Source organism: Mus musculus, chromosome 13 (assembly GCF_000001635.26).
Source record: "Mus musculus strain C57BL/6J chromosome 13, GRCm38.p6 C57BL/6J".
NCBI classification, from domain to species: Eukaryota; Metazoa; Chordata; class Mammalia; order Rodentia; family Muridae; genus Mus; species Mus musculus.
In genome coordinates, this window is record NC_000079.6 from 40,855,373 (window position 1) to 41,113,804 (window position 258,432).

A 258,432-nucleotide genomic window follows, 5' to 3' on the forward strand; every position below is an offset into this window, starting at 1 on the left:
GCAGCGATATGTTCCATTGACCTCTGAAACAAATACATGCTCTGAGAATTATTGAATAACCAGCAGATCTATCCTGGTTCCTGATTTTTTTTTTTTTTTTTAATCTGGTCACCTCCTGGATTTGGAACGCTGGGCATCAACTTTGAGCTAATGGCCAACCTGGGTTGAGCTTTCTCTTTCCCCCTTGGGTCGCTCATCGCCCTCCTATTGGGCAAACATAGAATTCAGGATATAGAATGGTTACCTCTGGGGCAGTGAAGAGGCTCCAGAAAGAAAGAGCCTTCAGAGATGGCAAAGAGCACTTGCTATGCTCACAGAGGACTAGGGTTCAGTTGCTTCCACCCACAGGGTAGTTCACAGCGATTTGTAACTCCAGTTTCAGGGAATCCAACAGCCTCTTGTGACGATCTCCAGCCCCAGGAGTGCTCATGGTACACATACATAAATGCGGGTAAGATACTTCTGCACACTAAGTAGAAATAAATCATATATAATAATGCTCATTTTTTTATTATTTATGGGTGGTGTGTGTATTGTGTGTGTGTGTACACATGTATATTGTATGTACTTCTATGTGTATATGGAGGTCAAAGGACAATCTATGGGTAACTTCTCTCCTTCTCTCATGTGGGTCCCAGGAACGGAACTCAGGTGTTGTTGACACATGCCTTTCCTGTTGAGCCATCTTCTCCCCAGACCCATACTTATTCTTCTTAAAACGACTAGTGTTACCCAAAACAATACTGTAAATAACCACAGGCATTTCTAGAAGGATCCTTGTGGCATTTCAGGTGAGGCACAAGGTTCTACTGATTTTTTTTTTTTTTTTTTTTGGTTTTTCGAGACAGGGTTTCTCTGTGTAGCCCTGGCTGTCCTGGAACTCACTCTGTAGACCAGGCTGGCCTCGAACTCAGAAATCTGCCTGTGTCTGCCTCCCAAGTGCTAGGATTAAAGGCGTGCACCACCATGCCCGGCTCTACTGATGTTTTTGACAAAATATCAATCTTTGGATTTACCAATGAAGCTCGGGAGCCTGATGCTGGGGTGAACACCTGCCAGCTCAGAGAGGCGGAGACCAAACCCAGCTGACTTTCCTCCTCAACCAATGCCCCAGAAGCCATGCTCTATCTCACGCTGTCTCAAAAAAGTCAGGGTGTCCCTCTCTCCTACTTCCTGTTTGTCTCTCTATCCATCCTCCTGACTTTCCCTTACTCTCTACGGTTTTTTTCTCAGTAATCTTATGTTCACTTCCTCTCAATTGCTCTGCCTCTATGACTGACTTTATTTAATCCTGTTTACAGTATTCAAGAGAGAGCTCTTAGACTAAAGGTGTGTGCTAAGGTTGAGCCACGGCCCAACCCAAACTAGGTTGTTGGACTTTTTGTTTGTTTGTTTGTTTTTTCCAGTAAATAACTCTATCTCCAGATTCACCGGGTGACCAAGTATCCTACAACTCTCTAGCTGCAACCAAGCACCAGCTATCACCTCTATGCTTTGTAACCAAAGCCAGGGAGCTGCAAAGTCTAGAAACGGTGAGGGAATTACTGCTGCCCTTGATCCTGGAGTGTCTGTGAGGGGTTGAATGAGGCTAAGATTGAAGTGAGGGCCAAGTACAAAGCTGACGTCATCATCTAGATAACCTAGGAGACAAGACCGTGGGAATGGTTATACCAGTTCAGGCAAGCATAATTAGGCGTTGACATCTGCATTTATTCTCCCCCGCACCCCCGCAGTCAAGTTCATTTGAGGTGTACAAGGTCTACCTGGAGGGATTCGAAAAATTAGTACAAATTAGAGAAATTGTTTTCCTCTGGGGGGGGGGGGGAGATCCTCTATCCATGACCACCCCTACCCACCCCCCGCCCCCGCCCCCGCCAGTATTTAGGAAGTGATGTACTTCACTGCACTCTGGAATGGACAACTTAAGGAAAGCCCACAGCATTTCTGAATGGAGCTATTTGTGTTGGAGTCAAGCAGACAAAACTATCTACAGCTAAATCACTCAGCACCACCAGTTCCCGCAGCAACTAGGATTTGCCCATGGGCCATCTGTGGAGATCATTCCCGAGGCCTTTGAGGCGTTGCTTCGGGGAATTAAACCTTCAGGGACCCGGGCCTCGTTTGCTCAAAGAGAGATCGTGCAAGTGTGACAGGAAGCCCTATGGAGGGGACAGACCAGTATCTCCCTAACTGACAGGATATGAACTCGCGTCTTCCTGTTTGTTTTGGCATTTCTTTATCTTTTATTTTTGTTTAGTTTAACTATCATATCTGTGGGCACACACGGTGTGGCAGCGTACACAGACGAAAGAACAGCTTTCAGAAGTCTGTTCTCTCCTGTGGGTTGAGGCATCGAACTCCAGACATGAGGCTTTGTAACAAGCCCCTTTACCCACTGAGCCATCTCAAGAGCCCTGGGTGTTTGTTTGTTTTTGTCTTTTGTTTTTTTAATATTGGGAATTGAACCTATGGCTTCTAGCACACTACATAATGATCTACCACTGCACTACACTGGGAATTCTCCCGTTTTTAATCAAAATGTGTCTGTGAGTAGGGGGGTCAAACAAAATTACAAAATATGAAGTGTCTACTACAATAGCATATCGTCTCCATTATTAAGAAACAGTAGGAAGACAGGTGTGTTCAGTGTGACACACAGGTTCATATATCTATCTTACAAATCGTCGTTGCCTGGATTCTCTCACCAAAGTGAGCAGGGACCCTGGGGTATGGAAGCTGAAGCATTTGGTCACTGTCCCTCTGATTGCTGTGTACAAATGATGCTGAGGGATACAGACAGATGAGGGCACATGAGTTGAAGTCATCAGAGATGCCCTTTCGAACCACATGCCTCCGGGTCCCACATGCTACAGGGCACATCAGTGGATTCCAGCATGTACTATATATACTTGGCATGAACATAAGGATTTCAAATGAAAAGACAGTAACCATGTCAATTTCTGGAAGTGTGGCTGTTAGGGGTTCTGCCCTCTACCTCTGTGTGTGTGTGTGTGTGTGTGTGTGTTTCTTGTTTATTCTGTGACTCTGCCACTTCTCCTACCTCAAATTCATTTAGTAAAAGAATTCTTTTATTCATTGTCTGAGGTTTATTCTTATGTTTGACCTAGGATGATAAACTCTGTCTTGCACACAAAGACACACCTTTTAAACTGTTTACAAATCTAAACTGGATATAGTGACACACACTTGGAGTCCCTGCTACTTGGGGACAGAGTAGGAGCTAAGCCGGTCTCCATCAAGATGAACATGTGAAGGAAGCCACTTTGCAGAGGAAGACTAAAGGCCCTTTCTTACCCCAGCTTCGTTTTACGAATAGAGCATGTGCAGAAACAAAGCCCTGCCCCCCACCGTGAAAGTGGGCTATAACACACAATATACTGCCTGTCAGGGTTCTCTGAAGAGCTTTCCTCAGCTCCCTAGCATGCATGCACTTTGGGGTATGCCTTGCCTGCTTCTCTGTTTATTTCCACTCTGTGTCTAATTTAAAAGACGAAATGACACCCCTCCCCTCCCACCGCCATTCCCTCCTCCTGGCAACTGCCAGGATTTTCTCCTAGAAGAGGGCATCAGATCTCTTTATAGGTGGTTATGAGCCACCATGTGGTTGCTGGGATTTGAACTCAGGACCTTCGGCAGAGCAATTGGTGCTCTTACCCACTGAGCCATCTCGCCAGCCCTGATTTGTTTTTTCAAGACAGGGTTTCCTCTTTGGAGCCCTGGCTGTCCTGAAACTCTATAGACCAAACTGGCTTTGAACTCACAGAGATCTGCCTGCCTCTGCCTCCCAAGAGCTTGGATTAAAGGTATGTACTGTCTGGTCCTGAGTCCATTTCTAATTTCGTGTATGATTGAGACTAAGAACCTCCAAAGGGAGCCTCAGTTTCCCCAGCAAAACCGAAGAGGCCAGGGTAGAAAACTCAATTGTGGTCAGTCATTAGAGGTCAGTCTGGGCAATAAATAAGTAACCGAAGCTTCCGAATCTGGGAATCTCTATGTCTAATATTTAAACCTGACTTGTCTCCTCTCCCTTACTTCTCTGGGCATCATAGCACTCTGCCTGTATCCTAAGTGGGGAAAACATGAAACAAACTTGACATTTCGTAACTGTAGCCTCCATGGAATTTGGGGTTGGTGAGAAGCTGCCGGTCTTTCCGGGATATTTTTAAACAACTAGCCTTTATGTCGAGTGTTTCAGTTGCTTCATCCAGGGAGTTAAATGGTGATGTTCTCATAGTAGTTAATATGCCTTTTTAAGGACTTCCCTAGCAGTGCAGAAAATTAAGCCCTGGAAAGAATTTGGCACAACAGTTAGTCATCCGCCTTGCTTTAAAGCATACCCAGCTGGTACAAAGGGGGGTGGGGAGTACGGGTGGAAAAAGGCCGGGTAAAGCAATTTATTGTCAAGCACGTCGTGTTTTATTGACACAGTCTCTCTCCAGGCAGTATTCACATGTTCCGAATTGAAGCTTTCAGCTGGGACAGAGCTGGTTAAGCAAACAAACCGAGTCATTTGAATGCAATGATTAACAGGAAGCCAGGCAGCAGGCACAGTTAACAGCCTTCCACTGGGAGAAGACGAGGCTTGGTTTCGAGTTCCAGAGCGATGCCTGGCCGAAAGGTCACTGATAGAGATTTTCCCGCGAGGACAGGTAGGGTCATTGGCCTCTGGAACCTCCCTGGGGTGGGGCATTTTTGCGTCGTAATTGGTTATAAGTTACTTGGAGGCTGGGCAATGGATCTGCTTCGGAAGTCTGTCAATGAAAAAAAGGAAACAGAAACAAGCTAAGAAAAGGGAAGGGAGAGAAGAACGAGCCAAGGAGCTTTGCTCATCAGAGCCTCATCCGTGCGGGATGGTACATCCGTGCGGGATGATACTGGGACCTGGGGAAAACGTAAGTTAAAGGAAGCTTTGCTCCAATTCTGTCTCTGAAGACACTTGGCTCATTTCCTGCTTTGGGAAGATGGGCTCTTGGAAGTACAGTCTTTTCAGCCTATCTCTCATTGCTGCCTTGATGCTTATGTTTATGTACGATAGAAAATTATGGAAGAACTATCATTTCCCGAGGGCGGTTTCCAATATTTCAGTCTTAGCGGAAGTCTGCTTGCAGATGTTCAGTGGGGAGAGTTTTTATACAGCGGACAGCGCACGGAAAACCACCCTGGAAAACTTCACCTGCCCCGAGTACAAGATTCAAAACCACTACATAACAGAGACTCTCTCTGAAGAAGAAGCCCGCTTCCCTCTGGCTTTCACACTTACTATCCACAAAGATTATGACACTTTCGAGAGACTCTTCAGGGCCATTTACATGCCCCAGAACGTCTACTGTGTGCACGTGGATAGTAAGGCGACAGACACCTTCAAAGAAGAGGTGCGGCAGTTACTAAGCTGTTTCCCCAATGCCTTCCTGGCCTCTAGGATGGAGCCGGTGGTCTATGGTGGCTTCTCCCGGCTCCAAGCTGATCTGAACTGCATGAAAGATCTGGTGGCCTCCAAGATCCCCTGGAAATATGTCCTCAACACCTGCGGGCAGGACTTTCCTCTGAAAACCAACAAAGAAATAGTTCAGTACCTGAAACGGTTTATTGGGAAGAACCTCACCCCAGGGGTGCTGCCTCCTGCACATGCAGTTGGAAGAACCAAGTACGTCCACCAGGAGCTGTTAGACCATAAAAATCCCTACGTGCACAATACAGCAAGATTAAAAGCTCCCCCACCTCACAACCTGACCATTTACTTTGGCACTGCTTATGTGGCTCTCACACGGGAATTTGCTAACTTTGTCCTCAAAGACCAGCGTTCAGTAGACTTAATCTCCTGGTCCAAGGACACGTATAGTCCTGATGAGCACTTCTGGGTGACACTCAATAGGATCCCTGGTATGTATATTTTGTTTCTCTTACAATGAAATCTTTGTCTCAATGCTATTAATTTTTTAAAGAGACTTTGTCTTACTGTGCTCAGCCCAGGCTATCCTGGAACTCCCGAGTTGTCATGACTTTCTGGATATCTGGGATTACAGAGATTTCAGATGAGCCTCTGTGTCTGTCTTCATTTTCATTAATATATACGACATATCGATGCTGAATAAGCTCCTCAAAAAGTGGTAAATTTTATCTTTTTCAAGACAAGCTTTCTCTGTACAGCTCTGGCTGTTTTGTTCTGGAATACATTCTGTAGAATTGTCTGGCCTCTAACTTGGAGATCCAACTCCCTCTGCCTCTTGAGTGCTGGGATTAATGGCATGTGACACTGTGCCCTGTGGTAAAAAAAAAAAGTAATTTGACATAATAAACATTTAGGGCTGGAGAGATAGCTCAGTGGTTAAGAGCACTGACTGTTCTTCCAGAGGTCCTGAGTTCAAATCCCAGCAACCACATGGTGGCTCACAACCAACTGTAATGGGATCTGATGGCCTCTTCTGGTGTGTCTGAAGACAGCTACAGAGTACTCATATACATAAAATAAATAAAATAATTTTAAAAATATATCTTGGCAGTTGCAAGTGGTAGCTTTTGAATGTGGAATATTTATTTGTTGATTTTTTTAATTACTAGTTTTATGTATAAACCATGGTGAATACAATGTGCTTTGATGCTAGCAAGCAGGATGGAATGACTGACAAGCTACTTAGCTTACCTTGCTTGCCTGTCACTTTCTTGGGGTTGCAGGTCTCATGAAAATTACTGTCTTCGTGAAGTACAGTCACCCTGCTGTGTGGTACTCTCTGGCCTAGTCCTCTGTCTGTCTGGAATTTTGTACCCTTTGGTCAGCCACTGTCTATTCCCTCCCCACAGACCCCAGTCCACTCTCTTAGCAACTCCTTTTTCCGCCATCATTGCTTTGCATAGGGTCCAGGTATTCATGAGATCGTAGTGTTTTGCCTTTCAGTGTTTGGCTTTGTTCCGTTTGCACAATATCTTCCTGATTCATCCATGTAGCTACAAGTGACAGATTCCACCTTATATAAAGGACTAAGTACTTTCTTTCCATTTTGTATGTATATTCCATTGCTGTTAAAGTCAAGAAAAGAAAAAAAAAGTCACAGAAATTCTCCTCACAGACTGGGAGGTAGGGCTCAAGACTGTTTTATAGCTGATGGGGAAATGGCTTGGCAGAGTCAGGGTGAATCTTGCTTGTGTGGTTTGGTTTTGCTGATCTACCCAACTCTGGGACCAAAGACCCATCCTAGATGGATGTTTTCTTTAAACCTAGTACCTATTTTAAATTAACACCATTATGAGGCAGGGAAAGGTGACACACATCATTAATCCCAGGATTTGGGGGGTGGTGGTGGTGAGCAAGCAGAGTTCTTTATATTCAAGGACAGCCCGGTCTACATAATGAGCACCTGGCCATCCAGGACGACAGTGAGATTCTGGCCATATGAACAGACAGACAGACAGTCATTATGGCGTTGGAAGGATGGCTCAGCAATTAAGAGCTCAAACTGCTCTTGCAGAGGACCCTAGTTCAGATCCTGGCACATTAGGTGGCTCATAGCTATCCATAACTGCTGGGGATCTGATGCCCTTTTCTGGTACCCATGTACACCTCACTCACACACAGATAGTGCACCCATACATATAATTAAAGTTAAGAACTAAATATTTATTAGAAATGGGAAATAAAATTAAAACTCAATAGTATTAATAATATTTGAGTGGTGACGGGTATGTTTGCCCCCGTTCCCGGCTTTTAAAACGGGAAGCAGGTTGATCATCATGGCCCATGCCTAAAATCCCAGCATTTGGGTGCGAAGGACCAGGAACTCAAGGTCATGCTAAGTGAGGCCAAGAGTTCAAGGCCAGCCTAGGCTGTTTTTTCCTGGAATTGGGTTAGAAACACCGACAACAACCTGAAGGAGTTCTAGACCAGGGCCTCCTCTGCAGAGAAAAAGACATTTGAAACGATTAGACTCCCGGTTCTGCTCTCAGTAGTGAAGACACAGTGATTAAGTGATTAATAACCCGAGACTCCTGAGCCTGCTCTTTTTGTGTTTTGTTTTGTTTTGTTTTGTTTTGTTTTGTTTTTGTTTTTGTTTTGTTTTTGTTTTTTTTTTTTTTTTTTTGAAACAAAGTTTCCCTGTGTAGTCCTGGCTGTCCTGGAACTTGCTTTGTAAACCAGGCTGGCCTCGAACTCAGAGATCTGCCTGCCGCTAACTCCTGTGTGCTAGAAATAAAGGCATGTGCCAGCACTGCCCAGCTCTGAGACTCATCTTTCCAATCCTATTTTCTATTGGGTATCTGCTGTTCCTGAATGATCTCTACCTTCTTCAACACAAGTTCCAGATGAGTCGACCAATCTCAAATTGTTTACAGTGGATTCAGTCAGTTCTATTTTAATTCAGTTCGAAATAACAGTTGAGACACGGTTCATGAAAAGCAACACCTTTAATTCCAGAGTTCAGGAGGCAGAGGTAGGTGAATCTCTGTGAGTTCAAGACCAGCCTGGTCTATATAATGAGTTATAAGCCAGCCTGAGCTACATAATGAGACCCTGTCTAAAGAGGGGCACAGGTAGCTGTGGTCAACATTCTGATCAGATTAGAGTTTCTGTAGTTTGTAAATTCAACCTGTGATATGCATATGATCTTCCTTGGAGCTTAAAAGAACTGAGTTTACATTGGAATGAGCGAGCAGAGCTCTACTGCTGGGGCTGTGATCTTAGAACAGAAAGATGGTGATGTACTGAGTTAAAAGAAGCAGGCCTCAAAAACAGGTGGGAGCCCCTAAGTATATTGTTGTCTCTCCTCCTCATCCTCCTCCTCTTTCTCTTTCTCCTCCTCTTCCTCTTTCTCCTCCAAGCGACTGTGGGCTAAAACGTCTGAAACTGCCAGGTAAGTTGAATCTTGCCTACTTAGACATTCCTGGTCAGTGGCTTCACAGTTATTGGGAAGCAAAGCCTAGGAGAGGATAGGTCACGGACAAAAGCTGTCCTTCAGGGACCTTTCTCCACCTAGGTTTCACCTCCTGACATTTCCACCATCTTCCAAACTGATGCCGCTGTGAAGCCATTGCTGAGGTCAAAGCCCCCATGATTTGATCTCTTCCCAAAGGCCCCACGCATGAACACCGCTGCCTTAGGAACAAAGCCTTGAAACACTTGAGTTTTTGCAAAGATGTTTCAGTTCCAAACTAGCACAGGGCCTGAAAAGGGGGTTCGGGTTCGGGGAGAGTTTGGTGATGGTGAGCCTGGAGAACAGGCTCTACCTGTTTCCAGGTTCCATTGACCTCTAGGCCAGACTCTGGACCCGCCCTGTTTTATCCCATAGTCTCTCTCCTGGATCCTGGACATGGCTGGCTTACTGTATTTTTATCTTAAGCGCTGCCCATGTTGTAATCCATTGAGACTGGTGCACTCCTTGAGCGCAGGTGCCAGGACCCAAGCTTTAAGTGATGGAAGCAGGAAACGGATCTGAACCACAGTAGTCTAGGGAATGTGGCTCATTTGTGGCCTATAATGTACCTGAGAGCTTACATCCATAGGAAACTTATGCTTCCCAAACCAATTGGGCTCATGAAATTTTTGAGATCACTGAGTCTATGGCCAGAGCTGTATGAGAGAAAAATCAATCAATCGGGGGTAGGGGATACATTTTACTACTAGTTGAGCTTAAATGATCTCTGTTTCGTATATGTATGAGAAAGGGGACCAGTTAGTTAGAAGACCCATGAGCTCGTTTGTGGGTTTGTTTTGTTGGTTTGTTTGTTTGTTTTGTTTTGTTTTGTTTTTTGAGACAGTGTCTCACTATATAACTCTGGCTAATCTGGAGCTCACCTACATATACCAGGCTGGGCCTTGAACATAAAGATTTTCCTACCTCTGCCTTCAAAGGGCTGGGACTAAAGGCATATGCCACCAGTCTGGCCTTCACCCGTGAGTTTTTTATAAGTACACAGTCTCTTAAGAGGGAACCAAGGTTCCTGCAGACTTCACTCACCTGTTATGTAGGTAGGTTACCAAGGAAACGAGTGTCATCATTTCTTTATAAATTTTATAAAGAGAAAGGGGTTCACTGTGTCTTGAATGCCTTACCTTACTCTATTCTCCCCTTTGCTGGCCTCTGGCTTTGTTCCATGATAGTCTGTGGTCCTGCACACCCTATAAGCCACTTCCTTTTTCCTCCTTCCCTAGCTGAGGTACAGAATTATTTCCTAGTTTTCTTGCGAGAGTACAATTCACACCTGTGTCATCCCGATGTCAGATACTGACAGGACTCAAGGCACAGAGACGTTCACTCACTACATTTTAAGCGACGATAATGAGGGTCTTAGTCGCAGGAAGTTACAACATAAAAAGTGAACCAACAGAATTGAAGACTACCAGAGGTTTTGACATTTTAATTAATTATTTTTTTAATTGTTATTTTCCTATGTCAGAAATTGATGGGGACTAGAAAGGTGGGTCCAGTGACTAAGAGCATTTGAGCACTTGTTCTTGCAGAGGACCCAAGTTCAATTTCTAGCACCTATATGGTGGCTCACAGCAATCTGTAACTCTAGCTCCAGGGGATTGTACAAGTGTGGTGCACAGCTGTACACACACACACCAAATGCCCACCCACAAAACAACAAACTAAAATTTTGTTTAAAATTATCCCAATGGATAGTTGAAATGACTTGCCTACATTTTGTGGGTCCACATTCACTGCCGGGGAAAATGGGTTGAGGTAGTCTCAGAGATATATCAGGCAGTAAAGTCCTTGCCTTGCAAACACCAAGACCAGAGTTCTATCCCCAGAAACACGTCTTTGCTATTTAAAGGCAGTTGTGGGGCACACTGGCAAACCTGACCAAGCCCACTCAGTCAATCAACAGGTTCTCCAGCGCAGGAGTGAGGATTAAAAAGAAAAAAGACAGTTAGACAACATTGTAGCATGACCCTGGTCAATTCTGAGACTGAAGGCAAATTTAATTTTCCCAATCCACTTTTTATACCATTTTAATTACATGCAAGTATTGAAGGCAAGCAGTACAATAAGGAAATAACAAGGCAGTAAGCAAAGTCCGGGAATTACTGCCATGACAGTTGTTTAAAAGGGCTTGTTATAATGACCAAAATACTTGAGCCCACTTCCCAGTCCAAGCCCCAAATCTTGCCTGAAGTTTACTTCTTTTGTTGCACCCTAAGATTAAAATTCCTGCCTTAACCCCACTTCCCTATTGTAGCCTAAAGTTAGATTCTCGTGGAGACTTACTTCCTTATCATGGCCTAAGGCCAGATTCCTGCCTAGGGGCACCCCAAAAGACCATCCACACAAACCTCAGTGCTGATGGGGGGGCTCCCTGGGGAGCCCACTTAAATACTCGGCTGGAATTCAGGCCAATAAGAGACCTTGTTTTAAAAAGGACCAGCTAGACAACACCTAAGGAATCCCACCAAGAATGCCTCACACGCCTGTGTAGTCTCACCCACAGGAACACGAAGAAAATGAAGCAGGTTGAACACTAGGGATCCTGTTGGCCCTTTCACCTTTTAGGGTCTCAAAGGCTCAAACAGAGACACGAGGTGATTTGTATATTTCATTGTAAGCAGCAATTTCTTCCTTCTTTCTTTCTTCTTCTATTAATTAATTGATTAATTAATGAATCTATTAATTGGTTCTTTGACACAAGGTTTCTCTGTGCCCTGGCTGTCCTGGAACTGGTTCTGTAGACCAAGTTGGCCTCGAACTCATGGAGATCCACCTGCTTCTGAGAGCTGGAATTAAAGGCCTGTTCCATTACACCAAGCTTTCCTTCCTCCCTCCCCCCTCTCTTCCTCCTTCTTTCTTTCTTTCTGTTTTTCAAGACAGGGTTTCTCTGTGTAGCCCTGGCTGTCCTGGAACTCACTCTGTAGACCAGGCTGGCCTCGAACTCAGAAATCTGCCTGCCTCTGCCTCCCAAGTGCTGGGATTAAAGGTGTGAGCCACCACTGCCTGGCTTCCTTCTTTCTTTTAAACCAAGCATTTCTTCCCTCAGTGACCTATCTTAATATTATCATGAAGAGACTGAAAGTAGACTGGGTGCTGGAGAGATGGCTCAGTGGTTAAGAGCACAGACTGCTCTTCCAGAGGGTCCTGAGTTCAATTCCCAGCAACCACATGGTGGCTCACAACCATCCGTAATGAGATCTGACCTCCTCTTCTGGTGTGTCTGAAGATAGCTACAGTGTACTTACATATAATAATAAATAAAATCTTAAAAAGATTTATAAAAAGTAGAAGAAGAAGGAGGAGGAGGAGGAGGAGGAGGAGGAGGAGGAGGAGGAGGAGGGAGAAGAAAAGGGAGGAAAGGAGGAAGGAAGAAGAAGAAGAAGAAGAAGAAGAAGAAGAAGAAGAAGAAGAAGAAAGAGAAAGAAAGAAAGAAAGAAAGAAAAAAGAAAGAAAGAAAGAAAGAAAGAAAGAAAGAAAGAAAGAAAGAAAGAAAGAAAGAAAGTAGGTAGGCTGGAAGACCGAACAACATGGCTTAGTGGGGAAAGGCACACACCACCAAACCTGTTGACCTGAGTTCAATTCCCAGGATCCACCTATATAGACATACTAAATGGATTAATTTTTTTACAAAAAATTAACTTAAAAAAATACATGGAAGAAAAGGAAGAAACTGAGAGTTAGGGACCAGAGCCACTGCTGCCAATTGAAATGCATTTTAGACTTTATGAGGACTATGGAGTGGGTTCCATAGACAACCTACACATCTGCTTACTCTGTCCAGTTAGATGGTACTTATTGGTGGCATATCATCACTACCACCACCACCACCATCATCACCACCACCACTGTTGTACTGCTGAAAGTGACACACAGTTCTCACACATGCCAGGCAACTGCTCTACCACTGAGCTACACAATAACAATGGCTTAAAGCCTGCCTCTACCATTAAGAGTCTGTTGATCTTCAAGCAAGATACTTAGTTTCTCTGAGCTTAATCCCTTTCTCAGATTCTGAGGATGAAATATCTCTTTGTAAGGCTGATAGAAGAAGGGTTAAACAGTATCCAAACTGACCCTGGCCGGTTGTAGGAACTCATTTGATGCTAAGAGAGAAAGGGGGGCAGACATGGATTTTTTTTCTCTTTTCTCTTTCTTCTTCATTGTTGTTTAGTTTTTATTGTTGTTTTGTTTTGTTTTGTTTTGTTTTGTTTTGTTTTGTTTTGTTGAGGCAGGGTTTCTCTGTGTGGCTCTGGCTGTTCAAGAACTTGTTCGGTAAACCTGTCTGGCCTCTAACTCAAGAGATCTGCCTACCCCTGCCTCCAGAATACCGGGATTAAAGGCGTGGGCCACCACGGCCTGGCAAGCATGGATTTCTTACTGTTGGCTCTTGAGAGTTTCATATTGCTATTCGAAAACTTCTTGGTAAGATTAAGGAAAAAACAATGCGCACACATGTTTGGTATGGAGGCGTTAGGTTAAGTTCGTGATTAGGAAGGGGAATGTGGTCACTGGGGTGACACAGGCGTCTGGTCTTGGTTTTTTGTTTTTGTTTTGTTTTTTTCTCTCCAGGAGTAGCAAGCACTTTGGGAGCTGGGCAAAGCCTCTCTCTGCTTCCCAGAGACAAACTCTTACCCGTTTGCCACACCCTTGTTCATTCGGTTCTCCCTTTAAGGAATGCTCTTTATCTTTGCTGTTCATTCCAACCAGCTGCCCTTGAAAGTCAGCCAGAGTCACCTCTCCATTCCTTTCTCTGTTCCCAGAACCAGCCCCCGCCCCGCCCCGCCCTGCCTCGCCCCCTCGCCTCCTTGTGCCGCCTCCCCCCTCCTCTTGACACCTCCATTCCATTGTGTAAATCTATCTCAGTTCCTCCTACAATAGGTTCCTGTGTGGCCTGCCCACACCGGATGTGAGGGCCGTAAACTGAATGGCTGCGACCACACTTCTACACTTTGTTCTAACCTCCTCAGCCCGACCGGTACCAAAAGCTTGTGGAATGAGGAACATGATTAGGGTGGAGGAGATCCATCACTCCTCTGGGCAGGCTTGCTTTGCAGCCCAAACAATTCAACTAATCTCAGGTGGAAACCAGGCAACAGCAGAGAAACAGCCTCCTGGCCTTTCCTTCTTAGTACTCCCTAGAGTCTAGGGCCCACACGGTACGGTACAATCATATAAACACCTTACACTGCTTTTACACTGTATTAGGTATTTAAAATCGTCTGGAACTGGTTTAAAGTCTGCAAAGGATGTTTAGGCTCTGGGTGGGTTACTATGCCAAGGTATAGAAGGGATCTGAGAATCTGCTGACTCTGGTAACTACAAGAGGGATGCAGAGCTCCACGGGCACCCAGAGACAATTGAACTGTTACTTTCATCTTAGAAATATTGTCTACAGACGTATTTTTTTCCCTTTTTTTTGTTTTGTTTTGTTTTGTTTTTTCTTTTCTTTTTTTTTTTTTTTTCAAGACAGGGTTTCTCTGTATAGTCCTGGCTGTCCTGGAACTCACTTTGTAGACCAGGCTGGCCTCGAACTCAGAAATCCACCTGCCTCTGCCTCCCAAGTGTGCGCCACCACTGCCCAGCTTTTTCCCTTTTCTTGCAGAAAGTTTATCTAATGGATTTTTCAGTTCTGGCCCAAGTGGGTTTTTTGTTTGTTTGTTTGTTTTTTGTTTTGTTTTGTTTTGTTTTGTTTTTTAAATAGGAATGAGTCCTATCTTCCCATGCCCTCGCCCCCCACGGGCTTCTTCTAAGGGTGTGCCCTTTGCTACCTGTGTGATACCATTCAGAAAACACTCCTGGGAGTGTGGGTGACCCATGGGACTTCTCAGTCATCATCAGACCGCTCAGGGCAAACGACCCTCTTCATGGATCTGAAGAGTGAAGTTATGTGCTTTTCGTTCCTGTCTAGGAAAGTGGGGAGGATGGGGAAAAAAAAAAAAAAAGCATTGCTGGAATTTGCCTGAGTGATTTTGGCCCTGTGAGGGAGGCTTCGATTTAAAATATCCAGAAAATGTAGTCCAAGTGGGTAGTTTGGCTCCAACTTGAAATCCTGAGTAACTGCTGTTCCCAGAGAAACCACTCTGCCAGCTCTACACTTAGTCCTTCTTTGCTTTGGAAAAAAAGGGCAATTATTATTATTATAATTATTACTATTATTATTAGAATTATTAACTATTCTGTACTGAGAACTGAGCCCAAATGAGCTTGTCCCCTCCACCCCTCCCCATCTCCCCACCCCCACCCCCCACCCAACTCCTCACTCTTTACTGCTCCTCCCTGCAGGGCAGTGGTTTAGGGCTCCCTTAGATACAAGGATTTTCTGCCTCTGTGACTTCTGTGTTGCCAGAGAATCACCATGAACTCGAGGCTAGCCTGGTCTGCCTAGTGAGTTTCAAGCCAGCCAGGGCTACTTAGGGTGGCCCTTCCTGAAAACAGAATAAAGCCCCCTCCAAAGGAAACCTAGTCAGGTATAATGGTTCCCACTTGTAATCCGACCCTCTGACAGACACTTCCCATCCCAGTCCCCGTGTTGGATCTCATCTTCTGAGAGTTGTGTGTGAATGGAAGCATACAGCTGGGGCGCCTTTGAGTGGGAGCCCTGTCACCCAGGCGTGGTTTTATGTTCATCCATGTTGGAGCTTGAATCTGTTCCTTCTTCCTCCTCTGCTTCACAGCAGGGGAGCAGCAGGGGAGCTGCAGGGGAGCTGGCTGCAGGGCTGCAGGGATTTGTGTGTCCCTTGGTTTGCTGACAAACACTCGGGATGTCCCTGTTTTTATCTCCAAAGACCCATACTGCTATGGACATTGCTGAACAACTTTTGGGGATGCATGCTTTCATATCTTCTTAGTAAATAGAGAACAAGAGTGGAGTTGCTGATCCATATGGTAACGCTCTGTTCAACACATTTTCAAACCTTTGCAGTGGAACCCAGGACCTCACACACAAAAGATAGGGGCTTACTGCCAAACTTCACCCCAGACCCCAGATATGGCTACATTTCTGTTAAAAATTAAATTCAGACCAGGCAGTGATGGCTCATGCCTTTAATCCCAGCATTTGTGAGGGAGATCTTTGTGAGTTCGAAGCCAGCATGGTCTATAGAGAGTTCCAAGAGAGCCAGGGCTACACAGAGAAATCCTGTCTCGAACAAAACAAACAAACAAAAACGGGGAGACGTGGGGAGTAATCTATAACAAAATGAAATTGTCACGCTGAATGTGGTGGCACACACCTAGAGTCCCAGCTAATTTATAGACAGAAGCTGAAAGAGAACTCAAGGGCAGCCTGAACAACTTGAAAAGGGGAAGGGGAGGGAGATAGGGAGGGAGGGAGGGAGGAAGGAATGGAGGGAGGGAGGGAAGGAGGGAACAGGGAAAGAGGGAGAAGGAAATTAGTTGTCCAACATAATAGAGTAAAGGGTGAATTTAAGTTTCTGCCTAACCAGGTAATTAAATTAAAATAAGTTAAAAAAGAAACAAAGCAGGGCGTTGGATGTAGACAGAGTGTGTAGTTACTGTGATCAGGCCCCTTTCTGTGCATTGGATGTAGACAGAGTGCAGCCTGCCCCCCACCCCTTCCCATAAGAACCTGTCCCCAGTCTCCTCCTAATTGCAGCTCCTGAGCCCGGAGCTCAGGCCTGACCTGGGATTTTAGGCAGTGTTTGCAGCTTTTGCTATTTGGTTTCCTTCGTCTCTTGGTCTGTCTGCCTACTACAGTTTTCTCTTTTCTGTGTGTTAATATTTGCTTTGATTTCTTTCTTTCTTTCTTTCTTTCTTTCTTTCTTTCTTTCTTTCTTTCTTTCTTTCTTTCTTTCTTCCTTTCTTTCTTTCTCTCTCTCTTTCTTTTCTTTCTTTCTTCCTTTCTCTTTCTTTCTTTCTCTCTTTCTCTTCCTTCCTTCCTTCCTTTCTTCCTTTCTTTCTTTCTTTCTTTCTTTCTTTCTTTCTTTCTGACAAGTTCTCATGCAGCTCCAGCTGGCCTCAAACTCACTACATAGTTAAGGTTGGCCTTAAATTTCTGATGTTCCTGCCACCATCTCCTATATGCTTGAAGAGCAAGCATGTGCCACAACACCCAGGCACACTTTCTTAGCCGTTCTGCTTTGACAACACTTATGTAACTTAGCTTGTTAATTTTGAGACAATGTCTGATAGCTTTCCACAGACATTTGCTTTATTTTGTAGAGTCACAAATATCTCTCTTCCTAGTTTTCCATCTTAGGAATGAAGTCGATTTCAGATTCCTGCAATGGTTACAATTCTAACCTCCCTTCTAGGGCCAGGGGTAGTGGTTTTCTCTTGGTGGTGCACTCAGAAGTCAGAGGCAGGCAGATCTCCGAGTTCAAGGTTCGCCAACTGGTCTACAGAACAAGTTCTAGGACAGCCATGGAGAGAGAGACAGAGAGGGAGAGGCAGAGAGACAGACAGAGCGACAGACAGTTCCAACCTCCTTCCATTCCTGGTGAAGAATGACCACTCACCCTTGTATATTTTTTCCATTCAAATACAGAGCCATGCAAAGCTCCTTTTGGGTGCTTCTGTGAGTCGAAAGGGTTCAGTCCTGCTCTGTGAAAAGTCCAATTTCTCTACTCCAATTGGGCAAAAGCCAGGAAGGGGTATAAGTTTCTTCTGGTTTCTAGAACAGTGAAGGGAGATGGTGTTAAGATAGAGGGAGAACTGGAGAAATAGCTCAGTGGTTAGAAGCGTTTGCTGCTCTTACAGAGGACCCAAGATCAGTTCCCAGCACCTAAAATCTGGTACATCACAATAGCTGTATCTTGAGCTCCAGAGAACTGGAGGTCCCTTCAGGTCTCCATGACCACATACACAGATTCACACACACACACACACACACATAAACAAATAACGGATATCAAGGAAAAGGCAGAGTTAGGAATGAAACTAACTGTAATCGTAGGTCACTGTCCACAAGATACAGAGAGCAGAGGTAGAAGCCTAGACTTGCTCAGAAGGCTGTCGGGCCCAGGGCAATAGAGCTCTATGAACAGCTGTTTTCCTACTTGCACAAAAGCTTAAGCTGGTCGCTAGCTGCTGCCTGAAAGGGACGCTTCAGTTAATGCTGTACTTCACACATCACAGCTGAGTCTCCTCTGTGCGTGCAGATGTGCACACAATGACTTACAGCCTGACCAGTAATATATGCAACAGGCAAAGCCCAGGACAGTTGGAGACCCTGTCCCACAAATATCTGAGGAGTTCTAGCTGCTCACTCTTGCAACTATGGAGACATTATCTTCTCTTTCATAATTGATTGTACTGCCTCAAACTATAAGCCAACATAAACCTTTCTTCCTTACATGGATGCACTCGGTTCTTACCGCTTTTTGTTATTAAAGGTTATCGTTTTTATGTATATGAGTGTTTTGCCTTCGTGGGAGTGGTAACCACAGAGTCAGAAGAAAGCTTTGGAGACCCTGGAATTGGGATTTCAGATGGATTCAACCTTACCATGTAGGTGCTGGAAACAGTACTAGCTAGGGCCCTCTGTAAGAGCACTGTGGTGCTTGAATGAGAATGGCTCCTACAGACTCATGTATTTGAATGCTTGGTGCCCAGTTAGTAGAACTGTTTGGGAAGGATTAGGAGGTGTGGCCTTGTTGGAGGAGATTGCCCCTGGGAGTGGGCTTTGAGGTTTAAAAAGCTCAGTCTCTCTGCCTGTAACTTGCAGATCAAATGTGAGCTGTCAGCCTCTCCCCCAGCACCACACTTGCCTGATTGTTGCCATGCTCCCTGCCGTGATGTTCATGGACTAGCCCTCTGAAACTGTAAGCAAGCCCCTAATCAAGTTCTTCTTTTTATAACTTGCCTTGGTTGTGAGAACTCTCTACAGCAACAGAACTGCAACTTGTCTAGGCGGCAAGTGCTCTTGACTTCTGAGCCATCTCTGCAGTCCCTTCCACTGCATCTTATCAGATGGTTGGTCACAGGAACAAGAAAAGGAAACCAATGAGAGGCGGCTGTTGTTATCTTCTATTTGCAGATAAGGAAGCTGATTTGGAAGCCAGCATAGCCTTGCTTAATCTAACAAGCCCCAGTGCACGGTCACACAGCAGGTCCTGTAGCTCAAGCAAAGTAATCAGTGAGCGTACTACTACTTGAATGACCAGAAAATGTCTAAAGATCTTAAATGAGTTTCAACTTTTGTTATTCAAAATGATGACACTTGAAAGATATATAGATTTCTCCTATGTGCCGCCTGTAACATTTAGCCACACTGCCCCATCATAGTCTTATCTATGTGAGTGTGTGTGTGTGTGTGTGTGTGTGTGTGTGTGTGTGTGTGAGAGAGAGAGAGAGAGAGAGATTCTATAATTACATGAACATTTCCACGTGTGTCCTAGCAAAGGATCTCCTATATAGTCAATAGACACTTGTTACTAATTAATCCACAAAGCCAATTCTAGAACCACTGGTTCTGAACAATGCTCACAATGGCTTACACAAATCTGTGATTTGACCAAGAGTCTTGTGTAAAAGTATGGCTTTTCTATGCCTTCCTTTGTTCTATATAATGATGTGGAGACCTTTATGTTTGTTAAAAGCTTCAGGCACTAAGCCAGGAAATTCTGGGCTATTCTAACTCCACAATGTTGGCCTTAGACTACTTTCCAGCCTACTTCCCAGCCATGTAGCCATGTGGTCCCTAACCTGCCATCTTAGTCTCATCCTAGTGTCCCAGTGGTGAGCGACTCCTCTGGTCCGTCACCTGAGACTCTCCCTCTCTCTCTGGGCATGGAAGTTCTGCCTTATTCTTTCTTGCCCAGCCACAGCTCTTTTTAAATTTCTAAAAAATGATTCATTTACTTTATGTATATGAGTACACTGTGGCTGTCTTCAGACACATCAGAAGAGGGCATCAGATTCCATTCTAGATGGTTGTGAGCCACCGTGTAGTTGCAGGGAATTGAACTCGGGATGTCTGGAAGAGCAATCAGTGTTCTTAACTGCTGAACCAGCTCTCTAGCCCCTACAGCTCTTTATTTTAATCAGAAGATGGTGGAGAACAATGTTTTACAAAATACTGAGTCAGGTGATGCCTCATAATAATGACAACAGAACCAAAGTCCGGACTGCAAAGTCAGATCTACGGGTACAAAAATCTACAACTGAATATACCATGCACAAAAACATCCCCTAACAGTCTTGAGCTGTGTGCTTAACTAACACCTGGAACAATTTCTCTCTGTCGCTGGGTGACCTTTTCATCTTTGAAAACTACAGGTCCAAGAATCCTCATAACCAGATTCAGTTTATCTTTTGGGCAGCAGGCCTAAAGAAACAACCTTGCAGAGGCCTGCAGTGTTTATTTGACTTTATGGTGGTGCCGTTACCTTTTTATCATTTGGTTAAGACGGTGCCTGCCAAGTTTTTCCTCTGTAAAGTTAAATGATAGTATTTTGTGTTTGTTATTGGGGTAGTTAGTATTTTATAGGCAGGTAATTCTAGACTTTTTAGATGCCCTGCTCGACAGATGCTCAGTCCCATCTCATTCTCTTACAGGTGGGTTTGGAGTCACACAAGCGTCACCTTAACAGTTGCTAAATCCTGTTTTTCTTTTAAATTCTTCATTCTCTGTTAATTAGCTGGCATGGGGTAGCAAGGTAGAGCCACCCTGTATCCCCAAGTGTTTTATTTGGATTTCTACAGACTCAGGCTGCTTGTTCAGTCAGTGGATTACATACAGTACATTATGATTTCTACTTACTTGGCTATTCCAATTGTTCCAGACCTAGCTGGTTGGAGCCCTTCAGCTGGCTCCTGTATCCTTTCAGCAAATCTTTATTTCTCTTCCTGTCCCAGCACCACATATACAAGGCAGAATTAACACGTGGCCAGTGCAGAAAGAAATGATAAGGGATATTGGAATAAATGGCATTTTACTCATTCTTGCGTGTGTGTGTGTGTGTGTGTGTGTGTGTGTGTATGGTTCTCTCTCTCTCTGTGTTAGTTTCTTTGGCTACAATGTGCCAGGTAGTCCCAATTTTAGCAGATAGCCGGCCACTGGCAGACACAGGTTCTTAATTGTTAATCTTAATATTATCAGGTCACACAAATATCATTCAGTAGTTATATTTATATAGAGAGGTATATGTAGATTACACAATGACTAGAAGAAGGTTAAAGAGGCTTGCAGACAAGTTTAAGAAATTGTAGGAGGCCTCCTAGAGGTGGAGGCAGCTAATACAGACTCAAATGCAACTCACTGCACATGGTCAGACAAGACATTAGTGAACCCAGGTTGGAAAGCTTCGAGTGGTGAACAGAGCCAAGCTACTTGGGTTGCAAGTCCAGCCATGCCTCAGGGTCGAGTTGAGCTGCAGCAGTGAGGTACAGGACAATGGAGGCAATATTGGTTGAGGGCCAGGTCCAGTTGGACAGACAGATGGATGGACAAATAGCAACTGAAGGATGCTGCATTGAAGGATGCTGCATTGGTACTGGGGACCAGGCTGACCTGAAGCCACAGGACAGCTGGGAATTCCCTAGAGGCTCACTGGCACACACCAGGTGGTCAGCTTCAGAAGGACAGAAAGATGGGAACAATTGTGGGACCTCAGAGGGAGTGCATTAGAAAGAAGGCCTGCCTGAACCTCTGACTGAGTCAGGAATCTTCAGGCCAAGTTGCCCACAAAGTGTCAATGTTTTCCAAAAGACATTATCAAGGACCATAGCTAACTGGACTTGACTGATATTTAACCTCAAGTTCCCAGTACTCTCCTCTCATTTTTAAATCTAAACCCTACCTTCATAATTCCATCTGATAGCTTTGTTTACACACACACACAAAAATTTCTTAGCCGGGAGGTGGTAGTGCACGCCTTTAATCCCAGCACTCAGGAGTCAGAGGCAGGTGGATTTCTGAGTTCGAGACCAGCCTGGTCTACAGAGTGAGTTCCAGGACAGTCAAGGCTACACAGAGGAAACCCTGTCTCAAAACAACAACAACAACAAAAAGCATGTGTGTGTTTATGTGTGTGATGTATGTATGTGTGGTGTGTGTGTGCATGTATGGAAAAGTGTGTGTGTGTGTGTGTGTGTGTGTGTATGTTGCCCTTTAGCATCTTTTAGACATGTACCTCAACAGCCACCTAAATCCCACTTGTAAAGAAACCTGACTTAGACTCCCCTTTGCAAAGCCCACATCACAGATGTGGTGAACATTTTTATTCTCCCCTTGAGCATCTCTCTATTAACCTTTGTGCCTAAGATCTATGTTAAAATATCATTTAATAAACTCCAATTCAGTTTCATACAGACTCATCTGAAATGTTGTTTTCTGTCGTGAAATCATCTTGGTTTTGCTCAGTGAGAGTCCCTTGCAGGGAATGCAATGCTTCAAGCTTCTGTGAAGGATGGAGCAGAGCCTCTGTCCCTGACACCAATGAAAGACAGATCAGTGGGAGCGGTTGTCTTACCAGGATTAGGTGACTTCCTCTTTATGGGGTCTAGGTGGAGGTGTGGCAGCCTTCTTCAGGCTAGTGTTTTGAGGAAGTTCTCAGGTTTATCCTTTTAGTTGGCTGGTTGGTTGGTTTCTATACATCACCGTGTTCCTATGAACCCATTCTATTTTGCTAGCTGTGCAAGTGTGCTTTCAGGAATATCATTTATTGACCCTTGCTATGTGTGCTGCTGGACAGGTGTGGTGTCGTGTTCAGTGAGGTGCAACCATCCTGCTCTGTATTCATGCTCAAAATGGGGACCAATGGAATGATGCAGAGGCCACACGCCACTCCTTTATACCCTCTGGAGTAACTCTGAGTCAGGAGCAAGCTGCTGACTGTGAGCTGAAGTCCCATCCTCCATGACTCTCAAGCTTGTTAATCTGCTGCTAGTGACCTAGCATTCTGCATATCAGGAAAATGGGGGCTAGAATCTCCTCTAAGGTCCACGATCAGTCCCATCACTCATATTTCCTGGCTCCTGTTCCACAATCAGGCTGTCAGGTCCCTCCTTATAGAATCTAGAATCCAGCTGCCTTAAAGGGCCAGTGTCCTCTGTTCGCAGTCAGTGTGTCCTTTAGGATTAAGTGTGAACCTCCTGATTGAATTGTTCTTCTGCTTGATATTGTTCACTGGAAAGGAGGTAGTGTCTGTATAATAGACGGAGGTGGTTGCTGTCAAAAGAACCATGGTAGGAAAACTCAGAGCAGTCCCTACTTTCAGAAGCAGCCCTTCAGAGAGGATGATGTGACATGTGGTATCCATAACTATTAATTATTTGAAAGGGGCTGTACTGGCTGGTTTTGTATATCAACTTGACACTAGCTGGAGTCATCACAGAGAAAGGAGCCTCCCTTGAGGAAATGCCTCTATGAGATCCAGCTGTAAGTCATTTTCTCAATTAATGATCAATGGGGGGGAAGGCCCAGCCCATTGTGGGTGGTGCCATTCTGAGCTGGTGGTCCTGGGTTCTATAAGAAGGCAGGCTGAGCAAGCAAGGGGATGCAAACCAGTAAGCATCACCCTCTATGGTCTCTGCATCAACTCTGCCTCCGGGTACCAGCCCTGCTTGAATTTCTGTCCTGACTTCTAATGATGAACTACGTATCTGAAAGTGTAAGCCAAATGAACCCTTTCCTCCCCAATTTGCTTTTTGGTCACAGTGCTTCCATTGCAGCGATAGAAACCATAACTAAGACAGGGTTTTACTCTTAACTTAGTTTTAGATCTTCTACTAACCTTAAAAGTATTTTCTAGGGAAAGGAATGTAACTGAATTTTGGGGGCAAAATCTTGTGCTCTAGGCACCACAACAGGGCCCCAAATACTGGTGAAAATAGCCAATGAATGGAGGATAATGAAATTTCTACAAAGTGGCCACACTAGGAAGGGAAATGAGTATAGGAGTCCAGTGAAATCAGTCTCCAGGGACCGGATATGAAACTTAATTTTAAGCAAGGGAAGAATCAAGGCAGAGGACCACAGCTGTGCTATCCCAGTCATCCCATTCTAAGTGTGGTCCAGCTGGCCATGCTCTTCTCTGGCTCTGCAAGGTGACCTGAAGAAATCTACATCACTGTGGTTGTCATCAGCTAAAGCTGTCATTCTGGTTCACGAGAGATGGTTACTTCAGCTCCAGGGTGCAGCCTTGTCATGGTGGAAAGTTGTCCTCATCTGAGGTAGAAGTGTCTGCTTCAGCGACCCAAGGTGACTCAAGAGGACCAGTTCTGGAAAATGACTTGCATCTGGGCCTTCAGCCAACACAAAGGAGGCAGACTCAAATAAAGGCAAAGATGTCAGGCTTGTGTCCTGCTGTAAGCTACCTGAGGGCCTGCACAAGGAGTCCATGCTTTTCAGCAAGTTCCACATGTCTGTTTCAGAATGGGATTGATGCATACAAGTTCACTGTGATGTGTTCACTATACAATCCTGGGCACAGCACCCCAGTGCATAGTCTCACGTTCAATGGAGCAGGTGACATTTACCTATTTGCGTCCTTATAGACATAGAAATATACAACATGGCAGGCACTTTGGGCTCAATGTTATGTTCAGGAGATTTAGTTTTTCTTATGACAAGCCACTGAATTTCATGCAAGAATTCTCATTAGCAAATATAGAGAAGGACTAGGACCTGGAGACATGTGGGGTGGTCACAGCTGAAGGTCGAAGGCAGAGGATGCTACTAGAATCTAAAGGATGGAAGACAGAAAGGTCTGCACCTGGACATCCCGCATTGCACACACAGATCCATAGAAGGCATTTCAACCTCGGATATCAACAGTGTAGGGGTTAAGCAATGCACTGTGAAATAACCACTAATAGAGGTTTGGTTGGTTTTTACTTTGTGTCAAGTATGTGAGTCACAAGTCCGTAGATATTACTGAATTATATGTCCTTGGATAAATAGGTATCGTTCCTGAGCTAGTTCCTGGGAGGGAAACTGCTGGGTTATTTTTCTAAGTTGTACTGATTATGGTTCCCCATCAGATGATCAGTGTCCCACATCTTCATTATAGTGGCGTTTTTCTATTGTTTTCTCTGTTTGTTGTTTGTTTGTTGTGCCAAGACAGGGTAAGCGCATCTGTAGCGTGTAGTTTTTACTATCCCACTTTAAGCTCTGGGCGGACTGCGCTACCAGCCACTGCCCTGGTTCCCGTGGATCCACAGAGAAAGACACACATACACATTAGCTCACTTTAAACTTGCCTTACAGCTCAGTGGCTGGGCTCTTCTATACCTCTCAAGTTAGTGTGCCCTTCTCTTTATTCCTTGCTCAGCACCCTAAATCTGCCCTCAGCTTAGTTACGTTTCTAATCTCTTACCTGCTACCCCAGGTCCAGTCGGGGAAGCAGCCAATGGTCACTCCACCTGATATCTCACGTGGCTGGTGGCTCTCTCTCCCTCGGAAGCATGGTGAATCCTCTTTCCTCTCATTAGACTATTAGTGTCTATTAGCCTGCCTATGGGAGCCTGGAAGTCCCGCCTCTTCTGCCCAACCATTGGTCAATGGTATCTTTATGGATCAATCAAGAACCAATTGGGGAATAGGACCTTCAGCACTCACTTGCGGATTCACAGTCAAGGCATCAGAACCACACGTGTCTGTGATGTTCAAGCATGTGCAAGCATGTTTACATGTGTATGGGTACATGTGCAGGCCAGAGGTCGTTGACCTTAAAGATTTTTCTCCATCACTTTCCACTTCATTTGCTCAGGTGTCTCTCTCTGAACCTGCAGCTCTAAGGTGCAGCCAGTCTATCAAGCCAACGCACCCCTAGAATCATTCTAGAATTAAAGACAGGCTGCCATGTCCACTAGGCTCTCCTTATGCTGGGCTGAGGAGCTGACCTCCTGACCTCATACCTGTATGATAAGCATCCTATCCACTGAGTCACACCCTTAGGCTCTCAGGCCAGTCTAAGGGACAACCTTGAACCTGTAGACCCTCCTGCCTCCATTTGCCAGACTGCTAGAATTCAGGGATGCGTTTCCAGGTTTCCCTTTGGACTCCACAAGCGCTCTATCAACCGAGTTCCAGAACCAGTTCTCGTCTTTATTTTTTAAAATCCTTTTCCTAGACATGCCCACTCCCGACACACACACCCTAATTCAGAAAGACTAGATGCTCCACACAGCAATGCTCATTAAGTTGTCCTTCCCAATGGCTTGTGAAGGACAGACACATCACAGGAAAGAGTAATCAGTGGGTGTAGTAATCAGAGACGCATCAGGTGGTAGCTGGCTTCTACCTGGACTTTCTCTCATTTCAGGGGCAGCCACCATATGTCCGCATACTCAGCTTCTCACATTCTTCCTGTACAGTTGGCCTGTCGTACCGTGGCTCTGAATTCATGGATTCAGTGATCTCAGATAGAAGCCGTTCTCCCCAAAGACTATTGTTATCTGGCAGTTGGGTGCGGTGGTGTGGACACTTGTATTCCTAGTACTTGGAAGGTGGGGGCAGGAAGATCGGGGGTTCAAGGTAAACCTCAGCTACGTAGTAAGTTCAAGGCCAGTTGGGGTTCCAGGAGACTTTGTCTTAAAAAAAAAAACTATTGCACTGCACTGTACATGTACAGAGGTTTTTCTTGTCATTATTCCCTACATAACAAAGTATGACAGCTCTTGATATGACAATTACATTATACTAGGCGTTTGAAGTCATCTAGAGGTGATTTTAAAATATACATGAGGCTATGCGTAGGGTATATGCAATTATTAAGTCATTTTTCATAAGTGATGAGAGCATCCAAGATTTCGGTATCCTGGTAAGGAGTAAAGATTGCCCCTGATACTCTGGGACAACCAGTCCACCCATCAATTTTTCCATAATAAATCATGCTGTAATGATCAGGATAGCAATCATTTCAGTTCATGCAAATTTTCCTACATTGTGTGGCATTTAAAATTTACAAAACATTTTCCCGTCTAGCATATCATTCACCGATGGTAAAAGGAGATCCAGTGGGACTGTTGAGGGAAGAAAGAAGTAAAAAAAAAAAAAAAAATGGTCTCTGGTCCAGGGATTCTCAAACTTTGCACCAGGGATCTGCACTACCGTTATTATCTTGGACTGAAATGTACATGGTCAGTCTTCCCTGGTACCTACTGTACTCCTAGGTGAAAGTCCTGATCTTGTATTTTAGCATCTCCACCCCGATTCCAGGCAGAGAGATGGTAAGCTGAATTTTGGCAAGTCACAGATCTGCTCTATTCTTACCTGGGAGCTACAGACACACCCACTTTGGAAGAACATTTGTTTTGGTAACACAGTTAAGGAGTCTGTTACCATCCCAAAGTTAAACAATTAACTTTTACCAGTGAATGTAAGTTACATTTTGAGGTACAGTTTGGACCTGGAAGCTGTTACCAAGCCTAGCACCAAGGCTGAGGCAGGAGAAACATCAACATCAGCCTGGCCTTCAACGTGAGCCCTAGGTCAGCCAACCTGGACTACAGACTGAAACCCCGTCATTTCTAAGTCCCCAAAGCCAAGCTCTTCTTGTTTCTGATGGCTGCATGCAATCAATACTGTCACCGTGTGCACCTTGACATGACTTATCTGGATGCACCATGACTGTTTTGCAAGTATTTGCTTAAAATCATCCTGCAGCCAGAAAGAGTCTGTGTGATCAACCTTGGCCTCAGCAACAATAGGTGCAGCTCATGGGTGATGCCGTGGGCCACTGACCCACTAAGCTTACCACGGGGGTCTTTAAAATTCTGCATGTTAGATAAGTCCCCACCCACACTGAGACAAGAACTTAAAATGACCCTTTGGGTTCTGCAGATCAGATAACAACTCGTTCTGTTGTTAATTAAGTATAAGGAATAAAAAACAAAATGATTGGCCCCAAGAGAAAGGTTTTCTCTAGAGGACCCCATTGGAAGACATCTAAGTTGTGGAAGAATTGTTTTAGTTAAAGATGGGCTTTAAAATTCCTCCTCCTCTTCCCCTCCCCTTCTCCTCCCTCTCCTCCCCTCCTCCCCCTCCTCCTCCACTTTCTCCCCCTCCTCCCCTTTCTCCCCCTCCTCCTCCCCCTCCTCCCTGTCCTCCCCTCCTCCTTCTCCTTCTCATGATCATTGCTACTGAAGCATAATGGAAAAGTATCATTTCTAAACTATCAGTCAACCTGGGATGGAGTTACTTAATTGGTCAGGCAGAGTCACTGGGGATGGCAAGGTCCTGCACTTTCTTAGCTTAATTCCAAGTGAAAAGCAAATCCCTATACTTTATAATGATGGAGAAATCCCTGAGTCATTTGATGGAGCTGCCATAACAAAGCACTGCAGGTCCCAACGCGGTGGACCATGTCTGTCATCCCAGCACTCAGGATGCTAGGGCAGGACCATCAAGAGTTCTAGGCTGGCTTGGGTTTCTCAAAGACATGGTCACATCATGAAAACAAACCTTAAAGCAAACTATACAAAAGTGTTATACAAAAGTGTGCTTCCAAAGAGAAGCCCTAGGCACCCATCTGGGTTCATCTCCTTCTGTCAGCCCTTTCTACCTGGATAACTTGACCCCCCTCAATGTAACTCCATTAAATTTTCAGCCAGCCCATTCTCTTCAAGCCCAGCTTCCTGTGCCTTTTTTTTGTTTGTTTGTTTGTTTTTTGTTTTTTGTTTTTTTGTTTTTTGCTTTTTGCTTTTTGCTACTGTGTGGTGTTTCTGTATGAACTCATGCCTTCTCAAGATCTTCCCCGAGTAAAGAGTAATGATTAATTGGGGATGAAGAACAAGTCCCAGACCAATTATGAAAGCATAATGAGGAATGTGTGTGTGTGTGTGTGTGTGTGTGTGTGTGCGCGCGCGCGCCTGCAGCTCAGCAGAGGGAAGAGGTGGGAAGGAAGCTTCCACCAGTCGGCCGCCCGGTCTTGCCTGGAGGTGTTCTGCATGTGATCTTTCTGTGTGCTTCTGAGTAACAGGATGAAGCCCAAGCTGTTTGCCTTGCTTTTGCACCAGTATCTAGGTCTTTCCTGCCTCCCTTGCAGCAGACTGGGTGGGGCAAGAAGAGGCTCTCAGTTGTTAGATTTTGTTTTTGTTTTTGTTTTGTTTTGTTTGTTTTTGTTTTTTGATTTTTCTCTATCTTGCTTCCCCCCCCCCCCCTCGCCAGGGTTTCTCAGGGTCAGGTGAGCTCTATCTTGTCCCTCCTTTAAGGAAAGGCCAAATGTACTGAATGTCCAAAGGACAGGCCTTCTCAGTCTCTGTTGATTGACTGCTTTTTATTCTTTCCTTCTTTTTTGGCAGTGCTGAGGATTGAACTCAGGGCCTCCTCGTGTTCTGCTCCTGAGCTGTCTCTCCAGCCCCAGTTTAAAAACTATTATGCTCTCATTTCCCCCTTCCCTCTCTCTTTTTAAATCTCTATTTTAATTTCTGTTTTGAGATAGGGTCTCATTAAGTTGCCCAGGCTGGCCTTGAACTTGATATCCTCCCTGCCTTAGTCTCCAAAGTGCTGAGATAGCATGACCGTGTTAGGTTCCAAGTCTAGTGTTGTTTCAAATAAACAATCGTAAACAGTACATCTACATCTTGGAGCTGTGTTCTATATAACTTAATAGCTTAATAACTCTCTCTCTCTCTCTTTCTCTCTCTCCATGTGTGTGTGTTGAACCCAGGGCCTCGGGTACTAAACAAGTACTTTACCACTAAACAAGTACTTTACCACTGAGCTATATATTCAGTCCTCCGAAAGAAGTCTTGAACAGCGTTCACCACATAAAGGGTTCTGTGTGCAGCAGAGAGAATGTCTTTAAGATGGCCCCAGGGAAAGATAGACTTGTCTAGCCTGATTAATTGGCTAGGTCAGGAGTAATTGCTTCCAAAGTGAGGACCTGGGGCATGGTTGCTAAGGCTGCAAGTATCAACTTTGTCCTTGACTGAAGGAAAAGGCAAGTAGGGAAGGCTGCGACGTCCTGTTTCAGGAGCAAAGAGCTCACAGTCTCCATTCTGGATAAGCAGGCTGGACTGCAGCCTGACCAGAAGTACCAGGTAACAGGCATCTTCAAATATGATAGCTGGTTTTGCAAAACATTCTCCTAGAGGGATTTGTAATCTTGGAACTGGGAGTTGGGGAAATTGGTCCAAGGGCAGGCAAAAGAGAAACAATAGCTACATTTTTGAACCTGTGAACAGCATCATTGGCAGTTCTGGATTGAATTCAGAAGCATTCTGAAAATTCTTATTTTGGGCAGTATCTGTATATCGTAATAAAGTAATGTCATTAGTGTTTCTCCACCTCCCCTCCCGAGTCTGCACAAATCTGAACCTCCGTGCTATTGGCCAGTTGGAAAGGGTAATGTAAACAGATTCAGTTACCATAATTAAGTTATGTATCTGTGTACCGAATGCTTTGTCAGGCTGCAACTATTTCAGTATTCATTCTAAGCCGAGGGCATTGCCAAAATGAAATTACTGATGACAAAATTACCCTCTGTTGTTAAGACACAGCAGATGTAATAACCTAATATTTAACAGTGTTATTTTTGAAAAAAAAAAAGATGAAGACAGAGATAGAACTGTCCTTTGCCCTACACCAAAGAAGATAACTTGAAGGAGAGTGAACCACTTTACAAAATGGCTGCATTTTCTTTCACAACTGACCTAAAGGCCCAGGGGAGGGTTTCTCAGAATATTTGTTTGATGCAGGTGCAGGAAGAGGATTAGTAAGAGGAAAGAAAAATAATATATAAACAGGAAAAACAAAACATGTAAATAAAATCTGGACGAATGAAACTGTAGCTCAGGACATGGCATGCCATTGGGCTGGAGTCTGGGCGCTTGGAATCTCAAGTTCCTACTTGGAAGGACTCTGCATGCTGTGCTAGTCTAGACTGCAGAAGGAAGACTGGGCACCGAAGGGCACTCTTTCTTCACAGGCTGGAATGCAAACTCATTTCCCATTGCAAGTCAACCCACAAGGTACAGACTCTCACTTGAGAAATGCAGACAACTAGCAAAGGAAAATGGAAAGGCAGCCCCCAGTCCAAAGGACACTGCTTAAAACTGCATCTAAATGTAGGTGGTGGAAAGCTGGGTTGTGAGTGTGTAGATCCTGAAAACCCAGCTCTTGGGAGGTAGGGGCTGGAGGATAGTTCCAGGTCAGAATGGATTGCCTGAGACCCTGTTTTGTTTTGTTTTGTTTCGACTATAAAGTCAAGAGTATAGGAGAGCTCCCGAGTGGTCTCTGGGTGCTTAAACCCTTAAGGTTCTTGGTTGAGATGTAGATCTGAACGTCCTTCGCGGCCAGGATTCAACTCTTTTCTGTGAAGTCTTCAGGTCTCATCCAAATTAGACCGTACAGTTCACTACCTGTACATTCTGTAACACCAGGGCAGAGGCCAGAGTACGAGGAGAGGGGGGTTTAAGTCAAAGTCACTCCCCCCCCATCCCCCCCACCTCTGCCCGGTCAGATCCCTTAGGACCGGAACTCCTCCTCCTGGGAGCTCATGTTTTGGAAACTGGTGGGGTGGGGCCAGAAAACATTACAATGGAGCTGGGATGGAGGAGGTGTGCTTTTATTTCAGATTGTGTCATTCGAGTAGAGTCTCCCGAAACAGCCACTAACAGAACCGAGGCTCTTTTAGATCCCCTGGGTTGTTAGCCTGGCACACTGGGGAGAGTAGGTAACACAGCAGAAGAGAGAGGCAGTGGAGGAAGGCAGGAAACCCTTCACACGCCTAGCCCGGCTCATCCCATCCACTTTGGGGTTTGCCGTGCCGATTGTAACAAGAGGAAAGAGCTAGCAGAAACCCCCGAAGGAAAGGAACGAAAGGGGAGGTGAGAAACTCAATTGAAAAAGAGGTAGCAGGGAGAGTAAAAGTCAGCAGATGCAAACTGGGAGGCCAGAGGAGGAGGAAAAGGCTGGGCTTCGGCAACCTGCTGCTAGGATTTAGACAAAGGAGGTTTGAGAGAGGCGGGATCAGATTCTAATATCTGCTCCAGGAGAGAGCTCGCTGCTGGGCTCCGGGAGACAAAACAGCCGCAATTCACACTGACTGGAGCATGTACCACAGCGAGAGCTCCCAGGAAAAAGTAAGTCCGAGAAGGGATTGGCCAAGCTTGACGGACTCTGACATCGGAGACCCTCTTTGAGGCATGCCTCCGTCCGTGCGTTACTTCTTCATAGTGTCTGTGACTACTGTCATCGTTTTTATTGTGCTCTACGTGTTAAGTTTTGGAGGAGATCAAAGCTACCAGAAGCTGAACATCTCAGACTCGGTGATGCTGGCTCAAGTGTGCTCATCTTTCATCGACGGGAAAAGCCGGTTCCTGTGGAGAAACAAACTAATGATTCACGAGAAGCCTTCTTGCACAGAATATGTGACCCAAAGCCACTATATCACTGCCCCTTTATCTCAGGAAGAGGTCGATTTTCCTTTGGCGTATGTCATGGTCATCCATCACAATTTTGACACCTTTGCAAGGCTCTTCAGGGCAATCTTCATGCCTCAAAATATCTACTGTGTTCACGTGGATGAAAAGGCAACAGCTGAATTCAAAGGTGCCGTGGAACAGTTAGTGAGCTGCTTCCCCAATGCCTTTCTGGCTTCTAAGATGGAGCCGGTGGTCTATGGTGGAATCTCCCGGCTCCAGGCTGACCTGAACTGCATCAAAGACCTGTCCACCTCCGAGGTCCCCTGGAAGTACGCCATCAACACCTGTGGACAAGACTTCCCCCTGAAAACCAACAAGGAGATAGTTCAGTACCTGAAAGGGCTTAAGGGGAAGAACCTCACTCCCGGGGTGCTGCCTCCAGCCCACGCCATTGGAAGGACCAGGTACGTCCACCGGGAACACCTAAGCAAAGAGCTTTCCTACGTGATCAGAACCACGGCTCTGAAGCCCCCACCTCCCCACAACCTCACCATTTATTTTGGCTCTGCCTATGTCGCCCTGTCGAGAGAGTTTGCTAACTTTGTTCTCCGTGACCCACGGGCGGTTGATTTGCTCCATTGGTCCAAAGATACTTTCAGTCCCGATGAGCATTTCTGGGTGACGCTCAATAGGATTCCAGGTATGTGAGAGTTCATGGTTCATGCAAAGGAGAGGCCCACAGACCTCTTTATCCACAGGTCCACAGGTGACACATTTCAGGGTTCAACCCATCTTGGATGGAAAATATTTGGGGAAAAAACAAACAATGTGTCTGTATTGAATGTGTGTAAACTTCCTTGTGATTTTTTAAAAAAATTTTTTTAAAGATTTATTTATTTATTATATGTAAGTACACTGCAGCTGTCTTCAGACACACCAGAAGAGGGCGTCAGATCTCGTTACAGATGGTTGTGAGCCACCATGTGGTTGCTGGGATTTGAACTCCGGACCTTTGGAAGAACAGTCGGGTGCTCTTACCCACTGAGCCATCTCACCAGCCCAATTTTTTTTTTTTTTTAAACAATGCAGTTTAACAATTATCCCATAGCAGTTACACTGAGTTAGGTGTTACAAGTCAGGCAGAGAACATGCCAATGTACAGAAGGGTGTGTATAGATTATGTGAAAACGCTGCACCATTTGATGCAAAGGACTCACTCAGCTGCAGGTTTTCATCACCCAAAGGGAACCTGGCACTCATCTCCCAGGGATGCTGACGGGTGGCTGTGTTTGAAGGACTTTTGAAAAATCTGCCTCTTTTAAAATAGAGATTAGAGATGCAAACTGCAGTGTAGAGTCCTCATCCTGGATTTCCTGAGTGCACAAGCTGCCCTTTGTAGGACCATTGCCAAACAGTGCCTCCCCGTGCACCACCGCAGCTTATGCCTGTCACAGTCATTTCTTAGGCCTGTGTTTAGCTCGTTCTAGAAGTTTTTCTTCTTCACTAATTCGTCAGATTTCCTCTTAGCCCAAGAGCTTTTGCCCACTAATAGGAGGGCCACTTTAACTTTTCTCCACTGCCCTCCCCCCAGCCATAGACCAGACCACTGCCCAGGTTCCCCACCCCCACCCCCACCCCGCAAAAAGTCACAATGTAGAGTGGCCAGACATACTGATCTGCGTTCATTGGCTGCTGGTCTTTTCTGTAGATGCGCCATAAAATTGAAGTCATGTGACTGCTGTAGCCTCAGGAATTACATCACACAGTAACTGTTCAGTAGGTTTGCGTTAGATGGAAGAGTGTGGAAAAGCAAGTGTTGTGTGAATGAAGGGCAAAATATGGGGCTTTACTATGTTTGAACTCAGGCAAGTATCATTGCATTGTGTGATACACACATACACACACATACACATATATAACACATGCATGTAACACAGAGGCACACACATGTAAAAACAGACATACACACAAACCTATGACATATACACATATAACACAAACACAGGTGTTATATATGTAACACACAGACACATGTAACACAAAGACACACATGCAACACACATGTAATATGCACATATATAAGAAATATGTGTGTTATATATGTAACACAGAGGCACATATAACTCATAGGCACACATGTAAAACAGGCATACATGTGTAACACACATATATAATATACTTGCACATATAGCACACACATATCTTGGGGCTGGAGAGATGACTCAGCAGTTTAGACCACATACTGCTCTTCCAGAGGACCAGAGTTCAATTCCTGGCACCCATATAGGGTCTCTTACAACCATCTGCAATTCCAGTTCCAGACTCTGACTCTGGCCTCCACAGCTACCTACAATCCCATGCAAGTATTTGTATAACAGACATACTCATATACACACATAATTTAAAAAATAAACTTTATAAAAAAAGTTATCTTGCCGGGTGTGGTTGTGCAAGCCTTTAATCCCAGCACTCGGGAAGCAGAGGCAGGCGGATTTCTGAGTTCGAGGCCAGTCTGGTCTACAGAGTGAGTTCCAGGACAGCCAGGGCTGCACAGAGTAACCCTGTCTCGAAAAACCAAAAAAAAAAAAAGTTATCTTTTATTTCATACAAATAATGAGCTTCCAAGACAGGTCCAGTTCTTTTTCATCAAAATGTTTTACCTTTCATAACTGACTAGACAGATTATTTTTTATTACAGTTTTATTTATTTTGTGTAGAGGATTGCAGAGTGTGCCACCACAGAGATGTGGATGTCACATTGTCGTGCTCTGTACCCCAAGAAACTAAGTTTGGTCATTTGTCCTCAATAAGCCAACAAACACAGCCACATTAACAGTAGAAGGCACAAAGCATATTTCTCCACTGTGATCATGGTGGGAAGAGGGACCTGCAGGGCGTCACTAGCTCTCTTTAACTTCTTAGGGTACTTACTGTGACCCCACGTTTGGTAAAGAGGACAGCTTTTGGGAGTTGGCTTGCTACTTTCGCTGCGTGGGCTCTGGGGACAGCTTTTGTCTGTTTTGGCAGCAGGTGCTGTAACCTGCTGAGCCATCTCACTGGCCCTGAACCATGCTCCTCAAAACATATATAAAATGTCACAGCATTTCTTTGGAAGGCATCGGCACACTTTGGACTCAGTGAAAAAGACAAAGTGGATTGCTAATGAACTAGACTGCACGGTTACAGAAAAGCAATCATTGTTCTGCCATTGGGGGAATGCCAAGTTAGGAATGCTGGGAAGTGCTCTGGGGCAGCAGAGCCAGGCTTGCTGGGCAATCAACAGACTCATGTTCTGGAAAATACCAGCGGGTTTGGTCTCTGAATCCCAGTGGGACTGGCAGAGCCACCTAACTGAAACACAGCACGCCACGCCCTCTCATCTTTTCACCCTTTGAGCTTCTGTCTCTATTATTGGCAAGTAATTTGGGGAACATTAAGCACTGAGAGACCAATTTTCATATTTAAATATTTATTCCCTTTCTATTTCCAGTATTCTCTTAAAATTCATGAGAGTTGGAGTCTAGCCATGGGCACCTTGGGTATGATACTGAATGTGATAACGTCGTTAAGTAACTTTGCCAAAATATGACTTGTGGCTTCTTCTTCTTCTTCTTCTTCTTCTTCTTCTTCTTCTTCTTCTTCTTCTTCTTCTTCTTCTTCTTCTTCTTCTTCTTCTTTTTCCTCTTCCTCCTCCTTTTTTAAATAAAGAAGGAGAAGGCCAGGGATGGTAGTATATGCCTGTAATCTCAGCACTCAAGAGGGGACCAAGGATTTGAATTCAAGGACAGCTAGCTTAGCCATCAGGGTCCTGCATCAAGGAAAGGATGGAGAGAGGCAGATATGAGACAGGGTTTTGGTTTATGTTAAATATATCTGATTACTTCAGCCAGGGGTGGTCAGTTTGGTCCATGTCAAATCAGTACCAAAAAGTCAAGGACAGAGGAACCCCCCTTTCTCCTCAGCCCTCTTCCTCTTTCCTACCAGTCAATAGACAAGACTAGAGATAAAGAATGATGCAGTATAGGGTGGGAGTGGAGAGATGACTCAGCAGTTAAGAGCACTGACTGCTCTTCTGAAAGTCCTGAGTTCAATTCCCAGCAACCACATGGTGGGCTCACAACCATCTGTAATGGGATCCGATGCCCTCCTCCAGTGTGTCTGAAGACATCTATCTGCCATCCCAGAGTAGGGATGCTGGAGCAGGAGGGTTCCATGAGCCATTGAGGCTATTAGATAGACCCCATCATTAAAATAAAATAACTAACTCTTGGTTGGGGGGTGTGGGGGGTGTGGCCTGTAGTGTGGGTATGCTGGCATCCACCTTCTCGCAGCAGCAGAGAATACCCTTGAGGAAAGTTTGGAAATTCATTCACCCCCTAGTTGCAAAACTGAGAGATCCAGGCAGGAAGACTCCCAGATTCCACTCCTTCCTACTTGTGCCACCCTCTGCAGACGACACGGTGCCCAGAACGCCATCAGATCTTCCACACAGCCCCTGTGGTAATACAAGTGGCAGTGCTCAGAGCCCCCGGGGTTCTCCATCTCCTTGCCAGAGCTGCAGGAGACAGCTGCTCAGCTGGGCAAGCTCCCTGTAAAGGAAGGCAAGGGCCGCCCATGCCAGCGGCCTGACTGCTGTGCATGGGACACACTTCAGGCTAATAGGACACTTCCTGGGGTTCTGCCTTCTTCCTTTCTTGGACAGTTAGGAGCATCCTGGTTTAGAGAGAAAGGAAATCCTGTTTCTTAGGTGGGGCCTTCCCAAATTGTAAGTGAATTAGAGAACAAGCCATTAAAAGAACTCTCCAGTCTTCAAATCGATATAAAATGTAATCATGTACTCAGCTAATTCCCGTATTTGTACTTTAAAATCCAGGGAGTGTATCTGATTTTCTACTCCCAGACAGCTTTTAATCCCATTAGCTAACTCACTCACCTTTTCACCTTTTAAAGGCAAAGCTCCCCAATGCCAACGCTTTATGTCCATGTTCAAACAGTGTTAATTCTTCCTTGAAAGTCACCATCTGCTTGTCTCCTGAAGACTGCAAAGTGTTTGTGTTGGAAAGATGCTGCCCAAAACATCCCCATGAGAAATGTGACTGAGGGGGATTTAGTGGCATCTGATATGGTGTCAGGAAACAAAGTATGAATCATTCAAGAGGATGAAAGGCCCCGTGTCACATGACATCACACCGCTCGCTCTTGTTTTCTTGGTCCTTGAGCTGTAATTCTATGGAGATAATAGCTCATTTCTTAGCTTTTGAATCACTGCAGTAGAAATGGTGTCTGGGTGGGGATGTAGCTCAGGGGTATGACACTTGTCTGGCACATACTAGATGGGTCCCATCCTTAATACAGAGAAACAAAACAAAAAGCAAAAATAACTTAAGGGGTCCCCCAAAGTTAGCCATACTCTGTGATCTCACCTTTTTAGAAAACTAAGGAACTTCCAGGTGGGGAGGCAGAGCTCAAGGCCAGCCTGGTCTACAGAGTGAGTTCTGGGATAGCTCAGGCTACACAAGGAAACCCTGTCTCAAAACAAAAACAAAAATGGAAGAACTAGGAAAGAGCAGCATGAGTCAGAATGAAATAGCTTAAGGAATGAGGGATAAAAAGTGAGATACTACTTTAAGATAGAGGGCTGGGAGTGTAGCTTAGTGGCAGGACCCTTGCCTGGAAGTCAAGACCTTAAGACAAAGATGGGGAGCGGAAGAGAGAGAAAAAAGAGGAGACAGGTGGAGAGAGGGAGGAGAATTGGGAGAAGGGGGAGGAAAGAGAGGATGATGGAAGGAAGAGGCAGAGGGGAAAGGAGGGTGTAGGGCGGGCGGGGAGGAGGCAGGGATTGGGAACTAGTAGGTAGAGGAAAAAGAAGGAAGAAAGGAGGAGGGATAAGATGTCTGGGACGAACCCAAAGAGGTCCAAGGGGCCCCAGGCTCAGGTTTTCTTCAGAAAGCCAGAGAGCACGCCTGCCCTTCGGAGGTGACTCTCGTGCAAGTGGGGGAGCTGACCTTGTCCCTTCTAGCAGCCCTTCTCAGAGGAGGCCCTCTGGGATCCCAGGTTGCTGACACTGGGGAGCTTCGGGTGTGAAGGCGTCCACCAGCTGCCTTGACATCCATCCCTTGCTGTGCTCTCTGACTTGTTACCTGCCACCTTGAGGAGAGGCTGGGGGGAGGGGAGGCTGTTTTTGTTTTTTTTTTTTCCCTAGCACTTCCTGTTCTGTCCTGTGTCTTTTGTTTGCCTGTCCAAGAAGGAGCTCTAGAGATCATATAACTCCACATGGCCGAGTAGCACTCACTGTATGATCATGGAGTGTTGTGTGGTGCTTTGCTGTATTTGTGGGGGTGAGGCTGGAAATGAAGCCAGGCAAGGCTCTCCAATCTCCCTCAGAAGCTCCCCACCCCCCACCCATCCCCCAAGTTCTCCTGAAGATTTCTGTCTCAAGACTTGTGAACCATTCCCCATCTATGGTAGTGTTGGCTGCTCTAGTTTTCCTACAGCCTGCTGGGAGAGCTAAGTTGTCTTTTCTCCCTTCAGGGCAGGTCTGATTCTAAGAAAAAAGATGAAGTTACTTTGGCTTCTATACGTCTCCCTCCCTGAACCGCCATGTTTGTTCTTAGGAGTCTTTGCTCATTTGCAGATCTGATCTTCCTCTGCGGGATTGTTTCCCTGACACCAGTATTTTCATTTGCTTCTTTTCCCCCTCTTTTGTGTGTGTGTGTGTGTGTGTACACACGTGTATACACACACACACACATATATATATCAGTGCTTCTTTGTCAAACAAATGATCTCCACCTTAGAAGTGACCACATGATCCCCTTTCCTCCTCACATTTTAAATTCTAAAAATAACGTATTTCCTACGTTGATTTATCTTGCTAGTTTAATTGGGACACGTTCTTTGGGAGAGTGTGTTAACATTTTAGGTTGCAAGGGCCAGGAACTCAGCTCAAAGTAGCTTCAGGAGATCCCAGGGCGTAACTCATGAAGGTGCATCCCTAGGACCTGGCTTGGCCTGCACATCAATTTGGCGCAAGGGTAAAGTGAAGTGTTCAGTATCTTTCTTACCGAGCCCTCTCTCTAGGAGGACCAGCCCTCCATGTGTACCCAAGTCTGAGGGGTGGGGTGCGGGGCCTGGGACTTTAATAGCTAGAACCAGACATGTCCTTGGGCAGCATGAATGGGCTGGTCTCCCCTTCTCTGTCTCATTCTGTCTTAGCTTCCCTCCGGCAGATTTTCTCCACACTGGGTCAGACAGGCCAGAAATAGCTCCCACTTGACTTGGTTTGGCTTTCCTGGGAGGAAGGGAAGAGCGTTTCCTGATGTCCCAGGAACAGATCAAGGAGGCCTTCGCATCGGCTCTTCTTTGCCCGTATTCCCATCCGGAATAGAACCAGGGGCTGAAAGGGCTGACATAACTTTCTTGGGTCATTGTCCCACCCTGAAACTAAAGGCACAGAGCCAGCCTTGGTTCAGAATGGCACTGTGGCAGGGTGCAGGACAGACAGAAGCACACGCCTGTGATAGGATGTCTCCTTATCCTCACTTGGTGTTAGAGGGAAACCACCTATGTGGCTTTAACGACCTCAGAAATTAGAACTTGGAAATTTATTTTTGTGGGAAAGGTATGACCTCTTCACCACATCTTTTTTCCTCAGAAAAATATTTATTTTCTATTTTTCTAAAGATTTATTTGTCTTATATATGTGAGTACACTGTAGCTGTACAGATGGTTGTGAGCCTTCATGTGGTTGTTGGGATTTGAATTTAGGACCTCTGCTCACTCTGGTCAGCCCCGCTCACTCCAGTCAACTCCGCTCGCTCAGTGCCTGCTCGCTCTGGCCCAAAGATTTATTTATTATTATATATAAGTACACTGTAGCTGTCTTCAGACTACCAGAAGAGGGTGTCATATCTCCTTATGGGTGGTTGTGAGCTACCATGTGGTTGCTAGGATTAGAATCAGGACATTTGGAAGAGCAGTCGGTGCTCTTACCTGTTGAGCCATCTTACCATCCCGAAAATATTTATTTTTAATATATAGTATTTTAATTATTTCTTTGAGAATTTGATACATGCATATAACAAGGTGATTTCATCATAATTGCCCCATTCCTCTCCCTAACTTCTTCCAGACCCTTTCCTTACCTCCCTGCCTCCTTCGAATTGTATAGTGTTTGTTTTTATAACCTAGACTCCCTGGTTCTGGGGCAATCCACCAACATGGTCAACCTAACAGGGGTCACATCCTTAAAGAAACCCTGTCCCAGAAGCCATCACAGGTCCATAGCTCCTCTGTGATGGGCAGGGCCTGCAGAGTCACCCCTCCCCAGCCCGTGCTGGAATGCTGACTGGCTTGATCTTGTGGTGGTCTTCTTCATTTATCCATAGCTGCTGTGAGCTCATGAGCAGAATTGTCATGTCCCAGAGATGCTGTGTCTTCAAATTCCCCCAATCGAAATCTCTAACGCTTACAAATTTTCCACCGTTTCTTCTACAGTATTCCCTAAGCTTCCGTGGGTGAGATCGATTGTCTCATTTGTGGCAAAGCACCCCATAGGTATTTGTCCTCTGCACTTTGACCAATTGTAAGGTTCTGTATTGCACTGCGCGAAGAAACATCTCTGATGAGGTCTGAGAGCTACGTTCATCCATAAGGAGAGAAATTCAGATTTAGAGGGTAGTTTGATACTATGTCAATTTAGCAAAGAAATAATGGGTTCACCCCATGCCCCTGTGAGCTCCCCAACCCTTGGTTGGTTCTTAGCCAGAGTCACAGTCACAGGCATGTGTTTCTTCCTGGGAAATGGGCCTTCAAGCCATCAGAAAGTAGTTGGTTTACCTCTATAACATTTATGCTATGTTTATATCTATGAGCATATCTTGCCATGTTGGTTATTGCTGTAGTTCACAGGGGTCACAGCTGGGTAGGACTGTTGATGAATACCCTTCCTTTCAACAGCCTACATAGCACCTTCTAATACTATGGAAGGCAGCCAGAAGGAAGGAAGCCTCCAGGTCAGTATCAACACTATCTCTCCATGTCCTGCTACTAAAGTGTGTCTTCTGTGGCAGAGCCTTACTGTCAAGCTCCGTGGGCAGCAGAGAGCAGTGACAGGAGCCTGTATTACTTTGCAGGTCTCTAGGATATCCCTGACCAACAACTGGAGGGATGTATCCCATACAGTGGGCTTCTTATTTGGCAACCTAAATAGGAAGGGAAGTTTGAGTAGGAAGCAGAATGGGAAGGTAGGGCAGAGATGGAGGGAGGAGAGGGTGTAACTCACTCTAAGGATGTCTGGGAAAAAAACCACATGGAAACGTATTTTATAAGCTTCCTAAATATGTGCAATATATATGTATACACACACACACACACACACAGAGATGTCCCTAAATATAAAACATATCTGTACATATTTACACACATATATACACACATGGACATGCACATATCAAGAGTTTAATTGAGTTAGCCTACACAGGGGATAATGTACCTCCCAAAAGCTATAGAAATCTTGTCATCATACTGTGACCTCATTGTGTGTGAACATACTTAGTTTGCGAGAGGATTTCTTTTTTTTTTTTTTTTTTTTTTTTTTTGGTTTTTCGAGACAGGGTTTCTCTGTATAGCCCTGGCTGTCCTGGAACTCACTTTGTATACCAGACTGGCCTCGAACTCAGAAATCCGCCTGCCTCTGCCTCCCGAGTGCTGGGATTAAAGGCGTGTGCCACCACGCCCAGCGCGAGAGGATTTCTTATGTTTGATCTCCTTCAGTGCTTATAAGAATCCTATTTAAAAAAATATAGGGCTGCTGTTCCCAATGTATAGATGAGGGAATTTAACATAACATAACATGGCTGGGGAGAAGTGAGAAAGCACTAAGTGTATTGGTTTATCACATAGTGGTAGAGGGTTACCTAGGATGCTCAAGGCCCTGTGTTTGATCGCCAGAAACTCACACACACACACACACACACACACTCACACACACTCACACACATAATGATCTATGTGTATAAAATGTCACAGAGACTGACGTTCATTTTCTTTCTATGCTAACCAAAAAAACAAAAAAGGAAGTAACTTGAACAAAGACAAACCTTTAGAATACTTATACTTAATATACAGTAAACAGAATCATATGATAAACAGGGGAAGGAGAAGTAATGACACATTATGTACTAATTTAAAATTGAACCTAGTGTTATTAATCCTTCATTTAATTATAATAACACTAAGAGTCCAGGTAATGAAAGGGCAGATTCATACTTTATTACGCTGTGGAATGGCTGTATAATCGGACCTACAAGAGGTTTTCCCTTTTCTCCTCCTAATGGTCCGTTTTCTCAGAAATCTTGGCTTTTTCATGTGAGCAGAGACACAAGAGAGGGCAAGGGAATGCCTTTGGGTCCACATCGTCCCTATAGAATCATCACAAGACTCTTGTTGCGTGGCTGTTTAAGTCAATGCTTTGCAAGTGGGAAGATGAACTCCGGGCAGCTCAGTAACAAACGCACTGTGTCCAAACACCGGAAGCCGAGCAGTGCACACAGAGCTAGGCAGCTCAGTAACAAACTCACTGTGTCCAAACACCGGAAGCCGAGCAGTGCACACAGAGCTGGGCAGCTCAGTAACAAACGCACTGTGTCCAAACACCGGAAGCCGAGCAGTGCACACAGAGCTAGGCAGCTCAGTAACAAACTCACTGTGTCCAAACACCGGAAGCCGAGCAGTGCACACAGAGCTGGGCAGCTCAGTAACAAACGCACTGTGTCCAAACACTGGAAGCTGAGCAGTGCACACAGAGCTGGTGCTTAGCTAGCCCTGCTCACAGATAAATGCTTCCCTCTACCCTCTATTAGAGAGGTACAGTGTGCAAAACAATGCCGGGAAGTTTGGTAAGGTAGAGCAGGTTGAGACTGGGAGACTTGGCAGGCCTGGGAGGAAAGCTTATTGGCTACGCCCTCCAGGCCTCTAGGTATCTCATTAGCATGGAGACCTCTATCTTGAGCCTACTTAACCTGTGGTCACATCTCTTTTAGGTGAGAAACATGGTGTATGTGTTCCATGTCAGGAGTCTGGCAGGGAGCTGGGAGTCACTTAAGCCTCAGGTGTGAGCTCACTGAGTCTCCAGGTCTCAAATAGGGACTTTGGAGTTCCTGTAGTGAGAGATCCAGAAAGTAGTCAGTGCAGCTACTGGAAATGAAGGTGACAGAGCTGGGGCGAAGCATGGTGCTTGTAGGTGCTTGCATGAATGTCCTGGAATAACAAATCCTTAATAGCGCCTACTCCCAGGGAGTAAGGGCAAATGAAGCCAGAGGGTGATGTAATGCCAGCACTAAGTCCAGGCATTCAGTAAACTGCACCTACCTGCCAGCACTCCAGACACCAGCTGCCTTCGTTCCTGCCCTGGTGAATTTCTGAGTTCCTCTCTCTTACAATAGCATGTCTTCTAATCCTGCCTCCGCTCCAGACCCCTTTTTGTTTGTTTGTTTGTTTGTTTGTTTTGAGACAAGGTTTCTCTGTGTAGCCCTGACTGTCCTGGAACTCACTCTGTAGATCAGGCTAGCCTCAAACTCAGAAATCCACTTGTCTTTGCCTCCCAAGAGTTGGGATTAAAGGCATGCACCCCACTGCCTGGCTTCCAGACTGCTTTAAAAAATAATTTATATTCCACATTTACTAAGTGTGGTTGTGCATGTGCCACGGCACAAGGGTGTATGTCAGAGAACAACTTCTAGTCAGTTCTATCTTTCCATTGTGGGCTCTGGGCATCTGTCTGTCTAATGGGACAAGTGCCTTTATCTGCTAAGCCATCTTACCTCTCCAGGGTACTTTGGCTTACCCTCTAGTGACAGAATGGCATTTATAAAATCATCTCTTGTCACATGGGCTCTCCTCTCCATATGTAGCTACTCCTACAGTGTGAAATCCTAGCCTGTTGGGCCCACGATGCTCACTGCCATCTGCATTGTGGACTTCCCAGTGCCTCTATCTATGTCCTGTGCTTTTTACATTTTAGCTCTACCAGATACCTTGTGGGTCCTAGCTGTGCCATATCTGGCTTTCCTGTCATAATCTGTGCCATTCCCTGCTGGGATAGGATGTTCTGGGATGTTCCTTTTATCCCTCCCCCCTGCCCCCAACACCTGACTGGCAGATGTTTTTCCTTGAAGATGCAACTTAGAATCACATTTAGAAAGCCTGTTCTCATTCACCCTCCTCCGAGCTCCCACGCTCGGGCTGTCAGTCTCGCATTACTTCTGTCTTGAACGTTCCTAGGTAACAACTGCTCATGCCTGGCTTTCCTTAGAGAGAGCACAACCACTGATACACAAGCACCCTTCCTACAGTGAAGATCTCCCTTCAGGTCATCTGCATACGCGCACCTGGATGATGACAGGTCAGGTTGATTGCTTGACTTTTTCCTGAGGACGGACACAGAAACGCCTACTCACTCCAGATAGGCTCACAGCACACCCGTGAAAGGATTGCGGTCAAGCAGAAGAGTAGGTCAGGGGCTACTTGACGAAGGTTACTTTCAGGAACCTAGGTGCTGTTAGCATGAGATAGCCTGAGAGCTGTGTCCCTGCATTTCCTGTTTAACTTGCAGAACCCACACAGCTGAAGACTCTCTTCTCCTATAGCAGCCACTTCCTGTTTCTGTAACACTCCAGAGGGATCTTACTTGCTCTGTAAGTTTCTGTGAGTTTCATAACCTTTAAACCTCCTTGCTCGCTCCAGGAGAAAAATGTCAATCCCGAGGGAACACCACCATATGCATACAATCTTATGTAGTTACTTACTTATTATTTGAGTCATCACTTTATAATCTAGGCTAGCCTCAGACTCTTGTCCCCCCTTTCTCGGCTTTCCAAGGACTAGCATTACAGGTTTGTGTCCACGCCCCGATTTTACGTAAACTTAAGTGCTGGGGATCATCCTGGCTTGTCCTGCAATGCACTCTATGAGTCTGGGGTCCAGAGAAAGGCAAAGATTCTGCTTATCACTCTGCTGTGGTCTGGTCCTGAAGCTGTGCTAATGTTAAAGCCCAGTGTAGGTCTAGGGCATAAGAGCCTCGACTCTAGCCAGCTTCTTCATCTGTTGTTCATTAGGAGAAGCGGACATCTGGAGCAAGATTAAAGGGGAATTTGTCTGTCTTGGAATGGTAGAGAGACTGCCTGTCATCTTAGTGTGACACATCCCCCAAGGGATTGTCCCAAAGGGAGTAGGAGTGTTAACATGACTGTTTTCCAGTAATGCAGCTGATTTTGTCACCTGACCTCTCACCTGACCCCTGTGAAGATGTATAAACTGCTCTAACGATTCTATTCACTGAATGTATAGAGCTGCTAGCCACTGCCAATGCCACGGGAAAATTCTTTATCTTTTTCCATGCAATCCAATGCATTATCCGCAAGGCACTATGTAGGGTCCTTCTTCTGGAGTTGTTATTACAGCTTTTTTTTTTTCTTATCCTAGTATCTGTTTTTACTTAAGAAGGCAGATGGGATAAAAGTGCTGGACAGAGATGGCTCAGCAGTTAAGAGCACTGGCTGCTAGGACCCAGGTTCAGAGGACCGAGGTTCTGTTCCCAGCACCTACGTGGCAACTCACACCAGTCTGTGACTCCAGAGAATCCAATGCTCTCTTCTGGCCTCCCTGGCCCCAGGCATGCAGATGATGCACAGACATCCCTGCAGGCAAAACATCCATACACATAAAAATTAAAAACAGAAATTACGTAGAATTAAATCTATCAAAGAGAAAGACAGGCGCTAGCTGTTTTTGAATTGCAAATTTGTCATGAGACTGAGCTACAACTGCAAGATCTTGACCTGACTGTCATGCTGCCAAATGTGTCAGAGTTCGAGGTTTGGCTAATCCCTCCTTGGGAAATGTGCACAGAAATGGATAAATTCTGTCCTTTGGGTATTCTTCATCCCCGATATTTGAAAGGACTCTGGGACACCAGCTGAGTTTAGCACAACTGTTCTCAGGGGAACTGGAATGAAGGAAATGGAGGCTGGAGGACATTTCAATAACCTGTTCTCAGTTTCCCGTTTGGCTCTCACTGTCCCTTACATCTCAGTGATCTTGACACTGGCAGCACATCCCTAAAACCATGCAAAGCTCGCTTGCCCCTGCCCTATGTCTCTCCTTGCTTTGGGGGTGCCCGTTTCCCATCTCCTACTCACACCGACTTGGCAGACTGTCCCTCCCATCTGCCTCCCCCTCACAAACTCATTTCTTGAGTCACGACCATTGTTCGTGGTGGTCACGCTCTTTATGGCCAGGACTTCCTGCTCCCTTCCTCCCATCTAACCAGGACGTTCTGTGTGTCCATCCATCTGTGAAGAATAGCTAGTGAGTTCTGGGTTCTCATTACTGCTGCCCTTACCTCAGGCCCTCCCATCCTCATAAGCAGACTGACTGCGTTCAGATCCACCCAGATGGCCTCTGGCCTGTGTTCCCCTTCAGAATAGTCTAATAATACCCTGGATATGCTTCTAACAAGGCATATCTCTGAGAAAAGCATTTGTTGATTCTAAATGTTTCTGGAAGTTGTCACGACTTATTGAGCCATGTGGGTGGCCTGGACTCTCTAAGAGAAAAAGCCGTAGCACCCCCAAAACACAGTCTGTTTACTGTATACAGCTGAGCAGGGATACAGGGTTATTGCATACAGCTAGGGTTATTAATGGAGATAAACAAGGAGGCAGCGTTATTATATACAGTTGAACTAGGAGACGGGTTTAGCTCATCTTGGCAGAGCAGTCTCTGGACGGGATCGGTCTTCAAGCCGTAACCATCTGAGGAGAGAAATATGCAGTGGATATTTTCCATACACACTAGCAACATTTGCTCTTGACTGGAGAAAGCCTTGGCCACCTCTCTCCCCTCATGTGGGGAAGGCTTTGCCACTTCTGTGAGGCTGAGGCCATTAGTTCCTGACATGGCTGTGCCCTTGTTGAACAATGCACATTCGCTCAGAGCCTTACTTCCTCCGCTGTTTGTGAGGAAAATGGATTTGGCCCCCTCTGGGATTGTAAACTCTAAATAAGCCCTGCCTTCTGGAAGTTGCCTTTGTCCCAGGGTTTATTGAGGCAATAGAGAAGTAGCTAACACAGTGTCCTTATAATACCTCCTAAGCCATATTGTGCACTGGAGAAGCAAAAATGAGCAGTCAGTAGGAAATCAAAGGCTAATGCTTTGAAGAACACATCTAGGTTATAAAGCTGCTCTTTTTCATGGTGTTAAACTATTGTGAAATGTAAGAAATGACCTTTCTGAAAGGGTTTTGTGTCAAAAAGTATTTCAGGGATGGGGTTGGGGGCTTGGGGGACTGGTATTTTTAAAGGTCCCAAATAATATTGTGATCTAGGGTGGCACTGGGAGGCCATTTGGATTGGCTATCTAAGAGAGACTTGAGGCCAAATTTGATTGTAGAAGCAAACACATGTGGGGCCCCTTCAGGGCAGGAGCTGGGTGGAGAGGCTGGAGGCTAGGAGGATCCTAAAGGGGATGAGACGGTATGGAAGACACTGTTTTCCTGGATGGCGGAAGGGGAATGTCACTGTAGTCAAAGGTGTTCCCAGGACTCAGGAAGGGCCTGAGGAAGACACAAGCCATTCAGTGGTTATCACCAAACTCCACAGGGGTCAGGGCAAATAGCCAGAGGAGACTGAGTACCTGGGACCAGGGTTTTGGAGTGAGCCCAAAAGGTAAAAAAAACCAAGCTGAGGAATTGTCACCCAAGGGAAAGGGTCAGGTGTGAGGACAGTGAACCAGGGTGTATTAGTCAGGGTTCTCTAGAGTCACAGAATTTATGGATAGTCTCTAGATAGTAAAGGAATTTATTGATGACTTACAGTCGGCAGCCCAATTCCCAACAATTGTTCAGTCGCAGCTGTGAATGGAAGTCCAAGGATCTAGCAGTTACTCAGTCTCACGCAGCAAGCAGGCTAAGGAGCAAGAGCTAGAGCAAGAGCTAGACCCCCTTCTTCCAATGTCCTTATATTGTCTCCAGCAGAAGGTGTAGCCCAGATTAAAGATGTGTTCCTTAAACTCAGAGATTCAATCTTCTGGAATCCATAGCCACTATGGCTCAAGATCTCCAAACCAAGATCCAGATAAGGATCTCCAAGCCTCCAGATAAGGGTCATTTGTGAGCCTTCCAATTCTGGATTGTAATTCATTCCAAATATAGTCAAGTTGACAACCAGGAATAGCCACTACACAGGGGGACAGTGAACCATAGCCTTAAAGACTGTGGCAGGGAGTACTCATCTCTAAGAGTACCAAAGCGGGTACCAGATGCTCAACGGAGCCTTTTTGGGCTCACGGGTGTGTCTACAACAACTGAGAGGGATCAGTTACTGAGTGCCAGTGATGGATGGAGGGCAGAGCAATTGGTGAGCCGGAAGTTGGGCCAAAGGCACTAATGAAGGGTTTTATGTCAACAGAATATTTATAGGGGGCCGAAGAATGCCGCTTTAAAAAAAGTCACAAAACAGACATTATGGCAAGAGGTTTATTGGGGGGTAGGGTATGCAAAAATGGCTATGAATGTGGGTGAAGGCAGCGACAAGCCAGGCTGTCTGTGATGGCGGGGTTTATATATGCATGGATCATGTGTGTGGGGAGAATGTGGCAGCTGTGGGAATGTGGGGGTAAGGTGTTGGTCCTTGAGTCATTGAAGACAGGGCGGGGGAACTCCAAAGAACCTGGTGCAGGAATGTGGGAAAGGAGCTTTTGCTGGTTCTTAGAATGTCCAACAATTGCTACCGTTTTTGTATGCCCCTGCCTTTAATCTGGAGTCACGCAGCGGACAATTTTTTAGCCTTAGGAAACGGTTTGTAACTGAAGCAAAATGGCATATGTATGAAGGTCAGAGGAAAACCTGTTGGGAGGCAGTCGTGACCTTCCACTTTCCGGAGGCAGGGTCTCTCTAGAATATTCTCCTGTGCTGCATACTTGAGGCTGTGCCTGCTGTTTACGGTGCAGCTTGGGTCCTGGAACCCTGGCTGGGGCCCGAGAGGCAATGAAGAAAGGACGCGTGCGCATGGAGAGCTGGGATCGGGTGTGGTTTTCTAACCCTTGCTGTAGGGAACCTCAGCAAGTTCATGGGGCTTGAGGCTCGGTTAGTCTCCACTGGAGGCCTCTGTAGAGAAGCACTCTATAAACATCCTAGAGGAGGAAGCTGTTTTGGTTAGTCTTTGCATACACGCTCATCTATGGTTGCCCAGACTACTCAGGAAAGCTTTCTCGTTCCCCTTGAGCCTGCCTGGTCCATATGTGTAATGGCTTTGCCAATTTAATGTAGGATGGTGGGTCTCAGAGTTCTTCAATCACTCAAGGCTTCTCTGCTTCCTATGCTGGTCCGAAGGCTTCTGGCTGAGTCTCGAGTGTGCCTTCTTTCCCCACCCAAGCAGCACTGGGATTCCAGGAGTTCACAACTGCACGCCTTTCACGCAGGTTCCAGGGATGGAACTAGGGTCAAATTCACATCGTCAGGCTTTTACCTGACATAAAAACCACACCTTTAATGTGATTCTCCACAACAGAACCAGTCAGAGACCCCCTCTTGCCGCACACAAAGTGTGTGGTTCTTTTCTTAGGCTGCTTCAGGCCCAAGCCATGAGTGGCAGAAAGCTGTTTCCAGCCACGTCGACCTTGCGTGTCCCTACAATGCCTCGATCCTAGGAAAGAGGAGGATGGGGTTTGTGAGAGGGAAGCCTGTGCCCTGAACCTTGCTCTTCTACAACCTCCATTCCGAATGATCTTTCTCTTCAGCTTAGATTGGAAAAGATCAAAATTTAACTGTGACGATACGGGAGGAGACAATGGTTCTTTCCTAAGAGAGCTGGAGGGTAAGGTTGGTGTAATGGTTTTAGCTTTGGACAAAGGTCGGCCTATCTCTTCTCTCTCTGGACACGTCCTGTTTGACCTCCTCCGTAGCCATCTTTCTGCACCCCAGTCTTCACCTAACTTGTCCTTCATTAAATTGTACTCCATCCAAGTCTGAGATCCTTCCCCATCTTTGGGGTTCTGTAGAAGGAAGACCTCTGCCTCAAACCCCAGCTTTTCTCTGGTTTCCCACCTAGCAGTTGCCTTCCCCAGACCCTGCAGGACCAGGAAGGGGCTCCCTGCTCCCGGGTTGATTGGCTTTTGTTTTCCCACACAGTTGGTGCTAGAGCTGCTCTGTGCACCACTTCACAGCCCTTTTTGGTTTATCTCTATTCTGTAGTCTGACAACTTTTTTTGGACTTCCGCTGGCAACCCCTCAATCTAAGCCAAGCTTCCCATTACAACTTCCCTGTGAAAACAGCCTCTTTTGTATGCTGGAAGTGGGATTGATGATGGATTCCAAGCCCAAGGGAGCCACAGAATGCATTTATTCTAAACCTAACACACAGATTTGCAAATTCTGAGCCAGAGAGATTAATGAATGGTTGATTGGTCTGTCCCATAAACTGATTTTTTTTTGAACCTCTTACCACTTCCTGATCATCTTAGAATAACATTCCCATTCATAAAATCATCCCCTCCCCTTTTAGATTAGTGCTGTATACAACATAGCAAGACCTCTAATTCACATGTACTGGCAAGAGGGGGTATGGATATGGTATCATTTATGAGAATTGTCATCTTTTTAGTTTCCCCATCATTTGTGACTAAAACATCATGTCTACGAGGGAAGGAATTTATAGTTAGTTGGCTTGGTTTAGGCACACTCTTCTTAGTTCACTGGGAACTTATCCTGGGAATGTTAATCACTCTGCCCCACACCTCACTGGTTTGGAGAAATGTGAAGAAGGGGCACACAGACTTGCTGTGTGCTGTAGACCCAGTGTCGGCTTGGTTCTTTGGACAGCCTTGCTTGAGGCTTTCTTTCTCTTTCATGCTGATCAATTACTAGCCATTTAATAATCAGTAATGACTCTCACTCTGGGAGCGGATGAGGGCAGTGGTACCCAGAGTGACTAGTTCTTCCCGGTTTGCCTAGGATTTGCGAGGCTTAGCACTGAACACCTCATGTTCTGGGAACTCCCTCAGTCAAGGACAAAGGCAAACAGCGATACCTGGTTACCCTGAGTCTCTTTGACCCATTTCCACTCACCCATCTCTTTCCAAGGCATGTCGAAATCAAGAATTAGAATGAAAATGTAGTTCGGTTGCTAGGAGATGCACAACTCCCTGGGTTTGATCTCTAGTACTGTATATACTGGTACATGCAATCCAAGCTCTCAGCAGGTAGAGAGCGCAGGAGTTCAAGGTCATCCTTAGCTACATAGTTTCAGGCCAGACTCAGCACCTTAGATATCTCTGTTTTCTTCAGCGATGCCTTCTGTGATAACTGCTCTGTGCCTCACTGGCTGGTCAGAAAGGTTTTCTCCTGTAGCTCAGCAACTCCTGTCAGTACAGATAGGCCAGCTTCCAGACACTCGAACAAATTCTGATGGAATACGCAAATGGTGCTGCAGGCACAGTTTCACTGTCTTAGGCAAAATAAGATTTCTGGCTAGTTACGTTCATTTTAAACATTAGTGACTTCAAGTATAGCAACTTTGAAACTGAGTAAATGCTCATATTTACAAAAAAAAAAAAAACAGTGAAAGAAAAGAAAAAGAGAAGAGAGAAAGGAAAAAGGAGAGAAAAGGAAAAAATACATTATGACAATAATTTTTAAATAATCTCTGTTCCCTGGACCAGCACTTTGAAAGGAAAGCCGGTTCGATCAGCGGGGAATCAAATACTATGCTTGTACAGGAAGGACGTATCTTGCAGGCAAGTTTGTGTCAGCTATAATTTTCCCAGGGAGCAAAAGAAATGTCCGAATTTGGTGATTTGCCCAAGAACTCTGTCCTAATAAACTGTCTCAAATGACTTTTTCTGTTGTGGATTGGGTAAACTAAAAACCACTTCAGAAATTTCATAGGGTTATTAAAGTTAGAAGTTGAGCAAAAGCAACCAGCTGTCTTGTTGTGTTTCCATTTATTTGGAGATGTGCAGACAATGGGACCCTGGAGATACAGGCTTCTGGCAGCAGCTATGTTGTAAAATGTCTCGTCTCCCAGTCCGGTTGGAGCTTGGTGGAGACTTCATGCTTAGCTTGTGGGAGACAGAGATTCGGTTCCCAGTAGCAGTACTGTAAAACAAACAAACAAACCAACCCAATTAACCGGACCTTCCGTCTGTGGGTCTGGGAACCAGTTGGAAGTAGCTGATGTGAGAAGAGACCCAAAGAGCACTCAGATTTAGACCTAGATAGAGCTGGGGAGACCTGTCTCATGGATTTGCAACTTTTGGTTGTTGTTTTCTCCCAAGGAGCTGGCAGAGATCAGATAAAGGTTGTTTCAAAAGACAAAAAGTTACTTATGCTGTTCTTTGACATGGAACTAAATAGACACTTATAAAACATAGGGTTGAGGTTTCCTGTTCTCTGCTGGGTTTGTTTTTGGCTTAGGTAGAGTTACAGCTGGCAAAAGGAGCAATCGCAGCTACCCAGCAGGGCTGCCTAAGGAAGCAGAAAAGTGCTTCAGAAAGAGCAAGTTAGGCAGGCGGGATTATAGAGGGAGAAGACCCAGGTGGCTTTTCACACAGATGCCATCATTGTTCTAGACCCTTTGCCTTTGAAATTGGAAGCCTTAGCTGAGCCATGCAGGCACACAGCTCTTGTAATTGGTGGGAGGAGGGGCCAATCAAGAGAATCACGAGTTCAGGGCCAGCCTCTACAACATAGTAAAGTCCAAGTCCAGACTAGGCCAAAAGAGATCCTGTCTCAAAAAAATATACGCCCCGCAGCCCAATTAAATTTAATAATGGAGAAACTAAGGCACATTGAGGGCAGCGAATGTTCTCAGGATATCAGGATACACAATTGTGTCACTGTACCGTGCTAGCCTATTTCAATCATGTAAGAGGCCTATAAGACTAATCGTATTATGAAAGTTGCATATGTATGTGTGTTTTGCTTGCATAGGTGCTTCTGTACCTCATACATGGTACCAGAAGAGGCCGTTAACCCCTTGGTTCTGGAGTTACAAGTAGTTGTGGGTTGCCATATGGGCACTGGGAATAGAACCTGGGTCCCTTGGAAAAGCAGTGAGTGCTCTCAACCACTACTGAGCCATCTCTCCAAGCCCATCCAAATGTTGTTTTTTTGTTTTGTTTTGGTTTTTTGTTTTTTGGGTTTTTGTGTGTGTGTGTGTGTGTGTGTGTGTGTTTTGTGGTGTTTTTGTTTTTGTTTTTGTTTTTCCAGACAGGGTTTCTCTGTGTAGCCCTGGCTGTCCTGGAACACATTTTGTAGGCCAGGCTGGCCTCAAACTCAGAAATCTGCCTGCCTTTGACTCCTGAGTGCTGGGATTAAAGGCGCCACTATGCTTGGCTCCCAACTATGTTTTTAATATTTCCATCTTTAGAAGAACTAAAAAGGAAACCAAGGCAGACACAGACATCAAGCATAATGGTAGCATTGGACTCTGCCCTGATACGTCCAGGGCTAGCCAAACAAACATGTCCACTCTTGAGTCTTTCGGTCACCCCCTTAGAAACCAGGGAGTGCATATGCAAGTGCTTTTGTGCACACGGGCCAATTTAATCCCCACCATGCACATGGCGGCCTCTGCTATCTGCATCCTACAGAGGAGGAACTTGAGGTTAAAAGCGTCAGTTACTTGTCAAAACTGTTCATCCACCCAGCACTGTACGCTGTCAAATGAGCTTCCCTCTGGTTATGTAAGGATGATCAAGGTTTCCAGCACCTTGTGCCTTCATGCGGGGGGGGGGGGGGGGGGATGTAGATGCTAACAGTGGATGTCAGGGGCATTCAAATGGCAGTATGCAGCCTACGAGAGTAAAATAAAAAAACAGAGAGCAGGAATCAGCCTGAGATAGCCTGTGGCCTTCCTCTGACTTGGGTCACTATTGTTTACTGTTTCTTTTTCTCTTTCTCTCTCTTTCTTCCTTCCTTCCTTCCTTCCTTCCTTCCTTTCTTCTTACCTTCCTTATTTATTTTATTTATATGGGTACACTGTAGTTATCTTCAGACACACCAGAAGAAAGCATTGAATCCCATTACAGATGGTTGTGAACCACCATGTAGTTGCTGAGAATTGAACTCAGGACCTCTGGAAGAGCAGTAGTCGGTGCTCTTAACCACTGAGCCATCTCTCCAGACCCTTCTCTTCCATTTCTGATTCCTTCTTCTGTTGTTGCTGGTTTGTTTGTTGTTGTTGTTTTTTTTTTTTTAAAGATAAGTTTCTCTGTGTAGCCCTGACTGTCCTGGAACTCACTCTGTAGACCAGGCTGTCCTTGAACTCAGAGATCTGCCTACCTCTGCCTCCTGAGTACTGGGACTAAAGGCCGGGCCTGACTTCAGGTTTTTTTTTTCTTTAAGAAATTATAATTTTTTAAAATGTTATGTATAGCTGGGCGGTGGTGGCGCATGCCTTTAATCCCAGTACTTGGGAGGCAGAGACAGGCGGATTTCTGAGTTCGAGGTCAGCCTGGTCTATAAAGTGAGTTCCAGGATAGCCAGGGCTATACAGAGAAACCCTGTCTCTAACCCCATCCCCCCTCCCAAATGTTATGTCTATGAGTGTTTCGGTTACGTGTATGTCTGTACATCACATATGTGCCTGCTCCCTGTGGAGGCCAGAAGAGGGCATTAGAGTGCTTAGGGCTGAGGTTACAGAGAGTTTTGAGCTGTGGGTGCTGGGAATAGAATTTATATCTTCCACACAAACAGCCCGTGCTCTTAACCACTGAGCCATCTCTCCAGTCCTGGTTTGATTTTCAACCAGTTGAGAGCAGCATCCAAAGAACAGAAAGACTGCTTCGTGGCATGAAGTTATGTTACTTTGGGATTTTAGGGTCCCACCTCCAGCTTGCTGCAAAACAGTCGCAGTGTGTCTTAGTCACATTTGTGCTACAAGCATCAGTGTGGAGTGACACCAAGAGAATGAATGAATGAGTTATCCACGAGCTTAAAACATTTACTCCCTGGCCCTTTTAGAAAGAACTTTGTTGACTGATAATGGCATGATGGGCATATTTGCCTAGAATTTTTTGAAGAAAATGTTTGGTCACAATTGTGAGTTTTCTAGATGACACAAGCCTCTCCCTCTCTCCCTTAAATACTTATTTTCTTTATTTATATGACTACACTGTAGCTAGCTGCCTTCAGACACACTGGAAGAGGGCATCGAATCCCATTACAGATGGTTGTGAGCCACCATGTGGTTGCTGGGAATTGAACTCAGGACCTCTGGAAGAGCAGTCAGTGCTTCTAACCACTGAGCCATCTCTCCAGCCCCAGCCTTACTCTCCTAAGCACAAAAATGATTAGTTAAAAAATACAGCAGGGCTGAGGAGGAGCTCAGTGGTAGGCTGTTTCCCTAGCATGCTGCGGTTCGTTGCTCAGCACCACACAAAAAAATTATTAGATATATTTCAGTATTGTGGGGTGTTGTTGTTGTTGTTGGTAGTAGTTAAAAACAAGCTTAACTTACTAGAATTTTTTGGTTTCTTTCTTTTGTTTGTTTGTTTGTTTGTTTGTTTTTTGAGACAGTGTTTCTCTGTATAGCCCTGGCTGTCCTGGAACTCACTTTGTAGACCAGGCTAGCCTCAAACTCAGAAATCTGCCTGCCTTTGCCTCCCGAGTGCTGGGATTAAAGGCGTGCGCCACCTTGATTTTTCTTATTTAAGACTCTAGAGAGGTCCGGGGGATATAGCTCAGTTGGTAGAGTACTTGTCCAGGCAAGGTTGGCTCATGACTGTATTCCTAGCCCTTAGAAGATATAGGCAAATGGATCAGAAATAGAAACTCATCCTTGGCTACTTAGTGAGTTCAAGGCCAACCTGGGATGCCAGAGACTCTGTCTTAGCAACAAAAACATATGTGGGTCCTAGGCCCTGCGCAAAGGGCCTCTGGTAGGCTTCAGAAGATGGTCAATGAATTCCTGAAAGGGAGATTTGATGACTGCAGGATGGTCGTCTTTCCAGAGGTCAGGGGTCAGTTGGCTATATATGTCTTGGAGATAGCATCAAAAATGTCTTTGGTGAAGTCACCCAGGTATCAGTACAGCCCTGCCGAAGTGGTAAAACCAGCCATCAGCATCAGCTTCTTGGATACAGAAGATGAGGGGGAGAAGCAGCCCAGAGGTCTGTCACCTGTCATAGGATGGGATGGGACTTAATGATCCTGTCATCTTAGCAGCCTGTCTGCACAGGATCAGTGGAAATCTTGGCCAAGGTAGAGTATTTAACACCCAGACCACCATGATCACTTTAGTTTCCAATGGTGACAAAGTCTTGAACCTAGTTTAATGGCTAGTATGAGTTTGCTCCCACTCCAGCCTCATCTTCAAACCTCTCCCTTGAGGGGTGCCTACCGGAAAAAGCCAAGAATGTTAAGACTCCCTGATGGGCAGCGAGAAAAGACTGGTCCCCTCCAGGGACTTGTTCTTCACATCTTTGGGACTAAGCATCCCAGCTTGGTGACGGGAATCCATTCCTTGTCTTCACCTTTGCCTTCATGATCCCTACGGCCTGTCCCCAGGCTGCCACCACAGTCCAGGAAAGTCACATTGGTCCCCTAGAGGCCACTGCTGAAGCCTCTGTGACATTTTAAGAGTCGGTCCCAAGAGTATCTGCTGTTGTTTTCTCAGGAAAGAAGAGAGCTGATTTTTCAAACAAAATGTGCAGAATCCTATGTTTGTTTATATTTCTATTTTAGCCTTTGTACTCCGACTCTTTTCAGAGGAACATCTAGTGTTGCTCCAGACCTGCAGGCATTGAGCTTCATGGTTTCCAAGTCCCTTCACAGCAAGGAATGTCCCTGTCTTTGTAAAGACTTGAGGTGTTGGTATTTTATTTTATTTTATTTTATTTTATTTTATTTTATTTTATTTTTTTGGTTTTTCGAGACAGGGTTTCTCTGTGTTAGCCTTGGCTATCCTGGAACTCACTCTGTAGACCAGGCTGACCTCGAACTCAGAAATCTGCCTGCCTCTGCCTCCCAAGTGCCGGAATTAAAGTTTTGCGCCACCACTGCCCAGCTGAGTTGTTGGTCTTAACAAATAACAAGATGGGCATTGGAAGGAGACATGGAAGCTAGACACAAGTGTAATCTTAGGTTTCAGGAGGCTGAGTCAGGAAGATTGCTGAGTTTAAAGACAGCCTGGGTTATGTAGGTAATGCTGAGTTTAAAGGCAGCCTGGGTTGTGTAGGTGAATTCAAATCCAGTGTTGGTTTACATAAACAGCTTAAATTAAAAGATGGTTCTGAGCTGGGCCGTGGTGGCTATTTGGAATACAAATGATTGCAAGTGAATTTGAAATTGAACCTATTTCATTCTTGGGCCTGTTGCTCATAATAGGTGCCTATCAGCCAGTCTTACACCTCTGCTTGGCTTTGAGAATGTTTGTTGTGATGGTATATTACAGTTAATAAGACTTCCAAAGAGACTTAACACTGCCTGAGTTTTGATGCCTAAGTAGGATGTGGTAAAATTGCCATCTAGAGGACCAAGTACAGATGTGTGTGTGTGTGCACACTTGTGTGTGTGTGTGTGTGTGTGCCCATGCGCACATAAATGCATGCACATGTATGTACTTTGATTTTAAAATTTATTAATTATCTGATAACGTTTTGAAAGCGCCTGAGCTGCTCCAATACAACAAGGTCCCTGGTTCTGTATGGTGTTAGTTGCTAGCACAGGTGTGTGTGTGTGTGTGTGTGTGTGTGTGTGTGTGTGTGCTGCTTGCTCTGTGGAGGAGGTGGTGAAGATTCTCTTTCTCTCCTCCTCCGATGTCAACACACCTTGGCTGGGTTGCCTTCCTGCCTCCACCAGCCCTGTGCTCTCTCACACCCACGTACACGGGAGAGCACAGGGCTACCCATAATTCCTGATTACTGGTTTGCTCGTTGGATCATTTCCCGCTTACTTTTTGACCTTTTCCGTGGACGAGTTAGAAGTTGCTGGTCAGGCGCAACTGAAGCCTTCTGTACAGAACAGGATAGAGTGATCTTGAACAAGGTCATGCAGGATTCAACCCGTGCCCGGGTAGAGTCTGGCTGGAAAGTGTGCCTGTGTTGTATGGTAACGGTAGGGCAGCCATAATCAAAAACAAGTCTACCCTTCAAAGTCACCAGCAAGGAGAGAGAGGGCTTCTACCAGAGAAATGATGGTTATTGAGCAATGTAAGATCTTGTGATGTAACATGGAAATGTACTGAGTAGCAATCCTGTGGCGTGCATATACAAATATTACGTCAGTTAATAAATAAACATTACCTTGGTTCTATAACCAAGGGCCACACCCAGAGTCCCAATCCCGTTCTGCCTTCCTTAACTAAAATCCCCATAAGATTAATGAGAAGTCCTTTGGGTCCCACCTCAGGCTATGATTGCTCAGTCCTTTGTTGGTGGGGAACCCAACCATGCAAGCAGTTTGTTAGCCTTCTTCTGTGTCTTTGTGACCATAAAGGTTGTCCTGAGCCACAAAGAGGCAGGATACAAAGTGTTCACTTGAGGGCAGTTTTCAGTAGTTATATCCAACTAGAGTGGACAGAGCAGAAACAATGTCCTTATTGGAAGTTAATAGCTCCGCTCTCCCAAACATTTGTTAGAAGAAAAAAAAAATTTTGCTGGCTCTGTTACCATGGAGACCAGGAAAAACAAACCTCCTTAGGCTAGCCAATAAAAAGATATCACAGATTCCTCTCAGTCCATCAGCGCTAGGGCAGACAAGCCAGGGCAAACTGCAGAAGTGGTTGCTGGGGTATGGTTTTGGTTTGGCGTGCAGGGCTGGGGAGTTTACCATGGCTTTAAACCATAAATCATGTGGCAACACCCCAGCTTCCACTCTACCTCCACCCCCAAATTCTTGAATTCACTTCACTTTGGCATCTGCCAGCACTCCCTGTGTAAGATCAGGTTAAGACAAAGGAAAGGAACAAAATTGGAACTCTAACTTCCTCTTTGCCGTTGGCCACAGCCTACCCAAGGGTAGGTAGGTGTGTGTGTATATATATATATATATTTTTTTTTTTAAATATTTATTTATGCCAGGTGTGGTGGCGCACACCTTTAATCCCAGCACTCGGGAGGCAGAGGCAGGCGGATTTTTTAGTTTGAGGTCAGCCTGGTCTACAAAGTGAGTTCCAGGACAGCCAGGGCTATACAGAGAAACCCTGTCTCGAAAAACCAACACCCCCCCAAAAAAAAACACACACAAAAATACAACCCCCCCCACAAATTTATTTATTTATTATATGTAAGTACACTGTAGCTGTCTTCAGACACTCCAGAAGAGAGTATCAGATTTCGTTACAGATAGTTGTAAGCCACCATGTGGTTGCTGGGATTTGAACTCAGGACCTTTGGAAGAGTAGTTGGCGCTCTTAACCGCTGAGCCATCTCACCAGCTCTGGTATATTTTACATAAAGGAGTGAAGCTGTCAGAATGGTCTATTCAGGTATTCCCCTTATATAGCTCGTGTGTGTGTGTGTGTGTGTGTGTGTGTGTGTGTGTGTGTCTGTGTGTGTGTGATCAGTGATAAAGGAAGAAAAGGAGTTTTGTTGAGTTGTTTTGTTTTTGTGTGTGTATGTATGTATGTGTATGTGTTTGCTTGCTTGAGAAAAGCTTTCTCTATGCAGCCCCGACAGTCCTTCAACTTTCTAAGTAAACCAGGTTGGCCTCAGACTCACAGGGATCTGCCTGCCTCTGCCTCTGGAGTTCTGAGATGCAAGATTTTCAACACCATACCCAGCTTGATTGGTTTTCTGAGAAAGGATCTTATTTCTAGCCTGGGCTAGCCCCGAGCTTGGAATTTACAGTCTTCCTGTCTCATCCTCTCTAGGGCTGTGGTTACAGACTCGTATTGCCACACCCTGTTAGGAGTAAAGTGTGAGCTCTGGGAATTAGATATCCCAATTGAAAGCTTTAAGGTAAATGTTCTCTTTTACTTTATAAAGAACAGAAATCAAGGGGACTGGCGAGATGGCTTAGCGGTTAAGAGCGCCGACTGCTCTTCCAAAGGTCCTGAGTTCAAATCCCAGCAACCACATGGTGGCTCATAACCATCCTTAATGAAATCTGATGCCCTCTTCTGGAGTGTCTGAAGACAGCTACAGTGTACTTACATATAAACAAAACAAACAAACAAACAAAAAATTTAAAGAACAGAAATCAAGCCTGGTAAATGGTGAAGAGCACTTTTAGTCCCAGGTTGGATTTATCACATGATAGTTAGTACACATTTCTCTTTGAATCCAGATCAAGTCCCTTCTAGAAGACAGTCTTATTCAGTTCCTTAATCCCCTACCACAAGTCTTTAATCCCAGCACTAGGGAGGCAGAGAGAGGCAGGTGGATCTCTGAGTTCAAAGCCAGCCTGGTCTACAGAGTGAGTTTACAGGACAGCTCAAGCTACACAGAGAAACCCTGTCTGGGAAAATAAAAAGAGCGGGGAAAACAAATGATCACGTTCCTTAGCAGGGTGAGAAGAGCAGGCTGTTTTTCAGAAGAGGAGAAAGAATAGTAAAGGCAGTGCTTTCTGAATTCACACTCAGCCAGTGGCCAGCTTCCTTCTAAGGGGTGAGCAAGAGGACTCTCATTTAATCCAGCGGACAACCTTGTGAAAAAGGAGTTGCAGCCAGGTGTTTTTACTGCCATCTCACAGAGGGAAGGCCTGTTGTTTTCAGAGGCAAGGGATTTCTCCCTGTTCCGTGGTTGAATTTAGGAGTTATCGAGTAGACCGGTTCCCACATCTGGATGTGGGCACCGTGGACTGTTGAGTGGCCATGAAAGGGCATCCCAGCTTTCCTCCCCTATAAATCAAAGAAATTGTGTTTGGCGAGTTCGGAGGACCCTGTTTGGCAGCGTTCCAAATCAATCTTGATGGTTCACGCTAGCTGCTAATATACAATGGATGGGCGAAGAGGGCAAAATGGGGCAGGGAGGGAGCCTCTTAAGCACCCAGCATTTTCCTGACTGGAGCAGATGCTGAAGTCTCCAGATGTGGTGCGTTCTGCCTAGAAACCTAGTCATGGGGCCAGCCTTGGTTACCCCCACCCCCACCCCAAAGCCCTCCGCATTCTCTGTGAGCTGTTTGGCCACCGGGTGCATAGGTAAGCTAAGAGAATTCCAAGCCTTGTAACCAGACCTGCTCTTCCTGGTTTCCCTGAGTCACAATGACTGATACTTCCAGGAATTTTACAACGGTCCAGAAACATTTGTTCTTTCTTCAGAGTCCCGGAAGTGGGAGAGTTGGGTGTGTGGGAAGGGGACTAGAAGATTCCAGAAGTTTTAGAAAATGACCACAAATTTGATGGCATCTTAATGTTAAAGGAGACTCAGTAGCTAGGTGCTCAAATATTGCAAATAATACTGTGTGGACAGTTCTAGACATCTGAAGCTCTGTGTGAAACGGAAACCAGTGGTTATCACATTTCGACATAGCATGCTAACAATGGTGTGTTTACTCTCTTACGTGTTCTCAGCTCGGACCGTCTAGTATGAGAAATCACCTTCGCCAGGTGTCCCACGATTTGATTCTTAGTTCCCTCTTCTCATAGTCTGAGTAGGCACATCATATCTGAATGATTTAATCCAGCACACTTCACCACAAAGGCCCCCCCCCCCTTCTGCTGATTATCTATTTAGACGTGTTGCAATGCCCTTTTCCCTGTATCTATGTCTCTGCCCAGGGGCGGAGATAACACTGAAATGAAAAAATAAACAATGAGAAAGAAAGAAGAGGAACACCGAGGAGCTTTCGCCTTATACTCTCCCCAAAGCGGGGGCAAAAAACAGACCCACCTCTTGTAGGAGATGAGGGGTGTACGCAGGAGAAAAGAGCAGTTTAGATGGACTGAGGGGAGGTGGGTGGGGCTGACGCTTGAGACTGTCCGCTCCCGGTCTGGTCGCTCCGTTCCAGAAGGCAGCCTGCTGGAGGCACCTCTAGCTTTTCGTATGCAAATGAAGAGGTTTCCCCCATCTGGGCGGGGCTGAGCTCCTGGCCGCAGGGATTCGCCTCCTAGGAGATTCAAGCTTCAGATGCGAAGTGCGGTGGGAAAGCTGCTAAACTCCAGCCAGTCCCGGAGGATGGGCCAGACTCCCACGCACTGGAGACCCACGCCTTGAGAGCTGGGGAGCGTGAGCCCGCATCTGTGCGGGAGAAGCCGGCGAATCTGGAGGAGCCAGATCCACCTCTAGCGCCTGGGCTTTCAGAACTGTGGTCACTTCTCAGTCTCCAGTGATAATTCTTCCCGCCTGGAACCCTAAATAATGAGCCTACGCGGGAAAGTTTTCGCTGTCTCTGCGCTCAGCGTGGTGATTTTTGTGGTTTTTTATCACAGCCAGCTAAGCCTGCCCAACCTCTACCAGCAGCTCAACAGCTCCAGCGAAAGGACGTCTGTCACCATCTGTGATTACGGCTTGCAAAATCATACGTTCTTCACGACGGGGGACACATCACCACATCCTTTAGAAAGACTCTCCTGTCCTCAATACCGGATCCAGAGCCACTATATTACCAGTCCCCTTTCGGAAGAAGAGGCTGCCTTTCCCCTGGCTTACATCATGGTGATCCACAAAGACTTCGATACCTTTGAAAGGCTCTTCAGGGCCATTTACATGCCCCAGAACGTCTACTGTGTGCATGTGGATAGTAAGGCGACAGACACCTTCAAAGAAGCGGTGCGGCAGTTACTAAGCTGTTTCCCCAATGCCTTCCTGGCCTCTAAGGTGGAGCAGGTGGTCTATGGTGGCTTCTCTCGGCTCCAGGCTGATCTGAACTGCATGAAAGATCTGGTGGCCTCCAAGGTCCCCTGGAAATATGTCCTCAACACCTGCGGGCAGGACTTCCCTTTGAAAACCAACAAGGAAATAATTAACCATCTGAAAAGATTTAAGGGGAAAAACATCACTCCGGGAGTGCTGCCCCCTGCGTACATAGTTGTACGGACTAAATATGTACACCAGGAACGCAAAGGCAAAGACGGATATTTTATGCATAAAACAAATATTTTGAAGACTCCACCTCCACACCAACTGATCATCTACTTCGGCACAGCCTACGTGGCCCTCACCCGGGACTTTGTCAACTTTATCCTGAATGACGAAAGGGCCATTGCTCTCTTAGAGTGGTCTAAAGATACCTATAGCCCTGATGAACATTTTTGGGTGACACTCAATAGGATTCCAGGTCAGTGTCAAATAGTCGTTGACAGTTCTTCTTTAAATTGTTTACTCCGTCTTTCTTTGTAGATTGCAAATGGGTGTGGAGGTCAGGGCAGCTTGTGGAAATCATTCTTTTCCTTCACCACACTGGTGCAAGGGCTCAAAAGCATCTGTCCGCCTGGGTGGCAAGGGCGTTTATCTGTCCATTCATCTCAATGGCCCCATTGCTCAGAACTCTGAGTTCTGAGAACTGATTCATTTAAATTACTTGAAAAAAAAATTTTAGGTCCCTGAAAATGACGAGTGTGGATGCTTTTACTGACAGTTTTGTGCTACCCCAGTAGTCTTATAAATATCCAAGAAGCAGTGACCTAAAGAATATCTTGGGGACTAGACAAGCTGCCGCATTAGATGAGTATTGGGTTTCCAGCACGGCTGTGGAATTAACACTGGTCATATAGTACTGGATAAGGACTGAAGCCCTCAAAGCTGGGAGATGGATTTAAAAAAAAAAAAAAGGCATTCTAGAACATATAAAATTAATTGTTGACCAGATTTCATGCAACATTGTGGGCGGGGCTGTTTTCTAGCACCCTGGAAATCTCTTTAGATGTTCACAAAGGCAGCGCTCTGATTCACTCTGGTACTCATGTCTCAGTTAATCTCTGTTGAACAAACCTAGCCCCAAGATTTTGTCGCCTAGAGGGGAGGGTAGCAGAGTAGAGATGGACACACAGGGGGTGCTTACAGCTGGAGACGTCCCAGTAGGATCCTCACCTTTCAGATTACCCTATTTATTTGGGGGGGGGGCGGGGTTTTAAGACAGGGTTTCTCTGTATAGCCCTGGCTATCCTGGAACTCACTTTGTAGACCAGGCTGGTCTCGAACTCAGAAATCCACCTGCCTCTGCCTCCCGAGTGCTGGGATTAAAGGGGTGCGCCACCACGCCCAGCTCCATCATTTCTTATTTGCAGTTCCTGTTTACAGCCTTGTGCTTCCGCTTCACCTCAGGGAAAGTCTTTTTGATGGTTTATGGTGATGTGGAAATGAGGCCAGGGTATGCAGTTGATAGTACAACACAAACAATAGCAGAGGCCACGAGCAGAACATTTCCATGTGTTCCAAACAGAAATTGGTCGGACTGGCTTTGTGGAGCTCCTTCCATGTATTGAACTCACATCACTAGGCTTCTGTTATCAGGCAGTGGGCACCTATATTTGCTGGGCTGCTTTCCAAAGTCTGCTTCCCATACGTTGCGAGGGCTACAATGGGAATGTCCCAGTGTACTGGTTTCCAGTATTGCACCGTGTGGCTTGTGGGTGTCAGTTGAAGGTAAGAATGGCCCTATGCTTGCCATTCTGGAATAGCTGCAGGTTCTTTCGGAGTGGCAGCCTTGTCTTTGGCTTGCCTTTGAGTGCTGTTGGAAGCTATCTTCATATCCGAAAGTGGACTCAAAGCAGTTAGACATATTTAGATCTCTGATAGTCCAGCATTTCTAATATCTGAACTAGAAGAGTAATCACAGAACTCGCCCGTGAGGCAGAAAGTGGACGGACCTGGTGGCTGGGAACAGATATATAGGCTGTCCCATGAGAGTTTCAGAGATGCCACCAAGATCACAAAGATGTCAGGTCACAAAGATTCCCAGGAGGGAATTCCAGGAGGAGGAGTAAGTGACATTCATTATGGTACCTTAGTAGCTCTGTTCCACCCATTTCTTTTTAAAAAAAAAACTGTATTGTGTGTCAGCTTATGATGATGTATGTATGGAGGCCCATGATGTATGTATGGAGATCAGAACATAGCTTTGTGGAGCTCGTTCCATGTATTGAACTCACTTCACTGGGCTTCAGTTATCAGGCAGTGGGCACCTATACTTGCTGGGCTGACCTGCCAGTCCGACCAATTTCTGTTTGGAACACATGGAAATATTCTGCTCGTGGCCTCTGGTATTGTTTTTGTTGTACAGTTTGTACAAGATGTTAGGTTTGTCTTCCTTATCTCCGCGTGCTTGAGAATGGAGCCTTGGTCCCAGGTTAAGCTGGAATCTGGCCCTAGACTGAAGTAGTCTGAAGTTTCGACTGTTTCTGTTACTGCAGGAAAAAGAAAGAATTAACTTTCTTCTTTGCTGCCTATCAGAAAGAAATCTTCTCCCAGAAAGGACAAAGGATTAGGGAAAATGAGGAGGATTGTGGAAGTAAGCTGTCTGACCTGGAAATGAGACTAACAAGGACGTGTGTGTGTGTGTGTGTGTGTGTGTGTGTGTGTGTGTGTGTTTGTATGTGTGTGTGTGTACATGTGTTGGAAGGCAGCAAGCATATAAGGCATTCTGTATGTGTGTGAAATAAGGTTAGCAAGGACGTGTGTGTGTGTGTCTGTGCGTATGTGTGTGTGTGTCTGTGCATGCATGTGTGTGTGTGTCTATGCATGTGTGTGTGTGTGTCTGTGCGTGTGTGTGTGTGTGTGTGTCAGAAGACTGCAAACACATGAAGCTTGTCAGGTGTCAGGGTCACTGTGTTAACTAGAGTCATAAGGTATCCTTTTTGGAATTAAATACCACCAGTCCCTACAGACTACTGTGCCAGCTTCCTTGTGTCCCCACCACTAACAGGCCTTCGTCTGGCTCCTCTTCTCTAAACCAGACAGTAGACATGGGGAATGTCTCATCAGTGGACATTCTCAGGGTCTGGGAGTGCAGCCAGCAACTGGGCCAAGACACTGTGCATTGCATAATCACTGTGACAATAAGAGAGATAGAGCATGTCCTTCTGTCATGTGTCACTTCCCCATCACTGTGGTGTGTGCCCTGACCTCATGCTTCACTCTTGCGAGAGAGACTTTGAGGATCAAGAGACAGGAGCCAAGCTGTCCAATTCCATACGAGATTCCTATTCCCTGTCTGTCTCTCTCACTCACGATCCACCCCTTATCTCTACGCCAGCCTCCACAGTGGACAAAATGCCATCAAACCGGTTATGATTCTGAAAGGAGATATTGGAAGCCAGGAAGTGGGTCTATCAGGAATTTCACAGGAAATGACTGACTTAAGCGGTAGCAGGTCACTGTCATCTAACCGCACAAAGCTGGCCCAGTCACCACTATCCACACAGTGAGCACTCATTAGGGAGAAGGATTTTTTGTTTTGTCTCTATGCATTTGTAGGATGCTTTCAGTAATAAATACAGAAACCTCTTCCTCTCTCTGTCCCCCCTCCCCCTCTCTCCTCCCTCTCCCCCCTCTACCTTTCCTCCCTCCCCCTCTCTCTCCCTCTCCCCCTTCCCCACCCCTCTGTTTTTATTTAGAGACGATTTTATTTAGTCCAAGATGGCCTGAGGACGACCTTGGAGTTTAGGTTCTTTTTCCTCCACCTCAGAGGCTGGGGCTGCAGGCTTCTGATTTTCTGCCTGCTTCAGGAGGTGCCAGGGCTTTGTGCATGTTGGAAAGGCACTCCGACCAACTGGACTACATCCTGGCTCCAGGAGATCTTTGTAAAGAGGAGAGAAAAGAAGGTGGCTCGAGGCCACCGCTCTCACCTAGCATGGCAAAGAAATCTTTACAAGTAATGAGTTCCCTTCCTTTATATCTCTTTGTCGGAGTGCTTGAGCCTCTGCGCCTGGCTTTAGTTCTCTTTTTCTACCCTCTGTGTTCCTGGGGGTGGGGGTGGGGTGGGGTGGGGTGGGGGAGGATGGGACAGAAGTTGTCAGTCTTGACTGGCAGCTAGTTCCTTCACCTGCCAAGCAGTCTCACTGGCCTGAGCTAGATTGACTCCATGTTTTCAGGCGTCAACAGTCTCTTCAGTTCTTCATTGTGCCAAAGCACTGTTCTATGAGCTGAGGATGCAGCCGGAAGTCAGAAGACTCAGCTCCGTAGTATTCACGTCTGCAGAGCTGACGGGTGAACAGTGTCTGTGGTTTTCTTATGAAGCTCGTGTCATTTCCCACCTCAGCCCCTCACACTGTTTGGCTTTGCTGCGGTTTTTTTTTTTTTTTTTTTTTTTTTGGTGCGGGAGGAAGCTTGGGGCTGGTTTGTTTGTTTGTTTGTTTGTTTTTCCTTTAATATCTGATTTTGATTTTTAAGATATTGGGCTCGAGAGATGGCTCCGTGGTTAAAAACACTGGCTGCATGTTCAAAGGTTAGTTTCCAGACCCCACATGGCGGCTCACAGCCATCCATTACTGCAGTTTCATGGGATCAGATGATCTCTTCCAGGGTGTAAATAGATGTACATATAGATAATATCCATATACATAAAATAAGTAAGTCTTTAAAATACATTTTTATAGTTGCCTTTAAGAAATAGGAGGGACTGGTTGTTAGCATTCTGTCAAAACTCCACCCCACGGTTACCCGGCAATAGCCAGGTAAGCCTGGCCCACTATAAGAGGGGCTGCTTGCCCCTCCTCTCTCTTTACCTCTTACTCTTGCTTCCCTCTTGCTTCTCTCTTCTACTCTTGGGCTCTTCCCTTTCCCCCTCCCTTTCCTATTCCCTTCCCCCCCCCCCCCTCTCTACGTGGTCATGGCTGACCTCTACTTCTCCACTCTCTCTTTCGGCATTTCTCTGCCTCTATTACGCTCTTAACTCCCCTCCCCATGCCCTGAATAAACTCTGTTCTATACTATACCGTCCTCAGGGTCCCTCAGGGTAAAGGGATGCCTTGGCATGGGCCCCCTGAGACACCCCCTTCCCCCACACCTCACCACACCCTCATAGATCATATCTTATATCTCTTTATCTTTTTATAAACACATCACTGGTAGTGTATCTCAGGGACCAGAGAACATGCTCATCATACGCAAAGCCTGCACTTCAACTCTCAGCACAAGAACTTAACTTAAAAAACACAAAGGAAAAACTATTCAAAGATTTGGCATTGTGAAGATTGTGTTCCGTCAGCTACAGAACCTAGTGCTACCTTGCAATTCCTTCCACGGGTGTTTAATTATTTTTATTTTTTTGGACTAATACTGCTAACAAAATACCATATAGGAAACACTACAAATAAATGTTTTATAAGCTCACTACAAATATAGCCAGTTTAAAAAAAAAAAAAAAAACTAAAACCAGTAAAACAGTCCTTGTTAAAACAAGGCCCCATGCTGTCTTTTGGGAACAAAATTCTCCATAATGTAGTCATTACTTAAATAGGTGGTAGGCAGAAGGCAGACGTGTGGGTAGCTATTTTAAATTCAAGAGCCAATTACTTATTTTAAAGCCTTTAAAAATCTCTGTGTACAGAGTGCTGGGAGGCTGGGTGACAGAGGAACTTTCATCTCAGTGTGCAATGGTGGTAGGTGTGAAATGTGGTCAGGTGGCCTTGTGAATACCTTCCACAGCTGCTTGAAGCTCTTCCGCGGTTTCCCCTTATCTTCAGGATCATGACCCTCACAGTAGCTTGACCTGCACCCCTGACCCCACCCTTCTTCCTAACCCTGTCTCTTTATAAAATGACTCACTTGTTACTCCAAGAACCTCTTGACCTGATGTGTCTGTCTTCTTTGACTTTTTACCATCTCCTCCGCACTTGGGCCCCTAAGGGCAAGAACTGCAACACCCGTCTCTGTGTTCCTGTCACTGCCGCACAACAAACACTGAGCCTTGTCACTGTGCTCACAGAAAATTCAGAGGCGATAGAGTTTCAGGAAGGTCAGTTGAAGGTGGGAATAGAAGAAAGCTGTGTCCGTGGAGATCCATTTTCATATGGAAGAGGTGATAAGGAAACACCACTTGGTGATCAGTTCTAATCAGGCAGACAAATTGTATCTATCAATGAGGTAGGGAGAGGGAGGGCGAGGCACACTTAGTAAGCTCCAAAGTTCCAGATGGAATGCAGAGGGGACAGGGGACTTTGTTAGAAAATATGGTTCTCAGGAGCCACCTGAGGCCACGTGGCATTTGATGCCAAGGCCAGGGCATCAGCAGGCCACCCATTCGACACTTCCGCCGACTTTCAGCATCACCAATACCTGTTTTGAGTTTCTCCCACACCCAGCTGTGTCAACCCTACTGGTACTACCATTCTGGGCTGCTCCATGGTTTATGCAGTGGCTGTTCTTGGTTTAATTTGAAAATGTTCTGTAATGCTGACTTAGGAAAGAACCAAGACTGTGTAAGGTTAAGAAAAGACCGGGCCCAAACATTAAATTAATGTTTAAATTAAAAGACAAAACATCCCTCCAGGTGTAGCATTCAATAGCGTAGACGAAGAATGTGCTCTCTACAGAAAGGGTCCAGAGGCCTTTAAGAGGGCGTGGCTTGATCAGTCCCAGTCCTTTTCTGAGTGTGTATTGTATTCTCTGTGCATCCACCCAGATTTAGAATGCAGTTGCTAGAAGACCAAAGGATGCAATCGCTCATGTCCACTGTCCTCATGGCTGAGAATTATAACACCCATGGGCCGAGAGAGATGGACTTTAATCAGCAACTCCAAACACTCAGGTCTGGTTTTTGTGTATAGAAGATCGTTGCTTTCTCAATGTGGAAAGAAAGTCCATACAGCTAAAGGAGAGATTTCATAAAACGTGCTTCCAGGAGTGTCTATCTACTGAATACTTTCAAAATATCATTTTTTTTTCTGCATAGCTAGATAGTATCAAATTTATGTAACAAAAGGAGAACATGATTTCAAAATCTTGCATTGCTGATGTGGACCCGTTTGGCTTGTTCTTCTTCTTTGTTAAGAGGCTGTAGACTCTTGTCTGGCTACAAATCCAAGTTAGGCTCATGAGTCTCATGGGGGCGAAATTTGTATCTGCAATGTTCCCAGGTCTTCCATAATCTAGACTTGAGCGCCTAACGCCATCAAAATGCTGGATGTCAGCAGGGCATGGTGGCGCACGCCTTTAATTCCAGCACTCTCGAGTTCAAGGCCAGCCTGGTCTACAAAGTGAGTTCCAGGACAGCCAGGGCTATACAGAGAAACCCTGTCTCAAAAAACCAAAAACCAAAACCAAACAAACAAAATACTGAATGTCCGGTAGAAAAGGCCCTAGATAGGTCACAGTATCTTTGGATAGTCAAACTGGGTTGACATCGTGGCTGTTTGTAGAATCATTGTAATCATTCCAGCATTGGGCTCCAATAAAAAAATATGACTAGCACTCCTGTAGTGGAGACCCCGTGACCAAGCACCTGTGCCCTCTACCCACCCTGAAGGAAATGATTATGTCATGCTTCTCCTAGTTGGTGTTTAATTTCAAATCCCCAGAACAGTTTTATAAGATAAGGACATTCGGAAACTGGGCATGATGTAGGCACACCTGTAATCTCAGAGGAGGAGGCTGCGGGAAGATCTGGAATTCAAGGCCAACTTGGGGTTCAGAGGGAGATCTTGTCTACAAAAATGGATTAAGGTATATGTGAATATTTAATTATGTACAAACTCGGCTATCATTGGCAAACATCTGCAGGACGAAATTTAACATGAATTCCACCCCAGTAGGATAGGCTACCTTAGAACTGGCAACATGCTGGGGCACCAGCACTTGGGAGGCAGAGGCAGGTGGATTTCTGAGTTCGAGGCCAGCCTGGTCTACAGAGTAAGTTCCAGGACAGCCAGGGCTACACAGAGAAACCCTTTCTGGGGGGAGAGGGGGGAGGGAAGAAAAGAAAAAAAAGAAAAAAAAACTGGCAACATTGTGTTATTTTTAATTCAGCCACCTGTCCATCATTCTCTAACAATTGTGCAACACAGTCCTTTCTGGAAGCAGAAGGGGGTCTTTTTCCCCCCAACAATGACAACAAAAAATGTAATTACATTTCAATAACTCCTTAGAATGATACAACTTCAATTGGGTACCAAAGTCACATCTAGTTGATATGGGTACATTTTAGCAATCGGTATAACTTGCTATCTGAATCCACTCTAACAGAGATACTCATACTCTATCCCTATGAACTGAACACGACCATATTTCTTTCCACTCCTCCTTGCATCCATGTGGTGTTATAAAATACTTTTTGGTCTGGTTTCTCTCATATGCAGAGTCTATATTTAAATTTATATATGCACATAGATATATAGATATATGTAGGCCATCATAAGAGGCCCAAGGGAGAGCAAAGGGCATGATTCAACACATCTTTAGTCTTAGTGCAGGAGCAAGAGAATCATAAGTTCAAGGCTTGTATCAATATCTAGTCTCAAACATACATTGGGACAACCCATTTTGGGGACCCCTCTTTGCCCTAGGGACAACTTTCAGGGGTTGGTTCTCTTCATTACTACTTTTTAAAAAAGATTTATTTATTTTATGTATGTGAGTACACTGTAGCTGTCGTCAGACACCCCAGAAGAGGGCATTGAATCCCACTACAGATGTTTGTGAGCCACCATGTGGTTGCCGGGAATTGAACTCAGGACCTCTGAAAGAGCAGCTTGTGCTCTTAACCACTGAGCCATCTCTCCAACCCTTAATTCTCTACATCTTAATAAAACCTTGCTTATCCTTCACAAATTGGATTAAAATATATCTATTTTATTAAGTATAATTACGTTATTATTGGACAAGAGAGGGTAATAGAATGTGTGTGACATCAAAATAGGAGGAGGGACAATTTGGGGGAAGGAATGGGACCAGCAAGTATAGAATGAAGAGGTAGGGGGCAAAGTATGAAAAAGTATAAAGACATGTACAGGTGAAAATGACACATTTTGCTATCTGAGATCTGACAGTCTATTAGTTAGTGGTTATTATTCTCTGTTATTTGTCGTTCTGACTAAAATTAAAAGTAAAAAAAATAGTATATAAATATCTGTAAAAAGGTTTGGAAGGTTGTATAGTATATTTACATGAGATATAGGTGTTTCATTAATAGTTAACGGTCCAGCGAGATGGTTCAAGGGGTAAAGGCATTTGCTGCCAAGGCTGTTGACCTGAATTTAATCCCCAGGACACATGTGATAGTAGTACAGACTCTTAGAAGCTGTCTGCTGACCTCTGTATGTGAACTGGGACATATTTGCATATGTGTTCTCCCTCCCTCCTTCCCTCCCTTCCTCCCTCCCTCCCTCCCCTCTGTCTCTCTGCCACTTTGTCTCTGTCTCTCTTTGTCTCTCTCTCTCTCTCTCTCTCTCTCTTACACACACACACACACACACACACACACACACACACTAAATAAATGCAGTAAAAATAGATCAGTAAATATTAACATACCCTGCATAGCTTAACTAAGGATTCTTTGAATCGTGAAACTAAAGAAAACATTTTTTTTTTTCCCAGCCAAGTGGGAAAAAGAGGATCTCGGAACCAGAAAAACATGTTCTAAATCCCTCTTCCCAGTGTTTGCTAAACAATACTAGCCTAAGATTCTGTTTAGAGTTAGTGTGAGTCTTCTGTGGTTGTGGTATCACAACACTCGGTTACCAAGAAGTGCCTATAGTCTGCGGGTCAGCCCACCTCAGAAGCCCCATAGAGCCTTTACCACATAGATTTCTGGGTTCCTGCTTCAGCCGCCTCAGGATCTGTACATATCCAGCGAGTTCTGTGGAGTTCCTTCTCTGGGACACATTGAGAACAATTGGGCCTTACGATCCTTCACAGACTCTGGCACATCTAGATTGGTAGCAGCTTTTGTTTCTGTCCAGCAAGAGACTGGGAGAAGGCAGCCGTGAGTGGGAAGGAAAGCAAGCTTCTGTAAGGAAATGTTCACAACTGCATGCGCCAAGTTTATGGCAGGCATGTAAAAGGAAACGCTTGTTCACTACATTGGCAGACTTTATTACAGGCATGGACAAGTGACTAATGTGAATGCTACCAGTACTCAAGAGGTGGTATATAAATGCCATGGTGACTTTTAGCTCTGTCCCTGGCAGCATGGGGACCTTGCCTAAACTATCTGAGTTTGATCCCGGGACCTACAATGTGAAAGGAGAGAACACTGTGAGTTATCATCTAACATCCTACGCTCTTAGTAGCTTGAGAGCAGCCATCCACACATACCCACACACAGCATGCATGCATGCATAAATTAAAAGAGCTAACAGTGGGCATACACTATCTACTGACTAACACACAGGTAAAGAAAGCCTGAGGATGACCTAAGATCCTTATATTCTGAAGACGTTGAAAAACATCAATTCTAGTTTTTGTTTTTTTTTTTGTTTGTTTTGTTTTTACTACCAAAGGATGTCCGTCCCATGGCTTACCGACAAAATAAAATTAGGTGTAGATATCGCCAAAGAAAAACAGCAGAGATCCAGGCAAATTCTTTTGACTATTTTGACTTCCTTGAATCTTACTGACGTGAACTTTAAGACTCCTAAAAGCCCTGTTGAGTCGGTGCCACACAGCAGCACCTTAGTCACTAGGACAGTGTGTCCATGCCAGCCCCAAGGAATGGCAGTGGTATCTTGGGGTTCCTTCTGACATCATACCACATAAAAGGAGCAGGAATTGGAGGTAACTGACAGCTTTATTTTCTTTAGTTTCAGAAAGAACGTGTTTGTGTAGGGCATAACAATTGCTCGGAACAGGAAATCTACACGGCCTGGAAGCGTCACAGAGCTCTTCCCATGACCATTTCGGCTCACACATGGAGGCTCCAGTCCACCCCCGTGGGAAAAGCACAGTGATAGAAACCTGAGGCAGCTTTGCCTCCATCCACAGTCAGAGAGAAAGGAGCCAACAAGTGTTTCTGCTCGGCTCACCTCCTATTTATTTATTTATTTATTATTTTAATTTTTCAGATTATAGTAATACATTTCTTCCTTCCATCTCCTTTCTTTAAATCCTCCCGTGTGTCCCTCCCCACTCTCCTTCAAAGTGATGGCCTCTTGTTTCACTAACTCTGTGTGTGTCATGTATATGAGTGTGTGTGTGCACTTGCGCACATGTATATTCCTAAATATAACCTGTTAGTCTGTATAATGTTACAAATGTTTTCAGGGCTGACACCTTTTTGACACTAGGTGTACTCCTTCCAGTGGTGCACTACTAATTCTGCCCTCAGCTTTACCCAATTGCCTGTAGTTCTTTGTATATGGTTGAAGTTTCATGGGGTGTTTTCTGTCCAGTTTGGCATGTCCCTTAGTGTTCCTTGTTTGGCCAGTCATGCTGGTGAGACTTCATGGGTGTAGCTTTTGAAGTTACGAGGAAACACAATCTCAAAGCAAACTCTCTGGTCCTCTGACCCTTAGACTCTTTTTACCCTCTTTCACAGTGTTCCTCGAACCTTTGAGAAGTATTGCAGATGCATTCGTTGGGACTGGACTCCCAACTCTGCATTTTGATTGGTCGTTGTCTTAGTTTGGGTTTAGCCTGGCTCACAGTTTTGGCGGTTCAGTCCATTATCATCATGGCAGGAGGAAGCATGGCAGTGTTCAGGTAGACATGGTACTAGGAGGACCTGAGAATTCTACATCTTGTTCCAAAGGTGCCCAGGAGAAGAGTCCCTTTCCACACTGATCAGAGCCTGAGTGGAGAGACCTCAAAGCCCATGCCCACATGATGCATTTCCTTCAACAAGGGCGCACTTCCTAATAGTGCCACTTCCCATGGGCCAAGCATATTCAACCCACCACAGTTGTGGTTTTCAATAGTGTGTTGTTGTTGTTGTTGTTGTTGTTTTTCCCCTGTGCTTTCTCTGTCTGTTGCAAAGAGAAGTTTCCCTGCTAAGGTATAAGGACAAATGTTTATAGATCACTGTTAGGTGTTATTCTGGTTTAATAGATCAGTGGTTGTAGATTCTCCTCCAATGACTTCACAGGAACTGAGTAGTTGGCTAGGCTTCCGGCCCTAGGTCCAATTAGAGAGTTGTTGATTAGCGCCCAGTCATGCGTGTCACTCGACACTCTAGGGTTACCATGTCATGCTGGTCATCATTGTGGCTCACAGGTATCATAGCTGAGGAGAGCTGTTGGTTGCTTCCCTCCTTTGGAAGTTTGCATCATTCATGCCTTGTGGTACCCTGAGAGCACTCCCCAATGGGGAAAAATTCAGGCCAATTCCAGCTCAGGAGCCTTCAGTCCTGTGTCTGAAGTGTGTGCTCTTCTCAGCAACAGGGACTTCTCTTCCATCTCTGGGGGTAACCAAGGCAACAGCAGTAGGTTATATGTTTTGGGTGTCACTTGTACTGCCAACAACTCAAAAGAGAGCTTCTCATGTCTGGTATTATTTTGTTATGTGGTCTTTGGATCTTGGGAGGGAACACTTTTGGTTTGGTTTGTTATCATTGTTGTTGTTTTTAAATAGTTAATAGTATGATCCCTTGTGGCTTTTTCAGACACCCTTATTGTTGTGTAGTCTCCCTCCCCACTTCTGTATTTATCTCCCTCTCCCTAGAGAGCATGTCCTCTCTTCCTATTTTCTCATCAGGCCTCTTGTGTCCTGCTATTGCTCCTTACCCTCTCCCACCTTCCTCTGTGTTTATCTCCCTCCCCCTCCCTAAAGATCCCCCCTTTTCCATGTTCTTGGTTGTATCGATTGTACCCTGCAATTTCCCAAGATTTCCCCCCAACTCCCCTACCCCTGCAATGGTCGTGTTTTACTTTTCTGATTTCTGTAATTACCGCAGGCTATGATGTACTTACCGCTGAAAGTTTGAAGCTAAGAGCTTCCAATGAGAGAGACTATTCGACATTTGCCTTGCTGGGCGTGGGCTACCTCCCTGATTGTGGTCTCACTTTCCCTCCTTTACATATAGTTCAGGATCCCAGTCAGTAGGGCCATCCAGATGGTTATAGGTCTCACTAAGTGGACAACTGAGACACTGTAATTTTATGTATGTGTGTTTATATGTGCATTTAAAAATAAACCTGAAGTACTAACTCACTGCATAGCTTTAAGATTATCAGTTATATTTTTTTAGTAGCAGTGGAATATTCAATATAAAGAAGTATAAGAAAAAATACCCCTGTAGTGGCTATTCCTGGTTATCAACTTGACTATATCTGGAATGAACTACAATCCAGAATTGGAAGGCTCACCAGTGATCCTAATCTGGAGGCTGGGAGAGAGAAGTTTCTGACCTGGATTTTGGTATAGAGATCTTGAGGCATAGTGGTTATGAATTCTAAAGATTAAGACTGGGAGATCCCAGTTCAAGGTCATCTGGGATTAAAGATGTGGTGGCACACGCCTTTAATCTGGGCTACACCTTCTGCTGGAGACCATATAAGGACATTGGAAGAAGGGACTCTCCCTCCCTCCCTCCCTCCCTCCCTCCCTCCCTCCCTCCCTTCCTTCTTCCCTCCCTCCCTCCCTCAGTTCCTCCCTCTCTCCTTCGCCTGCTTGCCTTTCGGGACTGAGCAACTGCTAGATCCTTGGACTTCCATTCACAGCTGCTACTTACCACTGTTGGGAATTGGACTGCAGCCAAGAATGTGGTAGCTAAGAGAATGGGACTCTCAAGCTGAACTCTGACTCCTAAGTCATAAAGAGCTATGCTTGAATACTGAAAGAAGAAGAGGAGGAGGAGGAGGAGGAGGAGGAGGAGGAGGAGGAGGAGGAGGAGCCACAGCAGCAACAACAATAACTCAGTGATTGATGTTTTCCCTAAATGTTTAAGTTGGTGAAAATATTTACACTTTTCAACTAATTGTTATGATAGGATTTACAAAAAGACAGTGTGGAATACTCCTTTGAAAAGAGAAAGTTCCTCATTTCTGACAATCATAGTAAGCTCACAGATTTCTCATATATCTGAGGAGATTATAGGATGTTGATAGTTACTGAGTCTGGCTGATGAGCCTGTAATTATTAGTGTCTGCTGTACTGTGATGTACAATAAGGTTCTATAGTTGTCCAGGTAGGAAGCTTCAGGTGACATTCATATTAATTTGGAGGAGTCTGAACACCACAAATGGGGAAGGATGTGTCTGGGCCAGCAAAATCCTGTATAGAATGATTGTGGAATGGCTCTGTGACCAGAGCTTGAGAGGCCTGTTAGCAAGATTTAGTTCTTTTCCTGGGGTGTCTCTATCTTTGCAGTGTGGGGTGGCAGAAAGAATATGGACTTTGGAGTGGGACGGGACTTTGGAGTCCTAGCCCTACCACCGAAGAGTCTGTCTGACACCGGACAAAGCACACAACTGTTGCAGATATAACATACAAGAACGTGTGGAGCCAGGCATGGTGATGACCTGTGGCTGTAGTCTCAACACTTAGGAGACTAGAACAGGATTGTGGGTTAGAGGTCATCCTGGGGTATGAAGAGGAGCCGGAGGAGGGAGGGCAAGGAAAAGGAAGTTTAGAAGGTGTTTGAGATTTTGTAGGAATTGTTTGAATTCAACTTCATCCCTGTTAAGTGTGTCTGCGATGTGTCTGGAGACAATGCACTGGGGGATATGTTCCTATTCATATTTATTTTTACAAATATTTGTAGAAAGACTAGGAGAATTACCAGGTGACTATAAGAGAACCTAGAAGACAGTCAGGATTGGAACAGCAGCTTGTAATTTTTTTTTGACGGACCCTCCCTTTCTTCCTCCCTCCCTCCTTTCCATCTTCCTTTCTTTTCTTTCTCAATTTTCCTGTGTTCCAAAGTCCTGTCCCACTCCAAAGTCCATATTCTTTCCTCCACCCCACACTGCAAAGATAGAGACACCCCAGGAAAAGAACTAAATCTTGCTAACAGGCCTCTCAAGCTCTGGTCACAGAGCCTATTCCACAATCATTCTATACAGGATTTTGCTGGCCCAGACACATCCTTCCCCATTTGTGGTGTTCAGACTCCTCAAAATTAATATGAATGTCACCTGAAGCTTCCTACCTGGACAACATACATGCTATCACTAAGCTACAGCTCACACCCAGCACTCCTTTGACTTGTATGGGTGTGTATATGTGTGTGTGTATGTTTCTCTGTGTACATAGTACATAGATGTGAATCCACATGTGTGTACATATCTATGGAAGCCAGTAGTGGATACTGAGTGTCTGCTATCTTACGATATCTCCTTCACCTTGTTTTTTTTTAAAAAAAAAAGAATTTTTTTTAATTCTTTGAAAATCTAATTAATGTATACAATATATTTTGATCTGAGCTACACCACCTCCCTCCAACCCTGTCACTCTCCATTTCATGTCCTTCTTCTCATCTTCCCTGTTATCCTCCTCCTTGTCTTCATCATCATCTTAGTTGGGTTTCTATCTATTACTGTGATAAAACACGACCAGAAGCAACTTGAGGAGGAACAGGGTTTATTTGGCTTGCAGGTTATCATCCTCATCAGGGGAAGCCAAGGCAGCAACTTGTAGGCAGGGAATCAAGAGAAGACAAGGGAGGAATGTGGTTCCTACTGGTTTGCTCCCTGTGGCTTGCTCAGCCTGCTTTCTTATACACCCCAGGACCATTTGCCCAGGAGCAGCATTTCCACTGGTGAGCTGGGCCTTCCCACATCAGTCATTAATTCAGGAAAGGATCTACAGACTTGACTACAGGTCATCTGATGGAGGCATTCTCTCAACTGAGTTTCCTCTTTGTGGATAAATGCTAGTTTATATTGAGTTGACAAAAACACCAACAAAGCAAACTGAGGCACTCACTGTGTCCAATTAGTACTGACCAAATGTGAATGGGTGTTGGGGGCATCTGGCTGGGGCATGGGCAATCTATCAAAGAAAACTGACTACCCCCACACACACCCCACCCCAGCAGGCAGCAATTGCAAGTAGCTCTTGAGTAGAGGCTTGAGGCCTCAGAAATCCTATCCTTAGTCCGCTGGACTTTTAACTGGTTTGATCTGTGCAAGCTACTGTGAGTTGATAGTCTACCGTGTTTTTTTAAGACAGGGATTCTCCACTGAATCTGGAGCATGCCAAGACTAAGTGGACATTGATCTCTAGCTCTTTCCCCCACCCCCCACACCGTCTGTCTTCACCTCTCTGCCATGAGGATTATAGACAACTTCCATGGTGCCTGAGCCTTTCCCTGGATGCTGGGGATCTGGGCATAGACCCTCTCTCTTCCTGAGCAGAGAGTGGTTTAGTAACCCAGCCAGCCCCATAGCCTCTGTCTTACTTCACTTCACAACATAGCTAAGAACAGTAAACAACTAGCAACAACAAATGATTATAAACCACAGAGGAGTATGATTGTTTTAAATATATAAAAGTCCAGACACTGTACTGTGCAAGGGGAGCTAATGAGGGCAGGGAATGTCACCCTTGGGGTAGAGTTCTTGGCAAGCATGCTCAAGGCCCTGGGTTCCATCTCCAGGAGCGACAGGGAAGTAACCTGGTTATTTGTGCTGTGACATTATTATACCAGACCTAGCCTCTTTCCTTCTGTTCAAACCTCTGTTTGCCCTTGGGTTCCTTCTTGGGCTTTGGTTTTCTGCGTTGTTAAGGAGCCAGATGGGCTAGGTGATCTCAAAAGAGGTTCCTGCTTAATAACAAACCCATTCCGGGTGGCCTTCAGCTTCCTCATACAGTAGTACTGATTTCATAGGATTGTTAGAAGGGACATGGCAGTGGGAGCTCAGTGGTTAGTGATTTTATCATCTCAGATCTGCCCTGTTGGTTCTTTCTATGTAATAAATGCCCTGACTGCTATTTATACTACACAATGGCCTATAGGGTTGATGGAGCACTGGCTTCTATGGAATTAACCCCCCTCCACGTTGAAATGATTTTGTCCATGTGTAGATGCACTCCCACACCACTGTCAGGACCTTGGATTCAGGCCACTGCCCAAGAGCAGGGCATGAATCCTGTGAGCCTGGGTTCTGAGCATGCATGTCTCATCTCCTTTTCATTGCTGGCTGTTTTAATATGAACCATTTTCCCCTGGTTCCTGGAGAGACGCTGTGATGAAAGACCCCCGAAACAGGGGGACCCTCACTCAAGTCCGGGGATGATGCGATGCCCAAGAACTCACGAGAGACCGATCTTGATGCAAACAGCAAGAGGTTTATTTGGGAAAGGCCAGTGCACTGGGGCAAACCCGTAATCCATGCAGGGGTAGAGGAGTCGACCCTGAGCTCAAGGGGCAAGGGGCTTATAAAGGCAAAAACAGCAAACACCTGGCATTGGGCTATAGCATTTGGCAAGTATAGCCGGTTCAAGGAATGGTTAGAGTATTCTGTATGAACATTTCCTGAAACAATGGAGCAAGTTAAACTTCTACTTTGTGGTTAGTACATTCTGGAACAATGGGGTGAGTTAAACTATTACTCCCTGCCATTAGTGAGGTCTATTTTGGACACAAGTCTAGGGGCTTACATAATTTTTCACTCTCTCTCAGGATCTTTCAGTGGTATGCCCATAAATGCTGGAGCAGACAGTAATTAGCGTAGGAAGACAGAGGAGACACTCCCCTTGTGCTCAGGCCCAACTCTGAAGACTCCTAACTTAATTTAATGATTTAATGTGAATCGTGTAACTCGTGATGGTATGTTTCTATATTTTGTTTGTTTGTTTGTTTTTCGAGACAGGGTTTCTCTGTATAGCCCTGACTGTCCTGGAACTCACTTTGTAGACTAGGCTGGCCTCAAACCCAGAAATCTGCCTGCCTCTGCCTCCCAAGTGCTGGGATTAAAGGCATGCGTCTCCACTGCCCGGCTGTTTCTGTATTTCTAAACTGGAAATGATAGTGTTCACCTAGAGTACATTGTTGTGTTTTGTTTGTTTGCTTTGAGACAGGGTTTCTCCATCCTGGAACTCACTCTGTAGACCAGGCTGGCCTTAACTCAGCGCTATCCAACTGCCTCTGCCTCCCTAGTGCTGGGATTAAAAGCTGAGCGCCATCACTGCCCATCTCACTTTTCTTCAACAACAAGAAGTTTCCTCTGAATATTTGTTGGTGGGTGTGGTTTGCAGCAGCCTCTCTGGCAGTTTTAATATCTGTGAAGTTGTTGGTTTTTTTGTTTTTTTGTTTTTTTTTTGGTTTTTTTTTTTTTTGAGCCACTTCCCCCATAAGTCATCTCCATAAATGATGGAACAGTTTGGTATCTCATTTGGAAAAGTTAGGCCCGAGGATATAACTCAGTGGTGGAGAATGTCTGCAGGCTGTGGAAGACCTCAGTTTTGATCACTCGGGATGATACGCTGAAACCGTTGATCGAACTATTAAAGCTGGTGTACCTTTGTTAGCTTCGTAGTTTAGTATCAGTGCTTCCTAGTAAGTAAGGAATCCATGAGCTTCATGGAAAGAATATCAAAAACTGGGTTCCACATTGATCCCAGACGCGTGGGCCATTGTTAAGCGCCCCATCATGGTGCTTTCAACCAACCAGATCAGTCAAGAGCACCCTAATATCATTGGGTATCATAGCACCTCAATTAAGATTCTTATTAAAAACTTTATAGGTGGCTTATGAGTTTCATTTTTGTTGCTTTCTCTGTCAGTTAATATCTTAGTGCTTGCTCTTGAGCTGACAATAGCTGTCACCCAGAGTCCCTAATGTGTTGGAATAACTTCAGCTTAAAGGAAACCCCCAGTGTTATGATGTAAGGGCTTATCAGGTCCTGTTTGGTAAAGAGGGAAGCAAAAGCAGCAGCCAGATGAATAGCATTTCTGCAAAGGCTCACAGTTGGTTTTATAGACGCATGCAGATATTGGATTCCTGACCGCTCTGTACCGTCTCACTGTAGTATTGTCTCCAGAGAAGACTGCTCAGGCATGGGTTTCAGCCACTAGAATGTCTTCATTAGCTGACGGCTCCTATACGGTGTAGCACTGAGATCCCAGTGTAGCACGGAGACTTTCTCCAGATGAGCTTATAAGCGCACAGAAGCCATGTTCTGGGTGGGACATACTCCAGTTAACAAGAGCAGTTAGCCAGAAGCAGAACTAAGAAGCCAAAAGGCAAGGTTAGTACATTTAGAGATTTTCCCAGGACTAGGGAAAGGTCTTTGTTTTCATTTTGGCTGGCGGGGCTGTCTATATGCTGTCTGATGGCCTGAATGGTAGGTACTTCAATCATGGAGTCAGTCCATTGTGTCTGGGGCCCTGCTCCAGATTTATGGAAACGAGACATGTCAGAGTTGAACAGATCATGCATTGTCTGTTTCTGTTTGGTGCTGCGTCTCAGCTCCGGCTGGTTCTGTAGCCAAGGATGGCCTCCATGTACAAGTCCTCTACCACTGCCTGGGAAGTGCTGGGATCAGATTACTTCTGACTAGGGCTATGTGTGTATGCTACCACACCCAGGCTAATGCAGTGCTGGGGATTAAACCTAGGGCTTTATGCATGGTGAGCATCCGCCCTCCCAACTGAGCTACATCCCCACCCTAAGCTCATTATGGTTTAAAGACTGTTCCTTGTCTGTTTCGTCCACAGGACAAAACACATTCTCAGTACTTCTGGGACCTTTGAGGGTCCTCTTTCAGTCACTTCCCACTGTAATGACCACTCTAAACCCATACGTTAGATGTCTGGTCTTCTGTTGCTAGATAACTTCTTTTAAACATTTACTCATCTTTAATTTATCTGTGGTATGTCTGTACCTCTCTGCACCACATTGGTGCAGTGACGTCAGAGGCTAAAGGAGGGCTTGGGATCCCTGAGAACTGGAGTTACAGGTGGTTGTAAGCCACCATGTGGGTGCTGGGAACTGAATCTAGTGTTCTCAACTGCTGTGCGTCTCATCTCCCCAGTCCTCTCACTGTATAACTTTTAATTGACGTGTAGACGTTTAGATCCAAATATTTGGGCTAAATGGATGTTTGAGGAAAAAGCAATAGGCATAGATTTCTTCCTTGTTGCATGTTTCCTGGGGACTGGGCATTAGGAAGGAGGGCACCCATGTATCCCAGGCCCAGGGCAAACCTTTCTGTCATGTTTCTTCTCTTTTTTTAAGTCACCTTACACAACTGGACAAACAGAACTGTACTGGTGTTTTTCAGAAAAGGCTAGGCTTGTTATAGACAGAGACTTAGTTCCCAGAATTAGCAACCTATATATATCTCAGTTTGTGCAACAGCAAGCTCACGACTGACCTTCAACAACTTCTGACCAGAGCTGAGCTGAACATCAGGGTTAAAATTAGACAACCATTTGTGTGTCTGAGTTTTTATTTGACTGTTTGTATATGGACCAGGACAGGCTGGGGGTGGCGGGCAGTGGTTACAAATAGTAGATGAATTCTTGAGTCGTAGCCAACTGAATGTTGCCTGGTGCCTTGTTTTGAAGGTAAAGAAGGCACTGTGTATAGAGCAAAGATGGAAATCTGCCTACGAGGCTGGAGAGATGGCTCAGTGGTGAAGAACACTGGCTGCTCCTCCAGAGGACTCAGGTTCAATTCCCAACACACACATGGCTGTTCACAGCTATCTGTAATTCCAGTTTCAGCAGCCCCAACACCCTTAAGACAGACAGACAGGCAGGCAGGCAAGGAAAACACTAATGCACATGAAATTAAAATGTTTTAAAAATTAAACAAAATCTGTTCACGTCAGTAAGGGGTTTACTCCTGGCAAGGAAGCATACGGCACCAGCCAAGCTGTTCCGATGACGTCAGGAGAGCAGGGCCCTGCTGACTGAGGGAAATCAACACTGCATTTTTAATGGACAGTCACGTAAAACCTGATGACTACCGCAGGAACTGAGAAACACCAATCTAAGCTAGATATAAGCACTCAAGATGTACCTAAAGACAGTGGCTGCAGGGAAATGTTAACCAGCAGAATCTACCGGGGTTTCCAGAATCCAGTCAGATTCATGTTCCAAGGAAATAAAGGAAATAGCTCTGCTTCTTCTTCTTTTTTTTTTTTAAATTTAGCTCGTAAGCCCAGTAAAAGTGCTAAATGTATATGAGAGATGAACTCTGAGTTCAAGAAACCCAACAAGCATTTCTCACATTAGAGAAGACTTGCCAGCAGGGTGTGGTAGCACACACCTTTAACTCCAGCGCCAGGGAGGCAGAGGCACGTGGATCTCTGTGAGTTCAAAGCCAGCCTCATCTACAGAATGAGCAGGACATCAAGGCTCAGTCTCTCCCTCTCTGTGTAACTGTAACTCAACCAACACTTAAAAGCAGGAAAACACAGAGAGACCCTGTCTCAAACCCCTCCACTAAAGGTGACTTTTTAATCTATGCTCAGTATGAACTAGTTAGCTAGTTAACAGTCATGAGGTAGCCAGGCAGGGTGGCACATGCCTTTAATCCCAGCACTCGGGAGGCAGAGGCAGGCGGATTTCTGAGTTCAAGGCCAGCCTGGTCTACAGAATGAGTTCCAGGATAGCCAGGGATACACAGAGAAACCCTGTCTCGAAAAAAAAATAGTCATGAGGTTGGGATTGAGAGTGTAGATCATTGGTAAAAGATGTGCAAGGCCCTGGATTCAATTATACACACACACACACACACACACACACACACACACACACACACACACACACCACAAATCTTATATTCTGAGCTAAGAGTGACATAAGAGTATTTATTTTTGCGGAAATACACGTATTATGTATGATCTAGAAAGTCGAGATAGAGACCTAGCGTCGGGGTGAAACTTAGCAAAGCGTCAGCATCTGCAGATGCAGCCTCAGTGTGACGTCAGTGAGGGCGATAGGAAGATGCCATGGCCCGTTCTGGCGCTTTCAGTTCTGTGAGAAATAGAAAGTCTAGGGGAGAAATACAGAACTGGAGGTGACCAGAAAGACTCTCCTACGGAATCGAAGCCAACCTCATAGGCTACTCAGAACTCGCTCTGGGTCCCGTGATGAGTTATGGACAGGCCAGGAGTAAATTCAGCATGGCTACCTCATAGCTCCACATTCTTTTCTCCACTCTTCTTAGGTGTTTGACCAGGTAGTCATCAGAGTTATGGAAAAATTAAAAGAGCTGGCTTAAGGAGAGAAGGGTGTCTCCTATCACCAGAAGCGAGTGAGTGGGCCAAAGCTGAATGCTGGAGTTTGTGTGTTAAAAGGGGAATCCCTGTTCCAACAGTGTTGAGAGGTGGGACCTCTGAGAGGTGACTAGGTGTTAAGGGCGATGGGCACTCAGGTTGATGCATGCCTTCCCTGCAGTCTGTGACACTTGTCACAGAGGCTGGAGACAAGACAGGAAACAAGGACTTCCTGAAGAGCCTGTTGATTTTCCAGGAAAGAAACTTGGACTCAGTTCCCTAGGAAGGTTCCCACATCAAATTTTGAGTTTGGATCATATTTGTAAGCAGTAATTGTTTTCCTCTCTACCTAAACATTGTATTGATTCTCACTCGTTCATATCTTCTTATCTGCTGTCTTTTTAAATCATGTTTTTAATTCTTTAAAAGAAAATTTAGCTTTAAATGTATATTGATCTTACTCTTCCCTTCCCGCAAGTCTTTCCAGGTCCCTTCGCCTCCTACCTACCGAACTTTACATTCTTTCTCAAAAACAAACAAAAACCCAATACAAGAGAACCAAGAAAACAAAATAAAACCCCTCCCCTCAAACAAAAACAAAACCCCACGAAACTGTAACCAAATAAAAACACACTCTATTCCCTTACTCTATACCTAACCTCTGTAGTTCTGTGGATTGTAGCTTAGTTATCATTGACTTAACAGCTAATATCCATATCTAAATCTAAGTGACTACATAACCAGATTTCTCTCTGGGTCTGGAATATCTCACTCAGGATTATTTTATCTAGTTTCATAATCCATTTGCCTGGATGGTGTCTTTTTTCTTTTTCTTTTTTTTTACTCCATTGTATAAATGTACCACATTTACTTTGTTCGATCTTCTCTTGAGGGATATCAAGGTTGTTTCCAATTTCAGTTTCTTATGAGTAGAGGTTGTTTCTAATCTCAGACTATTATCAGTAGAGCAGCAGTGAGCGTGGCTGAGCAAGTGTCTCTGTGGTAGGATGAAGCATCCTTTGGATATATGCCCAAGGGTGGTAGAGCTGAACCTTGAGGTATTCCCAACTTCCTGAGGAACCACCACACCCGCTTTCCATCATGGCTGTAGCAATTTTCTCTCCCACTAGCAAGATATGAGCATTTCTCTTACTGAACACCCTCAGCACCATGCGCTGTCACTTGTGGCTTTGATCTTAGCCATTCTAAGGGGTCTAAGATGAAATCTCAGCGTTATCTTGATTTGCATTTCCCTGATGGCTTAGGGTGAGCATTTAAGTGTTTCTCAGCCATTTTGAGTTCTCTCTTTTGAGAATTCTCTGTTTGGATCTGTACCTCATTTTTAAACTAAGTTATTTATTTATTGATATTTAGTTTATATGTTTTGGATATTGGCCCTCTATTGGATGTGTAGCTGGTCAAAATCTTTGCCCCATTCTGTAGGCTGTTGCTTTGTTGGAATAACAGTGTTTTTTGCTGTGCAGAAACTTTTCAATCTCATGAGGTCCCATTGTTAATTGTTGATCTAAGGGCCTGTCCTAATGGTGTTCTGTTCAGAAACTTTTCCTGTGCCAGTGAGTTCAAGGCTATTCTCCACTTTCTCTTCTATCAGGTTCACTGTATCTGGTTTTATATTGAGGTCTTTGATCCATTTGGAGTTGAGTTGTATGCAGGGTGATAATATGGGTCTATTTGGATTCTTCTACATGCAGACATCCAGTTTGACTAGTACAATTTGTTTTAGATGCTGTCTTATTTCCTGTGTGTACTTCTGGCCTCTTTATCAAAAATCAGGCTCCAAAGGTGTGCAGATTTATATCCGGGTCTTCAATTTGATTCCATTGACGAATGTGTCTGCTTTTGTGCCAATTCAATGCTGTTTTTATTACTATAGCTTGGTGGTACAACTTGAAATCAGGGATAGTGATATCTCCAGGAGTTCTTTTATTACTCAGGACTGTTTCAGCAAGTGTGTGTGTGTGTGTGTGTGTGTGTGTTTCTACATGAAGCTGGAAATTCAAGATCTATGAAAAAGTGTGTTGGAATTTCAATGGTGATTACATTGAATCTGTATAGACTGCATCTGTACAAATGAATGGCCATTTTTACTATGTTAATCCATGAGTATGAGAGCTCTTTGTATCTTCTTTTATCTTCCAATTTCTGTCTTCAGTGACTTGAAGTTTTTAGCATACAAGTCTTTCGCTTGCTTGGTTAAAGTTACCCCAAGATACATTATTCTTTGAGGCTATTGTGAAAGGTGTTTCTCTGATTTTTTTCTCTGTCTGTCTTTCGTTTGTATATAGGAGCTACTGATTTTTTTGTTTGTTTGTTTGTTTTTGTTTTTTCGAGACAGGGTTTCTCTGTGTAGCCCTGGCTGTCCTGGAACTCACTCTGTAGACCAGGCCTGCCTCTGCCTCCTGAGTGCTGGGATTAAAGGCGTGTGCCACCACGCCCGGCTTGGAGCTACTGATTTCTGTGTGTTAATTTTGTACTCAGCTACTTTATCAGCTGTAGGAATTTCCCAGTGGAATTTTTCAGGAACATTTACGTGCAATTTCATATCATCTCCAAATAAAGATACTTCGGCTATTACCTTTCAATTTGTACCACCTGATCTCCTTCAGTTGTCTTATTGCTCTAGCTAAGAATTCAAGTATTGTATTGAGTAGGTGTGGCTAGAGTGAACAACCTTGTCTTGTTCCTGATTTTAGTGGAATTGCTTTGAGTTTCTCTCCATTTAAATTGATGCTGGCAATGGGCTTCCTGTAAAGTGCCTTTATTATGCTGAGGTATGTTCCTTGTGTCTCTAGTCTTTCCAGGACTTTTAAAATGAAGGGGTGTTGGGATTTTGTCAAGGGCCTTTCCTGCATCTCATGAGGTAACCTAATGATGGTTCTTTCAGCTTGTGTATATGGTGGATTATATTTATCAATTGATTATTTGTAGGCATTAGGTTTTATAGTATATGTGTAATTTTCACTTTGATCTGTTTATACTTTTATGAATTATTTTAGTCCACCCTTATTATCGGGGTCCTGTGTTTCACAAGCCATGGGATTATCACTTTAAGAGGGAAAAAGTAGACTCACAGAGCCGACATGAACCTGGGGATAGTTCATCTCAGGGAAGCTGAGAAATAAACAGCGGCTGCTTTGAACTTTACCTTTAAAAATCCCTGAAAGTTGAAAAATAAAGCTTCTAAGATTTGATAAAATAAAATAAAATAAACTTGTTACTGAGGCTCAATACTTGATGCTGTGAAGCACTGGATAAATTGGAAGACAGACACAGCTGGGTGTCTGTCTGTCCTATGAAATCAGGAAAAGAGGACCATGAAGAACTAGGAGTCATCCAGAAGTGGGAAATGCCTGTAATCCCAGCACTCAGGTGGCTGGCACGGGAAGGTCCTTTAAATTTTGAAGATAGATTGGGTTTCATGGTGAGGTTTGGATCAACCTATAGGGTACAGAGTCTAAACCCATCTCCCCACCCTCACCCCCAAATCAACCAAGCAATCAGTCAATTGGTCCAAGGTGGAACCTTCTTTGAATCTCAGCACCGGGGTGGCAGAAACCGGACGATACTGGTCTCACAGGCCAGGCAGCCTAGTGTACCGGGTGAACTCCAGGCCTATAGGAGAGCTTATCTGAAAGGAAGTGGTGATATTCTTGAGGGTGGCACATCAGGATTTCCTCTGGCTGCCACAGGCTCACATGCACACAAATAAATAATTTAAAATAGCAGTGGCTGAGTGAAAAGGAGAAAGGAAAAGGGAAGGAACATGACCGTTCCTGGGTAGGGTGGAAGAGAAAGTTTATTATACATATGTGGAAGAGTATATATAGCCAGAGGCAGGGACCTCTGGGAGAGAACAGAGTGGACTTGACCCTGATGAGCTGGGCCCTGGAGGGAGAGAGAAACCAGATGCAGCAGCCAGGAGGCCCAAAGGTACTGGAGTGGGGTAACCAAATTACAGCCTGGGCTGAAGAATTTAGGGTGGGGGCTGGGATGTGCTAGCAGGAGGGCCCTGTAACCGGTACCGACCAAGGGATGCTGGGAGAGCCTGGCTCTGTGTCTGCTTTGATATGTTAAGTAGGCACCTCAGCCTTTTGTGCCAAGTTTAAAACCTAACAGTGGATGATCCTGATCCAGATGCCCGAGAGGGAGCTCCTGGCAATGTTTGCAACAGAGTCTCTGGGTGTACAGAGCCAAGGCATCCTGGAAGCCACAAACCCACAAACCTGCTGCTTCGTCCTCTTCAGTGCCACGCTACATGGCGGGTAGATACTGGGGTGGGCATTTGGATTTTAGAGCTCTGCAGTTGCTTATTTGTGTGCGTTAGAAGCAAGATGCAGAGATTCAAACCTAAAAGAAAGGGGCTGCAGAATCGAGAGCGTGCCAGATCCCCCGGCCCCCCTCAGGTGTCTACATCCCGTGTGCACATACCCCCCACACACACATAATTAAAAATAACAAGAATAAAATTTAAAACCCTGAAAAATAGATCTTCCTGGCTTGTCATTTGGTCCTCACCAACTGCAGCTGCTACCTGCTTTTGAAAATCGGGTGTTTGTTGGGATGAAAAAAAAACAAATGAACAAAAAAGCCTCCCCCACCTACTTAGTGTCTGGAAAAGTTAAGATTCTGTGGGTTCTCCTGACAAGCTTCGGCAGAGCTCTGGGGGCTTGGAAGGTCACTGGTGTGGCCTGACTTCATGGTTCTTTCAAAGACTCCCCTATCCCTGCCCCCACCCCCACCCCCACTACCAAAACTGCTGCTTCTGGTAACCTATGTGATTTTTGTTTGTTTTTGAGATAAGGCCTTGAAATCCCATCTCAAAACACAAGGTGGGTGGTGCCCAGGGAACCACACCCGAGGTTGCCTTTACACAGACACACATACACACACTCACACCATACACATACACTCACACACATGTGCACACATCCACACGTGCACATAATTTTTACCACACACACACACCCCACACATATATAGTCTAGCTTAGCACTGGATTCACTTTCTACCACTGGCGAAAGACTGTGTGTGTGTGTGTGGGGGGGGTGTCCATCCCATTCTAGATAGTTCTAAGCACCAAGAACACCCATGTATGCATTTTCTACAAGCAGCTACGCTAGAGTGTAGGAAACGTGCAAGAAAGAATTTAGATAGGTTTTATTTTCAGTTTTTCTCTTGAAAGAAAATCAACAAGCTAGGCTAAGCTGGAGCTCAAGTGGTAGATGGCCATTCAGCGCGCACAAAGCCTTGGGTCCATTCCATTGCAAACTCCTGCCCCACCCCTCCCACAAACACACTCCGGATTTACTGGCATCAATTTTCTGGGTTCTAGTTTATTCAGTTTGGCAACAAAATGGGGTGGGGGTGGGGGTTGCCTATATTAGGTTCTAAACCACCTAGGTTCTAAAACTGGGGGCGGGGGGGGGGGTCCTTCTCTGTTCCATCCTTGCCTTCTTACAGCCGGAGAGGAGTCCATTTGTTGGCCATGATCAGAGATAAACCATGACTGAAAAGCTGGAGAACACACCCATAGTAAACAAAATAGGGCCTTATGGAGCCGAGCGCAAACTGGTCAGATTTATAATCCAGGTTACTTATAAAATGTGGTTATAATCCACATTTTCCTGTTATTAGCGCACAGCCTGTTTATTATTAAAGATCTACAGCACATGAATTTTCTATGTTTTTCTTTTAAGTTAGTAGCATAATAACAGGCCCAACTACTCAATAATTCAGGTATATATCAATAAACTTTGTTATTAAGCTGTCTTTGACATCACAGAAATTTCCCACAATAAGGCAAACTGTTATTTCCTTGAGTAACGGTTTTAGTAAGATTTATTTTTATTTTATGCACATTAGTGTTTTGCCTGCCTTTATGTCTGTTGTAGGAGAGTGCCAGATCCTTGCCTCACATTTTATATGCAAGAGTGTGTGCATGGATTATCAACATTATACAACTCGTTATTCTGGGTGTGTGGGTTGCTTTGTTTGTTTGGTTTGGTTTTTTTGTTTGTTTGTTTGTTTGGTTGGTTGGTTGGTTGATTTTGTTTTTTCTGTTTTATATAGTGAAGAGCAATATGGAGCCTCATGTGACCTTTGGCAGTATTTGTGGAGATGTTTAACACACAGGGATTGGAGGATAACTCCTGGACAGTGCCCAGGGCTGTTGCTCAATTTCCTACAGTGTACAAGACAAGCCACAACAGAGAATCAGAGTTGCTGTGGTTTGAGAAGACTGTAGAGCCCGTAGGAGATGGAGACTTGACAGAGGAGGTACCTCCTCCTGGGGGTAGGCATTGAAGTTTTATGGCTTGTTCCCGTGAGCCACCTTCCTGTTCCTGTCTCTGTGTCTTCCTCACCGTGATGGACTCTATCCTCCTGGGAAAGCCAAAATAATCTTTTTCTCTTAAGTTGTTTTCGCTCTTGTGTTTCATCATAACAAAGGAAAAGAAACATACATGCTCTATGAGATTTTAATAGGATTATGCTTTCAAGTGTTTATGGTAATTAATTGCTAAACACAACACAGGTATTCTCTCTATATCTGTTTTTGTTGTTGTTTTGGTTTGATTGGTTGGTTAGTTGGTTGGTTGGTTTGGTTTGTGGTTTTGTTTTTTTGTTTTGTTTTGAGACAGGGTTTCTCCCTGTGGTCCTGGCTGTCCTGGAAGTCACTATGTAGACCAGGCTGGCCTCGAACCCAGGGATCCACCTGCCTCTGCCTTGGTGCATTATTTGTCAGTTACTAGTCACTTCCCTACAACCTTTGCATCTGCAAAGTCAACCAACTATTACTAAGAACAAAATAATCAGGCGGGCGTGGTGGTGCACGCCTTTAATCCCAGTACTCGGGAAGCAGAGGCAGGCGGATTTCTGAGTTCCAGGCCAGCCTGGTCTACAGAGTGAGTTCCAGGACAGCCAGGGTTATACAGAGAAACCCTGTCTCGAAAAACCAAAAAAACTCAACCCCTCCTCACCCCCAAAAAAGAACAAAATAATCATGTCTCCGTGGAACATATGCAGACTCGTACTCCCCAAACAGCACAGGATGCAAACTATGGGCACAGTGGTACATTCTGTTGATATTCTATGTGGTCCAAAGATTGTTTCAGATGGTCTTGGAGTTACTAGAGCCTGAACTCTGATATCTGTAATAAGTCTGGCTCCTCCCCCACTTCTCTGTCTGCCAGTTAATTCACTGGCAGAAAAAGTCAATGACAACCACATTCAGAAAGATAAAGATACCCCTCCCAGTCCACGCCCAAGTCCATCTTCCCCATCCTGGTATGAGGTTTAGGTTGAAGTAGAGGGTCGGAGGTATACAAAGCTAAGCAGACTCTGGTTGGTTTGATATACATCATTGTCTCTGCTCTGGGTCTGCCTGCAAGCTTGTCTGAGAAATTGCCATTTTGGGAGACAAGTTCTCCCTCTGGCTGGCATCAGGCTTCTGCCAGCGTGGAATTCCTGGGGAGATTCCAATTCCTTTGGGACCATTGTTTTGAGTAGTCAGATAGCCAGTGGGAAGGGCACAAGGATCTCTTTAAAATATCTTCCTTAGGTTGGCAGTAATCCAACAGTCTGGTCTACAGAGAGAGTTCCAGAACAGCCAGGACGACACATAGTTAGGGAGACCCTGTCTGGAAAAACGAAATGAAACGAAACAAAACAAAATTAAAACTATCTTTCCTGCCAGGCCAGGAAGATGTGGGCAAATCCTGTACCACTGTTTATGAGGGATTTGAACATCTTCAGATTTTGGTATCCAAAGAAGAGAGGGGGAGGGAGGTCTTCGATCCAACCCCCAAGGATGTGGACAGAGGGCTGTACTGACAAAATCCAGCCAGGATTTGTCACACTGCACCTTCACAGGAGTAAATTAGTTGTCTTAAAGTCAAATAACTTGAAGTCCTGACTTCAGAATTGTGTTTGTCAGTCTATGTAACAATGTTATAGTTACCAGATTCCTGTATACATCTATATCTTCCAAAAAATTATTATATTTTATTTTGAAGGAGTTGATTCGAATGGACCAAAGTGGGGGCGGGGGGAGGGACGACAGTTATGGTAGCTTTTCCTACTGGTTAGCCAGGAATGTTCTAGAACTGTCTTGCTGTCCAGCACCATCACTAAATTGTGAGAAATCTCAAGGCTTGATATTTAAATTCCTTGTATGTCCAGTAAGTGGGTGAAAGTGAAAGAGGATATATCTGGGCTTGAATCAAGCAGTTGCTGGAACTTGTTCACACACACACACACACACACACACACACAAACACACAAACACACACACGAGTCTCCCCAAATGAGGAGAAAACCGGGGAGATAGTGAGGAGAGATGGAGTTCACAGAAACAAAGCTCGAATTTCAAAGAATCCTATTCGTTTATTTAACCAAGCACAGTTATTCTACCGGTAAAGGCAGAAACCCAAGAGAAACATTCCAAGTTCCTCTCCAAATTTTATCTCAAATGTTCTATTTTCAGAAGCCCATGAAAAGCAAAGATGAGAATTGGATTTTGTGTGTGTGTGTGTGTGAAAATGTTTTTTCTGATAACATGGACAAATCTCCTTTTTTGCCTTATCTTGGAAATCATGAAAAAATGCATCTTTGTTAGGTTTCTTGTGAATCGAAGATAAACTCATGCCCAAATCTCCTGTGACTGTCTTCCCAGCCCCTTGGCTATAAGCACAATAATGATCATGGACAGAGGAGCAACTACAACAGAATTGGAGACTGTATATTTAGAAAATAGCAGTTATTTCCCATCATAGTATCCAGAAGAGACCTTAGTAATTGTCTTAATGTAGTTACTTGATTGTTTTGAGACAGCATCTCAGATATCCCGGGCCAGTGTGGCCCCCAGTCCAGTGTGGCGGAGAATGACCCGGAACTTCTGATCCTCTTGTCCCCTCTCTCCTGAGTGGTGGGATTACCAACATTCAGGCTTTTGCCACCACAGCCAGTTTACCCTGGGCTTTGTGTATGCCAGGTAAGCACTCTACTACCTGGATATACCTCCAAGGCCCACCTTAGCAGTTTCTAACCAGATTAAAAAAAAACAAAAAACAAAAAAACTAGATAGCAGTATAAACAAATGTCATTCCTGAAAGAAGCCTAGGTATTGTTTTATGAAACTTAGGTTTGTATCATATGAGTGTGTGTGTGTGTGTGTGTGTGTGTGTGTGTGTGTATGTGTGTGTGTGTGCGTGTGTGCGTGCGTGCGAGAGAGAGTGAGTTTCATATAGTCTAAACTAGAAAGCGCTGATTTTATATGCTATTTCATTAGTGAGGAGAGTTTAAGATATGAAAAAATACCCAGTGATACTAAGCAGAGGACCTGGACTTGGTTCTTAGCGCCTGTGTGACAGCTCATAGGTCCAATAACTCCAGTCCCAGGGGATCCAATGGCCCTCCTCCAGCTCCTAGGACACCAGACACATGTGCCCAGGCCTTCAAAATATACATACACATAAAATAAAAATTAAACACACACAAGTCCCAGCAGTGGAAACAAAGTAATCAAATTGAACAAAGGACGTAGGAGCAGCAAATGGGCCACCAGAGCAGATTTGAGTGCCAAGGATTGAAGGACAGGGTTAAGCATACGGTGAGATGAAGGAAAGATGGCAGACAGGCGGTGGCTGCTCCTGTGGCCTCTCATCTTTCCTCACACTTGGTCATGCAGAGGATTCTGTGATCCTAGGATGCTGGTCCTGTTTCAGGAACACTGGGTGGGGCCCAAGACTCTGCATTTCTTGTGCATTTCTAGGTGATAATGTTCCATCCAGTCCAAGAACCTCACTGGAATAGCCAGCTAGACAGCAGGAGCTATACCCGTTTCTCCCAGACTTCTCTATGTCTATGAGTTTATGGGAGATGGGCAAAGACAAAGTCTAATTGCTCCCCCTTCTATTAATCAATCTCATATTTTATGCACAAATATGAACCACAGGCAATATTTAAACAGACATGTTTGAAGCCTGTCAAAGAAAGTATTGGAGTATGGAATTTCACTAGCCAGAGATTAATGGGTGTTTGTGTCTACTCGGAAGGTAGGCGGTCATTGATTGTAAATGTGCTGATCATATCTCTAGGATGGTAGAAGGCATGTCTCAGTTTGTGCAATCAATATTAATGAGCATGAAAGCGAAAAATGTCTTCTCAGAAACATACTTGCTCAAAGGTTAAGAGCTGTGTTGTTAGGAAGGTGTCTTTAGTTATCCAGCACAATTATTTAATCTCAATAGATTCAAAAACACCACACAGAGATTAGCTTGACCGAGTAAAATCAACTGAATTCTCTCCTGGATTTCCACACTCGCAGGCAAGTTTTAATACCAATTCTTTTCCTTGTAATCTAAGTGACGTAAAAGTACGTACCAAGAACAAAACAAGGAAGCTCCCTTTGCTGCCTTTTGGATAACCTTTGAAGTATTGAAACACAAAGCAATAGGAGGAGGTAGTACCACTCAAGTCTTTCTGTTGAATGCTTTCAAGTCTGAGAGACAAAAACCAACTCAAAAAATAAAAATGACTCGCTCCTGATAGAGAGTCCCAGGAGTTAAAGATCCACAGTGTTTACAGGGTAGGTTGTAGCAACATTTTGTTTTTATTGGAAGACTTGGTAAAAATCTAGGTTTAGATTGGTCCATAATTAGATGGCTACCAGTAAGAACCAGGTCTGTTTTCTTCTGAAATGCACATTACTAATGGATTTGGAGTTTGTTTGTTTGTTTGTTTGTTTTTTAAGGTAAGATGGGTTAGTTTTAAATGTTCAGTTCTACTGAATTTCTTTCAAAGTTTGGGTCTTAGACCTTTCCCCGTTATCCTTATTGGAAAATGCCATCTTCCTCAGTAGTCTGTTTTCCATTTGAGGCAGTGAGAAATTGCATTCTAACTGTTCTGGCAGGGGAAAGATGATCTAGAGATGCACCAGCCCCTCCCTTCAGCCATCTGACTTTCAAGGAGTGAAGTCCAGAGAAGTAAAGTTCCCAGGGCATCCTTGATGGGAGAAGGGAAAATCCAAGGAGCCGCCCCAGTGGAGGAGGAGCTTACCTCGAAGGAAGGGATTTCCCACAGGTCTGACCTCTGTCAGAACAGGGCACAACTGTGATAGGTGGGACCACACCAGAGCCGAGACTGCGGGATTGTGCATATCTCTTGTCTATTCAAACCTAAACCTCTCATGGGCCCCCGAAGACCGACTTGGGGAGTAGCTCTTCCCAGTGCGCTCACACTGAGTAAATAGTTCTCGGCTTTTCGCTGTTGCCTTTTGTCCAATCTATATTGGGGACAGGTAGACAGGCTCAACTTGTTGGAGCTACCAGAGTCCAAGCCTTTTACCCTTAAGCAGCCAGTAAGATTACCACAAAATCAACATAGAGATTAGATTGTCATGCTGTTCTGAACATGGAAGTAAAGCAGAAACTGAGGCGCTGGCTGGGCCATGTTCCCATTTGCTTCTGGGCCCCTCCAATCCGTCTTGTTTGCACCTGCATTCCTCACGGAGGGTCCTTCCTCTACATTCAGACTACAGTGGCTGACCAACTCTTCTGCCCCGCCCCTTCCACCATTACTACGAACTGATTTGCCAAGAAGCCCTGAACTCTCCTCACAGGGTAAACTAAAGAGCGGTTGAAAGGCTGGCTTCTTTGTCTTTGTTTTTGTATCTGCCTCATCAACTTTGCTTACCTCTGCACTTATGGAGTGTCTGTCTAAAATCTGAGGATACTGAAACAATCTGCCTTCACCTCGCTGGAGGACGACAGGCAAAACAAAAAAGAGTAGCAGGCACCTGATGGTCAGCTTTTTGCAGCATCCTGCCCCAGAGCCCCGCCCCCACGCCCCACCCAAAGTGGACGGGCATCTCTAGTGATTGTCCTGAAACTGCCCACGTGCTGAGTTCTAGAAACAACGGCCCAAATCTGTTCACCCCATGACTGAAATCACACCCGAGCAGGAGCAATCATTTCTTGGGAACAGGCTTGGCCCAACAAGTAACTTACAGTCTTACCTTGCACAACCGAAGGGGAGGGAATGATCAAGCAAACCAGGCTTTGGCAAAGGCTAGCTCAATCTGCCTGACTCTTTCCTCCAGCCCACCCTGGTTCTCCCTCTGTTGAAATGTAGAGCTCATGACAGTATTTCAACAATAAAGATGAATTTGGGGTTATTGGCCCCATTTCTCTGTGCTTCCTTGATATACATGAATTCTGTTTTCTGCCTTTGACCACCTACCTTTGACAGCTTACCTTTGATTGGCATACTGGAGTAGAAGGCTGAAGTCTAGCCTGTTGGGACTCCTACTGCTTGGGCCTCTACACTCATCCAAATAATCCAGGGTAGCGTATCAAAGCCCAGCATCAGAGCCACTGCAGTTCTTCTGTGCCATGTACTATAGCATGCCCACAGGGTTCCAGTGTGTCCGTTTGTCTGCGTGTCTAAAAGGAACATTATCCTTCCTACGAAAGTATGTTTCACTATCTTGGAACTTCCTAAAAGAGGACTGTTGCTTTTTGAGTGCAGATATTTGCATAGCGTCATTACCTCTAAATGATATTCTGTATACATGAAATTATAAATTATGTTTGTCATGGCAAAAAAATGCTCACTTCTCAGAAGGCTGAGTATGTCTCTTTCATATTCGTATTGATTCCTATATACACTCCTTAGAGGATGCCTTAGAGGTCTGGATTCTAAAACCCACCACCATTTCCAGCCCTGAGTTTTCTATTGTTTGAGGGTACAACTCCCCTGTATGGTTAAGTGATACCTTTTGCTTTCATGACTCACCAAGAGTTTGTTGAGATGCGTGGAGACTGCTGGGGTGGCTTGCCAGTGTGTTGCTCAACTAGGACAGTGATGCTTCCCCAGAGGATATGAGGCAATGTCTGCAGACACTTTTTCGGGTTGTCACATCTAAGAGGAGATTGCTGTTGATTTCTGAAAAGACAGAAAATCAACAGCCTGGAGAAGAATGGAGGGATGTGGAAACTGAGTGACAGGTTGAGCTCCTGGTTCTTAGTGCAATGTCGTCATCGTTACAGGAGTCCCTGGCTCCATGCCACCAAACGCATCCTGGACGGGTAACCTCAGAGCTGTGAAGTGGATGGACATGGAAGCGAAGCATGGAGGCTGCCATGGTAAGGTCTCCCGCTCTGGGGCCACCCTGCCTGTGGCTGACCCAAGACAACTGTAAACTCAGTAAAAGAGGTTCTTGTGCTCCTGTGCTCAGAGAAAAACATAGGGGGCTGATTGTTTAAAAAAAAAAAATAAAAAGCCTGAAGCTTCAGTGTGGAGTCTCTCCTGAAGAAGAGTCTTAATATCTCAGGCATTCTCCATCTTATACCTACCCAGGGAGGGAGGGAGGGGGGAGGGAAGGGGAGAGAGAGAGAGAGAGAGAGAGAGAGAGAGAGAGAGAGAGAGAGAGAGAGAGAGGAGAGAGAGAGAGAGAGAGAGAGAGAGAGGAGAGAGAGAGAGAGAGAGAGAGAGAGAGAGAGAGAGAGAGAGAGAGATGCTAATTTCTGCTCTCTCATGCCCATTCCTGACCTTTCCTTCTGGGAGTGCAGGGGCTGGGACAGGTGGCGTTACATTCTTGTGACAAAGCATGCTCCCTTCCTGCCTCTGCAGAATTCTCTTTCCTCCACACACAGGCCAGGAGTGAGCTGGAGAGCTGCAGATTTGTGACTACTCTGGCACATGGCAGGTGACATCAAAGAGAAGGGATTTTTCCCTGAATAGACAAGAACTGGAAACCCCAAGTCACTGGCTGCCTTTTGTGGCAGAGTGGGGGGATGGAATGAGCGAGGGTCTCATGTAGCTCAGGGTCACCTAGAACTTGCTGTGTAGCTAAGGAAGTCCTTGAAATCTGGGTTCTGACACTTCTGTCTCCTAAGTGCTGGGACTGCAGAAATGTGCCCCATGCTCTGCCAGCCAGTGTCATTTTTGCAGATGGCCCAGGACTGAACTCATGACCTTCAGAAGGGTGGCCAATACTGTTAACCGCTGAGCCATCTCCCCAGCCATTCACTTGTCATTTCTATAGACTTCTAAAGAAGGAGCTCCATCCGGTCTGGACACCCACCACTCTGAGCACGACCCAGCACATACTTGGCAGGTTTACCAACCTGCTTAACGAACCTGCCGTAACAAAGCAGCACAGGCTGGACAGCTTATCAAACAGAAAGTTCCTTGTTTTTCTTAAGACTGGAAATGCAAGATCAAGCAGCACAGAGTTGGCTCCTCTTTTGGCCTCTCTCCTGTGGCTTTTAAGCACCATCTTCTCCCTGTGCTCTCATGTGTCTTTTTTTGTTTGTTTATTTGTTTCCAATACTCTAATTTCCTCTCTCACAGGATCCCAGTCAGAGTTAGGCAGTAGTGGCACACACCTTTGATCCCAGTGCTTTCGAGGCAGAGACAGGTGGCTCTCTCTGTGGGTTCAAGGCCAGCCTGGTCTACATAGTCAATTCCAGGACAGCCAGAGATAACATAGTGAGACCTGGTCAAAACAAAACAAATCCCCAAACCCAGTCGGGTTCCCCGTATCTGCATCCATCATCTTCACAGCATCCTCAAGCCAGCAGCCGTAGCCTACCTCCTAATCTGCCTCATCCACACCAGTTACCCAGGTAGTGGCACTACTTTGAGCTGTACCCTTCCCCCCACCAGAGGAGCTACTGTCTCTGAGACCTACCTGCAGCCTCTTCTCTCTGCCTTTCCCTGTGCCCAGGCGTAAACTGGTCAGCCTTGCATCTCTGTAGGGATCTTTATTGATCACATTGTAGGAACTGTACAGGACCCGGGCAGCCCAAACCCTCGGACTAGGATTTCATCTTTCTTCTTTAGATGCCTGCTTTGCCAGTGAATTACCTGAAGACGTCACACGGTTCCGGGTCTATAGAAATGACCTTACAAACTAGTATGCAGAGAAAAGAAAGAGGCAGAATCCAGAGGGGTGGGACATTGCATGTCCTTATAGCTGTGACTCGGTAACACAACGTAGAAGAGATTCTGTTCTCTCTTCCACTCTCAGACTTGAAATGAAGCACCACGAGGAATTGGGATTCCCCAGGAGGGGGAAATGCTAAAGCCTAGTGCCAGCCAGTGGGAGACCTTGTCTCTCTCGTAGAGGTTTCACCAAGCCCCGACAGCTTGCCTGACCAACCACCTTGCTAGAGAGACTGGAGCCCTGACAAAGATGGGTCAGTCCAGGGTAGGACCACACCTTGGCTGGGACCATTTCATTCCTCTGGTCACCTCCGTGGTCTTGGGGCGAGTCACTGGATCTATTTGTTCCCTCTTCTCAGTGTGGCCACATTTAATAGATTTCCTTTTTCTGCTTCTCCTCTTCCGTATGTGTTTGGTTTACTAAATAAAGATGGGTTGTTGAACCTGGCTTACTAGGGTGGGGCCTTGGCTCTGACTTTTAATGACCCTTAGTAACCCTGCCACAGAGCTCTGGGGACCGTTCCAACTTTCTGTCACTCGTGTTCCAACTCCTCATCCTCAACAGAATCCCTATTCAAACAGAAGTCTTCCCCCTCTCCAGTGGTTCCTGAGACATCGCCTACAGTTTTTCCACACCCAGTCACCCAAGGTTCACAGATGAACCTATCTCCTACCCGCCTCTCAGCCTTCTCTGTCCCTTCCATCAATAATTACTAATGCAGCGCTGAAATATTTACCAGCCATTGCACCAGAGGCAGAGGATGCAGAGTGGGCCAAGTGGTCTAAAATCCCTGCTTTTCTGGAGCATGTGAGCCAGCCAAAGAGCAGCAAGGAATTGCCTAGAAAGATGGACAAGAAATAGTATCTCTCTCCTTTCATATATCTACAAAGCCCTGTAAACAGGTGAATGTCACACATATCATGAAATACTTATGAGTCATGTATAGCCTTACACATTTTAATATGTATTTATGAAACAAAAATTAATGCATAAATGAAACTATAACTTTGTAAAGATTATCTATAATTGTATAATATTTATGTGTATGTTATCTATATGATGCATACATCTATGCATGCGCTCTGTGTGTGTTTACACGTGTACATATACACACATGCACACTCGTCAATTGACAATAAATCCTAAAACACAAGTGAGGGAGGGAGGGCAGTTGGGTAGGCTGCATTAGTCAGGGTTCTCTAGGTCACAGTGCTTAGGGAATGTCTCTCTATATGAAGGGGATGTATTGTGAGGACTTACAGTCTGTAGTCCCACAATGCTCAGCTGTGAATGGGAAGTCCAAGAATCTTGTAGTTCTCAGTCCCACCAGCTAGTTGTTTCAGCTGGTCATCTGTAGAAGAAGGTTCCAACAGATGTGCTGGCAGCTAAGTGCAAAGAAGAGGGAATCTTCCTCCTTCCAATGTCTTTATGTAGGCCTCCAGCAGAAGGTGTGGCCCAGATTAAAGGTGTGTTACCACCATGCCTGGATCTGGGACTTGCTTTTGTCCCAGGCTGACCTTAAACTCAGAGATCTCCTTGTCTCAAGTCTCCTGAGATTAAAGACATATACAACCTTGCCTGGACCTAAGCTTTTCATGGCCACTGTGCCTCAAGATCTCCATGCTAAGATTGAGGTCAGAAACTTGTGTCTTCCAGCCTCAAGATCTGGATCACAGGTGAGCCCTCCAATTCTGGATTGTAGGTCATTCCAGATAGAGTCAAGTTGACAAACAGGAATAGCCATTACATAGGTCTTTCTGAGAACATGACCTTGAGGTGTCGACCGGGGCTGGGCTGTGTGTCTCTGGGAGAGAAGAGGGTTACAGGAGAAGTTCGAACCTCTGGGGACTATCAGAGAGAGCCAGCCTGCTGTGCTTGGGACTGGCAGGGGAGATGGTGTGTCTGAAGTGGTTGATCCAGGGTTAAAGTAGGGCGAGGAAGAGTCCAGAAGAGCAGAGTGACCAGGGCAGGGAGTCGTAAATGACAGTGGTAGACGGTCTCAATGGAGTAGAACCTCTCCTTCCATGTATTAACAGAATCTTCCCGACGCCCACATTACAAGAGGAGCCTCCCTTTAAGCGCTGTCCAGACAGTAAGACAGAAGCAGCGTGGGCCAAGATGGTGGCTTCAGAATATGGAGGGAAATGGTTTGGAGAGGAGCAGTCACAGAGACCTGGCACAGCAGGGAACACATGTTATCCCAACACTTGAGAGACTGATGGCTAATTCAAGACCAACCTGAGCTACATGCAGAGTCTAGTGCTGGCATGCTTCCTTAGTAAGACTTAGTATGTAACATGCCCAAGGGTGAAGGTGACACACATAGACTCTCTCAGAGCTCAGAGAAGAGACAACCCAACCCGGAAGGGCGTCTTCCATCCCTGCACTCCTAGAACATACCTGGAATGCTCATTTGTACATGCGTGAACTTCTTTAGGTCACTGTTTTCTTCTGCTCTACCGTGCTCTTCTTACTCAAGTGCCTATGAGCCATTTGTCCTAAACAGACAAATTTTGTCCCAAACAGCCTTGGCTCCTGGTGGACTAGGGTAGCCCAGTCTTGTTTCATCAGCGTCTCATTACACCTGATTCGGTTTCTGCTGTCTCTAGTTCACCAACCCCACAACTTCTAAAGGCAGGTATGTTCTAACTGTGCCTCTGCTCTTTCCCCCACAGGTCACTACGTCCATGGCATTTGTATCTATGGAAACGGAGACTTGCAGTGGCTGATTAATTCGCAAAGCCTGTTTGCTAACAAATTTGAACTCAACACATACCCTCTTACCGTGGAATGCCTGGAACTGAGGCTTCGAGAAAGAACACTCAACCAGAGTGAGATCGCCATACAGCCGAGCTGGTATTTCTGACCCGCAGCAGCTCGGGCCTAAATGGAAATTGAAGACGTAAAGAAGAGCTTTCTTTTCCAAGAGACTCTGGTCTTGGCTATGCTGAAGACTTTTTTAAAAAATGGTTTTCAGGGAACCGTGAGGATCTGGCAACATGGCTCTGCTTGCAATATCCACTGAGCACTGTAATACATTTGACAGGATGGCTGCATGAAACTGTCCAGCATTTTTCTGTCGTTTCCCCCCCACCCCAAATCCTTTTTTTCTCTTCTTTTTTAAAAGATAGGTAGGGTCTTGCTAGATATCTCTAGCAAGCCTGTTTCTTGTCAGGTAGCCCAGGATGGCCTTGAACTCTTAATCCTCCGCCTTGGCCCTCTAAGGGCTGCTAGTCCGAGTGTGGACAACCACACCTGGCTCTGGCGTCTGGCGGTCACTTGACGCTCATCTGCGTCTCCGTCTGCTAGGTGGTCGGTGATAAATTCAAATGTATCAGATCTCTGTGCCAGATACTCATATTAGTATACCCTGTTCAAAGGAGAATGGTGGATAATACTGTCTGAGGAAATCAGAACTTATTTGAGAAGGAAGCTCTCGTTCCACATTCCTAGCAACTATATTCTCAGGCACACATAGGCGCACAGAGACAGCTTCCTAGTAACTCACATCAATTTCGTTTAATACAAACTGATCCTGAAGAGCTGAGGAACTATGTAAGTTCAGTGTCCAAGCATTTGACTGACATTTGTGCAGAGTTAGGTTCCATCTCCAGCATCACGCACGGGTCTTGTGAACACCGACATCTTCAGTTTACTTGTGTCTGCAGTTCTGTGGACAGAACAAAGCCATTCACAAGTGACCGACAGCACGTGCCGTGAGACGGGAGGTGGCTGCAGGAAGAGGATGCCTCAGGGATGCCGGACATTTCCGTGTTCTATTCCAGAGTGTTCTCTTCTCCCAGAGAACACTGGAACGTCCTCACAGGGATGAAGGAATTCTTTCTTTCCCACAGGAAAGGTGCTACTGTGTGGGTCTGGAACCTGTGAATGAATCACTCCTGGGGTTTCGTTTCTATGTGAGAGACGGGGACCCGGTTCTGTTGTGTGCAGCTTTAGCGGCATCAGGACAGCTTCCAGCTTGCAATGATTGCTGCTGACAGGAACACCTGGATCTCAAGAGCTTTTTATGACAGGTGGACATCTGTGTCATTTTTCCTTGTTCCCTCATCCATCCATCCATCCATCCATCCATCCATCCATCCATCCATCCATTCGTCAGCCTACATTCAACAAACGCCTCTTGAATGTCTATGATTCCCCCAGACACATGCTGACAGACACGAGGGAAGCAAGACAGATTCTTTCTCCACTGTTAAACTCTGGGGAGTGGTATCAGCTTTTGAAACCCTGCTCTAGACTCTTACAAAATGGCTACACTTAGCACATACTCTGCCCTGGCTATATATTATATTGGGCCATAGAGATCAGCAATGTATCAATTAATAGATTAATCCAGAGACAGGAAGGAGGAAACGAAAGCTAGAGCCTCTTTGTGACTCCACCAACTCCTTCTTGTCTCCTTTTATTGAAGAGTCCGCACACATACTCACCCCTCTGGTGGGCCACATGAGGACCTGCATCTTGCAGATGATGTAGCAAGCCTTAGGATGGTTCATGATCAGTAGGAAGCAAATTCTAAGACCTCAGGGTGTCTTTCTGAGTCTCTCATTTCTTTAGGGATGTGGAGAGAAGATGAAGTATAGCCGTGTGTAGTGTCGCCAGAGAAGGTGGAGTTTAAGAATGGTCTCAGTGTTATTAATGAGAAAAAGTTCTGTCATTCAGGAAAAAAAAGCAAAAAACGTGAGGTTGGGACTCAGTAGGTGAGGGTGCTTGCAGCCAAACCTGATGACCTGCATTCAATTCCTGGGTCCCACGGGACAGAGGGAGAGAGTCCACTACTGAAAGGAACGCTCAAACCTCCTCACACAGGTCCTTGTGCCTGGGCACTCCCCCGCCCCATATGCATACACACATACATGCTTTTGTGATTTTTTTTATTAGTGCTTTTACATTTAGAAATATTTATTTATTCTAGCAGGGAAAAAACCCCACATGCTTTAAATGATGTCACTTTCCACAACTTCATTCTTGTGCTGTCATTGGACTGAATGTTATGCATCTTTAAAGGGAATCACTTCGTGTAAAACTCTCTTGTCTCTTCTGCTGAAAAGTAAAATGGGTTGTGTCGGGTAATAAAGGGTCGAGGGGTAGGAAGCACTTGGTCAAGGCGAAGTCTAAAACCGGTCTCTTTTTTATTTGTTACTTGGATGAGAGCACCTGAAGACTAATGTTTTACACTGGATTGAGATCTCATGGAAAATGAAACATTCTTTTTCTGGAGAAGTTTACATGCCCATTGTTGGTCACCTCTTTACTGTAAATACTATTGAAAAAAGGAGCGTAGCATTTGCATAGCAGGGATTGTGCCTGTATCTACTGTGTCCATTTTGTTTTTTCGGATGTTTTCTGGTTTTGTTTCCTTGGAAATAAATTAATATATTGTTTTCCACCTTCAGGAATAGTGGATATTTATTTGATACCTGGTTAATATGCACTGGGTCCCCCAGCTTTTGAAAAGGACAAAAGAAACACATTTATACATGTATAGCTGTCTTAAAATTATCTCTCCACTAAAAAACATAATTGACCTTTCCATTTGTGGACTAAGGGACACTTTGCACTGCACTTGGGCCATCTTCAGGTGAACACAGAGACTGGCTGGGCATTGGGTTTGCTTTCATCATTTTAGTTTCTAGTCTTGGTAAAATTCCAGTCAGCCACAGACTTCTTGCAGCAGAGCTGGCCCTAGAGCTTGGGCAGGGAAGACCCAAAATGAGACTGGAACGTACTGTTATAATGTGTGGTACAAGAATCCCAAAAGGGTGACAATCGTGTCACAGGTTCAGGGGTTGCCTTGAACTCTCCTACTGCATCAGAAATAGGACAATAATAAATTGTGGCCCAATAACTAAAATAAGAATCCAAGCATGCACAATACATGCATATACATATATGTAAATGCATGTATAAAATATACACATTATTAAAATGTATAAGAGGCAAGAATTAGCTTGAAGGGAGTTCCTGCTCTTGGGTCCAGTGATCACCCAACAAATCTATCATGATTCTCTCACCCAGGGCTGAGCACACTGATTCTGTGATGGGTGAGAGAGTAAATATCTGGGGCTTTGTCAGTCACATGGTTTCTGTCGCGATTATTCACTTCTGCTGTGAATACATAGATGATATATAAGCATGGGCTGTGTGTTCTTTGCCGTGGTTGCAGACTATAAGTTCCTGATCTACCCAATCCCTCTCTAATGCATGTCAGACCCAAAGAAGGCAAAGGACCATCCTCTTGGATGTGGATTACCTCCTGATGGGAACACTTGAGTGCCCAACACCTCCCCCACCCCAGTCCCCAGCCAGGAGGGGAGAGTGAGAAACGAGCACACAGAAGGAAGACCGGTGGCATTTCTACTTTGGCTAAGTCTCTGTCTAAGGCACGAGTAAACAGGCGTGTGCTTTCTCCAAATGGGCAAGGAGAGCTGGGTAAGAAAGCTTACAGTCTGCTCTGGCTGTTGTTGGAGAGTCCAAACAACACATCAGGGCACCAAGACTGCAAGACGGGGAAGCCTTACTATTTATGTTTGAAGCTCCTGGGACAGTAAGCGCACGTGGTAGCTGCTGCCCAGTCTGAGAGCTACTTTGCACTGCACCTTTGCTATCATCAGGTGAACACAGAGACTGGCTGGGCATTGGGTTTGTTTTCATCATTCTAGTCTCTAGTCTTGGTAAAATCCCAGTCAGCCACAGACTTCTTGGAATGGCTGGTTCCAGAGCTTGGGCAGGGAAGACCCAAAATGAGACTGGAACGTACTGTTATAATGTGTGGTACAAGAATCCCAAAAGGGTGACAATCGTGTCACAGGTTCAGGGGTTGCCTTGAACTCTCCTACTGCATCAGAAATAGGACAATAATAAATTGTGGCCCAATAACTAAAATAAGAATCCAAGCATGCACAATACATGCATATACATATATGTAAATGCATGTATAAAATATACACATTATTAAAATGTATAAGAGGCAAGAATTAGCTTGAAGGGAGTTCCTGCTCTTGGGTCCAGTGATCACCCAACAAATCTATCATGATTCTCTCACCCAGGGCTGAGCACACTGATTCTGTGATGGGTGAGAGAGTAAATATCTGGGGCTTTGTCAGTCACATGGTTTCTGTCGCGATTATTCACTTCTGCTGTGAATACATAGATGATATATAAGCATGGGCTGTGTGTTCTTTGCCGTGGTTGCAGACTATAAGTTCCTGATCTACCCAATCCCTCTCTAATGCATGTCAGACCCAAAGAAGGCAAAGGACCATCCTCTTGGATGTGGATTACCTCCTGATGGGAACACTTGAGTGCCCAACACCTCCCCCACCCCAGTCCCCAGCCAGGAGGGGAGAGTGAGAAACGAGCACACAGAAGGAAGACCGGTGGCATTTCTACTTTGGCTAAGTCTCTGTCTAAGGCACGAGTAAACAGGCGTGTGCTTTCTCCAAATGGGCAAGGAGAGCTGGGTAAGAAAGCTTACAGTCTGCTCTGGCTGTTGTTGGAGAGTCCAAACAACACATCAGGGCACCAAGACTGCAAGACGGGGAAGCCTTACTATTTATGTTTGAAGCTCCTGGGACAGTAAGCGCACGTGGTAGCTGCTGCCCAGTCTGAGAGCTACTTTGCACTGCACCTTTGCTATCATCAGGTGAACACAGAGACTGGCTGGGCATTGGGTTTGTTTTCATCATTCTAGTCTCTAGTCTTGGTAAAATCCCAGTCAGCCACAGACTTCTTGGAATGGCTGGTTCCAGAGCTTGGGCAGGGAAGACCCAAAATGAGACTGGAACGTACTGTTATAATGTGTGGTACAAGAATCCCAAAAGGGTGACAATCGTGTCACAGGTTCAGGGGTTGCCTTGAACTCTCCTACTGCATCAGAAATAGGACAATAATAAATTGTGGCCCAATAACTAAAATAAGAATCCAAGCATGCACAATACATGCATATACATATATGTAAATGCATGTATAAAATATACACATTATTAAAATGTATAAGAGGCAAGAATTAGCTTGAAGGGAGTTCCTGCTCTTGGGTCCAGTGATCACCCAACAAATCTATCATGATTCTCTCACCCAGGGCTGAGCACACTGATTCTGTGATGGGTGAGAGAGTAAATATCTGGGGCTTTGTCAGTCACATGGTTTCTGTCGCGATTATTCACTTCTGCTGTGAATACATAGATGATATATAAGCATGGGCTGTGTGTTCTTTGCCGTGGTTGCAGACTATAAGTTCCTGATCTACCCAATCCCTCTCTAATGCATGTCAGACCCAAAGAAGGCAAAGGACCATCCTCTTGGATGTGGATTACCTCCTGATGGGAACACTTGAGTGCCCAACACCTCCCCCACCCCAGTCCCCAGCCAGGAGGGGAGAGTGAGAAACGAGCACACAGAAGGAAGACCGGTGGCATTTCTACTTTGGCTAAGTCTCTGTCTAAGGCACGAGTAAACAGGCGTGTGCTTTCTCCAAATGGGCAAGGAGAGCTGGGTAAGAAAGCTTACAGTCTGCTCTGGCTGTTGTTGGAGAGTCCAAACAACACATCAGGGCACCAAGACTGCAAGACGGGGAAGCCTTACTATTTATGTTTGAAGCTCCTGGGACAGTAAGCGCACGTGGTAGCTGCTGCCCAGTCTGAGAGCTACTTTGCACTGCACCTTTGCTATCATCAGGTGAACACAGAGACTGGCTGGGCATTGGGTTTGTTTTCATCATTCTAGTCTCTAGTCTTGGTAAAATCCCAGTCAGCCACAGACTTCTTGGAATGGCTGGTTCCAGAGCTTGGGCAGGGAAGACCCAAAATGAGACTGGAACGTACTGTTATAATGTGTGGTACAAGAATCCCAAAAGGGTGACAATCGTGTCACAGGTTCAGGGGTTGCCTTGAACTCTCCTACTGCATCAGAAATAGGACAATAATAAATTGTGGCCCAATAACTAAAATAAGAATCCAAGCATGCACAATACATGCATATACATATATGTAAATGCATGTATAAAATATACACATTATTAAAATGTATAAGAGGCAAGAATTAGCTTGAAGGGAGTTCCTGCTCTTGGGTCCAGTGATCACCCAACAAATCTATCATGATTCTCTCACCCAGGGCTGAGCACACTGATTCTGTGATGGGTGAGAGAGTAAATATCTGGGGCTTTGTCAGTCACATGGTTTCTGTCGCGATTATTCACTTCTGCTGTGAATACATAGATGATATATAAGCATGGGCTGTGTGTTCTTTGCCGTGGTTGCAGACTATAAGTTCCTGATCTACCCAATCCCTCTCTAATGCATGTCAGACCCAAAGAAGGCAAAGGACCATCCTCTTGGATGTGGATTACCTCCTGATGGGAACACTTGAGTGCCCAACACCTCCCCCACCCCAGTCCCCAGCCAGGAGGGGAGAGTGAGAAACGAGCACACAGAAGGAAGACCGGTGGCATTTCTACTTTGGCTAAGTCTCTGTCTAAGGCACGAGTAAACAGGCGTGTGCTTTCTCCAAATGGGCAAGGAGAGCTGGGTAAGAAAGCTTACAGTCTGCTCTGGCTGTTGTTGGAGAGTCCAAACAACACATCAGGGCACCAAGACTGCAAGACGGGGAAGCCTTACTATTTATGTTTGAAGCTCCTGGGACAGTAAGCGCACGTGGTAGCTGCTGCCCAGTCTGAGAGCTACTTTGCACTGCACCTTTGCTATCATCAGGTGAACACAGAGACTGGCTGGGCATTGGGTTTGTTTTCATCATTCTAGTCTCTAGTCTTGGTAAAATCCCAGTCAGCCACAGACTTCTTGGAATGGCTGGTTCCAGAGCTTGGGCAGGGAAGGCGGGGCACTTTGGGCTGTACGTGCAGAGTCAATGAAACCTACACATCGGGCCAGGCATGGAGGTGCGCAGTGCTGGTATTCACAGGCTGCAAAATTGAGTCCTGTCTAGGCTGCAGAGTAGGAGCCTGTCAAAAAATAAAGTAAAAGAAAAAAAGAGGGTGAAACAGAGAGGTTTATTCAAACAGAGTAGGGGGAAGGGGAATGTGCTGAAGAGACAGATGTCTCAGCCAGTAAAGTGCTTGTCATTCAAGCATTAGAGGCTGAGTATGGGCTGAAATTTGCTACAATAAGAGAAAGATAGAGTAAGCCAGAGAGCCAAATGTCTAAGAGATTGTGACTAAATTGACATTCCTTCTGCACGCCAGGGGGTCATCTAGAGCCAGTTGTTCTTAGGGTAGCTTGTTAAAGGCCCCAGGCCAAGACTTAAGAAGAGCTACTTACAAAGGGGAGTTGGTCCCTGCAGATGTGCATTCTAGCCATCCAGAGGTTCTTAATATGTGTGGGGAACCCATCATGACAGTCCTCCCTAAGCTACCCACAGTATGTGAAGAGTCCATCTTCCAAATGTACAGCAAGTGACAGGGAAATCTATGTCATCCAAAGTACTGGGGACCACTAAAAACTCCGTGAATGTCTCAGGAGTGAACAGTGCCATTCAGGTATTCATTACAAGAACATGCTAAGAATCTAAGGTGCCAGAGGTTTAGAGGTCAACTCAGTGGGTTTTATTCTATCTTTACATTGGTTCCACAGATAAATCTCCCCCCCCCTCGCACCCCCCCCCCCAGACAGGGTTTCTCTGTGTAACCTTGGCTGTCCTGGAACTCACTCTGTAGACCAGGGTAGCCTCGAACTCAGAAATCCACCAGCCTCTGCCTCCCAAGTGCTGGGATTAAAGGTGTGCGCCACCATGCCCAGCTCCACGGATAAATCTTAGATCTCCAGGTTTGCATGGTGTCTTAGGGTTTCTATTCCTGTACAAACATCATGACAAAGAAGCAAGTTGGGGAGGAAAGGGTTTATTCAGCTTACACTTCCACATTGTTCTTGATCACTAAAGGAAGTCAGGACTGGAACTCAAGAAGGTCAAAAAGCAGGAGCTGATGCAGAGGCCATGGAGGGATGTTCTTTACTGGCTTGCTTCCCCTGGCTTGCTCAGCTTGCTTTCTTATAGAACCAAGACTATTAGCTCAGAGATGGCACCACCCACAAGGGGACCTCCCTCTTGATCACTAATTGAGAAAATGCCTTGCAGCTGGGTCCCGAGGCATTTCCCCAACTGAAGCTCCTTTCTCTGTGATAACTACAGCCTGTGTCAAGTTGACACAAAACTAGCCAGTACCCATGGTAAATGCCTTTACCCACTGAGCCATCTGACTAGGTCCAAGAATTTTAACTCTTATAGGATCCTACCCCATACATCCCACTTTATGTGCCTTATTTCAGTTGTTGCTTGGGTGTTTTGGTGTTTTGAATATGTTTGGCCCATGGGAAATGGTACTATTAGGAGATATGGCCTCATTGGAGGAAGTACGTCACTGTGGAGGTGGTGCTTTGAGGCCCGGTGCTCAAGCTCTGCCCAGTGTGGAAGAGACCCTCCTCCTGGCAGCCTGCAGAACAATCTCTTCCTGGTTGCCTTCGGATCAAGATGCAGAACTCTCAGCTCCTTCTCCAACATCGTATTTGCCTACACAGTGCCATGCTTCCCGTCATGATGATAATGGACTGAAGCTCAGAACCTGTAAACCAGCCTCAATGAAATATTTTCCGAAGAGTTGCCTTGGTCATGGTGTCTCTTCACAGCAATGGAAATCCTAAGACAGGCATTCTGATCCTTTTGGTGGCCTGTTGCTTTGTTCTGCCAGCCACATAAAGCAAGATCTTCAGTTTTCTTTCTCGTTTTAAGTTTTGACCAACCGAGGATGGATGCTGCTGAGGACGCAGAGACATTAGTTAGCGTCCCATGTGTCCCATCCTTCCCGAACTGTGTTCTACTAGACTGCATGACTTCAGCCCCAGACTTGGCCTTATTTGGCACTGACGTCACTTGACAGTCATTAGAATTTGCTTGTTATGTTCCATTTGCAAATGAATTAAGGTGCAGTAAATTAACAGAAACCCACCTACATTGTGAACAGAGAAATTTTAATGGTGTATTTTTTGTTTGTTTGTTTTGTTTGTTTGTTCTGCTTTGTCCAGACAAAGTGTCTTGGGGTTTTATTGCTGTGAAGAGACACCATGACCGTGGCAACTCTTATAAAGTGAGATATATTTCATTGAGGCTGGCCTACAGTTCAGAGGTTTAGTTCATTAATGTCACGACGAGAAGCATGGCAGCGTGCGGGCAGATATGACGCGGGAGAAGCTGAGAGTTCTACATCTTAATCAAGCAGGAAGTAAGTTGGTTTGAATTTCTGAGACCTTAGAGCCCACCCTCTAGTCACACACCATCTCCAACAAAGCCACGCCTGCTCCAAGGCCACACCTCCTAATAGTGCCTAATATGGGCCTGTGGTGGCTGTTTTCTTTCAAACACCGAATTTCTCAGTGTAGCTGTGTACCCTCGACTATCCTGGAACTGCTCTGTAGAACAGCCTGGTCTTGAACTCACAGAGATCCACCTACCTCTGTCTCTCGAGTGCTGGGATTAAAGGTGTGCACCACTGCCATCAGGCTGTTTGTTTGTTTATTTATTTATTTTTATTTAGTTAGCTAGCTAGTTGTTGTTTGAGGTAGGGTCCCATTGTGTTACCCTGCCTGGTCTTGAACTCACAGAGATGCATCTACTGCCTCCTCCCAAGTGCTGGAATTAAGGGTAAGTGCCACTACACCCAGTTAATAAAGTATTACTAATGGGAAAATGACTAATTGTAGTGGTAATGGACACAGGGAGCGCCTACCCTCTCTAAGGTCCAGGCACAGTGGTTAGGGAAGAGCAAGCTTTAAAAGACTTCTGAGCTAGTCTGGGGCTCAGAACTCACTAAGGGGGCATAGCCAAGGCCCCCTCGATGGTTAAGAAGCATGCTAAGGTGTCACACGATGAGGCTACAAATGTGAACCTACCCACTGGCGTGCCAGCAAGATTCAGTCACCTTCTGGGACACCTGCAGAGTTTGCTGAGATGGCATGTGCCAGGCTCCCTATGTAAAAGCCCTTCAGCCCGGTAGCATGATCCCCTCTGTGACATAGCAACTAGCATCTAGCCAACATTCTCTCTGAATGTTGGGATGGCCACACAACTTGCCAAAGGTGAGCAGTACCCCTTCAGCCTCACTTGAGTGCCCACCCAGTGACACTCACCAGAAGTGACCTGCAGGACATTTACTGAAACTCCCTGGGAATCCACCTTCCCACCTCCTGACAGCTGAGAAGAAGATCAGCTCAGCACTAAGCTACCAGACTCAGAAAGCCAATGCCTACAGTGACCAAGAAGGAGGCCACTTCCTCTTGCAGAAACCCTTTTCTGACATTGCTGATGAAATACCGTGTGAACTGGCAAAGGAGAAGTAGGTCAAGGGCCCAGCTTCGTCTCAGAACTAAAAGGGAAGAAACTTCCCGGCACTGCCCACCCATCCCTCTGCTCCCCACTCCCACCCCCTTGACCCTCGTGCTCTTGTATTTCCAGTTCTGTCTGCGCATTCCTGTCACTGTCCCCAGAACACCACAGTGCTGTCTCCACCTACCATGTCCTCTTAAGTGAAAACACTTCCCTTAAACTGGAAGATGGGTTGCCCTACAGTCAGCAGATGACCCCTCACTGTGCCACAATTCCCTCCACGCTGAAACATCCTTGGAAGGAGAGATGATCCCAGGACTCTGGAGGCCATAGACACTTTGCATGCTCTGGTGGAGTAAGTTACAAGACCCAGATCCCTTTCCATGCTCATATGGGCAGAAAGCAATTGCTGAGGGAAAAGACACTCTGCAGTGAGGCTGCCTGCAAGTTGAGCAGGAAGCTCTGGGGCTGCGGCCTTTTTGAGATTTTGCAGTTCTTACGTTGTAACTGCCTTTAGGTGCCTACCCCACACACTCCTGTAAATAACCTGAATGCACTCATTGGCTCACCAGGCCAGAAGCATAGAATGGTTTCTTTTGTGTGTCATCAATACCATGTTTGGGATGAATACATGTTAGTTCACGTCTCCCCAGGACTCAAGCAATAGTCTGACCACACAACCCCAACTCAATGGAATGTTCTGTTACATTGTCGAACAAATCTAAAGTTAGTCTCCTATAACTGATATAGAAAGTCACAGAGAGAAGAGAGATTAGAAATGGTTACCGGTGGACAGAAGTTCACACAAACAAATAGAAAGCATACAAAGCCACTAAATTCTCGCCATGATAATCCATCAGAAGGCTGTAGGCGATCTCTGTGAAGTTCTTCCACCAACCATTCATGTTCTCTTGCCTTTAAGCTGGTCTCAGCCAGCTACATTTTTTTTTCCCCAGGTGGAGTGACTGAAAGCTTTTCTGAGGTATATGACTCTCTATAGTTTTGTCTCCTTTGGGCTACTGTAGTTTTCAATTCACCTTTGTGATTGGGCCTGGAAGTCCTAAGAGGAACCCTATATGCATTCAGGTGTTTGATTTGTTCCTCTCTCCCAGTGGGTGTGCAGTTTCCTTCATGAAGAATAGGATCAGTCACTTTCACCAGCAGTTTTGGCTGAGTGGCATTAGCAATTCAGAATAATCAAGCAGCGACCTTGTCTTTGGAACCCAGGGATCTATCGTTGTGTTCTAATGACCACATTGAAGAACCAGCCTGCCTCCATTTTAGGCTTAAAAGCCATCTTACAGTAAAGACAAACTAGGTGCATTCTCGTTTATGATTAAATCTCTGTTTTTCAAGGATTGGACTCTGCCCCACCTGTAACCTTAACTACAAATGGTTCTGTACTGCCTCTTCCAGAGTTCTACGTCTTCATCCAAAGGCTACTAGTGGAAGACTGACTTCCAGGCAACTAGGGTGAGGATCTTATGCCCACACCCACAGTGACACACCTACTCCAACCAGGTCACACCTATTCCAACAAGGCCACACCTACCTATATATTCTTGGACCAGGGAGTGGTGCCGCAGATGGTCAAGGCTACACAAAGAAACCCTGTCTCAAAAACCACTACAACCACCACCAATAACAAAAAGAAGCTGACATAAGAGGATTGCTAAAGGTTCAAGGCCAGCCTGAGCTACAGAGTGGGGCTTTTTATCTTAAAAACAACATAACAGTTTGACAGTGGGCTAAACACAGTGCCTCTAGAAGGTTATAATGAAGTTGAAAGGTCCTTACTGCCTAACGACATCAACAGCCAGCCTAGCACCTCAGATTTGGGCATTGTAGCCTGTGCTCCAACCAAAATTCAGCCACCATACTTAATGAGCCAATTTTAAAAATCCAATTAATAGTGGAAAACAGCAAAAGGAGATTTACTCAGTGTAGCCATATTGAAAAGGACAAAGGGAGCCAGGGAATCTCCCTCAAGTCCGTCTTTGGGGTCTTGAAGTGAGATTAAAGTTTAAATACAGGACGTTGGATATCCATCCACATCTAAGTAGACTCCACCAAACTGTGTCTGGGGCTTTCGGTCCCCTTCTGTAAGGTGGACTGGCAGGCTGTAAGAACTCTAGGAAATCTCTCTCTGGGAGACAAGTTCCTGTCTGTCTGGCACCCTCTCCTTCCCCCAGAGTGAGAATCTGATGATTGGGGATTCTCATTGCTCTCCTGTTTCAATAGTCTGGTAGTCAGATGGAGAGACAGAGTGTCTCTTTAGAATAGATTCATTTTCACCAGATCTGTTACATCAGCCCAAAGCATTTCGCTCGTGTTGTGGCAATGAGACACAAACACACCTCCTACCTTGTAGACAACGACAGCACACACAAAGATGGACATACACCATAATCTACAACTTGTTTGTATATTTACAATGGTGTCTTTTGTGTTGTTAGTTTAAAGCATAAATCTTCTAGCCTACGGAGGTGGGGGAGCAGCTATAACAAGTCATATACATATCTCGTGATTACCACATCTTAATGGTGTCAAGAGGCCAGGAATAGTGATTGACCTGTCTGAGTTACACAAGTCTCTCTGTGGTGTTTGCTCAAAGATGAAACTGCTTGGTGACACATTTCTTACAACACACCCCTGGATGGGAAATGCCACATGACTTCTCGCTGTGCTCTAGGGCAAATGGGAGCTGGGCCAGATAAAGCAAGACGTGGGGATGTTCTAAGACACACTGAGAACAGATATGTAAAGGGCTCTGATGTCCAACCGCTAACCACATTTATTTTTGCCTTATATTCTTGGTAGCAAAGAATTTGGACCAGACTGGATGTTCATCAACAGACGAATGGCTAATGAAAATGTGGTATAGATACAAAATGGAATTTATTTCGTCATAAAGCAAACATCATTTGCAGGAAAATGAATGGTTCTGGATACTCTTATATGAAGTGATAAGAAACGTGCATACTGTATGATATCTCTCCTATGTGGATCCTAGCTTCTAACTTATGTATATAAATATATATGTGAGCCTGTAAGTCTGGATAGGTGGACTGTAACTAGAAAGGGGAGCACAGAGAAAATAAGAGGGTTTGAGTCAGGGGCTGGGGCATAATAGAACACCTGTACCAGGAACGCTGAAAGGGGGCTCTTAGGGCAGAAGGCACAAGGCAGGGGGAGGGGCGTGAACCAGTGACCTAGTTTGGTTTCTGTTGCTGTGGTAACCATGGCCAAATCAACTTTGGGGGAGGAAAGGGTTTCTTTCAGCCCACAGGTTTTGCAAAGGATGTATTATGTATGTCAGGGCAGGAGGTTATATGCAGCCTATCCCTGTGTCAAGGCAGGAGCTGAAGGCAGGAACCATTTCTCTGTACAGCCCTGGCTGTCCTGGAACTTACTCTGTAGACCAGGCTGGCCTCGAACTCAGAAATCCGCCTGCCTCTGCCTCCTGAGTGCTGAGATTAAAGGCGTGGGCCACCACGCCCGGATTCACTATTGGCTTCTTTTCATGACTTGCCCAGCTTGCTTTCTTACACAGTCCAGAATTACTTGCTAGGGGCAGTACGGCCCACAGTGAGCCAGCCCCTCCCATATCACTCATAAACCCAGAGGGTACCAATACCCCCCCCCCCACATGTCCACAAGCTAATTTGATAAAGATGGGCCCTCAACTGAGATTCCTTCTCAGGTGGCTCTAGTTTATGCCAAGCTGACCATTGCAAGGGGAAAAATCAAAGTACGAAAGTGATATAGTAGGGCCAGTGACATGGCTCAGGGAGGAGGGGCTCTTGCTACCAAGAGTGATGTCTTGAGTCCAGTTCCTGGAACTTACACGATAGGATAGAAGTGACTCCCTAAGCAGTCCTCTGACCTTCAAATGTATACTACAGCACATGTGCCTAACTTCCAAATAAATAAATAAATTAATTAATTAATTAAAATGAAAGAAAATGCTACAAGAAAGTTTATTACTTTGTGTGCTAATTAAAAAAAAAAAACAAACAACAGTAGCAAACTGTAGGCTAGAACAAGCAACTTCTTCACAGCTGCAACCCATACACAGCAATTCCCTACCTTTTAAAAGAGAGTCTAAAGTTACTTACAGTGTGAGTGTGTATGGGCACCTGCATGCCATTGTATGAAGGTCAAAGGACAGTTTGTGAGAGCTGGTTCTCTTCTCACAGCATGTAGGCTCCAGGAATGGCACTCGGGCGGTCAGGCTTGTCAGCAAGCACCGTTGTTACTCAGTGAGCCATCTCTTCAATGTGGTAATCCCCCGATTCAAACCTGCCAACATTTATCTCCCCTCCCAATGTGTGTGGCTAACTTGTTCAGCATCTCTCCTCAGAAGAACTGGGTGTGGTAAGCATGCCTATAGTCCCAGCAGAGGCAAATGGGTCTTTGTGAGTTCAAGGCCAGCTGGTCTACAGGGCTACGCAGTAGAGACATCTGTCTCAATAAAAACAAACAAGCAAACACCATCTCCTCTTGGGTGTCTCATTGGGACCTTAAAGTCCACATATCCCAAGATAGCTCAAGACTCCTCTCTCACCGCAGAAGCCAGGTCAACTACCAGGCCTGCGGAGTCTTCATCTGCTTCACTCCTGATAGCACTCTCTTCAAAACCACTCTGCAAATAACATTTGGCCTCTGCAAAACATTTTCTAAATGGGTTCCTACAACCTCCTTAACATTCCTGGCTATCCATTTCACAAGCAGCGGGATACTGTGAAACCACAAATCTGATGAGATGTTTTCTAGCCTCAAGAACTTTGGCCTTTTTCTAAAAGTCAGGAACTCGGATTAAAGCCTGTAGCCTGGGCAGGATCTGCAGCACCTTCTCTCTTCACCTCTGGTGCTAACCTCCTCTGTTCTCCTTCTCCAGCGATAGTGGTCTGTGATTCATTAGACAGTATGTGGGCATCCTATCCACATCCTATTCCTGGAAAGGTATTACAGGTTCTCTAAGGTCTGAAAAAAAAATTAAGAAAAAACTGGCAGGGCTGAAGTGATGGCTCAGCGGTTAAGAGCACTGGCTGCTCTTTCAGAGGTCCTGAGTTCAATTCCCAGCAACCACATGGTGGCTCACAACCATCTGTAATGGGGTCTGGTGCCCTCTTCTGGTGTGTCTGAGGGGAGCAATGGTGGTGTTACTCATATTCATAAGTCAAAAAAAAAAAAGACTGGCGTCATTTCTACATACTTCAGGAAGATGTCTCTAAGGTGAACGGACACCGGAAATGTACCAAAAATCCACACCTCTCGCCATGACATCAGCAGGATCAGCCAATCAGAATGACCAGGAACTTTGTTCCAAACAAGCAAAGGAAGAAGAGACTATTCATGAGACAATTCACACAAAACTCAGTTCCAACCACTCACCAAAACCCTACCACCAACATGCTAGTCTTAAAAGTGAGACTCCAGAAAGTGAAGATGAAGATATCTATTATCAGACTGAGAGAAGCATGGAAATGCTATTGTAGCTAACTTAATAGACGAAAAATGTTCTGGGGAGATGTTGAGAGTGTTTGCCCTGTCATCGTGAGGACAGACATTCAGATCGCCAGCACCCACTTAACCAGCTGGGCATCCTGTGAACCGATGTAACCCCAGCTCCAAGGAGGGGAATGGGAATCTCTAGGGTTTACTGCTTCCCAGCATGGCTGACCCCCAAGTACAGGGAGAGATTCTAGACCAAAGAATCAAGTGGAGAGTGACAGAGAAGGCCCCGGTGCTTTCTTCTCGGCTGTGTGCATAGGCTCAGGTGTCTGAGGATGCTCACACACATGTACACACTCAAACATGTACGCATGTACAGGATTAAAAAACTCACATCTTTAAAAGAATCAGAAATAAGGAACCTTTATTTCTCATGTATTTTTTAAAAAGATTTATTTATTATTATAAATAAATACACTGCTGCTGTCTTCAGACACACCAGAAGAGGGTGTCAGATCTCTCATTACTGGTGGTTGTGAGCCACCATGTGGTTGCTGGGATTTGAACTCAGGACCTTCGGAAAAGCAGTCAGTGCCCTTACCCGCTGAGCCACCTCGCCAGCCCTCTCATGTATTTTTGAATTGTATGTTTATGGATGTTCTACATGCATGTAATGTCTGTGCAGCTGGCATGCATGCCTGTTGCCCACTGAGGCCAGCAGGAGATGTTGGATCCCCTGAAATTGAAGTTACAGGCAATAAGACTTCACGTGGGTGCTGGGACTCAAAGCCGAGTCCTCTGAGGTAGCAGCCAGTGCTCTTAACACCTGAGCCAGCTCTCCAGCTCCTCATATGTAGAATTTAAAGCAAGAAGGGAAACTTTATTATATTTACTCAACTTGTGCCTGGACTTTTAGGGACCATTTTTTTTTCCCTTATTACCAGAAATATCAAAGTAGTGCCATTAGTACTACTTAGTGCTTTTACATTATTTATTTGCTATAATTTTGTTAGATTCCATTTCTCTTTTCCTTGGATTAATATTTTATATGGTTGGAGCACATCTTTGAGTAATCACTTCATAAATGTTCTGGAAATGGTACAAACTGCTCATGGTTTTCATTTTCCTTCTTGAATTATAAATACGACGTTAAAGTAATTTCCATGGCATCTTTGAGGCTTTGGTGAGTACCGTGCCCCTAATGAGGCATTTGGCACCCAGGAAGTTTTCTCCTTTCCGAGTAATGCAATCCATTCTCTCTCTTTGGGATCTTATGCAGTTTTCTTGTTGTCTTTGAAAACGTAGAATTTCACTAGGAAATATATAATGTATGAGTTTTTAAGGAGTTGATATTCTTGACACTCACAGGTGCATTTCCAGTAAGAAGATTCTAATTGTCCTCAGTCCTTGAAAATGCCTTTCTAAATTGCTTTGAAAGTTCTCAGCATTCAGTTGGCCCCTGGGTCTTTCTTTTTGGGAAAGGAAGTTCACAAGTCATGGTGGCAGGGACCAGAGCTCAGTTGCTATACGTCAGTGTCTGCTTTATAGCCTTCATGACTCTTTCTTCGAGCTTCTCGGCCCTCAGTTTGCCCCTATTTGGGTCTCAGAAAGTGACAATATTAAATTCTGGCTCCCAGCCAGGGCATTTCTGCACAGGGCCTTAAACAACCAGATGTAGCTTTCTTGGCAACATCTATAGCATCACACCTGACCCCACAGGTCCTAAGGTTCTCCTAGCCCACTTGAAATCAGTATGTCTTAGTCATCAGAATGCGACAGTTCAGAAGTGGTTTCTGTACCTTCTGACCATAATGCCGGATCCCCCACCTCAGGCCCCAAAGCTAAAATACTATGAGAAAAAACAGACAGAAAAACTGTCCTTGTATGGCAGCGTCCGTACTAGCTTCTTGTCATGTAGTTTCTTGTTGTGTTTGTATGTTTGTTTGTTTGTTTAAACACACTACCCAAAACACAAATGCATCATCTTACAGTTTAACAGCCCGGCATCAGGCCCAGTCAGTCTCACAGAGCCAGTCTTGATGCTGGCTTGGCTGAATTCCTAACTCGAGGGTCTCTGCTCCCTTGTACTGCAGCCTGAATAGCTTCATCCTGAAAACCTAAGTGGGGCATCAATGGAACAAGGAAAAACAAGCAGATAGAAAACCCGACACGAAACACAATACGGTAAAGCTGGGGTCAGGTGGGCTGTGCCTGCTCGGATGGACTGCATCTCTGTGTTTATTGTGTATAACACAGGAGAAAGAGTCAGCTACACTGGGTAGGCGTCTGAGGGCCAGTAGCCTCCAGCTGTAACCCTCTGGGAGCAGGAAGCTGCAGTGACTAGTTTTTACACACACTGGTCAAACCTTGGTAAACAGCCGCACTTGCACACACTGTCAACATTTTCATTCAGAGCAGAGGAGGCCTTGGCCAATGCTGAGCCTGAGCCATATGGGGAAGGCTTTGCCATTCTGTGACTGAACACAGAAGTGCTCTGGTATGGTCTTCCTTTGGGTCCTTAGCACTAGCAAACATGGAGATACACGAAAATTTCCTTTTCTTATCCTGGTGTCTGAAGTTGAACTCATGGCCTTGTATATGCCAAGCACAAGCTACACTACCCGGTTGCAACCCTAGCCAGAGGATTTAGATGTAAAATTTCCCTTCTTCTATGCCTTTCTTTCCTACAAAGTCCATTGACTAGTCTTTGTTGAAGCCAGAAACTTGTGGGGCAATGGTCTATGCACAGACAGCCTGGTCTCCAGTCTAGCTTAGGTCTTAAACCCCAGTGGGACCTGGTAGGTGGTAATTTCCACCTACAATGGGATGGAATGGTTATGTCTCAAAGCTGGATAGAGACAACTAGACACTCTCTAACACATATCTAGAACTCAAGAAATTGTTTCTTCTCCTTTTTAAGTGACTTCCCAAAAGGAGTACATCTAACTAGGCTAACTTAATCACTTTAGATATAATCAGATTGTTTATGAAGTTGGTTAAATAAAAAGTAAACTGTGAGAAATTTCCTAGCTTTCTTATACTAATTATCAAGAAACAGAATGGAACCGGGTGTGATGGCTCACGCCTTTAATCCCAGCACTTGGGAGGCAGAGGCAGACAGATTTCTGAGTTCGAGGTCAGCCTGGTCTACAAAGTGAGTTCCAGGACAGTCAGGGCTACACAGAGAAACCCTGTCTCGAAAAACAAAAAACAAACAAACAAAAAAAGAAACAGAATGGGGAAAGATCAAAAATTGCACAATTGCTGTCCAGAGACACCTCAGGAAGGAAGAGATGATAGAGCGGAACCCACCGCCTTCTATGCTTTTTGTAGAGATGGAGGGTTCTTGTTAAGACTATTGTCAATCAGCTGACTGGGTTCGGTTTGCTGTACCCAACTGGAAACTGTGGGCCAGCAAGGAGAAGAGGTCCAAGTGGTGGTATGTGTACAATTTTTGGGTCCTTTGGCCTTTGGAAGCAGTGAGGTTAGCAGAAGGTAGGGGAAGGGACGCAACTGCAGGTAGCGCCCTCTAGTGTTGCAATTCTCGCATTGGCCGCAGGTTAAGAGGAAGCCAGGGAAGAAAGACAAAGCGGCCAATTGGAGAGTCATTGCTGCCCAGCCCACCATATATATGGAAATGAGCATTGGGAGGGATGTTTACAAGAAAATCTAAGTTATTGTGACGTTTGTAGGAATTTAAAGAGATTCTTAACAGTGAGTAATGCTGACACCTACCCATTGCCCAGGGAGAGGTGGGTCCCTCCATCTCAGCCCACCTGGGCATCTTTTGCAAACATTCAACCGCATACTATGTGACTGTCGGCCAGAGACATTTCTTGTTCTCTGACAGGTCCCATGGTGTTCAACATGATTCTGGGACTTGTGGTAAATGCAAATTCTGGAGCTTTTCTAAGAGTCAGAACCCCTGGAGTGGAGAGATGAGGAAAGTTCCTCTAGCTGTGTGGGGGTGGTTCTGATGTAGCCTCACCTTCCCTAATCCCTATTAGAAATTTAGCTAATTAATCTATCTTTAGAAATGTAGACCAGTAGTTTGTATGCAATCTTTTTTTTTTTTTTTTTTTTTTTTTTTTTTGGTTTTTCGAGACAGGGTTTCTCTGCGTAGTCTTGGCTGTCCTGGAACTCACTCTGTAGACCAGGCTGGCCTCGAACTCAGAAATCCACCTGCCTCTGCCTCCCAAGTGCTGGGATTAAAGGTGTGTGCCACCATGCCCGGCTTTGTATGCAATCTTATTATGAATATGAAATGACTTGGGTCTAGTAGCATAGGCTTGTAATCCCTGGTGTTTGGAAGGCTGAGGCAGGAGGATTGGTACAGTGAGACCAAGAGTAGACTGACTGGTCAACTGAATAAGACCCTGTTCCCAAACTCTTTTTAAAAAATCTTCAAAAGGGCTTGGGATACGTCTCAGTGGTAAAGTGCTTTTTCCATTGTACACGGGCCATCAGTACAATCTTTAGAACTCAAAAAAAAAAAAAGGGAAATAGAATAAAGGCCAGCCCTGACAATGCTTTAGATCTGCAGTTTCCACACTGTAGAGTCAGCCAGCTACACAGACAGGAAACATTCAAGAAAAAAAATTTTTTTTTTGTCTGGATTGATCATGTGCAGACTTCTGGTCATTGTTCCCCGAGCCAGACAGGGTGGCGACTATTTACACTGCATTCTAAGTGACTTCAAAATGATTAAAGTGTACAGGTAACAGTACTTGTAAGTGGAAACAGAAAGATGCCCAGCTAGAGGCTAGCTTGGACTATAGAGCAAGCCCCTGTCTCCACACTGAAGAGGATATACAGGTGAATACTAGAACTGCTCTATCTTAGTGCACAGATGGGTCTACTTGCTCTGAGCTTTTCAGAGAGCAGTGTGTGAACAAATCTGCACTTTCTCCTTCCTCTGTGCCAGCCCAAGAACTCATTCTTTGCTAGCAGCGTTTTCCACAGCGTGGTAGGTCGGGAGCCTGGGCCTAAGATGTTTTTACGGGTGTATCAGTGGTTTTTTTTGTTTGTTTGTTTGTTTTTGTTGCAGTGAGTAAATACCAGACAAGAGGTCATTTAAAGGGGGAAGGGCTTAGTGTGGCTTAGTGTTTGACAAGAGAGTCAAGGTAGGCAAGGTATGTAGCAGGATCAGGAGGCAGCTGGTCCCGCTGGCTCTTCAGTCAGGAAACTATCTGCTAACCTCAAGCCAACTCACTCCCAGGGATCCATTCTTCTAACAATGATTGACTTCCTAAAGGTTCCAGAACGTTCTGAAATAGTGCCACCAACTGGACTGGGATCAAATGTTCAAGCAAATGAGCTGGCCAGGGGACATTTAACATTCAAAGTGCAACCTAAACCTTTTGTCAAATGAGTCAAGGTTTTAATAAAATGTTATTTCTGAGGTGTGAAGGATTTATATTGTTAGGAAGCTAAGTCTTTCTCTCCTTCTGCTTTGGTGCTGGGGAATGTACAACTTTGGGGAGTCGATTCTCCCCCTCTACCCTGTGACGTCTAGGGATCAACTCAGGTTGTCAGGTTTGGTGCAAGTTTATTTGCCTGCTGAGGCATCTTGCCAACTCCATACATTCTTTTTAAATATTATTTGCTTGATACTGGGGATCAGACTCAGGGCCTTGACAGCATGCTAAGTACCCAGTCTACCACTGGTACACCCTCAGCCAGCCTAAATCCCATTGTATTTTTTTTTTATTAAAATGTCATATTGAAATGATAGGAACAGAGAGTGTAAGTTTTAACTAAAGGAAAAAAAAAAACCAAACAAATAAACCCCCAAGTTGGCTATTACATACTACATACTGCATGCTAATGATTGCTTTCATTTACACTCTCTGACCATGAAACTCAAATGTCTAGGTACGTATCTCTCTAGGCTACTTTTCTTTCAATCAATGATGAAGACCTGAAGTTTTCTCTGCATACAGTTTTGGGATTGTGCTGTTTCAGAACATATTGAAGTGCACTACTTGAAACCACAGTGCTGTTTGGACGCTGTGACCCTGCCACATTGCTAGAGGGATTTCTACTATAGCCTTATTTCTAGATGCATCTTAATGTCATGTCAGCACAGTCAACAGCCCACCCCTCTGCAGAACACGTCTTCAGTGCAAGGTGAGACAGGTAAAGGGGCTTACATGATGGTCTGATCCATTTGGGAAACACTTATAAATGATACATTGCCAGAGTTTTTCATCAGAAAATCCAGAGAAAGAAAACACACAGCCTATCTTGGATGAATTTAAATACAGAGCCACGGTCTCTATTTTGATCTCTTCATCTCTATAGAACTCATGTGTTCCATAGGCCACAGTTTTGGGGAATCCTGGTCTAAAACACAATATCTACTTGGTCCCTGGACACAGTTCATACCTTCCCCCTCAACAGTTTGTTTCCAATGAGGTCTCAGCTTCCCCAAAATGGACTGTAACTCCGGTTTCAGCTGACAACTCCCTAGGCTGATCCTGCCTACTGCTCAGCTTCAGCCATCAGCAGGTACTGTGTTTGCAGTTTAGACTGTAGTAACCCACCCCTAAAAGGCTGTCCTCTGATCGCCACACAAACACTATGGCGGTAATAACTATTTAGTTATAGAAAAATCAGTAATTTTGTCCTTTGAGTTTTTGTGTTCCAGGTTAACCTTAAGTTCTTAATATTTGTTACATAATATATCTTTAACAATAATATCCTTAGTGCTGGGATCACAGGGTTATGTGTTATCATGCCCAGCTAAACTTTTTGTGGCAGTAATATATATATAGTAAACTTTACCATGTTAACCATTTTAAGATACATTTAGATCGTTTTAATACACATGTTATTGTGTAATTTCCACCACCCTCCATATCCAGAACCTTCCTAAATTTGCCTCATCAGATACTCAGGATTCTATCCTATCATCTTGGTGATTTCCTCTCTCTTGTTTTTGTTTTTGTTTTGTTTTGTTTTTTCGAGACAGGGTTTCTCTGCATAGCTTTGGCTGTCCTGGAACTCACTTTGTAGACCAGGCTGGCCTCGAACTCAGAAATCCGCCTGCCTCTGCTTCCCAAGTGCTGGGATCAAAGGCGTGCGCCACCACGCCTGGCGATTTCCTCTCTCTTAATGAAGAAAAAAAAATACATCCATGCTAAAAAAGAGCAGCCTTCCAGGCCATGGTCATCAACCATGTTGGGTAAGACAGTTTCTGTTTTTTCTCTCCACTCACACAAAAACATAACAGACAGAACAATGGCATCCACAGCTGGTAATCTATGACCTACCCTGCTTCCAAGGTAGGAGTTTGTCACCAAAAATTAGGTAGGTCCCTGTTAACTTGCAACAGAAGGACTCCCTGTAAGGCCCAAGGACTTGGTAGACCTAACAAGCCAAGACCCATAATGTGGTCAGTCAGATCTCAGAGCCCTCTCCTTTCTCCATACTGGTGGTATTTACAATATCAATGCTATGAGATACTTGGCTTTTGTTTTTCTCTGCAGCTACAGTATGTTTGCATTGACAGACACCATTACTTCCCGTAGTCTGTTGCTACTGTCTGGTTGCTGCCTTCCGAGGGAGCCTCTCTGCCCACGGATGCTTTTTGTCTTTTGAGCTAAGTCTGACCTGCTTATATAAGTGAAGTTTTACTAGAACACAACCTGGCTTCATCAAGTCTCTGCGTTCTCAATCGTTTGTTCTTTAAGAGCAAAGCCGAATCCGTGGTAGAAAGACAGCAAGGCTTAGAGAGGAAAGAGCCTTTATCTGGTCCAGGTGTGTGGCTTCATACCCATAATCCCAAGCAACACTTTGGGGGGATGAAGATGCTTCCAGCGCCAGGACAGCCTGAGCTACATAGTGAGTTCCAGGACAGCTTGGGCTACAACGTGAGACTCAAAAAACCAAGAGGGAAAAAAAGTTACCTCCCGGTCTAGTTTCATTTTGCCACACTTAAAAAGTTCTACCTTCCAAGCACTTGGGAGACCAAGGCAAAAAGATCATGAGATTGAAGCCAGCTTGAGCTATCTAGTGAGACCATGTCTCAAAAACCCAAACCAACCTAAGCAGCAGCAACCAAGAGTCTGTTGTCTTATCTCCTCCCCATCAGCAGTGCTGGGATGGAAATACGTGCCTCCGTCTCCACCGTGCAGAGTGCTGAGGATCAAGGCCTGATTTACACGTGCTGGGTTAAGTCTTTTTCTGACTGAGCTACATCCTGGCCCTCCTTTCTTACTTATGTACGAAATTGATGTAAATGAGGTTAAATTGGTTGTTCCTTTAAAACAAATATGCAAACAGTATGGATTTGTGGTCATTTCTTTAACAAAGAATTACTTGACTGAATTTAAATTTTTCTTTCTCTCTTTTCTTTCTTTCTCTCTTTTCTTTTCTTTTCTTTTCTTTTCTTTTCTTTTCTTTTCTTTTCTTTTCTTTTCTTTTCTTTTCTTTTCTTTTCTTTTCTTTTCTTTTTCTCCCTGCTGATTTGTGTCTGTGACTTTTCATTTTACTGCCAAATCCTAAAGCAAGCTTTCTGCTTTGGTCTAAACACACCTTCCTGGAGCCTGATAATCAGTGTTCTATTCCAGTCATGTTAAATGAGGGCACAATTTACCCCTGGGGGACATTTGGCTATGTCTGGGAACATTTTAGTCATACTATGACACAACAGTGCTGTGGGCACCTTATGGCCGAAGGTCAGAAAAATGTTCAAGATAATCCTTCTGGGAAGAAAAGTCTGGGCTCAAATGGCAAATGATGACTCAGTGGGTCTGGGAAGCCCCACCCCTGCCTTGGTTTGTAAGCAGCTAGAGCCCATCAGCAGCTAAAGTCTTTCAAAGGCCTGAGTGGTATGAGGCTTAGCATGAGCTAAGTACCTTTGAAAAGGAGGCAATGTCCAATCCCTTTGCTTACAGTCTGGTCAACTCTCCTAAACATATGCTTTTCATATGCTTTTAGCCCACGGATGCAGTCCAGGGCCTCTCTTAAGTGTCTATTTGAGGCAAAGCAATACTCCAAAGCACAACCCCAATAACACTTATTTAAGTTTCTATACCTTATTATTTTATGTATATGTATGTGCTCCTGCATGTAGCGACACACATATACCTAGTACCCATAGAAGTCAAAGGAGGGCTTCAGATCCCTGGGCACTGGAGTTACATTATAAATGGCTGTGAGTTGTCAGGTGGGTGCTGGAAATTGAACCCAGAGTCTCTAGAAGAGTAGCCATTGTTCTTAACCACTGAGCCACCTCTCCAGCTACCTCACTTCCCACTTCATACATACACTGAAGCTTCATGACTGGGTTGTATAAAGTCCCGACTCCTTGATCTTAGAAAAACCATCAGGCTTTGTGGATGAGGTAAACTTGGTCCATTCTTAGGAATCTTTTTGTTCAGCTAAGAGGCTCTCTGCCGACTTCTACTCTTAAACCAGCTCTTAACAGAGCCTGAGATCAGTGGAGATTGGGCATCTAGTTCTAAATAGCATTTGCCAGACAAGATACCACTGAGAAATTTTACACCCTGCGTGTGTCTGATTCTTTCCACGAGGGTTTACTGTTACAGGAAGTGTGCAAGACACCGAAGCTAAGGCCACCAACCCTTGAGCTCACATCCATCTCTGTAAAATCTATCTCCCAATGTCATCTTGTAACTTCTGCCTTCAGTCATGTGGACTCTTCTGGAACTGACTTAAGAGAACACACTTCCTGGGTTGGCTGTGCTATAGTAGTCTTTATTTATATCATAGTCCACCATGCCAATGTCATTGAAGTCCCAGAAGTTTAGATTTACAAACAGCTTCTGAGGGCTGGGACATAATTCAGTTATAGAGTGCTTATCTAACATTACAAGGCCTTGGGCTTCATCTCCCAGTACCAGGGATGGGGGCAGGGGTAGGGGGGGCGAAGAGGGGGAGAATTAATTATACATTCAGAATCTAACACATTTCTGGAATTTTTTTCTCCTAAACTCCAAAGCAAGATAGAACGAATCTTCACTTTCTGCCACAAACTCTTTGTTTGATTCTTCAATATTCAGATGAAGGTTTTGTGGCCTGCCGAAGCCAATGACAAGCATGAGAAAAATAGTTGCACCAATACCTACTACCGGAAATGGCTGAAAGCTAGCTACTGTAACAAGCATCAGTGGTATGTATGCATGCATTACAGAGTTACAGCTAAAATGTTTAATTTGGGGGAACATGTTCAGTATATACAATATATACTCATAGGAACATGTACAATGGGTATACACACAAGAAATTAAAAGATATTTGGAGGAAATTGTTTCCTTCCACCAAGACTTGAAGCCAGCAATTCAAACTGTCAGAGTGACATCATCGGGCCAGGCGGGTGTCTAGATGATTGAAAGAGATGGAGGAAACCAGAAAGCCAAAGGTGTTTGGGGATGAGTTCCATTTAGGGGAAAGAGAAGAGTCAAGGCTGAGACCCAAGCGGCTAGCCTGAGAACACAGGTGGACACCCTGTAAACAGTGAGCCGAGAAGGGGCTCCGGGGACAGAGCTCTGAAAAAAAAAAAAAAAAGGCCATTGCTTTGGCTGCTTACCAAACCTGGCCTCTTCTTTCTGAAGCCTAGAACCCGAGACAAGGAAGTGACATCATCATCACGGAGTCGTATGTGGGTTTTCCTCCCAAGTCGGCAGGCTTCCTGGGAGTCCCAAAGCGCCAAGGTCACGGTTTTATTTTTTTGTTTTTAATGCTAGTCCATCTTTTCCTCATTGAACCAAATGTAACTAAAGATGCCTGTGGCTCTCCTCTATAATTTTTGCAAGTCTAAATGTATCCAAGACTATAATTTGCCTCCCATGGGCTCCTATTCCTTGGTAACGCTGTCTGGGACTGAATGCTGTGTCCCTCCCGGAGTTTCATATACTGAAGTCTTAGCACTCACTCTGATAGTCTTTGGAGCTGGGCCTCTAGGGACGTCTCAGTGTTGGAGGGGATCAAAGGGCGGGATCCCAGTCTGAGGGCATTGGTGCCCTTAAGTGAGAAGACAGCTGAGCTTACATCCTCATTCTTAGTATCAACACCGAGAGGAGATCCTGTGAGGGCATAGGGAAGAGCATCATCTACATGCCAGGAAGAGAGCTGAGCATGGAACTTCCAGTCTCTACAGCTGTGTGGCCAGGGGGTTGACACATCAGGGGAGGGGGAGGGAAGGATGGGGGTGGAGAGCAGCAGCAGCTTCTGTGAAACCACCCAGTCTACAGCGTTTTATTACAGCAGTCCTAGCAGACTAATACTAATTACTTTGAATTCAATTGCATTGGTGGTGTATAGTCTGAGTCTTAGTGTTTTATGCTAGATTTCTTTTGAGAACTTAATGGCTATAAAGATCACATCTTCCAATCTGGGTGAGGTAGCAAAGGCCTTTTAGTCCCAGCACTTACGAAGTAGAGGCAGGGGCATCTTTGGAAGTTTGAGGCCATCCTGATCTACATACATAATGAGTTCTAGACCAGTCAAGGCTATGTAAAAAAAAAAACAACAAAACAAAACAAACAAACAAACAAAAAAACCAAACCAACAACAACTACAACAACCACCCTGTCTAAGTTTGTATCTTTCTACCTTTTCCCCCTGAACTTTCTTAAATTCAGTTTCAGGTATCTTTCCTGTGCAGCTAAGGACAGTTCTGGGGGTGTTGCTTTGCTTTGTTTACATGCTGTGGTTGAGGGAGAAATGATACAATGGCACACTTAAGTATGAACATTCCTGCTCCCTCCTGTAACCTGTGGTCAAGAGTCTGATGAGTAAGCCTATTAAATGCGTGGCAGGTATATTCACAGGAGACAAGGTGGACGGCTATATCCATGCACACTGGGACTATCACACGGAAAACAGAGAATACCCAAGTACCCAGCCTCTTTCATTATTCTCTTTAGTTTGCCTACTAGAAATTTAACTCATTTTCTCCAGTGGCTGGTACTTTGTATTGCATTTGTAGTGAGTCACACTTCTCTGGATCTATGACTAGCTACCCTCCTATGTGCTTATTGCGTGCCAGGCGCTGTTAGGACATGAGGGAGCCCTTTGGATGTTACATTCACATAGCCTCTGAGCTAGATATGACAGTTTGCTTTAGAGAAGGGAAACTAGATATTAATCTGTCTGGGACAGTAGAGATAGTAGGTAGGACTTGAATCCTGATCATCCGTGTTGCAAAACTAGATATTTGGAGGGTATAATTGTTGTTTTGGTTCTGGGAACAGAGTATTCCTATGTAGCCCAGGCTGGCCTCAAACACATGATTTTTCTGCCTCACAAGTGAGGGGATAATATACATGATCACACCTAGCTTGCTGCATATTCTCATTGTCTGCATGTCTCATGAAGGCAGGAAGAGCAGGATCACTTTTTTTTTTTTTTTTTTTTCTGAGACAGGGTTTCTCTGTGTAGCCCTGGCTGTCCTGGAACTCACTTTGTAGATCAGACTGGCCTCGAACTCAGAAATCCACCTGACTCTGCCTCCCAAGTGCTGGGATTAAAGACGTGCACCAGCATCACCCGGCTTTTTTTTTTTTTTTTTTTTTTTGGATCACTGAATATTCTATTTTTAAAAATGTGTTTAGACTTATTTTATGTGTATGAGTGTTTTGCCTGCATGTATCTCTGTACATGCCTGTCATCCATAAAGATGAGAAGATGCCCTGTAACTGGAGCTGTGGATGTTTGTGAGCCACTTGTGGGGGCTGGGAACGGAACCCAGGTCCTCTATAAGGACAACAAGTGCTCTAAGCCACTAAGCCATCTCTCCAGCCCCTCTTTCTACCTTATTTTTTCAAGTGAAGTCCCTTACTGAATCTGGAACTTACCGATTCTTCTAGAATGGCAGGCTAGCATGCCCCAGAAAGCATCCTGTCTCTGCCTCCACAGATGCTGGAGTCACGGGTGTGCACCACCATGCCCATCTTCTTATGCGGGCGCTGGGCATCTGAATTTAAGTCTTCTTGCTAGCCTGCTGAGTGTTTTATTCAGGGTGTAGGGTGCGTGGCGTCTACAGCTTTAGATGCTTTCCTCCTTGACTATGTATAGCTGTTTCAAGGGACCAAGTGGTTGAGAAAGGCTACTTTAGCTTGTAGCACCACTGAACTTAAACTTCTCTTGATAATAAGTAGATAATATTGGAAAAGAAAGACATATTATCTACCAATAGTCTCCTCTTCACTCAGAAACATGTCCTGGTTTGAAAAATAGATAATTCAGTAACAAATGTAATCACACCAACTCTTCCTTCCTCTCTCTCTTTTTCTTTGTGTTTCTCTTTTTCTCTCTCTAGCTTTCTCTTTTACTCTCTCTTTCCCCTCTCTTCTCTCTCTTTTCTCTTTCTTTTCTCCTTTCTTTCTTTCTTTCTTTCTTTCTTTCTTTCTTTCTTTCTTTCTTTCTTTCTTTCTCTCTTTCTTCCTTTCAGATTTATTTATTATATGTAACTACACTGTAGCTGTCTTCAGACACTCCAGAAGAGGACATCCAATCTCATTACAGATGGTTGTGAGCCACCATGTGGTCGCTGGGATAAGAACTCGGGACTCAGCAGTCTCCCTGATATAGCTCTCGTGAGGCTATGCCAGTGCCTGGCAAATACAGAAGTGGATGCTCACAGTTATCTATTGGATGGAACACAGGGCCCTAAAGAAGGAGCTAGAGAAAATATCCAAGGAGCTAACAGGGTTGGCAACCCTATAGGAGGATCAACAATATGAACTAACCAGTACCCCCCAGAACTGTGTCTCTAGTTGCATATGAAGCAGAGGATGGCGTAGCCAGCCATCAATGGGAGGAGAGGCCCTTGGTCATGAGAAGATAATATGCCCCAGTACAGGGGAGTGCCAGGGCCAGGAAGCAGGAGTGGGTGGGTGGGGGAGCAGGGTGGGGGAGGGTATAAGAGGCTTTGGGGATAGCATTTGAAATGTAAATGAAGAAAATATCTAATTAAAACAAACAAACAAACAAACAACAACAACAAAAAACCCTCAGGACTCCAGATGAGCAGTCAGGGCTCTTAACTGCTGAGCCATCTCTCCAGCCCCTCTCTCTCCTGCTGTCTCTCTGTGTGTGTCTCTTTCTTTGATTAGAAATGGAGGTGGCACCAGAATCGGAGCTTAAACAGCGACTTTTCTTTAAGGGATCTCACATTTTATCCTTTTCTATCTCACTCTCATAAATATGAATTCTACAGAGTTTGGGAAGCAGAAACTCCTGCAGAGAGAGCATCTCTGTGACTTGATGGTCCCTGGCCAGGAGCCACCCCCAGTAGTCCTTAAAGAGAGGGTTTAATCTCCAGCATCCACACGGCAGCTCACAGCCATCTGTAAATCTTGACCCAGGAGATTTTACACCCTCTTCTGACCTCCACGGGTATCTGGCACACACATGATGCACAGGCATTCATCCAAGCAAAATACTCATACACTAGAAGAAAAAAAAATAGACCTAAAAACCAGAAATAGCTGGGTGTGATGGCTCAGGACTTTAATCCCAGCACTCAGGAGGCAGAGGCAGGCAGAGCTGAGTTTCAGGCCAACCTGGTCTACAGAGTGAGTTCCAGGATGGTCAGGGCTACACAAGAACATCCTGACTTGAACACTAACAATAAATGAAAATAAATTGTTAGAAGAGAAGGCAGGGTTAATAAGTAGAGAAAGAATCTGTTATTATTTTAATGTTCTCATGAGTGGAAAGAAAAGGTAATTCCTGAAGTTAATATACAAATACCTACATCTGTCTCCTTAAAGATAACCAAGCCGTCAGCAAACTGGGAGGAGGTGGGCAAAACGTGAATTCAGACCTCAGAGGGCAGTGTTTTACAAGGATATTAAGATACTGTCTGAGAAAAGGAAAACCCAGACAGGCAGGGGTAGGAAACAAGTTATTTTATATAAAAGGCACACTGGAAAGACATTAACAAATGAAGATAAAAATTTTGGATGGAAAATTAAGTTATCGAGATGCAATATGCATGGACAAAATATTAAAATATATTTTTTAAGTTTCAGAAACAAAGGCCTAGGTATTGACTTCAATTTTGATGTTAAGAACGGGTCCTCATCAGCTGGGCGGTGGTAGCACACGCCTTTAATCTCAGCACTTGGGAGACAGAGACAGGCAGATTTCTGAGTTCAAGGCCAGCCTGGTCTACAACGTGAGTTCCAGGACAGCCAGGGCTATACAGAGAAACCCTGTTTTTAAAAAAAAAAAAAAAGAAAAGAAAAGAAAAGAAGGGGTCCTCATCACTGTGCACGTGTGTGTGTGTGTGTGTGTGTGTGGGGGGGTAATGATTCAAGGGAACACCCAAGCCTTATCACTCCAAAGCTCCCACTTTCCTCACCACCTGACCACTTTTGTGGTTAAACCAAGAAGACACCACCACAAAGGAGAAAGTTGACCAAGGACAGCCACACGGGACACAGGCACAATGAACATTTAGTTAGTTAGTCATTTAGACAAAGGTCTCCTACGTAGTCCATGCTAGCCCCAACTCCTGTCCCTCCAGCCTCGGCCTCCCAAAGTGCTAGGATGACAGGTGTGTGCCGCCACTCCTGATTCTCAGTGACCATTTAGAAGCTGTTTGTCCTTGATGATTAGTGAACACATGCTTTCTTTCACACAGAGAAGAACCCAGCGAGGTCGGCAATCCCACCACAGCCAGGAATGAAAAGTCAGCTCACACAGGCTCATGGGGAGTGACCTGCTGCTTTACATTAAAATGTTTTTTTTTTTTTATATTTTTTGAGATTAGGATATAATTATGTCATTCCCCCTTCCCCTTCTCCCTCCAAATCCTACCATATACCCCTATACCATATACTCCTTGCTCTCTTTCAAATCAAGACATCTTTTTTCATTAATTGTTATTACATACATATGTGTATATACATATATCATATAGCATATGCAGAAAAGCACACAAATATCTTCTTGCTGAAGATACCGTATACTTTAGACACAGGACCCAGAAGCCCCTGAGCTGGAACTGACATGAGGACAGCTCTCATGGTACTAGAAGACAAAGGAAGACATGAGGACTGCTCTCATGGTTCTAGAAGACAAGGGACAAACTTGCAAAGGAGGGAAGCAAGCAACAGTCCTATCCAGCTGTGATGCTTAGGAATCACAGCAATGACCAGCATGGCACAATAACCTTAAGGGTGCAGTAGGCACCCAAGGTACCAACTCTCTAATTGGATCTATGATCTACTCAGTAAGAGGGAAACCACTAGAACTCCTCTAAATAGGGTTGGTTGAACTGTTTGAGGCAGGGTCTCTCTCTGGAGCCCTGGTTGGCTTAGAACTCAGTGAGTCTACTCCCTCTGCCTACCAAGATTTTAAGGATATTTAAGATGCTTGTTTGATCGGTTTGGTTTGAGTGCTGGGCTTGTGAAACTCAGTATCAGCTCTACCACTGAGCTACAGCCCCTAGGTCCTAGAGGGGTAAGTTTTAAAGAAGGTTGTCTTTAAATAACCTGTAAGTGCAAGCAAGTAATTAAGAAGAAGGAGAGGAGGAGGAGGGGGAGGAGGAGGAGGAGGAGGAGGAGGAGGGGGAGGAGGAGGAGAAGGAGGAGGAGGAGGAGGGAGAGGAGGAGGAGGGAGGAAGAGGAGAAGAGGAGGGGAGGAGGAGGGAGGGAAGGAAAAGAAGAAGAGGAGGAGGAAAAGAAGAAGAGAAGGAGAGGACGAGAAAAAGGAGGAGGGGAGAGGAGGAGAAGAAGAGGAAGAAGAAAGAAAGAAAAGAAATAGGAGAGAGAGAGAGAGAGAGAGAGAGAGAGAGAGAGAAGGGTTACTGGGTTACTTCTGGTCCAGCTATCGGTTCAGGATTCTCAGACTCACACAGAGGACTGGGCCCATATCCATACACTGTGGAGCCGTAGCTGTAGCAGGAGAGATGGGAAAAGCTGTGTAGCTGTTCAAAATGGTTGTCACAGCGGCACTCCAGGCTGTAGTGAAACCTCGGCTGCTCCCTAATGGCAGATGGAAGAGGACAAGAAGTAACAGGGCTAGCACCACACACTCACTCTTTTCCAGAATTTTCAAGTGCAGACAATTCTCCTTCAGCCATTTAAAATGAAAACTCCTATGCTCTCAGCAACAGGCCGGCACTTGGCAAAAAGCTTGTATTGAATTAACACTGATGCTTTCAGTCAAAGTATATAAGAAATAAAACCTCACTCACCATTGACAGATGAAGTAATAGTTATTTTGTTGGGAGGTGCCAGAGTCTACAACATCCCACATCTGCTCATTTCTACAGACACCGAGGCAAACAACTCGACCACTTTATTTCAGCTGCATCCACCCTTACAAAGACCTCTTATAAGCAGCCATGAAATTTGTGCAATTACATTTAGTGGCAATTCCTGCTAGGCAATTGTTTCCTGACAAGGAGGAAAGGTGAGCGATGGCAGAGATGCATCTGTGATCACTTGGGGAAACCTGTGCAAACATCTCTGGCTTCCGGTTGCCAGTACCTCCCAGAGTTGCCAGGATTGCGGAAATTTGCAGAATTCTCTGTGTGCTTGTGGGTGATACTTCGAAGACATGATACTTCTCCACTGCCTGCTTCCCTTGCCCTTACTAGGTAAGAATGTCATTTTCAGTATCTAAAACCTAAGCAAATACCACAATCTGACAGGCCTGCTCCTCAGTGATCGGCTACAAATAACTAATGGAGCCAGCACCTCATGGCTCCCTCTCTGAGATTTATTTATTTTATGTACATGAGTACACTGTTGCTGTCTTCAGACACACCAGAAGAGGGCATCGGATCCCATTACAGATGGTTGTGAGCCACCATGTGGTTGCTGGGAATTGAACTCAGGACCTCTGGAAGAGCAGTCAGTGCTTCTAACCACTGAGCCATCTCTCCAGCCCTCATGGTTCTCTCTTTAGATATTTAAATACGAAACCATTTTCTCAACCAGCTGCAGACTCATCAACAGAGAGCTGCATACCACATACATACTTTACATAATGCAGGTCTGAGCTATGGCTTTGTATTGTTAAGATCGATTCTCTGTATGGGAGGATGGCCTCAAACTCAAGGTCTTCTGTCTCAGAGGTCCTGAGTGCTCCCGCCACGACTTTATAAGGTTGTAATTTTTTTTAAAAAATTAAAAAAATTTAGAACCAAAAGGGTAATAAAGCAAGAGTATGCACGCTTTAACATGCATATATATCCTCTGGTGTTTTCTTAGTGATTAAAAAATATTTTAGTTTGTGTGTGTGAGCCCATGTGTTTCTCTGCTCCATCCACATGCATGCAGGAGCCTGTGGGGGTCAAGAAGTGAGCCTTGGACCCCTGGAGTTCAAGGTGGTTGTGAGGTTCTGTGCTGGAGCTGAGACACTGTCTTAGTCAGGGTTTCTATTCTTGAACAAAACATCATGACCACGAAGCAGGTTGGGGAGGAAAGGGTTTATTCAGCTTACATTTCCACACTGCTGTTCATCACCAAAGGAAGTCAGGACTGGAACTCAAACTGGTCAGATAGCAGGAGGCCATGGAGGGATGTTACTTACTGGCTTGCTTCCTCTGACTTGCTCAGCTTGCTTTCTTATAGAACCAAGACTACCAGCCCAGAAATGGCACCACCCACAAGGGGACCTCCCCTCTTGATCACTAATTGAGAAAATGCCTTACAGCTGGATCTTGTGGAGGCATTTCTCCAAATGAAGCTCCTTTCTCTGTGATAACTCCAGCCTGTGTCAAGTTGACACAAAACTAGCCAGTACAGACACTGAACCTGGGTCCTCTGCAAAAAACAGCAAACATTCTCAAGCCATTTCGTCAGCCCCCTCTTCCTGATTTCCTAAGGATCTCACAAGTCCTCACTTGCTAAGGCCATAAAAATTATTGCATCCACTCTCCCCTGTTGGTAGGCTCAGACTCAGTGGTCTCTATGCCACTTACCCGATAACAGTTGCGTTTCCCCACTTTGACGAGTGTCGGTGAATAACTTTTTCTCTAACATTATGAAGGCCTGGTCTGAGTGTCTGTGGACTCCTTCCTGTGCTAAACTGCCCTGCTGCCAGGGTCACTTAACTGAACAGAGGTCTATGTAAGCCACTGTTGCTTCCGTTGTTTCATTGAATTCAACACAAGTCCTGACTCCTTAGACTCCAACAAACATTAGGGAATTTTTTTATATTTTAAAAAAGGGGGGGGGAGGAGGAGGAGGAGGAAAAAGAGAAAGAGGACTGGAGAGAGATGGCTCAGAGGTTAAGCACTCTGGCTGCTTTCCTAAAGAGCCCCGGTTCGATTCCCAGAACCCACACGGCAGCTCACAACTGTCTATAGCTCCAATTTCAAGGGATCTGACATCCTGACATAGACATAAATGCAGGCAAAAGTTCCCGAAAATAAATATAAAATAAAAAGAAGAAAAACTTAGCTGGGCGTGGTGGCACACGAATTTAATCCCAGCACTTGGGAGGCAGAGGTAGGTGAATTTCTGAGTTCAAGGCCAGCCTGGTCTACAGAGTGAGTTCCAGGACAGCCAGGGCTACCCAGAGAAACCCTGTCTCAAAAGAAAAACAACAACAACAACAAAAAAAAACCCAAAAAGAAGAAGACGAGGAAGAGGAAGAGGAGGAAGAGGAGGAGGAAGAGGAGGAGGAGGAAGAGGAAGAGGAAGAGGAAGAGGAAGAGGAAGAGGAAGAGGAAGAGGAAGAGGAAGAAGAAGAAGAAGAAGAAGAAGAAGAAGAAGAAGAAGAAGAAGAAGAAGAAGAACTTATTCCCTTATCACTTTAGAACCTTTTAAACCAAGAAAACCAGAGCCAGGGCTATAAATAAACGATTTGAGGCTGAAATCAGGAATGTGCAGCCTGAACATCATGAAGGTTGTCAGGAGGCTGAGGAAGGGAGTGGCCAGCGGGACAAAAGGCTTTGAGCAGGGATCCTGGAGAAAATGGGGTATTTTGAGGTCTTGGAGTTTAAGATGACAAGGGTGGCCTTTAATCCCAGCAGTTGTGAGGGAGAGGCAGGCAGATTTCTGAGTTCCAGGACAGCCTGGTCTACAGAGTGAGTTCCAGGACCGCCAGGGCTACACAGAGAAACCTTGTGTCAAAAAAAAAAAAAAAAAAAAGACAAGGGTGGGCTCAAAAATATTGCTTCGCTCTTTTCCCAAATGCAAAACTAACCAAGATCAGCTGGCTCGATCGAGTACACAAAGCAAGCTCTTTGTGTGTGTTAGCGACCAGAGAAGACGTCCACAATCTGCTTGCTTTAACCCAGAAATGCAAAGGGTCTGAACATCTCTGGGAATACAGCTATCTCTACTCAACCCCCACAGTGCTAGAGCCTAATGGAGTTGCCACCTTCCATGTGGAAGAAGGAAGGTGAATGACTGGTACTATTACACTTATCTGAGTTTTCTGAATTGGGCTAACTTCCTCCGTTTTATCTTACCACTGCTATTGAAAGAGGAACAGCTGTTGTTCAAAAAGGAATGCAGTCATCTCTCTCTCTCTCTCTCTCTCTCTCTCTCTCTCTCTCTCTCTCTCTCTCTCTCTCTCTCGGCAAATCAAACAAAGCCAGGTCCTCAATAAATATTTGCTGGACGCATAAATGAATGAAGGTCTGGCTCAAGTGCAAAGAGCTTTGCAATCAATCATTTTAAAGCACAACAAAAAACCCTGCCGGTGTGTTACTGATCTCCCAACAGTTGGTTTGCTCCTTGAATACTTCAATTCTCACACTGGGATTAAGTGGCCATTTACAGCCTGTTTTGAGGAAACAGGAGGTCTTAGGAGAAGTATGTCCTGTTTGGATCTAGTGGAACGGGTATATTATTTCTCAGTGGTTTGCTTCAGACAATGAGTCCTGCAACCTGAGCTAGTTAAGACCGTGCTGATCTGGCAGGGAGTGAAATGAAAAGCTGCAGCTTTGTTCTCCGTGAATGAGAAAGTTCAAGGTCAAGAGTGTGTAAGACACAGGATCTGCAATTGGCTGCCCCTTAGTTGTGTGGCTTTGAGACATCACGTTCCTGGGTGTGTTTCAGCATTTATAACCTAAGACCAAATTAGGGTATTGTGCTTAGGACTTTATTCTATTTTAGTCTTAACTCTATCATGCATTTTCCTTTTTCTTTCTTTCCTTTTTTTCTTTCTTTCTCTTTATTTTGAGACAGGTTTCTCTGTGTAGCCCTGGCCTTCTGGAACTTGCTCTCTAGACGAGGCTGGCTTCAAACTCGGAGATTCACCTGCCTCCCAAGTGCTGGGATTAGAGGTGTGGACCATCACTACCTTGCAGGATTTTTCATTTTTTGACGGCACGTTAGTACATAAAAATATATTTAAAGGTGTAAAATCCAATTTTACTTCATTGAAGCAGTAATCCCATTAAAAAGATCAATTAAATTTTTATCAGTGTTCTCCAAAAATTTAGATCCACAAAATTCCATAAAATTTTAAGGAATTAAATCCCTTGACATTTACCAATGCACCCACACCTACCCTCTTATTTAACTTTTGGCTCACATATTCTTTTTTTTTGTTTTGTTTTTTTTTGTTTTTTTTGTTTTTTCGAGACAGGGTTTCTCTGTGTAGCCTGGGCTGTCCTGGAACTCACTTTGTAGACCAGGCTGGCCTCGAACTCAGAAATCCACCTGCCTCTGCCTCCCGAGTGCTGGGATTAAAGGCGTGCGCCACCACGCCCGGCGGCTCACATATTCTTAAATCTTCTGAGCTCTGTGGTTGGATGAATTTCTAAGGCAGTTTTTGTTTCCTTTTGTTAAAAGCACTGTGACACCTCCACTTAATGACTTATCTCCTAGAGCCAACCATGTTCTTTGATGATTCCTGGTTGGAGCAGAAGACTTTGTCAAATCACAAAACTCTCCTCTAAAACGTAAGCAGGCCCATGTGTGATATTCTGGCACTAACAGATTCCAGTCTAGGATTAAATTTGCAGGAGCTTTGCATCTTGACTAGGTGCCCACACGAAGCCCATCATATCAAGCCAGTATAGACTTTCTTCACAGGAACCTAGCCTCAGTTGCTTGTTAGATGCCTTATAGCCAATTAAACGACAACCAACAGGTTACTTAAAGAACTATAGAACTATGCTGTAGCTAATTACATCACTCCTCTTTTTTTTTCTTTTTTCTTCCTTTTTTAAACAAAGACCACTTGATCACATATCCTGGAATTCCCAGAACCTGATTTGACTTTGGAAGCTGCTCAACTTGCAAATTATGGCATTATGTTGTTGTTGCACTGTGTGTGTGTGTGTGTGTGTGTGTGTGTGTGTGTGTGTGTGTGTGTGTGTTGGGGGAGGAGGAGTATTAAGACAGAATCTCATTCCAAAGCTGGCCCTGACTTCCTTGTTCTCTTGCCTCTACATCCCAAGTGCTGAGATTACAGGTGTTTTTGTTTGTTTGTTTTGTTTGTTTTGTTGAAGGGTCGAAGGCTGAGACAGGATCTCCAGGAGCCTGGGCTTTTCTGGAACTGTGTCCCACCCACCTCTGCCTCCTTTGTACTGGGTACCCTGCTTTATTTCACTGACCGCAATAATCACTTATTGCTTGTTAAAATTTTAAAATGGAGAACTTGCCAAACAAAACAACCACACAGCGAAATTATCCAGATCCAAAGTCTATGCATTCCAGTGAACTTTTATAGTTAGAATAGCTGCTTTGGCCGGGTGGTGGTGGCTCACGCCTTTAATCCCAGCACTTGGAAGGCAGAGGCAGGCAGATTTCTGAGTTCGAGGCCAGCCTGGTCTACAAAGTGAGTTCCAGGACAGCCAGGGCTACACAGAGAAACCCTGTCTCAAAAAAAAAAAAAAAAAGCTGTTTTGAAGTTATGGAACTTCACACTGGATTTTACACTTTCAAATACAATTTTATGCATTTACATGTCTCCAAACCCAGAAAATTCATGATAGTTAAAATTAGAAAGACAATTCTCTTTATTTCTTGTTGTGATTTAGATGTTCATTATTAGTATTTAGTTTTTCCTCATTACCTAATGTTTTTTTCCTTTCTACACGGTACAGTACACCCGTATGTACATTTGTATAAATAGATACATATACACATATATGCTATGATACACATGAGAACATGAGTTTTCCCCTAAGATTGTGTCTTTGTTTAATATTATATATTCTAAGCCCATCTCTTTTCTTGCAATATTTTATTTCATTTTTTTCATAGAGCCAAATAGTGTTCCATTCTATATATGTGCCATATTTTTACTATCTATTGTTTGTTAATAAACAACGTGGCTTCCTTGTAATAGAAAATAAAGTACCAAATAAACATGTGGGTTCAAATGTTTCTGTGGTAGGGTATGGGGGGCCCCTGGTGTATTCCCAGGATCGAAATTGTGGGTCCATATGGTAATTATATTTTAATTTTTTGAAGACTCTCCACATCGATTTCCATAATGGTTGTATTGATTTGCACCAAACAGCCCGTGGGTGAAGTGCTCCTCTCCTCATCCTCTCAACCTTTGTCATCAGATTCTTGATGACACGTATCCGACCGGGAGGACGCAGTATCTCTAACTTCAGTTGCTTTTCTCTAATGTTGAACACTTTTAAAAAGTTAGTGGTCATTTTTTTTTCTCTTGAAAACTGTCCAGTTAATTTGCTGCTCTGTTGTTTGGCAGTTCTATTTCCTTGGTACTTAATTTCAGAGGTTTGTAACTTCTGGGTATTGGCCTCCTGTCTGGAGTGTGACTTCTGGGTATTGGCCTCCTGTCTGGAGTGTGACTTCTGGGTATTGGCCTCCTGTCTGTCTGGAGTGTGACTTCTGGGTATTGGCCTCCTGTCTGTCTGGAGTGTGACTGGTAGATTTCTCTCCCATTCTGTGTGCTGTTCGCTCTGAGAGCTTCCTTTGTTGTGCAGAAACTTTTGATTTCATGTGTCCTGTTAATAGTTCCTGGGATACTGGTGTTCTATTCAGAAAGTTCTGGACTACACTAAAAGTACTTGAAAAGTATTCTGGCTGGGCAGTGGTGGCGCACGCCTTTAATCCCAGCACTTGGGAGGCAAAGGCAGGCAGATTTCTGAGTTCAAGGGCAGCCTGGTCTACAAAGTGAGTTCCAGGACAGCTAGGGCTACACAGAGAAACCCTGTCTCGAAAAAAACATTAAAAAAAAAAAAGTATTGTTTTTTTCCAGATGTATCATCACTTTTTGTTGTGAATTCTTTGATCTGTTTTGAATTGCTTTTTGTACAATGTGAAAAGTATGAATGAATCTAGTTTCACCCTTTTTTTTCTTTTTCTTTTTAAGATTTATTTATTATATGTAAGTACACTGTAGCTGTCTTCAGACACACCAGAAGAGGGTGTCAGATCTTGTTACAGATGGTTGTGAGCCACCATGTGGTTGCTGGGATTTGAACTCCGGACCTTTGGAAGAGCAGTCGGGTGCTCTTACCCACTGAGCCATCTCACCAGCCCATCTAGTTTCATTCTTATGCAAGCAGATCTCCAGTTTGCTAGTACCGATTAATGAATGTTATCTTTTTCCCCCAAAGCATATTTGTTGGTTCCCTTGAAAAATCAAGTGGGCGTTTCCTCACCATTTCATTTCCAGGTCCTCCATTCCTTTAGTCTGACTGTTTTTACACCAGTACCAGGCTGTCGTTATCACTAATAAAGTATAATTTGAGGTCAGGTGTTATAATTCTCCTTGCTGTGTTCTTATTTCTCAGGATTGCTTTGGCTATTTGTGATAGCCCCTCATTTCTGGTTCCAAATGAATTTGGAATTCATTTGGCATTTTTCTAAATTCTTTCTAAATTCTAAATTCTAAATTTCTAAATTTCTAAATTTCTAAATTCTAAATTTTCTAAATTCTTGAACTATGATATCAAAATTCATATTATAATAGAAGATTATAATATGTAGATTAATTGCAGTAGGACAGCCATTTTCACAATACTAATTCTACCAAGCCACCAGGAGCATGGGAGATCTTTAGGTAACTTTCTCCAAGAAAGATAAGGGAAATTAACAAAATGGAGATGAAGAACTTTTAGCAATCACACTTCCTCTGTTGTAATTTTAAAAATACCTGCACTTGCCAGGCATGGTGGTGCACGCCTTTAATCCCAGCACTTGGGAGGCAGAGGCAGGTGGATTTCTTGAGTTCAAGGCCAGCCTGGTCTACAAAGTGAGTTCCAGGACAGCCAGGGCTATACAGAGAAACACTGTCTCAAAAACAAAACCATAAAACAAAAAACACAAAACAAAACAAATACCCGCACTTATATTTCTCCAACAGCAGCTGGTATTTCCCTGGTGGTAATAAGGGGGCGAGGCGCTTCCAGGAACAATAGGGTAAATAAACCACAGGGTTCTGAAGCAGTTTTACTCATCCCCCACCCCCATTTTTTTTGATATGATTACTATTGCATTAAAATGAGTATGACCCAATGTAAACTGTAACACACCATGTATGGACAAGATGAGACTTTTCACTTTGTTCCAAGCTAAGGAGACATGTTCCAACTTTAGTGGTTCTCTGGTGAAAATGATTAACATGCTCAGGACAACTTAGCAATACCTGGAGATAAATTAAGTAACACAAGGGTTGCAAGTGGAATAGCCCAAACTGGAAGAGCCTTTACACAATTGAAAAATCATCAAAACACCCAAAGTCAAATTAATTACTTCCCCCTATACTCAAGCAAAAGAGGCTGTGTCGACAATTTGCAGCCTTAGAGAACAAGTGTTTGGAAACAATGTCTAAGCACTTAAGAACTCCATTAATTCACAGGCCTGTGTGAAGATCTGACATAAGCACCAACCCACCCGCTTTGACATATGCACTCATCCCTGACCCCGCCTAAAGAGAAAGGAAAAAAGGATATTATTGCTTTCATTAACCTCTGCACCTCCCCCCCTTAAAGATTTATTTATTTATCTTTATGCATAGGAGTACACCACCATTGCTTCCTTCAGACACACCAGAAGAGGGCACTAGACCCCATCACAGATGTTTGTGAGCCACCATGTGGTTGCTGGGAAATGAACTCAGGACCTCTGGAAGAGCAGACAGTGCTCTCAACCGCCTAGCTATCTCTCCAGCCCTGCACTTTGTCCCTTAACTCGGGTAGAGATGTAGCCACTGTCCTCCTCCCTCAAGACAAATCTTTTTTCCTGTACCATAGGTCAGCACATGGCCAGTCTGATTAGATACAAGAAGCCAGTAGGCAAGAAAAGCTGAGGAGATGGACGGCTTGCCTGCAGGCGGGACACGGACTGGCAGGCCCGGGCTCGCAATCCAGCGAGGGGACACTGCCAACTCCGGGTCCCGCGAGCCCTGACCGTCCCCGGGCCGACCCTAATCTGCTCTCTCTCGGCACGAAAACAAAACCCTTTGCTTGTGATCCGAGCCATGGGGAAGCTGCAGGAGGAAAACGGGTGCAAGGAGGCGCCAGGCTGGGCGACGAAGTGAGACTGGCTGCAAATAAGAAAATCATAGTTAATCCCAGCACCCGGGAGGCAGAGGCAGGCGGAGCTCTGAGTTCGAGGCCAGCCTGGTCTACAGAGTGAGTTCCAGGACTGTCAGGGCTACACAGTGAAAGCCTGTCTTCAAAACAAAACAAAACAAAACAAGAAAAGAAAATCATAAATGGAGGAAATGCATTCCGGATCCCCAAATCACAGCAACCCTCCAGGAACTACAAGGGTTGTCTAGACAACCGCTGGCCACCGGAGCCGGAAGTGGGCCCGCCCCTTCCTTAGGCGCGCCGGAAGTTGGGGCTTCCGGGGAGAAGTTCCCTCCCATTTCCCAAGGCCGGCGGAGCCCACGGCTTCCCAGGACTTGCCTGCTTGACACAACTTTTCTTTCTCTCTGCTCTGAGAGCCTCCTCCCGCGGCTTCCTTCCTTAAGCTCGTCGCAGAAGGGTCACGTGACGTCCCACGTAACGGAGGACGGAGCGCGTCCTCCGTTATTGCCATTTGCAGGCGCCTAAAAGGTGCCCCCGGGCGGTGACGTATAACTCGCGCGCCGGCTGAGGAAGGGAAGGGCCAGCCTCCGCAGCCATCGGGTCTCCACGCCGGCGTCTCTTGCCCGGCACGAGTGCTGCGGAATGGAGCTGGTCGCCGGCAGCTACGAGCAGGTCCTGTTTGGGTTCACGGTACAGCGCGGGCCCGCGAAGAGTGGCCATCAGGAGGTGAGGCAGCGCGAGCCCCGGGGCTGCGGGGGACAGGCGGGCTGGTCCTTCCGGGGCAGGACCGTGGAGGTTGTTATTTATCGCTGGTTCTCTATGGGTCTTGGATGGCGGACTTTGTTGGAAAACGGACAGGTTTATGCAGCTAATCCCAGCTCTCGAGAGGTTGAGGCAGGAGGAGAGTGAGCTCAGAGCTTGTGTGGAAAGATCCTGCTCTTTACAGAGTAGAGGCTTCTCAGAATTGAAATAATATTTACTTGCTATAGTAGATAAAATGTCTACAGTAGGTAACGAGGAATGTTCATCTCTGTCGGGAGTGGATGAATGGCTGCCAGAAGTGGTTGGGGCCAACGTAGGGAGGTGACGGAGAGAGGAGGGCTAATGCTTGCAGAAATGAAGTTTGATGGGAGGAATGACTGATTGCTTTTTTTTTCCTTGAAAGGTAACTATAGTTGACAGCATTAATTGTGTATTTTAAACTAGCTACTACAGCGTATTTTGAACCAGCTCAAAAGGGGTTGCCTTTTTCATATCTGATCTATGTATGCATTCAAATATCCCATTGTGCTCCATAAATATATACAGTTATTATCTGATAATTTAAAAGGTTAAGAAAAACCTTAAAGCATTCCTAAGGCATGAAAAAATAAGGTGTGCATTTAAGCTGACAATGATTGTAGTTCTTAAAGTTCTAATGTAAAAATAACTTCACCTTTCACTGAGTTTCTGTCCTGATTAACAAACTACTATAGGACTGGAGACATGACTCAGCGGTTAAGAGCGCTGGCTGGACTGGAGACATGGCTTAGCGGTTAAGAGCACTGGCTGTTCTTCCAGAGGGTCCTGGTTCAGTTCCCAGCACCTACACGGCAGCTCACAACTGTTTGTTAACTCCTGTTCGAAGGGATCTAATATCCTCCTACAGGCATACATACAGTCAAAACACCAATCTACATAAAATAAAAATACATTATACACAAAAGAACTACTACAGCTGGCCTGGGATGAAGAAAGTGATGCAGATTCACTGTTTATCGTCCACCTACTGTGGGTAGGGCGAAAGGTGCCAGAGGTGTGAGCCCTGCTGTTGTGGCCTTCTTGGTTGAAGGGATGGTGAACAAGCGAAGAGAGAAACACATGGAGGTTAAGTGTAGCACAGTATGAAATTTATTTTTGTCTGGTATGGCAAGAAGATACAGGTAATTGCCAACATAGTAGTCAGACAGTAAAGGGGATTAGAAGTGTCATCTATCAGGGCAGTGGCCCCACCCGTAATCCCAGCACTCAGGAGGCAGAGGTAGGCGGATCTCTGAGTTCCAGGACAGCCTGGTTTACACAGAGAAATTCTGTCTTGAAAAACAAAAAAGAATGATTATTTCTTGAACAGTTCTACTTATCACTTACTGATCTGTTTTGTCGAAAATTCCTTAGTGCCTGTTGTGGTTGGGTTTCTCCCTCCCTCCCTCTTTCTTTCTTTCTCTCTCTCTCTCTCTCTCTCTCTCTTTCTTTCTTTCTTGGTTTCTCCCTCCCTCCCTCCCTCCCTCCCTCCCTCCCTCCCTCCCTCCCTCCTTCCCTCCCTCCCTCCTTCCCTCCTTCCTTCCCTTCCATATACATAAGTACACTGTAGATGTTTACAGACACACCAGAAGAGACCAGAAGAGGGCATTGGATCCCTTTACAGATGGTTGCGAGCCACCATGTGGTTGCTGGGAATTGAATTTAGGACCTCTGGAAGAGCAATTAGTCCTCGTAGCCTCTGAGCCATCTCTTCAGTGCATGGTTGGGGTTTCTTTAGTATACTCATTCCAGATATACAGCAGCCCTGAGACTGATACAACCATTCTCATTTTATAGATGAACATTTGGGAGGTTCATAGGGCAAGAGACACTCCAGGCGTCATGGTTTGTGAGTCCGACATGTCAAGATGGTCCCCAGGCTTATGCTGTTAACAGTTCCAGGTGCTGCTTCTAAACCCAGCCAGTAGCCAGCATAACCAGTATCACATACATTACATAAATATGTAATCTGAACAGTGCTTTGACATAAGCTGTAACGTGTTTGAATCAGGTGGCTCATATCTGTAATCAGGAGGCTGAGGCAGGAGGATTCAGTTTAAAATTTAGGCCAGCTGTGCTGCATATGTATTTAATCCCAGCACTTGGGAGGACAGTCATAGCTACAAAGTGAGACCCTGTCTCACAGGGCGAGGCGGGGGGATGGGGGTGAAGGGGGGAGAGAGAAGAGAGAAGGTGAGAAGAGGCGAGGGCTAGAGCGAAAGAAACTTAAAAGTATGACCATAACTACCATTGTGTCTTGACTGAAAGGAGGCCTGTTGCTCCTGACTAATGAATGGACTATCTGCTCTTATAGTTCTTTTTTTTCTTTTTAAGATTTATTTATCTATTATATGTAAGTGCACTGTAGCTGTAGTCACACACACTAGAAGAGGGTGTCAGAGCTCGTTGCGGATGGTTGTGAGCCACCATGTGGTTGCTGGGATTTGAACTCAGGACCTTTGGAAGAGCAGCCAGTGCTCTTAACTGATGAGCCATCTCTCCAGCCCTCCTATAGTTCTTTAAGGTGTGATATGTAGTGATTAACTTTAAAGTAGAGAACTTTGCTGGTTGGTTTTGGTTTTGAGTTTGTTTGGTTAATAAATTTTCTCTTGTAACTCCTTCCATTTGAAGAGCGCTGCATGTGTGTGCGTGCCTTCTCCTGTTCTTTGTACTGATCCAGTCATCATTCTCAAACCAGAAGTGTACGGTAAAGAGAGTCTGCTTCCCGAGCCGTATTACTAGCAGTTCTCTCGGGCTCACGGTAGTACTTAGGAAAATATGCCCATACGGTCCTATTTTTTTCTTTATAGGGCTTATGTTTATTTCTGTGTAGCGTCACATTAACTTGTTTTCTATCTCTTTCCTTAAAGTGGAAGTTGTATTTGAATACAGACCTCTGTTTTTTGCTTTTTTCTACTACCCATAGTGGTATCAAGCACATAGAATAGAATAGTTACATAGACATAGAAAAAGGAGCAGTTGTTATTGGAATTAATCCACATAAAAAGTTGAACATTTGAATGAATGACTGATGTGTAAGTCTATGGCCGTCTACATTACCGGGATCTGGAGGTGTGTTACTGAGTTCACGTCCTTTCAATACGCTCCTTAGTCAGGTCTTTGGCCCTTCTTGGTCCCTCTAATCTGTGTATTAGTACATAGTTTTCTCCCCTCGCAGGGTCCACTGCTTGCTTTGATGGGTAGCGGCACTGTATTCTCAGAGAGCTGTGATATGACTGTGCTGTTGACGATGTCCCCTTCCTTCTCAGACATGGACTCCTGTGGCTGATTTCACTCACCACTCGCACACTGCCTCCCTGTCGGTGCTGGCCTCCAACAGTCGCTATGTAGTCTCTGGCAGCAAAGATGAGACGATTCACATTTATGACATGAAAAGGAAGGTGGAGCATGGGGCTCTGGTGCATCACGCTGGTACGTTTGTCTCCGTGCTCTGTTGCTGCGAGGAGACGCCATGATCGAGGCATCTCTTATAAAAGAGAGTGTTCAGTTTTTTGAGGGCTTAGTCCGTTATGGGAGGGGAGACAGAGAGAGGCGGGGGGTGGGGGAGGGAGAGAGGTGTCTTTGCAGGTTTTCTGGCTGGCAGGGAAACAAAGAGTGAACTGCAGCTCAGCGTGGTTTAGGTAACTGGTGCTGGGCCAAACTATGAGAGTCGGGTACCAGCTCATTTATTTTAGCCATATTTCAGCACAGAAAATTTTTGAAAAAGTTTTTTTGTCAATAGTTAACTCGGTCCCATGTGTGCAACTAAGCTCGAGACATGTTTACATTGGAGATGTTTACAAAGTCAACATAGCTTCTTCCATAAGATGGTTCTGTTGACTTAGACTCAGTGCTCAAGTTTAGAGCCTAGGGAGAATGACTGAGGTGAGCACAAGCCTGTGGGAATCAGGACTGGGTTCCCCCTAAGAGAGCATAGAGGTCACTCGGGCTGTAGGACAGCACAAGTGACATCTCTGACAAGGGTGAGTTCTCTGGCCTAGGAGTAATGCTCAGGTTTTGGGGAGTGGGGAGAGTCTGGGATAAACAAGCATGATATTCCCAGGATACAGCAGAGCCTGGCTCAGCAAGTAGCAAAGCATTACCAGGCTGTGAGCTGCATTTCCCCCAGCATTCCAGGAGAGTAGCCACATGCCTTCCTTTGGCGAGATAAGCTCTGTGTGGGCACAGGGACTTTTCATCCTCCACGATGGGGCTGTAGCCAGAACTTCATATCCTGACCTGCAGGCAGCAGAAACACGGGGCCTTTCAAAGTCCACTCCCTTTGACATAGCCTCTCCTCCTCCTCATTCTTCTCAAACCATTCTACTCCCAGTTGACTAAGCAGTCAAATGTATGAGCCTAGGAGTTGGGGGCATTCTTCTTTAAACCATCCCAAAGTTGTAGCCTTTAAGACACGTGGGGGTGTCATCACTTTATAGTTGAGTTCAGTTGACTGTTTGGTCACTGTCTCTCCTGTGTCCAGAGTCTGTGATGGGAGATATAGAAATTGTATCGGGTAGGGTTTCTGTTGCTGTGAAGAGACACCATGATCACAGCAATTCTTATAAAGGAAAACATTTAATTGGGGATGGGTTATGGTTCAGAGGTTTAATCTGTTTTTGTCATGGCTGGAAGCATGGTGGCATGCAGGCAGATATGGTGTTGGAGAGGTAGCTAAGGGTTTCTACATGTGGCAGGCAGCAGGAAGAGAGAGTAACACTGGGCCTGGCTTTAGCACTTGAAACCTCAGAGCCCAGTGACACACTTCTTTCAACAAGGCCACACCTCTAACAGTGCCACCCCCTATGAACCATTGAAGCCACCACACAAATGAAGAAGGTGCTCCTTATCCTGAGGTTGCTTTCCTGTCCTGCGAGGCAGGGAGGTGGATGGCTTTTCTGTAGTCGCATGCACCTAAGCTAAGCATGCTTACCACAGAGGGCCTGAGGTGTGCCAGAGTAAGATACAGAGGAACGAAGGTCATTGGAACTGAGGCCAAGGAGGAGGAATTGTGCACATGACTATGCAAAGTTGCACAATATAGAGGCGGATCAAGGGATGAAAAGATAGAGCTTTTAATGGCATATTTCATGTAACAGAGATGAAAGTTAAGTAAGGCAGAGGAGAACTCAGTATTAATTCTTTTTGTACTTAGCTTGAGGAGCTTGGCCAGAGTTTCTCCCATAAAGAAAGGCATATTAAAATAGGACCCTTTCTTTCCCTTTAATGGTTTGAGTATTGGTTTCTAGGATTTAAGTTGGAATGATAGATACTTGCTTCTAGTAGTGTTGCAAAGCAGCTTTGCCAGGTGCCTTGCTCTTCAGCTGAAGCTACGTGCAAGGTGTTACACACTCAACAGTTAGAAAGGACTTAGAGGGGATGCATACGTAGGGACCCTGCTCTCCTCCCTTGCTTGTATAAGTCTTGTTCTTTTCAGATAGTTAGTAATGGATAAGTTCTTGTCTAGGGAGTAGGTGCAATTCATGGGTAGAGGGACCAGACGTGAGGAAGTAGAATTACTAGAGAGGATGACAGGAGGTGAATAGATGGAAACAGTGACCCAGGGGTTTTCATTACATTCTGCAGAGGACCAAATGGACAATGTTGAGGCTTTGTGGACCTTATGTATGGCCCATATTACAATCAGCCATCTCTGCACAAGCTGTGTGTTCTAGGAGGGTGAACTGTGGTTGCTATCCAGAAGCACTGTGTTTATAAAAACAGACCTCTAAGCCAGTTCACATAGACTTCAGAGGCACCATAAAGGTGAAGTTGTGGTTTGAACTGCTTTGTGGCCAGAAGTTTGTAATGTTCTTCCACCCTCTTTTGCCTTTTAATACATGATCAAGGAGAGGAAGTCTTGGGGGAATAAGGCTTCAGTTGGTGGTGGGAAGCGAAGGTTCTGAAGTGATCAAGGAAGATTTGTTAGCCATAGAGCTGGAAAAGTAACATTTTATAGCATTGATAATAACTTCTGATGGCAATAAATGAGAATAATACAGATATAAACCACCGCTCGGCATTAGTAGTGATTGGACAGGTGGCTCAAACTTAGAAAGTAGGAGTGGCTCAGTGTGCTGAAACATTTGCATAAACTTAAAGCTGCATTCTTTTTGTTTGTTTGGGTATTTTTGTTTTTGTATTTTCAAGACAGGTTTTCTCTGTATAGCCCTGGCTGTCTGGAACTTGCTCTGTAGACCAGGCTGGCCTTGTCTAAGAGATTTGCTTGCTTTGGGATTAAAAGCATAACCCAGTTCTGCCCAGCTTAAAGCTGCTGCTTTATGCTGGAGTTCTAGCCTCTGCTTAACATGTACAGAGGCTCTTGAGTTTAGTCTCTCAGAGCCACCAAAACAAATGAAAACTGTTGGTTTTAATATGAAAAACTTGAATTCTTTACCTAAAACTTTAAGGTATGATTCTGTAGTACCCCAAGGTGTTGGCTTTGTTTTTGTTGAACATGGGTCTTGTGTGTGCTTGTCAGAGCCACTTCCAAACTGTATTCATCTTCCTGAGCTTCCAGTAATTTTGCCTGTCTTGCTTTTTCACAGGCACAGTAACTTGCCTGAAATTCCATGGCAACCAGCACTTAATCAGTGGGGCAGAAGACGGCCACATCTGCATCTGGGATGTGAAGAGATGGAAGTGCCTGAAGACCTTTAAAGCTCACAGGTGAGGCCACATGCTCCTGTTGGCATTCTCGCAGAACCAGTCAAGCCGAGGGCTAACTGTCGGTTTCCTTTTAGGGGACATGTCACTTTCCTTTCTATCCACCCGTCTGGCAAGTTGGCTCTGTCTGTTGGCACCGATAAAACATTAAGGTAAGTTACAATCTTTGCTCATGTATCTTTTACTTAGTAATACCAAAATACTGTTTCCATGCTGTTCCAACATACTACCATTTCCGTGTAGAGCCGAAGTTTTCAGCCATTTAAGTTACTGTAGTAGTAACAGGAGCCAAATAGAAAGTCAGTGAACCGTTTCATAACGATGGTGTCGAAACGATCTGTACTGACCAGGCAAGGCGGTGAACGTGTTTAACCCCAGCACTCAGGGGCCAGAGGCAGACTGATCTCTGTGAATCTGAGGCCAGCCTGGACTACGTAACAAGTTCCAGGCCTAGACCCTGTCAAAAAAGAAAAAAAAAGAAAAAGAAAAAAAGACAGACAGAAAAGGCCCAGTTATTGTAAGTTGAGGAGAGTGACCCTGAAGGGAAATGTTTTGTAGATGAAAATGTAATGGATAACAACACGTCTAAAGATTCAGTCTGGGCTGAGCTTTAATCATGCTTGAAGACAAATACTGACAAATTGCTACAAAGTAAATAGTGAAATTATCCCGTGTGGAGGAGGCCTATTAGCTTGATTTTTGCCACTTAATGACATGATGATCATGCTGTAAGCAAACCTCCTGTTTTGCAGAACATGGAATCTTATAGAGGGAAGATCAGCTTTCATAAAAAATATAAAGGAAAGTGAGTATTTTGCATGTTTAACAATAACTAGCTAGACTATGAATGCATGCAGACACATTTTTTTTTTACTTATTTTATTATTTTCTGTGAATGGGTGTTTTGCCTGCATGCATGTTTGTGTGCTACTTGGACTCTTGGAACCTTGGGCGCCAACAGATGACATCAGATTCCCTGGAACTTGAATTCCAGACGGTTGTGAACTGCCATGTGGGTGCTGGGAATGGAGCCAGGTTCCCCAGAAGAGGTCAGTGTTGGGCCATCTCACGTTGTTGCCTTACAGATGCTCACATAGTGGAGTGGTCCCCAAGTGGAGGGAAGTACATAGTTGTTGTGCAGAATAAAGTGGATGTCTATCGGCTGGGCACGGCGTCTGTGAGCGGCACCATCACAAACGGAAAGAGGATCTCTTCTGTTACCTTTCTCTCAGTGAGTTCCGGACAGCAGGGCTGGGAGTTTTGAGGTGTCAGAATTCCTAAGGACATTCTAGGCATCGTTTTTTTTCTTCCTAGGACTCTGTCCTTGCAGTGGCTGGAGATGAAGAAGTTGTGAGGATTTTTGACTGTGATTCCCTAGAGTGCCTCTGTGAATTCAGAGCTCATGAGAACAGGTATTCTTTCTTTTTAAGCAGTCTGTGTGTGTCTGTGTGGTATAAGAAACAAGGATAACAAATACGACCCGTGTTTATTATTGCTGTCATCTAAGGAGATGATGGAAATGTTTTTTCCCTAGATTCCATAATGCGAGAGAGAGTTGACGCGACTGGGACTAGTTGTTTTGTACTTTAAAGTAACTGTTACACTTGAATAGCAAGCATGTTTGAGCGAAGCAAAAACTAAACAATATTGAGCGTTGTTCCTGACCGCTCTCACCCCTTTTCTTCATTCCTCTGCTCACTTCCCCTTTCCCCTGCCGTTTTTTCCCCATGGGAAAAAGGAAACATCGTTAGTGAGCTCCATCTCCAAGTGTTTGCTGTGTGTATAAGGGGTAGATACTGAGTCTCAGAGTAAGTGATGGTATATGTGGCCAGGATCAGTCCACACTTAGTAAGAGAGCTCTCAGAAACCTAGCCAGTGGGTGTTGAATGTGCCTGGGTTTTAGTATAATTTTGAGAAGGGTAATAGCATACACCATTTTACTCCAGGGTGGCCCATCATCCTTGTCTCAAGTAAGTCTTAATTCTCGCTTTCTGGGAATGGTTGTTGTGAGAAACCTGTCTCTGTAAACATCCGGCCCTTCTGTCAGTGCACAGGCAGAGCTTCCCGGGTTAGGATGCAGGCTCATTTTAGGAAAAGTGGCTTTCCATGTGTCCTGACAGTGCTCTCTCGCTGCTTGGTCAGTGATGAGCAGAGCAGACGGGAACCTGGGCTTGCCTGGCTTAGGAGGTGGCACTGTGTGAGCTCTATGTGAGCTTCATTCCCAGCCTGTTTTTGTTTACTTAGAGAAAACTTGAAAGGTTGACAGGCCATAGATCCACCACTAGCTTACCGTGTTACCTCAGCGCTAGTCTGTGCCCCATTTTTATCCCAGGCATTTCCTCTTCTGTGCTGTTTTAATTGTGTGACGTGCATTTGTGATCTGTGTCCGAGGGCACCCTTCAGTGTGTGTGGCTGTCAGGAGACAGTGCTGTGGGCTGGTTCTTTCCTTCCACATTCAACAGTGTTTTAGGGACTGAAGTCAGGGAGCCATTGGGCCAGTCCATCAATGTTATTCTAAGGTAAAAATACAGTTTTAAGGGTCTGGAAATAGCATGGTTTCACTTCCATTTGAAACATTTATCCAATAAAATGGAAGGTGAGTGGTGCGTTAGGCAATCCAGAAACAGTCAGCTTAGACTAGAAGTGGTGGTTGCCCTGGAGTTGGAGAAGCCCATTCTTCTCTCTTCCTCTTCATGAGCCTGCCATCGGCATCTTTCTGTCTGGATCAGGAGCCTGTAGTCTGCATCTTTCTGTCTGGATGTGCCGCTGCTTAGTTACAGGCTTCATCTTGCACATCCTTATTTCCTAGATGGCAGAAGATAACCTGAGCATTTGTGGTTGTTACTTCACCTTTCTCTTTAGACATGGACAGCTTTTCTCACAGTTAGGTCTGAAAAGAACTCAGTGGGCATATGCAGCATTTTTTATTATCTTAGGCTACTGTTTATTGAAACACTTGAAACATCGATAAAGTGCAAGAGACTGTTGTAGTTTTATGATATCACACACTCTGGAAAAAGTGATCTCTGGCATTGATGTTTCTCCCTAGGGTAAAAGACATGGTCAGTTTTGAAGTCCCAGACCATCACGTTCTTGTCACAGCATCAAATGATGGCTTCATCAAAATGTGGACGCTTCCACAGGATAAGGTCAGTGTTCTCCCACTGTCAACACACTGCAGTGCAGGCTTGACTGGATTATAGTATGACACCTGATTTAATACTAAAGCATTACTTTAAGTTAGCAGAGTGTTCGTTTAAGATTCATAAAAATAGATCCTCAAGCTTTTAAAATCTCTTCTAGTCATAACCTGTGTTAGAGATGTGAAGATGGGTTATTGAAGAACTGACTGAGGCTGTGAGCTCATTAAGATCAGTCTGAGACCTCCTGTTGCCCTTGCAGTCGTGAAAACTTGGCTTGCTGTTTTTATGTATTTGGGTCGTCTTTATCTTAATGATAAACACTAGTGAAGCCAGGCTTGGTGGCGCACGCCTTTAATCCCAGCACTGGGGAGGCAGAGGCAGGTGGATTTCTGAGTTCGAGGCCAGCCTGGTCTACAGAGTGAGTTCCAGGACAGCCAGGGCTACCCAAAGAAGAAAAACAGAGAAAACAGAGAAACCCTGTCTCAAAAAAAAAAAAAGAAAAGAAAAAAAAAAAACCGACAAAAGAAACCCAAACCAACAACAAAAAAACCCAAAACACTAGAGAAAAAGATTGCCATTACTAAAAATAATTTGAAAGGTCCTGATTGATTACGGAGCTACAGTAGTGTTGACCCAGATAACCAGACACTGAACTCCTTCTTCATGCTCCTTGTAGCCTCAGTTTGGAGTTATTTATTCTCAACTCTGTGGATGTGGTTTGTTGAATGTCTATGTACAACATAGTTTGTGTCCTGAGAATGCTACAATTTCTGGATACTTTGAAGAAATTGAGCAGCCTAGCCAGAGCAATGATAAACTGTGGTTGTCAGCTCCTCTGAGTGCCTCTATCTTTTGCTCAGGAAGACATAGGCTTGTCTCCCCTGACAGAAGGGCTATGTTATGAGACACATTGTTGGTAATTTCATCAGTGCATTCACACAAACTCTGGTGGAACATTGTACTTAGTGTGGATCTGTAAACCTAGTGTGGTACACTCAAAGCAGTTACACAAAAATTCTTCTGGGTTATGTATAAGTTTTTTTCCCTTTTGTTTCAGAAAGTTCCTCCATCTTTGCTGTGTGAGGCCAAAACTGGTGCCAGGCTGACATGTCTTACTGTGTGGTTAGACAGAGCAGCAAATGGAATGGCGAGCCTTCCTCCAGCAGCAGAGCCCTGCCCTGGTGAGTTACGTTGATTGTTTAAAGACGGAGCAGGCTGTTGTTGAAGAGTCCAGATAGCGTCATTTGAGGGGAAGAAACAGGCCTTAATGCATTGTCTCATGTTTTAGACCAACCTAAGACAATCGAAAAGGAATCTGGTGACACAGTTCAGGAAGAAACATCAGAACCTAACTCGGAGAAATCTGATGTAAGTGGTGACAGCAAGCAGCCAACAAAAGGAAATAGCCCAGTGACAGCCAAGAAGAGGAAAATGGCAACCATGTCGGAAAAGAAGAGAAAGAAGAAAATGTAACTCACGTGGCAAATCCCAGATTTCTCCTCCCTATCTGAATGTCCTTTTGACGGAATTCTCCATGTCCCTGTGAGAAGAAAATATCTCCTTCCGTAGAAAATGTGCAGCTTAAGAAAAAGAACCGCTCTTTAGGTGGTGCTTTGTTTTGTTAAATGATAAACGTTATTTTGGCAGATGGCATTTTATTATAGATTGTAATATATAGTGATTGTTTACTTTAGCTGTTCAGAGCAAGTAAAGATCTGAAAATTGTATTTGAAATAATACAGAGCTTAATTACATTTATTTGGCGGTGCTTGGGATGAAGTCCAGACAGAGCCTCGCATGTGAGCTTTCTCTTTGCCCCCTGATCAGTCCCTTGGCCTCTGGCCCTGCTGCCTCCACACACCTGTTAGGAAGTCTTTACCAGAAGTGGATGAAAGGGATTTTCCAGACAATCTGCTTCTAAGCCGCGGGTAACAAGCAAATCTAAGGGCAAGAAGACAACACTTCTCATAATTTGTTGTCTTTCAGAGCATCAGTAGTCTCAGCTCACTTCCTTGTTGCTGTGTTGGCTCAGTGTCACCATAACCATTTGCTTCAGACTGGTGTTGGATAAAGGTGTGTCAGTGTGTGATGGTCTTAGAACAAGCCTAGCACACTGCGGGTACTTAATGACCATGACCCGTGTCTTAGGGTTTTTATTCCTGCACAGATATCATGACCAAGAAGCAAGTTGGGGAGTGTACTGGCTAGTTTTGTGTCAACTTGACACAGCTGGGGTTATCACAGAGAAAGGAGCTTCCGTTGAGGAAATGCCTCCATGAGATCCAACTGTAAGGCATTTCCTCAATTAGTGATCAAGGGTGGGAGGGCCCCTTGTGGGTGGGACCATCTCTGGGCTGGTAGTGTTGGGTTCTATAAGAAAGCAGGCTGAGCAAGCCAGGGGAAGCAAGCCAGTAAGGAACATCCCTCCATGGTCTCTGCATCAGCTCCTGCTTTCTGAACTGCTTGAGTTCCAGTCCTAACTTCCTTGGTGATGAACAGCAGTATGGAAGTGTAAGCTGAATAAACCCTTTCCTCCCCAACTTGCTTCTTGGTCATGATGTTTGTGCAGGAATAGAAACCCTAAGACAGGGAAGAAAGGGTTTATTCAGCTTACACTTCCACACTGCTCTTCACCACCAAAGGAGGTCAGGACTGAAACTCAAGTCAGGAAGCAGGAGCTGATGCAGAGGCTGATGCAGAGGCCATGGAGGGATGTTTCTTACTGGCTTGCTTCCCCTGGCTCGATCAGCTTGCTTTCATTATAGAACCAGCCCAGGGATGGCACCACCCACAATGGGCCCTCACCCCTTGATCACTAACTGAGAAAATGCCTTACAGCTGGATCTCATGGAGGCATTTCCTCAAGGGAGGCTCCTTTCTCTGTGATAACTCCAGCTTGACAGTTGACAAAACCAGCCAGTACAGCCTGTAACATGACACACTGTCATCATAGTAAGGGCATATTTTGTCAAGTGTTGGTACACACCTAATACTTAGGAAGCAAACAGGCAGATCTCTGAGTTCAAAGCCAGCTTGGTCTACAGAGGAAGTTCCAGGATAGAGCTATAAACATATATACATAAAAAATAACACCTTCAATAGATGTCAATTGCCTGAATGTCTTGAGATATCAAAAGATGGGAAATCCCAAGGGCATAGTGTGAGTAGAAGTCAAAAGAAGATTAAAGTCCATGGGCCCGTACGATGGCTTGGTGGCTGGTTGAGTGTACTTACCACGGAGCCCAAAGACCTGAGTTCAGTTTCTGAAGCCCACAGTTGTGGAAGGAAAAAAATTGTCTCCCCACAACTTGTTTTCTGGCCTCCACATTTGTACCACCACACATGTGCCCCCTCTCACATCCCCACATACACACAAAGTCATCTATGATAGAGTTTGTTTGTTTGTTTTTTTTTTTATAAAACATAACTTGGCTTTGGGAGGAGTTGTATGTAAACAATGTTTTAATTGAGCACGTGAGGCATCCTTGTAATCCTGGCATTCAGGAGGTAGAAGGAGTTCCGAGAATTAGAATTGAGGCAGTTTCTGACCACCCGAGAGCTTGTGTAAAGAAAACAAAATGTTAGAAGAAAACATGGGCTTCAATGATACAGTTAGCTGGAATCTCCTGGTTGTCCAAGCTTTTGTAACAATTCTATGTGGTTTGATTGCAACTTGGAGCCTTGACCTTTCCCTAGTGCCTACAGGAGTGAGTTGTATCTTCTACCTAGTCCTAGTTTATTTCCGGGATCCTTCTGTTGGCAGGCATCTAGGAATCTTGGTGCAGCCGGCCACTGTTATACCCACAGTGGCAAAGAGTTAACGGTCTCCTGAGAAGTGCACAGACAGAAGTGTATGAGGCTGGCATAACTAGGAATCCAGATAGCATGTGCCTGGAGCCTCAGTAACCCAGGAGGCTCCCGAGAGAGGATCACTTGAGCCCAGCAGTTCCAGGCCAGCCTGGGCAAAACAGAGTAGTTAAATAGTCCAAGATGCTGTATTTGCAGACACCAAAATTACGTGAGACGTTCAAGTATGATATACAGGAGACAAAACATTCACAGTCCATGACTAGGGCCATCACACGCAAGCCCCGGATTAAGTCCTTGACTACGTGTGTCCTCTACAGCAAGACCCTCAGTGCTCTTAAGGGCCAATACGTACAGTGCTTCTCTGATAGAGCGTGTGGGATTCAGTTCCGCACTACTATCTGCGCCAGGTTGCCGCCATCTTCATGAGGGTCAGCTGTGCCTGCTTGCAAAAGATGGTCCCAGCTGGGCTTGTTGACTGTTTGCCTGACTGTTCACCTTCATTTAGAAAAGGAGTGGAGAGGGTCGTGGGGCCCCTCACCTATATCCCGTTACCCCTTCCACCCAGTTTCATGCATTCTGACCTAGTTGCATGTGACTTGAGGAAGGGCTAGAGTTTATAGGTGGACAGGGACTAGGAAACGGGGCTCTGCACAGCCATAAGTAAGCCATCATTCTCGCTGGGTATAGGTTTTCCAGCATGACTTGTCCCTTCTGCCTGAAACTCCTCAGTCATGCTTTGTAAGGAACTTTAATAAACTCATTGGTTCCTCGGGGTGAACTTTGATTTGTAATTGAGACCTTCTGAGGAGTAAATACTTAGGCTCTCCCAGGGCAAAAATTTCTTAAAAATAGATTGGTTCACTGTTTAAATGTCTATACTTAAGATCTATACTGGGCACATGGCAGTACATAAACACTTTGAGTTGCTTTGACTTGTGGCTGATATGCCTCTTCTACCAGCCTGGTACCCTTTCCTGATGGCTTTTATTAATCCCATTATCCTTGTATCAAACTGGCTCACCCTCGGAGTACGGACCCCAAACTCAGCAGCCAAACCTGGTGCTCCTCCACCCCACTACTCCCAAGCCGGAACCAAGCCCCGCCCCATCACCCGAAGACCGCCTAGGATGATGCCCAGCCAATCACCTCAGGTTCCTCCCGGCTATCCAGGTCCCGCCCCTCCCGCTAGGACGCAGCGCACGCTGTGACGTCTGCACACCCGGCTCCTGACCTCGGCTTCTCGCTGTCTGCTCGCGCCCTCGTCCTACAGCACAGGCCTCCCGGCTCCGGCTCCGGCTCCAGTGTTGGTTGGGTGTGTTCTTACTTTGCCGACTCTATCACCAGGGGAATCGTTCCGTGCACACTCTGCTGAGCTCGCTTCCCCGGCCCGCTTCCCGCCTCTCTAAAATGTTCTCTAACTGCGGTTCCGGGAGTGGAAACCTAAACGCGCGTGCGCTGCTTCCGCGCCACGGAGGGCTTTTCCGTAAGAGAGCAGGAGTCACTTTGTAGGGTTGTAGCGCGTCTAAGTGCAGTTGCGACTAGGGTTCCGAGCATTTTCTGGTCCCTTGCTCCAGCCTAATAGGAGCCGAGGGTTGGGTGCAAGGGTTTCTAAAAGTTTGCAAACTGAGTATGGAGGACGTTGGAGAGAAAGCAGCATTTACCCTGCTTCTCGGAGACGCTAAGAAGAATGGAGGTACAGGCCATTTGTTTTCTGATTTAGCAATCAACTAACTGATGAGACAGTCAGCTGCTCCAGAGCTGCTCCGTGACTCCTGCTCGTTTCGGTGGGCCTGTGCTATAGTAGAGGCTGTGGTAAAAATATTTGGTGTCTCTACAACACTTAATATTCACAGAGGTGTTTTACTTGTTATCCAGTTACCTTCACTGGACAGCAGAGCTAGGGCGACTAGTGACTGTGTGTGTCCAGGCGGCAGTTGCAATCACACCCAGAGCTGTACCTTGAACTCATTTCTTCCTGATTGCTAGAGGTCAGCGTGTCTCTTGACTGCTCTGACCTCTCCTCCACAGGTGCAGGCCTGGTGTGGTCTCCAAAGCGACTGAACAATGCAGAAAGACAGTGGCCCATTGTAAGTGCCCTGTGCATCGGAGTAGAATCACTGGGAGCCTCTAAAACCAGAGCACATGACGGGAACCTCCAGCTTGGCACTGCCCACCAGGCAGCGTAGGTTGTGACATGATCCTTGAACTAGCGGCCTGGGACATGGACTTGAATCCAGTTCTGCCACTGGCTAGTTCTTTCACCGAGCCTGCCACCTGGCCTATCTTTCTTTCTGATTGGGCACTGGCAGAATTTGCTGGAAACGACAATCCTTTTGTCCCTGAGGATGATTTAAGCAATTACATTTACTTCTTTGTGTGGATGCATTCGTGCCATGTTGAGTTTGTAGGTGTCAGAGGACAATTTTCAGGAGTTGCGGGAGTTGATCTTCTGCTATGTGGACCATTGTAATGTAACCAAACTCAGGTTGCCAGCCTCCGGGAGCCGGGGGTGGGGGGCGCATCGCCACCAAGGCCAAGTTCCCGCAGGCCCCATCCAGTGATTTTGTGTGTTGTATTTTATACTCGGTTGACACTGGCTTCTCCCTTTGGCCTTTTCAGGATGCCTTTACATTATTTTGGTTTCGGCTATGCAGCCCTGGTTGCTACCGGTGGGATTATTGGCTATGCCAAAGCAGGTGAGCCTTTCTTGTTACTCTTAAAATTGTCACCTTAGTCCAGTGACATGTGGGTCCCCAGAGCCCTTGACACCTAATATGGCTTGACTCAAGTTTGCTTTAGGCCCTGAGTACACCCTGCATTGGCCTCTGATTATCTGGCTGAGTGGAGCCAGGCGTTTTTTTTTTTTTTTTTTTCCCCTCTTTACATACAGATAGGCAGGGGTATTAGTGGGTGGGTGTTATCGACCATTGCCATACACCGCGTTGTCTCTCAGCTCCTCAAGGAGGAAATCTCTTGTCTCTGCTCACTCTGTATCATCTGTTTAAAACAGGCTCAAGCCAGGGTCATCTAAGTCAGACAAGCACTGTACTGAGCCACACCTCCTAAAGGAGAGAGAGGGCTGGGGTGATAAGACCCTGACTTCTATGGTAGACACCAAGATTCTCCTATGCTGGGAACACTGGCTGTAAGCCTCGTAAAGACAGCCTCTCTCTGACAGCTTTCCTCTGCAGGGGAGGGGAGTCTTGCATGTTCTTTATGTGACGTTGTAACATCACAACATGGATGCATGCCTGCTTTCTTCTCCCCAGGTAGTGTGCCGTCCCTGGCTGCTGGACTCTTCTTCGGGGGCCTGGCAGGCCTGGGGGCCTACCAGCTGTCTCAGGATCCCAGGAATGTGTGGGTTTTCCTAGGTAGGTTTGCCTCAGGTGCTGCCTCTGTGTTCTGCTTGCCCCTGAGACTCTGGTGGGCGTGTGTGGCAGGTTCTCTTCTCTGCTTTTCAGCTGCGTCTGCCAAGCAGAGGGTGGGTTTCATCACGGAGAACCCCGGGTTGTTTCTGTTCTGTATACTGAATACAGGAAGGTTTCACGCAACATGGGTGTAATGTTCTCAGTGAGACTTGTTTTCAAGTGGACGAGACTGTGTGTTAACTACTGAGGTTCCAGACTAAAGACGGCCTGCTTGGAACTTAGAGAGAAGTCTCACACATCCCACGAAGCCTGAGCTCATGTAGCCTTTTCCCCAGGTGGACATCTCTTTCCTAGGCAGTTAATTGTGTAAGACACAGGCAGACCTTGCCTTCGGGAGGCATTTAAGCTCAGTGGTCAGTCAGGTCATGGGACTCTGGAACTGTAGATAAAGTGCCCCAGGTGTAGCCCATGCTGGAAGGGAAAAAAGATGACTTCTTATCATGGTGTTTTCTGACACAGTTTTCTTGGTCTCCACCCAAGTGCTAGCCATTGCCAGGGGTGTGGTACCTCTGTGCCTTTCACTCGAACAGAACAGTGTAAGGACACATGCAAAGCTAACCCTCCTAAAAGTCACCGACCGTGTCACAGAGTAGGCTCTGCACACCAGCAGTGGGGTAGGGAGGGAGGTCAGCTGTGGGCAGTCTGAGGAAAGAGGATGCACTGGGTTCCTGGTTCTTCCGAACAGCTTCCTCATTGTGCTCTAGAACGGCTCCCACTCCACTTCTGCCTCTCTGATCCCAGCATTCTGCTCTCTTCAAGAGATTCCATGGGTACTTGATCAAAACAGACAGACAGACAGACAGACAGACAGACAGACCAGCAGCCACTCCGTTGTCTCCCTTACAGACTGAAGCTTCCAGACCAGCTCCTCTCCCTTTTCTCCCCTCTACCAGGGCGTTGACTCCCGACTGTGAACTGTCTCCGGCCTATCGTTTATCTGTATTCCCGTGTAGTGTCTCCACACATGAAGTTCACATGTGTCTTAGTCAGGGTTTCTATTCCTGCACAAACATCATGACCAAGAAGCAAGTTGGGGAGGAAAGGGTTTATTCAGCTTACACTTCCATACTGCTGTTCATCACCAAAGGAAATCAGGACTGGAGCTCAAGCAGGTCAGGAAGCAGGAGCTGATGCAGAGGCCATGGAGGGATGTTCCTTTTTGGCTTGCTTCTCCTGGCTTGCTCTGCTTGCTCTCTCATAGAACCCAAGCCTGGGAATGGCACCACCCACAAGGGGCCTTTCCCCCTTGATCACTAATTGAGAAAATGCCTCACAGCTGGCTCTCCTGGAGGCATTTTCCTAAGGGAGGCTCCTTTCTCTGTGATAACTCCAGCTGTGTCAAGCTGACACACAAAGCAGCCAGGACAACCTGTGGTCAACTTTGACTTGTTTAGATGAGGAAGGATCTCAGAGCGTGCTTCCTCTTCGGCCGCTGGCTTTCCCCTTCCTTTCAGAAGCTTCTGGAAGAACCCACTTAACTTTCCCTCACGTCTTCCTCTCCCGTGCATTGTGGGTCCACTTAAGTCTCTGTTTCTGTCCCCTTGGCCATGGTGTGCTTCCCCGAGTCTCACGGGGACCTGTATCTGTACACATGCTCACTCTGTTTCACGTGGCCAGAGTCTCGTCTCGTCTTAATACAAATGGCCAGTGACCTTGACAGTGTGACCTGTACCCTCCTGTCAGGGTCTTTGCATGTACTAGTTCCCCAGCCTAGAGAGTGATTTCGTCAGCTCATTCACTCTTACTTTAATTGCAGACCCTGGCTATAATCTTTGCTTCCTTAGTTAACCCTTTGTAATATTCCCGAATCAATTGCCCGCTCCCATTAGGTCGTGTATGTAGCGTTTATTGTAGCACAAATTAGACTTTGTGTGTGATTCTTTAAGCTAGCTTGCATCTTGAGGCTTGAAACACTGGAAGGGTGGAGACTATTGTCCAATATAGTCAACTCTCTGGCTTAGCACATACAGTCAGCATTTTTCTATCAAAACACTTGGTAGTTGGCAAAATACTACCTTTACCAGTAGGGTAAAGAAACTGCATGGTATTTTTTGAAAAAGTGAAAACATTTATGGTTGAAGCCTGGGTTTTGCAGCAGAGTGTTGAAAATGAGGCCACAGAGGCCACCGGGCTTGGGGAGATAAGTTCCCTCCCCTGACCACACGCCGGGCAGAGCAGCTGTTCCCAGTTTCAAAGAGCAGTCCTGATAGAGGCACAGTGGGGGGAGTGTCCCAGCTCCTTGTCGTAGGGTTTGTTCACAGTGAGAGGGACCAGGAAACCGAGATTAGAGACCTGGCGTGGCTGCAGCCTTCAAAGCCCCACTTTAGTGATCATCTCTCCACTCCACGGACTCCAAACTAGTGTCTAATGTGAGAGCCAAGCACTGGAAACAGCCTCCGGGGACTAGAGTCAGCCATAGCAGAGTGTGGAGGGCTGTACTTGGCCAGTATCTGTCCTTAGACCCGAGTACTATGGGCAGCAGCGAAGCTTAGTTCTCGCCCTCGCCCCTCACAGGATGGAGTCTGGGCCTCAAAAGGTGGATGGGACTTCACGTCTGTGCTCCTGTGTGTGGGATCTGATCAGGATGCCCTTTCTCTTTCGCAGCTACATCTGGGACCTTGGCCGGAATTATGGGGATGAGATTCTACAACTCGGGGAAATTTATGCCTGCAGGGTTAATCGCAGGAGCCAGGTACTCTCCGAGCCCTCTTTACCTGGACAGTGTTTAGGTTTTCGCTCAAGAGGTGTCATACAGTCAGAAATGGGCTTGCTTTGGTGTGTGCCTGACCCTAGACTTCAACTCCCATTTTTAGGTTGTACCCAAGTAGCAAAGGCTGCAGAAGCCTGTGTGGTTGATTTAGTACCTAAGTGTAGTCACTCACCGTAGACATGGTCTTGAGGTTGCTCTATGGGCTGTCCTAAATGTCCCTCCATTGTCACATGCCCTTGTGTGAACCTGTCCACGTTGGTTCCCAGTTTCTTAGTTACTTGAGTGTCCTTTATTAAAAGTTTTTCTAAAAAGGGAATTGAACTCAGGACTTCTGGAAGATTTGCCAGTATTCTTAACTGCTGAGCCATCTCTTCAGCCCTAAACCAAACTCTTAAATTGACACGTTCTTAAGTACGATAAATGCATAGTGGAGGAAGGAGAATTTGAAAAACAAAACAAAACAAAAACAAACCTGTCTCAAGAAACCTTGTCATTGGCTATGGTTATGCTGTTGATCAAAGCCTTTTACACTGGAAACGAAGTTTTCATAGATCAAGGTCACAGCCGCTAAACTAGGAGGCGGGAGACCTGCCATGAATCAGCACTGTGGCCCCTAGGGTGCTGGTCTCTCTTGCCCTTCCTTCATCCTTCAAGTTATTGGCATTGGCTTAGGAGTTTCGTGTGCCACTGTTAAGACTTGGCATGGTTTTTCTATGCCTCCTGGGGGGGGGGATGGGGGGGAGGGGTGGGGGTGGGGGAGGGGTGCTTTGCTTTAGCATTTCTCACACACAGTTGTGAGCCACCTGCACACTTTGCTCCTTAAAATAAAAAGCCACCTGTTGTGTACTTTTCCTGATGACTTCCCCCCCCCCTTTAAACAGTTTGCTGATGGTTGCCAAAGTTGGAATTAGTCTGTTGAGTTCACCTCATCCGTAACAGCTGTAACCCCGAGTGGGCTCGTGAAGACTTGAAGCTCTCCAGACCTCCACATTACAATGTTGAAGAGATAAGTGCAGCATATTTACATAGTGGGACGTTTTTTCAAAGACCCACCCTGAGCACACTGAGGCAACCATGTGCTGTTGCTGTGGTGACCATTCATTCAGAGGTGGCAAGCGTCCGACTTCAGCTCACGCTGCCTTCAGGCGGCTTCGTTATGATGCCTCGCCTTTCTGTACTCATAGCGGGGGTAAAATGTTGACTGTCAACACGGGGGTGGGGGCAGAGCTGTGCGTCCTGCCCAGAAGTGTGTGAAATCTCTTGGAGACATTGGTGATGTGGGATCTTTTGCACAGGTCTGCTATGAAATTATGTTACAGTGACATTATCAGTGAAAATAAAGTTTTCTATTAAGAACACTTCTCTGGTGTCGTCTTTGTTAGAGGTGTGTGCGATGTAGCTTGAGACATGGTTTGTAGGGCGCATGGCTCTAATCCCAGGATCTTAGATGCAGAAGCAGGAGTCAGGAGTTCAGGGTTATATTCATTTTTGTAAGTTTGAAGCTAACCTGTGCTATGTGAAACTGTGTCTCAAAAAAACTAAAACCAAAACACTCACTCACACAGAACCCTTTGAGAATTTCTAACATAGGCCTGTGTAATAACAACAGGGACTTGGCGTCACATCTGTGCTTACGTGTCTTAAAAGCGGGTTTCATGTATTCAGATATAGTTTCTCTTTGTGAGCTTGAGCTGCCTGTCTCTGCTCACTACCTCTCAAGTGCTAGGGATTATAGGTGTGCCTCCCATCCAGTTCACCCCTTAATACAGTGATGTTTATACCATAGATAGGAACTCTCTTGACTTTCATGTCTTTTTTTTTTTTTTTTTAAGGAAGGATCTTGCTATGTACCCTAGGGTGGTCTTGAACTCCCAATTCTTCATTTTCCTGAGTGCTGGTATTATAGGTGTGCGCGACTAGCCAGGACTTAGTTAGCATTCTTGAATTAAAATGCCCAAGATTTCTGTGCAGCTGATCAGGGCACTGTATTCTGGACTGCACATTTCTATAACGGAGCACCGACTCATTTTCTCATCTGAGGCCCCAGAGCTTTGCTCCTGACTGCTGTAGTGAAAGGACAGGCGCTTGCTGGGGCTGTTAGGCAAATACTTTGATTAGATCTGAGGTGATTCTATAGTGCCTTGTCACAATGATTGCCTTCCACATGTAGTTGTTCCAAATTCATGGCATAAATAATATAATAATATAACCCATTTACAATTGAGTGGTGTGTGTTGGCTCCGTTCTTTGGAGAATTGGGTTTAAGTAATTGATTGTTTTGAGATGTGGTTATGCCATGTTGACCAGGCTGGTTGTATACAATTAAGCTCAAGTAATTCTCCTGCTTTTGTCTTCCAGTTACCTAGTACCACAGGTGTATGTCACCATTTCCAGCTTGAGTATCATTTATGGTGTTGAGGATGGAAAGCAGGGTCTTGCATGCCAACCACACCTTAGCTATAGATGTATGCTTCTTGTTTATTTCACATCATTTTGTTCTTTGGATTTTAGCAGTGCTGAGCTTCGAACCCCGAGCCTCAGACATGTTAGGCAAGTGTGCTACCCCTCTCCCATCTCCACCACCCAACCTAGAGTTGCAAAGCTGGGGTTTGGGCCGCTACCTCCAGACCTGTGAGCTAAAATACCCTGTCCATGTTGGTCTTGTTGGAAAGAAGCAAGGCAGAGAAGACATTACTCTTCACCATTCAGTGGCACTGGTGGTGGGTCCCAAGCTCTGAGTACCCGAGGCAAGCACTCTACCACTGAGCTGTACCCAGCTCTGCTTGTACTGAGTTTGAGGTAGGGTCTTGGCAAATGTCCAGGATGGCTTTGGATTTATGTCCCAGGCAGGACTTGAACTTGCAACTCCCCTGCCCAGATATGGATTTGATGTCCTTTAGTAAGTGACAACAATATATGATTCAGAGATAAATGCAAAGGAAGCTATGGAGCTCAGACACAGACTGGAAAGGTAACATATACTGTGATTCCAGCTAGGGGACATTCTAGAAATAGGACAGTTAAACATTAAATATAGATTCTAGGGGCTGGCAGTGTGGCTCAGTGGCAGGGCACTTCCTTAGCATGTGTAAAGTCCTGTGTTCCATCTCCAGCATAGGAAGGGAAAGAGGAAGAGGGAAAAGAGAGGGAGGGAGGAAGAGAGGCACTATAGCAATGCAAGATGTTGGTAATAGGGAAAGTTGAGGGAGGGTGAAAGGCTGCCTACATGGGAACTTATAACTCTAAACCTGATACTGCCACAAAACGAAGCAACATCCGCTGGAAAGGATCCACCCCCTGTCAGAGACTCGCACCTGTATTTAGCCCTTCTGTACTACACACAACAAGGGACCGCAACCAGCTCAGACATCCATCAACAGAGGAACGGATAATGAAAACAGGCTTGAGACATGAAATGGAAAGTTATCCAGTTATAACAAAACAATGAAATTTTCAGAATGGATAGGTCTGAAGTACAGGATCAAGGAAGGGGGTCCAAACACAGGCTGAAACGGCATGTCCTAGCTCCAGTGTGGCTCCTGACGTGTAATGTATACACACATGTGTGCATAAAGGATAAGGATAGGTGAAGTCTACAGACCTAGAAAGGAGACCCAGAGAGGATCCTAGTCGGTGATAAGGATGGGAGTGGGCAGAAGGACACATGGGGCACAACAGGGAAAGAAGTCGGAAGAGCAGCAAAGGGGTGGGGGATGGGAAAGAGGAGAGCCACAAGGACACACTGTATGCTGAGTGAAAAAAAACAAACAACCACAACGAAATGGGCAACTGAATATAAAGTTTAATGACAGAAAAAAACCACATTAGTTAGCCATATATCTATTCAGAGTCCATGTTTCTCAGAAACACCAAGGAATTTTTTTTTATTAGCTTTGAGACAATAAACTTGTACACATACAAATAACCACCAGGACTGGGATAAATTACTATTTCAAGTTTTAACATTTTAAACATGTAAAATATGAACAGCTATATCTTCTATACAAAAATATAGGATTTGATAATGTGCTTTTGGGGCAGTGCCCACAAGACGATGCAGGTTCCATCGGCATCTGTTACATAGCCATAAATACATAAAAATATCAGCAGGCGATAACATTATTCTTTCAAAAAATATACATACAGTACTAATCATGCCCAGCCCATCAAGTGGCAGGTTAAAGTAGTCCTAACTTTAAAATATTTATTTAAAAACTTTTTTTTTTTTTTGGTATAAAAGTAGGAACAACGAGCTGCATGAAACTCTGCTGTGGCAACTGAGTGCATTTGCCCTGCGGCTCTAATGTGAGGGTCAGAGGCTAGTCAGTGACCGGCAGCAGCAAGGGTTTGCCTGAGGAGCAGCTGGCACGTTTCACCTTTGTGTCAGGTAGTTACACACGGGAACAGGAGTTAGGAGAGTCAGATGGCCAAGCATCAGATACGGTTTCAAGCAAACCGTGTCCTTAAAGCTGAGCCGACAAGAGAACCCTGGTGATGAAGGTGGAACTCACCGAGCTAGAGTCAGACAGTCATCGTGAGTTCCCAGTTTGGTCAAGGTCCAACAACAGGACTAAAACGAGACGGGCAGACTCTGATAGAGACTGGAGAGAGGTTTGCTTCTAAGAAAGATACCCGGCTTAGATGCACCCGCTCACAGATCTCACAGTTTCAAATGCAGAAAACCGAAAGGTAGTTACCATCTTTCTGACATTGCCAAGGTGGGAGAGCAGACGCTCTGCCAACTCAGCCCAGTAACTCAGCCCCTGCCTCCCCACTATGAAAAGGGAGCAGAGGCAAATAGGTCCGGCCCCTGCGGGGGACCAGAACCTCAACAGCTTAGGCTACTATGCAACTTCCCAGAGTCGTTCTCTAAAAGCCTGTGTACTTATCTAGGAATTGGTAGGTCAAATACTTGATACTTTGGCAAATAATTTATTCAATACTCTTTAAAGTCCCTCTCAAAAAGTCTCAGCACGGTGCTGCGTCAGCACTGCTGGCCACAAGTTAAGAAAATGCATTGCATTTCTGGAAAAGGAAGCGATCGGGAGCTGCCCTCCGCTCTTTGAGGCGCCCGCAGTTGTGTGCGTCTTGTGGAACTCGGTAGAAATAGACTCTGTAGGGCTCCCGGGATCAAGGGGCTTGATCGTCCTCTACGGAGCAATGAGTCAGGGCTTCCACCTCTCCTACCGGTGGCCTCCATACTTAGCCACCCAGTCTGTCCTCCCGTGTACCGAGGGGACTGGCTGTGTGCGGTTCACAATATTGAGATTTTTGGCTGTGGGGTTGTAAGTTCGTCCCGAAAACTGGCCTCGTCCAGTTTTTGTGCTCCAGGTATAGTCTGAAAGAGATCAGAATTTCATGTATTTGATTATCACATTCAAAATAAAGCACTTCATCTTCATTTTGTAGGGGAATTTGGATTTGCCTTTGAAAGCTGTGGAGCAAATGTGAAGGTTTATATTGAGTTTGAGGACCTGGTGCTTTTTGTTTTCTGAGGCAAGTTCTTGCTATGTAGCTCAGACTGGTCTGGAACTCACTATGTAGCCCAGGCTGGCCCCAGTCAGGCTCAGCTCACCTTTGCTCTCCCAGTGCTGACTTCAGGTGTTGCCCATCATCTGTCTCAAGCAAAACTTCTAGAGGAATATTATATGGGCATTTATGAGAATTTTCCATGTCGTTCACATACTGCGGCTCTTAGTTAGATAACTGGGGGTAGACCAAACAGGAGACATGTGTGGTTCTTCAGTCAGCGAGTAGCACTCAGTGTGGCGGGGACTAATCTCATACCCTGCTTATATCCCGAAGAACAATGAAGCATGGCACCAATACTAAAGACAAACTTGGAACTTTGTGGAACTCTGGCTTCCTGGAGCTATACATATGAGGTTCTGTAGTCCCCTTTTACAAGCGAAAATGTGCTTTGGAGAACTTAAATTTCTCTTTTAGAAAATATTTTTTGAGATGCCACTATATAGGTCAGGCTGGCTTGGAACTTGCTTCATAGACCAGGTTGTCTTGGGGCTCCCAGAGATCTGCCTGCCTCTGCCTCCTGCGTTCTGGGATCAAAAGTTTATACTATCACATCTAGCTGTCCCCTTTTATTTTTTCTTGTTTTCTTTTCTCTTTTTCCCCCTCCCTCCCTCTCTCCCTACCTCCCTCCCTGCCTTTCCCTTCTTTAGTCCTAGGAACAGAAGTTAGGTATTGCGCACCCAGACAAGAGCTCTATCAGTGAACCACAGCCCAGCTATAGTCACAAGCGTCATCTTTTTATTGGAAAAACCATGGTGAGCACATAAACCCTTAAAGAGTAATCTTAAAAAAAAAAATTTGTTTTCTGTTTTATGTGTATCAGGGATTTTGCCTGCATATGTGTGTATGTACCATGTGTGTGCAATGCCCAAAGAGGTCAGAAGAGGGCGTCAGAATCCCTGGAATCCAAGGTACAGGCAGTTATGAGCAGTCATGTGGGTGATGCAAACTGAACTTGGGTCATCTTCAAGAGCAACAACCAATGAACATCTCTCTAGCTCCAATCGGTAGTGTTTAAAGGAGCCCAAACCTTTAATCACAAAGTTTATTTTGACCTTTACTGTGTAAAGATTAGTGAGAGGCTAGTCCAGTGTTAGTGGGTTAATATGATTTGAGAGAGAGATAAAATCTGCTGAGCGTTTGATATTTGAACAAGCTGAAACTGCTTAATGATCTCCAATGACAAAGGCATAAACCATTACGTGGGCATTTACTAGAATTTTCCATGTCGTTCACATACTGTGGCTCTTAGTTAGATAGTTAACTGGGGGTAAACCAACCAGGAGACATGTCTTCTTCAGGTCCCCCTCTCTTCACCCCGAGAGCCAGGTTTCATGTGAGGAAGACACCAGTCCTTGCACTGAGCTTCATCTGTCTTTTCACGCTGGGCAGCCACTGATGCTCCTGGAGTAAACTCAGCATCACTGCTGAGATGCACCTGAGCAGTTCATACCTTCCACAGAATAATGTGTTTGCTTGGTCTGGTTTCCCAGACTTGCACCCTGCCTGCTATTATAGAGTATTTGGGGGCTAGAGGGAGGGGTGGGCACAGTCTGTCAGTAGTCTGGCAGGTCGCTTCATACTTGCCTTACTGGGCTCCAAGAGAGTAAGTTACCTAATGAAGGTCAGGGCTGTGTGTCTTGATAGGCCAGTAAAGGCACTGCATTTTCTAGGAATAGCCAGTAAGGCGTAACTGTTGGAATATGAAAATGTCAGGTGGTGAGCTAACATAGTTGGTCTCAGGTCCAAATAGACCCCTGAGTGGAGTACAGAGTGGGAGAGGAGGCTCGGAGAGGCTGAGGGAACACAATAATTGTATAAGACGCTATAGGCTCTGGAAACTGAATCACACACAGGCCCTTCCCAGAGGCCAGCTAAGCAACAAATAGTTGCTGAGAACTTGGGGTGGGGGTTGGGGGGTGGGAGGAAACTGGTCCTATAGCTACCTGCAAGTTCTGCAGGAGACCTAGTGATACAGCTTTTGTGACTTGTCGCCCATGCTTGGGGTGGGCTTTTCAACAGTCCACATGCCGGGGTTACCCCCAGTAAACTCACCAAGCTCAACTTGGATGGAGTCATTCCCTGGACCCGTGGCTGTCCTCTCTATCTAGGTGAAGGAAAATCACCCAGCGGTGTCTCTGTGGCTTCTGCGGGTGGCTGTTTACATAAACCACTGCCCCTGCTCTTGTTACTTTTGAGGCAGGGGATGAGGAAGTATTAGGGGCTTTTAAAAGGAGAGGTTAGGGCGTGGTGAAGGCATTGGGGCAGAGAGGGAGCCTATGAGAGGAGAGGGATGGTCGAGGAAATATGGTAATGACCTGGTGGTGTCTCTCTTGGGAGACACGGGAAGGCAGTGTTTTCCTAAAGGGTTGCTTGCACCACTTGAGAGTGAGCAATATTTACTTCTTTTTCTTTCTTTCTTTCTTTCTTTCTTTCTTTCTTTCTTTCTTTCTTTCTTTCTTTCTTTCTTTTTTTGTGTGCCTCTCCTCCTATCACAGCTAGAGGGAGATCTGATAAGCAGAGTAAATGGAGAGATGCAGTTAGGAGACCCATTTGCTTAAAAACTGAAAGCAGGCATATGTATGCTAATCTCACAGATTTGAGACAGAAAAGCCTTTAGTAGTGTTTTGTTTTGTTTTTAGGTAAAAAAAGGTCCACTCTCAGTTCCTGAAAGTGAGTGCCCAGAGAGAGAAGTATTTCTAAACATCACGTTTTGTTTTTCATATTAAACATGGATTTCGAGTCACGGTAAATGACTCATTGAAAGACTGGTCTAAAACTTTTGAGGCTCCCTAAAAACTGATTGTATATAACGTGCTTGCCCCTGTGGACAGATGCTAACTGTGCCATTCACTCAAGGAAGTTCTTGAAATCAGTAGATGTACAAACTCTGTTTTTGTCACAGCCTGTCTTATGTCCTGCTGCTGGTCAGGTAGTCATGTCCCCAGGGCAGGGCTGGCCACTTCAGGCCTCTCTGCCTCACTAACTGTTCCGGTGCTGAACTTCTGGGTCTCCCCATTGCCCTTCACTATACACTTCTCTCCTCTCAGGGGTGTGCCTTCCTTTCTCAATGCTGATGCTCCTGGGGGCCTGTCCTGGGGCCAAACACCAGGCAGAAACCATTGTGGGAGGGGACCCACTTGGAACTGTTGATAATGTGAGAGTAATTTAAGTCTTCCTTCAAGGAAATCGACCTTATCATCTTAGAAGGGAAAGCCTCTTCTAGTAAGAAATTTCAGACCGTATGAGGGGATCACTCTTACCCGAAGCCGACGCACCTAAAGGTGCCAATTGGATCCTCTGGCCAGCTGATCCCACTTCTTTCTTGAGAAAGGAAGGCATGTATCCCGTCTGGTTGTAAGTGGTGTAGCTCCCAAGGTTTCCTGCTAATGCATTGGGAGTTTCAGTCAGAAGGGGGCCTTTTAAGGTATTGTAGAGTGACTGAAATGCTGTGCTAGGAGCTGCGGTGGTCTAGGCAGGATGCTACCAGTCATAGAAGCTCTCACTCAGTCCCTGGGCAGCCCAAAAGTGCTATTTCATACCCCTGGGTTCTGTGATAGTGAGTCATTTGCCTAAGCTCCCACAGTTGATAAGAATCGAACCAGTATCTAAACCCTGGATACACTAGGCTTTTTGATGATACTACTACTTAGTGTGTGTGTGTGTGTGTATGTGTGTGTGTGCTCACGTTTGTACTTGTCTCGCTACCATAGGGGTTTTAGGTTCTGAACTCAGAGGAAAGCTCTTTCATAGACTCTGGCAGTCAATAATTCTCATGGTTGTGAGCTTCACCAGCGTCACTGTTAGCAAAGATCAGTCTGAAGGAATGGCTGGGCTGATGGGGGATCTAAGGCAGAACCAGTCATGAGGTCACTACTGTAGTGGAAACGAGAGATTATGGTTGGAAGCAAGCAGATACAGGGCTGGAGACAGACCAGACAGGTTTACAGAAGAAGCGATACATCCTCTGTATTTGCAGCCTAGGTGACTGGATGGCATGCTTTAGGCAGCAATATGGGAGAAGAATCAGGTTTGTGCGGAGGGGGTGTAGAGGATATTCAGGTCGGGGTGCGGAAGTTGGTTGGCTTGGAGATAAGTGATGTTTGGAGTTGCTGGTACTGCAGCAGTGGCTTGGAGGGGATAACACAGAAGGACCCAGGAACATGGATGGGCCCCAGAACAGACCCCAAGGAACATCAGCATCAAGAAAGGAAGGCGCAGAGCTCTGTGAGGGGGAAGATACTCGGGCAGGCACAGAAGCACAGCAGAGGAAAGGCTAGGGAGGCGGAGAGATCTGACATGCTCAGCCCTGCCCTTGGAGATATGGTTCCTAAGCGGGAGCAGGATACAGCAGGAGCTGCTTCAGTGACTCCCAGACAGGCTGGGACAAAGCCTAGTAAATGAGGAGGGGGTTATGGGATGGAAGCAGAGGCTCCCCGCAAGCCATAAGCAAACCTCACTACTGGGGGCAAGGCAGGCTTGTTAGCGAGAGTGCACAGGGCTCTGGGTGCCTTTGCGAGTTTTCAAACCCATCCTGTTTTTGTCAGTGGACAGTTAGGGATGAAGTGTACTTTCCACGAGTTCCTTCTCTCCCCTGGGGCTAAGGACAGATGCTTGCTCGCTCTTGAAACACAAAGGTCAAAGAGTAGCGTCATCACTAGACATTGGAGGATGTGGTATCCTGTAACGGTCACATCTGTGCAACTCTTAACACTAATGGATTTATGCAAGAACAGCGGCCAGCTCTGCTCTGACTGGCCTTCTCGCCGTCACTATTCACCGTGAATCACTAATCCACCTGTTACTTCAAAAGGCTAGTCTGAAACTATTTAGCTGAGGGTGGCCTTGAACTCCTGATTCTCCTGCTTCCGCTCTCCTGGGTGCTGGGATTACAGGTGTGAGCCACCACACCTGGTTTATGCAGCGCTGGGACTTGAACCTGAGGCTTCATCTACACTAGACAGGCTGAGCCTCAAGAGTCTTGGAAAGAAGTTCAAAGTCGTGATCATATCCAGTGGCCACTTTAGAGTATCTTCTTCCTTGTTCACGTTCTCTTCCCCATGGTAAACACGGTAACTACTGAAGGACAGAAGTGCTAGGCATAGCTATGATAACGCTGTCATTTCTACTATTAGTTCTTCCACCCTATAGATGGAAACTGGCTTACATAACTAAAGGTATTAGAGGTTGGCTATTCACTAGGCAGCTGTAGATACGACTCTGTCCTATTGCCAAATGACTTCACTAAGAATACAAGGAACTGCCAATCACGTCCAATGATTCTGGCTTATTACTTGAAGTGCTTGTTTGCTGCAGAGTTTTAGGCTGAAAGCTGGTCGTTGGCTTTGATGTGGAAACCACTAACGTCGCTCCCCCAGGAAATACACCACTGCCTTTAATATCGGCTTTCGTTTCAGTGACTGGGAATATGTAAGACAGGAGCATCGGATTTTTGTTTTCTCAAAATCCTAGGAATATTGATCACAAAGCAAGAAACGATTCCTTACTTTCAGTAGAATGTTTTTTTGTGTGTGTGATTTCTAGAAGTTGTCATAACTAATTTACAGCATAATTATGAAGATAGGTGTAGAACATTTCCCAAGGAAGGAAGGACAGTGCTATAGATTGCCATGAAAAGTGGCTCTTCCCACCAGCCCTGCCTTGACTCCGAAGCAGGTCACCCTGGCCTTCTGTGAGAGGCTTGAGGCCGAGGCTGGGAAGAGAACGAGTGAGCCAACGCAAGCAGCTCCTTTCCAGAGCCCAGACTTTACCTTGTGGGTCCTCTAGCTGCTCGGCAGACTTCCCAGTGCATGACAGGTTTTCAATCGGTTTAATTATGCTGTCTTCTAAAAGAAGGCGCGTGAGAGGCAGAGCCGCAGGGAGAGTGTTAGGGTGGGGCAGAGGGGAGAGGAGTTAGATGGTTAGTAGAAAGATCCAGAAGGAGCTCTACAATGAGAAATGTCTCCAGGTGTTGGCACAGCTTCCCTGTCATGCTGACTGTAAGTTACAACACTTAAAGCTATGGTGCTGCCATTTGAACCAGTCTACATAACTGGCGGCCTCTGGGAGTATTATCTAGAAACAGCTGAGACAAAATGAACGGATTACGGAAGTATAGTTTGGTGCTCCAGTCTTGTTAAATGGGCAAGCTGAGTTCTCAGAGGGTTTGAAGAACTTGTGTGAAGTCTATATGCTAAGCCAGGTGGTGGTGGTGGCACACGCCTTTAATCCCAGCTCTTGGGAGGCAGAGGCAGGTGGATTTCTGAGTTCAAGGCCAGCCTGGTCTACAGAGTGAGTTCCAGGACAGCCAGGACTACACAGAGAAACCCTGTCTCAAAAAACAAACAAACAAACAAACAAACAAACAAACAAACACTATTTATTGTCCACTTCTAGTATCTGACCTTACATCCTTTGCATTTAACAAAACCCATAAAATGCATTCGTATCAGATCACAAGTGTCTACCAACCCAAAAGCTAAGATGTGATGAGACCTATTGCAGAGCCACCTCCCAAGACACACACACACACACACACGCACACGCACACGCACATACACACACTGTGGTCCCTCCAATGCACTTGACAAATGCCTTGAAGTATGAATTTTTTTCCCATAATTGATAAACCTCATGTACCCACTTTTAGCTTGGCATGTGTTACCCAGGCAACCTGAATTCCCAGCCATGGTTACTCATACATGGCTCAAGAATAAGCTCCTCCCTACTGCGTTTGGAGTGAGAGTTGTGTTTTATATGAGTGAATCCAGGATGTTGACATGGTGTCAGAGAGCTTACGGGATGGCACATGCGCTGTAACTGCCACCACCAGTCTGTCCAACCCAGTACCCACAATTTTAATAACTCAATGCTTCACACAGTTCTCAACTGAAATCTAAAATTTTTCATCATCATTATAGATGTTATAAAACTAATTTATCTGTCTTTTAAATGGGATCTGAATGTCATTATGAGTAAGAGTCTGTCAGCGTGGGTGGAAGAGCGCGTGAACTAGCACCTTTCCACGGGTGAACATCTCACATTCACCCCTTAGCCCTAAATTATACTCAAGCTCCCACATTTTATGCAAATAGAACTTAAGGCTTAAAACTGTAAACCCATCACTCAAAAACTGTGTCTGTTAGGGAGAGAAATGTAGGTTTCTGTAACTACAGTAAGTACGTTTTCCAATATTATTAAATTATCATGATTTGCTGCATATGACTGATAAAAAGGATAAATATTATACATTTTGATTGCCAGGCATGGAAGGTAGGTATTGTTGGGAGCACAGTCTAACGGGGTGAGTCCTGTCAAGCTGTCTATGTGCCAGCAGGTGAGTGTTTGGCACAGGAGTTTCTGAGGCTCAGCTAGAGTGTTCTTGTCTTGACTTCCATTTGTGTAGATAGAAGCCTGGGAAACGGTTATCAATGTGACTACTTGGCTGAGAATCATTTTGTTACTATTCTCTGCACTCCAGATTTATGGACCACATGTATGTAGTAATTTATGACAACCCTTTTGAATTTACTGTCAGCACACAGTTCAGTGACATCCTCTTTTAGTCTTCTAAATGCTAAAACCTGGAAATCCCTTGACTTTGTGATATGAGTTAACACAGCCTTTGCGTGTAGCCCAGGTTGGCCTGAAACACTTGGTCTTTCCAGCAGTTCTCAATGTATCCAACTGTCCCTCTGACTGACACCTTGGGCAAGTTTATGCTTGGAGTCAACTTAGTGAATGAGAAGTCCTTTCTGCTTGGGAGGTGGGAAAACTGAAGGTAGGCTTTCTAAGAAGGCAGAGCCACTTAGGAAGGACCTTGGTGGCAGATGAAGGGGCTGGCAAACTGAAAAATATCTGTGCTCAAGAATTTTTTTGGATAATTTTTGTGGGATCCGTGTCTCCTCTAGGGCCACGCAGATCTCCACAGGATGACATGCCGGTGTTATATTTACAACCAAACATCAGACACTGATAGGTAGGTGACTGGAATCTGTTACCTGCGTTACTCCTCTTGAAGGAAAGGTCCGCCCCCATGGATCCCAGCGACTTAGGAAATAGCTGATTATTCCAAGAGTGTGAATTTATATCCTTGCCTCCAGCTACCAAAGACACATTCTTGGGGTTCACACCTGAGAGGAACAAAGCAGTAGAGTATGAACTTGAGCTTGAGGGAAGATGCATGCTTCCATGCAGCCTAGACATACATACATACATACATATATACATACATACATACATACATGCATGCATACATACATACAGAGAGAGAGAGAGAGAGAGAGAGAGAGAGAGAGAGAAGCTGGCACCCTAAGTTGGCCCTGAGCTCCACATGTGCACACACAGGCATCTGCACACACATGGACACACACCATACACACAAAAGGGAAGGTGAGGGAGGGAGATTGGGAAGCTACACTGTAGTGCACACAGTGTCCATAAGTGTTGTTCAATAAAGAATGGCTTATGAATAGTCTAATTATTTGGTTAGTGCAGCCATGGCAACTATCTTAAATGGGTATTTTTTGGGTCTTAAAGTTTTTCTATTTATAAAGGCAGGCATATATTATAAAGGCAGAACTTGGGTGGCACAGGCAGGTAGATCACTGTAAGTTTTGGGCTAAACTGGTCTACAAAGAAATTCCAGGACACCTATGGCTATAAAGAGAAACCAAAAACAAACAAACAAAAAAAACCCTTCTACTTATATATTTAAATATTTTAACAAAAAAAAATGGCACTCTGATTAAACTGCATTTTATACCTTATAGGATACCTTGAGTCATCTAGAACTTTACTCTAGATTTCAGGGGGAAAAACCCATGTTTTTGTTTGTTTGTTTTCCTTTTATTTTCAGTATTATAATGGAATTCTGTGTGTGTGTGTGTGTGTGTGTGTGTGGTATATAATGGAATTGTGTGTGGTATATAATGGAATTGTGTGTGTGGTATATAATGGAATTGTGTATGTGTGTGGTATATAATGGAATTGTGTTTGTGTGTGTGTTTGGTGTGTGTGTGTGGTATATAATAGAATTGTGTGTGTGTGTGGTATATAATGGAATTGTGTGTGTGTTTGGTGTGTGTGTGTGGTATATAATAGAATTGTGTGTGTGTGTGGTATATAATGGAATTGTGTGTGTGTGTGTGTGTGTGTGGTATATAGTGTGTGTGTGTGTTTGGTGTGTGTGTGTGGTATATAATAGAATTGTGTGTGTGTGTGGTATATAATGGAATTGTGTGTGTGTGTGTTTGGTGTGTGTGTGTGGTATATAATGGAATGGTTTCTTTCAATTCAAATCCTCCAATATTCCCTCCTTTACTCTTTCAAATTCATGACCTCTTTCTCATTGTTAATTGTTGCATGTACATATGTACACGTGTACATGTGTGTGTTCCTCTCTCTCAGGCTGCATACTGTTACTCCTATGTATGTATGTGGGCCTGATCATTTGGTATGGTGTAACCAGTTGGTGTACTTGTCCCTGAAGAAGGCCATTTCTCCCCTCTCAACAATCCTCAGTCGCCTTAGTTCTTTGGTTGAGGCCTCAAGGTTGTCTGCCTGACCCCCTGACCCACTTTTGCCATGTCTGCCTGACCCCCTGACCCACTTTTGCCATGTCTGCCTGACCCCCTGACCCACTTTTGCCATGTCTGCCTGACCCCCTAACCCACTTTTGGCATGTCTGTGGATGGCTTTAATCAGCTCATGATTAGGCAGCTCATGCTGGTGAGACTTTATGGGTGTAGCTTCTGACATTCCTAGGAGAGACAGTCTCATGGCAAACCCCTTGGTCCTCTGCCTCTTAGTCTTTCCGCCCCCTCTTCCACAATGTCTCCTGAGCTTTAGGTGTGGGAGTTGTGTTGTAGATGTAGCCACTGGAACTGGGCTTCACATCTGTGAATTTTGATTGGATGTGGCTTTCTGTAATTTTTTACAATGGTCTCTGTCTTTGCAAAGAGAAGTTTCCTTGAGGACGGCACATTTATCTGGGGGTATAAGGACAAACACGCAGAGTGTAATTAGAGATAATGCTGGTTTAGAAAAGTGGGGATTTTTAGGTTCTCCTCCATGACTTCACTAGCCCTGGGCAGGTATTTTCCCTAAAGTGAATATATCCACAATTGAAGGTAACTATTTTAATTCAAGTTCCTAAGACAAATATTCTAGGAAACAGGTCCATCCTAGAATTGTAAATTATGAGTGGATGAGCCTCGATTGGACATCATTTGCCAACTAGGGAGAGGCAGACATGCAGTTTGACATGTAATACTATACATTGTTACATACCAATTTCTCGCCTCTGTGATGTTTTTAAGAAGTTAGTTAGCAAACACTGACTGTGTATGTACCATGTGCCAGTGCATGAGGGAGGGTGGAGAACATGACAGACCAGTTCCGCTCTTTTGGCTCTTTCGATCTAATACAGAGGGGTGACACTTATAATTCATTGGATATTTAGTAGTGCCAAATGGCTTAGAAAAATATGGTCAATAACAGAAGCAACGGAGTCTTTCTCTTGAAAACAAACAAACAAACAAACAAACAAACAAACAATTTGGGGCCAGAGAGATGGCTCAGTGGATAAGTGCTTGCCGAGTAAATCTGGAGATCTGAATTTCATCCCCATGGTGGAGGGATAAAACCCACAAGCAATCCCCTGATCTCTGCGTGCATATGGACACACACTCGAAAACATCACAGTAGGAAGAAAACCAATTTTAAGCTAAACCATGATCACAACCAGGTTTGGTGGTGTGCTCCTGGGTGACATCAGTGTCACCCGAGGACTTAAACGGGGAGGGAGCTAAGAGATACACACCACAGACTCAGCAAGACCAGAGTGGCCAGGTGGGAGTGGGGAGCAGGCTCTGTGGTCATTGTTAAAATGGAGCCAAAGGGGCTAACGCGGGAATTTCAAAGGGCAGCAAGGAGGATGGCGAGGGCTCAGATGGGAGAGAGGTGGTTCCACTGAGCACGATTTGTAAAGTGCTGTGGAACGAGTAGTTCTGATGTCCAGCAGTGGTGACACTGGTTCCTGAATGGAGTCCTGGTTTTAGGGTGAGACCAGAAGGCACCACCGAGAGACTGAGCGGCTGTTAGTGGTTCTCACTACATCTTTATCTGCAGCCGATACCTTGCAGTAATTAAGTGCTTAAGGCTTATAGGGTGGGTCAGGTGACCTTGGTCCCATTATGAGCAATACACAGACCCTCAAGGCCTGACTGTAAGTGCATATGCTGATCTGTGGCAGGTCACGCCTACAACACTTGCATCTCTTTCCCTGAAGGCCATTGCTATAGATCTATTAATCCTTGTATAATGTCTGGCTTTCTTGCAAACATATGGTATCCATATGATCCCTATAATCCTGAGGGTTGATCTAAGACTTCTCATATACTTGGCTTTAGGGTTAAAAAGTAGGCTTTCCATGTATTATTCTTTCTTAGTCCTATGATATTCAATTATAAGAATAGTTATGGAAGTCAGGCATAGCATGAATTTAACCCCAGCACTCAGGAGACAGAGGCAGGTGGATCTCTTGAGTGTGAGGCTGGCATGGTCTACAGAGGAAGTTTCAGGACAGTTGGGGGGCTACATGGAGAACCCCCATATTAAAAACTAAACAAAAAATCATGAGTCAAGATAAGCAGCAACAACACCTTTCTCTTGTATTCATTGTTTGCTAATTCAGAGTTGCTGGTTCATAACCCATAATCAATAAATGTTTGCCCAAATGCCTCAACTTAGCCCAGCCTCATCCAGCTTGAGGGAAGATCCAGGCTCAGGTTTAGTCAGAAAAAATTCTTTTGCCACTTCGAGTCCAGTTTTCAAATCTCATTTACAGCCATACTACCCAGGTGAAGTAACCTGTGGAGTCTATTAGGGCTGACGGCTTGACAGAGATCCTTAAAAGCCATATTGGGAAGTGGACCCATGAAAATGGGGGTGGCTGAGCTCCATCAGAGGACAGGGACCCTTTCGTACACGGGACAAATGAAATACCAGTTTGCTAAACTTCAGTCATTCAAATGTTCTTTTTACTGTTTTCAGCAGTATTCACCGTGGGTCTGTGTTCTGGCACGGCTGTCACCTCCATACTCTTGCTGTCAGCCTGAGGTGCTCACAGGTTCAGCGCCAAGCTTTACGAAGCTGCTGGTGCCTAAAGATTCCCAGCATGCTCCATTCTAAGGCAGAAACCTCCATTCTTCCTTCCAGTTCCTCTCACTTCCTTCACCACCATCCCCTCCTCAACCCTCCTCTCTCGACTCATCAGTGTCTACATCTGACTTCCACCTTCGTGCAAACCCACTAGTTCCTCTCCTTCCGAATCTTCACCTAGGCTCACCTCTCAGCAAGGCACACTGTCCGCCATCACATCTGCAGCATACCTACTTCTACCTCTGCTGCCTCTATTCTAGACACACACAATAACACCTTGAGCAGCCTCATTGTCTATTTGAGTCTCTAGCCTGTTCTTTCCAGCCACCAGAAGCTTGTAAATAAATCCATACAGCACGCCATTTAGGAAACTATATATAAATTTATACTTGTAATAGGGTGCCCAGTTGCTTTAATAAAATTGAGCACGTAATAAACCACATCTTTGGCCAGGCTTTGGGGAAGCAGAAGTATCATCCTATGGCAACAGGCACAGCTGCTAAAGAATCCTGGGACTCTGTTTTTTCCTTCCTCGTTGCCCTATTTTATAGATACCAAGGCCCTTTACTCTGCCCTAGCAATACTCTGGTTAGCAGCAAACGTTTGTTGTCTTGAACCAGGGTATCAAATGGTTCAGACTGGCCCAGAATTCCCAGTCCCCCTGCTCCCCCCTTCTCATTATTGGGATGCAGTGGTAAATCTTCTTTACGTACCTGGAAGGTATCTTGATTGTTTCAAATAGTACTGCTTAGCCGTTGAAGCAGTTGACAAGTTTGGATCAGATTTTAAGGAAACAGATGCATGTAAATTCCTATTTTCCCCCTTAAAGTGATTGGAGACTGGGAGTCCTGAATCTGGAAACCTTGGAGGCCAACACAAAGCACCAATCAATGCAGGAAAATCACTTGTCCCCCACCCCATCTCCTTCGGTGATTCAAACAAGTGGATGGAAAACCATGAGTCCTTTTGTTGTTGGGATTGCTAAATGATAACGTCTACCATATCCCTGCCAGCACATCAAGTCATTTCTGACATTAGACAGGTTGTGACAGAACCTCTATAGCAGTTTATGGGTCTGTAATCCAATTTGCCTCTCCTGGCATTGCTGCAGTCATGGATTCACAATGCTGGAGGACTGGACCGCAGCCATAGCCATCTCTACCTGTTGCTAAAGTCATTTCTATCTAAGAAGGCTCTTTTGGGCAGGACTCTGGCTGCCCACTCTGGGGTAGCGCTTGATACAGGCAGCAGTTTTCACTGGGGATGGGCCACCATTTCTGGCTTCTTGCCCTTCCTCTTATTGTGCTGTAGTTTTACCAATCATGGAAGTTCTACTCAGGGCCCAATCATAGAAGTTCTACTCAGGGCCTGCCGTCCACCCACTTCTCTCCCTGAGGACTGAGCCAGGCTCCTGGACATACAAGAGAAACATTCTACACGAAGCCACACCTCCAGCTCCTTTTTCATTCAGAGAAAAGATGCCCCTTAAGTTGCCCAGGTTGGTACTGAACTTGTGGGTCCTTAATCCTCTGAAGTAGCTGAAATTACATTGTGGGCTACATGGAGACTCTGTGTGTGTATATTTCTTGGTATTGTAGCTGTTATTATTTTAGGATGTGGCTTTTTGAACACACTATGTATGTAAGTGGCCTTGAAGTCCTGATCTCTGATCCCCTTGTCCCATTTCCTAAGTTTTGGAATTATAGGCAAGTGTCACCATGCCTGGGTTTTTTTGTTTGTCTGTTTGTTTGTTTATTTGTTTTGTTTTATTGTTGTCTATTGTTTTGTTCTGATTTTGTGGGGTGGGTTTTTGGTTGTTTTGTTTCTTTTTTGAGACCAGATATCAACTGTATAATCCTGGCTGGTCTTAAACGTTTGTATCTTTCTCAGACTCCAAGTTAGCTGGGACTCTAGGTGTCAGCAATATGTCCTATAGGTTTGCTCCTTAGAGGAAGGATGCGGAGAGAGCGCCAACAGAGCCTCTGGAGTTTCCCATGTCAGGGTTCTCACGTCCTCCATGTTTAGCACCTCAGAAGTATATCCAAGGACCACTCAAGACCTAGCATGGCGGAGTAGTGTGGGATTGAATGCGGTTCTTCCTAAGGTCAAATGCTGGAGGGAAGAGAATGTTTGTGACTACACTGGGTAGAGCTAGAGACTGAGAGTGACACACCCATGTGCACCCCGGGCAGGCTCTACGTGTCTTTAGAGGGAATGGCCCACCCTTGTGTGCTCTTGTTAGTTTTTGTTTTTGTTTTTTATCATTGGGTATACAATCTGTAACGGGAAGTCGTCTGCACTACACAATGACAATGTCCCCTAGACTTGTGACCTGACTACGCTTCTTACTCCTCTTCTGTTCCAGGGAGGAAAGTAAATCAAAGTATGCTCCCAAGATGGTCAACAAGACTTAGCTCATCCTGTTCAGAGCAGTCACAGCGGAATGCTGCTGATGGCCACAGCGATATGCTGATGGCCACAGCGGAATGCTGCTGATGGCCACAGCGGAATGCTGCTGATGGTCACAGCGATATGCTGCTGATGGTCACAGCGGTATGCTGCTGATGGCCGGACTCCCGAGAACAAGGCGTCGCTGGACGCTGAACTTTCCAGGACAGGTTCCGAAAAATGACTTTCAAATGTTTGAATAGGCAGCGACCTAGTAATTAACTTTTAATGCCATCAGAGAAAACCACTAGCTTTGTATATGATGGGCTGCATTCTACATGCAGGGATGCAAACTGCAGGCAGGACTGGTGGTGACCACAACTCACGAGAGTGAGTTGGGTGTGACTGGCGTGTCCTGTGGTCCCAGCCACTCAGGAGACAGTGAGGGAGGACTACTCCAGCCTACAAGTTTGAGACCTACCTGGGCAGCATAGCTAGACAATGTCTCAAAAACAACAACAGCAGCAATAAGACAAGGAGCAATATAAAGACTGAATAAGTACTTTGCTCTACACACGTCACTACTTTCTTGGGGTATGCATAAAGATTTCTGGGTTTTATAGAAGAAATAACTGATCCTTGTCATTGTATTTAATGGGTGAAGTAAAGGGGATGGGCAGCAAAACACATTTCCCTGGTGAATGTGCAACCTCACCGAAATGGAGACTCCTTCTTCTTCTCCTTGCAGGCTTCCATGCTTGGCTTCTTGGAGTGGGAGGCTCCTAAGTCGTCCTCAATGTCGTCACAGCTGTCTCCAGACTTGAAGACTGTCTGACCCCACCGTCTCCGGGCTCCCTTATGGCCCAGGGTGCTGACTGAATTCTGTGGTGAAAAACAAAGTCAGCCACCAAAGTCTTAAATTACCTAAGATTCCCTCGAGCAATTACATCAGGCAGTAAGTTCCCTTTACAGTCAGGTGTTACTTAATGACAGGACACGTTCTGAGCAATGCATCCATAGGTAACTGTCATTGGATGGACATCATAGAACGCACTTACAAGAACCTAGATGCTCTAGCCGACTAGTGTGGCTTTTGTTCACGGGCAACAAACGTGTTCCACACGCTAATATACAGAATACTGTTAACTGTAGAGGGATGGTTACCATTTGTGTATCTAAACATATGTTAACATAGATGAGGTACTGTGAAGAGGCTGGGGACATAGGTTAGTGATGGGGCACAGAGGTAGCATGTACAAGAGCCTAGATCTGACCCAGCTACCCAGTACTTCCTCCCCCACCCCCACCCCCACCCCCAAACAGAGGAAAAGGCAGGGAGAACTTGAAGCAGCTAGCTACCTCCACAGCCAAGAATAGAAAGCGAATAAATACATGCACGCCTACAGGCTGCTCAGCTCCCATTCTCTTTTTAAAATATTGTACAGGACTCAAACCCAAAGACTAGTACCATTCAGTGTTGGTACTGAATGAAATTGCTGAAGGTAATTCTCTACGGACATACCTGAAAGCCTACTTACTGGCTCTAGGCAGTCGCCCATGGAGACTCCATTCCAGGTGACTCTGTTATGTCATACTGACAGTTAAAACTAACCAGCACCGGGTACTTGCGGTCCGAGGTTCTGGGTTGGCCCCTCATAGGTAGAATCTAGAAAACTGAGACTTGGCTGTGAGCCTTGCTGCCCTCAAGTGGAAATAGCCTTATGGAGGACACTGAGGTTGGCATGTCCCTGTGTCTTTCAAGCTTTCCTCTCTAAAGTGCACATGCCACCTTATAGCCAATGCATAAAAGCCACTGTGGAGGGGATGGCACTAGAAGACAGAGACACCCTGGTATCTTCAGCTGCATGCTGAAGAGGGCTTATTCAGTGAGAAGGTCCAACGCTCTGAGGTGACCGCCAGGGCTTCCCGTTTGTGATGAAATATTCTATTGTTTAAGCCACAGGGGTCAGGCTTCTGTCATTACTGAATGTTATTCCAGCAGACACAAAGAAGGAAAGGGCATCAATGACTTTAAAGGTTGGGCCTCTGAAATGGCTGGCTGGGTTGAAAATCCTGACATCCCAAGTTCCATTCCAGGGATCGCAGGATGGGAAGAGAGAACGGGGTTCCTGTGGGTTGCCCTGGAAACTCCACACGAATACCCTTCCCCATGGAAAAAAGAAACCCACATGTACTATGAATTTTAAGATTTAAGTCTAATTGTCATAGAACAGCATCCCTATTAACAGGAATAAGGAACAAGGAAGAAGCCGAGGCGTAGGATAGACTGTGAGCTGGTTTCCTATAAGCTGATGAGAAGGTGGTATAGGCATGTGAACTGAAGTACATAAAAGCAGTTCACAATGAGGAACAGAGCTTGGAAGGATGGCCAGCTGTGCTGTGGACTTGAGGATGGAGGAAGAACAGCTTAGGCATGCACAGAGCTGCTGACACTGGATGGCAATGGCAAGAAAAGACACCTGCCAACCTCTGCACCGTCATATACTCTGTCAGGAGAAACACTTTTGACAAACAGAATTAAGCATGGGATGAATAAGAACCAATGCTCTGGATGCACGGAGTCAGCAGAAGATGACGTTTGGCTAAGTGTGGGCCTTCCTCAGCTGGACTGCCCTTTAGCACGAAACTGAATGCGATCCCTGCTGAGCCATGCCAGTACCTTGAATGATCCTGCAAGTTTGGGAAGACCAGGAGGGGAGCAGGCAGATAACAAGTAATGCCTTTGAAATACAAAGCAAACATTTGTACTCTGTGTCAATACTTTATCATAGAACAAGGGCAAAGATTTGGGGGGTTGGTAGCTCATATAAGCCATCATTTCTCATATCTATGACTCCATGTGATGTGGTAGGTAGTCCATGCGAGCACCAGTCAAACCAGTGTCATGGTTTTCATGATACCCCCAACAATGCAATGATCAGAGGCCAGTGGAAGTGGATCAGTGCATAGCTAATAATTTATGAGTGACCAGCATATCAATGCCAATCTAGAAGGTTCTAGCTGCTGCCCAAGATCACCCTGCTTTTTTTCTGTTTATCATGAAGATATAGGAATAAAAACATACAACTAAATAAACCCACAGGTGTCAGGATTGTTAGACCCAGGAGAGAAAGCCAGCGTTCAAGAATTAAAAAATTTGCCAGGTAACAGGAGACCTTTAACCCTTTGAACCTTAGAGATGGAATAGGCAGGTAAAAGCATAGACTATGTGATCTGCGGAGACGTTTATATCAAAACAGACTCAGAAAATTTCATGGCTAGCACACCCATCCCCGTTCTGGAATATGTTGGCTATATAAAGAAAGATGAGGTCTAGATATTAGGTCCCATAACTTGGTGAGTACACCCAGTCTGAACACAGTGGGCAGTTCTTAATAAATATGAACAGTGTTCAGTAACTACGCATTTCCTTTCCTTTCTTTTCCCCTCAGTGTACGCCAGCCTCCAATGGCCTTCTGAAGGGAGGAGAGTGGCCTTTTTGGTTTGGGAAGCCATTCATTCTGCTTTGCCCTCCCTGGTGTGTGCTGTCTGTCTCTCGTTCAGGTAGTATCATCCCGAGTGGCCAGAAGAATTAGGAGGAAAATTAGTGGCCTGTCAGAACAAGTTACTTGCAGAGCATATAACGGAGTTGGGGGCGTTTTACCCAGAGATTGTACAAGGGCTGTTTTGAAATACTTGTAGAGACCACACCCTCCTTTCTGCTACATGTCTTAGAGACCAGATTCTCCTTTCTGTTACACGGCATAGAACCCATACTCTCCCTTCTGTCACATACTATAGAAAGCCACAGTCTCTAATATTCAGAGCTGGATGAAGACTCTTCTGGACCCTGGAGGCCATTCATTTATCCAGCAAATATTAAAAATCCACCCCATGGCAGACACCTTCTAGATTCTGGAGTTATGGTGATAAACCAAACAGATATATTTTTGACTTCTCAGAGCTTGCTCTCCAGTAGAAGGGGGAAATGTTAGGCAAGAGCAAGGTTGGGCTTGGTATTAGTGGGAGTTGGTTTGGGGGGGTCGAGGCATACAAAGATGGGAAGAGTCTTTGGGAATGGATTGGGAAGTAGATGCAGTGTTTGAAAGGAACTGTGTGGGAAAAATTCAAAACCAATCAATAGTCCACCCTGAAAACATACACATAGAGTAACATCCTACAGACTACACAGGTTGAATTGGGGAACGTGTGTGCGTGCGCGCGCGCACACACACACACACCTATAATTAAAGAAAAAGACAAAAGAGCAAGGAGCTTTGAAGGGAGAGAAGTTCCATAAGGAGAAAATAATGTGATAATATAATCTCAAAAAATTTAAATTACATTAAAATAATATTTCCAGTGTGTTTGTGTTTATTATCAGTGAAAACCAGTGTGGAATTTTTGGGAAAATCCTTAGTATTTAGGATTGGTACTCTAGAGTGTCCAATTCCTACTGGGAATTCTTCAATGACACCTGCGGCATACGGATGTTACTCCTTTATTCTGGAAGTTTCTGCTCATCATCTTAAAATATTACCTCATCTCTTACCAAACCAACGTCAACCAAAGAAAGCAGGGGCTTTGACCTGGGACAAGCGCCACACAGACTCCATTGTTAGACCTGCACCGGCAACCTGATGGGCGAGTCTCGGCCACTACTTACCCAGAGTGCACCAGTCCGTGTCATCTAAAGCATCGGCTTGGCTACTCACCACTGGGATGGTTTTGATGATACTTGGAAACATGGTTTGTGGTGGTTTCTGGTGACCCTGCTGCTTTGGGGGTGGGTGAGTCACTGTGTTCTGTGGTGGCTGAATGGTCTGCAGTGGTTGGTGGCCCTGTTTTGGCTGGGGCTGCCCGGCAGGCTGATCAAGTATGTTTGGCAAAGGCTTAGGATCCCGTTCAGAGGAAGATGGCTTTGGCTCCAGAGGCTGCAGCTGCTTGTGTAAAGTCTGTTTTGTATCCAGATGGTGTGCAGAAGAGCCCAGTACCTGACCGACTTGGAAATATGGGTGTTTCAGTGCCTGGAAAAGTATGGAAACACCATACAGAAGGTCACCTTACGTTAATGCGTAGCTAATCAGAACGTTTCCAAGTTGAAATTGTGTGCATCCTTAATATAGGGCAAACCGATCACTATTATCAGTGGTCTTCTTGATGGGGAGTTCTGGGTATTGAACCTGTGGCCTCAGTCATGCTAACCTGCATTGACAAGTGCCAAGCATGTAGGATCTCTGTAGGATACCAGGTTGTACAAAGCTGAGGACCTGTGGGCAGAAGACAAACTTCCCAGGAGAAAGTCTGAGAATGAAGTACACATAAAAGAAGCACTCGGCTAAATCCAGTCGTGCACTGTCTCTGGGTTTTGTCTCATCCTTTTTTGAAATAAACTAACTTGTAATATTGCTACAGGCAAGGTGAACAAATGGAGATTTTTTTTTTCTCTAGCCAAATTATAACAACTCCATGTGGGTTCTAGGGCTTGACCTTGGGGGCATCCCCAAGTACCCTAAGCTTGCTGAGCCATCTCACTGGCCCCTTATGCTGCTTCATGGCTACAGTTTCCTCATCATGATATAAAGTCTTTATACATGCTGTTGGTTTTAATGATTTAGTTCTTAAGTAGCTATGCAGAGTCTCTTGTGATTTCTTCCTATGCCAGGACTGTTGCTGTGGTGATTTTAATACCTCTCAGGGTAACTGCTCCCCAATCTCTGCTCTCTGGTTACCTGTTTGTGTTCAAATATGCCTGGATTCATTTTTCTCTTTTGTTTCTTGTAGCTGGTCTTTTTTATGGTTGTTGTTTGTGTGTGTGTGGGTTTTTTTTTTTTTTTTTACTTTATTTGGTTTTGGTTTTTTAAAACAGGGTTTCTCTGGGTAGCCTTGCCTGTCCTGGAATTCACTCTGTAGACCAGGTTGGCCTCAAACTCACAAAGATTGGCCTCCCAAGTGCTAGGACTAAAGGTGTCCACCACTGCTGCCTGGTGTGTAGCTGGTCTTTAGAAAACACATATGCTATTTTATTTTAAATGAGGGGGGTTAAGTTTTACGTGGAATTTATATTAAATGTAAATAATATAACACAATTTATCATCGTTGTTTGTTTGTTAAGCCTCTGGCAAACAGAGGGATAGCATTTTAAAGACTACAAAGTTCCACAATGCTACCCTCTTGTGGGAGTCAGAGGATAAACTCTTACTGAAGTCTGAATTTCCTGATTCTTGTCCCAGGGAACAAGAATCTTAGCCCTCAACCAAAGAAGTCTACTATATGCCACCCAGACCAAGCGCGTGCCAGTCTGGAGGCATTACCCTTAGTGGTTGCGTCTTCTCTGGCTCGTTGAGGGCATATGACACCATTATGCAGTGACTCTGTTTGCAATATGCCTCACTCTTGCTTGTTGCACATAGTGGGTGTCTTGGGCTTAGCACTTACTGATCTTGGAAAACATTGGTTGAGAATTGATGTCTTTGTAGAATTGCAAAACTTTGCAAATGTAAAGGTCGGAGAGATGGCTCAGTGGTTAAGGGCACTGGCTGGTCTTGTTGAAGACCTGGGCTTGGTTTCTGGGCTCTACATGGTGGCTCACAATCACCTATGCTTCCAATTCCAGGGGGATCTGATGCCATCTACTAGCTTGCTGGGTTCCTGTACACGCGTGGCGCACATCCATACTTAGGCACATAAATAATTTGTAAAAAACGCTCACAAATTTAACACGCTGCCCCCGGGGTGAGCCGCCTGACCTGGCTTGCTGTTGGTCGCTTCTTTGGATCCCAGTTCAGCATCTCTGTCATGAGCTGGATGGCCTCGCTACTGGCATTGGGAATGAGAGTTTTTAGGTTGATGGGAATGCACTGGGGAAAGCGGAAGTTCATGGAGGATGCAAGCTGGTATCCTTCCGGCCAGTCACTCTGTTAAAGGACAGATACAGAGAGAAAGCTGGTTTTTGTAATTGATGTAATAACTCAGGAATGACACAGATTCATGTGGGAAAACTTCAATGTTGAGTCAGGAATAAATGTGAAGTACCAGGCACCTTAGAGGAAGGACATGAATCTGAGAGGGGAGAAAAACCAAATAGCATAGCTATAAATTTCTATAAATTTCCTTTTTTTTTTTTTTTTTTTTTGGTTTTTCGAGACAGGGTTTCTCTGTATAGCCGTGGCTGTCCTGGAACTCACTTTGTAGACCAGGCTGGCCTCGAACTCAGAAATCCGCCTGCCTCTGCCTCCCAAGTGCTGGGATTAAAGGCATGGGTCACCACTGCCTGGCCTATGTAAATTTCAAAAAGCAAACTCCTTCTGGCTTTCAGTCTCAGTGGCACCGTGGTGACAATAAGGACAAAGGATTTCCAAAGAGACTGCTTTCTGTGAAGATTCCCACGACACATCAGAGCAAGTCCAACATTAAAACATTTGTGGGAAGAAAAGGAGAGTCAGCTTCATGCTTCAACATCCACCTTCTCCTGCCAGCTGTAAGGCAGGCTTAGTTACACAGCTGTGCTTAGTAGCTGCATCTTAGAAGGTACGGTCTACCCCACAGGTAATGGCCATGAGGAGGTTCTTAGAATTTAGGAGAGCAACTATCACAGCAGAGATATAAATGGAAAAAAAGCTAAGAAAAAAAATAAATAAGGTCTAAGGCCCCAGGGGTTAATGAAAGGGACAGAGGGCATTCACAGAGCAAGCAGGAAAGTCTGGAATCACAGACATCAGCCCAAACTTAAACTCGAGGCGGACTGTCCCCTTAAATGTTTTTTTAAAGGACAAGCAAACACCTCTCCCCCTTTGAATCTGGCTGGGGTGCAGACTCGTTGCAGTCTTTATTGCTCCCCAATAAAAATGTAATGTTTGTAAGAAAACCGGTAAAGTATAAAGGTATTTGAAACTGAAAATATCACACACCTTTGCTAAAGTAAGAAATAAAAAATGTAAAAAGCAAAATAGCAAGTGAGGGACCACTCGGAGAAGCCAGGCTACTGGGCCCCAGGGCACTTACCTTCTTGGGAGTCCCTAACACTTGGCAGATTTTAAAGATCTCATCAACTTCACTTGTCCCTGGGAAAAGCGGCCTAAATGTATATAACTCGGCCATTATACTTCCCACGGCCCACACGTCAATGGGAGAGCTGTACACCGAAGACCTTAGTAAGACTTCAGGAGCCCGGTACCTGTGAAAGCAGAAAACAGTATAGAAAACGCTGTTCTGAGTGTGACATTACATGGCAATGGACAGCCGGAGTCAAGTGTTGGCCCACAGCTTCCAAGCAAGACCCAAGGACAAAGCACCTTCTGTCTACCAGGGACGCTGGGTGAGACACCTATTTCCTGACCGCAGTTAGTGGTGCTGGCTAGAAATGTAGAGAAAATGTCCGTGTGGCTTGAGGTAGGTCTTCATATGGATAGTCGGGAAGGTAAGTGCCCTCTGAAATAGTTGTCAGAAAGAGCCACGGACAAAGCCATCAGGTGTGTGAATGTATCCACATGCAGGTTAGGAAAGGAAAGATGGAGAGATTGTCCTTGTGCATGGGGTTTTTAACAAATCACATGGAAAATGTCCATGCTATCATTACACTTCCTCACATGGATACTACTATTTTTAATTTACAAGAGCAAAGGCAAACAGCCCCTGCAACAGCCCTGCCCCCAACCCTCACTGATGTCCTCCTACTAAACAGTTGTTTTACTGAGTCTGGCACACCAGCTCAAGCCATCTTCCTAAATATGACACAATTCCACTCTGTGTGTGTGTGTGTGTGTGTGTGTGTGTGTGTGTGTATTTCCGAGATAGGGTTCCTCCGTGTAGCTCTGGCTGCCCTGGAACTCACTGTGTAGACCAGGCTGACCTCATGTACATATAGTGTTATCTGCATTCACTAACTTTCCAAATGCATACACTGCCTGGGACCCTGCTGTGTTCTGGTCTGCACGATGCCAGCAATGATGGCCACTTGTGCTAGACAAATGCCAGTGAGTATTTTGTATATATTCATTGGCTTCTCTTGAGAAGCAGAAAAGTATGTTTTTTTTTTAAACTAATATATTTTGTTTGCTTTTGAAGACTATTGTTGGAATATTTCCTTCAAAAAACAGTATTCCTAATTTCAAGGCTACTGTTACAAAGCATCACAACTTGAGGTGGTGCAGGCCCTCAATCCCAGCATTGGGGAGGCAGAGGGAGGCAGATCTCTGATTTGCAGCCAGTCTGTCTGCTCTACCTAGTGAGTTCCAGGTCAGCCAGGGCTGCACAGAAACCCTGTTTCTGGATATTTGTCTGTCTATCTCTCTCTCTATCTATTTATCTCCCTTCTCCCTTTCTCTCCTCACTGATCCCAACATCCTATCTCTTCTCCATATATTATTTTGCTTATAATAATATATCACCATAAGATGTATGTATATACTTGATTTTACACATATACATACAGAAAAATGCACTTAAGCCCACAACTTGCTAAACTTTCCACAAATAGGACACAATCATAGGTCCAACAACCAGATCAAGAAACGCATGCTACGGGTACCTCAAAGGCTCATTCCATCACCACTGTGACATAAACTCACAGCTTTCCCTAGCCTTGCACTTTATACACATGACTGCTTTCAGTAGAAGGACTTTTTCAGTGTGGCCTCTCACTCTCAGCATGACCTCTGAGAAGTACCATGGTGCTGTATGCCATGGTAGACTGTCCCTTTAGCCCTCCCTTGGGTGGGATGCCCTAAGGGCAATTGGGACTGTGACATCGATTTTGGTAACTCATACCACCTAGCTTATTTGTGCCTTGGCTCTCATGGGGCAGAGACTTCTCTCTGCTTTGTTCATGGCCTTGTGTTTCTAATGCCTACCCTAATGTTTAGCACATAGTAGGTCTTCAGTGTTATTGGAAGGTTGAGTGAATTATTTTTCCTTCTTTTGTTTCGTTAGTAGAATTCTTCACTAGCCAATTCTTCCCTCTCTGCAAAGAATATAAAATGTCTGCATTTTTTTAAATACCCAATATGGACTCTCTGGAAAGATAATTAACTGGTTCAACATAGGAAAACTTTGACATAAATGTTACCATCTGGTAGACACATAGTCAGTATATGGTGGCTGTGATCTTAATTCTCTTGCAAGTCCAAAATCAGCAATCTTCACCAGCTCTGGGCCCATGCAGAGCAAGTTCTCAGGTTTCATGTCCCTGTGAAAAAAGCCTGTGCAAGCAAGAGAGGAAACCATGCTAAATAATCATGTTTATTATCATCATCGTGTGACTCATTGCTTTATAGAAATATAACTAAGTCCTCCTATTAGCAGCACAGGGCTACGGGAGGAAACACTTTCTGGGGAAGAAGGAAAGAGGTGAGGGAACTTGCTTGCAAAATAATTTAGGAGAAGGTTCACATGACGTGTAAGATCACTAAAAATAACTGCTCATTTGACTTGTATTTTTAATTTTTGACTTCAGCAGGTGTGTACAAGGAATAGATACTGACACACTGTGACTGTCCCCTGGAATTTCTACAACCATATGGAATTTGGATGTATTGTTATCACCACTGTGTGACAGACACGAAGGAAGAGACTCAGATAGAAGCTTGGCTTCGGTCAATGTAATTAGTCTCCTTACTGCTATTATACTGTGGCTTAACACGAGATTCCCTGAGGTTAATCACATATTTGAAAAGTTCATTGGACAAAAGAGCTCCATGCATTTGAACTAATCTCCTCATTTATTTAACAGTTCACTTTCCCCTGGTGGCTAAGTCTTTGAAAAAGCCAATAATGAAAGTGCTCATTATTACTGAGTCTATATAAAATAGATGGTCGGTTACAGAGGCTAGTGGGCGGCCCAGCAGGAATGGGGCAGGATTCAGGAAACCACGAAGCCTTTCCTTGTGAGTCAGCTTTAAGGGGCTTCTTCCCTGAAGTGGGCTCAGGCACTGGCTTCTGAAGACCCCGCCAGGGAGAAGAACTTTAGTTTGTACCAAAGGTCTTTTGTGGAGGTCTGAGACCCAGCCCTCTGGGTGTCAACATTTTTAACCATTGCGTACCTAGGTGCAGCAATACCATGACACAAACCTGCAAACCTTTCCCACTAAATACCCAAATGGCCAGTGATTCTAACCAGACATTCAATAACACCAAATGTTTCAGATGTCTGAGCTAATAATTATCTTCACTTGATGGATATACAAAATCACATAAAATAAACCAGTAAGAGACTCATAGACAACAAACACCAGCTTCCACTCTACTCAGAGAATAGATGTGCAAACGCTAAGGACAACTGTAAGACAGCACACAGAGGCACTACACATTATTTAAATCCCTGTGAGCAGACATGCTTGATCAAAGGCTTCTAATCCTTTCCAAAAGAAGTTTGAAGGGGAGACTGTCATTGAGAGAACAGAAAGGAAACAGGTCCAGAGGGGAAGCCTGGTCCAGAAAGCATCCTGCACACAGCCAAAAAAAAAAAAAAAAAAAAAAAAAAAAATCACAGCACCTTCTGCACAGAACAGCAGAATGCCGCAGAACAACAAAATCAGCTGTAACCTGAAACACCACTCCCTCTTCCAGCAGCACGAAAGTGCCAGCAACACTCAAGGTTTCTCCAAGATGGGGTCCCCTGCACCCCGGCATCATTACCACCATGGCTGCTGCTCTCTGTGCCATGCATCTGAGAAAATTGGTTACTTTCAACCTATTTCTAGAAAGAGAATTCGTTCCCTAACCTGCAGAAACCCTCACAAGTCAGACTTTTGTTTTTTGGGTTTTTTGTTAATGTTTCTCTAGTTGACTTTAGGGGAGGGTATGAGACTGGTGACCAGACTTCTAAAAGGTCTGTTACAGATAATAGATATCTATGTACAATTATAAAAAAGTATACTGTTTAGATGACAAAGTCAGTCATAACTCAGCAGGAGACACAGTATTATTACTATGTGTGGTCTTGATGATACCCTATGGACATAGACAGGAAAATGAGACTGCCAAGAAACTCACCGTGTTTATGGATAAATGCCAGCCCCTGTAGTATCTGATACATAATATTTCTGATGACTGACTCAGGGAACAGTTTGTTTCTGGAAGAAATGAATAGTCTGTTAACCAAGCAAAGCTGAAGAAGGCCGATACTCCTGGTGCCCTGGTGGCTTCTATTGGCTAAATAACGAATAGAGTTGCAGTGCTAACTGCTGCAGGTTTAAAGGTGAAAATACTGATTTTCGTTGTTGTTTTGATGTTTCAGAAAAAAATCTCAAATCCAACAGCCAGTGCCTTATACAAATATTCAGGAGTTAAAAATCTACGCTGTCCCAGTAAGAGCAAAATACCCTGGGAGAACTACCAAGATCAATACACAGCTACTCAGGATTTGAGAATAAGACCTGCATGTTTTAGGTCCTTGTTGTTTTAAGACAGGGTCTTGCTGTATAGCTCAGGCTGGCCTTGAACTTACTACTTTCTTGTCTCAGCCTCCCCAGTGTTGGGATCCCAAGCTTGTACTACTATGGCCCGGCATGCTCCAGTTCCACACTAAATATTGATACAATCCAATAAAAATACAGTTAAGAGCTACACATGAGAGCCATGTTTAATTTTGCCAGCAGCTACATTTAACAAAAAGCAAAGGAAACAGGAAACATTAAACTTACTTAATTTTTTTATTTTTAAGTTTACCTTGACTGTGGTATAAAACTATCAAAAGTACATATTTATATAAATATAAAATATACAAATGCATATAATGTGATGTGTGATAATATCATGTATGTATGCACTATATAATGATTAAATCAAGTTAAGTATTTATGTTCCAAACACTTATCATTTCTTTATGGTAAAAATTTCAAAATCCTTTCTTCTATGCTTCAACCTAGGCAATTTGTGATTCTTACCTATAACCATCTATTATTACACCATAGAAACTCCAGAACGTTTTACTTCTTAGAACCTATTTTTGGGTCTTTCCCGTCTCTATCTTTCCACTTAGTTTTTAAAAAATGCACTAATTTCAACATACAATCAATGTGAGATCTGGACTTATGTAGCCCAGGGTACCTTTAAAGGTGCTACATAGCTGAAGATGACTCTGTCTTTGGGTCTTTCTTCCTCCACTTCCCAAGTGCTAGGATCACAGGTGTGAAGTTAACATGCCTGACTAATATAAAATCAATTATATTTTTTCGTACTAAGTTTACAAAACTTGGTGTACTATTTAATTTGTATCATAGCACAGTTTATTTTGTAATTGTAAGGGCTCAAAAGTCATATGAGGTGCTGGCGAGATGGCTCAGCGGGTAAGAGCACTGACTGCTCTTCCAGAGGTCCTGAGTTCAAATCCCAGCAACCACATGGTGGCTCACAACCATCCGTAATGAGATCTGACACCCTCTTCTGGTGTGTCTGAAGACAGCTACAGTGTACTTATGTATAATAATAAATAAATCTTTAAAAATAAAGTCATATGAGGCCAGCGGCTACTACCTTAGATGTGGCACTTAGATAATGCCCTTGGTAAGTCCTGATGATGATAAATTAAGGGTACAAAAGTTAATTTGTCAGGCCACCAACTAAAATGATCTATGCCTGAATATTAAAGTGAGGGTTTCCTGTCAGCTGGTTAAATTAAGTTTTATGACTCATGCATCTCTGATGACTTCATCAGGTAGCTTGTGGCCAGCAGGGTGGACTTATGTGGGTTTTACTTGCAGAGGCCAGAGGTCAGTGTTAGGTGTCTCCATCCATTGCTCTCTGCCTTGTTTCACTGAGTCAGGAGATCGCTCGTTGGCCAGACTGTTGGACAAATGAGGTCCAGAGGCCCGTCTGTCTCCCTCCCCCATGTCAGAGTTATCGCCATCCACCTGCCTTTCCTATGTGGTTCCTGATCTCCCTCCCCCATGTCAGAGTTATCGCCATCCACCTGCCTTTCCTATGCGGTTCCTGAGGACCAGAGCTTGGCTTCTCATAGCCACTTAGCTGTTTTCCCAGCTCCTGGCTTGTCTCTTCTTGAGAGCTATTCTATTCCTTTCTTCATTTATTCACAACTCTTTATAAGATGCTTGAAAGGGCAATAAAGACAAGGTCCTCAGCTTTGCCTACAGTCAGCTCTATTCTTGAGCATGAGGCTGCTGATTCATGATAAAGGGGAGGGGTGATTGGACGTTTGTATGATGCCTTCGCGTTTGCTGCCGAGGAATTGCAGTGCACTGGAGAGTGGGAGCGATGTCATAGCTGGTCCTTCAGTGTCGAATGCTACGATTTGATGAGATGACAGCATCAGCCCAATTAAATCTACCTCTTCAAGTTATAAATCAGCTCACCATCAAGGGCAAGGCACCGAAAGGGACTCATGGGGAAGAAACGGCAGGGAAAATAATAGTTTTCGTAAAATAAAGACGTACCTGTCTTTCATTAGCTGATAGAGGTTTTCTTTCATATATTCAAATACAAAATAAAGATGGTCATTCTCTCTGATAACTTCTTTTAGTTTAATCACATTGGCGTGATTGAGTTTTTTCAGGGACTGTAAAACAGGACAGCAGTATAATTCTTAAAGGACAGTTAAAGACCTTATTGATGCTAGGTACCTTGGGTACCTGTCTATTTCTTTTAGATTCATAAATACATACGTGTTAAGATCTATGTAAATTTAAAAAGATCTTGGGGCATTCATTTAAAGCAAACAGTAAATGTTTTAAGCCATGAATGTTAAGTGGAAAGGGGGACCAAGCAACAGCAGCTGCTAGTCGGTCCCTTTCCCATTTCTAAGGCAAGTCTAACGTTTTCTTCCTGACTTACCCATGTCAGGCACCAGGCAAAATATCTAAAAATCTCACCCAAGTCACACAGCGTAAAACACAAGGCAGCGTATGCCATGACTTAAATGTGTGCTTTTGCGTTGAGAGTGAGAGTTTTGAAGTCATCTTTAAGTAGAAGAAAGCCTGGTTTTCTGTTCCCCTCTAACACAGGAGTGAGGGCTTCAGGAATGGAAAGGAAAGGAGTGGCTGCAGTTATCTGTAGGATGCATTGCAAAGAGTCTAGGACAGCGATTCTCAACCATGGGTCACAACCCCTTTCAGGGCTGGCCTATCAGATACCCTACATATCAGATATTTAGATTATGATTCACAACAGTAGCAAAATGACAGTTATGAAGTAGCAATGAAGCAATTTTACGGTTGGGGGTCATCACAGCGTGAGGAACGGTGTTAAAGGGGCTGCAGTGTCAGGAAGCTTAAGAACCACTGTTCTAGAATGATCTTGGTGGCTGCGCTCAGAGACGGTGTGCTGCTGGGGCCTTGCCTCTTTACCTTAACTTCTCGCAAGTTCATACACTCATCCCAAGAATAGAACTTTCTCTTCATCCTGAAATAGACGAGGGGACATTTAGTGTTTGGGACTGAAGGCTGAAAGAAATGAACTTCACAACCTCTGGTGCTCCTGAGTGTGGCTTCGCTTTCGGGAACATTCTTCCTCCCGGAAGGGAATACTCTTCTCTCTGCTCCCATCTCATGGCGCCAGGTCTGGCCCACCATCCTGCTTCGACACCATCATGACGGCCCCGGGCTTCCTTTCTGAATGATTTCCTAACCAATTTTAGTCAGTTTAATTGCGATTTTTTTTTTAAAGTGTGAGTTTCCCTCGCATGTTCCCTTTCTTTTTGTAGCGTAAGAGATAAACACCAACAGTACACCTCAGAGCTGGAGTAGAGCGAGAGCTACAAAGTTTGGTAGCAAACTCAGTTGAAGGATTTGACCTGACAACTTTACATGACTACTGCAGCTTTGGGTAAGAGACCAGAAAGTAATTTAAATCAGGGAAAGAAACAAAAACAAAACAAACCATGAGTGATCCAAATTTGGACAGAGAGGTCTTTTTCCTTTTCCTTTTCCTTTCCCCCTTTCCCTCTTTCCCCCCTCCTCTTTCTTTTCCACCCTCCTCTTTTTCTTTTCCCCCCTCCTCTTTTCCCCCTTTCCCTTCCCTCTCCTCTTCTCCCTGTGCGGTCAGGGTGGTGGGTAGGGTCTGACCCCACAACCTTTCACATTTTGCTCTTTATTTACCTTCTCCCCATTAGAGAGAGCAGAACTCTGTTTAGCATGATAAGGTCATTCATTCTACTCTGCATACAGCAGATAGGCTGTAATTTTTGTGTGAATGGATTTTTAGCTATCAAAAGGAACAGGGGACAAGAACAGCTCTGTGCTAGGCAAGGAGGTGTCTGCCAGCACTTGGAACAGAGGTGGGCAGAGCTCTGTGAGTCTGAGGACAGCCTGGTCTACATAGTGAGTTCCAGACAGCCAGGGCTACATAGTGAGACCTTGTCTCAAAACAAAACAACCTTCCCCCATACCAGACCAGACAAGACCAGACCAAACCAAACTAAACCACCCTGCGATGTCCTTGATCATATTTATTAGTCTGACTCTGTGATAGTTGGTCTTCACAGTCAACTGCATTTAGAACCACCAAGAAAACACACCTTCAAGTATGTGTATATGAGGATGTTTCCAGAAGGGTTTAATTGAAGAGGGGAAAACACATCTAGAATGTGGGTGGCCCCAACACATAGGCTGGGATCCTGGGCTGAATACAAAGAAAATAAAAATAAACTGAGCACCAAAATTCATCTCACTCTACGTCATAATAGCCGAGGTATTAATGTCTAGCCCGTCATCACCATACCTTCCCCGCTATGACGGACTGAATCCCTCCTCCAACCAAGAGGCAAAATAAACCTTCCCTCCCTCAGTTGCCTTTGTCGAGTTTTTTATCACAGAAAAGAGACACTGATACAGTCTACGGATGGTTTGTAGACCACCAGGAAGCTCAGAGTCACGCCATTAACTGGGCTACTTGCTATAAAGCAGGGCAGCATAAAGTTATAGCGCACATATGAGAAATCCGGCATGGGATTGACAGCTAAAGGGAGGTCAAGGTGTGGCTGCACAGCCTGGGCATGGCCTCTCCATGGCTCAAACACCTTTCCATAAAGACATGCTCCTGTACTACAAAAGCATATTGAAAACTTAGAGGCTGATAGGGAAGCAGGCTACCCGGGCCTGATCTGGGGCACAAGTCCCTTCCGCTCGACTCGAGCCCCAGGCTACCTTGCCAGCAGAGTCTTGCCCAACACCCGCAAGGGCCCACACGGGACTCCCCACGGGACCCTAACACCTCTGGTGAGTGGAACACAGCGCCTGCCCCAATCCAATCGCGCGGAACCTGAGACTGCGGTACATAGGGAAGCAGGCTACCCGGGCTTGATCTGGGGCACAAACCCCTTCCACTCCACTGGAGCCCCGGGCTACCTTGCCAGCTGAGTCGCCTGACACCCGCAAGGGCCCACACAGGATTCCACACGTGATCCTAAGACCTCTAGTGAGTGGAACACAACTTCTGCCAGGAGTCTGGTTCGAACACCAGATATCTGGGTACCTGCCTTGCAAGAAGAGAGCTTGCCTGCAGAGAATACTCTGCCCACTGAAACTAAGGAGAGTGCTACCCTCCAGGTCTGCTTATAGAGGCTAACAGAGTCACCTGAAGAACAAGCTCTTAACAGTGACAACTAAAACAGCTAGCTTCAGAGATTACCAGATGGCGAAAGGCAAACGTAAGAATCCTACTAACAGAAATCAAGACCACTCACCATCATCAGAACGCAGCACTCCCACCCCACCTAGTCCTGGGCACCCCAACACAACCGAAAATCTAGACCCAGATTTAAAAACATTTCTCATGATGATGATAGAGGATATCAAGAAGGACTTTCATAAGTCACTTAAAGAATTACAGGAGAGCACTGCTAAAGAGTTACAGGCCCTTAAAGAAAAGCAGGAAAACACAGCCAAACAGGTAGAAATCATTAAAGAAAAACAGGAAAACACATCCAAACAGGTGATGGAAATGAACAAAACCATACTAGAACTAAAAGGGGAAGTAGACACAATAAAGAAAACCCAAAGCGAGGCAACGCTGGAGATAGAAACCCTAGGAAAGAGATCTGGAACCATAGATGCGAGCATCAGCAACAGAATACAAGAAATGGAAGAGAGAATCTCAGGTGCAGAAGATTCCATAGAGAACATCGACACAACAGTCAAAGAAAATACAAAATGCAAAAGGATCCTAACTCAAAACATCCAGGTAATCCAGGACACAATGAGAAGACCAAACCTACGGATAATAGGAATTGATGAGAATGAAGATTTTCAACTTAAAGGGCCAGCTAATATCTTCAACAAAATAATAGAAGAAAACTTCCAAAACATAAAAAAAGAGATGCCCATGATCATACAAGAAGCCTACAGAACTCCAAATAGACTGGACCAGAAAAGAAATTCCTCCCGACACATAATAATCAGAACAACAAATGCACTAAATAAAGATAGAATATTAAAAGCAGTAAGGGAGAAAGGTCAAGTAACATATAAAGGAAGGCCTATCAGAATTACACCAGACTTTTCACCAGAGACTATGAAAGCCAGAAGAGCCTGGACAGATGTTATACAGACACTAAGAGAACACAAATGCCAGCCCAGGCTACTATACCCGGCCAAACTCTCAATTACCATAGATGGAGAAACCAAAGTATTCCACGACAACACCAAATTCACACAATATCTTTCCACGAATCCAGCCCTTCAAAGGATAATAACAGAAAAGAAGCAATACAAGGATGGAAATCACGCCCTAGAACAACCAAGAAAGTAATCATTCAACAAACCAAAAAGAAGACAGCCACAAGAACAGAATGCCAACTCTAACAACAAAAATAAAAGGGAGCAGCAATTACTTTTCCTTATTATCTCTTAATATCAATGGACTCAATTCCCCAATAAAAAGACATAGACTAACAGACTGGCTACACAAACAGGACCCAACATTCTGCTGCTTATAGGAAACCCATCTCAGGGAAAAAGACAGACACTACCTCAGAGTGAAAGGCTGGAAAACAATTTTCCAAGCAAATGGACTGAAGAAACAAGCTGGAGTAGCCATTTTAATATCGGATAAAATCGACTTCCAACCCAAAGTTATCAAAAAAGACAAGGAGGGACACTTCATACTCATCAAAGGTAAAATCCTCCAAGAGGAACTCTCAATTCTGAATATCTATGCACCAAATGCAAGGGCAGCCACATTCATTAGAGACACTTTAGTAAAGCTCAAAGCATACATTGCACCTCACACAATAATAGTGGGAGACTTCAACACACCACTTTCTTCAAAGGACAGATCGTGGAAACAGAAACTAAACAGGGACACAGTGAAACTAACAGAAGGTATGAAACAAATGGACCTGACAGATATCTACAGAACATTTTATCCTAAAACAAAAGGATATACCTTCTTCTCAGCACCTCACGGGACCTTCTCCAAAATTGACCATATAATTGGTCACAAAACAGGCCTCAATAGATACAAAAATATTGAAATTGTCCCATGTATCCTATCAGACCACCATGGCCTAAGACTGATCTTCAATAACAACATAAATAATGGAAAGCCAACATTCACGTGGAAACTGAATAACACTCTTCTCAATGATACCTTGGTCAAGGAAGGAATAAAGAAAGAAATTAAAGACTTTTTAGAGTTTAATGAAAATGAAGCCACAACGTACCCAAACCTATGGGACACAATGAAAGCATTTCTAAGAGGGAAACTCATAGCGCTGAGTGCCTCCAAGAAGAAACGGGAGACAGCACATACTAGCAGCTTGACAATACATCTAAAAGCCCTAGAAAAAAAGGAAGCAAATTCACCCAAGAGGAGTAGACGGCAGGAAATAATCAAACTCAGGGGTGAAATCAACCAAGTGGAAACAAGAACTATTCAAAGAATTAACCAAACGAGGAGTTGGTTCTTTGAGAAAATCAACAAGATAGATATACCCTTAGCTACACTTACTAAAGGGCACAGGGACAAAATCCTAATTAACAAAATCAGAAATGAAAAGGGAGACATAACAACAGATCCTGAAGAAATCCAAAACACCATCAGATCCTTCTACAAAAGGCTATACTCAACAAAACTGGAAAACCTGGACGAAATGGACAAATTTCTGGACAGATACCAGGTACCAAAGTTGAATCAGGATCAAGTTGACCATCTAAACAGTCCCATATCACCTAAAGAAATAGAAGCAGTTATTAATAGTCTCCCAACCAAAAAAAGCCCAGGACCAGATGGGTTTAGTGCAGAGTTCTATCAGACCTTCAAAGAAGATCTAATTCCAATTCTGCACAAACTATTTCACAAAATAGAAGTAGAAGGTACTCTACCCAACTCATTTTATGAAGCCACTATTACTCTATACCTAAACCACAGAAAGATCCAACAAAGATAGAGAACTTCAGACCAATTTCTCTTATGAATATCGATGCAAAAATCCTCAATAAAATTCTCGCTAACCGAATCCAAGAACACATTAAAGCAATCATCCATCCTGACCAAGTAGGTTTTATTCCAGGGATGCAGGGATGGTTTAATATACGAAAATCCATCAATGTAATCCATTATATAAACAAACTCAAAGACAAAAACCACATGATCATCTCGTTAGATGCAGAAAAAGCATTTGACAAGATCCAACACCCATTCATGATAAAAGTTTTGGAAAGATCAGGAATTCAAGGCCCATACCTAAACATGATAAAAGCAATCTACAGCAAACCAGTAGCCAACATCAAAGTAAATGGAGAGAAGCTGGAAGCAATCCCACTAAAATCAGGGACTAGACAAGGCTGCCCACTTTCTCCCTACCTTTTCAACATAGTACTTGAAGTATTAGCCAGAGCAATTCGACAACAAAAGGAGATCAAGGGGATACAAATTGGAAAAGAGGAAGTCAAAATATCACTTTTTGCAGATGATATGATAGTATATATAAGTGACCCTAAAAATTCTACCAGAGAACTCCTAAACCTGATAAACAGCTTCGGTGAAGTAGCTGGATATAAAATAAACTCAAACAAGTCAATGGCCTTTCTCTATACAAAGAATAAACAGGCTGAGAAAGAAATTAGGGAAACAACACCCTTCTCAATAGTCACAAATAATATAAAATATCTTGGCGTGACTCTAACTAAGGAAGTGAAAGATCTGTATGATAAAAACTTCAAATCTCTGAAGAAAGAAATTAAGGAAGATCTCAGAAGATGGAAAGATCTCCCATGCTCATGGATTGGCAGGATCAACATTGTAAAAATGGCTATCTTGCCAAAAGCAATCTACAGATTCAATGCAATCCCCATCAAAATTCCAACTCAATTCTTCAACGAATTGGAAGGAGCAATTTGCAAATTTGTCTGGAATAACAAAAAACCTAGGATAGCAAAAAGTCTTCTCAAGGATAAAAGAACTTCTGGCGGAATCACCATGCCAGACCTAAAGCTTTACTACAGAGCAATTGTGATAAAAACTGCATGGTACTGGTATAGAGACAGACAAGTAGACCAATGGAATAGAATTGAAGACCCAGAAATGAACCCACACACCTATGGTCACTTGATCTTCGACAAGGGAGCTAAAACCATCCAGTGGAAGAAAGACAGCATTTTCAACAATTGGTGCTGGCACAACTGGTTGTTATCGTGTAGAAGAATGCGAATCGATCCATACTTATCTCCTTGTACTAAGGTCAAATCTAAGTGGATCAAGGAACTTCACATAAAACCAGAGACACTGAAACTTATAGAGGAGAAAGTGGGGAAAAGCCTTGAAGATATGGGCACAGGGGAAAAATTCCTGAACAGAACAGCAATGGCTTGTGCTGTAAGATCGAGAATTGACAAATGGGACCTAATGAAACTCCAAAGTTTCTGCAAGGCAAAAGACACCGTCAATAAGACAAAAAGACCACCAACAGATTGGGAAAGGATCTTTACCTATCCTAAATCAGATAGGGGACTAATATCCAACATATATAAAGAACTCAAGAAGGTGGACTTCAGAAAATCAAATAACCCCATTAAAAAATGGGGCTCAGAACTGAACAAAGAATTCTCACCTGAGGAATACCGAATGGCAGAGAAGCACTTGAAAAAATGTTCAACATCCTTAATCATCAGGGAAATGCAAATCAAAACAACCCTGAGATTCCACCTCGCACCAGTCAGAATGGCTAAGATCAAAAATTCAGGTGACAGCAGATGCTGGCGTGGATGTGGAGAAAGAGGAACACTCCTCCATTGTTGGTGGGAGTGCAGGCTTGTACAAGCACTCTGGAAATCAGTCTGGCGGTTCCTCAGAAAACTGGACATAGTACTACCGGAGGATCCAACAATACCTCTCCTGGGCATATATCCAGAAGATGCCCCAACTGGTAAGAAGGACACATGCTCCACTATGTTCATAGCAGCCTTATTTATAATAGCCAGAAGCTGGAAAGAACCTAGATGCCCCTCAACAGAGGAATGGATACAGAAAATGTGGTACATCTACACAATGGAGTACTACTCAGCTATTAAAAAGAATGAATTTATGAAATTCCTAGCCAAATGGATGGACCTGGAGGGCATCATCCTGAGTGAGGTAACACATTCACAAAGAAACTCACACAATATGTACTCACTGATAAGTGGATATTAGCCCCAAACCTAGGATACCCAAGATATAAGATATAATTTGCTAAACACATGAAACTCAAGAAGAATGAAGACTGAAGTGTGGACACTATGCCCCTCCTTAGATTTGGGAACAAAACACCCATGGAAGGAGTTACAGAGACAAAGTTTGGAGCTGAGATGAAAGGATGGACCATGTAGAGACTGCCATATCCAGGGATCCACCCCATAATCAGCATCCAAACGCTGACACCATTGCATACACTAGCAAGATTTTATTGAAAGGACCCAGATGTAGCTGTCTCTTGTGAGACTATGCCGGGGCCTAGCAAACACAGAAGTGGATGCTCACAGTCAGCTAATGGATGGATCACAGGGCTCCCAATGGAGGAGCTAGAGAAAGTACCCAAGGAGCTAAAGGGAACTACAACCCCATAGGTGGAACAACATTATGAACTCACCAGTACCCCGGAGCTCTTGACTCTAGCTGCATATATATCAAAAGATGGCCTAGTCGGCCATCACTGGAAAGAGAGGCCCATTGGACTTGCAAACTTTATATGCCCCAGTACAGGGGAACACCAGGGCCAAAAAGGGGGAGTGGTTGGGCAGGGGAGTGGGGGTGGGTGGATATGGGGGACTTTTGGTATAGCATTGGAAATGTAAATGAGTTAAATACCTAATAAAAAATGGAAAAAAAAAAAAAAGAAAGGAGACAGAACAAGGCAAAAAAAAAAAAAAAGAAAGAAAACTTAGAGGCTATCTTTATTTTTATGAATTATCTTTGAGTCATAAGAAGACATGAAGCGTGTCAATGCTAGTATTTGAAAAGTATCCTTATGGGATCAGAATTTCGTTTAGACTCATTCAGGCTCCGTAAGGAAGCAAATGAAGTGGCTTAATGAGCTCCAGAACTTACCCAAAGGTACTTCGCAAGGAGATGGGTTTCTAGAAAGTTGCTACTTTTCAAGAGAAATCGAATATCGTGGCTTTAAAGTAAAAACCGATTCTAATAAAGCCATATAAGAAAACCAGTTTAATAAAATGACTGTGCTGTCCCATAGTGCACCTAGGAGACACTGATTCTTTCCAATTTGATTGCAGAAGTCTAAAAGTATCTTGAGATTGGTGAGATGGCTCAGTGGGGAAATTGCTACCACATCTGACGGCTGGAGTCAGAGGCCCCTAGACTAATGTGGAAGGAGGAAATACCTGACTCCATCACACACTGTCTGTTGACTTCCACAGGCACACTGTGGCATGCAATAATAACACATGCAATATTTTTTTTAAAAAGTATATGGTCTTCAGAACTCAGGTAAAAACATACCCAAGTTAACTTTCATAATTCAATAGACACTGTGACTTAGCTCTGACTTGTACAATCTTAACTCTTCTCCCATGCTTATTAATATGGTGACTTCTTTGCAGCAATATCTCCCTAAGGGGACACGCTCCCGCCCATGGATAACTCTGCTATTCTCCCTGGCCCATCTGTGTTGTCTTCACATCCTTGTGCCCACTCTAGCAAAAGGGACTGTGAAGCTTTCCCTTTTTCTTTTTCTCTTTAATATCTCTCAATATTTTTCTTTTTTTATTAGATATTTTCTTTATTTACATTTCAAATGTTATCCACTTTCCTGGTTTCCCCTCCAAAACCACGATATGCACTCACTGATAAGTGGATATTAGCTCAGAAGCTCAGAATACCCAAGATACAATTCACAAACCACATGAAACTCAAGAAGAAGGAAGACCATAGTGTGGATACTTCGATCCTTAGAAGGTGGAACAAAATACCAATGGAAGGAGTTACAGAGACAAAGTGTGGAACAGAGATTGAAGGAATGACCATCCAGATACTGCCCCACCTGGGGATCCATCCCATATGCAGTCACCAAACCCAGACACTATTGTGGATAGTGTCAGCCAACAAGTGCTTACTGACAGGATCCTGATATAGCTGTCTCCTGAGAGGCTCTGCCAGTGCTTGACAAATACAGAAGTGGATGCTCACAGCCATCCACTGGGCTGAGCACAGGGCCCCCAATGAAGGAGCTAGAGAAAGTACTCAAGGAGCTGAAGGGGTTTGCAGCCCCATAGGAGGAACAACAATATGAACTAACCAGTACCCCCAGAGTTCCCAGGGACTAAGCCACCAACCAAAGAAAACACATGGTGGGACTCATGGCTCCAGAGGATGTAGCAGAGGATGGCGCAGTCGGTCATCAGGGAGGAGAGGCCCTTGATCCTGTGAAGGTTCTATGCCCCAGTGTAGGGGAATGCCAGGGCCAGGAAGTGTGAGTAGGTGGGTTGGTGAGCAGGGGGAGGAGGAAGGGGATAGGGCTTTTTGGATGAGTTAAGTTTTCTGTTTCAAGTGCTTTGTGGACTTTCAGTTCTAAAGATCTGCAGCTCCTTCCCTGGGGTTCATGACTTTAGGCTCTGCCCACTCCTCTGCCACATTTCCTCTCACTACTCTCAGCTACTCAGCTCTAGATTCCCTAGAAATGTGCTTACTTGTTTAAGTAGTCTTCCTTCCTCCTTAAAATAATAACAGCAACACTAATCCATGCAGTCCACGCTCGATGGAAGTGGTTCTCAACCTGTGGGTTATGACCCCTTTAGAGGTTGAACGGCCCTTCCACAGGGGTCCCCTAAGACCATCTGCATATCATTTCTATCAGACGCTTATATTACAAGTCATCACAGTAGCAAAATGGCAGTTATGAAGTAGCAACAAAAACTGGGGTCACCACAACGTGAGGAGCTGTATTAGAGTCTCAGTGTTAGGAAGGTTGAGAACCACTGGTCTATGGGAAGCCTTCTATGATAGTTTGCTGGCATTAGCCACTGTTCCCAAGTCTAATCTTCCCCTCCCCTCCCCCCCCATTTATGTTGTGACTTGTAGATTTGTTAGCAATGTGTCTATCTTGTCATCATTTTGTCATGAGCACATATATAGTAAGTGTGCAACAATTAACTGTGCTGCAGGAAGTTTTCCTCTGTGAGGCGCGCGTATGTGTGTGTGTGTGTGTGTGTGTGTGTGTGTGTGTGTGTGTGTGTGTGTGCACAGTGGCCTGTGTACTATGTAGCTTATGACGACCTTGGATTTCTTATCCTTCTGCCTCCTGCTCCTAAGTGCTAGGATTACAGGTGTGCACCACCACACCCACTTTGTATATCAGATGAAACAGGGCCTTGGGTGTGCTGGGTAAGCTCTCTACCAACTGAGCTACATCCGCAACAGAGGCGCACAAAGACTTTTTTACTATGTGAGAAAAATAAATCCCTATATGTTACTTTGGTTAAGCTTTTAGTGTGTTATTTGCCAAAAAGTATTCTATATTATGGTTTCTTCTCTTCCCGCAGTGTATCTGACTTCTTCTAGAAGGCGAGTCCTCAGTGCTCCTGAGCCTTTACTTCGAGCTCTCACCAGAGACCAATCATCATTGTAGGAAGCTAAAAGCTAAAAACAACCACTGCTTTTTCTCCCTAGAAGAAATAATATTTTGTCGTCTTAAAATCAAAAGATGGTAATCTTCCATGATGCTACAACACCCGGTCCCCTATGTTAATCTTCTACCCAAATCTCCAAAAGCCAAGGCCATGAAGAGTATTGTGTCTCTCCTTCCAGGCCTTTAGAGATATATTTATGAATGAGTCTGCTTGTGCATGCTAATATGTTCCTTTGTGTAGCTGAAGAATTATAATCCACATGTATGTGCAGGTACAGAGGTTTGTTTCTGTGATTGCCCACACCTCCTTTCTTCTGCTCTGTCTCTTTGAGCAGTTAGGATCTCTGAAGTGATTCAGATGAGGAAGAATAGCAGCAGCTATCTGGCATGAAGAGCGGCTTTCAGGGTCCCGCTTCTGGCCTTCCCCGCCATCCTGATAAGTTATATAGGCTCCATCACATTATGGGGGTCTCTTTTCATTCCTGTTTGCTAAGCATGTTTTTTAAAAACTGATGACTAGGCACAAATTCCCCTAGGTCAATTTAATACCCTTTCATTCTTATTAGCGCATATTATATACTTATTTGGTAGCAATGGGCAGTTGGAGATTTATTATAAAATAATGCCATCATGTATGTAATGTCTCAGATAGGGACATTTAAGAGTACCCATTAAAGCATTTATCTTTTAGATTTTCACTCTTTAGTGGACTCTGTGTCCAGCTCTAACCTTGGGAAAAACCAGCTGCAATGTCACCAGCATGCTTGGGATACCTTCTGAAGAGGCCCAGGTGGGGAGGAAGTGAGAGTGTCGTCCACAATCAGCACCAACCTGACACTCACACTTACAAGTCAGGCTGTGTTAGAGTCACAATCCATGCATTAAAGTCCTGGTCCCCAGAAGTTTATATATCTTTGCAGCAATATTTGAGGAAGTCAAGTTAACATGAGGTCACTAGGCTGGTCCTGATATGACAGGCATCCTTACAACAACTGGACAGAGACTCAAAGAGAGAGAAGAGAGTGGTTGGCAAGCCAGGGAGAGAGGTCAGAGCAGATGCCTTCCTCATGGCCTGTAGAAGGATGCATCTTTGCCAGTGCCTTAGTGTATGAGGACTTCTAGGATCTAAAAGTTTATGAAAATAAATTGGCTATTTAGATCTGGGTATGGTGGCACACTCCTGTAATATAAGGGAGTGGGAGCGGAGGCAGAGATATTAGTTTAAGTTCTACCAGTGAGTTCAAGGCCAACAAGGCATGAATGGATGGATGGATGGATGGATGGATGGATGGATGGATGGACGGACGAATGAATAAAACTGGGTGTTATTTAAGCTGCCCTGTCTGTGGAACTTTGTGGAATGGAAACTATACGGCCTGTTATGGGATGAATTGTGCTTCCTCACTCCTAAATTCCTATGCTAAAGTCCTAATCCCTCAAATTGTGACCAAGTTTAGAAATACGATTTTAGTTTTATTTGTTTGTGTGAGTTCTTTGCTATTGTTACTGTTTTGAGACAGTGTTTCCCTAAGTAGCTCCGCCTAGCTTTGAACTCATGATTCCCCTGCCTTAGCATCTTGTGTGCTGAGTACCATTGTGCTCAGCTGAGATAGTCTCTGAGAGGTAATTAACATGCAATGGGAAATGCAATGGGATTTTTAAGAGAGGACCTATTTCTATATGTCCTTATCAGGAAAGGAGACCATCTCTCTCTCTCTCTCTCTCTCTCTCTCTCTCTCTCTCTCTCTCTCTCACACACACACACACATCTATCTATCTATCTATCTATCTATCTATCTATCTATCTATCTATCTATCTATCTATCTATCCGACACACACACAGGGAAGAACATATGGACACACAGACAACCAGCTACGGGCCACAGAGAGAGGCATCAGGGGCCAGCCCTGCTGATGCTCTCAACTTCGATTTACTGTCTTCAGAAATAAATGGCTGTTTAAACCACATAGTCTACCAGGTAGCCATATCAGACTGAAATAGGGAATCACACTGAGAGAGGATCCTTCAGCCCAGCCAGGCTTCTGACAGCTTCAGCCCTGGTCTATTTCTGGGCTAACTCGTGAGACTTCAAGCCAGAACCACTGAGTAGCCGCTTCTTAGTTCCTGATCCAAAGAAATAGTGTAGATTAAGAAATCCTAGCCTCTGGAGCTGGTGAGATGGCTCAGTGGGTAAGAGCACCTGACTGCTCTTCTGAAGGTCCAGAGTTCAAATCCCAGCAACCACATGGTGGCTCACAACCACCTGTAACAAGATCTGACTCCCTCTTCTGGTGTGTCTGAAGACAGCTACAGTGTACTTACATATAATAATAAATAAATCTTAAAAAAAAAAGAAAGAAATCCTAGCCTCATTTTAAACAATCAGACTTCAGGGTATTTTGTTATTTAGCAAAAATATAATAAATCAAACAAGTAATAATTAATGGCTGATTCTATTTACTTCCATTTATACTCAGGAAAATAGCATATTTCTTTCAGAATTCAATTTGACAAGTCCAACCTTATTCTTAAAGAATCAGTAAGTTCTATTCTGTCCCCACGTTTAAACTTAAGAAATATTCACCAGCTCCAGTTTTCTCTCAAATGTATCGAGCACTCAGACTTACTTGGTTATTAATGCAATATAGACTTTCCTTCATGTAGGTGTATTCCTTTTTTGGTAAATCTATTTTTTTCTAGAACAGTGTTTCTCATCAGTCGAACTACCTCGTGGTCTGGACTGAACCTCACTTCCTGATGCTGCAGGTTCTCAAGCAAACACCCGAGTTTTGCCCAAACCCCACTGTGGGACGCACACACCTCTTGATTGCCACCAGCTCCCCAGACTCATTGCTCTTGCCCATCAGTACACTCCCATACGTGCCGTCTCCCAGCTGCTTCATGGTTGTGTATCGGTTCATCTTGGGAAGAGGTATTCCAGGAGAGTTTGTTGACGGAGGTCTCTTCCTTGTCCAGTAGAACTCTAAATACTTCTTTAATGTGTGGTCCTCCTTTTTTTGTTGTTGTTGCTACACTGGAGACAGGCTTGTCATCATTAAACACGGCTCCTCCTCAAGATCAGGCAGGCTCCTGAGACACAGCAACAAGGAAGCTGGCAAAGAGACACTTCTTCCATTCTTATGGACACCCTGGGAAAAACCGAAGCAAAATGTTTTCAGTACAGAGTCCCTGCAACACATTGACTGACATCGTAGACGCATAAAAATTAGAGCTGATATAGAGGTCATTGTTAGAGGTCTTTTGTGCACTGTGGAAGGCAGTGCACATACAAGAGACTCACAGACAGTTGGATGCTTCCCGGTCCCTGCACTGGATGACCTGTCCATGACTGTTCAAGGTGGGATTACTGTTTTGTGGGATGCTCTTTTTACTCACTATAATCCATGCTGTTTCAAAGGAACCAGGGAAAAAGCAGATAGCTGAACCACATCCATTCTTTGAAGCAATTTTTGAATTACTTCATTTAGTATGTTAAATTTAAATTGTATTATTTATTTAAAAAATCCCCAGTGGGTTGCAGCTGTCCAAATTTGGCAAGGTAAATATAAAACAAGCCATAGAGAGAATAGTAACATATAGGAACTTCTTACTCACTTAAATAACATGTCAGTATCTTTTACATTAAACCAAGAAACATTTAAGTGTAATTACCAATACAAAGAAATAGGAAACACAAACCCTTTTAACACACAGGCATGTGAGGTAGGCAAGCACAGAAGACGTTAGCTTGGGACTCGATTTGGCTTTGGGTTCTGCACACCCACCCTCTCCTGGAATAATGCACTCCGTGGCCCCGTTCCCTCACCTGCGCATACTAAGCGCCCAGGTGCCTTTCTAAGTAACACATCTAGTAAAATCAGAGCCCCCCTGAACCCCCTGGCACCAGATCACATGTACTTCCATCTCTGGATAACAGTGTAGCTAAAAAATTCAAATCAGTTTCTATTCTACTTAACTCTATTCCCAACATATACTGGGCACAAAGAATAGGGGGGCTGATGTGGCCCGAAGTGGTGTGCATGTGCAGTGATGCAAAACTGTGTCCGCAAGGGAACATTTAGGTGACTCCTCTACTTACCATCTAAAGCTCATGCATATTTGGGCATACGTGCGATTATAATAAGAAACATAATGAGGAGGGGCAGGCACAACAGACAGAACGAATACATGATCCAATCTACCCATCAAAACTGAGAACCATGCCAATGTTGCCCCGTAGTCACCAGCTTCTCCTCCTCCTCCTCCTCTTGAGCCCTGAACAATTTGAGTCCTTGAGCACCCCCACTCACGAAGCTCACGGTCAACCACGACGCTGGACCCCCCTCTGATCCGTAATCGTGATTTGCTCTTAGTGAAGTGACTTTGCTGTTGGCAAGTCTGTGTGAGCTCTCACTGTCAATACTTTGGGCAAGAAGCCAAGAACCATGAGACACCCAACCTAGACCCCAACCACCAATAGCATACGTATGCGTAGATATGAGCACACACATGTGGTTATTTGGGAATATGTGTGATTGCATGGGATGGGATTTAAGGGACCCATCTGCCAAGCTGTGAAGTGCTGCATCTCACTGAATTATTGAGTCTGAGTTAGAGGATTGGGGATTGGGGCTAGAGACGCAGGTCTGGTGGCAGAGCCTGCCGAGCACGCTCAGAGCTCTGGGCTGGATCCCCAGTACCAGCTGGTGCGGGTACCTGGAACCTCAGCACTCGGGAAGTGGAAACAAGAAGATCAGCAGTGCAAGATTACTCTCCTCTCTCTATACAGTACATCCGAAAACAGGAACACAGGAGACTCGGTCTCCAAACAAACAAACAAACAAACAAACAAACAAACCAGCCAACCAATCAAAAATGGGACCAAGGCTCAAATCTCCATCTAGCTTCCAAATTCCTACATGAGTTTGAAAACCTTTTGATGGATGATAACAACTAAAAGATGGGCAGTCCAGCTCTAAATGCTATGAAACTATGAATGAACACCTTTAAATGATTTATTATTGACCTGAAAGATGACTTAGTAGGGTTCAGGTGCTTGCGCCAAGCCCGATGACCCGAGTTCAATCACTGGACCACGGACCTATGTTAGTGGAGGGAGAGAAATGATTCCCACAAGGTGTCTCCTCCCCGCACCTCTCTCACACATACACACACACACACATAATAAAACTATTTATTTGTGGTACAGCGCATTGAACTCAGGGCCTTGCGTGTGCTAGGCAAACACTCTACATCTGATCTACACCCTCAGCCCGGAATATGAACTTTGAACTTCTCCCACTAACAGGTCAGCTTTGTAATTATTATAGCAAAAAGAAAAACAAAAAAAAGGAAAGAAAGAAAAGCAAGGTCATGGTGGCTGACAGACACATTTTCTCTTGCAACTGTGAGTAGAGCAAAACAAGAAAAACAAAAAGCTTGGCCAAATGACTGCTTTTCTCACAATTTCTTTGAGATCACAACTGTGCTTTGTCCTAACAACGCATGGCTGGCATTAAGATGACGTGGATCCGGTAAATAAATGACATGCGTCATCCTGTGGCAGTGTCCTGCATCTTCTCACCAATTCAGTGGGGTGCTCGGAAACCCCTGCTCACGTCTTTGCACAACAGAAATCCCAGGGAACTTTCTGGAAAGGAAAGGAACTCAATGATTTGAGGTTTTCCATCTTCCAGGTGTTCAAGACAGAAACAAACCCGTGAGGTCCCTGAAAGTCATTACGTCCTTCATCGAAGACAAGGGCTTTCCTCGAAATGATTGCTAGTCTTCACTGAAACTAGTATAGTCAATAGTTTAGCCAAGAAATAGAATTAACATAGAGCAGGAGGGTCCAGTTATGCCCTTCCTGTACAGGATCTGACAGCCCACCCCTGACTGGTCACGCCCCATGCGGATCAGTCCAGGCCCCACTTGGTCATGTGATTTGTCCTGACCAATAAACTATGAAGAGAAGCAGTGGGGTCAGGGATGCGGCTGTCCCAGCAAGCTGCTGTTCAGCGTGGGTCCTGGGGTAAAGAAGATAAGCAGAATGGGGCCAGTGCAGCCAGTCAGGGATGGGAGAGTGAAGCAGGCCTTGAGGTTGCATCATTTGTCACTAGAGTAACAGTGACCCACAAATAACCCAGCATCACTATAGCTCTCTGTTCATCCAATCAGGACCTGTAGTATCACTCCTCTTGACACCCCCCCCCCCACAACCCCCTTCAGTACAGAGTCCTGAATGCAGTATGGTTCCTTACTGCATTTAATGGTCAAGTGGCTATAGAGCTTTCAAGTGAATTTTTCATTAAATAACTGGAATTTACTTTTAAATATTATTTAATATTAAATAATTGCTTTATATCTTTTTTCTAATTTCAAAAATACAGACATGTATTAAAATAATCCAAGAGGCAGAACATAGCTCCAGACCAGGACCAGGTGTTCTCCTAGGAGTGTGTGGGGACAGAAGTGATTTAGGTTTTAAATGTTTCAGAACTTTGGAACGTGTACTTATTCAGGTATTGAAGTAGCTTAACGATGGGGCCCAATTCTAAGCCTGAACTGCACGAATGTTTTGTGTATATCTTTGCCACATAGTTTGCAGGTAACTTTATGCCGTGCTTTAGTGAGCTCGAGGTTTCAGTGTGTCATGTGGCTGTCACATGAAGTAACTTATGCAATTTTCTACTTTTGGGATTACAGCCTAACACAAAAAAAGTTAGGTTTTGCAACATGATGGACTTCCTATTTCTGGATTTGTTGCTCAATTTACATTTATTAAGCAGTCAGATGAGAACAGTATTGACATACATAGATCTAATAAAAATTCATCAACATGTATGTGAAACTCTTAAGAGAGTATGGGATTCAAACATTTCCACATTTCAAAAAAGCAATATGGCAGTCACATCTATGTCACCGATGCTTCAAGTAGCATCTCCATGTATCTGTAGACAAATATATGGAAAGTATAAAGAGCAAAACAGACGGAGAGGGGAAGTGCCTCCTGTCATTTGGCTCCTACTGTTACAAATGAATCTACACAATTTTACTTTAAAATTTTCATTTTTTCCAAGCTCTGTGGGCTGCCAGAAACTCACACACACACACACACACACACACTCACACTCACACACACATAATGATCTATGTGTATAAAATGTCACAGAGACTGGCGATCATTTTCTTTCTATGCTAACCACAGGGTGCACTGGAAAGGTTCTGGCGATCTCTCAGGCTCCAGTAGGTCTTGGTTTTATGACTCTGAAAAGAGTTTTGCGGTGCTTGTCCTGTTTGGTGCCATGTGCTATGATTTAGCAGCTCACAAGCTAACATACATTTGATTCTATTCCAGTTACTTTTGCAGTTGATCACAGCACTTCAGATTGCTGCCCTGTCTTCCCAGCTACCCACCCCCCTGAGGGGCACCTGACTGTCTTTTGAAGAAATCAGTTCTTAAAGGTTTATCAATCCTTTCTGTTTAAGTAACAACACAGAACATTTATTTAGACAGAAGGCTGCATCATAGCCTTCCCCCTGTTAATAAGAATGTAAAACAAACCCATGTGGAGTTGAATAAACTGCTTATGATCAACCGGAGAATAAAGGACAAAGTCGATCTGATAATCAAATTAGGCTTGAAAGTCTTTGCTTTCTGAGTATGATATCTAACTTATAACCTCCATTCTTTGGCTTTACGGTTGCTGCATTTCAAAAAGGAACAACCGCTTTGTTCCAAAGCTACACCGCCTCTGTACCATAGCTCAACAATAAGATTCCTGGAATATCAGTATAAGAACTGTCAGTGAACAGAGGCCTGGGCTTTAGTGGACAGAGGCCTGGGCTTTAGTGGACAGAGGGCTGGGCTGCCAGTAGACGGGAACCTGTGGCTGTCAGTGGATAGAGGGCTGGGCTGTCAGTAGACAGGAACCTGTGGCTGTCAGTGGACAGAGGCCTGTGGCTGTCAGTGGACAGAGGGCTGAGCTGTCAGTAGACAGGAATCTGTGGCTGTCAGTGGACAGAGGGCTGGGCTGTCAGTGGACAGGAAAATGTGGCTCTCAGTGGACAGAGGGCTGGGCTGTCAGTGGACAGGAACCTGTGGCTTTCAGTGGACAGAGGCCTATGGCTGTTAGTGGACAGAGGCCTGAGGCTGCCAGTGAAGGCTCTCAGTGGACAGAGGCCTGGGCTGTCAGTGTACTGTGGACTGTGGCAGTCAGTGAACAGGAGCCTGTAGCTGTTAGTGACAGGGGCCTGAGGCTGGCAGTGGACAGGGACCTGAGACTGTCAGTGAACAGGGGCCTGAGGCTGTCAGTGGACAGAGGCCTATGGCTATCAGTGGACAGAGGCCTGTAGCTATCAGTGGACAGGGGCCTGAGACTGTCAGTAGACAGGAGCCTGTGGCTGTCAGTTAACAGAGGCCTGCAGCTGTCAGTGGACAGAGGCCTGACATGTCAGTGGACAGGGGCCTGACATGTCAGTGGACAGTAGCCTGAGGCTGGATGTGCACAGGGGACTGAAGCTGTCAGTGGACAGAGGCCTGGGATGTCAGTGATAGAGACCTATAGTGCCAGCCACTCTCTACCTTGAAACTTGGAGTTGCACCTAGATCATCCTGGTTTCTGGAAAGAGATTAAATAAAAAGTTCCCTGAAGCAATGAGGAGAAAGAAAGTTCTAGACACTAGAACCTTGAAGGTTAAGGCAGCAAAAGTCTTCATGAAGCATTGTTATAAAAATAATGAAATTCTGGAGCTGGAGAGATTGCTCAGTGGTTAAGAGCACTTTCTGTTCATGCAGAGGACCCACGTTTGATTCCCAGCCCCGACATGTCAGTTCACAGCTCCGGTTACAGGCTGCATACAACACAGAGCCATATGTGCAAGCAAATCACTCATAGGCATAAGATAAAAATAAGCAAATCTTTAAAAATTAAAGTTTTGGAGGCATAATTCTGGTCTACACTGGTGTGGGCACTGGAGAATTGGCTCCATGAGCGGTGGGCACTGTTTTCAAAGCATGAGAACCTTAGTGGGGATACCCAGCATGCACAGGAAATCCTGGGTGTGGTCACACGTGCCTGTGACCCCTGGTTTGGGAAGCAGGAGAATTCCTGGTGCACGACGGCTTCCAGCCTAGTCCAGATTCAGGTGAGAGACCTGTCTTATGGGGAGAGTGAGAAATCGGGACACCTGGCCTCCTCTGGCCTCTGCACACTCACTGTGCACATGGAGAGAATGGTGTGATAGACACGCCCTTTTACTCAATTATTTTCCTGATAATGGAGAACGGAGCATAAAGCGTTGGGAGCATGAGGGGGAAGAGTCATGGAGTTGGTGCTGAGGAGGGACACACTGCTTTAGAAGGGACCAGTGAGCAAAGATGTAGGGGGCAGGGGATGGGCTTAGGGCAGCAGTATCTAGGAGGGAGAAGCAGAAGGTAAGACTGTGCCTTTGCTAAGCAGCAAAACCCACTTAGCGCCCACTTGAGAACCTGGAAGGTGAGCTGTCTGTCATCTTCCGACCATGACTCACACCATCAACCACTGGCATCACCACCTCCAAGGGGAGGACCACTCTGCCTACTTGTGCCTGGCGCTCACAGTCAGCAGACCACCCACCCAACCATGGCTCTCTGTTTTGCCCTGGAAGCTGGAATCATTTTTGATGAAGCTCTTCTGCGAACTTAATTTCTTAGGCCAAACTAACCAACCTCCGAATAAGAAATGGAAGCGAAAATTCTATTTCGAGGACGCTGGTGGAAGAGGCTGGACTTACATCTCAGGGATGGTCAGCAGGGATCATAGCCATGTCTCAATGGCGTGTTTGGGATGAAGTGAAGATGGCGCAGATGTCAATGGATAATGAAAAGGACAGATCCGTGAGAATTGGCCAGTTTGAAACCTTACCTCCTCTTTAAGTAAAACATGCTTGCATCCTATGCTTACTGTCAAATACTTTAGAAAGGCTTCCTCTGAGTCATACTAACTATAAGGTAAACATTTTTTTTCCGGTTGGAAGGTATTTCCTGTTCCTTCCATCCTCTGAAGATATAGGGACAATGACTCAATGAGAGGCGGCATAGCTGTGAAGGCAGTGCGCATGTGTGCGTGTAGACTAGAGATCAACCTCTGGTGTCCCTCAGGTTATGCCCACTTAGTTGTTTTGAGACAGGGTCTCTCACTAGTTGAGGGCTTGCCAATTGGGCTAGGCGGGATGACCACTAAGATTTCATCTGTCTTTGCCTTTGAAACTGCAAAAGTGTGCACCACCATGTCTGATGGTTTTGTTTGTTTTCTGTTTATTTGTTTGTTTGTTTGTTTGTTTTCACATGAATTCTTTAGATTAAACTCAGGTCCTCATGCGAGTGTGAGGTAGGGCGACATCTCCACATTCCTGAAGGTAGAAATCAGTATTCACTGATTGCACTCAGTAGCTACTTTACCAGCATTGCACAGCAAGCCCCCGAACTGATTACAACTCAATAAACAGTGCATCTAACCCAAGGAAAAGCACAACCACCGCCCATGGGTCTCCATCACACACACAGCAACAGTGCTGTACCCAACTGGTAAGGAATCGGGATTTACGACGGCTCACTCACTGACTTTCACGCAGGTTAGACAAATAAATATTCCATGCTGACCTTAAAAAGGACGACCATTCAGGGTCTCAGTCATAGAGCCTTGATAAAGATTCATTCTCTCGTAGTTACTTTGATCAAACTGCACCATCAGTGCTTAAATGCACAGTTACTGTAAAATCTCAACTAGCTAATAAGGGATTTAAATAAGATTAAAAAGGATTATGGCGGAGGGCAGATGGAGGGGAAAACGTGCCTGTCAGTCACCCAACAGATAAAGTCTGGCTAGGTCTTAGAAGAACACACCATCAGAGCATTTCAAGGCTGTCACTAACTCTGTGAACGAAGCTGCAGCACTGAAAAACTGTGCATCCGCTAAAACCAAAACAGAACAAAAGCAAAACAAAACAACGATTCCGCTTTGCTCAAGTGGCAGGCAAGCTTACAGAAATCAAAAGAGAGATTACTGAAATGGGAAAAGAACGACCAGCCACTCCCTCCTTCCCCTGCCCCTCTCCAGACTGGACCTTGAGTTAGGTTAGCCACTCATGATAGCTTTGCATTCTGGGTCTTTCTGCCTTCACCTGCTAAGTGTTAGGACAGGTGGAGCCACCACACCGGGCAGAAAAAAATTCTGCCTCCGACTGTAAATCCACAAATGTGCGAACATTCAAAGATTGTTTAAAAATTAATTAATGGAAGGACCAGCACGGAGAGATCTACGAACAACAGCCTGCTTATGGTCAGCTCTGTGGATAGGGCATGAACCTCCCTCCCCCATCATTGCCCATAGGTTGGCAGTAACTTCGGCGCCTGCTACAACTTCTACTCCACTGGTTAAACAAGTGACCTCTATAAGAATCCTTTACCATTTCAACAAATGACGCAGTGACAACAGATGACATTGCACAGTGACACGAATCCCCCTTTCCTGAGCTCCATAGCTGTGCCTACATTAAAGGCCCAATCCGGCAATAAAGAGCCAGCTTTGTCTGGTGCGCTCTGATCCTTCGGGGCTAAGTCAGCAGGAACAGATGTCATGGGAGTTAGGAGCAAAGGGATTCTGACCCTGGAGGTAGGTCTTCCGGGATGGAAGAGAACACCTAGGTCGCCCCTCTGTGCCCTGCCTCAGCTTTCATCTGCACGCAATCTGGAATGCACACCAAGAAGGGCTGGAGTTGGACCTTCTCTTTCTCTTCCCTCCATTTCCACTTTATAAGATCTGAACCCAGTTCGCCCCACCCCACCCCCCACCCCCCATCCAGTCTCGCGATTCGCTGCTAAAAGTAGTTTCAATGCACCGGTGAGCACCCTGTGGATGTGTAGGGGATCCGGGGCACCAGGCTTAGGCTAGGGGAGGACAGAGCCAAGTCCCAGGGAGCCCTAGGGAACCCGAGAAACTCTGGAGAAGGCCTGGGGGCCTCTGGGATTCCTCGGAGCTCTAGGGAGCCCGCGGGAACCTGGGGAGCTTAGTTAGCCCGGGGAGCCAGGCCCTTGCCCACGTCCACTCATCCCCTCGCCCGCCGCTCCGCCCTGGGACCCTCCTCCCGCCCGCCCGCCCATACCGGCGTCCAGGTCCCGCCTCCTGGAGGAGAGTAGCCCTGGCTGGTCTGGGTACCGAGGCCACATGCCCGCCGGCTTCGAAGCTCAGGTCGGGCTGGGTCCCGCAGCCTACTCGGGATTACCCGCCGGCGCCGGCAGCTTACCTCGATCGCTCCCTTGTGAAGCTCCAGCGCCGTGTGTGTTTCGTATCCTAGGAAACGGCCAGGGCGCGCCACCCCGCGCACCTAGCCCGCTCACGCCACGCCCATGGAGGGCGGGGCCGAGCGGACGCGACACGCCCACCATCGTTAGCCTCGCTTTCGCAAAGTCAGGATTCAGGGAACCTGGCTAATCTATTCTACCTGTCAATCTTTTTTGGTTGCTGTATTTTTTTTAAAAAAATTATTCTTGAAACATTTTTATTATATAAGTGTCCACTTGAAGCTGTGCAAATTTATATAATTCTGTCTAGAATTATATAGAATTATATAAATTTCTATCTATAAAAAGGACTTTCTAGATAATTTTCTTTGGTTGGCTTTCGCAATATAGAAGTAAGGTGATTCAGATCTTGTTAGGAAATATATTGAAACCGATACACTAGACTACTGCACGGTGACCTTGGATACATATGACTTAACACATTGGGTGTGTGCTAGGTCCCTTTGTTCCACTGGCACAAAGAAGCAACCCTTCACCACCACGAACAAACCCTACGTGACTGCAGCTTAAGAACCAGACTTACAATAATATGTCAATCAAGACAGGAACTGATACACAAATACTGGACACTTTAAAATTGAATAAACCACTCATCAAATACTGTAGAATAAGCTAAGTCCGTCTTTAGAGGGAAATGTTTAATCGGATGTGAAGTAGTTTGCATAGTCACATGGCTTTAATAAGTAAGGTATTGAGTTGTGCAGATGAGACATTCATTATGAGCTGGACAGGGACAAAAAACTAAACCACTGGGGACGGAAGAGGAAGTAACGGTAGAGATATCCGTGAAAGTACAGTATAATCATGTCGGACAACCAGGACGTGGAGATCTGAAGACAGCAAGAAGAAAAATAGCCAATGTCACAAAGAGAGCGCTAACTCTTGAAAATCACTGTTTTCTTTTATTTTTGAGATTATAATACAAGTATATCCTTTCCTTCCCTTTTCTCCCCCCAGACCCTCCCACCTAAGCCTCCTGGCTTTCTTTCAAATTCCTGGCTTCTTCTTTTCTCATTGGTTGTTGTTACATGCATATACGCATACATGTGACTGATTCTAAATATAACCTGCCCAGCCTTAGGTACTAGAGTTGTGTCGTAGATGCAATCACTGGACTGGGTCCCACAACTTTGTGTTTGTTTGGCTGTGTTTTTTTCTGGAATGGTCTCATCTGTTGCAAAGAGAAGTTTCCTTGATGAGGGGTGAGGACTCGCCTGGAACTCACCATGTAGCCCAGGTTGGCCTAGAAAGGAGAGTCTTGACTACGTTTTCCGGAACTCGGTTGACTTGCCCCTATATTTTGGTTTTCCTGGGACTTATTCTGTTAAGTTTTGATTCATTAAATCTGGTTCTCAGGCTGTGCAGCCTGGGAGAGGCCCTGTGCTTGCTGGGTGCGCATGTTCTATTGACTGCCTTGGATGCTCTTGCATCTCAACTCCTCCTATTGGACAATTTTGTGGGTCTGTTCTCCTCCCACAAGACTTCCAAGTCTGCTTTCACTTCTTCATTAAAAGACTGCACAAGGTTAGACAGCGGTACGGTTAGACCAAGGAGACACAATTGTGAACAAATGAGCAGACGGCAGTTAGTGCAGAATGAGAGGAGGGGACACTGGTGGCACCAAGAAGAGCCAAGGAAGCCCTGAGTCAGGAGCAGAGAGGAAGAAGCAGTGGCCTGTCAGGGATAACTTGTTAGGTGCCACAGGGAAGGGGGCCGAGGAAGATAAACTGACCCTATCTCAGCTTATAGTGAAGCAGGGAATTGAAGTAAAAAGTACGTTGGGCAGGCCTGGTACCTTTAATCCCAGCTCTCAGGAGATCGAGGGGGGAAGATTGACAGTACTGGGCTAGCCTGGGCTACATAGTGTCTTAAGCCTGGTAGGATAATGTATGGCTATAATTCCAGCACTGAGGAGGTAGAGACTGGAGGGTCAAGAATTCAAGGCCAGCCTCAGCTACATAATGAATTTCATGGCCAGTCTGGGGTACATGAGGTCATCCATCGATAAATAAGACAAAATACCCCCTCAATTAAAAAAGCCCAAATCAAAGCCCCAAAGCAAAACAATAACAACAACAACAACAACAACAAAGTAAAACAAGAAAAAGCCAACATTCCATCAGAGAGGTCTTGCTATGGGGAAGCCGACTCTTCATATGAAGCACGCATCAGTGGACAAGGAAGAACGATGAAAACGAGATGGTGTTTGATGGCTTAGAGCATGGCAGCAGCTTGGAGCACTGCCGGAGCATCTGCCTGAAACAACCCTAAGGCTTAAAGCACGGCTTCATCCCATTGGTGCCACAGGAAGAAAAGAGTCTCTAAGCATTCACCAGTCCTGCAGAAAAGACAAAGCTGGCCAAAGGCAAGGCCCACAGCAGCCAGCAGACCAAGGTCTGAATGAAATGAGACTGCCCAGGAACCGTGGCTGGGGACGTGCTCAGCCAGTAAGTTCTTGGTGCCTGCATGACAACCTGAGTTAGGCTCCTTAGACCTCACACAAAAGCCAGGTGAGGCAGTGCAGGTCTACAAACCCAGAGCTGCTGCCTGGGATGGGGGTGGGGAGTGAGACAACCAATTCCTGGAGACCATGGCCAGCCGGTTTAAGCAGACAGTGCACTCCAGCTCAGTGGGACCCTGTCTCAAGAAATAAGAAGGAGAGCAAAAGAAAGACAACTAACATTAAGTTCTGGCCTCCACATATGCACTCAGTGGGTGAATACACACACACACACACACACACACTCTCTCTCTCTCTTTCTCTCTCTCTCTCATTCATACACACAGAGACAGACAAACACAGAGATAGAGACACACATACACATATTCATTCATACACACAGAGACAGACAGACACAGAAATAGAAAGACACACATACACATGCGCACACACACATACACACAGAGATAGACAGACACAGAGATAGAGAGACACACAGACACACACACACACTCATTCATATTCAAAGAGGCAGACAGACAGACTCAGAGATAGAGAGACACACAGACACACACAGATGCACAGACACTCACAGATATACACACACAAATACACAAGATACACAAACACAGAGACAAACAGACATACACAGACATACACTCAGATACACAGACACTGACACACACAAACACACATAGACACACACACAAGTACTCAGACACATACAGACACACACACACACATAGGCACACAGACACAGATACACATGCATACATATACACAGACACATACATGTAGACATTTTACCAACAATGGACATAGTATAATTGAACTTCTAAGGGCTACGCTTTGGGGTAAGGAATGAAACACCAGGAGAGAGGGTGATATAATAATAGGTTTAGTTTGGTGTTGGAAATCATGGACTAAACCATCTGGTAGCATTAGCTCTAGGTAACAATACAGATCTAGGGATTGAAGATTCTTGTAGCATTTACAGGTCTCTGTTAGATGTGTATGGTACATTTCAGGGCCACCGAGGAGTTCCCTTGCCCCGGACTTGGAATTGGCTGTTCCTCTAGATACTCTTGTGTTTCCTCTGAGTAAATGTGGGTGTTTGGAAATCCCTGGTCCCCAGTGTTTGATGGCAAATTGTTACTTGCAACGGCTTGGCTTTCCGTGGACAGAACAGAGTAAGAACACAGGCTTTAGTGAATCACCTGTTCATCTGGCCCTCCATGCTGTCATCCAGAGTTTGAACATTAATTCTATCAAGCAGTTACTTTGTGTGTAAAACACTGCAGCAATGTACTAAAGACAGCCATGCTTAGCTGCATGCCGTAACAACTTATTCCTAAAGCCAAGATTTCTTTACACGTCCATCTATCCTTAGGTTACATCCCACAGAAAATGTGCTGTAGCAGTCTGTTTTCAAAAGTGACTTCCATTTTGTTTTGACTTATATACTTGAGGCTAGGTACATTTGTTTCAATTTGTATTCAGTTTTAGTGCTTCAAGCCCATGCATGTGGCTGAACAAACAGGACAGAATGTTTGGAACGAAATTCTACAGGAAGAACACCAGCAAGCTTCGGTATGGGGAGACTTAGAACCCCAGAAGTGTTAATTCTCCTAAGCTGATCCAGAGCCAGCAGATCCCCATGGAACCCCGGAAGGGGATTCCCCAACAATTTAATAAACCAAATCTTATTGATAACCAGATCTGGTTAGTATGCTTCTGTAATCCCAGAACTCTGGAGGCTGACCCAGGAGGGTCTTGAGTTCAGGGCTAGCCTGGGCTACATAGTGAGTTCAAGGACAGCTTGAAGTATAAAGTGAGATCCTGCAGAATACCAGCGGGGGAGGGTTAAGAAGGAGAAGTTGGTGACTATGATCAATGCACACATGGATGTCATCGTCAAAGTGCAAACGAACAATAAAGTCAACCACCAGCTTAATAAACAGCCCACTTTGAATACTTAAATGAAAGGCCTGAGAAGGGCTAAGATGCTCCAGGAAGAAAGAAAGAAAGAAAGAAAGAAAGAAAGAAAGAAAGAAAGAAAGAAAGAAAGAAAGAAAGAAAGAAAGAAAGAAAGAAAGGAAGGAAGGAAGGAAGGAAGGAAGAAATGAACCATCATCACGTGATCTGCAATAACCCATTGAACTTGTCTTCCTCTCAGTACAATGATCTTTAATTACATCCTTAATTACAGTTGCCAGGGAGACCAAGATAGTAAGAGCTCAAGGTAAAAGACTGCCTGGAACTCACTCTGAAGCCACTACAGTCTACACCCCACCCTCTTATGGCTTTTGATTTTGAGACACGTATGATGTTGGTTGCCACAAAGCTGGCAACCACCCAGTGCAGACATGAAAATGCTCATCCACGGACACATCTTTGAAGTATAATATGGAATGGGTTGGAAAGCTTTTTAATTTTTATTTTTAGAATGGACTGGATGTAGCCCAGGCTAGCCTTGAACTCACAGTATAGAAGGCTGAACTGCCGCTGATCTTCCGGCCCCTGAGAACCCAGTTTGGAAAGGGGAAGTGCTAATTTCCACTAAGTCTTTCTGAGGTGCACTTTATGGGCACATCGCCCATTGCCTTTGGTAGTACAGCTGTGAGAATAGGTGATGGAGCAACTGTTTAGCCATGGCACTGAGGAAGCAGAAAGGGAGGGACTGGGAGGGGGAGGGGACAGAGGGAGAGACAGACAGACAGAAGCAGAAACAGAGAGAGAGAGAGAGAGCAAGCAAGTGCTAACTTCCTTTCACAACACTTTTCCTTCTAAAGTTTCCACTGCCTCCCACTAGTGACACACACTGGGTTCTGAATCTGTGCAGGCGCGTGCGTGTGCGTGTGCGCGTGCGCGCGTGTACACACACACACACACACACACACACGGCCACACCTGGCATTTGATGTGGATTCTAAGGATTCCTGGAGCTTTAACTGCAAGCGCCCTCTCCCTGAGCTGTCGCCTCAGCAAAGGCCCAAACCTTTGAGAAACGCCGAAGACCCAAACTAGTACTTGATCGCAATTTTTCTAATGGACTACTCACTCCAAACTCGCACCATCTTATCTAGGGGAGAATGTTCATCCCAATTACAACTACGTAGAATACCAAGGTTATTGTTTTTCCCTTTAATTTTTGTTTAAGCTACATATTCTTGCCACAGTTGGAAGATGTCAGTTTTAAGAAAACTGAGCAGTCTTATTTACATGCTATATCATAAATAGCCACAAGGTGACACTGTTCAACAATCTCCCCTCTCTCCCTCCATCCCTCCCTCCCTCCCTTTCTTCCTTTCTTTTTAAATTTGTTTCTCTTTCTTTCATCTTTCCTTTTATCTGTCTTTCTATCTATTTTTCTTTCTTTGGGAAAGTTATACAAATTCATTTGTGGAGTTTTGCTGTTTTTAATTTCTGTTTTGATTTACTGAATACTTCATATATGAGTATACTATGTTACATATCTCTCCTTCCTCAAATTACTGTCTTGTTCTCCCCAAAACCTCTCTTGAATTTATGATATCATTTTCTATAATTATTCTTGTTATATATATTTTGATATAGTGTCTCACTCTGTAACTCAGGCTGGGCTGGAGCTCACCGAACAGTCCAGGATGGCCTCAAATCACAGCGATCTATCTGCCTTAGCTTCCAGAGTGCTAGGATTACAGGTGTGAGCCACCATGCCTGGTTAGGTATTTGATTTTGTTCCTTCTTTAATTGAAAATGGATTTCTTCTTTCACATAATATCCCCTGATTACAGTCCCTTCTTCCCAGTTCCTCCCCACTTCCTTCCATCGGGATCCACTTCCTTTCTGTCTCTCACTAGTAAACAAACAGGGCTCTAAGGGATAATAATAAAACAAGGTAAAATAAAATCAAACACAGTAAGATAAACTAAACACTAACACATTGGAATTGGACAAAACAAAGAAACACGAGGAAAAGAACCTGAGAAGCCACAAAAATCTGAAAACCACTCAGGAATCCCACAAAACCACTAACCCGGAAGCCATAATGTTTATGCAGAGGACCTGGTGCAGACCGGTGCAGGCCCTGTGCGAGCTGCATCAGTCTCTGTGCGTTCACGTGAGCTTTGCTTGGATGATTTAGACGGTCTTGTTTTCTAGGTGTCCTCCATGCCCTCTGACTTTTTAGACTCTCTCTCTGCCTCCTCTTCTGCAGGATTCCCAGAGACCTGGAAAAGAGAGATTTTGTGAAGACATCCTGTTTAGGGGAAAGGGTTCCGAGGTCTCTCACTCTATGCATATTGTCTGGCTGTGGGTCTCCGTCTACTGCAGGAGGGAGCTTCTCTGATGACGGCTGAGCAAGGCACTGATCTGAGCATGGCAGAATGTCATCAGAAGTCATTTTATTGACGTTTCCTTTTAATAGATCAGTAGTATTCTGGTTACCCTAAGTCCCTGTGCTATCAAGTCTAAGTTCTTGGCAACCCAAGCAGTGTCCAGTATGGGTTTCATCCAGTGGAGTGGTCCTTAAGTCAAACCAGAGCTTGTGGTTACTCCCACAAACATTGAACCACTATGGCACTAGTCTGTCTTGCAGCCATGTCCTCACCAGCATGAGCCGTCACATGTGTGACTGACCTGAGGCATTTTGACAGGGGTAAGGTGAAATCTCACAGTGCTTTTCATTTGCATCTCCCTGATGGCTAAGGATGTTGAACATTTCTGTAAGGGTTTCTTGGCCCTTTGAGTTTCTTCTTTTGAGAATTCTGTTTAGATATGAGCTCCCTTTTTTTAAATGGGTCATTTGGTTCTTTGATGTCTAGTTTCTTGAGTTCTTTGTATTTCCTTGGATATTAGTCCTTTATCAAATGGGTAGTAGGTCAAACTCTTTTCCCACTCTGTAGGCTGTCGCTTTGTCCTATTGACAATATACCCTGTCACACGGAAGCTTTTTAGTTTCATGAGGTCCCATTCATTATTTGTTGACCTTAGTGACTGTGCTAACGATGCTCTGTTCAGAAACTCTTGGACGGTGCCACTGAGTCCCAGGCTATTCCCCACTTTCTCTTCTATCAGGTTCAGAGTATCTGGTTTCACGTTGAAGTCTTTGATCCATTTGGGGTTGCGTTTTGTACAGGGTGGTAAGTATGAATCTACTTGGATTCTTCTACGTGCAGACATCTAGTTTGACCAGCACAATTTGTTTAAGATGCTTCTGTATAAAAAAATCAGGTGTCCTTAGGTGTATGCATTTATGTCTGGGTCTTTAGTTTCATTCCATTGATCAACATGTCTGTCTTTGAGCTAATAACATGCTGTTTTATTTATTATTATAGCTCTACATTAAATCTTGGAATTGGGGATTTTCAGCAGTCCTCTTATTATTCAGGACTGTTTTAGACATCCATTATGTGTATGTGTGTGTGTGTGTGTGTTTCCAACCTCTTTTGATTGGTCAGTCAGTGATTATTTATTCCTTGTGGTTTCTAGAGTGTGGTTAGCCTCTTTAGGCTAGAGTTTTCTTGCTACCGCCTTTCTGAAGGCCTGGATTTGTCGATAGGTATTAAATTTGTTTTTTTTTTTTGTTGTTGTTGTTGTTTTTAAATCATGGAATGTCTTATACTTTCATGTTTTATGATTGAAAGTTTTGCTGGGTCTAGAAGTCTGAGATGGTATCTGTGGTCTCTTAGAGTAGTCCAACTGTCTGGGCCCTGCTGGCTATTGGAGTCTCCATTGAAAAGTCAAGTGTAACTCTGCATTTATATGTTACTTAGTCACTTTCCCTTGCAGCTTTTAACCTTCTTTCTTTGTCCTGTACGTTTAGTGTTTTAATTCTTACGTGAGGAGGAGATTATTAATTATTCTTTTCTAGTCCTGTCTATGTGGTGCTCTGTATGCTTCTTGTACCTTGATGGTCGTCTCCTTTTTTGGGTTATGACAATTTCTTCTATGATTTTTTTTTTGAAAATATTTTCTGTGCCTTTGACCTGGACCTCATCTTCCTATTACATTTCTATTATTCTTTAATTTGGTCTTTTCATAGTGTCCCAGATTTCCTGGATGTTTTGTGCCAGGAGTTTTTGGATTTAGCATCTTCTCTGGCTAAGGAACCCATTTCTTCTATTGAGTTTTCAGTGGCTGAGATGATCTCTTCCGTTTCCTATATTCTTTTGGTGAAGCTTGCCTCTGAGGTTCCTGTTGAATTTTCTCTCAGTTTGGGTTTTCTTTACTGGTTCTATTTTCATTTTCAGGTCTTGAACAGTTTTATTCACTCCCCTCCGCTGCTTGTTTGTGTGTTCATAGATTTCTTTTAGAGGTTTATTCCTTTCTTCTTTAAGAAGAATACTACTGTATTCAGAATGGCTATTTTAAGGTCTTTGTCTCATGTCTCAGCTCTGCTGCAGTTCTCAGGTTGTGCTTGTGGTTAGGTTGCTGGACTCTAGTGAAGATAGATCATGCTGGCTGCTATTGATTGTGTTTTAATACTGGTATTTAGGTGCCTGAGATTGGACCGATTTTAACTCTAGGTGCTGATAATCTGGTCTTGTCTTTGTTGTGGGTGTTTTGTTCCTTGACTTCTGTCGACTTCTCTAGTTCTTAGGAGGGTGTGTGGCTGTGTGTTGCCTGGTAGGAAATTCCAGGGTCCTGCCAGGTGTGACCAGATGGAATTGTAGGTAAAATGTGTTTCTAGGTCTTGGGAGCTGACACTTAAGAGTGTGTGTGTGTGTGTGTGGGTGTGTGTGTGTGGGGGGGGGGGAGGGTCCTGAGGGGATCCATAGGAGGGAGGGAAGCAGGATGTTTCACCAGGATCTGCTTAGTCTCCTGGGAATATGGGCAGGGCTTGGTGGGGAGAGGTCACAGCAGGGGGTCTGCTACAGAGCTGGGGGATGAGACTAGGGGATTGGATTTGGAAGAGAGAAGGAAGGAGCTAAGGTCTGCCATTAGCCTTCCTGCTTCTCTGGCTGGAATGATGACATTTTTTTTTTTTCTGAAAAGCATTTGCAATAATCTCCTGTCTTAAGAGAAATCAATGTTCTATCATTTTCTGGTTTCCCTGATCAGGAGTAAGTTTTCCTTAGATTCCTATTGACAAGTAATCATTTGCAATAAATGTAATAAAGGATTATTAAGTAGATGTGAAACTGTTAACATCCAGTGGTTTGACTTTTCTATTAATCTGTTTCACTTTACTTGATAAACAGTATATAACCATAGAACATAAGAAAGTCAGGTAAATTATGTATCTCCCTATTGCTGGTTTTGGTATGTACCATTTACATTTTTCTTTCTTAAATTAAAATTTGTATAGATTAAAATGTAATAACATCACTTTTCCCCTTTCTTTTTCCTCCCTTTAACCCCTCCCCTGCCCCCTACACCCTCTTAAATGGATGGCCTCTGTTTTCGATTATATATGTGTATATATGTATATGTAGGTACATACATATATACATATAACCTGCTGAGTCTGTTTAGTGTATCATATGTATGATTTCAGAGTTGACCACTTTATATTGGAAAACCATCAGGTGGTTCATCTGAAGGAGAGGCTAATTGTTCCTCTCTCTGGGGTCTACCTGTTGTTCTTGCCTAGGAAAGTAAACCCCTGAGATTTCCCATTGCTTGTTAACATGTCTATTGGTGTTATTTTTGAGGTCTCGTTTAGGCAGCCATATTACTGAGGTGTTGTGAGTGTAGTTTCCCTGTCATTTGTAGGAGGTACAATGTGGAGCCTCTGGCTCTCCCAATCTTTTCATCACTTTCCTGGAATGTTCTGAGCCTTAGATGTAGGAGTTACATTGTAGATCTATCCACTGGGACCGGGCTCCCCACAATCCACTCATCTCTGCATTGTAACCAGTTGTGGTTTTCTGTTACAGTCTCTGTTTTCTATAAAGAGGCGCTTCTTTGAAGGAGGGTAAGCGCTGTACTTGAAAGGATGTATTTAGGATGCAGTTAGCGATTGTGGCAATTTAATAGAGAGATACTAGGTTCTTGTCTAAGATCCGGGACCTCCCAAGCACCAGATCCTTGGCTAGATTTCTAGTTATAATCTCCCTCCTGCTAAGCAAGTCCAATTGCACAGCTACCAGTAACCATAGATACCTTACCATGCTGGCCATTTTTTTAGTCCATAGACATCAAATCAGGGCAGGACTCTCTGGTATTATGGAGATCGTGGTATCCTTACCATAGACCACAGTAAGAAGGTTTTCACGTTAAATCCAGCTCAAGTCATCTGAGTCATGTGTTCTAACAAACACGCTTCGTGCTATTTGTGCCTTCTTTAAAGTTTTATCTTTATTCATTAACCTTTTTTTTTTTTTGCAGTATTGGAAATCGAACCCAAGGCCTTGTGCAGGCTGATCACCCTATACTTCCCAATGCTAATACTGTAATTTGACAATAACGATTGTACGTATTTATAAGGTGCAGTGTGGTATTTCTTTTTGTTTCATCAGTTATTTCGGGGAAAGTGTCACTATGTAGGCTGAGCTGGCCTGTACTCAGCATGCTCCCACTCTCCCTTCCATGAGCTGAGATTACAGGCAATCACCACCACGGCCCACTCACAGTCCGACATACACATGCCTAATGAACAGCCAAGGGGCTTTGGCATTGGTACCACCTCAAACACTTGTCTTGTACTTAACGCTTGTAGCATTCAAGAGCTTCTGTGCTGATTTAAAAATTGTAGGTAAACCTTAAATCTTAAGAGAAGTTTTAGATTTACAGAAAATTGCCAAAATGATGTGCTATTGTGAATATCTTAACATTTCTATAGCACACCTGTCAGGGCTAATTAATTAATATTGATACATCTACATTAATTAAAGGTCATAGTTTCTTTCTCTTTTTTCTTTTCTCTCTTTCTCCTTCCTTTTTTACATTTGTGTGTGTGCGCGCGCACGCGTGCACATGCGTGCGTGTGCGTGTTCCTCGTGTGTATTTGGATGTCAGGGTCTCGAGGAAGGAACTCCAGTCATCAGGCTTGGTGGCAAGCATCTTTACTGCTCAGTTATCCGGCTGGTTCTCTGTTCTCAGAAAGAACAGAGAACGTTTGATGCATTTATTGTGCAGGGGGAGGGAGTGCACGGGTGTGCGGTGGTGTGCTTGTGAAGGTTAGAGAAGGAAGGTCAGTTCTCTCCTTCCATCCTGTGAATGCCAGCATCAGGTTCAGGTCATCCATCAGGCATGGTGGCAGACTCATCTTGATGGCCCAAACTGAAGCCCATAGTGTTTATCTTATGTCCCTTTTCTGATCCAGGATCACCGCTCCATGACGGGTTGCAGCAGTTCACGAACTGTGGTGACAGCTAGGCACTGCAGCCACCCCAAGCCGCCATGATGCCTAAGAGGAAAGTTGGGGGCGGAGGGGAGGCGGGGAGTGGAGCAGCGAAGGTGGAGCCCAAGCGCTGCTCAGCCCTGGAGGTTATAGGTCAAGACAGTCCCTGCCAAGATGGATGCGAAGCAGAAAGGATCAATCATCAGACCAAAAAGTGCAAACAAAAGGGAATAGCGCAGCAAAGGGCAGACAGGTGGAAGTGCCTGACCAGCAAACCACACATCTGCCTGCAGAAAATGGAGCGGGAAAACCAGAGTCCAGCCTCTGAAGAAGAGAAAGAAACCAAGTCGGACTAAGCATCCATCAAGTCTGTCAGAGGTCCCCGCCTCCCTTGTACAATCCAAAGGAATTTTTTTTATCAACTATTTTGTAAATTCAAGTTTTTTAGTAGCTCTAGAAACATTTTTAAAAGGTAGGGTGATCCCACCTCATCCCACTTTTTAAAGTGTAATTTTTTTTAAAGAGGTTAAATCATTTTTGGTTGCTTGTTTTTTGGTAAAATCAGAAAATACTGAATCAGGAGAGGCTGTGACTGTCTCGGGGGTCACCATAACATTTGTAGAGGGGGATAGTTTTATATCCTACAATACAAAGCATATTAAATGGTAATTTGGAGTCTCACTGGTGCATTCGAGTCTGGAATACTTTCAGTTGCATCTGGTCTCCTGTTTCTAGTAGATCCGTTTTCTAAGAAAACCAGTCCTTGGTCCTTGCCCTGTCAGAACGGTAGCATCCCTGGTCATGGCCATCCATCTTCCTAACATTTGTGATAGTGTGCTCTGATCAATAGAGATTTTGAGTCCGTTCTGCATGTAGCATAAAATTGTGAGTCGGTGGAGCTGAGAATCACAAGCATTTGGTTGTTATGTGAGAGCTTACAGAAACTTGCCAAATTGAAGGCTGGAACTAAGTTCAAAGGGAACAATAGGTGGGTAGCTCTTTGTTTGTGTACATAAACATAAAATAAGAGGTGGCTCTTCAGAGTCTGGGTACGTGTGTTAAGAATTGAAATGTCTGTGTATTCTGCTTCTCAACCAGTAAAATCTCAGCTCTGAAAGAGAAAAAGAGCACATATTATATTGAAATGTTGTCTGTGCAAATTCTTCAGAATGTTTAAAATAGAGATAGCACTTGCTCTAGTAACTTTAATTTTATGCATATATTTAAGACACTTGATTGCAATTTTACATGGCTTCTTGGGGGACATTCTCAACAGTATTCTTTACAGCAGCCTGATTATCTAACTGTCTACGTGGAAAAGGCAGGACAGACAGACAGGGAAGTGCCTTTTCAGCTTTACAAAAGAAAATCCAGCTGTACACTATACATGGAGGACTCTTGCTCATGAAGTGAAGCAGCCACAGGAGAACAGTACCAGGAGATTCCACTATGAGGATGCAGCTAAACTACCAAAGGAGGAGAAGGGAGGAGGAGGGGGGAGGAGGAGGGGGAAGGAGGAGGAGGAGGGGAAAGGAGGAGGAGGGGAAAGGAGGAGGAGGAGGGGAAAGGAGGAGGAGGGGGAAGGAGGAGGAGGAGGGGAAGGAGGAGGAGGGGGAAGGAGGAGGAGGAGGAGGGGGAGGAGGAGGAGGGGAAGGAGGAGGGGGAAGGAGGAGGAGGAGAAGGAATTCTTGTGTGGTAGTTACAATGTTTCAAAAAGTATCTGCAAACCTTTTCCAAATGACTTCTAAACAAGTCTTTTCCTTTCCCCTTCTAAGAAGGGTTTTTACTGTAGCTACGACATACTGATTCTTACTGGTGTCCATGCTGGCTGATTTCTCCAGGATCAGGAAGGAATTCCAGTGAACAAGCATCTAGGCTGAGTAGCATGGAAGACCTGGGACCTTCCACACCTACCCAGTGCTGTTCCCAGGGGCTGTGGTCAGAGCGGGTCCTTACTGAGAAGATCAAAAGACAGCAAACCCCAAACACTTGATTAGAACAGACAAAACATCTCTAGAGGACACTCCTGGGATCTCAAAGGCCCCAGGGGAGGGCTGGGAATCCGAGATCGACAGCAGGTGCATGGCTGTCCAGCTTATCTCATTCGTTGCACCCATCAGTCCTGAGTTTGTCCAAGCAGGGAGGAAGTAATAAATTATATCACCTCAGGTATGCTGCTTCTGTCAAAACGACTGTGGAACTGATCGTTATCAATATGTCTCTAGGGCCACTGATTTTGTTTATAGTTTTGTTCGTTGAGTTAGAAATTTTTACAGTAACGTGATATCCAGACACTGTCCCAAATGAAGTTCAAGGACCCAGAAATACGTTTTAAAATCTACTGAAGGGACAACGATGAAACTCAGAGATGGATAAAAACAATCTACTTTGCATTCTTAGCTTCTTTGATTTCTTAAAATGAAGAATTCCAGAACGAAATCACAGTGGGATTTTTATGGGGTATGTTTTGAATGAGACAACCCCAGAAATCTATGCAGCTCTTTTTAAACATGGAAAGTAACTCTGACCTTCATATATTAAAAGAAGTCTTTGCATAACCTTTCTGGCATGGCTTTTGTAGGACATCGCGCTGAGGTTTTACAGATCTCTAGTATTTAAGCACATTTTAGTCCTTTATGGAATAAAGTTTATGGCATTAACTTTACCAGTTATATGTATTCAAATTTAATTCATCATGCAGAAGGAAATTCCCATGAACACAGGAAGAATAGGATTGAAGGACTTTAGACTCACCACCTCTCTAGACTCCATTAAGTGGCAAAGGACTATTTATATAGAGGCGATTGTTTTATTCCGGGAAACCCAAAGAATTCACATTTAAAAAAATCGAAATAAAAAAATATAGTGAGATGCCATATCTTGGACACGGACTTTGTGAGATTTTATAATTGTGCACCACAGCCTGGGTCAGCATGCAGATTGTTCACAGTCCCCTGACATCCTTGGAGCCAAGAGCAGCCAGGTCCTTAACTTGTATCCATGGTAACCCTCTGCATACTCTCACAAAACTCAACTATGAAGTCTGTGCTCTTTTATGGCTCGCGGCTTTTCCTCAACACACCATTTTGGAAGTTCACCAGCTTCGCTGCGGAGAGCCATGGCTCACTCTTGAAGTCACTGACTGTTATGAAACGTGGTTCAAATTGCCGGCCATTATTCACTCTTGTTGGTCAGTGTTTGGTTAGCGCAAAGCTGCCACAGTGACCCCTTGTGTACTTTGTGGAAATATATTTTTAATTGTTTCGGGGGAGGCCTCTGTGAAATTTCTGGGTCATAATGGGTAGGGGTGGAGTGGTTTGCTTCAGAGAGTAGCTGCGCTGTGGGAGACTCTGCCTGCTGTGCTCAGGAGTTTGAGCCCCTCTTCATTTTGCCATTATTAATTATTGTCCATTACAACCAATTGGTCATTCTACCAGCTATAAAAATCCTTGCTTAAATTTACATCTTCCTGATGGTCAATAAGGCTTGGCCTGCACACTTAGTTTAATGGACAAACCAACATATTTATCATTTTTAGATTTCTTTTTTTGTTTGTTTTTTGTTTTGTTTTGTTTTTTTCAAGACAGGGTTTCTCTGTATAGCCCTGGCTGTCCTGGAACTCACTTTGTAGACCAGGCTGGCCTCAAACTCAGAAATCTGTCTGCCTCTGCCTCCCGGGTGCTGGGATTAAAGGCGTGCGCCACCACTGCCTGGCCATTTTTAGATTTCTATAAGGCAAATTTCTATAAAACATCTTCCAATCTGCTGTTAACCTGTCCTGTGGTGGGGTTTGGTTTTTGCTTGTTTTAATTTCAGATGTTTAATTTTCAGTTCCAGCCCTCTTTGTTTTGATTTTTTTGTTTGTTTGTTTGTTTGTTTGTTTGTTTGTTTTTGGTTGTACATATCTAGGGGGTATAGCATGATGGTTGGGGTCATTTACACACGGTGTAATAGCAAGTCAGGATAACTGGTGCACCCAACTCCTCAAGCACTTGTGCTGGGAGCCATTGGATGCCCTTTTTAGTTCTTTGCAAAGTGCATTTTAAATTGTTGCCCATGTGCTTGCCCGGCCATGCTGTTCAGCACTAAAAGCATTGCTTCTAGAGAGCTCTACTTAAGCACTGCAGCCAGATCACTTACGTTCCCCTCTTCCTTCCCTTCCCTGGCCTCTACAGACTGTAATCTCTGTAGCTATGATGTCAGTGTTTTAGGTTTCTACCCAGAAGATCATGGTAATTTTTTGTCTTTCTGTGTCTTATGCCAGCTAACATAATACCACCTCATTCTATCCAAGTTGTGACAAATGACAACATTTTATCCTTTGGTGGCTGAGTAACACTTCAAATATATGTTATCACATTTTCAAGATCTATTTCTCTAGCAATGGACGCCTCAGTTTGATGCTGTATTCTAGTTAATGTGAGCAAAAGCAGCAGAGAGGAGTACAGGTCAGTCTGACATTAACTTTGTTTCCTGTGGATATACACTGGCTAGGGGACATTTTGTTATAATAGTGATTTTATTATATTAGGCTTTTTAAGGATTCTCTACATTGTTTCCCATAAGGGCCATGAAAATTCACATCCATATATATACATAAATATATATATAATATTTTCATTATATATAATGAAAACAGTATAATGTACATATTATAAATTATAATTATAAAAGTATTATATTTATAGAACTGTATAATGATAGTTATATATAATATTAAAATAAATACATATATTGTAGTGATATTTATAGTATTTTTATAGTGATATATATATGTATATATATTACTATATACATCACTACATTATATATAAGCATATGACTTCTCTTTCCTCTGCATCTGGCCCACGTTCCTTTTTGTTGCTGTTGCTGCTGATGTGTCTACAGTCATTCCACCCAGGCTAGGATGAAATCTTGATGCAGTTTTCAGTTTCTTTTCCTGATGCTGATCATTGGTGGTTGTTGTTGTTTACACATTAGGCACATTGGCCACTGTTATATCTGCTTTTGAGAAATATTTATCCGTATCATTTGAGTGTCTTTAATCAGATTGGCCTATATCCCTGGCTCCCTTGTCAGAGGGATGCACGGTGGACCTCCGCCGTCAGTTCAGTGAGATTCTCCCCCTGTGTCTCTCTGTTCTTGCTGCTTGTGCTTTTACAAAACTCCTTCTCTGTTGTGACTTCTTGCTTAATTTGGACCTTTGAAAGCACTGCCAATTTAGCGTCCCACTGAAATCCCTGTATCTTTAGTGGCTGTGACAATGGGTGCTTTTTCAGTCTTTGAGAATTTTAACAGCCGTTGCCAAGTTCTTGTTGTTACTCTCAACATCTGTAACATCTGGGATGACTTTCTATTGGCAGCTTTCCCTCATAACCTTGAGCTATCTTCCTACCTACTTACACATCTAGAAATGTTTTACACATGTACCCTCTATACGAATCACTTGTTGAAGTCTCTTTCATGCCCCGCCCCATATAGCTCGGAATTGAACTCAGGACCTCACACATGCTGGTAAGTAAGTGTTCCACCGCTAAGCTGTAGCCCCAGCCCACGTTCCGTCTCTTCCGGAAAAGCTGATTTTTGTTTTAAGCACTCATTTTCATTCTGGGTGGCTCATTTTCAACCTGTGGGAATTTGTTACTATCACTTTGTCTTGAGGTAAGATCTCACCATGGAATGCCGGCTAGGTTCAAACCTGTGACCCAGCGACTCACATGATTCACGCCCTCAATGCAAGCTCAAGCTCAGCAGCCATTTTCTATAGTCACCGTTCTTCAGACAACCCTCTTTACATTCGTCTCTGTCTATAAGCTCTTCAAAAAGTCCAAATCAAAATCAGATGCTGCAATGGCTTAAAAAAAAAAAAAGACCCCCTAGGGCACAAACAAACTAGAAAAATAGACAAATGGGTTTATATTATTCTCAAATAATCACATGTTCAGTCATCAATTCTGTTTTGTTTTGCTTTGGGACAGGACCCACTTTACCTCTGTGTCCACGTGCTGAGATCACAGCCTTAGAGCCACTACATTTGGAACAGTCAGTAGTTAAATCTTCACAGAGATTTTTTTTTTTTCTTTCTTCCAGTTCCCATCACAGGGCAGAGTGTTCAGTAGTCTGCTTTGAAAGTGTCATTATCTTTCTTATCAAAGGCAGGCAGAACATCGTCGGGACACGGCGACTACCCAGACAGGGTGTGACCTCGAAGCTTCTCGCTTCCTGGAGACAGCACCTTTTTAATCTCATCAAAGATAAGCAATCCTGAAGAAGATGTCATCACATGGCCGCCTCAGAGCTTGCGACTGATAATTCTTTGCAAGCATATTGTAAATTAAGAGTCTTTCGGCTTCCTGTTCCTCTGCCATGCCTGCCTTCCTTGCTATTATGGACATTTATTCCTCAGGAATTGCAAAACTCTTCCTTATGTTGGTTTTGATCACAGTATTTGTCTCAGCACCAGAAAAGTGACGACTACTTCCACTTCCTGTTTTACTTCTCTCCGCAAATGTTCGACTAGAGCTGAGTTCCAGCCCGCACATGCGCATTCTCACCAGGTCTCTGCCTGGGTGCTCAGACCTCTCTGCTTCCTCCCGCAGCCCATACTTCTAATTCCCTTTCTCCAGCTATTTGTTTTTAATAATGAAGAGATATTTATTTTATGTACATTGGTGCTTTGCTTGCATGAAGGTGTTGAATCTCAGAGTTACAGACAGTTTTTGAGCTTTCACGTGGGTGCTAGGAATTGAACCCTGGACCTCTGGAAGAGCAGTCAGTGCTCTTAACTGCTGACGCAACTTCCCATCACCTGTTTGTTTTTAAAGACAGGTTTTCCCTGCATAGCCCTGGCTAGCTTAAAATTCACTGTGTTCAAGGCTGACCTTGAACTTGTTGAGGAGATCAACACTTGTTGCCTCTCAAGGGCCGAGTGTGTGCCACCATGTCTGACCTCTCAGGCTGTTTTATATTGCTACAAAAGAATACTGCAGGCTGGGTAACGTCTAAAATGAAAATGTTTTCTCGCGGTTCTGGTGCTTGGAAAGTTCCGTATCAAGGAGCTGGCATCTGGCGAAGACCTTTGTGCTATGGCAGAAAGCAAATCGGCTGGAGTGATACAAACAGGAAGTCAGTCCTGAGGCACAGCCCTCGGTATCAAATCTGCCCATAGCCGGTTCACCTCTTAGCGTTATCACACTAGGGGACATACTCAAGCCACAGCGCCTTTTCCACTTCACTTCCTTCCCTAGCAGTCATCGCTGTGTGCCATCTGTGTATTTTCTTGCTGACAATTGTTTGCGTCGTGGTCAGTCTTCGCGAACAGAATGTCAGCTCAGCTGAGGGAAGGACTTGGATGTGCTCCTTTACTGCTATAGTCCTCGAACTGAAAGATGTCTAGCGTGAAGTGGAGGGTCCTGGCACATGATGGAATTAACTGTACAAAGCACTTTCAAGCTGTACCTGGTATTCCGATTGTGTAATTCATCCAGCTGCTAAGGATGCTGAAACAGGAAGTGTAGAAGATTTAAAGCAGCCTTGGGCTAGGTGGGGAGTTCAAAGCCAGCCTAGGTAATTTAGTCTGAACTGAATCAAAAGTATAATAGGTTAGGCATGGTGGTACATGCCTTTAATCCCAGCATTTGGATTTCTGTGAGTTTGGGGTCCAGCCTGATCCACAGAATCAGTTTCAGGCCAGCAAGGGCTACGTAGTGAGATCCTGTCAATTTATAAATGATAGATAAATGAATGGATGGATGGATAGATATAGGTAGATGACATATAGATACATCTGTAGATAACAGATAGATGATTATAGATAGATAGAAAGAAAGAAAGAAAGAAAGAAAGAAAGAAAGAAAGAAAGAAAGAAGGGAAGGAAGGAAGAAAGAAAGAAAGAAAGAAAAGGGTTGAAGATGTAGCTCACTCGGCACCAGGAAGATGATGGGGCTTTGATGAACATTTCCATATTTGATCCTGTAACAGTTCTGTGGTGGGGAACTGTTATACTGTCCATCATGCCAATGATGGGGAACCACAGGGTGATTACAGGACAATCTAGGTCACATAGTCAACCTCAAAGACAATAATCAAACACAAATTCATGATTCTGTGTTCTGAGATGTCTGCAGCACTCCATGTCAGTATCCCAAAGCTGAGTGTACCCCCAGTCATCTCCAGGCTGGAAAACAACCACAGATGCCAACGAGAGGAGGATGTGCAGGTGGATATGTTTTTATTGGATATTTCAGATTGGGTGGAGTCACTAGTAGAAAATTAGCCCCTTTATGTATTGCTCTTACCAATCCTTGTTACGAGTTTCTATCTTTCTCTCTGTGTGCCTGCCCGCCCTACGGATTTCAGTCTTGTTAGCCTCATAGTTATGTGAGCCAATGACTTAAAACCAAACCAAAATAAAACAAAACCCTTTTCTGTGTTTGTGTATAATCCACACATAAACATAAGATATACACATGTGCACATATATGCATGTGTAGGTGCTTGCCTTGTGCTGGACCTATTCCTCAATAGTTCCTATTTTATGTTGTAAACACTCTCCCTGAGCACCCCAGGTTAGCAACACACTGGAAGACAGCAAGACACTCTCAGGTGGCTTTACTAGAAGCAAAAGAGGTGGCTTCCCACATGTCTTAGTTTGGGTTTTAGTGCTGTGAAAAGACACCATGACCAAGACAACTCTTATAAAGGAAAACTTTTAATTGAGACTGGCTTATAGTTTCAGAGGTTCGGTCTGTTATCATCATGGCTGGAAGTATGGCAGTGTGCAGGCGGTCATGGTGCTGGAGAAGGACCTGATGATAGTTCTCTATCTTGATTCAAAGGCACCCAGGAGGAGACTACCTTCTGAAGGCAACCAGGAAGAGAGTCTCTCTTCCACCCTGGGTGGACCTTGAGCATAGGACCTCAAAGCCCACCCTGACAGTGACTTCCTTCAACAGCACTTCCTCCAATAAGGCCACTCTTCCAAATAGTGCCACTTTCCACAGGCCAAGCATAGTCAAAGAACCACACCACAGTAACACAAATGGGGTGCAAGGGCATATCAAGAGTGCAGGAAAGCAACAAATTCAAAATCAGAACTCCGATTCATACTGAAAGCCATTGTTTGCCTCCCACTGTAAAGACAGAAGGTTGTGAGTTGGGAACCACCTGGTGTGTGTGAGTGTGTGCAGATACTCGAGTGTGCATCCATACACATGTCTCTAGGGAACACCTACCATTGTGGAGCCTGGCTAAATGCTGTGCTTTCTGGCCTGAACTGTCCAGGATTCCACAGTTTCACTAAGGGGTAGAGGAGATAGGCTCTGATGGGCCCAATGCTAAAATTGCTCAGGGCACAACCGCATGCCAGGAAGTATATCACTCAAGGTGTTTGGTCTTGGGTATCTTGATTGACTATTGAGTTGCCCTTCACAAGTGGGATAGCCCACCTCGGCAGATGTTCAATCAAAACTGGAGAGTTTGCCCTTTGAATCAGTGACCAGATACATTAATTAGAACAGGTTCCATACTTAATTTAGAATTTCCCCTGGGAAACATTCAAAAAGTCATTGGTAACTGTGGGAGTTCAAACTGTTTGTGTCTGTACTTTGCTGGATTATTCACCTTTCGAGCATATCTTTGGGCATATTTACCTTTGTTAGATGTATTTACCTTCTTGAGGACAACCTGGAATTCACATTTCTAGCCCAAGCAATATTCAAATCCTACTGTAAGGTGTTCTCAGCTGGTAAGCACTTTTGATCTACAATCTATGACAAGTTCCTGAGAATCACCTTGCAATGATTTTCCTGGCGTCTGCACAAACTGACACAGGTCACCGGGAACATTGACTAGCCTGTCATCACTTGCTACTCCCTTGGTTCAGTGAACGCCTGGTGTAGCATTTCACAGACTCAAGGTAACATGTCCTCCTCAGAGAACTGGATCTCCAGGGTGTCCCAGCCATAGCTGACGGTCAGCCACCGAACAACCGGCAACAAAGGAAGAACTACTAAACCCACCAGACTGCTAGTAAATATAAACTCTTGAAGAGATTAACTTCCATAGAACACCACCAATTCTTTATTATTATTATTATTAAAACAGATTAAGTTCAGTCTTGTCAGCATAGAAACCAGCAAGGCAAGGCTAGTTGACTTGTGTCTAAATTGGTGACAGTTTTAAAGTGTTCATACACTGACTTGTGTCTTAACCAGCAAGTTACAGGTCTGAGCTTCTGTTCTCAGTGACTCCTGAAACACAGAAACTGTCTGGTAGAAACTGATAGTTGAAAAGCCATCTACAGTAAGTGCCATAGGCTCATCCCCCTGCCTCAGCCCTCAGAGTGCTGGGATTTCTGAGCTGTGATGACACAAAACCTTAGCTCTTATCTCAAAGGAAATGAAAGATCATTTATTACGGATCTAAACATTAGGTGATCACGGAATAGTCACATGGATTTGGTTGCCCCCAATAACATGTTCAAACATGGTGGGAGCAGTTTCATAGAGTTTTTATAGTATCAGAACAAAGGCACTCAAAAATCAAAGTATTTGAAAAATCATCTGTGGAAATGCCAGGTAGGCAGGTTATATATAGTAAGGCAGAAAAAGATTTTTATGGGCCTAAGAGGCTACTTGATGACATTTTTAGCCTTTGGAGGAAGTGGAAACTTGGGGTTGGTTTGTACCCCAAAGGGATTCACTTAATAGGTGATACACGGCTATTAAGGGGTTAAAGGCACAGCTCTGGCCTCAGACCTGCAACTTTCCAGCTCTCAACAGCACAGAAGGTCTTGCCAGTCAGTCACCACTGAGGAATCTTTAAAACAGGTGAGGCTTGGCTCCCCCTCCCTTGCCCACCTCTGAGTTTCAGTTCACAGATGTCATAGCACCCAAGTTATGGAGGGCTCTTCTTGGTTTACAGATTTTTCAGCTGATGTATGGGAAAGCTTGCAGGGCACTAAAACACTTGCCATGTTTCATACATTCCTCTCCAGGTTTCCACACTGGTGCTACTTAAACAGCCCCTTGATGCTGTTCATGGCTGTGTGAAGTTCCCTAAAACTCTAAAAGGCAAAGGTTAAGAGCGAGAATAGGGTTCTTAGCTGTAAGCTAAGGAAGGTCAAACCAGGATATTGCAGGCTCCTCCAGCTTGTTTTTTAATTTGTTCATCTGGTGAATAGCCTATGTGGTGTGGCAGGTTTCAAAATGCTGTGCTAAGTTCCAGCAGCTGTCATTCCTAACTTATAATTTCCCAGCATGCCTTTACACTCACTCTAGTCTTGTGTGTGTGTGTGTGTGTGTGTGTGTGTGAATCACATAAATGCACCCTTGGCGTGCGTTTTCTTGCATGTACTTCCTTGTCACCGTGTGTGTATCCTGGATTTCTCCTAAAAGTCCTCATTGTCAAAGCTAAAGGGCTGCCCTGTCCTATCTAAGTAACCCATCACAGAGCCCACCCCAGACAGACACACATCCCACACATCTGCTCCATCTGTCCCGGAGGGATCTGCTTCTTGAGGAAAATCCAGAGTGGGTCTGGGGGCCTGGCAGTCTCCAGGGACTTTCAGAGGGGCTCTCCCTGAAGGAGAGACTGCCTGAATGACTCCCTCTTGAGGGTCTAAGGCTGGTGGATAGATGGGCATTGGGAGGTTTTCCGAGGCATAGGTGCAGCTGGCAAGGCTGCTAACCTCCTGCATGCTGTCACCGTGTTTCAGAGCAGGGTGCTGGTAGGCCTGGTAAGCCACTGTGGTGGTGATTACTGTCTGCAGAGCCTGGCTACCCGCTGCTGGCACTGGCAGGTACCTGCAGGGCAGCTCTAGGTTGTAATAAGGCAATGTGGGCACAGCCTGGCATTGCTCACAGTCAACCTTCTCCTCAAGGCTGGGCTTCCCGTGTGTTGGTTTCCAGCTATGATACCTAGCTGTGAAATCCAAGGTTCTCTCATAGCTGCCATAGGAACTGACATTATACTGTAGTGAGTTTAGAGGAATCCAATCTGGGTCATCGGGGACCTCGGAGGAATCTTTATACAGGGTGGAATATGGACTCGAACCTGTAACCCCAGAACTTGCCAACTCATAGCCCCAAGGTGGCCCGGGGAAATAAATGCTTGGATTTGGATATTTCTGAAAGGGCAGTATTATATCTCCTTGAAAGGTGGGCAGGTCACAGGTAACTCTGTAGACATCAGAGTTTGGGAACGAAGGGGAGGGCTGCCCTGGAATAGGGAAGCTGGTATCAGCAGTCATATCAAATAGTTCTGTGGGTTCCAGGGCAGCCGTGCTATTGAGGTGTCCCCTGATGTCCTGAGTGCTTCTTGCCTTAAAAAAAAAAAGACACAAATACAGACATATGACACATAATGCATACTGTAACATATGATCTGTAAAGGATATGAATACCCTCACCCATAGCAACAACCAACCACATAAATAAATACAGCCCTGTATAGTGAACCATGCCCTGTTACAGTTCACAGCTGGGGTCCAGAGGTTGTTGATGGATGCCCTGAATGAGGAAGGTCCCCAGGAGCCAGGCATGGTGGGATCTCAGCAGCTAACAGATCTATTCTCATCTGTGTGCTCCTCATAGTGGAGGCCCAAGAACCACTCACATCTGCCTTTAAATCCTGCCCCGCCCGCCCCTCCCAACTGAGCAGGAGCTTCCCTGTTTACAGGGAACTGTGAATCAGCATTTTAAATACAGGCTTAGCTTTGGCTAGCTCTCCCCAGGGTTTCTGTAACCCTGGAACGCATATGTCAGCGCTTGCTCGCTTGGCAGGTGCAAGGGCTTGAACAACGCCAGGGTCTGTTCTTCTCATGCTCTCTGCCTGATTGGCATGTCTTGGCGGGGAATGCAATTTGGTCAAGTTGCTTGAGGGAAACTTGTCTGTTCTTTCACACAGCTACTTTAGCTGTAATATAGAATATCCTTATCTCTCAGGGCATTGTACTGTTGGACAACCGCCCTCGCATAAGTCAGCAAACATACTAACGCCATCGGACTCTAGGGATCACTTCCCTATTGTAGAGAAGGGATTAGAGCCCCTAGCCAAGTGTTGGTTCAACGATGTTTGCTAGAAGTATGTAATTTTCATATGAAATTCAACCTTTGTAATTGATACCTGGCATTCATCTTACAGGTAGCTGTCAGTGGGCCCCATAAGTGAACACAGACCTCTGGGTGGTGTCAGCCCTTACCTCAGGCTCCCCTGATCTCCTTTTCTGGGGTTGGTAGAAAGAAGCCATCTGTCTCTTGAGGGCACTTCTTCTGCCTTCTGTCTCTGACTTACTCTCTGGTCTGGGGTGATCATGAACTCCTTTGGCCTATGTGAATGAAGAAATTAAATTGTTTATCAGTGTTTCTAGACAAAAAGTGTGTGGGGAGCTGGTACAAACCAGATTATGCCTTTCTTATGTCATTTACTTTTAAACTTTTCATCAAAAATGACTAAGTGTTATTCAAAGTAAAACAGTATCAATAGCAGACATCATAGCTGGGTGTGGTAGTTCACACCTGTTATCCACCATTTGGCAGGGTGAGGTTGGAGGGTCACAGTATCTATGAGGCTATCCTAGGCTACATAGTGAGTTCCAGGCCATCCTGGGCTATGTATTAGAACTCTGTTTCTCAAAGGGAAAAAAAAGCCAACAAGGACAACAGATATCTTAGAAACTAGCTGGCAACCCAAATATTCCCTCAAACAAATGTAACTGGATTCATACAATTGGTCCTTAAAGAGCACACTGAGCCATCCAAGGTGCTACACAGCCATGATACCAGAACCCAGCAGGCTAAAGTAGGCAGATCATGAGTTCAAGGCCAGACTGGGCTACCTCAAAATTCCAGGTTAAACTGGATTGTGCAGCCTGTCCCTATCTGGAAGACAACAAAATCTATCCAACAGCCCGTCTGTCTGTCCGTTGATTCCTAGGAAGCAGTGAGTTCACAGGCTATCTGTGATTTATTCTCCAGGGAGGCAGTTAGCTCCTCGTGGAATGATAGAAATACTTAGTACAAACGATGTTCTGACCCCACTTACCTGAAAAAAAATTGCATTGCCATCAAGTCTCCAGAAGTTGGTGACAGGGTATCCGCTGTGCCCTCGGCAAGGAACCAGCTCCAAAGGTGAGTGACAGTTGGGGCAAGCTTTCTCTGCAAACCCCAGGAGGTGAAATGTTAAATTCAACCCGAAGCCCGGAACCTTCTAAAGGAAGGTAGAGGGACACCAGCTAGGAACAGAGAACCCAGAGCTCCAAAGCCACCATTTCTGCCCTCACTTTGTTGCTTCAGCCGGGCCTTGTCACAGATGGCTGGCCTCAGCTGCAGGTGCGAGCCATCCTTCAGGGCGCAAGCGCGTGCACACACCACCACGCCCAGGCAGGACTTCTTGAGGATGTGGCCATTGTGGTTGTTGGTGTTGCGCATGGCCCAGCCACTCAGGTGGCGCTGAGCCTTCTTCTCCTGGCTGCTGTAGATGAAGCGCACGTAGCCATCAGGCCACTCCCGGAAGTGGTCAAAGTGGGTTGGTTCCTGGGAAAAGATGGCAAACAGAATAGGACTTTACATTAAGAAGCCCGGATCACAGGCACCCCCGCCCCTTTAACTTTTTCTGTGCCCTGGAAGATAAAACAGGATTTTTTTTTTGTAACTCTAGAAATGTTTATATCTCCAAATTATTTTAGTATACAATGTCAATCTCCAGCTGCATCTAAGTGGCATATGCATATTAATATACCTAGCCCTTCTGCCATGTGTGGGTAGTAGGGGCAATTATCGGGCCCATTTTATAGAATAGGTCCTGGAGATCAGAGAGATCAGTTGACTTGTCAAAGTTCACACAGCTACCAGGGCCTGGCTATGGGCTATGTTTGATAGCCCTATAGTTGATTCCAGAGCCTGAGGGTTGTTTTTGTTTGTTTGTTTGTGGCTGAAATTCTATTTAAACATTTTCAAGCCTTCGAAGTACTAGGGCTATACGTGGTCAGAATGCTTTCCCACTGAAATGCAGGGTAACTGGCGAACATCTTCAGGTCCACACGTTTCTCCAAAAGCTCCCAATAGTACGTTTCTCATTGTCCCAATAGTACGAGCCATGACCCGCAATAACAACATAAAACTCCGAGGTAGTAAGCTTTCCCTTGCACTCCTGCCTTAGCTCTGCAAGCTTCAAAAGGTACCCTGATGTAGGACCTAATCCTCATAATAAATTGTAAGCTTAGGGGGACTGGAGACCATGCCTGAGACTGGACTACCTTCCCCTACCTCAGCAACATGGGATCTCCATACTCTTCAACAGAGAACCGTAGCTTGGAATCGTGTGTCATAGCTCAAGTATTGAGCATCAACTTAGCACCCATATCTGGTGGCCTCTGCCTTCTGCTTTATTTAAGATGTAATAAATGTCCTTTTCTATATAATTTTGACATACATGACCCTTTACTGAACATTTTCTATTTATAAGTTACTCTTGTATGTAAATGTTGTTATTGTTGTTGTTGTTTGTGAGGTAGGGTATCTCTGTGTATCCCTGGCTGTCCTGGAACTCACTCTGTAGACCAGGCTGGCCTCAAACTCACTGAGATCTGCCTGCCTCTGCCTCCTGAGTGCTGAAATTAAAAGCATGTGCCACTACCACCTGGATTTTTTTTTTTTTTTAAGGCAAGCTATCACGTAGCCCAGCCTGGGCTTATTATGTAGCCGAGGTTGGCCGGGAACTCTTGACCCTTCTGCTTTTGTATTTTGAGTGTTAGGATTACAGGTGCGGGCATGTGCTCCTACCCCTTGGCTTTCACCAAGCACTGCAAGATTAAAGCACATTTCAGTCTCTAAATTTCACAGCTCAGCATTCAGGTCACCACAATATATATAAGTGATATCAAAATATCAAACGGACATTGTGTTCTGTGGAGAAGCTATTCTTCAGATCTCCAGATTGCTCACTCTTTTTAAACAAGTCAGTATTTACACTGATGACCAAAATCTCCAAGGTGGAGAACGAGATTCAGGCTAATCTCGTCTACGAAAAGTGGACCCAGAGCACATTACAAAGATGTGTTGAACAATGAGGCCGCAATGACAGTTTTTACATTTTTCTCCCAGTGCACGGAGGTGAATGGAATTCGGGGGCATTTTTCTCATTTGCCTAATCGCAGATCATGTAAAGCAAGGCAAATTCAAAAACTTACAATTGACCAGCTGCCCTAAAAAGAAAAGCATTCAACTCTGCTTCTATTTAGTAGTTGAAAGATTTATTTTATGCTTGTTTCTAATTGTGTGTGTGCATCTGTATGCCTGTCTGTGTGGTATGCACACCTGAAACGAGGTTTCATTTGTTCTAATGTGTTGCCAGCATGCATGCTCACACACACACACACACACACACACACACACACACACATGCTCACATACACACGCTCACACATTGCAAGATGACAGTATGTCTGAGGACAATTTGAGATTGTTATCTAGTTTCATCATTTGATGACAGGACAGCAGCCGGAGAATAACAAAAGTTCAAGGTCACAAAGACAGTTTACTTCACTCGACCAGTTAGAAGAGCTAGAAAGATAAGTGTGTGTGTGTGTGTCTCTGTGTCTGTGTCTGTGTGTCTGTCTATGTGGCGTATGCATACCTGAAAGGAGGTTTCATTTGCTCTAATGTGTTGACAATACACACACACACACACACACACACACACACACGAGAGAGAGAGACAGACAGAGATAGAGAGAGAGACAGAGAGAGACAGAGAGAGAGTGCACGAGATGGATTGTTTTGTTACTGCTGTTTCTGTCTTTATTCCTGTCCTTTCTCACGTGTTAGACATACTCCTGATTAAAGACCAGACAGCTTAGCAGGTAAAGGCTTGGCCTTGCAAACTTAACCATCTGAGTTAAATCTTAAATCCCATGGCTGAGAGAGAGAACTGACTCATGAAACCATCCTGTGACATCCGCACTTGCCTCTACACACATGGGCACACATAGTATACACACAATAAAAAAAAAATAAAATAAAAGCAGATTCCCCCCAAAAGGAAAACCAATATCTATGCATCTTTGAGGTCATGTTTGTATTGTATCGTTTGGATCCGATTCTTTTTCAAAACACGAGATTAGATGTTTTCTCTGGGATTTACAGCAGCTGAGGTCAGCAGTAATGGGACATGCATTCTGCGATCTCTGTTCAGAACAGTTGTCCTACAAGATGCTGAAGGAGGCAGGCTGAACATGAGCAAGCGAGGCAAGCTCCTTACACATGTGTCCATTAAACAAATGCTGGCCTCAACCAGAGGCGACACATCCTGGTCAACCGTCTCTCATCTCTGAGTATCATCTGGCATAGCACAGAGGCCATTAAATGCCACATTTCAAACCCTTGAAGCAGGACTTTACTGGAAGCCCACTCTGTAAATGCTAGGGAAACCAATCATCTCTAGCCGCTAAGTTCATTTGCACACATGAACACCACACCCCACACACACACACACACACACACACACACACACCACATACACCACACACATCATACTCACACACACTACATCCACCGCATACCACACACACACCACATTACACACATGTATACACACCACCCCCACCACCCCCACCCCCACACTACACACACCACACACACATACCACATACGCTACACATACCACACATACATACTACACACACACACTACACACACACTGTACACACACACTGTACACACACATACACACACTTTTCAGCCATTAGTCTTGATCTAAACACAAACTGCCTAGTTTATTTCTTGTACTTGGCTCTGATAATGAAAAAAAACAAAGTTTCCCCCAAAGGACAAGCATTCCACTGCTAGGGACGTGAGAGTGGAGCAAGGCGACTTCTGCATCCCGACTGTGGAATCTTCTCAGCAGGTGATGGAGTACTGTCAAGGAATCGCTCCAGTCTGGACATTTGTTTTAGATTCCAGTCACCTCTTAGTGCCTGGCTTGGTCATGTGAGAATTAGTGGTATTTACATTTCTCCAAAACTTTCTCTTGAACTTGGAATAATCGAGTAAAGAGTGAGGTTTCTCATTGTTTTGTTTTGACAGGAGGCTTTGTTAAGTAGCCCTGACTGGCCTTGAATTTGTACCAATCCCAAGGAGAGACAGAGAGAGAGAGAGAGAGAGAGAGACAGAGAGAGAGAGAGAGAGAGAGAGAGAGAGACTCACTCAGTTTCTCCCTTGGTTAAGAAAATGGAGAGTCTGGCTGACTACTTGGGAACATGTCTGTATTTCTGTTGCTTTTGTGTGTTTCAGAGAATCACATGTAAATCATTCTGAGAAGACACATCAATCTATTCTGCACTCTGTAGAGTCTAACTTCCCTACATATCCGAAGATGTGTGTGTGTGTGTGTGTGTGTGTGTGTGTATGTGTGTGTGTGGTCTTAGCATGAATTGGCTCGAAGTTTCCCCTTTGGCTGGACAGTGTCATATTTTACCCAAAGTGCAGTGTCTTCCTTACCTGAGGCATCTGTGGGTCATTGATGTCCCACGTGAGTTTCATCCCGTAGGAGAGCACAGCATCCTCGTCCTGCGTGCTGTCTGCTGGCATCTGGAGGGGCCTCTAGTTCTCTCTAGTCAGGGCCCTGAAAGAGAGATAAAGCTGAGGAGTGCGCAGGGTGACTCTTTTCCAAGTGAGAAGGAGGTAAGTGAAAGAGGAAGAGGAAGAGGAGGGAGGAGGGGGGAGGAAATAGGAGGGAGGGAGGAGACTGAGACAGAAAGAGACAGAAGGAGACAGAGACAGAGAGAGGCAGATATACACACAAAGAAACAGAGAGACAGATATGGAGGGATTCAGACAGTAAAACAGACAGACAGACAGACAGACAGAGACAGACACACACAACACACACACAGAGACAGAGAAGCACACACATACAGAGACAGAGAAGGACACAGAGAGAAAGACACACACACAAAGAGACACAGAGAGAGAGAGACAGAGAAGGAAACAGAGAAACACACACACACACACACACACAGAGAGAGAGAGAGAGAGAGGGAGAGAGAGAGAGAGAGAGCCTGCAGTGGGTGCCCTGTCATTGGCTGAGGTGCTGAAATGCATCCCTCTGAACAGAAGCACCTTTAAGCAGGTTTGTACAGAGACACTGGATCTCTCTGCCTCTGCTGGGCTACCTCTCCTACACCTGAAGCTCCAGCCTGGAATGCAGGGGAGAGTTTAAGCCGCTGAGCAAAGGGGAATTGAAGTTAAGCAGTAGGCAGTGGGGAGCAAAGAGGACTGTGTCATTTATGGGAAAACCAAACCCGATGGTCTGTCAGCCTCTCTGTTGAGGGCTTAGGTTGAGGCTCTGGAAGCAAAGGTTTCCAGCAGTCTCCTCGGAGCTAGTTCCAGTGCGAGGTGGGAAAATTGAAGGAGAATGAAGAGCCAGCAGCAGGCGCCTCCAGTCTAGGCACAGCTTCCTCAGTTCTCTGGGTTCCTGCAGTTTCTCTGTCCGAGTCCGTGCAGAGAGTAAGCCTAGCATTCCAGTAAGCTCTCAAGCGGACACATACTGTAGCCTGAGACAGACCTGACCCACCAGGAAAAGCCTTGGAAAGCAAATCTGAAGGTTGGGACCGGATGACCCTGGGATAGATGGAGAGAGAGAAAGAACTTAAAGTGTGGTTGGAGCTCTAGTCCAAAAGAATCGCCTCCCTCTTTATACCTCTCCTCTCCTCTCCTCTCCTCTCCTCTCCTCTTCTCTCCTCCCTTCTCTTCCATTCTTTTCTCCTCTCCTTTCCTCTCCTCTCCTTTCCTCTCCTCCCTTCTCCCCTCTCCTCTTCTCTCCTTTCCTCTTCCCTCCCCTCATATCTCTCCCTCTCCCTCTTCTTCTCCCTCTCCCCCATCTCTCTATGCATCCATAATTAAAGAAAAATAGACCAGGATTTTGTGATCTCTCATTTGCCACCCAGAAGAACACCCACGGCAAATGTAGAATGTACTGCTACGGTTGCTGCTATCCCTAGATTACTTTTGTCCTCAGAAACTTTGTAGGATCAGAGAACCGTGTTCAGAGAGCATCCACAGCTAAGGCGACCTTCTCTCTCTTTCATCTGCCTCTCTTTGACAATTCTGGCACTAGGAACACTCAATATAAGAAAGCCTCAAGCATCTCTAGCCACCGCAGTGTGGGATCCTGGACCACTCGAGAAGATGGGCTTCCAGAATCTCTTCCCCATGTACTTGCCTTGCACCGGCCCTATTCCATTGTCAGCCTTAGCTGAAATAAATAAATACATAAGTAAGTAAATAGATAGGGCGATAAATACATAAAAATAAGCGAGCAGACTCTACAGTGCAGGTCACTGTTAGAGGAGGGGTTTCCAACTTGGTCTGTTTGGGTCACTCTTAGACTCAGCGGGGGAGCACAGTTCTGGCTTTGCTTGAGCAATGCCTTCTGAGGAGTGTTCCCAACTTCTGTGTAAACCCAGCAAGAGCTGGTGCGCTTTACAGCCAGGGTTTCTTTGCAACACCTCAGGAAGGAGGGATCGGACCCTGCAAGCCCCTGGGCTCTACCTCCCAGTCAAGGGCTTGCTTGAGAGTCAGCTCAGTAGAAGATCTGGTTTTGCAGAAGGCAAGTAGAGCCTTTTGGAACCCTGGAGTGACAAGAGAAGGCTGTGGGAGAGGGGAGGCCAGCTGGGAGCCATGCCTGAGCTCTCTCTAGCTATAGATTCTTAGTCTCTATATACAAACTCTTTGCAGGTGAAAGTAATTTGTTAATATTCTGAACGTCTCCCTAAAGTTCTTTTCTAAAAATAGCTCACACAGGGTCATTCCTGAAGTGTAGTTGTGGACAAATATGTGTCTCCATTTTCCACTGAGCCTTCTTGTTGCTGACTGCCAAGGTCCAGATATTTCTGGCATTTGGTTGCTTTTTGGTTCATTTGTCTCTCAAAACTTAAAACTACTGACTTTTTTTTTAAAATAAAATTTAAGCCTCATTAAAAGCAACAAAGACAATTCACGGTTTTTGAAAGAGTTAAAAATATGACTTTAAAACCAGCCATTTAACATGGCCTCTGAACATGTATAAAGGTCAATTTCTGGTCATACGGCAAACAGTGTTAGGATGGCCCTTATCTCTATGCTTTTGAAAGACCTAGAATCAATCTTTCAAAAACAAATGATGACCCTGTCCCAGAGATGGCTTAGTGGGTAGGAGCATTCAATGAACAAGACTAAAGATCTGAGTCAAAGCCCTCAACAAACAAACAAACAAACAAACAAAAAACGGAGGGAGCAGACTCCATTGGTGTTATAACCTCCACCACACAAACAGAAAATGTAATTTATATCTTAAATGCAGATTGATTTGTTTGGGAGGGGAGAGGAACCAACACACTCAACCAGGATGCTGGTGCAAGCCTGTGACCCCAGGAACTGCGAGAAGGATGGAGGAGGACCAAAGGTTCAGGGCCATCACAGGCGGCATGAGACCTGGTCTCAGAAAAACACGCATAAATAAAAAACCAAGATGGTTTTCAGTTTGCGAAGAATTAAAACATATGCATCAGGTTGCCCTGTAATTGAGTGTAAAATATGTTAGTCAAAGAAGTTAATCAAAGTGAAAATACAAATAAGTTCTGATGTATTGATGTCTATCTTGTTGCTTATAATAGCTTCTGCATTGCCACTATAGGAGTCGGAAGTATATCATTTCTCCCCAATTCTGAAAATGATGTCTCCTTGCCAATATTTTTTTAAAAAATTATTCATTTTAGTTTAAATATTTATTTAAATAATAATTATTATTTAAAAGAATTAAAATATTAGTTATTAAAATACTGTATTCCCCAAAGTGGAATGTGTTTAAGTTGGATTTTGATCACCACTCTTGAGAGGTTGTGCTCTTTCCTGCGTCACTATTTGCACCGACTTAAGATACGCTGCATTCTCGTCTGTCATAGTCTTGATCACTATTTAATATGCTATACAAGAATCAGCTGAGGAAGAAGCAAGCCTCCGAATCCGCAAGGTTTAAGCTAGAGTAGGGAAATGAATTCCGACTCATTGCTATCCGGATCCGGGGCTCAAGATCAGGTGCCCAGGCTTTAAAGCAGGCTGAGTCACCTCTCCAGTTATTTGCTTACAAGGAAAACAAATCATAATACAACTTATTTTTTCGTGGGGTTTTCACATATTTGGTCTCTACAAAAAGAATCTTGCCCCTAGCGCACGCGCACACACACACACACACACACACACACACACACACACACCTAGGTTAAATGAAGTTTTCAAAACCAAGCTTTTTTTTTTTTTTTTTTTTTTTTAATTCCTCCTCTTAGGTGGCTCAAGTCTGTAATCACAGCACCACGGGAGGTGGTGGAGACAAGAGTTCAGCCTGGGCCACATAGTGGGACTCAAGAAAATAAATATGGCCCTTTTCCTTCTGACTAAGGTA

The 258,432-nt window shown here is 44.8% G+C and overlaps 5 protein-coding genes, 2 long non-coding RNA genes and 1 other non-coding gene across 25 annotated transcripts; 4 read left to right on the top strand and 4 right to left on the bottom strand.

Moving 5' to 3' along the window:
• The first annotated feature begins 4,395 nt into the window (after positions 1-4,395).
• On the top strand, positions 4,396-105,520 carry Gcnt2 (glucosaminyl (N-acetyl) transferase 2, I-branching enzyme). Of its 6 annotated transcripts, none has more exons than NM_023887.4 (3): positions 4,396-5,901; positions 98,204-98,299; positions 102,780-105,520. In NM_023887.4, exons 1-3 carry the CDS (start codon positions 4,983-4,985, stop codon positions 102,968-102,970), a joined length of 1,206 nt encoding a protein of 401 aa, NP_076376.3. In that variant the 5' UTR covers positions 4,396-4,982; the 3' UTR covers positions 102,971-105,520. The 6 variants fall into 6 exon arrangements, 3 of the variants coding, with proteins under 3 accessions (NP_076376.3, NP_032131.2, NP_573482.1); XR_003950428.1 differs by lacking the exons at positions 4,396-5,901; positions 102,780-105,520 and adding exons at positions 27,963-32,913; positions 91,227-91,449 and having other exon boundaries at positions 98,204-98,292; XR_003950430.1 differs by lacking the exon at positions 4,396-5,901 and adding an exon at positions 27,968-32,677.
• Positions 10,419-10,490, top strand: Mir5124a (microRNA 5124a). The gene has a single exon (NR_039585.1). It is a non-coding gene; the product is annotated as a microRNA 5124a (primary transcript).
• Positions 45,451-62,397, bottom strand: Gm31683. Its single transcript, XR_382246.4, has 3 exons — positions 62,043-62,397; positions 51,337-52,365; positions 45,451-45,910 (listed from the first exon to the last, which is right to left on the bottom strand). It is a non-coding gene; the product is annotated as a predicted gene, 31683 (long non-coding RNA).
• Positions 101,044-145,774, bottom strand: A730081D07Rik (RIKEN cDNA A730081D07 gene). The gene is made up of 5 exons (NR_155347.1): positions 145,694-145,774; positions 104,556-104,776; positions 103,613-103,774; positions 102,889-102,987; positions 101,044-102,277 (listed from the first exon to the last, which is right to left on the bottom strand). It is a non-coding gene; the product is annotated as an RIKEN cDNA A730081D07 gene (long non-coding RNA).
• On the top strand, positions 145,638-157,661 carry Pak1ip1 (PAK1 interacting protein 1). The gene is made up of 10 exons (NM_026550.3): positions 145,638-146,041; positions 149,365-149,527; positions 152,644-152,764; positions 152,839-152,913; positions 153,514-153,566; positions 153,847-153,992; positions 154,076-154,173; positions 155,811-155,910; positions 156,962-157,085; positions 157,193-157,661. Exons 1-10 carry the CDS (start codon positions 145,958-145,960, stop codon positions 157,375-157,377), a joined length of 1,149 nt encoding a protein of 382 aa, NP_080826.2. The 5' UTR covers positions 145,638-145,957; the 3' UTR covers positions 157,378-157,661.
• Positions 157,662-160,877: 3,216 nt separating this feature from the next.
• Tmem14c (transmembrane protein 14C) lies at positions 160,878-167,210 on the top strand. Of its 4 annotated transcripts, none has more exons than NM_025387.3 (6): positions 160,878-161,026; positions 161,743-161,801; positions 162,334-162,410; positions 162,984-163,085; positions 165,747-165,834; positions 166,734-167,210. In NM_025387.3, exons 2-6 carry the CDS (start codon positions 161,779-161,781, stop codon positions 166,786-166,788), a joined length of 345 nt encoding a protein of 114 aa, NP_079663.1. In that variant the 5' UTR covers positions 160,878-161,026; positions 161,743-161,778; the 3' UTR covers positions 166,789-167,210. The 4 variants fall into 4 exon arrangements, with proteins under 4 accessions (NP_079663.1, NP_001347699.1, XP_006517001.1 ...); XM_006516938.3 differs by having other exon boundaries at positions 160,884-161,026; positions 161,743-161,896; NM_001360770.1 differs by lacking the exon at positions 161,743-161,801.
• A 2,424-nt stretch (positions 167,211-169,634) lies between these two features.
• On the bottom strand, positions 169,635-224,334 carry Mak (male germ cell-associated kinase). 9 transcript variants are annotated; one of them, XM_006516870.3, is made up of 15 exons: positions 224,230-224,334; positions 214,765-215,093; positions 201,231-201,285; positions 200,322-200,443; positions 197,923-198,002; positions 195,998-196,130; positions 193,936-194,107; positions 192,681-192,848; positions 190,647-190,958; positions 186,647-186,813; positions 184,257-184,405; positions 179,382-179,513; positions 177,153-177,227; positions 174,660-174,767; positions 169,635-171,190 (listed from the first exon to the last, which is right to left on the bottom strand). In XM_006516870.3, the coding sequence occupies exons 2-15, from the start codon at positions 214,863-214,865 to the stop codon at positions 171,036-171,038; spliced, it is 1,929 nt and encodes a 642-aa protein (XP_006516933.1). In that variant the 5' UTR covers positions 214,866-215,093; positions 224,230-224,334; the 3' UTR covers positions 169,635-171,035. The 9 variants fall into 9 exon arrangements, with proteins under 9 accessions (XP_006516933.1, XP_006516931.1, XP_006516932.1 ...); XM_006516868.3 differs by having other exon boundaries at positions 174,645-174,767; XM_006516869.1 differs by lacking the exon at positions 224,230-224,334 and adding an exon at positions 224,089-224,223 and having other exon boundaries at positions 174,645-174,767.
• Positions 224,335-246,054: 21,720 nt separating this feature from the next.
• Positions 246,055-255,663, bottom strand: Gcm2 (glial cells missing homolog 2). 2 transcript variants are annotated; one of them, XM_017315354.1, is made up of 7 exons: positions 255,559-255,663; positions 254,493-254,616; positions 250,277-250,529; positions 250,039-250,151; positions 249,197-249,322; positions 248,301-248,317; positions 247,045-248,193 (listed from the first exon to the last, which is right to left on the bottom strand). In XM_017315354.1, exons 2-7 carry the CDS (start codon positions 254,580-254,582, stop codon positions 248,184-248,186), a joined length of 609 nt encoding a protein of 202 aa, XP_017170843.1. In that variant the 5' UTR covers positions 254,583-254,616; positions 255,559-255,663; the 3' UTR covers positions 247,045-248,183. The 2 variants fall into 2 exon arrangements, with proteins under 2 accessions (NP_032130.2, XP_017170843.1); NM_008104.2 differs by lacking the exon at positions 255,559-255,663 and having other exon boundaries at positions 246,055-248,317.
• Between the last annotated feature and the right edge of the window lie 2,769 nt (positions 255,664-258,432).

What these genes read in the sequence shown, in the direction of transcription:
- Gcnt2 (NM_023887.4), top strand. Translation starts at nt 4,983, where the DNA reads ATGGGCTCTTGGAAGTACAGTCTTTTCAGCCTATCTCTCATTGCTGCC. An exon ending in GACACTCAATAGGATCCCTG is followed by an intron (nt 5,902 to 98,203) that starts GTATGTATATTT and finishes TCATCGTTACAG; the next exon opens with GAGTCCCTGGCTCCATGCCA. An exon ending in GAAGCATGGAGGCTGCCATG is followed by an intron (nt 98,300 to 102,779) that starts GTAAGGTCTCCC and finishes TTTCCCCCACAG; the next exon opens with GTCACTACGTCCATGGCATT.
- Pak1ip1 (NM_026550.3), top strand. Translation starts at nt 145,958, where the DNA reads ATGGAGCTGGTCGCCGGCAGCTACGAGCAGGTCCTGTTTGGGTTCACG. An exon ending in CATAAAAAATATAAAGGAAA is followed by an intron (nt 153,567 to 153,846) that starts GTGAGTATTTTG and finishes GTTGCCTTACAG; the next exon opens with ATGCTCACATAGTGGAGTGG. An exon ending in TTCAGAGCTCATGAGAACAG is followed by an intron (nt 154,174 to 155,810) that starts GTATTCTTTCTT and finishes GTTTCTCCCTAG; the next exon opens with GGTAAAAGACATGGTCAGTT.
- Tmem14c (NM_025387.3), top strand. Translation starts at nt 161,779, where the DNA reads ATGCAGAAAGACAGTGGCCCATT. An exon ending in TATTGGCTATGCCAAAGCAG is followed by an intron (nt 162,411 to 162,983) that starts GTGAGCCTTTCT and finishes TCTTCTCCCCAG; the next exon opens with GTAGTGTGCCGTCCCTGGCT. An exon ending in GGGTTAATCGCAGGAGCCAG is followed by an intron (nt 165,835 to 166,733) that starts GTACTCTCCGAG and finishes CCCTTTAAACAG; the next exon opens with TTTGCTGATGGTTGCCAAAG.
- Mak (XM_006516868.3), bottom strand. Translation starts at nt 214,865, where the DNA reads ATGAACCGATACACAACCATGAAGCAGCTGGGAGACGGCACGTATGGG. An exon ending in GGCATTTATCCATAAACACG is followed by an intron (nt 196,131 to 197,922) that starts GTGAGTTTCTTG and finishes TTGCTTGCACAG; the next exon opens with GCTTTTTTCACAGGGACATG. An exon ending in AGCGACCAACAGCAAGCCAG is followed by an intron (nt 190,959 to 192,680) that starts GTCAGGCGGCTC and finishes ATACTTTTCCAG; the next exon opens with GCACTGAAACACCCATATTT.
- Gcm2 (NM_008104.2), bottom strand. Translation starts at nt 254,582, where the DNA reads ATGCCAGCAGACAGCACGCAGGACGAGGATGCTGTGCTCTCCTACGGG. An exon ending in ATGACCCACAGATGCCTCAG is followed by an intron (nt 250,530 to 254,492) that starts GTAAGGAAGACA and finishes ATCTTTTCCCAG; the next exon opens with GAACCAACCCACTTTGACCA. An exon ending in GCAATGCAATTTTTTTTCAG is followed by an intron (nt 249,323 to 250,038) that starts GTAAGTGGGGTC and finishes TCATTCACATAG; the next exon opens with GCCAAAGGAGTTCATGATCA.